The 288,358-nt window shown below is 42.4% G+C and overlaps 3 protein-coding genes and 1 long non-coding RNA gene across 19 annotated transcripts; 2 read left to right on the top strand and 2 right to left on the bottom strand.

Moving 5' to 3' along the window:
- The first annotated feature begins 12,550 nt into the window (after window positions 1-12,550).
- Window positions 12,551-31,568, top strand: MAVS (mitochondrial antiviral signaling protein). 12 transcript variants are annotated; one of them, XM_060187025.1, is made up of 9 exons: window positions 13,014-13,678; window positions 18,115-18,286; window positions 22,054-22,228; window positions 23,819-23,985; window positions 25,917-26,070; window positions 28,110-28,393; window positions 28,463-28,504; window positions 28,547-28,828; window positions 29,931-31,568. In XM_060187025.1, exons 1-9 carry the CDS (start codon window positions 13,626-13,628, stop codon window positions 30,396-30,398), a joined length of 1,797 nt encoding a protein of 598 aa, XP_060043008.1. In that variant the 5' UTR covers window positions 13,014-13,625; the 3' UTR covers window positions 30,399-31,568. The 12 variants fall into 12 exon arrangements, with proteins under 12 accessions (XP_060043014.1, XP_060042972.1, XP_016050893.1 ...); XM_060186993.1 differs by having other exon boundaries at window positions 28,110-28,420; XM_060186975.1 differs by having other exon boundaries at window positions 13,013-13,678; window positions 28,110-28,366; window positions 28,421-28,828.
- Window positions 31,569-60,674: 29,106 nt separating this feature from the next.
- On the top strand, window positions 60,675-81,625 carry PANK2 (pantothenate kinase 2). Its single transcript, XM_060186961.1, has 5 exons — window positions 60,675-60,810; window positions 68,761-68,937; window positions 72,456-72,579; window positions 74,736-74,861; window positions 78,257-81,625. Exons 2-5 carry the CDS (start codon window positions 68,834-68,836, stop codon window positions 78,305-78,307), a joined length of 405 nt encoding a protein of 134 aa, XP_060042944.1. The 5' UTR covers window positions 60,675-60,810; window positions 68,761-68,833; the 3' UTR covers window positions 78,308-81,625.
- Window positions 81,626-85,271: 3,646 nt separating this feature from the next.
- Window positions 85,272-182,635, bottom strand: RNF24 (ring finger protein 24). Of its 5 annotated transcripts, none has more exons than XM_060186937.1 (7): window positions 182,447-182,582; window positions 140,603-140,713; window positions 132,875-133,024; window positions 122,789-122,831; window positions 113,446-113,487; window positions 89,879-89,958; window positions 85,272-87,183 (listed from the first exon to the last, which is right to left on the bottom strand). In XM_060186937.1, exons 3-7 carry the CDS (start codon window positions 133,015-133,017, stop codon window positions 87,045-87,047), a joined length of 447 nt encoding a protein of 148 aa, XP_060042920.1. In that variant the 5' UTR covers window positions 133,018-133,024; window positions 140,603-140,713; window positions 182,447-182,582; the 3' UTR covers window positions 85,272-87,044. The 5 variants fall into 5 exon arrangements, with proteins under 5 accessions (XP_060042920.1, XP_060042933.1, XP_060042926.1 ...); XM_060186950.1 differs by having other exon boundaries at window positions 140,603-140,710; window positions 182,447-182,579; XM_060186943.1 differs by having other exon boundaries at window positions 182,400-182,550.
- Window positions 112,042-112,977, bottom strand: LOC132541878 (uncharacterized). The gene is made up of 2 exons (XR_009552980.1): window positions 112,486-112,977; window positions 112,042-112,408 (listed from the first exon to the last, which is right to left on the bottom strand). It is a non-coding gene; the product is annotated as an uncharacterized LOC132541878 (long non-coding RNA).
- Window positions 182,636-288,358: the final 105,723 nt, after the last annotated feature.

Raw genomic sequence — 288,358 nt, 5'->3', positions numbered from 1 at the left:
CAGAGCAGTTGTTTCACAGGCAGTGAAGCAGGTCTGCAGGTGTCTATCTTTCTCTCCCCCTCTCTGTTTTCCCCTCCTCTCTCCATTTCTCTCTGTCCTATCTAACAACGACGACATCAATAACAACAAAAATAATAACTGCAACAATAATAAAAAACAACAAGTGATTTATGCTACACCTGAGGAAGATGGGTCCTGATATTGGGGCAGCTTGGAACATTCCTACTCATGACCACAGAATGTGAGCTCGGATCTATAGGGATGCAGAGGTCACATAGGCTCCTAAGCTGAATATGAGCCGCAGGTCAGATCCAATCGACGGGGTTTATTGTCAACAATATTTATTCACCTTTCCCATATTTGGGAGCTGCTCTCTTCCCTGATCCAGCTTTCTGGTCCTTTTTCCAGCCATGGCATCATCTCCCCAGACAATAACTAGGATCACCTGCATATCAGACTTCAGGCTCAGGGAAAAAAAAACAAAAAACCTAGTATAGCCACAGCCCTTTGGAATATAACTAAAATATACCTACTAGCTATCTACAAAATGGAGAGCTCCCCCAACTCTTCATCTGCACTACTCCAGCCTTTAGGTTCATGATTAGTCAACAACTTGTTTGGCTTTATATGTTAACTCACTTTTCAGCCACCAGTTTCCAGATGCTACCATGATGCCAACCAGACTTCCCTGGACAGACAACCCCACCAATGTGTCCTAGAACCCCACTTCCCCAGAACCCTGCCCCTCTAGGGAGAGAGAGAGGCAGGCTGGGAGTATGGATCTACCTGTCAATGTCCATGTTCAGTCAGGGAGCAATTACAGAAGCCAGACCTTCCACCTTCTGCAACCCACAATGACCTTGGGTCCATACTCCCAGAGGGATAAAGAATAGGAAAGCTATCAAGGGAAGGAATGGGATACGGAGTTCTGGTGGTGGAAATTGTGTGGAGTTGTACCCCTCTTATCCTATGGTTCTTTTTTTTTCAATGTTTCCTTTTTATAAATAAAAAGAAGAAAAAGTCCCCACCTGCAGGGGGAAAGCTCTGCAAGTGGTGAAGCAGGGCTGCAGGTGTCTCTCTCTGTCATTCCCCTTCACTATTTCCCCCTTCCCTCTCAATTTTTGGCTGTCTCTATCCAATAAATAAATAAAGATAATTAAAAAAAATTTTAATAATACAAAAATACTGGCCACATGTGGTCATAGACAACAATTTATAAAAAGAATTTTCTTTTGAAGACCTAACCATCTCTCACAGGGGGATTTTTTTAAGGAGATGTATATGTATTTTCTGAGATATTATTAGCATGTAATGAACTGCTGTAAGGGTAAAGAAGGATCCTGGTTCAAGCCCCCACCTGCAGGGGGATTGTTTCACAGGCGGTGAAGCAGGTCTGCAGGTGTCTATCTTTCTCTCCCCCTCTGTCTTCCCCTCCTCTCTCGATTTCTTTCTGTCCTATTCAACAACAACAACAGCAATAACAATAATAACCACAACAAAAGGGGGAAAATAGCTTCCAGTAGCAGTGGATTCATAGTGTAGGTACTAAGCCCTAGAAATAACCCTGGAGGCAAAAAATATAAATAAATAAATAAGTAAATAAGAGAGAGAGACCAAAAGCACCACTATGGCATGTGCATAGTCAAAGGATTGAGCTCAGGCTTATAAGGTCATAACTCTAGACACTGCAACATTTCCCAGGTCACTTTATTGCCTCATTCTTTTTTTTCCCCCAGTAGAATGTTTTGTTTTAACGACAAGCAAAGAAAAACACTGTTATAATCTTTGTTATTATTATTATTATTTTAATTTCCTTATTAGAGAATTAATGTTTTACATTCAACAGTAAATACAATAGTTTGTATATGCATAACATTTCCCAGTTTTCCATATAATAATACAACCCCCACCAGGTCCTCTGTCATCCTTCTTGGACCTGTATTCTTCCCACCCCCCCACCCCAGAGTCTTTTACTTTGGTGCAATATGCCCATTCCGGTTCAGGTTCTACTTGTGTTTTCTTTTCTGATCTTGTTTTTCAACTTCTGCCTGAGAGTGAGATCATCCCATATTCATCCTTCTGTTTCTGACTTATTTCACTTAACGTGCTTTTTTCAAGGTCCATCCAAGATCAGCTGAAAATGGTGAAGTCACCATTTTTTACAGCTGAGTAGTATTCCCTTATGTAGATAGACCACAATTTGCTCAGCCACTCATCTGTTGTTGGACACCTGGGTTGCTTCCAGGTTTTAGTTATTACAAATTGTGCTGCTAAGAACATATGTGTACACAGATCTTTTTGGATGGATGTGTTGGGTTCCTTAGGATCTATCCCCAGGAGAGGAATTGCAGGATCATAGGGTAGGTCCATTTCTAGCCTTCTGAGAGTTCTCCAGACTGTTCTCCACAGAGGTTGGACCAATTTACATTCCTACCAGCAGTGCAGGAGGGTTCCTTTGACCCCACAACCTCTCTAGCATTTGCTGCTGTTACCTTTTCTGATGTATAACATTCTCACAGAAGTGAAGTGGTATCTCATTGTTGTCTTTATTTGCATTTCTCTGACAGTCAAAGACTTGGAGCATTTTTTCATGTGTTTCTCAGCCTTTTGGATCTCTTCTGTGGTGAATATTCTGTCCATGTCCTCCCCCCACTTTTGGATGGTGTTATTTGTTTTCTTGTTGAGATTTGCAAGTTCTTTACATATTCTGGTTATTAGCCTCTTGTCTGATGTATGGCATGTAAAGATCTTCTCCCATTCTGTGAGGGGTCTCTTGGTTTGGGTAGTAGTTTCTTTAGCTGTGCAGAAGCTTTTTTAAAAAAGATTTTTAAAATATTTATTTATTTCCTTTTTGTTGCCCTTGTTGTTTTTATTGTTGTTGTAGTTATTATTACTGTTGATGTCATCGTTGTTAGGTAGGACAGAGAGAAATGGAGAGGGGAGAGAAAGAGAGGCACCTGCAGACCTGCTTCACCGCCTGTGAATCGACTCCCCTGCAGGTGGGGAGCAGGGGCTTGAACAGGGATCCCTACAAAGCCCGTCCTGCACTTTGCGCCATGTGCGCTTAACCCGCTGCACTACCGTGCAGAAGATTTTTCATTTGATTTAGTCCCATAGGTTTATGCTTGCCTTAGTCTTCTTTGTAACTGGATTCATTTTATTGAAGATGTCTTTAAAATTTATGCAGAAAAGAGTTCTGCCAATATTTTCCTCTAAGTATCTGATAGTTTGTGGTCTAACATCCAAGTCCTTGATCTACTTGGAATTTACTTTTGTATTTGGTGAGATGTAGTGGTTCAGTTTCATTCTTCTGCATGTTTCAACCCATTTTTTCCAACACCATTTGTTGAAGAGACTCTGCTTTCCCCATTTAATAGTCTGGGCACCTTTGTCAAAGATTAGATGTACATAAGTGTGGGGGAAAACACTGTTATACTCTTAACTCATCTATATTCTCAGCAAGGCAGAAATTTTCTTCAGGTCACAAACAGATGTATTTATCAATATTTTTACAATTCAGATTACCAAAAATGTTCACTGAATGAATAAATTAAAGAGGAAGATTCCTGCACAGTCCTCATTAATTAATGAATGTTGAGTAAATAATTTTGCCAGCATCAGGATTGATATTGCCTCATTCTTAACATGAACAAAGTTCACCAGACATTTGAGGAAAGTCTACAACACAAAACAGAAGCTAGGTAAGTAAACAACAACAACAAAAAAGTTCAGAGGAAAATCATACATGGAACATAAAAAAATTAAAATTAAAAAGATAGAAAGGAAGGAAGGAAGGAAGAAAGGAAGAAAGGAAGAAAGAAAGGAAGAAAGGAAGAAAGAAAGAAAGAAAGAAAGAAAGAAAGAAAGAAAGAAAGAAAGAAAGAAAGAAAGAAAGAAAGAGGCTGGGGGCAGAAGATAACTCACCTGGTAGGGGCCTTGCCATGTACACACTTAAGTTTGAGCCCTAGCACCACATGGGAGTACCACAACACTGGGGGAAGCTCTAGTGTCATAGTGCCTCTTCCCCTCTTGCTATCTGAAATATAAAGAGAGAAAAAGTCAACACAGTGGTATATTGCACCAAAATAAAGGACTCTGGGGGCAGGATGCTTTCAGATCCTGGGGTATGATGGTGGAAGGGGACCTTGGCAGAGGGTTAGAGTGTTTTGCATAAAATTGAGAAATTTTACTCATGTACCAGAAACTATTTACTTTTGACTAAAAATCATTAATCCATCTTGAAAAAAAAAAGTCAATCTAGGAATAGTAAAAATGCACATGTGCAAGCCCCAGCTCTATAAAAACAAAACATTTTCAGCCACCAAGTTGCAGGTGCTACCATGATGCCAACCGGACTTCCCCAGACAGAGGGCTTCATCAATGTACCCTGGACCCCCACCTCTCCAGAGCCCTGCCCCACTAGGGAAAGATAGGGGCAGGCTAGGAGTATTGATTGACCTGCCAACATCCATGTTCAGTGGAGAAGCAACTACAGAAGCCAGACCTTCCACCTTCTGCACCCCATAATGACCCTAGGCCCATGCTCCCAGAGGGATAAAGAATAGGAAAGCTTTCAAGGGAGGAGATTAGATACGGAACTCTGGTGGTAGAAATTGTGTGGAATTGTATCCCTTTTATCCTATGGTCTTATTAATATTTATTATATTTATTTATTAGTTGGATAGAGAGAGCCAGAAGTCAAGAGGGATAGGGGAGATAGAGAGGGAGAGAGACAGAGACACCTGCAGCACTGCTCCACCACTTGTGAAGTTTTCCCTATGCAGGCTTTTACAAATTGTGCTGCTAGGGGGTCAGGCAGTGGCGCACCAGGATAAGTGCACATAGTACAAAGTGCAAGGACACAGAGAACCCAGTTTGAGCCCTGGGCTCCCCTCCTGCAGGGGGTTTGCTTCACAAGTGGCGAAGCAGGTCTGCAGGTGTCTGTATTTCTCTCCCCCACTCTGTCTTTCCCTCCCCTATCAGTTTTTCTCTGTCCTATACAATAAATAATAATTTTTAAAAATGGAGAAAATGGACATCAGGAGCAGTGGATTCGTAGTGCAGGCACCAAGCCCCACCCAGCATTAACTCTAGAGGCAAAAACAAACAAACAAGACTTTGTTGTTATAAACATAGGTATATACAGATCTTTTTGAATGGGTGTGTTTGGTTCCTTAGGATATATCCCCAGGAGAGGAATTAAATGTCATAGGGAAGGTCCACTCCTAGCCTTCTGAGACTTCTCTAGACTGCTCTCCAGAGGCGTTAGACCAATTGACATTCCCACCAGCAGTGCAAGAGGGTTTCTCTGTCCCCACAACCTCTCCAGCATCTGTTGTTGCTACTTTTTCTGGTGTATGACATTCTCACAGGAGTGAAGTGGTATCTCATTGTTGTCTTTATTTGCCTTTCTCTGACAATGCCTTGGAGCATTTATTCATATGTCTGTTCGTCTTTCAGATCTCTTCTTTGGTGAATGTTCTGTTTATATTCTCTCTCCATTTTTGGATGGGGTCATTTGGCTTTTTTGTTGCTAAAGTTGGTGAGTACTTTATATATTTTGGTTACTAGCTTCTTGTCTGATACAGATATATATATATATATATATATATATATATATATATATATATATATATATATGTCTTCTCCCATTCTGTGAGGTGTCTTTTTGTTTTGGTGGTGGTTTCTTTTGCTGTGCAAAAACTTTTTAATTTGATGTAGTCCTACTGGTTTATTTTTGTTCTAATTTTCATTGCAACAGGATTTGTATCATTGAAGATGTCTATAAAATTTACATGGAAAAGAGTTCTGCTAATATTTTCCTCTAAGTATTTGATAGTTCCTGATCTAATATCCAAATCCTTGATCCACTTGGAGTTTACTTTTGTGTGTTGGGAAATGTAGTGGTTCAGTTTCTTTCTTCTGCATGTTTCAATCCAATTTTCCCAACACCATTTGTTGAAGAGAATCCCCTTGTTAAAAATTAGATGACCATAGTTGTGGGGTACCAGCTGTTTTTTCTGGATTTGGTTTTTATGAATACTGTTTTTCTTTTTTTAATTTAATTTATTTTCTCCCTTTATTGGGGTATTGATGCTTTTTTATTTCTTTATTGGGGGTTAATGTTTTACATTTGACAGTAAATGCAATAGTTTGTACATGGATAACATTTCTCAATTTTCCACATAACAATACAACCCCCACTAGGTCCTCTGTCATCCTTTTCCAGGACCTGGAGTACTGTTTTTGTTTTACTTTTTGTCTTTTTTCTTCTTTCTTTCCTTTTTTTTTAAAACTTTTTTTAAAGCTTTTTTTAAATATTTATTTTATTTATTCCCTTTTGTTGCCCTTGTTGTTTTATTGTTGTAGTTATTATTGTTGTTGTTGTTGTTGGATAGGACAGAGAGAAATGGAGAGAGGAGGGGAAGACAGAGAGGAGGAGAGAAAGATAGACACCTGCAGACCTGCTTCACCGCCTGTGAAGGGACTCCCCTGCAGGTGGGGAGCCGGGGTTCGAACCGGGATCCTTGTGCCAGTCCTTGTGCTTTGTGCCACCTGCGCTTAACCCGCTGTGCTACAGCCCGACTCCCCTTTTTTTTAAACTTTTAAAAAAATATTTATTTATTATTTATTCCCTTTTGTTGCCCTTGTTTTACTGTTGTAGTTATGATTGATGTCATTGTTATTGGATAGCACAGAGAGAAATGGAGAGAAGAGGGGAAGACAGTGAGGGGGAGAGAAAGATAGACACCTGCAGACCTGCTCCACCACCTGTGAAGCGACTCCCCTGCAGGTGGGGAGCCGGGGTCTCGAACCAGTATCCTTATGCCGGTCCTTGTGGCTTTGTGCCACCTGTGCTTAACCTGCTGCGCTACTGCCCAACTCCTGCTCTTTTTTTCTTTTTACAAGTACCATTTTTTTCACTAAACATCTCTGTTTTTCAACTTTTTTTTTTTTTTTTTTTTAACCAGAGCGCTGTTCAGCTCTGGTTTATGGTGGTGCAGGGGATTGAACCTGGGCTTTGGAGCCTCAGGCATGAGAGTCTCTTTGCATAACCATTATGCTATCTACCTCTGCCCTAAACATCTCTGTTTTTCCACCTATTAATTTCCCTAAGACTTACTGAACATATAGGAACATTTTACAATAAAATAGACACTGAAAAAATAAAATAGCTTAAAGAATATGAGCTTTAAAACTTTCCGGTATGCAGTGGTGAAGTCTGAGATTACATTTTGTTTTTCAGTCTTAGCATCTGTGAAGGGACTCAGTTATGAGGACATTTTCTTTCTTAGGTCCCTCTGGCACTATCTTTGGGCCTGACTGCTCTCTAGAGGGAAATGTGAGCTGGCAGGTGCTGAATCATTACATGTGACCACAGACCATCTTAGAGCCTAAGCTTGGGGGCAGGGGCCTCTTGCCTGGCTATGACCTTTTCTGAGGAGGAATGACTTTCATGAGGAAGTGGCCTGGGCATAAATCATTCACTGGACTCACCTCTCACTAGTAAACAGACCAGTGAATTCTACTCATTAAATAGGGTAGGATACAATCAGCAGTAAAGGAAAATAATATGAATAGCTAGATAGGATCAAAAAAATTTTTTTTTTCCCAGAGCACTGCTCAGCTCTGGTTTATGGTGTTTAGGGATTGAGCCTGGGAGCTTTGGTGCCTCAGGTATGAAAGTCTTTTTGTATAATCATTGCGCTGTCTCCCCAGTCTCAAAGATATTTTAATTTATGTTTTATTAGCTATTTAATATTGGTTTACAAAAATTATAAGATAATAGGGATGTAATTCCATATAAGTCCCATCACCAGAGTTCTGTGTCCCCTCCTCTCCATTGGAAACTACAGTAGTTCTCCCAAGGGAACAGATAGGGGCTGACTCTATAACTATCTATCTATACCCATGTCTATATATTTTTCCCCCCTTTTGCCCGTTTTTTCTTTTTTTTTTTTTAATATTTATTTTATTTATTTATTCCCTTTTGTTGCCCTTGTTGTTTTATTGTCGTAGTTATTATTGTTGTTGTCGTTGTTGGATAGGACAGAGAGAAATGGAGAGAGGAGGGGAAGACAGAGAGGAGGAGAGAAAGATAGACACCTGCAGACCTGCTTCACCGCCTGTGAAGTGACTCCCCTGCAGGTGGGGAGCCGGGGTTCGAACCGGGATCCTTATGCCGGTCCTTGTGCCACCTTTGCGCCACCTGCCCGTTTTTTCAATAGTCCTGCCTTCACTTCCTAACTCACCTCAACATTTAGTACTACTTACGGATGTTCTCTTCTTTTTTCCCCTTCTCTCTCAGATAGCAGAAATAGTGCCTAGCTTTCTCTGGTGTTTTCCAGATTCACTTCTCTTTCATTGCTGGTATAAAAACAAGATTCCTGGTGACAGATGCTTCAGGTGCTGGTGGAATGGAGGTACAGAGCCGTCTGGTTTTCTTCTCTTAACATTTGCTCCTCTGGGAGTATGGAACAAAATTCCAAAATAATATATTATTTTTTATTTTACCAGACCACTGTTCAGCTCTGGCTTATTATGATGGTGTGGGGGATTGAATTTGGGGCTTTGAGGCCTCAGGCATGAAAGTCTCTTTGCATAACCATTATGCTATCTACCCCAGCCCCCAAAAGATATTTATTAATTTTTTAAAAAAATATCAATTGAATTTTTTTATTTTCTTTTACTTATTTGTTAGATAGAGAAGGTTATAAATTGAGAGGGAAGGGGAGATAGAGAGGAAGAGAGGAAGAGAGACACTTGCAGCTCTGCAGGTGGGGGACTGGGGTCTCGAACCTGGATCCTTATGAATTGCAACATGTGCGCTCAACCAGGTACGCTACCACCTGGCCCCCTAAATATGTTTTTTAATTTTTTATTATCTTTATTTATTGTATAGAGACAGCCAAATCAAGAGGGAAGGGGAGATAAGGAGGGAGAGACATACACCTGCAACACTGCTTCACCACTCGCAAAGCTTTCCCCTTGCAGGTGGGGACCAGGGGCTTGAACCCAGGTCCTTGCACTTTGTAACATGTGTGCTCAACCAGGTGCACCACCCTCTGACCCCCAAAAGATAATACTGAAAGAAATATTTATTATGAAAGATCCAAGTGATCTGGGAGGTGGCACAGTGGATAAAGCATTGGACCCTCTAGCAAGAGGTCCCAAGTTCATATAAGTACTGCCCGCTAACCGATAGCACCACTGGATCTCCTAGGTCCCAAGTTCAATCCCTGGAAGCACATGTGCATTGATGCTCTGGTTCTCTTCCTCTCACTCTTCTTATCTCTCACATAAATAAATAAAATATGTTTTTTTTTTTTTTTAAAGTAAGAACCAGAACATCACTCTGGCAATACCAGGGATTAAACTTGCAGTCTCACGCTTGAGAGTCTATTGTATCACCTCTTGAGCTGACAAAAGATTTTTTTAAAAAAAGATTTCATTTATTTATTAATGAGAAAGATAGGAGAAGAGAGAAATAACTAGACATCACTTCAGTATATGTGTTCCCAGGGACTGAACTCAGCACCTCATGCTTGAGAGTCCAGTGCTTTATCCACTGTGCCACTTCCCAGCCCACAAAAGATGATTTTTTAAAAATCTTTTATTATTGGGGTCTGGGTGGTGGAACACCGGGTTAAGCACATATGGCAAGAAGTACAAGGACCTGTGTAAGCATATCCAGGCCCAAGCCCCTAGCTCCCCACCTGCAGGGGAGTAGCTTTACAAGCGGTGAAGCAGTTCTGCAGGTGTCTATCTTTCTCTCCCCTTCTCTGTCTTCCCCTCCTCTCTCAATTTCTCTCTGTCCTATCCAACAACAACAGCAATAATAACAACAAAATGAAAAAAATGGCCTCTAGGAGCAGTGGATTCGTAGTGCAGACCCTAAACCTCAGTGATAACCCTGGAGGCAAAAAAACCCTTTTATTATTTATTTATTATTATTTATTTCTTTACTATGGTATTCTTCTTCTTATTATTATTTTATTTATTCATGAGAAAGATAGGAGGAGAGAGTGAAAGAACCAGACATTACTCTGGTACATGTGCTGCCGGGGATTGAACTTGGGACCTCATGCTTGAGAGTCCAATGCCTTATCCACTGCACCACCTCCCGTACCACTTATTATTATTTTACCAGAGCACTGCTCAGCTCTAATTTATGGTGGTGTGTGTGTGTGTGTAGGGGTGTGAACCTGGGACTTTTTTTTTTTTTTTACAAAGAATAGTTTATCTTTTAAAATATATATATTTAATTTATTTATTATTTGATAGAGACAGAGAGAAATTGAGAGGGGAGTGGGAGATGGGTAGAGAGAAGGGAGGCACCTACAGTCCTGTTTCATCACTAATGAAACTTTTGCCCTGCAGTTGAGGATCAGAAGCTTGAACCTGGGTCCTTGCGCACTGTAATATGAGCACTTAACCTGGTGTACCAATGCCTGACTCCTGAACCTAGGACTTTGGAGCCTCAGGCACAAGTCTCTTTGCATAACCATTATGCTATCTACGTCCACCCCCAAAAATGATTTTCCTACCAGGATGGGTTAGGGTGATAGGATTGGCATATGTTTAACTTAACTTATTAAGATTTTTTTTTTTTTTTTTTTGCCAGAGCCCTGTTCAGCTGTAGCTTATGGTAGTGCAGGTGATTGAAACTGGGACCTCGGAGATTCAGGCAGAAGAGTTTATTTGCATAAGCATTATGCTATCTTCCTCCACCCCACTCCTCTCTGCCCGCCCCCTTTTTTTAACATTCACTTCAAATTTTATTTTTGAAAGAAAATGAGAGAGGACAAGGTAGATAGAATAATTGTTATGCAAAGAGACTCTTATGCCTGAGGCTCTGAAGTCACAGGTTCGGTCCCCTACAGCACCAAAAGCCAGAGCTGATCAGTGCTCTGGTTAAAAAAAGAGAAAAGAGAGCCCAGCAATAACCCTGGAGGCAAAAAGAAGGAGAAGGAGAAGGAGAAGAGGAAGAAGGAGGAGGCTGGTGTCCACCGCTCTTCCCTGGTCACCCCTTGCATGGAGTTGGCCTGTGGGTGCAAAGCATGAACCAGATGCCACTGGACATTTTACCATCCTAACAAAAAATAAGAGACCCTGGCCTGGGGCATCAGTCTGGACTGTGAACCAAGGAGTGCCTAAGGTGTACTCCTTGTAGGGTAGGGTAGGGTAGGATAGGGTAGTAGGACCACATTACCAGTGACCTCAGTGTCTTCTTTGAAACAAGAGGAGCTTTTTTTTTTAAAGTGCCATCACCGCAACCTGGCATTGGTACAGTGCAATAAAGTCACCCTTTCCACCCTAAAAAAAAAAAAAAGAGAGAGAGAGAGAGAAAAGAAAAAGAATAAAAACAATTAGAATAAAAGAAGAAAAGGATAGAGAGAGAGAGAAAGGGAGAGAGGAGAGATACCTGTCGCACTGCTCCACTGTTAGTGAAACTTTCCCCTTACAGGTGTGGGTCCTGGACTTAAACTGGGCCTTTGTGATTGGTCAGTTATGTGCTTTACCTGGTAAGCCACTACCTGGCCCCTAAATCTTTTCATTTCTTTTATTTATTTTTAAGATTTTATTTACTTATTAATGAGAAAGACAGGAGAGAAGGAAAGAATCAGACATTACACTGGTACATGTGCTGCCAGGGATTTAACTCTGGACCTCATACTTGAGAGTCCAATGCTTTATCCACTGTGCCATCTCCCAGATCACTCATTTCTCTTTAAAACAGGAAAAATAAACCTTCATCTGATTATTGTGAGAGTATTTAATGGACCCCACAATATAAGAGATATAGAGTTTAAACCTGTATAGTGAACCCAGTGGGCATTCAGTAAGTGCCATCTGCCCCAACTGAGCAAGGGCAAGGCAGCTGGCAAACTCTGTGGGTTAGTACCCACCCCTAGGCGGAAAGGCCTTTCCCAGGCAGTGCTCAAGGCCCACACCCAGCTTATCACACAAGCAGCCTGTCCTGTGCCCACTTACATGGCCTCCCCACTTTTCCTCCTTCACCCCACTCTGCTTTCTAGGGCCCAGCATATATGTTATCTGGTTGGGCACTGGGGCCCTTGTTAACTGCATTTTATTTGACACTTACAAGGAGGGCAGTCCAGGAGTGAACAACATAAAGATTCTCCTGCCTCAAGTTACTTGGCTGGAGGAGGGATTGCTTCCCATAGGAAACCTTGGGTTCTGGGACTGGTGAAAATAACTCACTTGCATAGTGTACTGCTTTGCCAGGTACATGACTTGAGGTTGAAGCCTGGCCCCCACTGCATTGAAGGAAGAAGCCTCGGTACTATGGTCTGTCTCTTACTCTCTGCCTCTTTATGAAAGAAAGAAAGAAAGAAAGAAAGAAAGAAAGAAAGAAAGAAAGAAAGAAAGAAAGAAAGAAAGAAAGAGAGGAAGGAAGAGAGAGAGAGAGGAAGGAAGAGAGAGAGAGAAAGAAAGAAAGGAAGGAAGGAAGAAAGAAAGAGAGGAAGGAAGAGAGAGAGAGAGAAAGGAAGGAAGGAAGAAAGAAAGAAAGAGAGAGAGAGAAAGAGAGAAAGAAAAAAAGGAAAGTGGGTTCTAAGTGAAATCTGCCGCTCACAACCCGGGACCTGGACTTCCCCTAGAAGTTGCTCGATTTGAACAAGGGAAGAAGATAGTTGGAAGTGGTTAGTAGAAACTATAGTGCAACCACTTTAAAAAAAAAAAAAAAGTAAGGGATCTGGGATACAGGCTAGAAATGGTTCCTGCAACAGAAGCCTAAATTAAGAGCAGAGCGTTGGTCCAACAAGTCCAGGACCCCAAACCAAGGTCAAGCGCCACCACCACCCCCGCTGCGGTCTGGCCAATGCTGGTGCCCGCCCGCCCTTCCCGCCCCTTCCGGCTGGGAGGGTTCCCCGCACCGGCGCTCCGCTTCTGCCTGCAGGTCGCTGGGTCGTGGCTGCAAGGAGGTAAGCGGTGGAGTTTGCCCCGGGCACACGGACGCTTTTTGGAAAGTCAGGTAGGCTTTGGACGTCTCGGGGCGCACGGGACCCGGGACATGCGGGGCGCGGGGATGGAGCTGGCAAAGGCAGTGAACTCGGGGGCTCTGGACGAGCGAGCCCTGCAGCACAGAGGATTGGGGATCCTGAGGATTCCTCTGCCTCCTTTTGCACCGGGAGGTGGTGTGTGTATTTAGGGACTGGGAGAGGTGGGGCCGGAAGGAGAAGGACTGCAGCTGCAGGCCCAGGGTGACCCCGGCGAGGCCTCGCCCAGCTGCGCCAACCTGTTGCCGCCGCGGTGGCGCCTGGGGACTGGGGCTGCCTCCTCTCAGCCTGACGCTCACCCGCTGGGAAGAAGAGCCCCCCCAGCTCGCTGCAGACCTGGGTCCTGCCCAGGAATCCAGGAATCCGAGCTGTGAGGCCTCGCCCCTCTCGGTTCAGGTGGATATTTCTTTCTGGAATGTGTTCAGAACATTCCATGCAGTCGGATCGACACTCTCCACTTATTGTCTGAACGGACACTTCACCACCCACCTTCTCTGAGGAGTCTCTACACCCTGACCAGAACTTTCCATCGCCCACTTTATCTGTGATGGGAATGAAGTACCGGCAAAACATTGGGAGAAAAGAAAAAAAAAAGTTCTCCTTATGCATGTGTTGATGTCGCACCAGAAACATCTGGGAGGGCAATCAGTGACCAGGTAACCTCGGATTTTGTGGAGGGCAAGATTAGAATGTCCTCAGCCTTGTCCAGAAGACTTCCATGACTCAAAAGAGAAAGGACTAAATGTTGCCACCTTCCAGGCGTGCCCTCACTTGGCAACCTCCTTTAACCAGGTAGTGGCCTTGGCTCCTCCCAGGGCTGTGCTACATGCTGGGAGGTGGAGGGTAGGGGGAATCTCTGTGCCCTGCAAGGTGCCTGGTGCAATGAAACAGCAAGTTCAAACCCCTCAGGGCTACTAGTCAGCTGTGCATCCATTTGGCATCCATTCTCTTTGGATTGTGGCTAGAATTAAGTGAAAGGAGTATAACACATGCTGTCCATAGTAGCCCATTAATAAATGTGAACAAACATGGGCTACCTGTTCTTTGTTTGGTCTCTATCAGACCCTTAGACCCTCCGTATTTCCCCCTGAGGACTGAGGCTAGAATGCAGAAGAATGCTCTCTCTCCTGGAGAGAGAGCAAAGTGGTACATTTGTATCTCTGGAGGCTATGTGAAGGAAGGCAAAAGGTCTATTAGATACCACAGAAATGCTCTTTATTCGTTTCCTGAAGACTCAGCCCCTCTACCCCAGCTCCCTCATTCTCTTGACCTCTGTCATTAGCACTTGACCCACCAGGAATGTAGAGCCTAGTGGCTGGCAGAGCAAGGCCTGCCAAGTGAGGCTGTAGGATTTGTAGGATCATCACCCCGTTTCCCCAGTGGTGAGGGCCTGGCAGCCTGAAAAGCTTTGGGGCACTTTGCTCTGTAGTGTTGTGTCCAGCAGGTCTCCCCTAAACCTGACCCCTGCTATTCTACTCCAACCTGCTCCTCTGTCCTCCGTCCCCTTTCCTCCCTGAAAACCTATGTGGATATCCACTAACATCTCAACTGTCTCAACAGTGGAGCATTGCAGTCCCCTTAGTTCTGCTGCTGTTCCCCCAGTTTCTCTAGCCATTCATCTCTGGCTCCATCTTCCCAGCACCTGAGAAGTCATCCTTGATTCTTCTCCCTCCCTCCTCAAAACACCAGAAATCCAGCCACTTCTTGCTACTTCCATGGTTACCACCCTGATCATTCTTGTCCATCTTGGTTCTGCCGCAGTCCCGAGTCCTCACAACTTCCAGAGATATCTCTAATATTTAACTAAATTAGATCTTCTGTGCTCTCTGCTCATGATCCTCCAGTGACTGTCCACTTCACCTCAAATAAAAAAAAGTCTTTCCAAATAATGCCATACTTAAAAGGCCTCCAATCTTTTGACTTTAATCTCTGCCCCACCCCATCATTCTTTTTCTCTTCTTTCTTTTTTTGCTCCCTTGTCAATTTTTTGTGATACACACACACACACACACACACACACACACACACACACACATATGTAGAGGGGGGAGATAGACACACCCGGGGTGGGGGAGGAAGCAGGGAGAGAGAGAGACCATAGCACTGCTTCATCTATGGAGCTTCTGGTGTTGTGCTCCCAGGCAGTGCTAGGGCTTCAAGCATAGTAAAGCGCCCTTTTAGGTAAACTATCTCCTACCCCACCACCCCTTTTCTAACTTTGGACTCCCTGCCCTCTAACCCATTTTTACTTTTTTTTTTTTTTAACCAGAGTACTTCTCAGCTCTGGCTTATGGTGCTGCAGGGGATTGAACCTGGGACTTAGGAGCCTTAGGCATGAGAGTCTCTTTGCATAACCATTATGCTATGTCTCCCACCCTCTAACCCATTTTTATTCTTCAAGCATACAAAGCTTGTTTTCACCTTAGGACAGCTTACTTGCTATGCCCTCTGTCCCAAGCAACACCTTTTTATTTACTTATTTATTTTTTATTTACCATATTTGTTGTAATAGAACAAAGAGAAGTTGAGAGGGGAGGGGGTTAGAGACAGAGAGAGACAGACACCTGCAATACTGCTTCGCTGCTCATGAAGCTTACCCCTTGCAGGTGAACCCAGGTCTTTGTACATGGTAACTTGTACCCTCAACCAGGTGTGCTACTGCCTGGCCCCTAGCAACAATCTTCTCATAGGAGAAAATGACTCAGCTCAAATGTCCCCAGTTTATAAAGGCTTCCTGCTTACTCCAGTTCAAACAGCATACTTTTTCCCCAGGGGCTGTGTCTAGTCATGTCATGCTCTCTTTATAACATTTATTATTATTATTGGAAATAATAATAATTACTATTATTATTTTATTTATTTATAGGATAGAGACAGCCAGAAATCGAGAGGGAAGGAAGGGATAGAGAGGGAGAAAGACAGAGAGACACCTGCAGTACTGCTTCACCACTTGCAAAGCTTTCCCCCTGCAGGTGGGAACTGGGGGCTCGAACCTGGGTCCCTGAGCACTGTAACATGTGCACTCAACCAGGTGCGCCACCACCCAGCCCCTTGGATATTATTATTTATGCTTATGCTATTGATTTTTTATCTTTCCCACTTCAGTATAATATAAATTGAATGATGGCAGCGATGTATTTCTTTTTTTTTGGTCTCTGACATTGTCATTTTTTTTTAATTATTTTAATTTTTATTATCTTTTTATTTATTTATTGAATAGAGACAACCAGAAATTGAGAGGGAAGGGTTGACAGAGAGGGAGAGAGACAAAGAGACAACTAAAGCACTGCTTCACCACTTAGGAAGCTTTCCCCCTGCAGGTGGGGACTGGGGGCTTGAATCTGGGTCCTTGTGTATTGTAACGTGCACTCAACCAGGTGGCACTGCCCAGCCCCCTCATCTTTTTTTTAAATTTCATTAGTGATTTAATATTGATTTACAAAATTATAAGAAAACAGGGTTATAATTCTGCACCGTACCCACCACCAGAGTTCTGTATCCCCACTCCCTCAATTAGAAGCTACAGCAGTTCTTCTAAGGTTACAGATACGGGTTAACTATTATTTCTATAACTATCTGTCTATATTTGTATGTATTTGCCCATTTTTCCCCCTAAGTTCCCATCTTCTCTCCCTTTCCAAGTCACACCTATACCTGTTACTACTTCTGAATGACATTGTCATCTTTATTTAACCAGACTCCCATTCTTTCTTTTTTAATTTTTTAATATTTATTCCCTTTTTGTTGCCCTTGTTGTTTTATTGTTGTAGTTTTTTTTCTTGTTATTGATGTCATTGTTGTTGGATAGGACAGAGAGAAATGGAGAGAGGAGGGGAAGACAGAGAGGAGAGAAAGATAGACACCTGCAGACCTGCTTCACCACCTGTGAAGCGACCCCCTTGCAGGTGAGGAGCTGGGGGCTCGAACCGGGATTCTTACGCCTGGTCCTTGTGGTTTGCGCCACCTGCGCTTAACCCGCTGCACTACCACCTGGCTCCCCAGACTCCCATTCTTTTTCTTTTATGGAAGTTCTGATTTACATGAATATTAAGATATGCTGCAGGCTCCAGTTGATGTAATATGTAAGTTTGAGACTTCTGTTGGCATTACTCCAGTGGAAAATCAAACAGCATGAGTTTGCCTCCCAAAATGTTAACCTTGGTGTGTCAGGGTTGCCTCCTGCAGCCACTCCTCCATACTCAGATTCCGGAAGCAGATGCCGCCAGGCCCAGTGTAAGCACAAGTATGCACTCTGCTAGGCCACCCTGTTTAGGATCCACAGGGGCAATTGCACCAGTAGCAGGGACCAAAAAGCATGTGCCCAGCTTCCGTCTGCTCCCAGGTGCCAGTCTCTGTCTCTTATTTCTTGCTACTCTCTAGATGAGAGAGGTAAATCAGACAGGCAAGAAAACATCCTTAAGTGCAAGTTGGGGGCTGAGTAGTGATGCACCCAGTTGAATATACATGCTACCATGCACAAGGACCCAGGTTCAAGCCCCTTGTCCCCACCTCCACAGGGAAGGCTTCACAGGTATTGAAGCAGGGCTGCAGGTGCCTCTCACCCCCCCCCCCCCCCCAGGAGCCTCAAGATCTCAGCTGTGTGCTCTCCCATAAACTAGCAGCAATCTTCAACAATCTTCTTTATTTCTTGGTACTTCATGCTTTCCATCTTTGAAGTAGTGGCCCTTCTCTTACCATGTTGGCTTCTTCTCTACCCCCCTTCCTCCAGTATACCCTAAAAAACAGCATTTCTAAGGGGAGTCCTCTTCTGATCAACAGGGACACATACATACCTGGACAGTGGGTGGAACAGAAGATCTCCCCAACATTGACCAACTGGCAGGGCAGAAATGTATCCTAGATATTTTGGATCTGATTATATATGTTTGTCAGCTCATTTTCAAGCAAATTCATTGAAGGCCTTGGGACTTAGACAATAATAAAATAGGATATTCAAAGGAAAGAACAATTCTAGAAAACTGCAAAAATGCTGGCAAACTGATAAAAGAATTTTTTTCTTTTAGTCCAACCTGATTCCCAATCCCGTTGCCCTATATGATCTGTTTTCTTCGAATCTTTTCTCCTCTGTTAGTCCTTCTACCCCTTCATGGGCCAAAGCCCTCTCTCACTTCAGAATCTGGACAGCAATGCTGTTTGCCGAAGAGAAGACTTTTCAGCATATCCGCCAACATCACAGCAATTTTTGCACGATCCATGTTCTGGAGATTCTGCCTGACCTGTATTGCCTCACAACAAGTGACCAGGTGAGCCAGGGCCTGCCAGCCAGCCTCTGATGGGGACAGGGCTGTGGAACTCAGTGCTTCACCCAAGCCTTAGCTCCTTCCTACCTTCTCTCTCCTGCTTCCTGCTCTGGATAGAAACTTGCAGACTTTTGGCATGAGGAGTGGCTCTGACCTTTCTAAGCTCCCTCTTGTGTCATTTCTAAGTAGTGCCCTAAAACATGGCACTGGCTGGCTGAGATTTCTGGGTTCCAGTGCCCTTGCCTATCTACTTTTATCAAAACTCGCTTTTCTTCATCTCTCTTGCCCTTGTTCCTACTTATTTTCAATTCTATTCTCTTTGTTGTGGGGCCTTATCATAGCAAAGAGCTGGGGCCCCCTTTTTGAAAGTTTATGGGTACCAGGCTATGCTAGTCCTGAGAATTTTCTGGGACCCTGGGGAAGTGGACCAGACTCTTCTTGGGTTTTGTTTGTTTTCACCGGAGCATTGCTCTGCTCTGACTTACGGAGATGCTGGGGATTGAACTTGGGACTTGCAAGCCGAAGGCATGAAAATTTTGTGCAGCCATTATGCTCTCCCCCCAGCCTACCTCTCCCAATTTTAACTGTTTTTGTGTTGAATCTCATGACTCTGCTTTCTTTTTTCAAATATTGATTTATTTATTCCCTTTTGTTGCCCTTGCTGTTTTATTGTTGTAGTTATTCTTGTTGTTGCTATTGATGTTGTCGTTGTTGGATAGGACAGAGAGAAATGGAGAGAGGAGGGGAGGACAGAGGGGGAGAGAAAGATAGACACCTGCAGATCTGCTTTACCACTTGTGAAGCGACTCCCATGCAGGTGGGGAGCCCGGGGCTCGAACCAGGATCCTTCTACTGGTCCTTGCGCTTTGTGCCACCTGCTGTGCTACCATGACTCCCATGACTCTACTTTCTATACAATATGAAGGTCTGTGGTTGATGGGGTTAGATCCCCTTTCACTATGTCTTGGGGTTTGTAGGAAAACCTTGTCACCTGGTTCTGTAGTATATAGATATGTGTGCATGTTTTATTTATTTATTTATTTATTTATTTATTTATTTTACTGGAGTACTGCTCAGCTGTGGCTTATGGTGGTGCTGGGGATTGAACCTGGGACTTTGGAGCCTCAGGCATGAGAGTCTCTTTCCATAACCATTATGCTATTTACCCCTTACCCTTACTTATTATTTTTTTATTGGGAAGGATTCATTGTTTTCATAAATACAATTGTAGGTAATGCAGTTTATATTTTCTTTTTAAAAATTATTTATTTATTGTTGGATAGAGACAAATTGAGAGGGGAGGGGGAGATAGAGAGAGACAGAGACAGAGAGACACCTGCAGCCCTGCTTCACCACTTGTGAAGCTTTCCCCCTGTAGGTGGGGACCAGGGGCTTGAACCTGGGTCCTTGTGCACTGTAATGTGAGCACTTAACCAGGTGCACCACTGCCTGGCTTGTTTGTATTTGGGAATTCAGGTGGAGTTTGTGGGGTTTTTTTCTTTTGGCACCAGAGTTATCATTGGGGCTCAGTGACTGTACAACAGACCCACAACTCTTGGTGGTCTTTTTTTTTTTTTTCCTTTATTTTATAGGACAGAGAAAAGGTGAGAAGGGAAGATAGAGATGGAGAGAGATAGAAAGACACAGACTGTACTTGCTTCACCATTTGTGAAGCTTCTCCCCTGCAGATGAGGAGCAGGATCTTGAACCTGGGTCCTTGCATATGGTAACGTACACTTAACCAGATGCATCACCTCCTGTGCCCCACAGTCCCCCAAGTATTGTTTTGTATGGGTGTGCTAGGACTTGGAGTCTGTGTGATTCCACAGCTCTCAGGGGGCTCTTTTTCTTTTTAAATTGAAAATAGAAATTGATGGAGAGGGAAAAAGAAAGAGAAGAGATACCACAGCACCTATCATGCATGGTGCTCCTATGTGGTACCCAGGGACTCAAACCAGGGCCCTGGATCATGCTCTATGGGGTGAGCTAGCTCCTGACCCTCAGGTGGATTTTAAAACTCTGTAGTTTTTTTTTTAATACTTTATTTATTTATTCATGAAGATAGAAGGAGAGAGAGAAAGAAGCAGACATCACTCTGGTACATGTGCTACCAGGGATTGAACCCAGGACCTCATGCTTGAGAATCCAATGCTTTATCCACTGCACCACCTCCCGGACCTCTGTCGTTTGTTTATTCAGAATCTCCTCAGGATTTTTATTCATATATATGATTGTGTGTGTGTGTGTGTGTGTGTGTGTGTATGGTGCCAGGGCCTTGTACATGTGTGATATTACTGCTCAACAGCCATTGTAGGTCAGTTTTCTTATTCTTCTACTTCTTTAGAGTAAAAGAACCTCTTCCTGAAATTCCTGCTTTTATTTCTTTAAAGAGGGAAGAGGGGTTGGGGAAATAGAAGGGAAAGACACCACAGCACAGCTTCGCCATCCATGGAGTTCCTCTGGTGCTGTCTGTGGGATTCCCACGTGGTGCCGGGGAATGTATCCTACTGGGCAAGCCATCTCCTGCCCTCTTCATGTCTGTTGTATCCCTCCTCTCTTCTTATACCCTTCATCTTGTTTTTCTTAAAAACCTTTTCTTCATCTTAAGTCAAGTCTTTTATTTTCTATTTTGTTGAATAGGGCAGAGAGAAGTTGAGAGGGGAGGGGGGGGGAAGAGATACATACATTTAACCCTTTTTTTTAATGCATTAGGAGCTATCCAAACCTATGACTTTGTCATCATATTAACTGGGTTTGTGTTCCTGCTTCAAGACTGTTGGATCTTTGCTAGGTCTCAGTTTCTTCATCATTTATTTATTTATTTTCTATGCCAGGATCTGATGACTTCACTGTTCCTGTACCAACTGTTCCACTCTTTGTACAGGCAGTCCCCACGTAGTGACCAGGTACCAATCCTGAGACCTGATCAATAAATTAGTTTGTTACTAAATGAAGAGCTGCCCCTTATGATGTTTCAGGCATAGTGCACTGTACTGGTAGCGGGTTTCTTGACCATCTCTAGATAATTTAATGTCACCTTTGCCTTATTATTTTTTTTAATGCTTCTTGAAATATGCATTCAGCAATGTACTGCATGTTGCAGTATAATAAAAGTAGAGGATATAAAGTGTACTCTTGGGTGCATAATAAAGTAAAAACACTAGTATAGAATTCACCGACCAACAGCAGGAACAAGACTGAAACCGAGAGGAGTGATGCGAGATGAGATGCTTGGAGCTGAGCCACCGCACCGCTGTTTTCCATGACCCATGTCCTCCACAGTACCAGCTTGTCAGAGAACTAGTTGCAGCTCCCAGCAGTTGATAAACAACTAGGTCACCAAGCAAGGGTTAGTTGTATTTCAGACATACCTAGAGAGAGAGACAGAGAAAAAGAGAGATATCATAGCGGTGGAACTTCACCAGTCCGGTGGCACCTCCCATGTAGTATCGGGGTTCAAACCAGGTCATAGACGTGATGAGACACCCGCTATGTGGCGAGCTCTTTCCAGTCACAGTCTTAAATAAAAATAATCCATGCAAAACCCTGAGCAGAGAGTCTGGGGGCACACATAAGGAGAGCCCATTGCCTGGTACCAGCTGTCTTTAAACTTAGAGTCAAACCTTGTCTTTGTTCTGGGTCTCGACCCAAGTTTCAAGTGACAACCTGTGTTTTGGTTTTTTTTATATATATACCTCTTCTATAACTGTCCCCTCCTCTGGGGACATCCAGATTCAGAGATTGAGCAGAGTGGTGGCCTTGTCTTCCAGGACCGGATCCGGGCCCATTTCAATCAGTGGGGGAACAAGGACACACTCTGGGAAGTCTTCGATCGCCTTCGGCGGCGACCGGGCTGGGTGGAATGCTTCATCAAGGCACTGAGGGCGTGTGAGCACACTGGCCTCGCTGACGAAATCACCCGTGTCTACCAGCGCTACCTGCCCCGTGAGCCTCCTGCCCCGCCCTCCTCCTAAAACTGCTATCTGTTCCCCTGGCCTTCACTTGCCCTCTCCCATCATCCCACTCCCTTACATCTCTTTGTCACCCTTGCTCCCAGACCGTGACAAACCTGGCCGAAGATTTCAGTTTAGCTGCTTAGTAACTGTGTCGCTCCCTAGCCGAGCCCCTTAGTTTCCCTGGACCTCAGTCTTCTCCTGTGTAAACTGGCCTAATGGTGACATCTCCCTTGGAGTCTGTTGTAGATCCGAATGGGGGTGGAGGGCTGCACTGAGGGTTTATCAAAGCAGGGCACCTCCCACATGCTCGGCAAATGGAGCCTCCTCTCAATTTTATAGCTGTAATGTTTGCTTCTTACTCCTTTTTTTCCTTTTCTTCTGCTGTATCTTCTCAGTTCCACCTTTATTCTCTCTATTTATCTCTTCCATTCCCCTCTTCACAGTCTCCTCTTTCTCCCTCATTGGCTCCTTCCTTCCCTCCCCTTCCTCTTTTCCTCTTATCTAGTTTCCTCTAGAGCCTTCCAACATCCACTCACATCCCTGACCCACCCCTCCCCCCTAAAAAGAAAGAAAGAAAGAAAAAAGACAGCTGTGTAGTTGTTCCTCATTTCTTCTCAGAGCTTCCTGCTGATCTCAGTGCTCAGAAGGAATCAGATCAGTGGCTGAGACAAAAGGAGAAGTTAGGGCAGGGGTAGATCACAGAATGGTTATGCAAAGAGATTCTTATGCTTGAGGCTGCAAAGCCCCAGGTTCAATCTCTTGTACCACCATAAGCCGGAGATGATCAGTGCTCTGGTAAAAAAAAAAAAAAAAAAAAGAAAAAAAAAGGAACATATCTTACTTACTTTCAGACTAGAAATAACTCCTGAAACCCTACTCAGATTTACAACCTAATTGCTGTCCTCATAATTGCCTTCCTTCTTATGAAATAGTTGGGGTGTTTGTTTGTTTGTTTTTGAGGGGGTCATCTCTGGGGTTTCACCACTCCAGGCTGATATTAAAAAATGAGACAGGTAGAAACCACAACACCGACTCTTCAGTGCGGCAGGGCGAGGCTCACACCTGGCAGAGAACATCTAGAAATGTACCACACTATCCATATGAGTTCTTTGGCTGGCTCCTTTCTTCCTTCCTTCTACATCTCTTCATTTTTGGACACTAACAGAGCCCCTGGATCCAAACAGCTGAGGTGGGAGGCCATGGTGTGAGGTGGGGGCTGAGGAGACAGTGAGCAATAGCAGCTATCCAGAATGAGGAAGAGAAAGCACACTGGGTCTCAGAGTGTCTGAGAACAGAGACACAGAAACTGCTGATCCAGTCTAGCTGGAGGGAGGCATTTGAGACAATGCCCCCATACTCTCCCCTCGCTCCTCCCCCTCTCCTTTCTCTCTCCAACCCCTTTCTCCTTCCTCTATTCAGTCCAGAATGAAGCCTCTGAGGCAGGCCTCCATATCAGAGCTGCCTTTAGAGCAGTGGTAGGACTGATAACTGTGGACCTGGGGGTTCCAAGCACCCAGGACTCTCCTGTCACTGAGTCCCCCTGATGTCTCCTTGGCATCATTGTATCTTTGTTCTCCAGGAACCTCTACTCAGCCTGTAGCCGCAGTGGAACCACCGTCAAATCCTGCTGAGGCTCCAGGGCCCTCCACACTTGCTGTGGGCAGCAGCCCCTGCAACAGCATCAGAGACGAGTCAGGTCACCCCATACCTGTCCAGGACACCCAGCCACTACAGTCCCAGGAAGAGGTGTGTCCTCGTACTCTATGGTGGTCTCTTGCCTAGTCTGGGCTCCCCTGCTACTCTGGGCTCCCCTGCTGGAATCTATCCTGGACATACACACCAATGCACATACCACCCAAACTGTCAACCAGGACTCACTCTGTTCAGCTCCCAACCCTCTGTTATCAGCCAAATCTGGGGTCAGTTTTGGGACTTGGTTGTAGTTCATGTGAGATTTTGAGCTGGATCAAGGGACCAGGAAATGACTAAACAAGTGAGGGAACATGAAAGATCGAGTAGGGTATGGATGGTGGAGGAGAGATAACTGACATTATTAGTGTGGTATTCAGGAGATACCAAACTGTGGACTTAATATCCAAGACAGGGGTCTATGCAATGGCCAGAGGCAGGGGAACTAACTTATTTACTTATTTAATTTATTTATTTAATATAGACAGAGAAAAATCCAGAGGGAAGGGAGAGATAGAAGAGAGACAACTGGGAGTCGGGCAGTAGCACAGCAGGTTAAGCGCACATGGTGCAAAATGCAAGGACCGGCTTAAGTATCTCAGTTCAAGCCCCTGGCTCCCCACCTGCAGGGGAGTCGCCTCACAGGCGGTGAAGCAGGTCTGCAGGTGTCTATCTTTCTCTCCCCCTCTCTGTCTTCCCCTCCTCTCTCCATTCTCTGTCCTATCCAACAACGATGACATCAATAACAACAATAATAATAACTACAACAATAAAGCAACAAGGACAACAAAAGGGAATAAATAAATAAATATCTTTAAAAATTTTTTTAAAGAGAGAGAGACAACTATAGTACTACTTCACTGCTCATGAAGCTTCCCCCTTGCAAGTTGGGGATCAGGGGCTTAACCCTGAGTTCTCGGATTTGCATTCTACCAGGGGCACCACTGTCCTGCCCTAAGAAGAAAATTTTAGTTGCCGCCAGAGTTATTGCTGGGGCTCAGTGCCTGCACTATGAATCCACTGCTCCTAGCAATCATTTTTTCTTCCATTCCTTTCTTATTTTATTTTATTTTATTTTATTGCCTCCAGGGTTGTTGCTGGGGCTCGATGCTAGTACTACAAATCCACTGCTTCTGGTGGAATTTTTTTCCCCATTTTATTGGGTAGGACAGAGAGAAATTGAGAGGCGAGGAGGAGAGGGGGAGGGAGAGGGAAAGATTAGACACCTGCAGACCTGCTTCACGGATTGTGAAGCTTCCCTCCTGCAGGTGGGGAGCCTGGGGCTCGAACCCAGATCCTTGTGCTTTGTACTATGTGTATTTAACTGGGTGCACCACTGCCTGGTCTTCATTTTGCTTGCTTTCTTCTTTTGTTTTTCTTTTTTTAATTTTTAAATTTTAATAAGTGGGAAATGTTATGCATGTACAAACTATTGTATTTTGTAAAACATTAATTCCCCAATAAAAAACTTAAAAAAATTTTAATATGTATTTATTTTCCCTTTTGTTGCCTTTGTTGCTTATCATTGTTGTTATTGCTGTCACGGTTCGTTGTTAGATAGGACAGAGAAAAATGGAGAGTGGAGGGGGAGAGAAAGATAGACACCTGCAGACCAGCTTCACCGCCTGTGAAGCGACTCCCCTGCAGGTGGGGAGCTGGGGGCTTGAACCGGGATCCTTACGCCGGTCCCTGCACTTTGTGCCACGTGTACTTAACCTGCTGCACTTAACCCACTGCGCTACCTTTTTTTTTTTTTTTTCTCCTCTCTCTTTCTCTTTTTTTGTATTTGACAAGACAGATAGAACCAGACAGATAGATAGGGCCTCCACACGGGGACTGTGTGTTTCCATGAGGTGAGTTCAGTGTTGCCTGTGGACAGAGGGTCTGGCAAAACCTTCCTGGTTCCTGTGCTCCATAGTATGGGCTAAAGCCTATACTTGCCCATTACCAGCTCCTAGAAGAAATGACTTGTTTGTATTTTCTAACAGGATTCAAAGAAAACTGCACTGACACACAGTTCTGGAGCTGACCTGAGGGAGTCAGGTGACCTTCTAGAGTCCTCTGACATGGCAGCCCGCAGCTATCTGCCGTCCAGTGGGCAGCAGGATCAGGACACAGAATCGGACAGTCCTGAAACAGGAGGTAGGTGTGGAAGCTGGAGGGTTTTTAAAGACTTTCTGACTACCAGTGAGAGCAAGATTAAAGTGGCCTCTCTGGGGGCCTGGCAGCGCAGTGGATTAAGTGCACATGGCCGAAGGATCCCTGTTCGAGCCCCCGGCTCCCCCACCTGCAGGGGGGTCACTTCACAAGCGATGAAGCAGGTCTGCAGGTGTCTTTCTCTCCTACTCTCTGTCTTCCCCTCCTCTCCTGATTTCTCTCTGTCCTATCCAACAACAATGACAGCAATAATAACAACAATGATAAAACAAGAAGTGCAACAAAAGGGGGGAAAAAAAAGCCTCCAGAAGCATTGGATTCATAGTGCAGCACTGAGCCTCGGTGATAACCCTGGATGCAAAAAAAAAAAAAAAAAAAAGTAGCCTCTCTGGCTCCCTTGGCTAAGAAGCAAGGGTAAAAATATAAGTAGTTCACTCCAGGGAGGAATCCAGTTTCCTCAGAGGATGTATCAGCTATTAGCATTTGTGGTGTAACAAACAGTCATAACATTTAGTAGATTAAACTACGACCATTTATTTAGCTCATGATTCTGTGGGCCAGCAATCAGGGCTGACTCAGATGAGCAGTTCTCATCTTGGTTGAATCCCCTCTTCCTCCCTCCCTTCCTTTTCTCTTTAACAAAGCACTGTTCAGCTCTGGCTTATGATGATGCTGAGGACTGAACCTGGGGCCTTTGGTGCCTCAAACATAAAAGTCTTTTTGCATAACCATTATGCTATCTTCCCAGCCCTTTTTTTTTTTTTTTTCTTTTCACCAGGGTTATCAGTGGGAGTTGGTAGCTACATGACTCTACTGCTCCTGATGGCCTTTTTTTTTTTCTTTCCCTTTCTTCCTATTTATTTATTTTGATGAAACGGAGTGGGAGAGTGAGACAGAGAGGAGAGACCCCTACAACATTGTTCTGCTACTCATGAAGTTTCCCCTCTACAGGTGGGGATTGGTGCATGCCAATACATGTACTCTACCAGGTGAGCCACCACCTGGCCCCTATAAATGTTTATGGATAGTTAACATCTTCTTCCTCCAGTTGAAATCCTCATCTCAGGCTGGCTTTGTCCACTCCTCACTCTCTAGCCCTTAGTCCTCCTAGGACACTTGCACACACTGGGGCCTGGCTTAGCCTCTGGTGCCAGGAGCTGCTGTGAGCCCTTCTGCTTGATCATTCTGCTTCCCCTTGCCTTGGACCAGGGTTGCTCTTTCTAGAGAGTGAGGGTTGGGTAAACAAACAGCAGTGGGTAGAAGCATTCGGGTTTCCACCAATCTAAAGAAAAGATAAAGGGACCAGGCAGTGGAGCATCTGGTTAAGCACTTATATCACAGTGTGCAAGAACCTGGGTTCTAGCCCCTGGTTTCCACCTGCAGGGAGGAAAGCTTCACAAGTGATGCAGGTGTCTCTCTGTCTCCCTCCCCCCCCCCCAGTTTCTCTCTGTCTTTATCCAATAATAAATATTTTTTATTATAAAGATAAATAAAGTTCATAAACATTGCTAGAGGGAGAGACCATTCCACTCCTGTAAGAAAACAGGTTCTGGGGCTGGGTGGTGGTGCATCTGGTTGGGCACACAAGTTGCAGCGCACAAGGACCCGGATTTGAGCCTCTGGTCCCCACCTGCAGGGGGGAAGCTTCATGAATGGTGAAATAGGGCTGCAGGTGTCTCTGTCTCTCTCCCTCTCTATCACCCCTGTCCCTCTTGATTTCTGGCTATCTCTATCCAACAAATAAATAAAGATTAAAAAAAACAGGTTCAGGGCTATAGGTCAAGGGCTGAGGACAGACAGGACCAGGACTGTGCCTGCAGCCTTTGGACCTGCAGCATCTGGAAGTGGTGGGTAAAGGGACTGTGGAGTCTCCCCCAAAGAGAAGAAGGTCGGGCAGCTTGGACAAAGTGAATTGGAGGGTGGAGTGCAGAGGAATCTTTCTTCAGCCCTTGATTCTAGGACCATTGTGACTTTTGGATGTCAGTCTGATGGATTTGTTTCCCTTTTTGTTTTGCCACCTACAGGCATGGTCTCTAGCCCCACATCAACCCGAGGACCTGTATCTCCTTCAGTTTCCTTCCAACCCCTGGCCCGTTCCACCCCCAGGGCAAGCAATGTGCTTGGACCCCCAATGTCATCTCAGTATACTGGTTCTAACACTTCCTCTTCTAGTGGTTTTTCCCCTGCAGAGGGTCCTGAGGGCCAGGCTGAGGCTACCATCTACTCCACTGGTCCAGGAGTGCCCACCAGCTCTGTGACCACTAGCACAATGCCTTCTGAGGTGCCCACCAGCCCAGTGCCTTCTAAGGTGCCCACCAGCCCAGTGCCTTCTAAGGTGCCTACCAGCCCTGTGTCCACAATCCCAGTGCCTTCTAAGGTGCCTACCAGCCCTGTGCCCACAAGCCCAGTGCCTTCTAAGGTGCCTACCAGCCCTGTGTCCACAATCCCAGTGCCTTCTAAGGTGCCTACCAGCTCTGTGCCCACCAGCGCAGTACCTTCTAAGGTGCCTACTAGCCCTGTGCCTTCTAAGCTGCCCACCAGCTCTGTGGCCACCAGCACAGTGCCTTCCAGGGTGCCTGTTAGCTCGAAACCCCCTGCTACAGTGCCCACCAGTTTAGCACCATCACGATTGCCCATCAACTTAACACGCGCTGGCACAGCACCACCGAGAACTCCTGCTGGCTTGGTGCCTGAGCACAAGATGCCAACAAGTCCAATCAGGAACAGCAGCAGGTCAGCAGAGGTGAGTCCTTGTCCCACCTGGTTATGATCATGGCCCCTTCCCAGTCTCCATTGTCTCCAGTTTGGGCCTCTTGTTTTTCCTTCTTATCTCAGAACTACAGAGAGAGGGAGAGACACCACAGCACCATTCCACCCCTTGTGAAGCTCCCCTGTACATAGTGTTGCCATGTGGTGTCAGGGTCAAACCCCAGTTCTTGTGCACGCATGGTAAAGTGTACACTCCACTGGGTGAGCCATCTCCCTGTTCAAGGCCTCTTTCTGAGGGTGTAGAGCCCTCAGAGCTGCCTGTTAAGCTTAGCAAAGCAATTTGCAGACAGGAAGCAATGAGAGAGAGAACAGAGTAGCCTGTCAGCTCTCACCACCAGTGTATCCACCTGCCTCTACAGGACCAGGGTTTTCCAGATAGTGGTCCCAGTCCCCGACCCGAGCCTCGAGCAGCCACAGATGTCCTTCACTGCCCCCTCTGAGCCTGCACATCTTTCCCTCCTACTACTGTCTCCCTGGAGGAACCTAGCCTGCAGGGCTGCTTAGGTATATGGCCAAGCCAGGCTTTTTTTTTTTTTTTTTTAAGATTTTATTTATTTATTAATGAGAAACATAGGAGGAGAGAGAAAGCCAGACATTACTCTGGTACCTGTGCTGCCGGGGACTGAACTCAGGACCTCACGCCTGAGAGTCCAATGCTTTATCCACTGCACCACCTCCCGGACCACAATGACCAGGCAGGCTTCTAAGCCCATGATGACTCCATGGCCCTCAGGCCCAGGCAGAATGTAGATGCAGGAAGGGGTCACACACCAAGGGTTCCCTGAGGTGGGGGAGTGCTCACATTTCACAGGTAGTCCACTAAGTAGAGAATTGCCCTGGAGGTCACCACTGCTGCTACCCACTTCTGCAGGGCCTCTGCCCCTCCTCCTACTCCATCCTGCACCAGCAGTGGGTTGAGCCCCAAGAGAAGTTAACTTTAAGACACCATAGGCTAGAAAATGTGGGTAGGAAGCACCAGTTATGCTCGTTTATGCCTTCATCCAGGACTGGAGCTGCCCAGCCTGGCTTGGTCCCTGCTATCCCCAGTCCCTTCCAGTTTCTCTTTTCTTTGCCAGGAGACTCCAACATCTCCAGTGCCCCCAGTTGCTGCTGCTGGAGGCAGCTCTGCCTGGCCAAAAAGCAGCCCTGACAAGTGGAGCTCAGAGCGGGAGCTGAGCAAGCCCGGCAGGCTGGTATCCCAACCAGACAGCCAGTACTCTGGCACCTCTGAGGACCTTGCCATTAGCTACAGCCGTTCCGTGGGTACAGGCCGGGATAATGCTCCAGAGGAAAATGAGTACCAGTCAGTAGAGACCATCAGGATCAACATAACTGAGAGCCCCAGCCTAGATCTCCTCGAGAACAACCCAGACTTGTACACTGCTCCGAAGCTCGAGGAGAAACTCCCTGAAGAGAAGTTAACTGTCACCTCTAGGAGCTCCATAAATTCCTGGGGCTTCTGGTTCAGTGCCACTGCAGTCGCTACAGCAGGGGTACTCCTGGCTGTGCTACTGATAAAGTACAGGCGGCGCCTGCTCCAGTGAAATCTCCACAGTCCTTCCTAGCATGCTTAGCTCTTTGCACTGCGGGACACCCAGCCCAAGCTCGCGACTGGGTTGTGCCACTCGTCAGGTTCCTTTGGAGGGACTGGTCAGAGGGGACCCTGGAGCCACTGCCTGATGGAGGGAGTTCCAGGACCCAGTTAAGTCCTGGAGCAAAGCATTTCTGTTTGGCTCTACCCTCCATGGTGTTCTCATCACCCTCAGCTATTTGGACTCTGGGCTGCCCTTGCTTTCCCAGCCTTGCCACTCTGGCAATCTGGGCTGCCATCTGTCCTTGTCCTCAGGAGAAGGTGCTCCCGTCCTAGTTCTTCTCCCTCTTTGCTCACACCCATGAATCAGGAAGTGCTGCTGCAGAGCCTGGAGGTCAGCATTGTCCCCTCATCGCCCCCTGGTCTCCAGTAACCTACAGCTGTCATGCTGAGTGAGGGACTCCACAGGACCTCCTTCCAGCCCTCAATAACCTGGCCTGAGGCCTTGCCTGGAAGCCTGGTTGCTGTCCTGACTACTTAAGCTATGATGACCTTAACGCCCTCCCTTGCCAGCCAGTGTGTGTATGTGGTGGGATATCCTGCGGTTCCCCCTGCCTCTCAGCCTGAGGCCACTGCTAGTTCTGAAGCCACCTCCTTCACCTGCTTCTCCTCTTCCTCCCTTCTGGGCTCCATGCTCTTCAGCTTCCTGTGGGGTCCAGGAGGAGGCACCTGCAGGGGAGAGCCCAGGCTAAGATTGCAGCTCTGCCCCCTCTTGGGCCTTGTGACCTTGGCAGATGACCAGGCTTCTCTGGTCTCACTTCCCCATATGGACTGACTGTGAGTGTCATGACTCATCCTTCACTGGACTCTTCTGAGGTGGCAGCATTCAGCTGTTTATCAAGTGTCTGACCTGGAGTGAACGACCACAAATACTTCTACTGCCTCTCCCCTGCCCAGTGTGGGAGAGGTGAGGGCATGAGAGGCAGAGTGCCCAGTGGGAAAGGGGGCACCTCTGCAGTGGAGGATGGCTATGGTCTCACTCTGCTTTGTCTCTCACCAGCTCTGTGCTCTTGGTCAAGATATTAACCACTTGTGCCTCCGTTTTCTCACCTGTGACATGATAACTAGTAAACATGTGTATCTGCTAGGGTTGATGTGAACATTAAATGTATTTCTTTCTGAAGTTTGGACTGATTTCTGGCTTTTTTTTTTTTTTTTTTTTTTTGGCCACCCAGGTTATTGCTGGAACTTGGTACCTGCATACAATTTCACCACAACTAGCAGTCATTTCTCCTTTTTTTTTAATACTTCTTTTTTTAATATTTATTTATTATTATTTATTCCCTTTTGTTGCCCTTCTTTTATTGTTGTAGTTATGATTGATGTCGTTGTTGGATAGGACAGAGAGAAATGGAGAGAGAAGGGGAAGACAGGGAGAGAAAGATAGACACCTGTAGACCTGCTTTACCGCTTGTGAAGCGACTCCTTTGCAGGTGGGGAGCCGGGGGCTTGAACTGGGATCCTTAGGCCAGTCCTTGCACTTTGCGCCACGTGTGCTTAACCCGCTGTGCTACCGCCCAAATCCTTCTTCTTTTATAACTGAAACAGAGGGAAATAGGAGAGGGAGAGAGAGACCTGCAGCACTGCTCCACCACTTGGGAAGCTTCCTTTACAGGTATTAGCCAAATTCTTGAACTCAGGTCTTCACATGTGGCAACATGCTCTTTGCCAAGTGTATTCTCTCCCAGCCCCACAGCTTATTTTCACTATTCACATATGGAGGGACTGGAGTACTGGGGCACAATTTTAGAGGAAGGTCCAGGCCCTATCTTCTCTATTTCCCACTTTATGCTTACCCTTACTTTATCCTGTGCATCAGAGAATTGTGGGCATGACTTCCTCCACACTCCCCACAATTCTCCCGGGGCTGGAAGCGGGATCCTTATACCGGTCCTTGAGCTTTGTGCCATGTGAGCTTAACCCGCTGTACTACCATCCAGCCCCCATGAAAGTCTTTTTGCAGAGGGAATATTTTTAAAAATCTTAAAAACAGGGAGTCGGGCGGTAGCGCAGCGGGTTAAGCGCATGTGGCGCAAAGCGCAAGGACTGTCGTAGGGATCCCGGTTCGAGTCCCGGCTCCCCACCTGTAGAGGAGTTGCTTCACAGGCGGTGAAGCAGATCTGCAGGTGTCTGTCTTTCCCCCTCTCTGTCTTCCCCTCCCCTCTCCATTTCTCTCTGTCCTATCCAACAACAACGACATCAATAACAACAACAATAAAAAAAACAACAAGGGCAACAAAGGGGAATAAATAAATATTTAAAAAAGAAAGTCTTTTTGCAAAATCGTACTATCTCCCCAAACCTGTTTTTTTAGCAGAGCCTGACTCCCATATATATATATATAATGTGGGGGCCAGGCAGTGGCACCCCTGGTTAAGCACATAGTATGCAAGGGCCCAGGTTCAAGCCCTGGTCTCCACCTGCAGGTGTCTCTGTCTCTCTCCCTCTCTATCTTCCTCTTTCTTTTCAATATCTCTCTGTCTCTAGCCAATAATTAATAAATAAAGTGTGCATAGAATTTTCCAACAAGGCAATCTCTGGTCTTCAGCCCTCTCTCCATACCCAACAACCTGAACCAACTATCTAAACTATTTACACCAATCCGAAGAAGTACTGGGTTACTTTTTTTTTTTTTTTTTGCCTCCAGGGTTACCACTGGGGCTCAGTGACTGCACTATGAATCTACTGCTCCTGGTGGCCTTCTTTTTCCCCCATTGTTATTGTTGCTGTTGTTTTTGGATAGGACAGAGAAATCGTGGAGATAGATATTATGCAGAGACTGTCATGCCTGAGGCTTCAAAGTCCCAGGTTCAATCCCCCACACCACCATAAGCCAGAGCTGATCAGTGCTCTGGTAAAACAAACAAACAAACAAAAAAAAAAAAAACCAGGTCTAGGGAGATAGTATGATTTTGCAAAAAAACTCATGGGAGCTAGGCGGTAGTACAGCAGGTTAAGCTCACATGGCACAAAGCTCAAGGACCGGTGTAAGGATCTCGCTTCCAGCCCGGGGCTTTCCACCTGCAAGGGGGAGGGTGGTCACTGCACGAGCGGTGAAGCAGGTCTGCAGATATCTTTCTCTCCCCCCTTTGTCTAACCCCTCCTCTCTCGATTTGTCTCTGTCCTACCCAACAACATCAACAATAATAACAACGATAAATGCGGCGCCCCGTGCCTTGACCCCCCCGTGGAGCTTGACAAAGTTGACTGCCAGGGCCATGAGGATGACAGACTTCAAGGAAGCTGCATCCCCAGGAATGGGCTAGGACACCGCAAAGGAAATCTATGTTGGAATGTTTTGATGATTCTGATGATTGAGCTAGCTGTAGTAGCTTGGGAACCTGGTAACTTTCCAGAAGCAGCCCCTATGCATGATAAATCTCCTAAGACTAGAAGATGGCACCTCCCACACAAACATACTAGGCGTGCACTCATAAGACTCATGCTCCAAAAATCCGAGCCAAAAGAATTTGCAGGACAAACAATAAAGTCACTGATAGCCAGCTGCTTAATGTCAAGGAAAAAACAAATGAACTAAAAACAAATAGTGCTGCATGAAGAGTACAGAGCAGTAACTATGATTCTAGGCAAAACTACAAACCCCCATACTTATCTTTTGCTTTCGTTTCGTACCAATGTTTATGTAACTGTGAACTGTATAAAAGCGGTTCTAATCAAGTAAAATTGAGTTAAGTTTTTAAGAGAGATAATCATACTTGAGAGTGTGTAGATAAAACTAAAAGAATGTTACAGTAGGGAGTCGGGCTGTAGTGCAGCGGGCTAAGCGCAGGTGACGCAAAGCACAAGGACCGGCATAAGGATCCCGGTTCGAACCCCGGCTCCTCACCTGCAGGGGAGTCGCTTCACAGGCGGTAAAGCAGGTCTGCAGGTGTCTGTCTTTCTCTCCTCCTCTCTGTCTTCCCCTCCCTCTCTCCATTTCTCTCTGTCCTATCCAACAACGACAACAACAATAATAACTACAATAAAACAACAAGGGCAACAAAAGGGAATACATAAATTAAATAAATAAATAAATAAATAAAAAGAAGGTTACAGTAAAGTGAAAGTAAAAAGAAACCTGCCACGCCCCACTCCACTCCAGAACGATGGGTCTGACAGAGTCAGCACCTGGGAAAACTCTCTTCAAGGAAGAAGAGTTCTGGGAGTTGCCATCCTGAGCAGATCTAAATTGGAAACTCTGATTATTGTTTTCATTATGTACATGGTAAAGATGCCGTGTAATTGGGGATGAACAGCCCCTGTTCCCAGATTAGACACAGATGAACAGGAAATGAGGTGGACAAAGTTATGGGTCACCAAATACATAAAGTTTTAGGAAAAATTCTTAATAATACTTACTCACCTCCTCTTATGAAATATGTTAAAACTCTACGTAAAATACTACCTGCTAAGCCTATTACTCAGAAGTGCATCACCCCATGAAGTACGACATTTCTATAAAACCGCAAGGCCATATAATCAAGAAATGAGCTTTACTTTCTGTTTCAGATATTGTTTATGTAAGGCTGAAAGATATGTAAACTCTGACTGGCTGAATAAAAATGGAGTTCAGATTCCCCCTCCACCAGAGTGTGGTGTATTTTGTTCTCCCCTGCGCCGACTCCTGACCCACCTAGTGGTCGCCTTCAGAGTTCCCTGATCCTTCCTGCTGCTCCTCCACCTGAGCGGTCCAGTCCCGTCGCAGATAAACAACAAGGGCAACAAAAGGAAAAAACAGCCTCCAGGATCTGTAGTACAGGCACCAGTGATAACCCTAGAGGCAAAAAAAAAAAAAAAGACTTTCATGCCTGAGGCTCTGAAGTCCCATGTTCAATCCCCAGCACCACCATAAGCCAGAGCTGGGCAGTACTCTGGTATCTCTCTCTCTATCCCTAATTAAAAAATAAATAAAATAGGGGGCTGGGCAGTAGCACAGCGGGTTAAGCATACATGATACAAAGTGCAAGGACCGGCTTAAGGATCCCGGTACGAGCCCCTGTTTCCCCACCTGCAGGGGGTTGCTTCACAAGCAGTGAAGTAGGTCTGCAGGTGTCTATCTTTCTCTCCCCCTCTTTCTTCCCCTCCTCTCTCAATTTCTCTCTGTCCTATCCAACAACAACAGCAATAACAATAATAACAACAGCAATGATAAACAACAAGGGCAATAAAAGGGAAAAAATAGCCTCCAAAAGTAGTGGATTCATAGTGCAGGCACTGAGCCCCAGCAATAACCCTGGAAGCAAAAAAAGAAAAGAAAAAAAAGTAAATAAAATATTTAAAAAAATAATAATAATAAATTACCTATTTACCATCTAGTTTCTTCCTTGTACCCTAGGCTAGTTTACTTTAAAGAGAGAGAGAAAGAGAAATTGAGAGTGGATGGGAAGACAGAGGGGGAGGGAAAGATAGACACCTGCAGACCTGCTTCACCGCTTGTGAAGCGACTCCCCTGCAGGTGGTAAGCCAGGGGCTCGAACTGGGATCCTTGCGCTGGTCCTTGTGCTTAGCACAAAGTGCACGTAACCTGGTGCGCTACCACCCGACCCCTGGGTTACTCTTCTCTTAACCTGGTCTCTGAACCCTGTCCCTCCCATACTCAGTCAGTGAACAATTCGGGCACAGCTACAGTTATTTACATGTGGTGCCTGGGAAAGAACTTAGGGTCTGTGCTCGGCAGTCTCCTGGCCCCAACTTTTCCTTTTTTTAAGAGGCGAGAAGAGAGAAGGAGATAAAGACACACACAGAGAAGAGACACTTCAGCCCTGCTTTATCACCCCTCAACCTCCCCCTGTGCTATGTATGTATGGTGCTCTCATGGAGTACTTGGACTTGAACCAGAGGCCTCTGCAAACCTCTACTGGTGAGCTCTCTCCTGGCTCCCAGGTACTAGTTTTAATGTGACACCTTCCTAGAGTAGTTTTGGAAACGTGTCAAAAAGCAGTATGAGTGATGGAGGAAATAGTTCAGCTGGTGCAGGACATGCATACTTGAGGCTCCCAGTTCCATCCCCAGCACTACATATACCAGAGTGGTTTTCTGGCTTCTCTCTCATAATAAATAAAAGGGTTTTGCTTTTTTAAAAAAACAATTTTTTTAAAGATTTTATTTACTTATGAGAAAGATAGGAGGAGAGAGGGAAAGAACCAGACATTACTCTGGTACATGTGCAGCCGGGGATTGAACTCAGGACCTCATGCTTAAGAGTCCGATGCTTTATCCACTATGCCACATCCCGGACCACTCTGCTTTGTTTTTAAAGCAATGTGAGGGTTGGAGAGAAAGCATAGTGGTCATGCAAAAAGCTGTCATGTGTGAGGCTCTGAGGTCCCAAATTCAGTTGTCTATACCACCATAAGCCAAAACTGAGCAGTTCTCTGGTTAAATAAAAATTATTTAAAAAGTAATGTGTACTCCTCCCCCTAAAACAATGTTGCAGTAGATGTCTGGAGGCTTTCTTGGCAATTTTCAAATTATGCTATCTAGCAGCCCTGACTTGGCCTGCATTGTACATTTCCTCCTTCTCCCTCTACCCTTCCTCCCCCCTTCCTTCTCCTGCTTCCACTCTCCCTCCTTCTCCTTCTTTCCCACCTTCCCCTCCTCTCTTTCTCCCCTTCCCCCCCACCCCCCGCCGCCTTCCCCAACAGAATTATCACTGGGGCTCAGTTCTTGCAAAATTCCACTATACCTGGTGACCATGGTGTTTTTTTTTTTTTTTTTTTGGGGGGGGGAGCTTTTTTTTTCCTCTTTTAGATGGAAGGAGAGAGAGAAGGAATGGAGGGGCCAGGTGGTGGTGCACCTGGTTAAGTGCACACATTACAGTGCATAAGGACCTGGGTTCAAGCTTCTGGTCCCCACCTGTAAAGGGAAAGTTTCATGAGTGGTGAAGAAGGGCTGCAGGCATCTCTCTCTCTCTCTTTGCCTCCAGAGTTATTGCTGGGGATTGGTGCCTGTATTACGAATCCACTGCTCCTGGAGGCCATTTTTCCCTTTTGTTGCCCTTGTTGTTTATCATTATTGTTATTTCCATCATTGTTGTTGGATAGAATAGAGAGAAATGGAGAGAGTAAGGGAAGACAGAGAGGGGGAGAGAAAGATAGACACCAGCAGACCTGCTTCACCACTTGTGAAGCAACCTCCCTGCAGGTGGGGGGCTGGGGGCTCGAACCGGGATCCTTATGCGAGTCCTTGCGCTTCGTTTGAGCCATGTGCACTTAACCTGCTATGCTACCGCCCGACCCCCTGTGTATGTCTCTCTCCCTCTCTATCTCCCCCTCCCTTCCCAATTTCTCTGTCTCTATCCATTAATAAATAATAATAATAATTTAAAAACCATCCCATAGCTCCCCATGCCAAATTAAAAAATAAAACTCAAGACAAATAATGGAAGAGACACCACAGCATTGCCCCACTGCCCACTGCCCCACTGTTTGTGAAGTTTCCTTTAGGACCTCCCATATGGAGGCCGGGGCTCCAGCCTGGATCCTCATGCTTGGTAATGTGTACTCTGCTACTGGGCGACTGGCTTCCTTCTTGGCCCAGAACAATATTTCTTTTCCTTTCCCTTTTCTTTTTTCCTTTTCTTTTCCCTTAAAAAATATTATTAGTGATTTAGTGGTGGGCCTAGGATTACAGGATTATAGGGCATAGTTCCACATTGTACCACCATCAAAGTTCTGCCTGTGACTCCAATGATAACCACCATAGTTTCACAGTCTTAGAGACAGGTTGGCTTTTTTTTTTTTTTAACTGAACGACATGTCACTTTCAGATGTGGTTAGCCCAATGTTCCCCTGAAATGATAACTTCAAGCAGGCCAATCACTTATACTCGGAAACTTGGAAAAACATACTTCTCTTTGGGATAAAGGCTAGGGTGGGGTCAGAAGGTCTGGTACCATCCATCCTAAGTACTCAGGACAGATTCACCAGCAGCCAAGGTACCTGCACAAAACCCCCCTCCACTTCCTGTCTTCTGCTGCAACATTGCCCTCAGAGCCCAGGTGCTACAATGCTTTTCTCCTCTAAGATGTAAACACCTGTAGCTCCTGCTTGAGGACCTGCTAAAGTCAGACTAGAGTCACAGCTTCATTTGATTTCTCTTGCTGGAGGCATTTAGATTTAATTAGATTTGGGGTAGGAAGGTTAGAAAAAGATCAGGAAGACACATGCCCATTCCTTGCCAGGCTTTGAATTATTGACAACCTTTTTTTTTTTTAAGAAAATATGCTTTAGGTTTTCTTGTTTTTTATTTTTGGATGGAGAGAGAGAGAGAAACTGAGAGGAGAGAGGAAAAAGAGCACCTGGTGGTCCAGGTGCAGTGGATAAAGTTTAGACTCTCAAGCATGAGGTCCTTAGTTCAATCCCTGGCAGCACATGTACCAGAGTGATGTCTGACTCTTTCTCTCTCCCCTCCTACTTTCTCATTAATAAAATAAACAAAATCTTAAAAGAAGAAGAAGAAGAAGAAGAAGAAGAAGAAGAAGAAGAAGAGCACCTGCAACACTGCTTTACTGCTTGTGAAACTTTCCCCCTGCAGATGGGAACCAGAGGCTTGGCCCTGGTCTTTTTTTTTTTTTTTTTTTTGCCTCCAGGGTTATTGCTGGGGCTTGGTGCCTGCACTACGAATCCACTGCTCCTGGAGGCCATTTTTCCCATTTTGTTGCCCTTGTTGTTATTGTTGTTGGATAGGACAGAGAGGAATCAAGAGGAGAGGGGAAGACAGAGGGGGAGAGAAAGACACCTGCAGACCTGCTTCACCGCTTGTGAAGTGACTCCCCTGCAGGTGGGGAGCTGGGTCTCAAACAGGGATTGAATGGGTCCCTGCACTTCGTGCCATGTGCACTTAATTCACTGTGCTATCACCTGTCCCCCCTTGTCTGTTTTTTTTTTTTTAATTTCTTCCATCTACTTACGCAATGCCATTTCTATAAAAAGCAATGACAACAAAACCACCCTCCACCCTCACCCTACAACTTTGTACTCAAGGGGTATATTAAAATATACATACTGAAAGGGCTACTGAGACAGAAGGAGTAGGGTTGCAATGAGAAGTGTGAGAGTGGGGAGAGAAAAGGGGGAAGAATAGGAAGCAGAAGAAGGAGAGAAAATTCTGGGTCTATAGCAATTCCTGGTGTCCCTTACCTAAATGGACCCTTAAATCTTGAGGGTGGACGGTGTCAAACCCTCCTGAGCTTAGTCCAGTCAGTCCTTGAGTGTCTTTGACACTGACAGGCGGCACTGCTTCTCCCCTCCCCCCTCTGCTGTCTCCTCTGCGCTGCTTATATCACCAGGTGCCACTGTCACAATGCTGAGTCGCTGATTTCCTAGCAATCAGACACTATCTTCTGTTCAATCAGTTCACTTGTATTTAACACAAGGAAAATCCTTTCATTATCGTATGCAGCTGGAAATGTGCTTCTTGCAGGAATCCTAGCCAAAGGAATTTGGAAGAAACTAGTAATTGCTGAAAGACATCTTTTCTTACTTGCTGACTGGATGAAGTCTTTAGTATTATGAACCCCTGGATCCTCATCTGTAGAAATTCTGCTACTAGTACTTCTAGGATTTAAGATCTTAAACAACATCATTCCACACCCAGTTATGAGGATCGACTATATATAGCTAGATTATGCTCGTTGAGAGACTGCTGCCCTGCACAACTGCTAGCCTAGGAGCATTGTTAGGGCCTCTCCCAATCATCCCCCCTTTATCTGGGAGTTTTCTCAGAAACAAACTCCTCTGCTCTCAGAGTGTGTGGCTGGCTGTCACCTTCTGAGCTGGCCCCATGGAGTCTTTCCTTTCCTCCCATTTCTGAGGATGAAGGTCACTCTCTGATTTTTTTTTTTAAGTACTATTTTTTTATTGGGGAATTAATGTTTTACATTCAACAATAAGTACAATAGTCTGTACATGCATAACATTCCCCAGTTCCCCATATAACAATACAACCCCCAGTAGGTCCTCTGAATCCTTCTTGGACCTGTATTCTCCCCACCCACCCCAGAGTCTTTTACTTCGGTGAGATACGCCAATTCCATTTCAGGTTCTACTTCTGTTTTCTTTTCTGATCTTGTTTTTCAACTTCTGCCTGAGAGTGAGATCATCCCATATTCACCCTTCTGTTTCTGACTTATTTCACTCAACATCATTTTTTCAAGGTCCATCCAAGATCAGCTGAAAACAGTGAAGTCACCATTTTTAACAGCTGAGGAGTATTCCGTTGTGTATATATAACACAACTTGCTCAGCCACTCATCTGTTGTTGGACACCTGGGTTGCTTCCAGGTTTTGGCTATTACAAATTGTGCTGCCAAGAACATATGTGCACAAAGATCTTTTTGGATGGATATGTTGGGTTCCTTAGGATATATCCCCAGGAGAGGAATTGCAGGGTCATAGGGTAGGTCCATTTCTAGCCTTCTGAGAGTTCTCCAGACTGTTCTCCACAGAGGTTGGACCAATTGACATTCCCACCAGCAGTGTAGGAGGGTTCCTTTGACCCCACACCCTCTCCAGCAGTTGCTGCTGTTACCTTTTCTGATGTATGACATTCTCACAGGAGTGAAGTTGTATCTCATTGTTGTCTTTATTTGCATTTCTCTGACAATCAGAGACTTGGAGCATTTTTCATGTGTTTCTCAACCTTTTGGATCTCTTCTGTGGTGAATATTCTGTCCATGTCATCCACCCACTTTTGGATGGGGTTATTTGTTGTCTTGTTGTTGAGTTTGGCAAGCTCTTTATATATGTTGGTTATTAAACTCTTATCTGATGTATGGCATGTAAAGATCTTCTCCCATTCTGTGAGGGGTCTCTTGGTTTGGGTAGTGGTTTCTTTTGCTGTGAAGAAGCTTTTTAATTTGATGTAGTCCCATAGGTTTTTGCTTGCCTTAGTCTTCTTTGTAATTAGATTCGTTTCATTGAAGATGTCTTTAAAATGTATGTGGAAAAGAGTTCTGCCAATATTTTCTTCTAAGTATCTGATAGTTTGTGGTCTAACATCCAAGTCCTTGACCCACTTGGAATTTACTTTTCTATTTGGTGAAATACAGTGGTTCAGTTTCATTCTTCTGCATGTTTCAACCCATTGTTTCCAACACCATTTGTTGAAGAGACTCTGCTTTCCCCATTTAATAAATAGTCTGCGCCCCTTTGTCAAAGATTAGATGTCCATAGGTTTGGGGACTCACTTCTGGGCTCTCAATTCTATTCCACTGGTCAGTGTGTCTATTCATGTTCCAGTACCAAGCAGTTTTGATGACAATGGCCCTATAATACAATTTGAGATCTGGGAGTGTGGTGCCTCCAGTTCTGTTCTTTTTTCTCAAGGTTGTTTTGGCAATTCTAGGTCTTTTCTGGTTCCATGATTTGTAAACTTCCTTTTAGCCTAGTCTGCCTCTTTCAGATATCTCTTTTTTAAAATCTTTTATTTATTTATTAATGAGAGGGATAGTAGGAGAGAAAGAGAAAGAACTAGATTTCACCCTGGGACGTGTGCTGTCAGGGGTCAAACCCAGAACCTGATGCTTGAGAGTTCAATGGTTTATCTACTGTGGTGCCTCCCAGACAACCCTTCAGACATTTCCTTATGCCCAGGGAGGCAGGTCATCAGTAGAGCACAGGACTGGCCTGAGTGAAGTCTAATCACCAGTACTGCGTATTAGTATGGTAGTGCTATGGTTTCCCTTTCTTGCTCATGAAATACAAGTTTGACCAAATAAAATAGTCTCTAGACAAGATGTCTTTTAATTGCATGGGCATGAATATGAGCTTTCTGTAAAAGTTTTACTATTTGATTAATTTTATTCTTATTATTTATTGTCACCAGGGTTATTAATGGGCTGGTTCAGTGCCTGCACAGTAAACACATTGCTCCCAACGTCAATTTTTTTCCTTTCTTTTTGTTGATAGAGACATAAATTGAAAGGGGAAGGGGGAGGTACAACAGGAGAGAGAATGTAGCACTACTTCATCACTTGTGAAGCTTTCCTCCCTGTAGGTGAGGACCAAGGGCTTGAACCCAGGTCCTTATGCATGGTAATGTGTGCCCTCTACTAGGTGTGCCACTGCCCAGCTCCAGACCTTGTAAAATGGTAAAAATATAGATAGAGTTTTATTTTTAAAAATTTTTTATATTTATTTTCCCTTTTGTTGCCCTTGTTGTTTTTCATTGTTGTTGTAGTTATTATTGTTGTTGTTGATGTCATCATTGTTAGACAGGACAGAGAAATCAAGAGAGGAGGGGAGACATAGAGGGAGAGAGAAAGATAGACACCTGTAGACCTGCTTCACCGCCTGTGAATCGACTGCCCTGCAGGCGGGGAGCCGGGGTCTTGAACTGGGATACTTAAGGCAGTCCTTGCGCTTTGCGCCACGTGCGCTTAACCCGCTGCACCACCGCCCAACTCCCAATAGATAAAGTTTTATAGGCTAGAGTTCTTCAAACTGATACAAATCCTCTGTGGACCTGGTTAAAAACAGGTGTTGACTCACTGAATCACTGCATAACTTTTTCATTTCGTGTGTGTGTGTGTGTGTGTGTGTGTGTGTGTGTGTGTGTGTGTGTGTGTGTGTGTGTGATGCTAGGGCCTCATGCATGCATAATTTCACTATTCTCAGGCCAACTTTTCATTCTTTTTATTTTGGGGAGAGGAAGAGAGAAACAGAGGTAGAGAGAGAGGGAGAAACACAGTACTGGAACTTCTCCCAGTGCCATGGCATTCCCATGTGGTACAGAGTTCAAATCTGGGCTGCACACCTGGTAAGACACGTCTCCAACTCAATGAGTGAGCTGTCTTCTGACCCCCTCTATAAACTTCTGTGACATTTTGCAGCTCTGACACAATGCCATCCTTGACTCTGAGGTCCTATTCATACATAATGTGGTACAGAATCTTCTGACTTCTGTCCTCTCCTACAACTCTCAGCTTTATGCCATTTTATCTTTTTTTAAATTTTTTATTGGTGGGGGGGCTAATGTTTTACAACATAGTTTTTTTTTTTTCTTTTGCCTCCAGTGTTACTGCTGGGACTTTGGTGCCTGCACTCAAATCCACTGCTCCTGGAGGCCATTTTTCCCATTTTCCCTTTCCCTTGTTGTTTTGTTGTTGTTGTTATTATTGTTATTGCTGTCGTTGTTGGATAGGACAGAGAGAAATGGAGAGAGGGAGGACAGAGAGGGGGAGAGAAAGATAGACACCTGTAGACCTGCTTCACCGCTTGTGAAGCGACTCCCCTGCAGGTGGGGAGCCAGAGCTTGAACTGGGATTCTTGTGCGGGTCCTTCTGCTTTGCACCATGTATGCTTAACCTATTGCACTACTGCCCGTCCCCCTCATCCCCCCCTTTTTTTTCTTTTTACCAGAGCACTGCTCAGCTCTGGTTTGTAGTGGTGGTGGTGGGGCAAGACTTGAACCTGGGAACTTGGAGCCTCAGGCATGAGAATCTTTTTGTATACCATTATGCTATCTCTTCCATCCTCTCCTCTACAACTCTCTATGGCACTTCACAAAGTATTGTTGCCCAAGTAAATTGTCTTTTTTTTTTTTTAAGATTTTATTTATTTATTCATGAGAAAGATAGGAGGAAAGAGAAAGAACCAGACATCACTCTGGCACATGTGCTACCGGGAATCGAATCTAGGACCTCATGCTTGAGAGTCCAAAGCCTTATCACTGCGCCACCTCCCAGACCACGTAAATTGTCTTCTGCTGAAATGTATTTAGTTCTTACAGCAATCCAAACAATCAGGTCATTGTTGTAGTTAGTTGGAAGCCCTCTGGTGCTGAATTTGCGCCCTCCATTTGCAAGATGAACTGCTCAAATCTGCAATGAGAGTAGGGCAAAGCCACAACTTTAGGTGCTCAGGATGTTAGGGTTCATGATACTTGACTTTTGTAGAATCCTACATCTTTCTTCTGCGTCATGAGAATGTGAAATTTTCTTAATTGCCTTGTTGAAACCACAGAGCCATGTATTTGTATCTTTCTCTGAGCTACCAACTAGTACTATGACAACAGACAAACAAACAAAAAACAGTAATAGCTGGTATTTGGGAAAAAAAAGTTGGTATTTATTAAGCACTTGCTATGTTATGGAAACAATGCTAACTGCTCTAAATATATTACAATTCCACTAAATCCCCCCTTTTAGTTCTCATATTTCTTTTTTTATAAATTGATTTAAAAAAATTTTTTAATATATATTTTACTTATTTATTCCCTTTTATTGCCCTTGTTGTTTTATTGTTGTAGTTATTGTTGTTATCGTTGTTGTTGGATAGGACAGAGAGAAATGGAAAGAGGAGGGGAAGACAGAGAGGGGGAGAGAAAGATGGACACCTGCAGACCTGCTTCACTGCTTGTGAAGCGACTCCCCTGCAGGTGGGGAGTCGGGGGCTTGAACCAGGATCCTTATGCTGGTCCTTGTGCTTTGCGCCATAAGCGCTTAACCCGCTGCGCTACCGCCCAACCCCCAAATTGATTTATTAATATGAGCAAAAGAGAACCAAAGCATCACTGTGGTGCATACATTGCTAGGGACTGAATCCAGGGCTCAGTGCATGCAAGTCATGCCCTCTACATGCTGTCAACTGTCTGGGTTTAGTTCTTTTTTTTTTTTTTAAGATTTTATTTATTTATTAATGAGAAAGATAGGAGAGAGAAAGAACCAGACGTCACTCTGGCACATGTGCTGCTGGGGATCGAACTCAGGACCTCATGCTTGAGAGTCCAAAGCCTTATCACGGCGCCACCTCCCGGACCACAAAGAGGCCCCCCTCCCCCCAGTGAATCACAAGCTTCTGGGATGGACAGGTTTTGAACCTGAGAACTCTGTCTCCGAGTCCACAGGCAGAGCCACTACTCCAGCCAGACCCTGTTAGTTCTTATGTTTGTACAAAAACAGATGAGTAGTCCAGGAGATGGCACAGTGGATAAAGCATTGGACTCTCAAGCATGAGGTCCTGCGTCAGGAAGTGGCACACCTGGTTAAGTGTTCATATTACAGTGCATAAGGACCCAGGTCAAGCCCTTGGTCCCCACCTGTGGAGAAAAGCCTCATGAGTGGAGAAGTAGGGGTGCAGGTGTCTCTCTGTCTCTCTCCCTCCTTATCTTCCTCTCCCCTCTCAATTTCCCTCTGTTTCTATCCAATAATAAATAAATAAAATTAAAAAACTAAAAAAAACATGAGATACTTAATTTAATCCCTGGCAGCACATGTACCGATCTGGTTCTTTTGCTCTCTTCTTCATAAATAAATAAAATCTTTTTATTTAATTTTTTTTTTTTACCAGAGCACTGTTCATCTTTGGCTTATGGTGGTATGGGGGATTGAACCTGGGACTTTGGATCCTAAGGCATGAGAGTCTGTTTGCATAACCATGATGCTATCTACCCTCCACCCAATAAATAAAATCTTTATTAAAGAAAACAGATGATGTATAAGTTTACATTTTGCTATTTATTCAAGTAAAATATTGTGGGAATCACTCCACAGTATATACAGATATAACAAATTGTTTTTAATGGCTGTGTAACATTTCATAGTGTGAATCTCATTATTTATTCAACAAAGATTTAGCTAGTGTAAGCAGCTAGCCCTAAATCACTCAGTTAGTGTAGCCAGAGCTGAGGTTTGGCTGAACTTAAGTCTGTGTCTTAAAAGAATGCTTCCCAGATTTTGATGCATATATAAATCACTTGTGACTAAAAATGAAGATAATGTGGATCTGGGATGGAACCCAAGATCCTGCATTTCTTTTTTTTTTAATTTATTTTATTTATTCCCTTTTGTTGCCCTTGCTGTTTTATTGTTATAGTTATTATTATTGTTGTTGTTGTCGTCATTGTTGGATAGGACAGAGAGAAATGGAGAGAGGAGGGGAAGACAGAGAGGAGGAGAGAAAGACACCTGCAGACCTGCTTCACCGCCTGTGAAGTGACTCCCCTGCAGGTGGGGAGCTGGGGCTCGAACCGGGATCCTTATGCCGGTCCTTGTGCTTTGCGCCACCTGCGCTTAACCCACTGCGCTACAGCCCGACTCCCGATCCTGCATTTCTTATAAGCAACTAATTATGCTGAAGAGAGGTCAGTCTGGAGCACTCTGCTCTTCTCTGACTGTATATTGAAAATGCTTGGGGTCTATTAGAACGGATGCTTGGGTCCCTCCTCCAGAGCTGACAACTTCAGTTGTCTAGGATGGGGATTGATGCCCTCTCTCCCCCTGATAGCTCTCCAGGTCACAGCCCAGTATACCCAGGCTTGAGAGCTCCTGTTCTAGCACCTGCTTGTTCTAAGACTTTCTTCCACTATCTTTTACTTGCACTTATCAAGCTGACTCCAGGGCAGGAGCTGATTGGCATAAGATAACTGCAGCTTGGTGCCATGCTATAGCCCTGCTCCTGTTACCTTATCTAGAATTAGTTCTACCTTTACATCTCATGGCCCATTGTGTGCTAACTACCTATCTGTTGGACAATGGAATATAGAGATGATAATCCTGTCTCTTTCCTCAAGATCTTTATAGTTGACTGTTTTTATCTTATGGTAAGGGATGCATTGGATCGACCTTCCCGTGGTGCATCTCGTGAGTACCCATTCATTGGGGAAACTGACGATCCTTCCTAGCCGACTAAATCCACATGGATCCCAGTCACTTTCAAAGCCAGCAACAAGCAGCTCCTGCCAGCTTTCAAGCTGTTGGTCCTGCTCTTGGAGTCCTCCAACTTAATGTTGAGGGGCTGTCCTTTGCCAAACGACCCACATAGTCAACGACTGCCACCTCTCCAGATTCAAAGGAGGTCTCGAAACTTTACATCAGGCTCAACCTGATGCTGTTGACTGGCTACGGAAGAAGGGCAAACGCTAGAAGAAGAAGAATCTTATGGTAAGCCTCAGAAACAGTAAGAACAGTGTTGGGGTTTATATTCCCAAAGTGCTACACCCATTTCTACTGCTTCCCCCCCTTCCTCCAGAGCACAGTTCAATTATGACTTATCATGGTGCTGGGGATTGAGCTTGAGACCTTGGAGCCTTAGGCATGAAAGTCTCTTGCATAAGCATTATGCCATCTCTGCTACTATGCCCATTTCTTTATTTTTATTTCTTTATTGGGGGATTGTTTTACAATTGACAGTAAATACAACAGTTTGTTCATATCTAACATTCCCATTTTCCCACATAACAATACAACCCCCACTGGGTCCTCTGCCATCATGTTGTAGGACCTGAGGCCTCCACCCCACCCACCCTACAGTCTTGCTATGCCCATTTCTATCTCTCTAACAGAAACTGGAGTCAAACAGTGACCAAAATATTATCTATTAAAATCACTTTTTAGGGTGGTAGATAGCATAATGGTTATACAAACAGACTGTCATGGCTGAGGCTCTGAAGTCACAAGTTCAATCCCCTGCACCATCATAAGCCAGAGCTGATCAGTGCTCTGGTAAAAAAAATAAAATAAATTATTTTTTTGGTTGATTTCAGATAAGAGTTTCACATAAGACAAAGAAAGGAGAGAAAAAAACCAGAGCACACTCTATTACATGTAGTACTGAGGATCGAACTGTAAACCTCCGGTATAGAAATCCAGTGCTCAAACATTTGGGTCATTTTTCCAGCTGCAAAATTGTTGTTTTTTTTTTTAATTGGGGAATTAATGTTTTACATTCAACAGTAAGTACAATGGTTTGTACATGCATAACATTCCCCAGTTTCCCATATAACAATACAACCCCCACTAGGTCCTCTGAATCCTTCTTGGCCAGCTGCAAAATTCTATCTTAAAACAGAAGATTTATTTATGTCTTTACTGTTGTCATTGGAACTTACTGTTGTCACCTCTTCAAACTGACTTTTCCCAGAAAGAGAGAGGAAAGAAAAAAAAAAAAGACGACAGAGAAAAAGAACAAAAAAAGGAAAGATATCCTAGCACCAAAGCTTCCTCCAGTGTGGTGGGGCTGGACTTGAACCTGGTTATGTGCATGACAAAGCAGGTGTACTAACCAGGTGAGCTATCTTGCCAGCCTGATTTATGTATTTATGTATTTATTTAAAAAATTTTTAAATCATATTTATTTTCCCGTTTGTTGCCCTTATTTTTATTGTTGTTGTTGATGTCGTTGTTGGATAGGACAGAGAGAAATGGAAAGAGGAGGGGAAGACAGAGATGGGGAGAGAAAGATAGACACCTGCAGACCTGCTTCACAGTCTGTGAAGGGACTCCCTTGCAGGTGGGGATCCGAGGGCTCGAACCGGGATCCTTACTCCCATCCTTGCACTTTGCGCCATGTGTGCTTAACCGCTGCACTATTGCCCGACTCCCAATTTATGTATTTATTAATGAGAGAGAACCAGAGCATTACTCTGGCATGTGAGATGCTGAGGATCAAACTTGGGACCTCATGTTTACAAGTCAGGTGCTCTGCCTGCTGTGTCCTTTATCACTAAAAATACCAACTTTTTTTTTTCCTCTTTACCAAGGTTATTACTTGGGCTCCATGCCTGCACAAATCGACCATTCCTGGTGGCCACTTTTTTCTTTTTTTGTTTGATAGAGGAAGAAAGACAGTGCCAGAGAGTGAGAGTGAGAGAGAGAGAGAGAGAGAGAGAGAGATGAGTGATACTTGCAGCATTGTACCACTGCTTGTGAAGCTTCGCCTCTGCAGATAGGGATGGAGGTCCTTGAACCTGGGTCCTCGTGAATGCATGTACCCTATAAAGTGGGCCACCACCTGACCTCAAAATACCATATTTTAAAAATTCTGAAGTTAGATGGGCTTAGGTCTATGAGTGTTCAAGTTTCATATTTAACTGTCTTGTCTACTGTGGTTCAGGATATTTTAGGCTTCCTCCTGATCATCAGAGGAAGGCTTTATGCCAGGCAGTAGCTAGCATGCCACAAAGTGCATACCCAGGCTACAGATATGCACGTGAGAGATTAGGACCCAGTCAGAGTACCCGGTTCCTGTTTTTTTGCCATCAAGATTATCATTGGGGTTCACTGCCTGTATGATGGATCCATTTCTCTTGGTGGCTAGTTTTTTTTTTTTCTTTTTCTTGTTTCTGATAGAAATGGAAATAAACTGAGGTGGAGGAGATAGACACCTGAAGCATTGTTTCACTGCTTGTGAAGTTTAACCACTGCAGGTGGGGACTGGGGGCATGAATCCAGGCCCTTGTGCATTGTAACATGTGCTTTACTGGGTGTGCCATCACCCTGCCCCAGAGGAACACTTTTTTTTTTTTTAATATTAATTAATTTTCCCTTTTATTGCCCTTGCTGTTTTTTATTGTTGTTGTTATTATTGTTATTGATGTTATTGTTGTTGGATAGGACAGAGAGAAATGGATAGAGGAGGGGAAGACAGAGGGGGAGAGATAGACACCTGCAGACCTGCTTCACCGCCTGTGAAGCAACTCCCCTGCAGGTGGGGAGCTAGGGGCGGAACTGGGATCCTTATGCCCGCCCATCCTTCCTCTTGACACCACATGCACTTAACCCACTGTGCTACTGCCCAGACTCCCAGAACACTTTCTTAGGTTAAATACTGTATCACCCATTCCTAGCAACAAAAACATATGTTCACAGAAAGACTTGCACAGATATTTTCCTGTCTCTTTTTTGCCTCTAGGGTTATTGCCAGGGTTCGGTGCCTGCATCACGAATCCACTGCTTCTGGGGGCTACTATTTTCCCCTTTTGTTGCTCTTGCTTTATCAGTGTTGTAGTTGTTGTTGTTATTGATGTCATTGTTGTTGGATAGGACAGAGAAATGGAGAGAGGAGGGGAGACAGAGAGGGGGAGAGATAGATACCTGCAGACCTGCTTCACTACTTGTGAAGTGACCCCCCCCAAAGGTGGGGAGCGAGAGGGGGGGCTCAAACCGGGATCCTTATGCCATCCTTGCGCTTCGTGTCATGTGCACTTAACCCGCTGTGCTACCACCTGACCCCCCCCCCCCACTCTGAATTTTCTATTCTCCTAAGCTGAGTCTTGTTTGTGAAGGTGGGCCTCAGATTCTTGATTCTTCAGGACGACCTAGCAAAGTTCAGACTTCCACAGAAGCTCCCTCAGGTCAAGGATCATATTTAGGGAACAGCAAAGATGACAGATAGTAGACAATGGTGGGCACTGAGATTTAGAATGGTGGCGACAGGTTTTCTTATAGGATATCCATGTGGGAACTTCTTGTAGTAATTCAACTTTTAAGAATTAGGAAATATGGTTCTCAGACTTATTCCTACAATAAAAGCAGTCAGCTGGGAGTGAGCATAGAAATTCTATTTAATAAGTTTAAGAGAAGCTCATCTTTCTTGTTCAGCTGGCAACTAGCAGTCATATGGAATAAATTAAAAAGAAAAAAAAATATATATGGCTACCACCCAAGGAACATTACTATTTGTTGGTGGATGTACTTATGGAATAATTAGTAAGATAAACTCACAGGTCTTAAACCTGAGTGAGAGCCTTGAAGTGACAGGTACAGAGCTGGAAGTGCTCATTCCAGGGTTGAACAACCTCTGAGAGAAGGGATGCTCCCTTAAAGGGCCTTTGGTAGGTGTGAGAGGTCGGAATGTCAGGTGCACAAATCAAGTGAAGGCTGGAGGTGGGGGGGGGGTTCTTTTCCTCAAAGAAAAGGGAATAAGGTCATTAGAAAAATCTCATTGTATTCTTGAGCATGAGTTCAATCTCCAGCAGCACATGTACGAGAGTGATGTCTGGTTCTTTCTGTCTCTCCTATCTTTCTCATAAATAAATAAAAAAATGTCTTTTTTTAAAAAAGAATTTTTAAAATTCTCCCTGCAGGTGGGGAGCTGGAGGCTTGAACTGGGATCCTTATGTCGGTCCTTGCGCTTCACGCCATGTGTGTTTAACCCGCTGCACTACCGCCAGACTCCCAATAAATCAACTCTTAAAAAAAAAGTGTAGTCATATAAATAACTAATTAGTATGAGAGGAGGAAAATTAATTGTATGTCTCGAAGTTTTTAAAACACAGACTGAGTCTTTTTAATATATAGGCTGTGTATTTGATATGCGGACTCTCTCAAAAGCCTAGACCAAGTCAACCAGTGGCACAGCTATATACAAGATACTGGGTACTATACAGCAAACCCTAACAAAAGGACTTTTCAAAGTTAACCCAAATACCAAATAATGTGATGATAACATTAACTATCCATTGTCTTTTTGAACCCCAAGACACCAGGAACCTCACATCTCCACTATAGAGCCTATATTTCCCCCAGTCCTGGAACCTTAGGATAGATAGGGCCCACTTTCCCGCATGCCTCTCCCAATCCATATCAAATAATATTGCATCTGCCGATGGCAACCTAATCAACCCAACCATTGCCACCTCAACATGCTTCAGCTCAGACTGTGTCCAGAGACTTCAGGTGTGGAATGACAACCCTTCAGCTTCATTACTCGGGTGAGACCTTTCCTTTCATAGTATACTCTAATTACATCCCAGGTGGATCACTTTCTAACAAAGTCCCAAAACCTAGATATACACCAGTTTCTGTGAGAGAGAGCATATGTTCACACGTATCCATAAACTACTGCAAAATATATACCTGAAAGCAGAAGTACACTAGAGTTTGCAGTGAGTACCCCCCTAACACTTCCTCTCCACTATTCCAAGCTTTGGGTCCATGATTGCTCAACAATTTGTTTGGCTTTGTATGTTAACTCTCTTTTCAGTCACCAGGTTCCAGATGCCACCAGGATGCCAGCCAGGCTTCCCTGGATTGAAGACCCCACCAATGTGTCCTGGAGCTCAGCTTCCCCAGAGACACACCCTACTAGGGAAAGAGAGAGGCACACTGGGAGTATGGACCAACCAGTCAACGTCCATGTTCAGCGGGGAAGCAATTACAGAAGCCAGACCTTCTACCTTCTGTAACCCACAATGACCCTGGGTCCATGCTCCCAGAGGGATAGAGAATGGGAAAGCTATCAGGGGAGGGGGTGGGATATGGAGATTGGGTGGTGGGAATTGTGTGGAGTTGTACCCCTCCTACCCTATGGTTTTGTTAATTTATCCTTTCTTAAATAAAAAATAAATTAAAAAAAAAGAAAAATCTCTAACCATAAAATTCATCCCTCAAGACTTCATGGTGGCTACCAGATCCCTGTGTGTCCTCCAGTGCACCACATGGAAAGAGGGTCCAATCTTCAAAAAGCCAACCCTACTCCCGGGCTCACAGGCCCCCTCCTTCCTTCACCACATAAGGGTGGCAAAAGATGTATAACCCACTTCTTTCTTTCAGTTACCATGGAGACCAACCCCAGTCCTTTTCATTCCTTCTGGTACATTGCTCCAACGCAAATGGAATGGAGGAGACTTAGCCCAAACGTGCCAGTGGCAGTGCCGGGGGAGGGTGAGGGGAGGATGACCGTATAAGCCGCGTCCAAGCGCGGGCAGCCTAGCCCGTGGCAGCGGAACCAGGCGGGGGACAAAGGCTTAAGGCGGCCAGGCGCTGCGGGGACACAGCTGGGAGGACGGGACAGAGCAGCTGAGCGGAACTCGGGTGCGCGAGACGCTGTCCCGGGAGAGTTCTGGGGTTCCCAGGCGCCAACGTGCCCACCAGAAAGGCGGGGGCGGAGGGAGAAGGGCCCGCGAGCCCCTTCAGCCACGAGTCCATTGGGCCGCGCCGCCATCACTCTTCCCGCAGCAACACCACCTTCTCTCCGCCGCCGAGCCCAGACCCCCTCCCCCGTCACCCTCCGCCCTGCCCGGCCCAGGGGCCTGTCATTGGGCAGAGGCGCGGTCGATCAACTTCGAGTCAGGAAGACGATTGGACGCGGGGAATTGGGCCCGCCCACGGTCTGCGGGGATTGGCTTGCTGCGCGTTGGCGCAACGGAAGAGGCGGCCGGTCGAGGGTGCTCCTCTGCTGGGGCTGGACTCCGGCGGACGAGGCGGCGAGGGGCCCGGCGCTGGGGGGCTGGCTCGGGAGGCAGCGCTGGCTGCTGCGGATGGGATCCGGCCGGTTTGGCGCGTCCATGGAGCGCCACGGCAGGGCCGCTGCCTCCTCCGCTTCGTCGGCTCAGGAAGCGGTGCCCGGGGGACCCGAAGGGCGGCGTCGGGAGCCGCTGCGGCGCCGGGCGAGCAGCTCGTCGGCGCCCGCGGCCTCGGCGGAGGGCGTTAGGCGGCAGCGGCCGGGCTCCTACAGCGGCCCTACCTCGGCCGCCCGCCAGCGCGTCGAAAGCCTCAGGAAGAAAAGGCCGCGTAAGTGCCCTGCGGGGCGTCCGCCCTGCCTCCTTCGGCTCGGCCGCCGTTTCCCCCGCGCGGGCACGATGGCCCTGAGGAGGCGCGGGGGCTGACCCCGGGCTGCAGGCCTCGGGTCCCCCAACTTCCCGGGCGTCGGGCTCCGGCCCCGCCCGCCCTGGCGTCCAGGGGCCTGTCGCAACGGAGCGCGTCTCCGCGCTGTCTCTCAGCTCCGGCAGCCGCGCCTGAAGTCACGGGTCTTCCCGCCCGGGGGCCGCTTTGACTCCTTTCTAAAGAGCCTCTCTCCAAGACGTTACAATTCTTATTTTTTGAAGATTTAGGGGTTACCGGGAAATGGTTAACGGCCCCCCCCAAGTGGCTGCAGGCCTCCCCCCGGGAGCCCAGGTTCTGCTGGAAGCGCCGGCTGCTTTTCTTCTCGTGAGAATTGGGTCAGTTCTCGCCCCGTGTCCGCACGCGCACGCGCGCGCGCTCCTGCTCTCTGCTGACACGAGGCAGAATATGCAGGGCATTGAGGCTTTCTCTTTAGAGGGAAAACACCTTCCTGAATCTGACCTTGGGAATTGCACACACATTTCTCATTTTCACTAGTTTCTCCATTTTCTTTTTTCTGCGCTGTGATCTGTTAATAGTTCATATATATATATATATATATATATATATATTTTTTTTTTTTCTTCTCTTCCCTTGCAGGTCTTCTAGCAGCCATTGCTACATTTTTAAGTGTCCATTGTCATGGTGCTCTTATAAGAGCTTTGCGATGCAGTGATCTTTTGCACGTTGTTTGACTTTTTGTTTTGTTGCTGTTGTCAGAGTTGTCTCCCAGGAAATCGCTTTGTTTTAAATGCAGGATGAGTATGAGGGTTTACTCTTTAGTCTTGTATTTCAGCCCAACCACGCAGTTATTTTTCTGTAGTTTGGAGGATTACATACGTAGCAACAGGGCCAGGGAGATAGCACAGCGGTCTGTGTAACAGACTGTCAAGTGCCTTAATATGGGAGATCTCAGGTCCAGTCCCCTGGCATTATAGGACGCCAGAACTGAGCATGCTCTGGCGGTTAAAACAAATTGTTTTCTGGGCCCTTGTTATAGTTTTGTTCACCACATACGTTCTCTAGAGCAGCAAGATTCCAAAATCATATATCTCTATCCCAGACTACATGTATTAGTTATTAGAGATGAGACTAGGCATGTGTCTGAGAAGTTCTTTGAAAGTTTTAGATTAGGTAGAATGTTAAATACACTGAGAGAAATAGCAAAGACTAATTTAACTGGGAGACAAAGACGCTATGCAAATAAGGGAAGCAGTGCTTATATGCTGGGTATTTTATGAACATCTGTCTCATTTAAATCTCATAATCTGTGAGGTAGGCTTTAAAAAAATACTGTTTTTTAATTTAACATGTGAAACAGGAACTAAGGCCAGGAAATAACTTAGTTTTGTGGTCCTGGGAATTAAAGCCAGGGCCTCATGCATGGAAAGCATGCGTTATGGCGAGGATGATGTAATCCAGAACAGTGGTTTTCTCATGGCATCATTCAGAAGCTTAAAATGAAAACCTTCAGGGCCAAGGAACTGCATAATTATTAAGCAAAAGATTCATACTTGAGTCCCCAGAAACCCTAAATTCAATTCCTAGAACCTTAAGGCAGTTGAATGGTGCTCTTATTTTTTAAAAAAAAAAAAGTAAAGCAAAATCTGCGAAAGGGTAAAAGAGTCCGGCAGTAGTGCAGCGGGTTAAACGCAGGTGGTGCGAAGCGCAAGGACCCTTGGCTCCCCACCTGAAGGGTAGTCGCTTCACAGGCGGTGAAGCGGGTCTGCAGGTGTCTATCTTTCTCCCTCCATCTCTGTCTTCCCCTCCTCTCTCCATTTCTCTCTGTCCTATCCAACAACGACAACATCAGCAACAATAATAATAACTACAAGGTCAACAAAAAGGGAATACATATTTTAAAAACGGTGAAAACAGGAGCTTCCTTTAAAGATATCTACTCCTTACAATAAGGTGTAGCGTTTTGACAAATAGAAGTAATTATGCCACAATAACAAGACAACATGCATTTTATTTTATTCATTTTTACCAGAGCATTGCATAGCTCAGTTTTGGTGGTGCTGAGGATTGAACTTGGGGCCTTGGGGCATTAGGCAAGAAAAGTTTTTTTGTAGGGTCTGGGACGTGGCACTGTGGTTTAAGCGCACTTGGTACAAATTGCAGGACCTGTGCAGGGATCCCTGTTCGAGCCCCTAGCTCCCCACCTGCAGGGGGGGGGTCGCTTCACAAGTAGTGAGGCAGGTCTGCAGGTGTCTTTTTTTTTTTAATTAAAAATTTAAAAATTATTAGAGACAGCCAGAAATGGAGAGGGAAGGGGATGACAAAGTGGGAGAGAGACAGACACCTGCAGCTCTGCTTCACCACTTGTGAAGCTTTCCCCCTGTAGGTGGGGGCCAGGGGCTTGAACCTGGGTCCTTGCGTGTTGTAACATGTGTGCTCAACCAGGTGCGCCACCACCTGGCCCCCCTGCAGGTGTCTTATATTTTCCCCTCAGTCTTCCCCTCCTCTCAATTTCTGTCCTCTATCAAAAAAAAAAGTTGTGTAACCACTGTCTGTCTAAGCACTTTTATTTTTATTTGATAGGAGAGAAATTGAGAAGAGAGGGGAGATAATGGAGAGAGAGAGACAGACCTGCAGTCCTGTTTAATCACTCCTGAAGCTTTCCCCCCTGCAGGTGGGGAGACAACCTGCATTTCAATCAAGGGTCCCAGATGTCTAGCAGATGTGTAGGAGGTGTGGGAACCCTGGGAACAGAGTGATTCATGACTTCCTGGCGGGGGAATGACTGGCTCTTTGAAGGTGACTCCCAAGCATGTTGTAGCACAGCAGGGAGACTGGGGACTTGATGGTTTTGTGTTCTTGTCAGAAATGGAATATCTGTAACCTTCTTTAGTTTAAAAAGTCAAGCTTTAGTTGGTACCTTGACAAAAGTAATGGGTACACTTTGAATCCACTGTTCCTGGAGGCTGTTTTTCCCATTGTGTTGCCCTTGTTGTGCTCCAAACCATCTCATACGGTATTGGGACTCTTGGGCATCATGCGCAGCAAGGCACATTAATAGTTGTTTGAAGACCATATGTTCACTTTCTCTACTTCTGGAGTTATTTGTAAATTGTTATTCATTTAAGCTAGAGTGTCTCTTTGTTTGGGATTAGAGTCGATCTCTTCCTTTTTTCAGTAAAACAGAACAACCACTTTCATTTCCTTCTCTCTCTTCCCTTTTCAACTTCCTATGTTGAAATCATGTTAAGTATTTTAATTTTAGATTGCTTATTTTTCTAAAAGTCTGCATATATTGCCTTCTTTGCTTATTGTTCTTACAACTCATATTGTCTTGGATAATTTTAAAATTACATTGTAAAGTGCATATACTAATTAGTAAATAATTAGCTCTCCCATATCTGAAAGCTTCTTTTGCACTTCGTCTTGAAACATGACTTGACTGGATATGAGTTTCAAAATCTTTTAATTTTGTAGTCAGTGAGTGCTCCATTGTCTTCCAACATCTCTGTGTTTCTGGTTAAAAACTTTTTTTTTTTTTTTGCCTCCAGGTTTATTGCTGCGGTTCAGTGTGGGCGGACCCACTGCTCCTGGTGGCCTTTTTTTTTTTTTTTTTTTTTAAGTTTCATTTTATTGGATAGGACAGAGAGAAATTGAGAGGGGTGGGGGTAAGAAAGACACCTACAGTACCTGCTTCACCACTTGTGAAATGATCCCCATGTAGGTGGGGAGCCAGGGGCTCAAACTGGGATCCTTGTACTTCATATTATGTGTGCTCAACCCAGCCCCCCAGGTCAACAATCTTTCATGTGGTTTATTTCTTTATAGTAATTCACTTTGTCTTTGGAAGCTTTTATAATTACTGAAATTTCAGTAGAATGTAGTTTAAATTTCTCCTTTTTCTGTTAGTTATTCTACTTACTGGCTTTTTTGACTTTATGACTTTTGTTCTTCATCTCCAGAGTTTTCTAGAACTCATGTGAGATAGATTTTGGACTTTTAGTCACTATATTCTGTACATCTATTTCCCTTTATACTTTCTTTGTTTTCCTTTGCTTTTTTTTTTTTTTGGTTCCTGTGCCTATTTTGTTAGATTTCTCTGTTAAGGTTTATTTTGGTGATTTATTTATTTTTGCCTTATTTATTATTATTATTTTTTTAACCAGAGCACTGGTCAGCTCTGGCTTATGGTGGTACAGGGGATTGAACCTGGCACTTTGGAGCCTCAGGCACAAGAGTCTCTCTGCATAACCATTATGCTATCTACCCTCCGACCTATTTATTTTTGTAAAACTGATTTGATTGACATATAATTTATATTCTTTTGTGTGTGTGCGTGTTAACCAGAGCACTGTTCAACTCTGGCTTATGGTGGTGCAAGGGATTGAACCTGGGACTTTGGAGCCTCAGGGATGAGAGTCTCTTTGCATAACCATTATGCTATCTACCCCCGCCCATAATTTATATTCTATAAACTATATCCACTTAAAAAGTGTTCAATTTCGGGAGTCAGGCGGTAGCTCAGGGGGTTAAGCGCAGGTGGCACGAAGCACAAGGGCTGGTGTGAGGATCTCGGTTTGAGCCCCCGGCTCCCCACCTGAAGGGGAGTTGCTTCACAGGTGGTGAAGCAAGTCTGCAGGTGTCTTATCTTTTTCTCCCCCTCTCTGTCTTCCCCTTCTCTCTCCATTTATCTCTGTCCTATCCAACAATGACATCAGTAACAATAATAATAACTACAACAATAAAACAACAAGGGCAACAAAAGGGAAAATAAACAAATATAAAAAAATTTAAAAAGTGTTCAATTTCATGTATTATGTATATATATCCATAATACATGAAATTGAACACTTTTTAAATTTTTTATATTTGTTTATATATATATATATATATATCCTCCTTGCCACAGAGCATGGTTTCCTGGCCATGTATGCTCCTTCCTCCATTCTCACCCTATGATCTGCTATCAGATGCAGAAATGATTAATTTGCATTTTCTAGAGTTCATATAAATGGAATCATAAACTATGTAGTCTTTTTGAGATTCATCTGTGTTCAATGTGTAGTAATTTGCCCCTTTTGAAGGTTCTGTTTTTCCTTCCACAACTAGGAAGTTAAAGTTGATACAACTTAACAGACCCTTATTTAGATTTTACTGGTTTAATATGAATTATTTTGTGTATGTATATTCAGTTACATATTTATCACATGTAAGTTCTTGTAGCCACAACCACAGTTGGCTTTTAAAAAATATTTTTTGTTTTATTTTAATGAGAGAGAGACAGACAAAAGGATAGAGAGACCAGAGCACTGCTCAGCTTTGACTTAATGAGGTGCTTGAGATTGAATTTAGGACTTTGGAACCTCAGGCATGAAAGTTTTTTGTACTGTCTCCCTTGTCCTGCAGTGTGTTTATCTTTGGGGACCTCACATGATTTCACTGTTCCCATGAACATTTTTCATTTAGATTACATAGAGCTTCCTCTCGTACCATATAGTACCTTCCATGTGGTACCAGGACTTGAACATGGACTATGGACAAGACATGGTGGGTGTCTTAACAAGGCATATGAATGATCTTTCTGGCCTGATGGTCTTTTTAACTAATGTTACTTATTGCTTAGCTCTAATAATGGTGCCTCAGGTATAAAAGTCTGTTTTGTAAACTGATGTGCTATTTCCCTGCCCCTTGGCAATCTTTTTTTTTTTTTTTTGCCTCTAGGGTTATGGCTGGGTCTTGGTGCTAGCACTATGAATCCAGTGCTCCTGGCAGTCCCTTTCCCCCCCATTGTTTTGGATAGGACAGAGAAATTGAGAGGAGAGAGGAGGAGAAGATAGGGAGGGAGAAGATAGGGAGACCTGCAGACCTGCTTCACAACTTGTGAAGCTTCTTCCCTCCCTGCAGGTGGGGAATGGGGGCTGGAACCAGGATCCTTGCATGGATCCTTGCACTTTGTACTATGTGCACTTAACCCCATATGCCATCGCTCAACCCCCCAATCAGTCTTTAATATATGATTTTTCTTTATAGTAGCTTGCTTTAATTTATTTTTTTATATATAGATACTGGCAATCATTTTTTTCTTCCCTCCTGTTGGTGCAGAGTGGGAACTTGAACCTGGGCCCTTACCTGTTGTAGCGTGTGTGTGCAGAACTGGTTCACCACTGCCCAGTCCTCTTATTTTTCTTAGATGAAGAGGGGATAGGGAGGAAGAAGGAGAGACATATTAGCAATGCTCTACCATCTGTAGAACTTTTCAGATGCCTTCTGTGGTCTTCCATTGCAGTGGTGCCAAAACTTCAGCTCAGGGCCTTGTCATGTGATAAAGGAACAGACTGCCAGGCGAGCTCCCTGGTCCAGTTCTTGAACTTAAAAAAAATTTTTTTTAGTCATCTTTATTAATTAATTTATTTATTGAGTAGAGACCGCCAGAAATTGAAGGGAGAGGGGAAGATAGAGATGAGAGACAGAGAAACACCTGCAGCCCTACTTTACCACTCGCAAAGCTTTCTCCTGCAGGCAGGAACTGGGGGCTCAAACACGGCTCCTTAAGCGCTGTAACCTGTGTGCTCAGTCTGGTACACCACTCTCTAGCCCCTAGTTCTTTAAATTTTCACAGCACAGTTTGGGTTTGTCGGTGTAGGAGGACTTAATAGTCTGCTATTTTTCTTTTTAATGAGACGAGCTTCCAGATCGGACATAGTTTTTATGTCTTTAACCAAAAGCTTTTTAGTTTATGATTAGAGTCTTTGGAAACCACAGGGGTATGAAATACATTACTTACTGAGCTACTATAAACTTAGAAACAAGTTTTCAGAAACAAGCTGTACTGACTTTTTTACTTACTCATTTTTCAATCTTTTCCATTTAGTTTTTCCATGGTTTGGCTTGGATATTGGTGGAACTTTGGTCAAGCTGGTGTATTTTGAACCTAAAGACATCACTGCTGAAGAAGAAGAGGAAGAAGTGGAAAGTCTTAAAAGTATTCGGAAGTACCTGACGTCCAATGTGGCTTATGGGTCCACAGGTATTCGGGACGTGCACCTGGAGCTGAAGGACCTGACTCTGTGTGGACGCAAAGGCAATCTGCACTTTATACGCTTTCCTACTCATGACATGCCTGCTTTTATTCAAATGGGCAGAGATAAAAACTTCTCAAGTCTCCACACTGTCTTTTGTGCCACTGGAGGTGGAGCATACAAATTTGAGCAGGATTTTCTCACAGTATGCATTTTTTTAGCTTATATACAATTTATGTTAAAAATAATAACCAATAGCAGCTGGTGGAATTATTTTCACTTGTAATGAACTTGAGTTTTCTTGAGTCAAATTAGATTAAATATAAATTAGTGCTAGGGGTTGACCATGCAGATATTGTTGTGTGTGGCACTTTTTGCCTATTCAGATGAGTTGGTGAGAATTGGAACCACTAAAAGCATTGCCTTTAAAAAATTTTTTTTAATAAAAACATAGTGGGTTTGTGATAAGCAGAGTAAGGAACACTAGTATCATTGGGCCTTTAGCAATAATTAAGAATAATTGAAAAGGGGTATGGGTAGATTGCATGATGGTTATGCAGAGACTCATGCCTGAGGCTGAAAAATCCCAGATTCAATTCCCTGCACCACCATAAGCCAGAGCTGAGCAGTGCTCTGGTAAAAAAAAAAAAAAATTGAAAAGTAACTTAAAAGATGAATTTTAAAAAATCATTCTTAGTCTCATATATCTCATCTTCCCCCTTGTTTCTTGGCATATTTATGCATTAAGAACAAGGATCTCTGGTCAAAGAAGTGTCCTACAGACCTCAGGGCTAGTTGAGGTGACTGGCAGTGGAGCCTCTTAATGTGTCCTGTATGGCACACTTACTAACAGAAATCTCTTAACATGTCTGGGTGTGTGGGGGCAGCAAGTACATGATTTTTTGTCTAGTGAATATTGTAAATTGTAAGGCTTTGAGTTAGTGTCTTTTGGGTAGATGTGGGTATAGGTGGGGAGAATTGACCAAGACTGATTTTTCAGGGTGTAGTAAGGTTTAAAATATCTTCAGTGATTTCCCCCCCTTATTTATTTATTTATTCCCTTTTGTTGCCCTTTTTAAAAAGTTTTTTTTAATTTATTTTTCCTTTTGTTGCCCTTGTTTTTTATTGTTGTTGTAGTTATTGTTGTTGTTAGATAGGACAGAGAGAAATGGAGAGAGGAGGGGAAGACAGAGAGGGGGAGAGAGAGACACCTGCAGACCTGCTTCACCACCTGTGAAGCAACTCCCCTGCAGGTGGGGAGCCAGGGCCTCGAACCGAGATCCTTACACCGGTCCTTGTGCTTTGCTAGTCGGACTCGGACTCAGAGCTTTGCATGTGGCAAAGCAGCACACTATCCAAATGAGCTATTTTAGCAGCCCCTGTGGCCATTTCTTAGTGCTAATAAATGAGAATATTATTCCAAAGGTTCTGCCTTTGCCTGTTCTAAATTCTTTTTTCTTTTTTCTTTTTCCTCCTCCAGGGTTATTGCTGGGCTCGGTGCCTGCACCATGAATCCACCGCTCCTGGAGGCCATTTTTTTCCCCCTTTTGTTGCCCTTGTTGTAGCTTCGTTGTGGTTATTATTATTGCCTTGTTGATGCAATTCGTTGTTGGATAGGACAGAGAGAAATAGAGGAGGGGAAGACAGAAGGGGAGAGAAAGACACCTGCAGACCTAATTCACTGCCTGTGAAGCAACTCCCCTGCAGGTGGGGAGCTAGGGGCTCGAATCGGGGTCCTTATGTCGGTCCTTGTGCTTTGCGTCACGTGTGCTTAACCCACTGCACTACCGCCCAACTCCCTGTATGTCATTTTATGGTTGGAGATCTTGTTTTCTCTCCTTTTTCCCATAGCTAACTATAATCATTATATAAAATTGATGTAGTTACTAAACAAGTTTTAAAAATTTTAAAATAAGTCATTATATGCATGAACTCATAAATCTCATTTAAAATATTTTGTTTATTTTACTTTAATATGAGATACAGAGAAATACACACACACACACACACACACACACACACACACACACCTACAGAGTACTGCTCATCTCTGGCTTATGGCAGTGCTGGGGATTGATTCTGGGACCTTGAAGCTTTAGGCATGACAGGCTTTTGCATAACCATTATGCTCTCTCTTCAGCCCAAGGTTTAAAACAAAAAAGTATTTATGAAAGTGACAGAGGAAGGGGGGGTGAGCAAGAGCCATAGTAGTATTTTGGCATATGCACAGCCAGGGATTGAACTCAGGCTGACCTTATGCTTGAGAATCCAACACTGTCCTCTATGTTATCTCCTGGACAGCATGTTTAACAGGTTTTATGTGTAGTCTTTGTTTAAATTTCTTCTGGTTGGTGATTTTCAGTGATTTCCATTTGTGAGTGAAGGAGGAGAGAGTCGGGAAAGTTTCTACTACTTTGTGGGAAGTTTTTTATTTTTATTTTATTATTATTATTATTATTATTTTTACCAGAGCACTGCTCAGCTCTGGCTTATGGTGGTGCGGGGGAACTGAACCTGGGACTTTGGATCTTCGGGCTTGAGAGTCTCTTTGCATAACCATTATGCTGTCTACCCCTGTCCTGTGGGAAGTTTTATAGTGGACTCGATTATAACAGGTAAATAAAGGAAGAAAGCTTTGATTTGTTCTCAGGCTGTCAGAGTTTCCTTTTTATACCAATGCTATCCTTCTAAGTTGTATCACAATGAAGTATTTTTAAAATCTTGTTTGTGTTAGGAATGAGTAACATTTAATCAACCCCCATAAAATAGTTTTTAAAAAACCATTGAGTTTACTGTTTGCTACTTAATATGATTTATTAGTTATCCAAAGTTTAGACCAGGTTTCATTAGGAAAAGTAATGCAGCATGACACTTAAGGATAACGTACTATGAGAATGATTAAAGGAGATACTGGTTTGATATGCAGTGGCAGACAACTACTTGGATTCTGATAGTCAGCCAGTATAAATGATTTGGCTTAGACATGAAAATATTGGCACTTGCATTTCAAGTGTAAAATTAGTATTCATTGGTAGATTGAACAGATGAAATAAGGACATTGGTGAATGAAATAAGGTCTTGACTTTGATCTGTGGAGTGACTTAATATTCTTATTAGGGATTAATTAAGGATTAAGATGACATCGCCTGTTAACTTCATCTTCACTGTAGTTCAGAATAAATTGAGTAAATGTAACCAAGTGGGAGTTGAGTTAGAGGTGGAAGACTTTGGAGGGCTAAACTTGCTTGTAAAGTGAAACAGGCAGGTGCTTTAGGAGACTGAGGCGTGTTTATGTTAATGTTGCCACATGTGAGAATATATGCTTGTAAACATTCAAATGAATGTTTTCAGATGAAATCCATAGAGTAAAACATAGAAGTTCCTTTATACTAATCTCTCCAAAGTCAATTGAATGTCAAGTTATCTATCTTCTTAGTTTTTTTTAATATATGATGTATGACTCATGCTTGTGAAGATAAATCTGGTTTTTAAAATACTGAGTATTTCATACATTTCTCAGTATACCTCAGCATTCTTTCAACTTCATTTTTTTTTCTCTTACTCTCTTTACCAGAGCACTGCTAAGTTCTGGTTTATGGTAGTGCAGGGGATTGAACCTGGGACTTCAGAGCCTCAAGCATGAAAGTCTCTTTGCATAACCATTATGCTATCTACCCCATGCCCCCTTTTCATTTTTTTTTAAAATTATTTATTTATTTATTAATGAGAAAGGAGAGAGAAAGAACCAGACATCACTCTGGTACATATGCTACCGGGGATTGAATTTAGGACATCATGCTTGAGAGTCTAGTGCCTTTGCCTTAGCCACTGCGCCACCTCCCGGACCACACCCACTTCAGTTTTTAATTGAGTTAAGATTCTTTTCCAAACTTAATTGCTATACAGTGTTCTATAATGTGAATGCTCATCCAGTTATCACTTACTGTAGGTACCAGGGCTTCAGCTAAATACCTTTGCATGTGCAAATTATGTGCTCTATTGATCTATCTCTGACCTCAATTAGTAAAGTGTTGATATTGCTCTGTAAACTTGAAGACTTTAGAAAGCAGATGTCAACAAGTGCTTGTGTCACTTGGTCTTATGTGCCCACACTATCTTATGAACTAGTTCCCATGTAACATTTTTTTTTTCCTCCAGGGTTATTGCTGGGCTCGGTGCCTGCACCATGAATCCACCGCTCCTGGAGGCCATCTTTTTCCCCTTTTGTTGCCTTTGTTGTTGTAGCCTCGTTGTGGTTATTATTATTGCCATTGTTGACACTGTTGTTGGATAGGACAGGGAGAAATGGAGAGAGGAGGGGAAGACAGAGGGGGAGAGAAAGACACCTGCAGACCTGCTTCACCGCTTGTGAAGTGACTCCTTACAGGTGGGGAGCCGGGGGCTCGAACTAGGATCCTTACGCCGGTCCTTGCGCTTTGTGCCACATGTGCTTAACCCACTGTGCCACCGCCCAACCCCCAACATTTTTTTTAAAGCAACTTTGTATATGTGTGGATGACACTATGCCCTAGATAGCGTGACTCCACTGTTCTGAGGCTGATATTCTTTTCTTTTTTTTTTTTTATTTCATTTTTCCACACTTTATTACAGAGATGAGGCAAGATACCACAGCGCTGCTCTACCACTGTGGAGCTTTACCTGGTGCCATGGTGCTCTCATGTGCTGTCAGGATGCTTGTGTCACTTGGATGTCTGAAGTCTTTGTAACAGTGACTGACTGTATCTGTGTTCCAGACACATTTAGTTTTTGGCACATTGAGCTGGTGCAGTAATTTGTAGGTGTCATGTATTTGAATCTGGGAGCAGGATCAGTCCATAGTCCATCCCTATGTTTGTTGTGTCCAAATCTGTGCTGTAAAACATGCAAAAATACTGTATATAATTGTGAACACTGTATGACTTGTTTAAGGTACGGGGGATACCTTTTTCTTTTTTTAACTTTGTGTGTGTGTGTGTGTGTGTGTGAGAGAGAGAGAGAGAGAGAGAGAGAGAGAGAAGGGGGGAGAGAGAAGGGGGGAGAGAGAAGGGGGGAGAGAGAAGGGGGGAGAGAGAGAGAGAAGGGGGATAGAGAGGGAACATGACCCACCTCCTGGGAGTGCTTATTTAATGCAGTTTTAATTTCTGTTTGCTTTGTTAAAAAAAATCTGAATATGTTTCTGTCTTATTACAGATAGGTGATCTTCAACTTTGTAAACTTGATGAACTAGATTGTTTAATAAAAGGAATTTTATACATTGACTCAGTTGGATTCAATGGACGGTCTCAATGCTATTACTTCGAAAATCCTGCTGACTCTGAAAAATGTCAAAAGTTGCCTTTTGATTTGAAAAATCCATACCCTCTGCTTCTGGTGAACATTGGCTCTGGGGTTAGCATCTTAGCAGTGTATTCCAAAGATAATTATAAGCGGGTCACAGGTACCAGGTAGGTCTTTTTTATATGTCATTGTTGGGGGGGGGTTAAAATTGATTTTTCTGGTTTTGCATAGAAGTGTATCCAGTAACTTGTTAAAATCATGCAAGAGAGAATAGGGGAGATAGCATAATGTTTATGCAAGAAAAATTCTCTGCTTGGGAGTCCGAAGTCCCAGGTTCAGTCCTGAGCACCACCAGAGCCAAAGCCAAGGAATACTTTGGTAGAGGGAAGAAAAAAAAAAAGTATATACGATTTTTCTGGGATTATGCATACAAATAACACTTTTTTTTTTTTTTTTTTTTTTTTAGAAAACTGATTTCATGACCTATTTTAAAAAAATGTATTACCACAGTTCTATAAAATACCTAATTTATAAAGAGCTCACCTTTGAGTTGATAATTACTGACCTTAGTGTATGGTTTGCATATACCAGAAAATAACAAAACTTTACTAGAAAGAGACAAAATACTAGTTTTGAAATGGTATAGATTTTATGCATGCATATTCATACACACACACACACTCACTTCAGGAAATGATATGAGATTTATATGTAGCTTTAAAAAAGATTAATGAAGTACTGAGTAATAGGAAAATGGTTTGGGGAGGACTCTCAGAAAAAGGAAGCTTAGCTGGTCTATGAGAGTGTGTTTTAATTGAGGAACATGAAGATAACATGATTCTGGGGGGCTGGTAACACACTTTTTTTTTTTTAAATTAAGCATTTTATTACCATCTGGGTTATCACTGGCTCAGTGCCAGCAGTATGAATCCACGACTGGCCATTTTTCCCTTTCCTTTTTATTGGATAGGACCAAGTAACTGGAAGGGGAGGAGCTAGAGAGGGAGAGAGAAAGATGACACCCATAGACCTGTTTCACCATGTGAAGTGTCCCCTTTGCAAGTGGGGACTGGGGGCTTGAACCTGGGTCCTTGCACATTGTTTTTTTTTTTTTTTTTTGCACATTGTTTTTTAAAAGATTTTATTTATGAGAAAGGTAGGAGGAGTGAGAGAGAACCAGACATCACTCTGGCACATGTGCTGCCGGGGATCGAACTCAGGACCTCATGCTTGAGAGTCCAAAGCTTTACCACTCCACCACCTCCTGGACCACGTCCTTGCACATTCTAATTTGTGTGCTCAACCAGGTGTGCCACTGCCCGGTTCCTGGAGCAAGTTGTTTTATATAACAACTTTTTTCCAGCAGAGCCCTCTTAGCTCTGACTTATGTTAGTACTGGGGATTGAACCTGGTACCTCAAAATGTCAGGCATGGATGATTTATTTATTTATTTTTCATAACCATTCTATCTCCCCAGCTCCATATAATTTTTATTCTTTTTTAAAATTTTATTTATTTTCCCTTTTGTTGCCCTTGTTGTCTTTTTATTGTTGTAGTTATTGTTGTTATTGATGTCGTCGTTGTTAGGACAGAGAGAAATGGAGAGAGGAGGGCAAGACGGGGAGAGAAAGATAGACATCTGCAGACCTGCTTCACCGCCCTGAAGGTGGAAAGCCGGGGACTCGAACTGGGATCCTTAGGCCGGTCCTTGCTCTTTGCACCATGTAAGCTTAACCTGCTGCGCTACTGCCTGACTCCCAATAATTTTTATTCTTAATCACTTAACAAGACTTAAGTTTTCAGGATTATAGTTTTAGACCCCCCCATATATATGTTAAACAACTTTTTTCCCCTACCTAGACTTTGTTGGGTCGTGATTCCAATGCTCTCAAGTGAACTTCTCTCTCTCTTTTTTTTTTTTTTCTTCTTTTGAGATCTATGGTGAGAGGAGGAGAGAAAGAAAGGAGAGAGAGGAGGAGGAGGAGGAGGAGGAGAGATACCATAGCACTATTCTTGCACCTGTCAAACTTCTCTATTATGTGGTACTTACATGTGATGGTTAAATGTGTTTTTTTTTTTTTTTTTTATATTTATTCCCTTTTGTTGTCCTTGTTTTATTGTTGTAGTTATGATTGTAGTTATTGATGTCGTCGTTGCTGGATATGACAGAAATGGAGAGAGGAGGGTAAGATAGAGAGGGGAAGAGAAAGACAGACACCTGCAGACCTGCTTCACCACTTGTGAAGTGACTCCCCTGCAGGTGGGGAGTCGGGGCTCGAATGTTGATCTTGCGCTTTGCGCCACGTGCGCTTAACCTGCTGTGCTACCGCCCGACTCCCAGTGTGCTTTTTTTTAAGTGGGTGAACTGTCTCTTGGCCCCCTTAAACAAGTTTTTAAAGAAGTATGAGTTAAAGAATGAAAGGAATACTTTTTGAAGAAGAAACACATGGAATTTTGGTGGAATTAGGAGCTAATGAGTCAGGATGATAGATGCTTGGATGAGGGTGACTTAGGACGCCTAAGGGAAGTAGGTTGGCATTCATGAATATTTTCATAAAATATGCATGCTAGGCATCTTGTTTTAATCTTTTCCGTGTATTTGTTTTCTACTGTTGGCAATCTGCATGATTGCATTGGAGTAAGCGTGGACTGATGAATAAATAAAGTTTTGTATTCATAAATAGGCTTACTCTTAGACATATTAAAATACTAACTATGTTTGTTTTAAATTGCAGTCTTGGAGGAGGAACCTTTTTTGGTCTCTGTTGCCTTCTTACTGGCTGTACCACTTTTGAAGAAGCTCTTGAAATGGCATCTCGTGGAGATAGCACTAAAGTGGATAAACTAGTTCGAGACATCTATGGAGGGGACTATGAGAGATTTGGATTACCAGGCTGGGCGGTGGCTTCAAGGTAAAGAGATGTGTGTTGTTCTTAGGAATACACAGGACTTTAGGAATAGGGGATGCTTGGTGGCCACCTGGTGTAGATTACACGTTATAATTCACGAGGACCTAGGTTCAGTCCCCTGCCTCACCATAAGCCAGAGCTGAGCAGTGCTCGAGTATAAAAGAAAAAAGAAAGAGAAAAGTGGTTATATAAAAAGACTCACATACCTAAGGTTCTGGGGTCCCAGGCTATGATAAGCCAGAGCTGAGCAGTGTGCACATATTTCCCCCACCCCTTTTTCTCATCTGTTTCATAAAAATAATAAATAAATAAACACATGGAAAGAGGAGAGAGAGCCAGGGCATCACTGGCATATATGATATCAGGGACCACATATTTGAGAGTCCAATGCTATATCACCCTGTGCCACCTCTCAGGCTATAACCCTTTTTTTTTTAACCTTGGCACTTTTTTTTCCTCCAGGGTTATTGCTGGGCTCGGTGCCTGCACCATGAATCCACCGCTCCTGGAGGCCATTTTTTCCCCTTTTTGTTGCCCTAGTTGTTGCAGCCTCGTTGCTGTTATTATTGCCATTGTTGACATTGCTTTGTTGTTGGATAGGACAGAGAGAAATGGAGAGAGGAGGGGAAGACAGAGAGGGGGAGAGAAAGATAGACACCTGCAGACCTGCTTCACCGCCCATGAAGCGACTCCCCTGCAGGTGGGGAGCCGGGGGCTCGAACCGGGATCCTTATGCCGGTCCCTGCGCTTTGCGCCACGTGCGCTTAACCCACTGCGCCACTGCCCGACTCCCGGCTATAAACCTTTTTTTAATTTAAATCTCTGCTCTTTTAAACAATATTTTGTAGTTTCCAGTGTGAGAGAGCTATATGTCTTTTGGTAATTATATATATATTTTTAAAAAATATTTATTCCCTTTTGTTGCCCTTGTTTTTTTATTGTTGTAGTTATTGTTGTTACTGGTGTTGTTGTTGGATAGGACAGAGAGAAATGGAGCGAGGAGGGGAAGACAGAGGGGGAAGAGAAAGACAGACAGCTGCAGACCTGCTTCACTGCCTGTGAAGCGATCTCCCTGCAGGTGGGGAGCCGGGGGCTCGAACTGGAATCCTTATGCCGGTCCTTACGCTTTGCGCCACATGTGCTTAACCCACTGTGCTACCGCCCGACTCCTGGTAATTATATTTCTAAGCATATCTAGTGTTATAAATTAAATTGTTCTCTTAATTTCATTTTTGCATTGTTTGGGACTAGTGTGAATTGCGGCACACGATTTTTAATAGGCTAGATGCTCAAGTAGACACAATGGTTTGTCAATTTCAGGTAAGCACTGTAGATTTCATTTTTATGTGTTTGCAACATTTGCTCGTTGCTTATTACTTCTCTTTTGATTGATTCTGTTTGTATTGGTGACAGTTATTAATGTAACAATTCTGCTGGTCAAGTACTTAATCTTTCTTGTCTGTTTTTAAAAATATTTTTCCACTTTATTATCTGTTTTGGATAGAGACAGATTTGAGGGGAAATAGAGAGGAAAAGAGAGGAATGATACCTGCAGCACTGCTTCGCCACTTATGAAGCTTCTCCCCTGCAGGTGGGGACTGGAAGCTTGAACTGGGATCCTGGGATCCTTGTGCATAATCTCCACTAGATTATGCTACCACCTGGCACCCTTTCCTTTTTTCTTTTCTCTATACCATGCTTACTGCTGGATTTTGGTGCCAGCATAATTCTGTCCCTTCTAGTAGCCATACCCCCCTCCCCCCTTTCTGATAGAGTCAGAGAGGAGCTAAAGGGAAGAAAAAAGACACTTGAAGCACCACTGTACCACTTGTGAAACTTTCCCTCCTGCAGAAGAAGACCAGGGACTTGAACCCAGGTTCTTGTGCATGGTAGCATGTATGTTCTATTGGGTATGCCACCACTTGGTTCCTTAGGTATTTTACCTTTTAAGGAAATCTGAAACTTTTTTTTTAAATTTTAGTTTTATTTTTAAATTATTTTTTAAATTATTTATTATTGGCTAGAGACAGAAATTGAGAGGGGCAAGGGAGATAGAGAAGGGGAGAAACAGAGAGACACCCATAGTATTGTTTCACCATTCGTGAAGTTTTCCCCCTGCAAGTGGGGACCAGGGGCTTGAACCTGGGTCCTTGCACACTGTAATGTGTGCACTTACCTGGGTTTGCTACTGCCTGACCCCCTGAAATTCTTTTAAGTAGTTTATTTTGAAACCCAGCTGTCTGTACTTTATTTTGCTCTAATAAGGCAGTTTACCAGATTTTGAATGTGGCCATTCAACTGAGTTGAACAGCTGTGCTGTTGACAATATGCTAATTGAAGTGTCTTTCTGGGAACTATCCTGGGCTGTAGAAGCAGGAGTGGTACATTTAAGCAGAGCTTATGAAATGCTGGCTAAATATGTGAAAAACTGGGTGGGGGGGTCGGGGTCGGGCCGTGGTGCTCTTGGTAGTGCACATATCATGTTCAATGACTTGGGTTCGAGACCTCGATCCTTATGTGTAGGAGGGATGCTTCCCGAGTGGTGAAGTATTACTGCAGGTGTCTGTTACTCTCACTCCCACTGTCTTCCCTCACCTCTCAGTTTCTCTCTGTCCTGTCAAAGAACAATAAAAAATACACAGAAGGAAAAAGAAAAAAAGGTTGCCAGAAGTGGTGGATTTGTAGTGCTAGTACAGAGCCCCAGCTATGACCCTGTTGGGGGAAAAAAAAAGTTAACTGGTAGCAAAGCTAGTTTTCATTTGACAACTTGATAAAAGACATTTGATCCTCATTGGGAACACTTGAGGGCTCTACCTGAAGCTGCATTTCTCTGAGCAAAAGCTTTGGTATTTAGTAGCAAGAGAACTCACCAGAATAGTGTACTTGCTTTGTTATGTTTAGGACACAGGTTCAAGCCTGGTTCCCTCCTCACTGTAAAAACTTTGGTGTTCACAAGTGGTGAAGCAGGTCTGTAGGTGTCTGCCTTTCCCCCTTTCTGCCTTCCCCTCCTCTCTCCATTTCTCTTTGTCCTGTCCAACAACAATGACATCAATTGCAACAATAATAACTACAACAATAAAACAACAAGGGCAACAAAAGGGAGTAAATAAATAAATATTAAAAAAAACTTTGGTGTCTAAACAATAAGGCAACAAAAGGGACAAAAAAATAGCCTCCAGGAGCAGTGGATTCGTCCAGAGCCCCAGCAATAACCCTGGAGGCAAAAAAAAAAAAAAAAAAAAAAAAAGAACTTTGGTGCCTCCTTCTCTTCATTTGTTTGTCTGTCTTCTGCTGGTCTTTGCATTTTGTACTATGTGAACTTAACCCTGCTGTGCCATCGACCCAACCCCCTTTGTCTGTCTCTTTGAGAAAGCTCTGAGCAGTGAAGTCCTTGCAACAACAAAAATGGGAAATTTGAACAATGTTGCTTTTAAAGTTGTTTTTATCATTTAAAGTAGCATTTAAGTTCTGGTGGTTTGTATTGCCTTTGGTCAAGTAATGGGTATTTTTTTCCATTATAGCTTTGGAAACATGATGAGCAAGGAGAAGCGAGAGGCTGTCAGTAAAGAGGACCTTGCTAGAGCTACTTTGATCACCATCACCAACAACATTGGCTCAATAGCAAGAATGTGTGCCCTTAATGAAGTAAGGGTCATGATTTCTGTAATTGCTTTGAGGAAAAGACAAAACTAAAGGACTCTATCTTTTATATATTTGTCATCTTGTCTTCTCCGAAGTGTGCCTAAATGTAGTTGTATGGGGTAGAATTTGTTTTATCAGTCAAGTTAAAACACCTTCTGGTATAGATGAATCTTTTTTTTTTTTTTTTTTCCTACTTAAGAGAAAACACTATCAAGAAGTAGAGGTGAAAAATAGGGGAAGGTAGGAAGGTAGCCAGCATTGTTCTGGATAATTATTGGGAGTGTTGGGTGTTGATAATCGATAATGATGCTGAATTCTGACTCCATGCTCATGCTTGAGCTCAAGAGTCTCTGGGAAGGAATCCAGAGTGAGTCACTGACACTGGGAGAAGACCCAGTGTGCTGAGGAGTGTCCACCTTGCTCCCCTCCCACTGCAGCAGAGCTGTCTTTGTGCTTTCAGCTTCTTTACAGTGCTGCCTTGTAGCATTCAGGTCAAGCAGCATTGTACAGGGCTATGAAAGAACCAAGAAAGGCCTTCCCTTGGGCATCCATTTGGTACACCTTTATAACTTGTCCCTACCTATACAGTTTTTTTTCGTTTGTTTAAAACTATTCTTTTGCTTAGGTAATATAGGTATGTGGCTTTAAAAGGAAACTTCAAAAAGGTACAAAAAGACTTGTTTCACATTTTTAATGAAAAAGATACTATATCCACATGAAGCAATTAAAAAATTCATTTGAATGTATCTGAACACATTTTCTTTTGCATGTTACTTTCTCTGTTACGTAATTTGAATTTTAGTTGGCACATATATCATTTTTAACTTAAATATTAAAATTTTTTCTGGTTGTATATTTGATCAAGTTCCTTTTATGTCACTTGTATAAAACTGGGCATTTGTATGTTTGCTCAGTGAGCATTTTAAATCATGAAACTATTTTGTGGTTGTATTTTATTCTTGCTAAGGGACTTACTAAGGAGTGAATCTGCTCATTTAAAGGATATGACCATAAATACTGATGTGTGTGTATTGTCAGGACGTAGCAGAAGGCTATACCGATTTTAGGTAATCCTTATCAGTGAACAAATAAGTGTTTTACCACAATTTCACTAATGCTGGGTATGAAAATTCAATTGGTTGTTCAGCTTTTTTTTTTTTTTTTTTTTTAAGAATCTTTATTTACTTACTGGATAGAGACAGCCAGAAGTTGAAAGGGAAGCGGGTGATAGAGAGGGATAGAGACAGAGAGACACCTGTGGCTCTGCTTCACCACTTGTGAAGCTTTCCTCCTGTAGATGGAGACCAGCGGCTCGAACCCGGGTCCTTGTGCATTAAAACATGTGCACTCAACCAGGTGCAACCACCCGGCCTCCTGTTTAGCTTTTTTAAATCTAGACTTTTTCTTTTTTTTTTTCCAATGTTTTATTTATTTATTATTTATTTATTTATTTATTTATTTATTATTGTATAGAGACAGAAATTGGGAGGAGAAGATAGAGAGGGAGAGAGACAGAGAGACACCTGCAGCCCTGCTTCACTGCTCATGAAGCTTTCCCCCTGCAGGTGGGGACCAGGGGCTTGAACCTGGATCCTTGTGCACTGTAATGTACGCGCTTAACCAAGTGTGCCACTGCCTGGCCCCTTATAACTTTTCCTTTGAGGTTACATTTTCTTGTTATTTCATATATAATTTGCCTATCGTGTCACCTTTTGAATTGGGGTTTCCTATTTTTCCTTATTTGTATAAAATCATATTTAATTGTCATTATTTCTTTTTTTGACCAGATCACTGCTCAGCTCTGGCTGTTTGTGGTGCTGGGGATTAAACCAGAACCTCATATGTATAAGTCATGTGTGCTACCACCACACTATCTCTCAAACCCTGTCCTATTTAATAGAAATGCGCTATATATATATCTGCTTTTATTAACCTGTTTTCTCCTCTGACAGTTTTTGGCATGCTTTGAAGTGGGTATAGAGTTATCGGGGATCAGATTTAAGTGGTCTTTGATTAACTATAAACACTTTTTAATCATAATTCAAGTTTCTGCTAAAAACTATGTCAAACGTACTAATTTAAGGTAGCTTTTATGAAAGAGCAGACCTTAAGATGAAAATTAATTGTCTTTTTTTTTTTTTTCTTTTTGATGTGCTCAGAACATTAACCAGGTGGTATTTGTTGGAAATTTCTTGAGAATTAATACTATTGCCATGCGGCTTTTGGCATATGCTTTGGATTATTGGTCCAAGGGGCAGTTAAAAGCACTTTTTTCAGAACATGAGGTAAGTAGATTTAATGTCTCTGTGTGTTGTGTTGTATACACAAAGGGCATTTCATTCACACTGCTCTAGGACTTGAGGTGGAGTTGGAATGGGCTGTAGTACTGATTTCTGTAACTATATGATAGGGGCTTGATTGTAATGTTTAAAATTATTCCTTCCCTACTTAATATAAGGTAGGCTTTTGGTTAACACACGGAGAGAGAAAGAGGGATACCATAGCATTGCTCTACCACTCGTGGAGCTTCCCCCATGTATTATGTTCCCACTTAGTGCCAGGCTGCTTGCACCTTGGTCCTTGTGCTTGTAAAGTATGTACTCTCCCCATTGAGCTATCTTCTAGCTCCCAAGTTTACTCAATAATAAAGCATAAAGTAATTGATGAACATTCACATATATTTTTGAATCAAATCCTTGATATTTTTCTCATCACATTTTAAAAGATATTTTAATGAGAGATACAGAAGAGAGAAAGAGAAACACCAGTGCACTGCTCAGTTCTTTTTATTTTATTTTATTGTTGTGGTTATTACTGTCATTGATACTGTTGTTGGATAGGACAGAGAGAAATTGAGAGAGGAGGGGAAGACAGAGAGGGAGAGAAAGATAGACACCTGTAGACCTGCTTCACCACTTGTGAGGCAACATCCTTGCAGGTGGGGAGCCGGGGCCTTGAACCAGGATCCTTATGTGGTCCTTGCGCTTTGGGCCATGTGTGCTTAACCTGCTGTGCTCTCCCGCCCGACCCCCATCACATGTTTTAATACGTGCCCTGTGGGTTCTTTTTTGTTTTACATGCAAATGTAATTCATATGCCATCTATTTGAGATGTGTGTTCCAGAAACAGGTTAATAAAGAACAGTCCAGGGCTGGAACCACACAGTTTAAGAACTTGTATTATCTAACCTATCTTCATGTCAAAGTAGAAAAGATTTATTGAGTTGCTTAACCTGATAGGCTATTTTGGAAAGTGTCTTTTAATTTTTCTAATTGGGAAAAACAAAGACCGAGAACTGTGAAAGCATCTTTCTCTTTCCTCCTCTAGGTTGTCAAGACAGTTAAACAATTTCAGGTGTTATTCTATTTAGTGATGCTGTGAAAATTTAAAAAAAAAAATTATTTATTGATGAGAAAGTAGGAGGAGAAAGGACCAGACATCACTCTGGTACATGTGCGGCTGGGGCTTGAACTCAGAACCTCACTCTTGAGAGTCAAGCACTTTATCCACTGTGCCACCTCCCAGGCTACTTTTTTCTTCTTTTTATAGACTTTATTTATGAGAAAGATAGGAGGAGAGAGAAAGAATCAGATACCACTCTGGTACATGTGCTGCTGGGGGATTGAACTCAGTACCTCATGCTTGAGAGTCCAAGGCCCTATTTATCCCACCACCTTCCAGACCACACCATGAACATTTTTTAGAGTTGTACTTTTTCTGAGGCGGAACATAAGACATTAGTTTTCTTTGTTGGGGGCCAGGTGGTGGTGCACCTGGCTAAGTGCACACATTACAGCATGCAGGGACTGGGTTCAAGCCCCTGGTCCCCACCTGCAGGGGGAAGCTTCACAAGTGATCAAGTAGAGCTGTAGGTGTCTGTCTCTTTCCCTCATTATCGCCCTCCCTTCTCAATTTCTTTCTGTCTTAATGAATAAAATTTTTTTAAAAAACCTTTGTATCACAACAGTTATGTTAGGTACCTTTTAAAAAAATTCCATCCATATAAAATACATGTTAGTAAAACTAATTTGTTAATCATTTCATAAAGGTACTTATCAGACCACCAAGCTATGTTCCTTTAGCATATATTTTTTAAGTTTTTCTTTTTTTTTTTAAGGACCAGATTTGTAACTGACTCAGTCTTTATGATGACCACACGTTTCTCTCCTATAGATAGAAAGTGAGAGACAGACAGGGAGAGAAAGAGCTGGAGAGAGGAGAGACACTTTAGCACTGCTCTGCTGTGAAGCTTCTTTGTGCTGTTGTTACTGTGTGGTGACCTGGGGCTTGAACCTGGGTCCTTGGGCATGGTAACTAGTTTACAGAATGGGGCACGGCACATGCCTTACCTCCATTTCTTTTTAAAGATTTACTTATTTATTATGAGAATGAGAGAGATGAGAAAAGGGAGGTACCAGAGCATTGCTCAACTCTGGCATAACATGGTGTAAGGGACTGAACCTGTGACTTCTGGAGTCCCCGTCCCCGGCATTCAGGTTGGTGCTCCAACAGGCTGATCTACCGCCCCCGCCTTGCCAGTTATTACTTATTAAAACTGGGGAAAATGTAAAAATTTCACAAAAGGGTTCTAAATCCACCGGCATATTTGTAAGGATTTTACTAACAGCTTGTTTTCAGTCATCTGCTCTCACTGTGCTTACCTTACCTGATTTCATCCTTGGGTAGTTGTTCTTTAAAAAAAATATTTAATCCATGGTCCAGGAGGTGGCGTAGTGGAGAAAGCACTGGACTCTCAAGTATGAGGTCCTGAGTTCAATCTCTAGCAACACATGTACCAGAGTGATGTCTGCTTCTTTCTGTTTTCTCCTATCTTCCTCATGAATAAACAAATTCTTAAAAAAAATTTTTGATCCTTGAGAGGGGTGTTGTTAATGGGAGATGCTATCTTAGTTCTTGGTTCTGGAATGGGTCTGTGCTCAACCCTCATCTAGCTTCCCGTCCTCTGTCTCATGTCAGATGCTTCTGTCAGTGAACACTTCTTCCTGTCGATTCAGGCCCTGTTGTGCTCCTGTTGCCCCCCCCCTCCCCACACACACACACACACACCGCAGTGTGTCCTGACTGCTACCCTGCTCCTGACCCAGATGCACAGCACTGTACTTCCAGGTGCGGTTGTGTGACTCTGGGGCACTTCAGCCTTGCATATCCTGCATGGAAGTACCCTCCTTGCTCTGCAGCTCTTGTTCTATGTATCACCCGCACTTAGGAGGGACCCAAACCTCCCTTGCCTTCCCACTCATTGCTAACTCTACCATTAGCTCAGCCTGCTCATCACCCTCTTTCCCCTGCTTTATTGTACTTCATGCTTTGTCTTCACTTCATCCATTAATTATCTGGAGATGGATGCTTCAGGCCTCCTAGGTCTCACCTCATCACAGTTGGTGCAGACCTCCCAGCTCTCATACTCCCATTACTCCTCCCTGCCCACATACACATAGGTTCTGCCCCCCAACCCCCAGCACCTTCTCAGCACCTCCCTCCCCACTGCTTTGGGATGATGTATGAAGTGTCTTGTACAGTCTGCTCCCAGGATGACTTTGAGCTCAGCAAAATAGATATTAGAAATTAAGGGAAATGACTTTAATACTAGTATATAATATTTATGTTAATTTAAGCAAGTCCAAGGAAAACTGCTTACTGTTATTATTTTTTTCCCCAGGGTTATTTTGGCGCTGTTGGAGCACTCCTTGAGTTGTTGAAGATTCCTTGACGTTTACCTGGGGAGGGGTTCCTGGAACCTTCCACAACAGGATCTGGGGACTTTATTTTTATTTTTTTATTTTTTTTTAAAGACTTACTCAGTTTTATGACTGTGTACTACTTGAATCAAAGCAAGAAAGGACAAGTGTATTTGTTGGGTCATCAAGATAAATCCTTTAAAATTCAGTCTAAAGTAGTAGCCAGTAAGGAAAGGATATAGATATATCCCTAAAAGTGGACGTGTCCATGGGAGTGAGGATTTTCTGTGTTCAAAGTTGCTCTTCATTATAGCATTGTTAAGTCTGCCATGTATTTTTGAAATTCAGCATCACTCCTCACTGGAAGCACTTAAGAGGAGAGCTGTTCTGTTTTCACCTGACTGTAGGTTTTGTGTCCTGTTTGAACTTGCTTAGTGTAATAGCAAGTTATACTATGTTATCATCTAATCAGAATGTTGTCATTGTGGCCTTGGAAAACATCTGTGCATTAACTTTGGTGTACAGGTAGCCTTTGTGTGAATGTATTGAAAAACATGTTTTATTTCATGGTCCTACGAACTTAGGCAGGTTACTTCTGTATCTGTAGCTTTGACAAGAAACATTTGGAAGGACACTTGAGGTTACACTGTAAACCCTGGCATAATCTATTTGGGAAGACATGAATCCTCCCCTGGATGGCATCCTCCACTTGTGGGAGTGTGTGTGTGTGTGTGTGTATGGGGGGGGGGTATTTACCTGATGGAAGTGAACTAGCTAGTAGAAAAGGAATAGTTTGTAAGACTAAACCCAGACACAAAAGGAATTGTTCTTTCAGGGCAAGTAGGAATGGAGGAATCCAAGTGCCCATTGATGAACTCACAGGGTACCGAGTGAGGTTCTCAATTTCTTCCTTTACTCCTGTTTTCTGACTTGGGGAAGCTGCCTGATTGGCTGCCTCCATAGGACTGAAGCAGGTTTACAAGGGTGCTTGAGAACAGCAGGTTTTGAGATTGGGTCTTGGTAGAGATTGACTGTGAGCATTTTCTTTCTGCTGTGCAGAATAGTTTAGAAAAGCGATCCCCTGGAGATTGAGTAATGTTTACCATGTTTTATATGCCCACCTTTGAAGGCAGTGAAGGGTTTGTGTAATACAGCCTTTGAACAGGAAATAAAGTCTGGGCCTCTGTTGCCTCCTTGACCCTGGAAGGGTTGAGTGGACTTGGTGACAGGACCAAGAAGGAGAGTTCCAAGAACAGTAGCATGGTGCTGAATTTGGGGAGGGAAGGGCTTTAGCCTGAAGAGCCCTGGGCTTATGCCTTCCTTGGTGATGTTGTTGATCCCTTGGCTCTTCCTCTGTTGGCCATTTGGGGGCAGCAAAGACCTGTGCCTGCTGCCAGGCGAGGTGAGGGAATGGACTCAAGGCAGCTCTCTGGGGTGGCACAGCCAGGGAGGATAGAGCTTTGGCCATTTCCTAAGTACAGCTGGCTTTGATTTCAGATTCCTGAAATGGGTGGGTTGTGGGAACAGCCAGCCTGCCAGACTTGGAGGGATGTGTGTTTGATGGACCCCCTTTTCCTGCCACAGTCCCAAAGACATTGCCACCACCCAACCACTGGTGCCATAGTCATGGTCCTCATGTCCCAGCTCTTTCTACTTTTCTCTCTGGGCAGAGGACTGGTGGCTCTGGAGAAAGCAGAGAACAGGGAGTTGGAGCCAGCCGTGCCCCATGGAGACCCAGGCCTGTTCTCTGACTCCCCCGGTTACTGTGCCAGTGCTTCCTGTGTATGTCATACAGCCACCTTATCTCCACAGCTTCACAGGAGTTCCTACAGCAGGAAGCAAGCAGAGCCATTACTACCTGGCTTCTGCCTTGTGCCTCCAGCACTGATTCTTGAGAAGCCGCCTCACCACTTTGCACCTAGCTCACCCTGTCACTCTTTAGGTGTGTTGTTGATAGGCCACCACTAAGTCACCTTAGTTAATGGACATTCAAGTTTTCATCTTCCTTCTTACACTACTGTCCCCTCTTGCTGCTCTATCTCCCGGACCTCTGGTTTTTGCAAGATGATTCTCATGACAGGTCTTGTCTGACCCAGCACTTGCCTCTGAGCTTCAGTCCCAGGGCAATGTCTGCCTCCTCGTTTTGTGTTTAAGTCCATCTCCATCCAGACATGGCAACGCACTGTCCTTTAGACCCGTCACATCCTCCTCCATTTCCCACCGCTTCTTCGTCTCCACCTTGGATGGTGCATCAGCCACCATTACCACACCCTGGTCTCAGCCGCTATTCTGTCTTATTCCAGAAGCTGTCCATCCCACTTTGCCTCCCATGTGGTAGGTAGTCTGAGGGTTCCTACTCCCCTGAGTAAAGGTAGTGGGGTGGTGTGGGGCAGTGGTCATGGCCTGGGCTCAACTAGATGGGTGTGGAATGCTCGAGGACTGGGTGTGATTGTTGGATGTGCAAGAGCTGCTGGATTCTTGGCTTGCAGGGGAGGCTCGGGTTAGGGACACCTGGGTTTGTACCTGATAAGTAGCTGGGTATTTGAGATAACAGGTCTGGAATCAATGTGCCTGTAGAATTTAGTGAATGTCAAGGTAGGGCATGGCAGAGGAAGAACCTACTGCAAAGAGGAAGAAGAAGAAAAGACAGTGGTCTGAAGGAGTCTGGTGGAGCTTGTTGCTTAGGAGATTGAGGGGAGAGGGACTCTCCAGGCTTGGGACCCGGTGGCCCAGATTTGGGCACAGGGACATGGACAGCCTTCAGACGAGTGGCTTCTCTGAGCTGGTTTGCAGAAGCCCTAGTGAGATGTGGTTGAGGAGAGAAGAAAAGGGGCACTTGCCATAGGACAACCTTGGACCTTTTGTGCTTTCTCAGATTGAATGACTTGGTGGCCCTGAAGCTTGAGATTTAGCTAGAGGGGTGATAGGTGGGCTGTTGGTGCCACTCCATCCCCCCTGATTACTGGTGTCCACATACATCTTTGTAGCTGCACAATCGAGGCCAGGGTGGCAGGTAGGACCTTGTCCTCTTTGGTGCTTGCCTCACTGCCATTTGCACCCATGCTGCAGGCTGGCTGCGAGCTCACCTGTTGACAGCGACCAGTGCTCTGATTCCAGCCACTCACCTTGACTTCACAGTGCTTAAGTTGGGCTTAAGTGTGGGGTGTAGGTGACTGACCACAAGCCCGAGTTGAAGGGTACACTTTCAACATGAAGTATTGTCATAATTTGCTTTTTATTTACATGTTTAAGTCAATTACATGTGTGTTTTATTTCTTAATTAGCAAAATGCATTAAAATGGCCATTAAATATACAAAAATATACCTTATAAAATGTGCATATTTAAAAATATTGTGCAGAATTCTTAGTGTACAAATGTCTATGGAACCGGCATTTTATAAACTTTGGGGAGGAAATTATACATTATCTAATGATTGTGATTAAACTCCAGTGAACTGAAACTATACAACCAAGCCCTCTCCCCTGCCAACCTCACTTCCTGGCAGTGATCTGTCAAGATAACCCAGATGCCAGCAGTCATCAGAAACATTCTTGAAAGGACTGTTACAGGAGAACTGCCCCTGAGGTCTGCTTGGGGAAGGCAGACAGGCAGCCAGTCACAGGTAGCTGAGGAATGCCAATCAAGTTTAGAGTGTCTGGGCAGCAGTGGGCACTGCATTCTAGGTACATGTCCTTGGGGTGGGAAGGTGTTCTTGTCACAGTGGTCAGCACTGAACTGGTAAGTAAGGAGCCCTGATCTAATAAAACTATGCACCACCCAACAGTTTGGTCTTTAAAGCTGAACTGGACTTTGTACTAGATGAGTCCATATATTTTTCTCTTGATACTTTCACTTAAATGAAAACACACTACATAACACATGGGCTGCTTTGCTAATTTTATCTACTATAAAATCTTGACCCAGCATCTGTTCACCAACTGCAAGTTTCATCAGGGTTTAGATTGTGAATTTAGACCCATTCATAACTACTAATACCACATTCTGGACCAGACTTATCAAGTGACAGGGTAGAGTTCACGGTTCTTTTTTCAAGTTACAGTTGTAATTCAGGGGTCTTAGGCAGTTCCTATGTGGGCAGGAGAGCTGGTTGGTGGGTGAGGACTGAGGCTCAAGTTTGTTCCTCTTCTCCAAATTGCTTGGATAAAGCAGCTTTAATTCAGTCTGTGAGGGTAAAAACTTAAAACGGGGGCTGGGCAGTAGTGCAGCAAGTTTAGCACACGTGGCATGGAGTGCAAGGACGAGTAAGGATCCTGGTACGAGCCCCTGGCTCCCCACCTGCAGGGGGTCACTTCACAAGTGGTGAAGTAGGTCTGCAGGTGTCTTTCCCCCTCTGTCCTCCCCATCTCCATTTCTCTCTGTCCTATCCAACAAGGGCAATGAAATGGGAAAATGGCCTCCAGGAGATGTGGATTCGTAGTGCATTGAGTCCCAGTGATAATCCTGGAGGCAAAAAAAAAGATTACTGGTAAGGTGATTGTTGGGTAGAAAAAAATGGGCAAAGAGAATTTTATGGGAACCATTTTATTTTTAGTATGTGCATGGAGTCGGGGGGAGGTAGGGACCAGACCATGAACTTGAACCACCAGGTGTTTGTGGGTTTTTGTATGGAGACTGAAACGTACCTGGCAACATCTGAGATACTTGTCCCAGAAAAACAAGGTTGCCTCAGCCTTCAGTTACTGCTGCTGCTTGAACTCTTAACACAAACATTGACACTTGCCTAAGAAATCATGGCAACTGTAGTCAAACATCTCTGTTCAACAAGTGGGCTTCACTTGGAATCCTTCAAGATGGGAAAATGTGTTGTTGCTATAGAGCCTGTTCCGTGTTCTGTCAGGTTAGGAAGAGTCTGGAAATTAAGACCCGGCTCTCATCAGGATATCTGTGGTTAAGGTCAGGGAGGGATTGCAGTTTGGTTTGCACAAAAAACTAGAATTCCAGTATGCTGCAATCAAAGTATGTCTTAAGACAATGTGTCTGCAAAAATGCTTTCTAGTTCTGGGCTCACCTTTACAATTAACTCCAGGAATGCTGCTTCCACTCTGAATATACTCATCCAGAATCACAAAGGAAAAAAGATGTACACAGTGGGCATGCATGCATGTATTTCTACATGCCAGTATTTGCTTGCATGTGCATAATGACTTCTGGGAGGAACAAGCTTGACTGGATCGTCAAACTACAAGGAAGGCCGGTGTGTGATCCATGTGAAGGGATGAGACTGAACTAAGTCAAGGGGCACTGTGGGCAGAGCAGCTAGCGATAAGGAAAACTGGAAGAGAAGGAAGCAGGGAACTCGGACCCTGGGAGAGAGCCCTAGACCCTAAGACTACCAGGGTAGTGAGCGCCACATGGCTTGTATGATCCTACCTAGCAGCAGCAGCAGCTCCCATGTCCGCTGCCTGCCAGGTACTGAACAGGGTGGTTAACTTCACAAGAGCAGTTACTAAGACTATCTTTGAAATGACTTGGTTGTGTGGTATAAGTGGGTGAGTGGATTACTCAACACACTGCTCAGAGCTCTGGAGATGCCTTTCAAAAACATTTACTACAGCCGTTTAGGGTAGCGTGAGTGGGTTCAGGTCCCAGAGTTAACAGTTTTGGGGTAGGGCTGTGGGAAGTGCTAAGACCTGAGGTCATGTCTCTGATTCTCAGGTTGTGGCTTTGGGGAAGAACTGTCAAGAATAGGGTGTTTGCAGTGGTGAGAGAGGTCTCCTATTTTCAAGCTTGGCCCAAATTTCTCCATTTGGCCATTTCTAACTAGGATAGCACAGGCTCAAGGATCATACTCTAGGGAAACACCTAGCCAAATCACACTAGGAAAAGTAGGCGACAACCTCTAGTATCTTCATGCCTATTCAGCCAGGAACTGGTGTTTCTACAGTCAGTTAAATTCATTTATATTTCTGGCAACCAAGTAATGATTTGGTCTCCCAGAATGAAGTGGGGTCTGAGTTCTGCTACACACACAGTGTATGACTCATTTTCAGAGGTGCTTAAGATCAAGACTTGATGGCTTACCTTATTACCAGCCCAGGAGCAGACGAGTTCCCATACATCTACAGATAATTAAAAGCTCACCAACAGTTTGGAGAGCTATGGACAAGCAGCTTCACTGTGCAGTATGAGACTGAGTTAAGAATATTAAGGAGTTCTTGATACTCAAGAGATTAAACCTCCCTTAACACAAAACTGATTTTAGTTAGATTTGAGGAGAAATCAGGCCCCAGCCCATTGCTGTTATAGTAGTGCAGCATAGGGAGGTCCTAGCAGTCAAGACACGGAGCAGACATGCTGCAGGGAGCTCTAGGAACTACTGTGACTGGCAGTGTTGCAATAGGAAACCAAGCTGAGGAGGGGGATGGAGGTGAATGACCTTACCAAGCCAGCGTCCAGCCCCATTCTAGTAGAAGAGATGTTTTAAAACGTTCTTCATGTTCACAAATGTTGGGGGGGGGTACATTAGTTGCACTGAGGAGGCAAAGTGTGCTCATCATGTTGCCCAGTGGGGAATGCCAGCATTTTTATTTCTAGCAGCTGGAGCCAGTTGGGCTTTGCTTCTAGTTCAGCACCATGCACCAAACCACCTCAACTTGCCATTAGCTGCAACGCAGTGAGGTGAATCAATTTGTTTCACTCCAAATTCAGGGACTTGGTGAAGTGGTTTCCTTGGTAATGATACAGGCAAAAGCATGGAACTGAAAAGCTTATCCTACAAAGACTGAGTTAAAATAATTTGCAGTGGACAGCACAAAATTCCTCTTCTGAGAGGTAGTTTTCTTACTGAAACCCTATAGTGAGATGAAATACTGTCCCAAGATCAGTTCATGGATGCTGGTGGGTTTTGGCCACTATTGAGCCTTGTTCAGGAGTAAGCCTACTTCTGACACAGGTCACTGAAAACATTTCACTGTAAACTGGGCACATTGCAGCATTCAACTCTATTGTACTAAAATAGAGAACACAAACAAGGTGAAAGTAGGAATGTACAAATGGTTCTTTTCACGGTACACTCAGGCTAAGGCTTTCACATAAAAAAATTCCACACTTCCCATTCCCTGTTTAAGCAGCAGTTCGGTCTGCATAGCACAAATAGGTCACACATAGGAAACGGCCAATTCTGACCAACTGGATCTGTAACTTTCCAAACCCAATTCTGCCTAGCGCTTTTCCAGGCTGATGGGAATTTTCCTCCTACCTAAGCCAAGGCCAGATTTTTCTCCCACTCTAAGATGGTAGAGACTACTTCAGGAAAAGAAGACCCTAGGGACATGCCATAAACAGTAACGAAGCTTCCTCCACCTTTTCTCCATCCCACACAAACCATGAGAAACTGCTCACACCTGTGGGACAGAGCAGAGGCAAAAAGCTGCAGGAGTTGCCCCGGAAAGACGTGGAGCTCAGGGCTGTGGAGGGCTTCTTATCTGGCCCAACGCTGCTTAATGTAGTAAATTTGTACAACATTCACGAATCCCAAGGGACTCTGAGTCATTTCTAGAAAAATTTGAAAGAAACAGACTAAGAGCTTCATGCATTTTTCTCCAATAAAGACACTTTAAATTAGTTAAACACTGAGGCACACACCAATGTGTGAACAGCCCTGCAGAAGCTTCCTGAACTATTTACAATTTCAAGTGGACCCCAACTTCAAAATTACATAGGGATCTTATTTAGGATGCTTTAAATTGCTAGGTCAATGGACAGGTGCTTTCTCTTAAGTAGAAAAAGGGCAAGAGAAGGCAGAGAATTGAGGGAAGGAAGAAGGTGAGGTGACGGGTCAGCACCCTCATCTCAGGGTCCAGAAGGACTCACCATTCTAAGATACATTGCTCTGGAGCAACGTGAGGGGTCTAGTGCTCCATAGTGAAGCAGCAAGTGAGACCAGCAGCTGTGCTGACACCATGCTGCATTGGGGGGCGTGGACAGGACTCTGGGTCATACAGGGACAGCATGGGCTCAGGCCCACTAGACCACTCCATGCCCATGCCCGGGTTCCTTACGTGCAGCATGGCCTCACTGGTTAAGTAGGAGGGGGAAATGAAAGGAAATGATGTCTGACCAGGCCTTTCCAAGCACATCCAATGTTTTTAGTGCAGATGACCTGATAAGTAAGTGTTGTGCACTTGACGGAGGAGAGGTGGCAAAGGGCACTGCTGCTGTTATAACCCAAACCCTAGGGTTTCAAGATGGCCTTATTCAAAAGGACATAAAAGTGAAAGGTTTTGTTGGCACTGCCTCACCTATCTGGTTAGTCAGGCTTCGGCTCAGGTAACCACTGGCTTTACTTGGCTCGGGCTGCCAGGAAGGTTTGCTACAGTGAAGACATGCACTGTCTGCAGAGAAGCTGTCTGTCCACAAGGTGGGGATGGCTTTAAAGACCTGCCTTTAGTTCCCTTCTCTAACACTTGTCTTAATCTTCCCTTCTGCTTGATAAAGAGTCACCTTGACGTGGAGACAAGTAGGAGACAGTGTAATGGAGTTAGCAAGAGACCCTCATGAAGTTTCTTGAACCAAACCCGAAGGCTCATCCACTCCTCTTCTCTCGGCATAGGGTAGTGTCAGAATGCTTTGGTTGTCATATGACCCAGAAGTCTGGGTTCCCAGCTCAGCTGGCCCAAGAGTTCTTCATGAGGCAAAGGAAGTGACAGCTGGTGCCCCGGTTAGAGCAGCCACTGCAGAGTCTGCTTGTGTTCCTCCTGGCTCCATGTGGGCATCAGATCCCGAAACAGTGTGATCCTCTGATGAGCTATACAATGTTCTCTGCCCCGGGGAGGGGCCCCTGGGGGGGTCCACGGTCCTGCTTACTGTGCAGCTGGGCAAGCTGCAGAACTGGCATATTGCAAAGTGGGCACACTTTCCGGACTTCCAGCCACTTAATAAGGCACCTGCAGGAGAGACCACGGGGGGGGGGCATCAATCCCACACTCAGGACGCCCCCTGCCCACCTCCCTACATCTCACAGTTGAACACATCCGCTGCCCAGGAAGCAGTGAGGGCTGGCGGAACTCTCCCACTACCCAGAGAAGGGACTCTGCCCCCTGGAGGAAGCAGAGCTTCTCACCTTCCAAAAGGTGATACCAAAATACCAAAAAGCCACAGTCAGCACTCTACCCTGATTCAGCCACAACTTCTCAATGAAGTACACTGAAGAAGTATAAAATCGGAGAAATAAATTTGGGGCCGGGTGGTGGGCCCTGGTTATGTGCACATATTACAGAGTGCAAAAGGCCCAGATTCAAGCCTCTGGTCCCCACCTGCAGGGCGGGGGAAGCTTCACAGGTGGTGAAGCAGAGCTGCAGGTATCTGCTTCCCTATCTTCTTCCCTCACAATTTCTGTCTTTATCCAGAATAAATAAAAATACAAAAATAAAGTGGACAAAACAAAGATGATTAATATGGAAAGATAAAAGGGGAATGTCTATATCTTTTAAAAAAATATTTATTTCCTTTTTGTTGCCCTTGTTTTACTGTTGTAGTTATTATTGATGTTGTCATTGTTGGATAGGACAGAGAGAAGTGGAGAGAGGAGGGGAAAACAGAGGAGGAGAGAAATAGACCTGCAGACCTGCTTCACCGCCTGGAAGAGACTCCCCTGCAGGTGGGGTTGAATCAGGATCCTTACGCTGGTCCTTGTACTTTGCACCACCTGTGCTTAATCACTGCGCTACTGTGATATCTTTTTTTAAAGAGTTTTTAAAAATATTTATTTATTCCTTTTTGTTACTCTTGTTTTACTGTTGTAGTTATTGTTTTATTGATATCGTCGTTGTTGGATAGGACAGAGAGAAATGGAGAGAGGAGGAGAAGACAGAGAGGGGGAGAGAAAGACACCTGCAGACCTGCTTCACCGCCTGTGAAGAGACTCCCTTGCAGGTGGGGAGCCGGGGGCTTGAACTGGGATCCTTATGCTGGTCCTTGTACTTTGTACCACATTCGCTTAACCCACTGTGCTACCGCCTGACTCCCCAAAGGGGAATATTTGAATAAAATCAAAATTTTCTTTTTTTTTCCTTTCTTTTTTCTCTCCAGGGTTATTGCTGGGGCTTGGTGCCTGCACTACAAATCCACTGCTCCTGGAGGCGATCCCCCCACCCAACTTTTTGTTGCCATGTTGCTCTTGTTCTTGTTGTTATTGCTCGTTGTTGTGGGATAGGACAGAGAAATGGAGAGAGGAGGGGAAGACAGAGGGGGGAGAAAAAGACAGACACCTGCAGACCTGTCTCACCACTTGTGAAGCGACTCCCTTGCAGGTGGGGAGCCAGGGGCTCGAACCGGGATCCTTGCGCCGGTCCTTGCGCTTCGTGCCATGTGCACTTAACCCACTGTGCTACCGCCCTACTCCCAGAAACAAATTTTTCTATTTATTTATTTCCTTTTGTTGCCCTTGTTTTATTGTTGTAGTTATTGGTGTTGTCGTTGTTGGATAGGAAAGAGATAAATGGAGAGAGGAGGGGAAGACAGAGAGGGGGAGAGAAAGATAGACACCTGCAGACCTGCTTCATTTCTTGTGAAGCAACTCCCCTGCAGGTGGGGAGCGGGGGATCTAACTGGGATCCTTATACCAGGTCCTTGTACTTTGCGCCACCTGCGCTTAACCCACTGCACTACCGCCTGACTCCCGAAACAAAATTTTCTAATAGAAATATAAATCTCATAAAGTTTCAAGTAAAGGCAGGACATTATATTTGTAGTAAGGAGAACAAATGCCCCAACACTACCATTTATACTTTCAGAATTCATTTAAAAAAAATTATTTATTTATTACTGGATAGACACAGAGAGAAATTGAGAGAGGAGAGAGAGAGAGAGAGAGAGAGACACCTACAGCTCTACTTCACCACTCATGAAGCTTTCCCCCTACAGGTGGGGACCAAGGGCTTGAACCTGGGTCCTTACGAATTGTAATATGTGCGCTTAACCAGGTGCGCCACCACTTGGCCCCTCAGAATTCTTTTCTTTTTTTTTTAGGGGGTAGAACTGGACTTTTAATAGTAAATTTAATGTAGTATGTACAGATGTTGATTATAATGATACACAACTAAAACTTAAATTATGTCATAATACGATGTTACTTCACAAAGACATTTCCCCATTTTATGGGAGGGGTAATGGACTATAGTACTTCTCTTATTCTCCAATTCATCCTCAATCTTGCTAATTCTGTTTTCTGCCTCACTTATTCTGTTCTCTCACCCATCTGTTGTTTTCTGTAGCTCAACTATTTTGTTACCCTGTTTACCCTGTTCTGATACTGTATTAACTTATGACGATGGTTTTGATTAAGCTTTTAGAATATGAGCACTTTCATTGGAAAATTCCAGTTAAAGAGTTGTTTATAGCCTCGGCTCCAAAGAAGTGAGGGTTTGTCTGGCTCTCAGCCTTAAGTCCTGCTGTGGTGGTTCCACTACACTGATCCCTTTAATCGTCACATACACACTGTCCCATGGGTGTTTTCTGCATTACAGACCAGTCATCAAGTCACCCAACTTGTCTGGCACTGCCCCCAAAGCCCACAAGTAAGCTGGTTAGTGTGCCTCAGCATGAGTCCCCTTAAATGATCCCACACCCATCAATACTCACTTTCTGTGGAAGGCATGTTTACATGGGCAAATCCCCAACTCATCTCGGGGCTTGAAGTCTTCTAGACACACTGCACAGAGCTGAAAGACAAAGGTACAGATGAGGCCAAGTGTCTGCAAAGTACTCTTCTATGCCACAAAGTAAAATGCATGCCCCGAGCAAGGAACTTACAAGGTTCCATAACTCCTTAAATCACACAAACTGAAGAACCTTCAGTTCTCCTGTTACATGTCTTCAAGATGGCGAGCACACAGGAGAAGAGAAGGCACAGGTCCCTCCCAGTGCACCAGCAGAATCTGTTTCAGGCTTGCTTTCATTCAAGGCTGAGCATAGTGTTGAGGGGCTGACTGCTCAGCAGCACATTCCCTGACGGTGACCACTTGTATCCCGGGGAAGAAAGCCTCTCCCACTCCGAAATGAGAATATGTATGTGGAAACTATAAACTAGGGCACAGTATACAGTAACATGCTTTTCTAGTTTTTGGGGTCCCTCATGATGTTCTGTCAGTGTCCTTTCTATGTAAAAAGTTATTGACAAGTTACTGAATTTGGGAGTCCGGCGGTAACGCAGCGGGTTAAGCGCAAAGTGCAAGGACCAGCATAAGAATCCCGGTTCGAGCCCCCAGCTCCCCACCTGCAGGGGAGTCGCTTCACAGGCGGTGAAGCAGGTCTGCAGGTGTCTATCTTTCTCTCCCCCCTCTCTGTATTCCCCTCCTCTCTCCATTTCGCTGTCTTATCCAACAACAATGACATTAATAACTACAACAATAAAACAAGTACAATAAAAGGGAATAATTATAAAATAAATTTTAAAAAGTTACTGAATTTAAAGTTACAAAAATGGAGCTGACAAAATAGCTCACTGGGGGGGGGGCAGGTGGTGGTGCACTGGGTTAAGTGCACATAGCACGAAATGCAAGGACCTGTGTAAGGATCCTGGTTCAAGCCTCAGGCTCCCTACCTGTGGGGGGGTCACTTCACAAGTGGTGAAGCAGGTCTCTGAAGGCATCTTTCTGTCCCTCCTCTCTTCCCCTCCCCTCTCAATTTCTCTCCTATCCAATGGGGGAAAAAAAGGCCACCAGGAGCAGTAGATTCCTAGCACAGGAACCCAGGCCCAGCAAAATAGCCCACTTGGATAGTGCGCTGCTTAGCTACAAGCATGACCCAGGTTTGAGCCTGTCCTCCCACTACATGGAAGGATTCTTCAGTACTGTGGTTCCATCCCCTGCCCCTGCCTCTCTGTCACATTTGTGTGGCTTTATTTTTTTTGCGGGGGTGGGGGGGCCCAGAGAAGAGAAGCTTTAGAGGTTCCCCGTGCCCCCCCAACCCCCACAAAAAATAAAGCCACACAAATGTGCATCAGATAAGGCTGATTGTGCTCTGACAGATGGCTAGGCACCACTTCTTAGAAAGATGTTTTCTTCACACCTAGAACGTTGAGTTCTTTTTAATTTATTTAAAAAAATATTTGTTAATACAAGATAGAGGAGAGAGAGAGAGAGAGAGAGAGAGAGAGCGCACAAACGGACCAGAACATCACTCTGACACATGGGATGCTGGGATTGAACTTGGGACCTCATATTTCTATGTCTGGAACCTTAGTGCTCTCATTCACTGGGCTACTTCCTGGGTCCTCTTTATTTATTTTTAAAGATTTTATTTATTTATTTATTAATGAGAAAGATAGGAGGAGGGAGAAAGAACCAGACATCACTCTGGCACATGTGCTGCTGGGATCAAACTCAGGACCTCATGCTTGAGAGTCCAATGCTTTATCACTGTGCCACCTCCCAGACGACTTTATTTTTTTAAAGTTAAGTTTTTAAAAAAATATTTATTTCCTTTTTGTTGCCCTTGTTGGTCCCCTTTATCTTTTAATTACTTTTTGTGTGTGAGAGAGAAGAAAATGTGAGAAACCAGAACAATGCTCAACTCCTGTACACGTGGTATGCAAACCCTGCATTCTACTCAGTGAGCCATCTCCCTGGCTCAGAATTCTAGTGCTTTCTTTTTTTTTTTTTTCCCCTCCAGGATTATTGCTGGGCTTGGTGCCTGCACCATGAATCCACCGCTCCTAGAGGCCATCTTTTCCCCCTTTTGTTGCCCTTGTTGTTGTAGCCTCGTTGTGGTTATTATTATTGCCATTGTTGATGTTGTTCGTTGTCGGATAGGACAGAGAGAAATGGAGAGAGGAGGGGAAGACAGAGAGGGGGAGAGAAAGACAGACACCTGCAGACCTGCTTCACTGCCTGTGAAGCGACTCCCCTGCAGGTGGGAAGCCAGAGGCTCGAACTGGGGTCCTTACGCAGGTCCCTGCGCTTTGCGCCACGTGCGCTTAACCCACTGCGCCACCGCCCGACCCCCACTCTAGTGCTTTCTAATCCTTACTTCTTGGGCACTGATCAGTGCTCATGAACACCAAGTGTGGATGCAGTCACACACTTTACAGATGAGCAAAGCAAGCTCAGAGCAATGCCTATGGGCCACTCAGTTAACTGGTGAGTGTTCAGGCCTGGCTCCTGCTGCCTGATTGTTGCTGTCCCACTTGAGCCTCCTCAAGGCTGAGTCCCCTGTTTGCTTCCCTGCCCATCCATTAGTTCCTGATCAAGATGCTGTCACAGCTCTGTTTTCATCAGCTTCTTTCTTTTATGATTTATTTATCCTAGTGAGAGAGATCAGAGCATTGCTTAGCCTTGGCTTTTGGTTCCAGAGACTGAACCTGGAACCTCTGAGGATTCCAGCAATAAGTTCTGTACTCTAAGACTGAGCTATCTCTGTGGCCCTATTAAGCCTTTCCCTCCCTTGCCCTTCCTTTCCCTCTCCTCTCCTGTCCTACCCCCCCCCCAGGGTTATTGTTGGCACTTGGTGCCAGCACTATGAATTCATGGTTTCCCATAAGCCATTTTCTTTCCTTCCTTTTCTCTCTCTCTCTCTCTTTCCTTCTTTTTTTCTTTCTTTCTTTCTTTCCTTCCTTTTTTTTTTTTTTTTTAAACCAAAGCACTACTAAGCTCTGGTTTATGGTGTGGGAGATTGAACCTGGGACTTTGAAGCCTCAAGCATGAGAGTCTCTTTGCATAACCATTATACTATTTAATATTAAATATTACTACGCTATTTAATATTTACATCAATGACCTCCCAGAAACTTCTTCAAGGAAGTTCATCTACGCCGATGACATCTGCTGTGCAACTCAGGCATCCAAGTTCGACATCCTCGAGGAAACACGAAAGACATGTCTCTGATATCTGATTACTGTAAAAAATGGCGACTAATCCCTAGCACTGCAAAAACGGTATCATCTGTTTTCCATCTACACCATGCCTCGGCCTTGCGTGAGCTTAATGTGCAGCTTGGCGATACGAGAATCCGGCATGAAGCCCAGCCAGTCTATCTTGGCGTTACTCTCGATCGCACTCTGTCATTTCACGAACATCTCATAAAAACTGCAGCAAAGGTGGGCGCGAGGAATAACATCATTGCAAGACTGGCCAGCTCCTCATGGGGCGCGAGCGTTTCCACACTACGATCATCATCTCTGGCATTATGCTATTCCACTGCAGAATACTGTGCCCCAGTATGGTTCCGTAGCCCCCATGTCCACTTGGTCGATTCCAAATTATATTCCTCCATGCGGATAATTTCTGGAACCATCCGTTCCACCCCGGTTCCATGGCTGCCAGTTCTTAGCAACATCGCCCCGCCAGATATTTGTTGGGATGCGGCATCACCTAAGTTCATTTCCCACGTCTACGCTCGACCGGACCTGCCAATATACGCGGATATCTTCGCCCACCCTGTCCAACGCTTGATGTCTCATCACCCAATCTGGTCCCCTACGCCTACACTGAACTTCTCTGTTCCAGACTCTTGGAAACAGAGTTGGCAGTCAGCTGAGGTAAAGAACAAACAGCTCATCACAGACCCCTGCAAGTGTCAACCCGGCTTTGACCTAGCACGTTATGATTGGGCCCTCCTCAATCGCTATCGAACAGGCCATGGCCGGTGCGCCGCTATGTTCCATCGCTGGGGAGCCAGAGACAACCCGAACTGCCCCTGCGGCTACAGACAGACTATGACCCACATAGTCAACGACTGCCACCTCTCCAGATTCAAAGGAGGTCTCGAAACTTTACATCAGGCTCAACCTGACGCTGTTGACTGGCTACGGAAGAATGGCAAACGCTAGAAGAAGAAACCATTACACTATATACACCTGCCCCCCTTTTTACCCTCTCCTTTCCTATTTTGGTAGGATAGAGAGAAATCAGGAGGAGAGGGAGAGAGAGAAAAGAAGAAAGAGAGGCACCTGCAGACCTGCTTCACTGTTCATGAAGTGTCTCCCCTGCAGGTGGACGGTGGGGCTTGAACCTGGGTCTGTGTGCATGGTAATGTGTGCACACAACCAGGTGAACCTCCACTCTCAGCCCCATTATGCTCTTCTTTTTAAGTTTGATTTTATGTGAAGAAAAGGGACATAGGGAGGGAGAAAGAGACACCTGCAGCACTGCTTCACTATTCGTGAAGCTTTCCCCTTGCAGGTGGGGACCAGGGGCTTGAACCTGGGTCCTTGCCCATTGTAACCTGTGCACTCAACTGGTTGTGCCACCACCCAACCCCTATTATACTTTTCTTAAACAAATCCTAAAGCCATAGTGGGCAGGGATAGATAGCATAAAGGTTATGTAAAGAGACCCTCACGTGTGAGTCTCCAAAGTCCCAGGTTCAATCCCTGCACAACCATAAACCAGAGCTGAGCAGTGCTCTGGGAAAAAGAAAAAAGCCACAGCCATATGGAACATAAAACAAGGTAAATTCTGACATATTAAGTGATCAAATATAAAAGTGATCAAAAGTCCAGGGTAATCGCAGAGAGAAAAGTCTTACTTAGATCATGCAGCGGGTTAAGCACATAAGGCACGAAGTGCAAGCACCAGTGTTAAGGATCCCGGTTAGAGCCCCCGGATCCCCATCTGCAGGGGGTTGCTTCCAAAGCGGTGAAGCAGGTCTGCAGGTGTCTATCTTTCTCTCCCCCTCTTTGTCTTCCCCTCCTCTCTCCATTTCTCTCTGTCCTATCCAACAACAACAGCACTGGCAACAAAATGGGGAAAAAAGGCCTCCAGGGGCAGCGGATTCATGTAGTGCAGGCACTGAGCCCCAACAATAACCCTGGAGACAAATAATAATAATAAATATATAAGAAAAGTCTTAGATCTGACTTCCTACATGTTCCCAGAAGGGTCAAACTAATTTTTACCAATTTACAGATCAGATTTCATAAATGGGCTTTACTTTTTTTTTTCCTTCTTTAAAATTTTTTAAAAAAATTATCTGCATTTATTGGCTAGAGACAGTCAGAAATCAAGAAGGAAAGGGGTGATAGAGAGGGAGGGAGAGGGCGGAGGTAGATAGCATAATGGTTATACAAAGAGACTCTCATGCCTGAGGCTCTGAAGTCCCAGGTTCAGTCCCCTGCACCACCATAAGCCAGAGCTGATCAGTGCTCTGGTAAAATAAAAAAAATTAAAAAAAAAAAAAAGGGAGGAAGAAAGAGAGCCACCTATAGCCCTGAGTTACCCACCACGTGTAAAGCTTTCCCTTGCAGGCGGGAACTGGGGTTTGAACCTGGGACCTTACACATTATAATATGCATGCTCAATCAGATGCGCCACCGCCTGGCCCCGGGATTTACTTCCCAATATTTCAATGATGGTTTCTCCAATGACTTCACATTCCTTTAAAACAATCCTTTCGGGAGTCGGATGTAGCTCAGCGGGTTAAGTGCAGGTGGCACAAAACGCAAGGACTGACATAAGGATCCCGGTTCGAGCCCCCGGATCCCCACCTGCAGGGGAGTCGCTTCACAGGCATTGAAGCAGGTCTGCAGGTGTCTGTCTTTCTCTTTCCCTCTCTGTCTTCCCCTCCTCTCTCCATTTCTCTCTGTCCTATCCAACAACAATGACAGCAGTGACAACAACAACAATAAACAACAAGGGCAACAAAAAGGAAAATAAATAAATAAATGTAAAAAAAAAAAACAAAGCCCCCCCCAAAAAATCCTTTCACAGGGGTTGGGCGGTGGCACAGGGGGTTAAGTACGTGGTGCAAAGTGCAGGGATCGGCATAAGGATCCCGGTTGGATCCCTCGGCTCCCCACCTGCAGGGGAGTCGCTTCACAGGCGGTGAAGCAGGTCTGCAGGTGTCTTTCTCTCCCCCTCTCTGTCTTCCCCTCCTCTCTCCATTTCTCTCTGTCCTGTCCAACAACGAACAACATCAACAATGGCAATAATGATAATAACCACAATGAGGTTACAACAACAAGGGCAACAAAAGGGGGGAAAAGATGGCCTCTAGGAGCGGTGGATTCATGGTGCAGGCACTGAGCCCGGCAATAACCTTGGAAGGAAAAAAAAAATTCCTTTCACACACCATAATATTTATTCCTTTCAAGAATAGAATTCAATTTTTTCCCTTTTTCTTTCAACAGGTATTTATTAAACATCTCACCAAGCAGTGGGCTAGGTTCTGGGGAAGCAGCAGTGGACAAATGTTAACATTGAGTAATGAAATCCAGCAATTCTTCGTTTATATGCAGAATGAGACAACCATCTCCACTAATTCCAGAACATATTCATCACCTACCACACATCCCACACTGGAAGCCCACAGCCATATGCACTCCCTCCCCACTCTACCTTCTCCCCAATCCTTGGTAACCACCCTGGACTTGTCTATTCTGGCCATTTTCGGAATGGAATAACATCAGAAAGTATTGACTTGTTAGAAAAAGTCACGACGTGTTTTTCTATGCCAAAATGCATCTTGACTTTTCTGACAACCCAACAATAACATACAATATGTGGTTGTCAGTGTCTTTTTTTTCTCTGAGTGTGATGTCTTCAGGGTTTGTCCATGCCATAGTATGAACAAGTACTTCATGTGTTTTATGGTTGGTAGTATTCTGTTCTGCAGACATACCACATATTATTGTTATTATGTATCTTAAAACTTTTTGCCCCGACTGGGGTCATTGCTGGGGCTTGATACCTGCACAACAATTTCACTGTTCCTGGTAGCAGGTTTTTTTTTTTTTTAATTTTTCTTTTAGAGACAGAAGGAAATAGGGAGAGAGAAAGCACAAAAAAGGGAGAGAAAGATACCTGCAGCACTATGTCATTGCTCTTAAGGCATGCCATTCTTTTGCCCCTGTTCCTGCAAGGGCTTGAACCCAGGTTCTCACACATAGTAATGTGTTTGCTCTATCAGGTGTGCCACCATTTGGCCCCTAGACATATCACACTTTATTTGGCTGTGGTGTTTTGTTTTGTTTTCAGGGTTATCACTAATGTTCAGTGCTGGCACTACACTTTCCCCTTTGATGTCCCCGCAGAGAACTCAGTGCAGTCAAAGTTCCAGAAGTGAGCACTGTGGTTGGGAGAAAGATCCAGGTATGGCATGAAATATTTATAAAATTCGGAGACAGAGACAGTGGGGCAAATCCTTATTTCTCGTATTCCCTCCATTCTCTTGTACCCATGCCTCTAGAGAATCCTGTGATGGAAACAGCAGTAGTGGCAGCAGCTGGCAATGGGAGTGTGCATGAGCCAAAACTCTGAAAGAGAACTCAGTCCTTGCGCATGGCAACATGTGTGCTTAACTGGGTGTGCCACTGCTCTGCTCCCTATTTGTCCTTTTATTTGTTGATGGCCACTTGGGTTGCTTTTATCTTTTGGCAATTAAGAATAGAGTTGTAGGGGAGTCAGGTGGTAGCACAGCGGGTTAAGCGCAGGTGGCACAAAGTGTAAGGACTGGCATAAGGATCCCGGTTTGAGCCCCTTGTTCCCCACCTGTGGGGATGGGGTTGCTTCACAGACAGTGAAGCAGGTCTGCAGGTGTCTTTCTCTGCCCCTCTCTGTCTTCCCCTTCTCTCTCCATTTCTCTCTGTCCTATCCAACAACGACGACATCAATAACAACAACAATAAAACAAGGGCAAAAAAAAAGGGAATAAATTAAATAAATATTAAAAAAAATATAGAGTTGTGGGAGCCAGACAGTGTGCAGTGGGTTAAGGGCACATAGCAGAAAGTGCAAGGACTGTTATCAGAATCACGGTTCGAGCCCCCGGCTCCCTACCTGCAGGGGGTTTGCTTCACAGGCAGTGAGGCAGGTTTGCAGGTGTCTGTCTTTCTCTCTCCCTCTCAGTCTTCCCCTTCTCTCTCCATTTCTCTCTGTCCTATCCAACAACGACATCAAAAACAACAACAACAACAACAACAATGATAAACAAGGGCAACAAAAGGGAAAAAAATGAAAAAGTTGCTCTGACCACTTCTGTACAAGTATCTGGATCCCTGTTTTTGCTTCTTGGGGTTTGTAACTAGGAACAGAATTGCCAGAACATATGGTAACATTATATTTAACTTTTTGAGGAGCTACTGTTTTCCAAAGTGACTGCACCATTTCACATTCCCACCAGCAGTGTATGAATCACTATTCATGAAGCACAATGACATGAATCCGACATCGCCAGAAGTTAGTCCATCCTTTGAGTTCTCAGTTGAGTGAGTCAGTAAGTTCCTTTTATACCTCAGGTCCTTCTGATTTGAATCTGTCACTTATCACTGGAAGAGCCCTAGTTGAAAAGGTAACAATTATCTTAAAGCTATTTACTTATTGGGTAGTTCTAATCACTCAGTATATGTCTAAGAAAAAAGACGTAGAAGTAGTTTTAATGAGTGCTTTTCTGGATACTGAAATTTTGAAAATTTCATTTGAAATTCTGAAATTTTGCATGGCAAATGTTATTTATTTATTTATTGGTGAGAGAGAAGAAGAGGAGGAGGAGGAGAGAGAACCAGAGTATGATTCTGGCACATGCGATGCTGGGGACTGAACCAGGACCTCATGCCTGAGAATTCAATACTTTATCTACTGTGCCACTCCCCTGGGGTTGGTAAATAAATAAATATTCAAAAATAAAAAAGTAAAAAGCAACCGGTAGATACACCAGAATTTACAATATCTCCAAATTGGTAGTCAATTTTCCATCTGTACCTTCTGATGTCCCTGGAGAGAACTCCGTGCAGTTAAAGTTCCAGAAGTGAGCACTGTGATTTGGAGAAAGATCCGGGTGTGACATGGAATATTTATAAAATTCGGAGACAGAGAGACAGTGGGGCAAATCCTTCAGTTATTTCTCATATTCCCGCCATTCTCTTGTACCCAGGCCTCTAGAGTATCCTGTGATGGAAACAGCAGTAGTGGCAGCAGCTGGCAACGGGAGTGTGTATGAGCCAAAACTCCGAAAGAGAACTTTCTTTCTACTGCTGTAGCTGTGACCAAACTCCATTGCTTATGTCCCTCTCTGTATTCCCTTTCTCCTTGGCCTTAGATGTGGTGCAAATGCAGATGTGGGTGGGTTTTGGATGGAAAGCTGCAAAGTAATACTTCAGGGAGCCAGAAGTACAAGGGAGACAGTAAAGAGGGAAGGACGTGGGAGAGCAAGCTTGACCTTCTGGGATCACCCCTGATGTGCACAAGTATGGATCAAATTAAATATATAAAAGTTTTGCACTGGGAGTTGGGCGGTAGCGCAGCAGGTTAAGTGCACATGGTGCAAAGCGCAAGGACCGGCGGAAGGATCCCGGTTTGCGCCCCCGGCTCCCCACCTGCAGGGGAGTTGCTTCACAAGCACTGAAGCAGTTCTGCAGTTGTCTGTCTTTCTCTCCCCCTCTCTGTCTTCCCCTCCTCTCTCCATTCCTCTGTGTCCTATCTAACAACGATGACATCAATAACAACAATAATAACTATAACAATAAACAAGGGCAACAAAAGGGAGTAAATAAATATAAAAAATAAATAAGATTATATATATTTTAAAAAGTTTTGCACTGAGCTAAACAGGTCTTAATCTGACTGCCAGGTGATACATGAGAGACAGCTGGTTAGTACTGCAGAGGTTTTGAAAGCTGAGCTGTTTATAGGGACCAAAGAATTTAGAAAGTAGGTTGGAATTTGTGACTTAACTCTAAGCAGATCAATCATCTGCTGAAACAAAACATTATCAACACCTCCTTAGGATTTTTTTTAATTGTATAGAGATGAAGAGAAACTGAGAGGGAAGGGAGGTTGAGAGGGAGAGAGATAGAGAGACACACCTATAACACTGCTTCACCACTCAGGAAGCTTTCCCCTTACAGGTGGGAACTGGGGACTTGAACCCTGGTCCTTGTGCATGGTAACATGTGTTCAACCAGTTGCACCACCACCTGGCCCCCTTCCATAGGATTTAACAAGAAAAAGAATCTCGTAATACAGCATAATGGATAGCAGAAGATTTTCCTGTCAGTGGGTCTGAAGTCCAGGTTTAATCCCATCACACCACTATAAGCAGTACTCAGGGGGAAAAAAGACAAACAAAAGGAATCTCACAATATAATATTAAAACATAATTCAGGATTCAATCCAAAATTACTCATCATATCAAGAGCCATGAAAATCACAACTTACTTGGTAAGAGACATTAATGACAAAAACATTGGATTATACAACAAAGACCTTAAAGGAGTTATAAAAATGCTCAAATAAGCAATCATGAGTGCTCTTGAAACAAATACTAAAACAGAAGTTGCTAGCAAAGAAACACAGTATACAAGGAAGAACTCAGTGAAAATTTTAGATATGGAAAATACAATAAAATTTAACAGATGGGCTCAATAGTAGATTAGAGGAGAGAGAGAGAGAGAAAAGAGTGACTGGAAGATATTTTGGATTAAGAATAGTCTAATCTCAGGCTGGGAGTATGGACCGACCTGTCAACACCCATGTTCAGCGGGAAGCAATTACAGAAGCCAGACCTTCCACCTTCTGCATCCCACAATGACCTTGGGTCCATACTCCCAGATGGATAAAGAATAGGAAAGCTATCAGGGGAGGGAATGGGATATGGAGTTCTGGTGGTGGGAATTATATGGAGTTGTACCCCTCTTATCCTACAGTTTTGTTAATGTCTTCTTTTTAAAATAAATAAAAAAACTATAAAAAAAGAATTGCCTAATCTGAAAAACAAAGGGGGGGGGGACATATGCTCAAAAATCTGTGGAAATAATAACAGAAGGTCTAGGCATAATCAAATTACTGAGAATGAAAGACAAAAATGTTTTGAAAGTAGTCAGGGAAATATAATGCATTCTGCAAAGAACTAATTATTAGAATGTGAATTTCTCGGAAGTTGGGCAGTAGCGCAGCGGGTTAAGTGCACGTGGCGCAAAGCGCAAGGACTGGTGTAGGGATCCCGGTTCAAGCCCCCTACTCCCCACCTGCAGGGGAGTCACTTCACAGGCAGTGAAGCAGGTCTGCAGGTGTCTGTCTTTCTCTTTCCCTCCTCTCTCCATTTCTCTCTGTTCTATCCAACAACGAAGACAGACAACAATAATAACTACAACAATAAAACAACAAGGGCAACAAAAAGGGAATAAATAAATAAATAAATTTAAAAAAAGAATGAATTTCTCAACAGAAACCATGAAATGATCAGGTATAGTCTCTCTGGAAGACTGTATGGACATTCATTAAACACATAAAAATGGAACTGCTTTATGTTTCAGCAATACCACTCTCAGGCATTTATCCAGTGAACACTCAAACACTAATTTGAAGGGACATCTATGTTCATAGCTGCATTATTCGCAATAGCCAAAGACTGGAAGCTTCTCCCCTGTGGGTGAGGAGCAGGGGTTTGAACGCAAGTCCTTGTATGTGGTAAAGTGTGTGCTTAACCAGGTGCACTGACATATAGTCCCAAGTTTCTTCTTTTTTAAAAATATTTTTATTTATTTTATTGGATAGAGTCAGAGAGAAATTGAGAGGCTTGAACCTAGGACCTTGCGCACTGTAATGTGTGCTCCTAACCAGGTGTGCCACTGCCTGCCTCCCCCTCCCCCAGTTTCTATATTCTAACTAAACTGCTAGAAAATTAAACTGATTCTAAGTCAGGGAGACAGTACACTGGAATTGCATGTGAAAGGTCCCAGGTTTGCTCTCCAGGACCACCAACAGCTAAAGTTGATCTGTACTCTGGTCAAACAAAATTGATTCTAAGTATTTGTTTTATAAGTTATAATCAACTATTAAAATTTTAAACAGAGATAAAGTCACCTTTACAATAGATATAATACTAAGTAATTTTTATTTTTTAAAATTTTACTTATTATTGGATAGAGACAGAGAGAAACTGAAAGGGAGGAGGAAACAGAGAGGGAAAGAGACAGACAGACACCTGCAGCCCTACTTCACCACTAGTGAAGCTCCCCCCTATGCAGATGGGGTCCAGGGGCTTGAACCTGGGTCCCTAAGAACTATAATGTGTACTCTTAACCAGGTGTGCCACCACCTGGTCCCCTAAATAATTTTTAGATAACCTAAAAAGAGGACAAGAAGCAAAAGAGGAATGAAAAATAAAGAGGAAAGCTGACAAAAAATATTAAAATAGTTGATCTAAGTTCAAACATATCAATAATTGCACTGAATGTGTATTGTCTAAACACATCAATTAAAAAACTGACAGAGCAGGGCCGGGTGGTAGCACACCTGGTTGAGTGCACATGTTACAATGTGCAAGGATCCAGGTTCTATCCCTTGGTTCCCACCTGCAAGGGGAAAGCTTCATGAATGGTGAAGTGGTGTTGCAGGTGTCTCTCTGTCTCTCTCCCTCTCTATTACCCCTTTCCCTCTCGATTTCTGGCTGTCTCTATCCAAATAAATAAATAAAGATAATTAAAAAAATAATTTAAAAAACCCTGACCAAAGCACCCCATCATCTGGGGCTCTAGTCAGGGAATCCTTGGACTACCACACAGATACGATGGGCCTAGACCTCTAACAGGTCTCTGTCTCCACCATCACTGGTCACTTCCATCAGGAACATCATCATAAGCCCTCTTGTGGGCCTCTCCAAGACCTTGCCCTCAATGTTGACCAGTGATGGCAAGGACTGCTCCACTTTCTGAAGGGAGGCTGGGTCAGCCTTCTCTGCCACTGGAGGAAAATGGTCCCCAAAATGAATGCAGCCTAGAATGTTTCCAGCTGTGACCATGGACTGAGAGCTCAGGCTGACAGGGACTCAGACATTACACAGGCTCCTGTGCTAAATATGAGTATATATGGGCCCTAGGTCAGATTGATGTAGTTTACAGTTAATGGTACTTATAAACTTTCTTCGTATTTAGGAGCGACTCTCTGCCCTAATCCAGCTTTATAGCCCTATTCTCAACTCAGACACCATCTTTCCATTTTCCAGAAAACACTTTAAGTCCACCTCAATGTTAGCTATAAGACTCAGGCAAAATTTACTAAAGTCAAGGGCCCCTTGGAACATACTTAAAATATATTTCCTAGTTTCTTCCCACATGAAGACCCCTAGTATCTGCTCTATTCTAGCCTCTGGGTTCCTGCTTATTAAACAACTTGTCCTGCTTTATATCTTACTGCTTTTTAGCCACCAAGTTGCAGACAATAACCATGATGCCATCCTGACTTCCCTGGGCAGACAACTTTACCAATGTGTCTGAGAACCTCACCTCTCCAGAGCCCTACCTCACCAGGGAAAGCTAGAAACAGGTTGGGAGTATGGATCAACCTGCCAACATCCATGTCCAGCAGAGAAGCAATTACAGAAGCCAGACCTTCCACCTTCCCCCCAACTCTTCATCTACACTATTCCAGCCTTTAGGTTCATGATTAATCAAAAATTTGTTTGGCCTTGTATGTTAACTCTCTTTTCAGCCACCAGGTTCCAGATGCTAGCAGGATGCTGACCAGACTTCCTTGGACAGACAACCCCACCAATGGGTCCTGGAGCTCTGCTTCCCCAGAGCCCTTCCCCACTAGGGAAAGAGAGAGGCAGACTGGGAGTATGGATCAACCTGTCAATGCCCATGTTCAGTGGGGAAGCAATTACAGAAGCCAGACCTCCCACCTTCTGCACCCCATAATGACCCTGGGTCCATACTCCCTGTGGGTTAAAGAATAGGAAAGCTATCAGGGGAGGAGATGGGATACGGAGTTCTGGTGGTGGGAACTTATATATATATATATATAATTTGTTGCCTTAGTTATTGTTGTCATTGCTGTTGTTGTTGGCTAGGACAAAGAGAAATGGAGAGAGGAGGGGAAGACAGAGAGGGGGAGAGAAAGGCAGACACACCTGCAGACCTGCTTCACCGCCTGTGAAGTAACCCCCGCAGATAGTCCTTGCGCTTTGCATCATGTGCGCTTAACTCACTGCGCTACCACCGGCCCCTTAACATATTTTCTGTTCAGGGGAGTGGCCGGATATCTCATTACATATCATCAATATTGTTTTGAGTGAATCCATTATATTTAATAGTCATTTTTTTCTCCTCCAGGGTTATTGCTGGGCTCGGTGCCTGCACCATGAATCCACCGCTCCTGGAGGCCATTTTTTCCCCCTTTTTGTTGCCCTTGTTGTTGTAGCCTCGTTGTGGTTATTATTATTGCCATTGTTGATGTTGTTCGTTGTTGGATAGGACAGAGAGAAATGGAGAGAGGAGGGGAAGACAGAGAGGGAGAGAGAAAGATAGACACCTGCAGACCTGCTTCACCGCCTGTGAAGCGACTCCCCTGCAGGTGGGGAGCCGGGGGCTTGAACCGGGATCCTTACTCCTGTCCCTGCGCTTTGCGCCACATGCGCTTAACCCACTGCGCCACCGCTCGACCCCCTAGTCACTTCTTTTTTAGAAACTGGTTTTATGTAAAAAGGTATGTTATAAGATAAACAAGTTTGTAATAAAATAGTTGTTAAAATATTTTCAAATTTAACTCTAATTCATGGCCATTACATACCAAAATTTAAATAACAATTCTAACTTATATGATGTGTTAAGGGTTTTACTTTTATTTCTTTACATTTTTATTGCCACCAGGGTTACTGATGGGGTTTGGTGCATACATGATGAATCCACTGTTCCTGGTGGCCTTTTTTTTTTTTTGCTTTATTTTTTTTATTTGATAGGACAGAAAAGGGGGGGGGGTCGAGAGGTAGCGAAATGGGGTAAGTGCACAAGGCACAAAGCGCAAGAACTGGCTTCGAGCCCCCCCCAGATCCCTACCTGCAGGGGGTCGCTTCACAAGTATTGAAGCAGGTCTGCAGGTGTCTTTCTCTCTCCCTGTCTTCTCCTCTCTCAGTTTCTCTCCGCCATATCCAACAACGACATCAATAACAACAACAATAATAACCATAACAACGATAAAACAACAAGGGCAACAAAAGGGGAAAAAAAAACAGCCTCCAGGAGCAGTGGATTCCTGGCACCAAACCCCAGCAATAACCCTGGAGGCAAAAAAAAAAAAAAAAAAGAGGGTAGGGGGAAAGAGGGAAAGGGACAGAGAGATATTTGCAGTATTTGCTTCACCACTTCTGAAGCTTTCCCCTACAGGTGGGGAGCAGGGGCTCCAACTCGTGTGTTTGTGCATGGTAACACGTGTGTTTGTGCATGGTAACACGTGCACTTAGCCAGGTGTGCCACTATCAAGCCTCTAGACTGAGTTTTTAAGAGGATTTTTGAAATTGAAATACAATGTATTCTCATGTTTTGAATAGCTATGTATCAGCTTCTTACCATCACTATTTATTATAAGTGTTGCTTTTTTCCTAAGCTGGTAGAAAAGATTAAAAAAAGATTATAAATAGTTACAGCGGGGGGCCAGGTGGTAGCACACCCAGGTAAGCAGACATAGTACTACACGCAAAGACCAGTGCAAGGACTGAGGTTTGAGCTCCCACTTCTCATTTGCAACTGGGACTTGTCACACAAAACAGGTCTGCAGGTGTCTATTTTTCTCTCCCTCTTTACCCTCCTCCTTTCTCAATTTCTTTCTGTCCTATCAAATAAAAATAGGGGGGGGGAAAGAAAGAAAAAAAATGGCCGCCAGGACCAGCAGATTCATAGTGCCGACACCAAGCCCCAGCAATAATAGCCCAGGAGGTAATAAAAAATTAAAAATTAATAGCTACAGCTGTGGAGCTGAATGTCTAAAAAGGGGGAATTGGTGGGAGTGTCTGCACAGTTAGTGTACCGTGCAAGGTCTCAGAAAGACTTCCTCAGGACAAAAGTCAAGAAGCAGAGTGACTGTTCAATACTGATCCTTCAAGGAACTCTCAGTGACCAGCTCACTTAAAACCTTTTTTAAAAAAATAATATTTATTTATTTATTCCCTTTTTTTGTTGCCCTTGCTGTTTTCTATTGTTGTAGACATTATTGTTGGTATTGATGTTGTCGTTGTTGGATAGGACAGAGAAATGGAGAGAGGAGGGGAAGACAGAGAGGGGAAGAGAAAGACACCCGCAGACCTGCTTCATTGCTTGTGAAGCGACACCCCTGCAGGTGGGGGGTTGGGGGCTTGAACCGGGACCCCTCCGTCGGTCCTTGCACTTTGTGCCAGCTGTGCTTAGCCTGATGCGCTACTGCCCGACTCCCATAATGAAGACCTTTTTGGTCACTACCAGTTCACCCCATCATCTGAGGCTCTAGTTAGAGAATCTTTGGACTCCCACACAGATATGATGGGCTTAGACCTCTAATAGACCCTTCTCTCCACCACCACAGGTCACTCCCATCAGGAATATCATCATAAACCTTCTTGGAGGTCACTCCAGAAACTTGTCCTCCCCATAAAGTAGCAATGGTAGGAACTGCCCCACTCTCAGAAGGGAGGCTGGATCACCCTACCCTGTCACTTGAGAAACACTGGTCCTGAAATGAATGCAGCCTGCAATGTTCCCAGATGTGACCATGGACTACGAGCTCAGACTTATAGGGACTCAGAGGTTACACATATTCGTGTGCTAAACATAAATATATATGGGCCCTGATTCAGGTTGATGGGGTAAACAGTTAATTGCACTCAGATTTTCTTCAAGTTGAGGAGCTACTCTCTGCCCTAATCCAACTTTCTAGGCCTATTCTCAACTCAGACACCATCTTCCCAGACAATATTTTTAGCCCACCTACACATCAGCTATCAAACTCAAGCAAAAACTAAAAAAGTCATGGCCCCCTAGGAACATAGAACATACCTAAAATAGACTTGCTAGCTTCTTTCTATTCTAAGATCCCTATTCTCATCTTCTCTATTCCTATGTTTTGGTTCCTGTTTGTTAACCATTTTGTCCTGCTTTATATTTAACTTCCTTTTAGCCACCAAGTTGCTACTTTGATTTTATTCTGAATCTCTCTGGGCAGATGATCTCACCAATATGTCCTGGAACCGCACCTCTCCAGAGCCATACCCCATTAGGAAAAGACAGTAACAATCTGGGGGTATGAATCAACCTACCAATGTCCATGTCCAGTAGAGAAATAACTACAGAAGCCAGACCTCCCACCTTCTGCACCCCAAAAAGGATTTTGGTTCATACTCTCAGAGGGGGAGAAATGACAGGAGGAAGGTGACCAGAGGGCTCTGAACTCCTATTTCATCAGGACCCGAGAGAAAAAAGGAAAAAAGGAAGGACACTCGGAAGTGGTAATAGGTGTAGGTGTGACTTAGAAAGAAAGAGGAGGCAGGACTATATAAAAAAAAGAGGGGTAAATATATAAAAATATAGACAGATAGTTATAGAAATAATAGTCAACCCATACCTGCAGCCTTGGGAAGACTACTGCAACCTTGGGAGAACTAGTGGAGGGAATGGGGATACAGAACCCTGGTGGTAAAAACAGTGTGGAATTATATCCGTTACCTTATAATTTTATAAATCAATATTAAGTCACTAATAAAATTTTAAAAAATCAAACAAAGAACCTCTCAGTGTACACTCCAAATAATACACAACAGCCTTCTGCCCACTCTAGTGTGAATTTCTGGTTTATCATCTTCTCTACCAGTATATTAACTTAAGATGAGTAATAAGTAGTTTCTTCACAGTCTAGGGCAGTGTTTGACATGTTCTATGTATTCAAAGCATTAAAATCAGCTAAAATTTAAGTATTACCTTATTCTTTCTCTTTCAAAAATAATCTACATTTTTTTTTTTTTTAAAGATACGTACGTTTGTTGGGGCCAGGTGGTAGCACACCAGGTTGAAGGCACATGTTACAGTGCTCAGGATTTGGGTTCAAGTCCCTGGTTCCCACCTGTAGTGGGGAGCTTCACAAGCAGTGAAGCAGTACTGCAGGCATCTCTTTTCTCTCTCTCCCCTCTTCCTCTACATTTCTATCTGTAATGAATGTTTTTTTTTTGCCTCCAGGGTTGTTGCTGGGGCTTAGTGCCTGCACCATGAACCCACTGCTCCTGGAGGCTCCCCCCCCCTTTTGTTGCCCTGGTTATTTTATCGTTGTTGTGGTTATTATTATTGTTGTTGTTATTGATGTCGTTGTAGGATAGGACAGAGAGAAATGGAGAGAGGAGGGGAAGACAGAGAGAGGGAGAGAAAGACAAGACACCTACAGACCTGCTTCAGCGCCTGTGAAGCGACTCCCCTGCAGGTGGGGAGCCGGGGGCTTGATCCTGGATCCTGACGCCGGTCCTTGCACTTTGTGCCATGTGCGCTTAACCCACTGTGCCACTGCCCGACCCCCGAATAAAAATTTTTTGAATATTTATTTATTTATTCTCTTTTGTTGTCCTTTTTCTTGTTTCATTGTTGTAGTTATTATTGTTGTCGCTAGACAGGACAGAGAGAAATGGAGAGAGGAGGGGAAGACAGAGAGGGAGAGAAAGATAGACACCTGCAGACCTGTTTCACTGCTTGTGAAGTGACTCCCCTGCAGGTAGGGAGCCGGGGGCTTGAACCCGGATCCTTACTGGTCCTTGTACTTTGCACCACTTGCACCCGCTGCGCTACTACCCAACTCCCCAAATAATTTTTTTAAAAATTTTATTATATTTATTTATTTTCCCTTTTGTTGCCCTTGTTGTTTTTATTGTTGTTGATATTGTTTTTGGACAGGACAGAGAGAAATGGAGAGAGGAGGGGAAGACAGAGAGGGGGAGAGAAAGACATCTGCAGATCTGCTTCACTGCCTGTGAAGTGACTCCCCTGCAGGTGGGGATCTGGGGGCTCGAACCAGGATCCTTACTCCGGTCCTTGCACTTTGCGCCATGTGTGCTTAACCGCACACATGTTTGTTTTATGAGAGAGAAAGAGAGACCAGAGCAACACTCTATCACATTCAGTATGTGACACTGACTCAGAGTCTTACACAAGCATGCAGAGCATGCACTGTACCTACAGAGTTACCTCCTTGACCACAGTAGTTTCTTTCTTTAAAACTAAAAGCAGAGGCCGGGTGGTAGTGCAGCGGGTTAAGCACATATGGCGTGCCTGAAGCATGAGGTCCTGAGTAAGGATCTGGTTCCAGCCCCCAGCTCCCCACCTGCAGGGGGTGCACAGGTGGTAAAGCAGGTCTGCAGGTGTCTATCTTTTTCTCCTCTCTGTCTTCCCCTCCTCTATTTCTCTCTGTCCTATCCAACAACAACAGCAATAGCAACAATAAAAATAACAACAAGGGCAACAAAAATGGGGGAAAAATGGCTTCCAGGAGCAGTGAATTCGTGGTGCAGGCACTGAGCCCCAGCAATAACCCTGGAAGCAAAAACAAAACAAAACAAAACAAAAAAACTAAAAGCATTAGGCGTCAGGAAGGTGGCTCCATGGGCACAGCATATGTCTTCTATGTATGAGTCCCTGAACTCCATTCCTGGGGCCATATGAGAGCACCAAGGACTAAAATGGTATAATTCCAGGTCACCAGGAGCAGTATTTTGGTGTCTTTCCCTTCTTTCTTCCTTCCTTTCTTCTTCTCTCAAAATATAGAATACAAATTAGACTGGCAGGCATAACAGTGGTATCACATATGCATAAGGCCCTGGGTTTGTTACCTGGTAGTGCATTAAAAAAACAAGAAAACACAAGTAGAACCTGTAATGGAATTGGCATATCGCACCAAAGTAAAAGACTCTGGAGTGGGTGGGTGGGGAGAATACAGGTCCTAGAAGGATGATAAATGACCTAGTGGGGGTTGTATTGTTATATGGGAAACTGGGGAATGTTATGCATGTACAAACTATTGTACTTACTGTTGAATGTAAAACATTAATTCCCCAATTAAAAAAAATCAGAAAAAAAATAAGGGCAACAAAAGGGAAAATAAATAAATATTAAAAAACAAAAAACAAAAAACGGGGTAGGGCGGTAGCCAGCAGGTTAAGCGCACTTGGCGCAAAGTGCAAGGACCCGCATAAGGATCCTGTTTGAGCCCCAGGCTCTCCACCTGCAGGGAAGTCGCTTGACAGGCGGTGAAGGAGGTCTGCAGGTGTCTGTCCTTCTCTCCTCTCTCTGTCCTATCCAACAACGAATGACATAAACAACAATAATAACCACAACAAGGCTACAACAACAGGGCAACAAAAGGGGGAAAAATGGCCTCCAGGAGCAGTGGATTCATAGTGCAGGCACTGAGCCCAGCAATAACCTTGGAGGCAACAAACAAACAAACAAACAAAAACCCCCGAGAAAATCACATATAAAACTACTATCTCTTTGACCAATTTACCCTAATCCTTTACTCTTCTCTCCTTCTCAGTGTGATCACTATAGGTCCTTGTCAAACCATTTGTAGTATGCATGTAAATCCACAAACAACATAGTATTTATCTTAGTTTACATATGTGATATATGTTTAAACCATTCTGGAACTTGCTTCTTTAAAGATCTCATTAGAGATCTGTTGAGTTAACATATTTATATATAGGGATCATTTCTTAATTATAATTTGCTAAAAGTACTTCATTGTATAAACCACTGTATCAGGTTTCCTTTCCTTCTTCCAGTGGTGGATAATTTTTCACTGTATCATGTTTTATCTGTGTCTTACACTACAAATGAACATCTAGCTTGTTTCTCATTTTCATTTTAAATTATTCACTAATAATTGTATGTACTGAAATTTAATGTGCTTACATAGAACAAGCTACATACTACTATATAACTAAGCCACAGGAAGATACACGCACAAAAACAGTTTGACAAAATAGTTTACTCATACACACAAAAAGACATTGGAAAGAAAAAAAAAGTACATACTAGTTTCTAAGAGTAAGCTATAGATTAAGGTTAGGTTTTCCTACTTTTTAGCTTCAAATGATAGGAATTAGTAGCTTGGTTAGATGTAATGAAACTAGATTAAAGGGTACAGCTGGGATACTTAATTCTGTTGGATAATAATGTGAATACAACATTATATTTGGGATACAGGTTCCATATTAATAAGTCAAACCTATAAGGAAAACTTCTGGTTTCTGATGAACCTGGTTATTCAACATTACTATTATTAAAAAATTTTAAATTATCTTATTTGATAGAGATAGCTAGAAATCGAGAGGGAAGGGGGTGACAGAGTGAAAGAGACGTGGCTGGGCAATGGTGCACAGGGTTAAGCACACATACTACTAAGCACAAGTACACGTGTGCAAGGAGCCCAGTTCAAGCCTCCAGCTTTCCACCTGCGGGGGGTGGGGAGGGTTGCTTCATGAATGGTGAAGTAAGTCTGTAGGTGTCTTTCTCTCTCCCTCCTCTCTCAATTTCTGTCTTACCCAATAAAATGGAAAAATACGGCTGTCAAGAGCAGTGGATTTGTAGTGCCAGTACCAAGCCCCAGTGATAACCCTGGAGGCAAAGAGAGAGAGAGAGAGAGAGAGAGAGAGAGAGAGAGGAAGACAGACAGAGAGACAGACACCTGCAACACTGCTTTACCACTCAAAAGCTTTTTTTTTCCCCTGTAAAGCACGTGGGGACTGGGGGCTCAAACCCAGGCCCTTGTGCATTGTAACATGTGTGCTCAACCAGGTGCACCAGCAGCCAGCCCTTCAACATTATTAATGTAAGTTGATACTAAGCTTTTCATTTAATGGTTACCAGAAGAAATTCCCACTAGAAAAAGGATCACCCTCTACTTATTACATGTTAATTAGCCTTCTGGGAAAATTCAAATATCAAACTGTTGATGGCTATTTGAGTTTAATTCAAGACTATATCTGAAATGCTAGAACATATCCATTAATTCCTCACCCCCCCCCAAACACACATACATATGCAAAGAAAGAGCAAAGGAACAGTAGGCACTTTCTAAGTGCTCAACAATAATATAAACCATTATTTTTATTATCATTCAAATAATTTTCTAATAGACTTTGAAGAGATTGACAATGTAGCTTTACCACAGCTATTACAATGTACAGCTTTCCTAGCTCTTGCTTTAGACAGACTTTTAAAAACTCAAGGAGGATGAGAAAGGAGCATAAAATAAAAACAAGCATTTTGAACAATTGCAGTCAGAGGCAACACAGGGAATATAATGTATACGAATTCCTACAAATTGTGTGTCTTAAGGTGTAGACAGAATAAATGTACATTGTGTTTACATTACCAAGCAACTTCATTACTATGTCAAGTTCAACTATTCACATCTTTCCCTAAAAATTCTCTCCCCTATCACATCTCTCTGTCTCTCTGCCTTACCTTCCCAAACCCCCACTCCTATCAAGTAAACATTGTCTTTTGTGTGTGTGTGCTCTTGGAAGGGACTATATTTCAAAGGTGGAATTAGTGTAAATTTATCTTGAGTAGGAAAACTAAGGTATCTCCTATCCACACGGCATGAACAGCAAGCAGTACTCCTAGTACTAGCTGGCATCACTCCTATTGAAAATGAATCACGAGTTGGGATTAGCTCTGTGGCAGAATGAATGTAAGCATGGTATGGCCCTGGGCTTAATCTCTGGCACAGCTAAAAAGAGTTATATTATTCTTTAAAAAACATCATACGGGGAGTCAGGCAGTAGTGCAGCAGGTTAAGTGCATGTGACACAAAGCGCAAGAACCGGTGTAAGGATCCCGGGTTCAAGCCCCTGGCTCCCGACCTGCAGGGGAGTCGCTTCACAAGCGTTGAAGCAGGTCTGCAGGTGTCTATCTTTCTCTTCCCCTCTCTGTCTTCCCATCTCTCTCCAATTCTCTGTCCTATCCAACAATGATGACATTGATAACAACAATAACTACAGCAATAAAAAAGGGCAACAAAAGGGAATATTAAAAAATTCATACAATTGAGTTTTATGTTGCCTCACTCTCACATTTTCTATTAACCCAACCAAAATAAGCTTATTTTTCAAACTTCTGAAATTAAATATATGTAAGCATACTACAGCCTATCACTCCTATTAGAAAACTTAAGACAAGATTGAAAGGAAAGGAAGATGAGAAATTGTTCCCATGTGTCAACAACTGTACTATAAGCCATTACCCCAAGAAAATGATTTGGAAACAGTAAAAATAAACAAAAATTTTTTTCCATTTATACATTTAAAAAGACAAGATTAAAGGGCCAGGAAGATAGCTTATCACACTAGAGTTCAGGATTTGTATTCCTGAGGGCCCAGGTTTGATCCCTGGCACTGCCAGATGCTAGAGCTAAGCAGTATTCTTTCTCTCTCATGTAAATAAACTTAAAAAAAAAAAGGCAAGGCTAAAATACTTAATGAAACTTACCTCGTGTAAATTCAGTTCTTTTACTTTGTCTTTCAATATAACCTGAAAAACAAAGGTATGTTGTTATGGTGATTTAAGTATATAGTTAAATTTTATTCTAACTGAAAACACAAAGCGAAATTTGGACTGGATGAAGCATACTGCACTAATGCCAAAGACTGGATGGAGAGGTTGGAAAGGAATGAAGAGGGTCCATCTTGATGTATGATGATGGAAAAGATCCTAAGTTAGGGGTGACAGTGTTCTGTAGACATCTACCACAGGGAGATGAGAAGCTGAACTATAGTGTCAGTAACTATACTGCAAACCATTTGCCCCCCAGTAAAACAGGGAAAAAAGTCTCTTTATGCTCACATATATATTTTTTTTTGTATATCATATATTTCAAAATTTCCTTTAAAAATTTTGGGAAAAGACATTGATACGTGCTCATTTGGGCTAAGTGTTAATATGGGGAAAAATATATGAGGCTGATGATTTTATAATTTAGTAGAATTCAACATTGGTGGGGTTGAGTAGTGGCACATCCAGTTAAGCACGCATATTTTTTCATTAATTAATTAATTTATAAAATGGAAACACTGACAAAAACGATAGGATAAGAGGGTTACAATTCCCACCACTAAAGCTTCATATCCCATCCCCTCCCCTGATAGGTTTCCTATACTTTATCCCTCTGGAAATATGGACCCAAGGTCATTGTGGGATGCAGAAGGTGGAAGGTCTGGCTTCTGTAATTGCTTCCCCGCTGAACATGGGCGTTGATAGGTCAACCCATACTCCCAGCCTGTCTCTCTCTTTTCCTAGTGGGGCAGGGCTCTGGGGAAGTGGGGCTCCAGGACACATTGGTAGGGTCATCTGCCCAAGGAATAAGCACACATATTATCAAATGCAAGGACCTGAGTTCAAACTCCCACTCCCCACAAAGGGTTCACTTCACGAGCAGTGAAACAGGTCTGCAGTTGTGTTTTTCTCTCCCTTTCTCTCTTTCCCTGTCCTCTCTCAAGAATTTCTCTCTGTTCTAGCTAATTAAAAAAGGGGGGGGGGGAGGAAAAAATGGCCACCAAGAGTGGGGGATTTGTAGGGCTGGCACTGAGCCCCAGCAATAACCCAGTAGTGGCAAAAAAAAAAAAAAAAAAAGTAACCAGGAAAAAAAAGAAGAAAAATAAAACATCGGCTGATGGGACTGAACAATTAATAATTCATGAAAGATGGTCTATTATATGAGGGCCTTCAACTACCTTCTGAAGCTGACACCAATGCAGCTCTTTGCTCCTCCTACCTGGCACGGCATTCACATTTGTGGCCTGCCTTCTGCTACATGCTGGTGATGCTGCTCGTCAGCTATCTTCTTTACTGTTCAGTTATGATGTATTCGATGAACTGAAGATTGGCTACAAGAACCCTACAGACCATTATACCATGGCAGTACACTGGGGCCTCCTGTACTTCAGCCGTGCTTTCTTCTGTGTCGCAGTTCTCTAAGAGCAGAGCGGCTTTACACTGGGTCTCAATGTTTGGAGGTGTATGAGTAGACCCATGATGAGTGGACCAGGACGCTACAACTCTACAGCCACCATTAAGCACAGATAGAATAGCAAAATTTAAGAAATAAACATGATACAAATTAGCTTTTTACTTTTTAAATTCTATTTACTTAGGGTATATATAGAGAGAAATTGAGAGGGAAGAGGAAGAGAGAAAGAGAGACACTTGCAGCATTGCTTCACTGCTTGTGAAACTTCATCCTGTAGGGGGTTGTTGAGAGCTTGAACCCAGGTCCTTGCACATTGTAACTTGTGTGGTCAACTGGGTGTGTCTCTGCCCAGCCCCTGCTGAATAATTACAACACAATTTGCAGGTCATACATGATTATCAGCTTAAAAATTGGGACTTAATGTTGCTATGAAAAAAGGTGTGGTTGCCTTGGCAGGGCCAGACCAAATGATCTCGCAGGCTTGTATGGCCCCTGGGCCAGCTGTTCCCCATCCCTAGTTTATAGCAACTGTAGGGCTTACTTTGGTTTTATTGAAATGTCATGTAATTATAAATTATCTGCAGGAATTCGGTGCTTCTGATAAACTGGAAACAAATATATCTGACCTGTTGGAAAATTCATGGGTTTCCTCTCATCCATAATGTAGATATTATATATGGATACATTTACAAAAATGAGAAGTCTAGATTTTCCCCCCTTTCAACCTGAATATTATCTCTGTATATTTCATGAATGACAGCCTCAGTAGCTCTATCAAAGCAGTATAGCTGCTTTCTTTTTCTTACTAAAGACAGTGAGGCAGAGGGGCAGAAATAGAGAAAGAGTCCCCAGCACCAAGGCTTCTATCAATGTAGTGTGGACTGGGCTCAAACTTGAGTTTCTTGTGAAGAATGTGTTTTTTAATACTTTTGTTTATTTGTTTTGGTTAGAGACAGAGAAATTGAGAGGGAAGGGGGAGATAGAGACACCTGCAGCCCTACTTCACCATTTGTAGGGCTTCCCCTCCACAGTTGGGGACCAGGAGGTTGGATCTAGGTCCTTGCACACTATAATATGTGCATTCTATTGGATGTGCCATTGCCTAGCCTCTGAAGAATATATTTAAAGCTATGTGTTTTGGGGCCAGGAGGTGGCACACCTAGTTAAGTGCACACACAACAGTGCCCAAAGACCCAGGTTCAAGCCCCTGGTCTCCAATTGCAGGGGAAAACATCATGAGTGGTAAAGTAGAGCTGAAGGTGTCTTTCTGTTTCTCTCCCTCTCTATCTCCCCACCCCTCACAATTTATCTCTGTCTCTATACAATATTAAATAAATACAATGTGTTTTAATTTTAAGACATCGTTAAATGATTTATTATACTTAACTTATAATCTGGTGGTAAAGTTATTCTTTTAAAATTTTTATTATATATATTTGCCTCCAGGGTTACAGCTGTGGCTCGGTGCCTGCACCACAAATCCACGGCTCCTGGAGACTATTTTTCCCTTTTGTTGCCCCCCTTTTATCATTGTTGTAGTTATTATTCTTGTTGTTATGGATGTCATTGTTGTTGGATAGGACAGAGAGAAATGAAGAAAGGGAAGACAGAGAGGGGGAGAAAGTTAGACACCTGCAGACCGTGGGGAGCCAGGGGCTCGAACCGCGATCCTTACGCTGGTCCTTGCACTTCGCGCCATGTGGCTTAACTAGCTGCGCTACTGCCCCATCCCCGGTAAAGTTATTCTTAAGAATGTGCAAGCACTGGGGCCAGGCAGTGGCATACCCGATTGAGTGCATACATTACATGACCAAGGACCAAAGACCAAGGAGCAAGGTTCAAGCCCTCAGTCTCCACCTGCAGGGGGACAGCTTAATAAGAAGTAAAGCAGTGGGAGTCGGGCGGTAGCGCAGCGGTTAAGCGCACGTGGCGCCAAGCGCAAGTACTGGCGTAAGGATCCCGGATCAAGCCCCCCGGCTCCCCACCTGCAGGGGAGTAACTTCACAAGTGGTGAAACAGGTCTGCAGGTGTCTTATCATTCTCTCCCCCTCTCAATCTCCCCTTCTTCTCTCCATTTCTCTCTGTACTATCCAACAACGAAGACATCAATAACAACAATAATAGTTACAACAATAAAACGAGGGCAAAAACAAAGGGAAAATTAATAAATATTTAAAAAAATAATAAAAGAAGTAAAGCAGTGTTGCAGGTCTTTCTCTCCCCCCCTTTCCTTCTTGATTTCTCTATAGCCAATAAATAAATAAAATACTGAAAAAAAATTTTTTTGAGACTCCCATGCTTTAGGGTCCAAAGTCCCTGGTTCAATCCCCATGTACTACCATAAGTCAGAGCTGATCAGTGCTCTGGTAAAACAAAAACAAAATAAAACAAAACAAAATTTGTAAGACTTCAGATTTTGAAAATATTTATTTATTCCCTTTTGTTGCCCTTGTTGTTTTATTGTTGTAGTTATTGATGTCATTGTTGCTGGATAGGACAGAGAGAAATGGAGAGATGAGGGGAAGACAGACAGGAGGAGAGAAAGATAAGACACCTACAGACCTGCTTCACCACCTGTGAAGCGACTCCCCTTGCAGGTGGGGAGCTGAGGGCTTAAACTGGGATCCTTACACCGGTCCTTGCACTTTGCACCACTTGCACCTAACTTGCTGCACTACTGCCCGACTCCCAGTACTTCAGATTTTTAAAACTGAACGAGAGAGAACACTATATAATATCCCATTATTTGTTTCAAGAGTATGATTTAATTTTTTTAAATTGTCTTTATTGGATAGAGACAGAAATTTAGAGGGAAGGGAGAGGTAGAGAAGAAGAGAGACAGAGAGACACCTGCAGCACTGCTTCACCACTCGAAAAGCTTTTCCCCTGCAGGTGGAGACAGGGACTCAAGCCTGGGTCCTTGCACACTAATGTGTGCTCAACCAGACACACCACCACCCAGTTCCTATTTGTTTCATATAATACAACTCTGAAATTAAGACTTATTTTCAATGCTTTGTTTTAAAGATTATGTTTAAAGATTACAACCACTTCTTAAATTTGCTTAACCCATAATAAACATATTATAATGTGGGGGCCAGCAGTGTGCACCTGGTTAAACACACATATCACCATGCATGAGGACCCAGGTCTGAACCCCTGTTCCCCATCTGCAGGGAAGAGCCGTGAAGCAGGTCTGCAGGTGTCTATCTTTCTTTCTCCCTATTTCCACTTCCCTCTCAATTTCTCTCTGTCCCGTCAAATAAAAATGAAGTAGAGGGAGTCAGGAGGTAGCGCAGTGGGTTAAGCGCATTTGGCGCAAAGCACTAGGATCCACATAAGGATCCCAGTTCAAGCCCCCGGCTCCCCACCTGCAGGGGGGTCGCTTCACAGGCGGTGAAGCTTGTCTGCAGGTGTCTATCTTTCTCTCCCCCTCTGTCTTCCCCTCCTCTCTCCATTTCTCTCTGTTCTATCTAACAACAATGACATCAAAAACAACAACTACAACAATAAAACAAGGGCAACAAAAGGGAATGAATAAACATTAAAATGAAGCAGAAAGACATTATAATATCAGTTTTTTTCAATAAAAAGAGCAATTTTAATTTGTAAAAAAAATCTTAATTTGGAAACTTTTGATTATTATAGGTCTTCTTCAAGACAATGTTAGTTATAATGTGTATGCTTAACCAGGTGTGCCACCTCCTGGCCCTTTGACAGTGTCAGTTTTACATAGATTCATGTGAATGTGCTTAAAATTTATCCAGATGACAATCCTAAGTTGATCAGTGGTGACCAGCCATCAGTTAGAGAATGCCAAGTGATAAGCGGGTAGATTACTATTTTTTTTTTTTTTAATCTTTTTTTTTTTTTTTTATATTTTATTTTATTTATTTATTCCCTTTTGTTGCCCTTGTTGTTTTATTGTTGTAGTTATTATTGATGTCGTTGTTGTTGGATAGGACAGAGAGAAATGGAGAGAGGAGGGGAAGACAGAGAGGAGGAGAGAAAGACAGACACCTGCAGACCTGCTTCACCACCTGTGAAGGGACCTGCCTGCAGGTGGGGAGCCGGGGGCTCAAACTGGGATCCTGACGCCGGTCCTTGAGCTTAGCGCCACCTGGGCTTAACCCGTTGTGCTACAGCCCGACTCCCGGTAGATTACTATTTTAAAAGAAAAAATTCCAGGAAGACCTTTAAAAATATATTTCAACTTAAAAAAAAAAACTAGTATAGCCACAGGCCCTTTGGAATATAAATAAAATATGCCTACTAGCTATCTACAAAACAGAGACCCCCCCCCCAAGTTTTCATCTGCACTATTCCAGCCTTTAGGTTCATGATTAATCAACAATTTGTTTGGCTTTGTATGTTAACTCTCATCTCAGCCACCAGGTTCCAGATGCTAGCATGATGTCAACCAGACTTCCCTGGACAGACAACCCCACCAATGTGTCCTGGAGCTCCAATTCCCTAGAACCCTGCCCCACTAGGGAAAGAGAGAGGCAGGCTGGGAGGATGGATTGAACTGTCAACACCCATGTTCAGCGGGGAAGCAATTACTAAAGCTAGACTTTCCACCTTCTGCATCCCACAATGACCTTGGGTCCATACTCCCAGTGGGTTAAAGAATAGGAAAGCTATCAGGGGATAGGATGGGATACAGAGTTCTGGTGGTGGGAATTGTGTGGAGTTGTGCCCCTCTTATCCTATGGTTTTGTCAGTGTTTCCTTTTTATAAAAAAAATGTTAAAGACAGGCAAGTGAAATTTGGGGCACATCTTTAAATATTGAGCATATTACATTCCTAAATGTAAATGTAAAATCTAAGAGTGCTTTTTAGGGCAAATCACACTTTTAGATATCAGACCTCGAAGCTACCAACCAGTTATACAAGAGTATATTCAACTTCCAATGGAGTATATCTAAGAACCAAATTTACCAACTTTCATATGTCTTTGTAATTCCTATCAGTCAATTTACCCCCCCCCCCCCAGGGCTATCAATGGGGCTCGGTGCCTGCAATATGATTCCACTGCTCCTAGAGGCCATTTCCCCCCCGCCCCATTTTTGCTGCCCTTGTTGTTGTTATTGGACAGGACACAGAGAATTCGAGAGGAGGGGAGAGAAAGATAGATACCTGCAGACCTGCTTCACCCTTTGTGAAGTGACGCCCCCCCCGCCCCCGCTGGTAGGGAGCTGTGGGCTCAAACCAGGATCCCTATGCCAGTCCTTGCGCTTTGTGCCATGTGCACTGACCTGCTACACTATGGTCCGGCCCCTCAATTTCACTTTCTAAACGACCATGGAAACTTTCTTTTTAAAAAATTATTCTTATTGCTTTATTATTAGATAGAGACAGAGAGAAACTGAGAGGGGAGGGAGAGAGGTGGAGAGACAGAGTGAGAGAGAGAAAGAGAGATACCTGCAGCCCTGCTTCATTCATGAATTTTTCCCCTTGCAGGTGGGGACTAGCGGCCTGAACCTGGGTCCTTGTGCATACCAATGTGTGGGCTCAACCAGGTGTGCCACTGCCTGGGCCCCTGGAACTTTCTAGTTGGCTTATGCATAAAAATCTTGTAGGCTGAAAAGACCATGACAGAACTGAGACAAAAGGGTTTATTCATTTAGAAAACTAAATTGGGGGTCAGGTGGTGGTGCACTTGGTTGAATGCAGGTTACCATGCGTGAGGACCCAGGCTTGGGCTCCTTTCCCTACCTGTATAAGAGGTAAAGCAGGTCTACAGGTGTCTGTCTTTCTTTCTCCCTTTCTACCTCCCCCTACCCTCTCAATTTCTCTGTACTATGAAAAACATGAAGAAAAAAAAAGCCACCAGGAGCTGCAGATTTGTAGTGCTGGCGCCGAGCCCCACAGCCTCTGGTGGCAATAAAATAAAAACAAGTAAAAAAAGAGAGAGAGAAAGGGAGGGAGGGAGGAAGAAAAAAAAAAGAGAAATCATGGCATTCAATTCTAAATGAATCCCACTGAGAACTCTGGTGGAGACAGTGGGGTAACCTATGGACAGCTGTGTTAATTAGTCTAGGAAACTTACCCATGGATTACAGATCAGCCCAGATTTCAATGAAACATGGACAAGAGATATGTAACCTTAAGACAGTGACAAGAGATATGTAACAAGAGATATGTAACCTTAAGACAGTGACATGGTTATATAGCATCTGTAAGGTTAAAGACCCAAATAAATACTAATGACAACACAAATAATTTTATTCTTAGAACCAAAAGAAAACTAAGGAAAACTGAGGCTTATTGGTGTCAGTGGGGCAGTGTTAATGGATGACACATGGAAGAAGCAACACATTTTACTTGGTCTTCAAGAAAAGCTTATGTCCTTAAAGAACAAATGAGTAAAGAAATGTACAAAGCACTAAGTGTTAACAGTGATAATTCAGGTGTTGGAATTTATAGTGGCGTGACACAAGCTAGTTTTTAAAGTACAAAAGGGAAGGAGACGAGATCACTAACAGCTGATTACCTTTGAGGAGCTGGTATATCTTCCAATGGAAAAGGAAGTATACAATTTATTTAGTGGGGGACTAGTTGGTGGCACAGCCAACTGAGAGCACAAGGACCTAGGTTCAAGCCCCTGGTTCCCACCTGAAGGGATGAAGCTTTATGAGTGGTAAACAGGGCTGCAGGTGTCTCTTTTCCCCTTTCTATTAACCATTCCCCTCTAATTTCTCTCTGTCCTATCAAGTAAAAAGAGAGGAGGGGAAAGGGGGCTGGGCGGTGGTGCACCGGGTTAAGCACACATAGTATGAAGTGCAAGGACATGTTCAAGAACCTGTTCAGGGGTTCCAGCTCGAGCTCCCGGCTCCCCACCTGCAGGGGGGGGGGGTTTGCTTCCCAAGTGGTGAAGCAGGTCTGTCTATATATCTCCACCTCCCCTCTCAATTTAGAGAAATTTATAAAAATAGGAAAAAATGGTCACCAGGAGCAGCAGATTCGTAGTGTCAGCACTGAACCCGAATGATAAGCTTGGTGGAAAAAAAAGTGGGGGCGCTAAGAAAAGAAAAAGGAAAAAAAAAAAAGGCTGCTGGAGCAGTGGATTCGTTATGCAGGCACTGAGTCCCAGCAATAACCCTGGAGGCAACTTAAAAAAGTATTTAATGGAATCTCAAATTCCATTAGAATAAAAGTAACTTTAGGGAGAGTTGGGGACATAATGTACTACAGTGGAAGAAGATCACAACTGGATAGAAGGTGAGCTGTGCTGACACCCACCTTGGGGAGATGTGAAACTATACTCCTGTTTACCCCAAAATTATCTTTAAGAAAGTAACTTCAAGAGTTATAAGATACTGAATTTTCTTTAGCAAAGTGCTGGATAAATTTCCTGTTAAATTATGTAATTCTGTTACCTGAAATTTCTATAATGCTAAATAATACATAATAAAAAATGAATCCTTCAGATGACATTAACTTATTCTGTAAGCTGGCATATAAAAATACTAAAACGGGGGACTGGGCAGTGGCATATGGGGTTAAGTGCACATAGTATGAAGCACAAGGACCCGTGCAAGGATCCCAGTTCGAGGCCCCCAGCTCCCCATCTTTGGGGGTTAGTGTCACAAGCAGTGAAGCTGGTCTTCAGGTGTCTCTCTTTCTCTCCCTATCTTCCCCTCCCCTCTCAATTTCTCTCTGTCCTATCCAAAAAACTGAAAAAATGGCCATGGGAGGAGTGAATTCGTAGTGCAGGCACTGAGACCCATTATAAGTCTGGATGCAAAACAAACTAAAACAAACAAGTAAATCAACCCCCATTTAAAATATAAGTGAAAATCTGACTTCTCTTCTTTTTTTTTAAAGAACATGATCAAAATCAACCTGATGGATATTACCTACCTGTTTATAGGCATAAAATTCTTTGTGTGCTTGATGTCTTAGCCTGAAAGACAGAAGTGGACAATGTGATATTTGAGATTTCTAACATAGTTTTAAATAATGTGCTGAATTTGTTGATATGAATTTGCACATTAAAATTCAGTCTTTATTCTGTCATACACTCACATATGTTACCATGTTATAAGTCCACCGAACACTGAAAATATCATCCAAATGTAAATGCTAGTACAAGTTCTTAAAATCTCAATACATCAAAACTCTTTATATTAAACATAGTTCCCTTGCTGCTTAATATTCTAACATCAAACTTTCAATTAAAATAACTTAGTAATAAATTTAAGTACAACCCATAAAGCACAAAATCCTTATGTACACATATATGTATATATAACACACACTAACACACACAGCAGTGTAACTATCACCCTTTTAATATACAGAACCTTTCCAGTCCTTAACTCCTTCTCACTAATATCCACCACTAAGTTGTTTTAAAATATTTATTTATTCTCTTTTGCTGCCCTTGTTTTATTGTTGTTGTCGTTGGACAGGACAGAGAGAAATGAAGAGAGGAGGGGAAGACAGAGAGGAAGAGAGATAGACACCTGCAGACCTGCTTCACTGCCTGTGAAGCGACTCCCTGGCAGGTGGGGAGCCGGGGACTTGAACTGGGATTCTTAACACCAGTCCTTGCACTTTGCACCATGTGTGCTTACTGTGCTACTGCCTGACTCCTGATATCCCGATTTCTATCATTTGTGAATAAACTGTTTCTGAATTTTATTTAATGTATTACTTGTACTAGACTTTTGGTCATTGACTTAAGAAACTCACCCATGCTGTTGCAGCCTTTTTGTGATTATTAATATAAAATACATTTATTATGCATTTTTACTATTGATATTCAAGTATTTCTACATTTGCATTATTATGAATAAATTGGCCACACAAATCCCACAATTCTTTAAGTGGAAATATAGGCCTATTTTTATTGATCCAATTCAATGTACTTGTACCAGTATCTACCCCTATGTGTATGCGAAAGAGGTTTTTAACTGTTCCATATCTCAGGGATGATTAAAATTTTGTAGCCAATTCAGTGGATATTAATTGGAATCTCACTGTGGTTTTGACTTATATTTTTCCAAATGATACTTAAAACCTTATGCTTATTTCCTAGTTGAATACCTTTCTTTAGGAAATATGTTCTAGACTTTTGCTCATTTAAAAAATGAATTATTGGGTCAGATGGTGGTGCATCCGGCTAATGCACAAAGTAGTACTAAACACAAGGGCCGGCACAAAGATCCCGGTTTGTGCCCTGGCTCCTCACCTGCAGGGGAGACACTTCACAAGCTATGAAGCAGGTCTGCAGGTGTCTTTCTCTTTCCTTCTCGCCCTCTCAAGTTCTCTCTGTCCTATTCAATAAAATGGAGAAAATGTCCACCAGGAGCAGTGGATTCATAGTGGATTCATAGCACCAAGTCCCAGCGATAACCCCAGAGGCAAGAACAAAAAAAAGTTATAGGGTTTAGTGGTGGTGCACTAGGTTGAGTGCACGTTTAACAGGCACAGTGATGTTCGTTCAAGTCCTTGGTCCCTACCTGCAGTGGGAAAGCTTCATGAGCACTGAAGAAGTGCTACAGGTAGATCTATCTATCTATCTATCTATCTATCTATTTCCCTTCCTCACTTTTGTTTTGGGAGGCAAAAAAAAAGATGAGTTATCAGAGTTGGTAAATGGCTCATGGGTTCAATCCCCAGAACTACATGGAAGCAACAATGATAGATAGCATCCAAAGAAATCCACGAATAGCGGGAGCCATGATTTGGTATCTCTTTCTAGGTATATATATATATAATTAAAAAATTTGGTCTGGGCAGGTCATTCTACGTATGTGTATGACCCCTGGTCATTCCCTAGAACCATATGAAAAATTTGAGTTTTTTTACAGTTTTACATATACATACATGCGTTTGCTTATTTTCTGGCACTGGAAGATGCCTCAGGTACATCTTGTATATTTCATGCCAGAGCTGTGGAATTAACTACTGATTAAAAAAAAAAACTCTCTGGTTTCTTTTATTAGAAAATAATATTTAGAAACCACAGATGGTAGGTGAATAGCACTGTTTAATTATTGAAGCTCTTGCTTTCTTCTTAACTACTATTTTTGCTATTCTTGGTCTGCTGTATTTCCACATAAATTTCACGAGCTTGCAAATTTCCTTTTTAAATTAAAAAAAAAATTTATTCCCTTTTGTTGCCCTTGTTTTATTGTTGTAGTTATTGCTGTTGTTGTTGTTGGATAGGACAGCAAGAAATGGAGAGAGGAAGGGAAGACAGAGAGGGGGAGAGAAAGACAGACACCTGCAGACCTGCTTCACCGCTTGTGAAGTGACTCCCTTGCAGATGGGGAGCTGGGGGCTCGAACTGGGATCCTTATATTGGTCCTTGTGCTTTGCACCATGTGCGCTTAACCTGCTGCGCTACTGCCTGATTCCCTGCAAATTTCTACATAAAAATGTGTTGGGATTTAAACTGAGATTGTATGAAATTTACAGGCGAACCATGAAAGAACAGAAATCTTTGCAAGAGTAAGTTTCTAAACATTCCTTTATTTACTTAGATTTATTTTTGGGTTTCCTTATCTTTTTTAAGATAATTTTTTAATAGTGATTAACAAGATTGTAAGATAATAGGGATACAATTCCCTACAGTTCCCACCACCAAAGTTCTGTGTCCCATCCCATCCATTGGAAGCTTCCCTACTCTTTTTTTATTATTTTCTTATAAAGTTTTTTATTATCTTTATTTATTTATTGGATAAACACAGTCAGAAATTGAGAAGGAAAGGGGAGATAGAGAGGAAGAAATACAGAGAGACACCTGTAGCACTGTTTCACCACTCACAAAGCTTTCCCCCTGCACAAGGGGACTGGGGGCTCGAACCCGGGTTCTTGTGCATTGTAACATATGCACTCAACCAGGCGCACCACCACCCAGCCACGGAAGCTTTCCTATTTATCCCTCTCTGGTAGTATGTACCAAAATTCTTTATGGGGTGCAGAAGGTGGATATTTACTTAGACTTTTTAACTTTTTAATGTGACACTAGGAAATGAACCCAGGGTCACATGAACCCAGCAGGCTACCACTGGCCTAATTTCTTACTTAGTTATTTATTTATGAGAGAGAAGGGACACAGAGAAAGGAGAGACACCATAGCATTGCTCCACCACCATACATGGAGCTGCTCTAGTGCCGTCTGTGTAACGTTAGGGCTCAAACCCAAGACCTCAATGCACAGTAAAGTGTGTGCTTTACCAAGTGGGCTGTCTCCTGGCCTCTAAATCACACTTAACTTCTCTCCATACATTCCTAAGTAGAACACTCATACATCTCTCATTAGATTTATTCCAAAGAGATGGTTCTTAAATTTTATATTTGTTGCTACCATATAGAAAAACACAGCTTGGGGAGTCGGGCTGTAGTGCAGTGGGTTAAGCGCAGGTGGCACCAAGCACAAGAACTGGCATAAGGATCCCGGTTCGAACCCCGGCTCCCCACCTGCAGGGGAGTTGCTTTACAGGCAGTGAAGCAGGTCTGCAGGTGTCTATCTTTCTCTCCTCCTCTCTGTCTTCCCCTCCTCTCTCCATTTCTCTCTGTCCTATCCAACAATGACGACAACAACAATAATAACTACAACAATAAAACAACAAGGGCAACAAAAGGGAATAAATAAATAAATATTAAAAAAAATTTAAAAAAAAAGAAAAACACAGCTTTCACATATTGATATTTTATCTACTGATTTTGTAGGTTTAGTAAATTCTAATTTATCTGTCGAATCTTGGTTTTTTTAAAATGTACATATTTATGTTGTCTACAAATAAAGGTTGTTTAAACTATGCCTTTATAACCTTTACATAGTTAATGTCGCTGTTGTTTTTGTTTTTTAAGCTAATTATGCTACTAGAGAGTGTGTGTGTGTGTGTGTGTGTGTGTGTGTGTCCAAAGTTATCACTAGGTCTTGGTGCCTGCACGACAAATCCATTGTTCCTGGCTGCCATTTTTTCCTTTTTTTCTTTCTTTTTTCTTTAATAGGATAGAGAGAAATTGGAGGGAAATAGAGAAGGAGAGAGACAGAGTCACCTGCAGTATTTGCATCCAGGTAGGGGGCAGGGGCTTTAAACCAAGTGCTAAGCTTAACTGGGTGCACCACTGCCCTGCCCCATCTCTCTATTCTTTACTTTTTCTTTTATTTCTATCACATTCTCTCCCTTAAACCTCCTTCTTAAGTTAATTTTTCCTTTTAATAGTGATTTAATTATTTGCAATCACACAATATGATTATCCAACTTAAAGTATACAAATCAGTGTTAATGTAGTCAAAATGTTATGCAACTACCAGCTCTTAAGTTTCAAAATGTGTCGTAATTTCCTTTCAAACAGTTGGCTCTAATTAAGTCACTACTTCTCATTGCCCCTTCTTCTGGCAACCTCTAGCCTGATTTTTGTCTGTATGGATTTACCTATTACTGATATATTATGAAAAGTAGACCAGACACTATGTGACTGCTTGTGCTTAGTTCTTCACTTAAAGAGTGGGGGAATATCTGTACAAGGAGCAAGAAATCATTTGGTCTGGACAGCCAAGGCAATCGCAGTTTACGTCAAAGCAACATTAAATGCTAATTTTAAGTCAATACTTCTGCACAGCCTACAAATGATGTTATAAATACCCAGATGGGGAGTCAGGCAGTAGCGCACGTGGCACAAAGCTCAAGGACTGGCGTAAGGACCCGGTTCGAGCCCTGGCTCCTCACCTGCAGGAGAGTCGCTTCACAGGCGGTGAAGCAGGTCTGCAGGTGTCTATCTTTCTTTCCCATTCTCTGTCTTCCCCTCTCTCCATTTCTCTCTGTCCTATCCAACAACAACGACATCAATAACAACAATAATAACTACAACAATAAAACAAGGGCAACAAAAGGGAAAATAAAGTTTTAATAAAAAAAAATAAATATCCAGATGGCCTTTGGCAGAAAAAGGGTTCCCCAACCCTGAACATCTTAGTGTAATGCTTTTAAGATTCATGTAGTTGTATTATGTATGAGTATTTCACCCCTTCTTATAGATGAATAATATTCCCTGGTATGTATATGCCAGTTTACTTACCCACTCAGGTTGATGGATATTTGAGCTCTTTACACCTTTTTATATTACAAATAATGTTGATATAAACATTTTAATCTGTGTAGGTGTATCTTTTGACTTACTAGGATTTAAATTGCTAGGCCATATAGTGACCCTATTTTTAATTTCTTGAGAAACTGCTGCTGAACTCTTTTCATCCTTACCAACACTTGTAACAGCATTTTTTCCCCTACCAGGGTTATTGCTGGGGCTCAGTGCCAGCACTATGGATGCTCTGGTACAATAAATCCACCACTCATGGTGGCCATTTTCCTCCCTTTTTTCTTCTACTTAGCTTTTTTTTTTTTTTTTAATTATTATTAACTAGGACAGAAATTGAGAGGAAGGGGAAAGAAAATAGACACCTGCAGACCTGCTTCACCACTTGTGAGCATTTTTCCCTACAGCAGGGGAGTCGGGGCTTGAACCTGGGTTCTTGTGCTTGGTAATATGTGAATTTAACTTGAGGCATCACAGTCCGTCCCCCATTTTGTTTTTCTGCTGGGGCTTTGTTCCTATATTCTTCCACTGCTCCCAGCAAACTGTTTTCTTTTCCCACATAGAGCATGAAAGACAGAGAGGAGAAACTCTATAACACCTCTCCACAGCTTTTGAAGTTTCCCCTTTGCATGTGCTCCCATGTGCTGACTGGAACTTGAACCAAAACATCGAACCAGAAGTAAACAAACTGTCTCTAAGACTTTGTGGAACTATGGTGGTTATCACTGGGAGGATAGTGGCACATAATTCTGGTGCTGGGTACGGTGGGAATTATATCCTGTAATCTCACAATCTTGTAAACCAGTACTAATCACGAATTAAAAGATGGCTTTGATAAAGTAATTAAAGAATTTTTTGTTGTCTTATAGTAACTGACATGTGTATGGAAGAGATAAAATCAGTTTAATATAATGACTTAAAAATAAAATTTGTGAAATAAATACAAATAAATATTTGTAAAAACTGGCTATTTGAAAAATTTAATTGTAAATATATTTGTGTATATGCATGTATATATTTACATATGTCTGAATGTCTGTACACATATACTCTAGATGTTAAACATTATTGAATGATTTGCAAGTAATCTTGTCATTTTGTATGTTTTTTTCACTTTCTTCTTTCCATATATATATATATTCATTTATTGGACAGAGACAGAAATTGAGATGGAAGGGGGAGGTAGTGTGTGAGAGACACTTGTAGCACTGCTTCACTGCTTGTGAAGCTTCCTTCCACAGGTGGGGACCAGGGGTTTGGATCCAAGTCCTTGTCCATGGTAATGTGTGCACTAAGCCAATGCCCAAGTACCCGACCCCTCTTTTTTTTTTTTCTTCTTCAGCTCTGGCTTCTGGTAGCACAGAGAATCACACTTGTGACTCTGGAATCTCAGGCATGAAAGTCTTTTTGTATAACTATTATGCTATTTCCTTCTCCCTTGCCCTTCACTTTCTTGATAATATTCCTAGATGGACAAATGTTTTAAAAATTTAAATCCAATTTACTAACTTTTTCTTTTGTTCTTCTATGTATCTGGTGTAAAATCTAAGACTATGTTGACAATCTAAGGTTATGAAGACTTACTCTCATTTTTTTCTGAGTTTTCTAGATTCAGCTCTCATATTAAGTTGTTGATGCATTTTTAAGGAAATTCTTGTATACAATGTGAGGTAGGTGTTTATCTTCATTTGTGTAATATTATTGTTTCACTTGTCCCAGAACTTAACTTTGGCTAATGATGGTGCCAGGGAACCTGGGATTTCTCTTTGTGCAAGTCCTCTGAGAAAACACTGCGATTATCTCCCTTGGCGCCAGAAGCATTTGTTGAAATGATTTCATAATTCCTCCAGTGAATGGTCTTGGGACCTTGCTGAAAACCAGTTGGCTCCCCACCAACTCTTCACCTGCACTATTCCAGTCTTTAGGTCCATAATTGGTCAACAATATGTTTGGCTTTGCATGTTAACTCTCTTTTCAGCCACCAGGTTCCAGATGCTAGCAGGATGCTGACCAGACTTCCTTGGAAAGACAACCCCACCAATGTGTCCTGGAGCTCTGCTACCCCAGAGCCTTTCCCCAATAGGGAAAAAGAGAGACAGGCTGGGAGTATGGATCGACCAGTCAACGCCCATGTTCAGCGGGGAAGCCATTACAGAAGCCAGACCTTCCACCTTCTGCATCCCACAATGACCCTGGGTCCATACTCCCAGAGGGATAAAGAATAGGAAAGCTATCAGGGGAGGGGATGGGATACGGAGTTCTGGTGGTGGGAACTGTGTGGAGTTGTGCCCCTCTTATCCTATGGTTTAGTCAATGTTTCCTTTTTATAAATAAAAAATTAAAAAATATATTGAAAAAAAGAAAACCAGTTGGCTGTAGATGTTTTGGTTTATTACTAGACTCTCAATTCTTTATCTTTGGCTTATGATTCTTATACCCATTGTTAAAATATTTTGATTCCTGCAGCTTTTTTTTTTTGCCATCATGGTTATTGCTGGGGCTCAGTGCCTGCTCTATGAATCCACTGGCTCCTGGAGGCCATTTTCCCCATTTTGCTGCCCTTATTGTTACCCTTGTTGTTGTGGTAGTTATTATTGTTGTCACTGCTGTTGTTGTTGTTGGACAGGACAGGGAGAAATCAAGCGAGAGGGGAGACAGAGGAGGAGAGAAAGACAACTGCCTGTGAAGCGACCCCCCTGCAGGTGGGGAGCCAGGGGCTCGAACTGGGGTACTAACACTGGTCCTTGCACTTTGCACCATGTGCACATAACCCACTGAACTACCACTGACCCCCAACATTAAATTTTCTTTTTCTTAATTAAAAAAAATATTTATTTATTCCCTTTTGTTGTCCTTTTTTTTTATTGTTGTTGTTATTGATGTCGTTGTTGTTGGATAGGACAGAGAGAAATGGAGAGAGGAGGTGAAGACAGAGAGGGGGAGAGAAAGATAGACACCTGAAGACCTGCTTCACCACCTGTGAAGTGACTCCCCTGCAGATGGGGAGCCGGGGACTTGAACCGGGATCCTTACACTGCTCCTTGCGCTTTCCAACACATGCACTTAACCCGCTGTGCTACCGCCTGACTCCCAACATTAAATTTTCTAATCCATGAACATGAGATGTCTTCCCATTTATTTAGGTATTTTAAAAGTTTTCTTTTAAAAAAAATATTTATTTATTGGATAGAGACAGAGAAATTGAGAGGGATGGGGAAGATAGCAAGGAGGACACAGAGACACATCTTCATCACTGCTTCACCACTTGCGAAGCTGTCTCCCTACATGTGGGGACCAGTGACTTGAACCTTAGTCCTTGCATATTATCATATGTGTGCTGCCCACCTAAAAAGTTTTCTTTTAGGGACCTGGCGGAGGCACACCAGGTTAAGCACATGTGTTACCACACACCAAGGACCCAAGTTCAAGATCCCAGTCTGCTCTACCAAGTGCACCACCACCTGTTCCTCCAATACTTACATTTAAGACTATACATTTCTCTCTCTCTTTTTGGTGGAACCAGGACATCACGTATGTACAATTTTACTGCTCTGGGTCATTTTTTTCCATCCAGATAGGAAGAGAGAGAGAATATGCGCGATAGATGGAAAAATTCTACAGTGCTGAAACTTTATCAAAGTTTTGCCACAGTTTCTCCCATGTAGTGCTTGAGCTTGAACCTAGGTTGCAAACATGGCAATACAGGCACCCTACAGGCACCCTACCTGGTGAGCTATCTCTCCAGTCCTAAATTCCTCTTAATTAGGTCAAATTTATTAATCATGTAGTCAAATAATCTATATCCTTACCACCTTTTTTGTGGGTCTGCTTGTTTTACTGAGAAGTGTACAGTAGATTTTTATGTAAAGGAATAAAATAAACTTCATTAAAATGAGGCTTGTTTGCAAATTTATTTTGCTTATCTGACTTTTTTAATTGGCTCTGTATATCTTCCCAAAGTAATGTTACTTATAGTCATAGTATAGGTCAATTTGTACTCAGTTTAGTCCACTGCTCAAAAAAATTTTTTAAAAAAGATTTTATTTATTAATGAGACAGACAGGGCAAGAGAGGGAGAGAAAGAAAATCAGACATCATCTGGTACATATGCTGCTAGGGATTAAACTCAGAACCTCAGTCTTGAGAGTCCAACATTTTATTCACTGTATCACCTCCTGGACTGCACCATTGCTCAAAATTTCTAAGTTAAATTAACTTCATCTTCCTGATTAATTCTTTATCTTAAGCCCTACTAATCAATGCAGATGGTAGTATTTTATTTTACATATTAATCTATATGCTTTTGCAGTTCTTTGCAGGAAACATACTAGCAATATATATAGACTGTGACCTTTTAGTGAAAGGAGGCAATAATAGAGAATAATACATAATATCTAATAGTCAACTCTTATCTGTGACCTTGGGAAAACTACTGCAGTTTCCAATGGAGGGGATGGGGACACAGAACTCTGGTGGTAGGAATAGTGTGGAATTATACCCCTGTTATCTCATAATTTTGTAAATCAGTATTAAATCACTAATAAAAAAATATAATATGCTTCTGAAAAGCAATCCAGAAATCTCCATGAAAGTAGATCCTGGAGATAATCACATAAATTTATCTAATGGATATATGTTAAAAAATAAATAAAACTAACTTTTCCTTGTAAAGTGAAATACTTTGTTAGCATTGAAGGATTAAAGACTGTATAAAGGTGTCTTACTGATGAATAACTCACAGATTAAAATGTTAAGCCACTTTAATTTTAGAAAATTTGCAACTATTCTACTTAAAATATTTTCACTATAGAGCAGAAAGTTTACTTATTAACATAATATTTATTAACTATTTAACATATTCTGAAGTAACACAGCATGAATATTGATTACCTAATCAAGTAGCAACAGAAGAGTAAACTAAGGATGAAGACAAATATAGCAGTGCCAAATACCACAATGTATATGTTAAGAGGCAGATTCTGGAATCCAATATTGGGCATCCTGAAGTTGTAATGTGGGAAATCCGAGCTCATGGGTAAGCTGTGGGAGAAGAATAGAAAAAAAATTAGATACAAAGATTAAGTATTACTTTCATATATATATTCAAAAATTATGTAAATATAATTATATACTATAAAATACAACAGGGTTTAACTCCATTTGAAACAAATATAATAGACAAAAGTTAATATATTTGCCATCTGTTTTATTACACACACACACACATACACACACACACACACACACACATTTTGCCTTGAGGGTTATTGCTGGGGCTCGGTGCTGGCACTACGAATTCACTGCTCCTGGTGGCCATTTCTTTTATTTTATTGCATAGGACAGAGAGAAATTGAGAGAGGAGAAGGAGAGAGAAAGATACCTACAGAGAGACCTGCTTCACAGCATCCCCCCACTGCAGGTGGGGAGCCAGGGGCTTGAACCTGTATCCTTCTACAGGTCCTTGCACTTTATACTATGTGCGCTTAACCAGGTGTGCCAGCGTCTGGCCCCCATAAATAATTTCTATCCTATTTATCTGGTACTACTTTAGAAACTAGAGATCCCACCTGAAAAGCTTAATAAGACTAACTCATGGGGCTGAGTGGTGGTGCACCTGTTTGAGCAAAGAGCCTGGGTTCAATCCCCTGGTCCCCACTTGCAGGAGGAAAACCTCATGAGCCGTGAAGCAGTGCTATAGGTATGTCTCTTTCTCCCTCTCTATCTCCTCCATCTCTCTCAGTTCCTTAATGTTTTTCCAAATCCTTCAATATTTAAAGTACCAATATGTATAAATGGTAAACCACTGGGAATAAAAATACCTCACATAAAGATAATGGTTAGATATTATGTAATCAAATGTTACAAATGTTGAAAAATGGGTGTATATGGATGTGTGTGTGCGCACCTATGTGTGTATCAGAAAAAGATCTAGGGGCCAGGTAGTGGAGCACAGGGTAGACTGTACACATTATTGTGCTCGAGGACTTGGGTTCAAACCCCAGATCCTCAGCTGCAGAGAGGGAACCTTCAGGAGCAGTACCATAGTTGTTCCTCTTTCTCTTTCCCTCTCTCTCTCTCACCCTTTATATATATCAAAAAAAAAAAAAAAGGAAAAAAATGGCCACCATGAATGGTGAATTAATTTATTAGGCACCAAGTCTCAGTAATAACCTCAGTGGCAAAAAATAAATAAATAAACAAATAAATAAATAGATAAAACCTTAAAAACCAACATATCAAAAGGTTAACACTGGCATGTGGCTTGCTAGTCATTTTGCATATCTTTTTTTTTTTTAATGCCCCTTTACTACTTTAAGCGTTTCTCTGGCCTTATTTTGTCTTCACATAAAACTTACATAGGCCCAGGTTCGAGTCCCTGGTCCCCACCTGCAGGGGGAAAGTTTCACAAGTGGTGAAGCAGGGCTGCAAGTGTCTCTCTGTCTCTCTCCCTCTCTATCACCCCCTTCCCTCTCAATTTCTGACTGTCTCTATCCAACAAATAAAGATTTAAAAAAAAACTTACATAGGTAAATAGAATAATTTCTCCTCATCTTATAGATAAGGAAATCAAAGTCTAGAGTTCTGCTCTATAACCACAATTGACCAAATCTGTTTAGAATATAAGGTATTTCTAACTCTAAAATGAATGTTCTTAGCCTGTATGTTCTTCAGTCTTTCTTGTGTCATTTTTATTTTATTTTACTTTTGTGGAGTTGAAGCCTTGCTCATATGTAATTCCAACACTCCCACGTTGCTTTTTCATTTAGACAGAGGGAAAGGGAGACCATAGCAGTGGGGGGCTTCCCAGAGCACCAGGGCTTGAATTTGAGCTGTGCACATGGCAATGCACATTCCCTACTTGGTGGGCTATCTCTCATGTGTTAGTTATATAATTAGAAACCAGAAAATGGGGGGTGGTGGTGGCAGTGGTGTACTCGGTTAAGTGCACATATTATCATGTGCAAGGATCTGGGTTGGAGCCCCTGCTCCCCACCTGCAGGGAGTGAAGCAGGTCTGCAGATGTCTTTCTCCCTCTCTATCTCCTCTCCTCTCTCAATTTCTCTTGTCCTATCAAATAAAAATAGAAAGAAATAATAGTAAAAAATGGATTCATAGTGGCAGCACCAAGCCTCAGTGATAATGCTGTTGCAATTAAAACAAGCAAACGGGAGTCAGGTGGTAGCACAGCAGGTTAAGCGCAGATGGCACAAAGCACAAGGACCGGCTTAAGGATCCCGGTTTGAGCCCCCGGCTCCCCACCTGCAGGGGAATCACTTCACAATCAGTAAAGCAGGTCTGCATGTGTCTATCTTTCTCTCCCCCTCTCTGTCTTCCCCATCTCTCTCTGTCCTATCTAACAACAATGACATCAATAACAACAACAACTACAACAACAATAAAAAAACAACAAGGGCAACAAAAGGGAAAATAAATATAAAACATTTAAAAATTAATTAAAAAAACAAGCAAACAAAAACAGAAAATAAAAAAGGATGACTTCTGCTGATCTGTCTGGTAATATGATATCACTGTACAGTTAAAAATTACATGAACAGAGCTGTCCTTTCCTTTAGGTAATGAATTACAGTGTTAAAGTGACTTAAGAATATATTTATGGGGGTTGGGTGGTAGCACACCAGGTTAAGCTCACACAGTACAAAGATCAAGGATCCTGGGTTCAAAGCCTCCAGCTCCGCACGTGTTGGGGGGGGGTTGCTTCACAAATGGTGAAGCAGGTCTGCAGGTGTCTTTCTTTCCTCTTCTCTGTCTTCTCCTTCTCTCTCAATTTCTCTCTGTTCTATACACCACCACCACCACCAACAACAATAATGGGGAAAAAAGGTCGCCAGGAGCAGTGGATTTGTAGTGCAGGCACTGAGCTCCAACAATAACCCTGGAGGCAAAAAAAAAAAAAGAATATATTTATATTGTGGACTCCAGAGTTGTTGACTGGTTGTAACTGAAATCTTTAGATGTATTACTTTAGTTTCTATTTAATTAATTAATTAATTATTGCCTCCAGGGTTATTGCTGGGGCTCAGTGTCTGCACCATGAATCCACTGTTCCTGGAGGCCATCCCCCCCCTTTTGTTGCCCTTGTTGTTGTAGCTTCGTTATGGTTATTATTGTTGTTGTTGGATAGGACAGAGAGAAATGGAGAGAGGAGGGGAAGACAGAGATGGGAAGAGAAAGATAGACACATGCAGACCTGCTTCACACCCTGTGAAGCGACTCCCCTGCAGGTGGGGAGCCGGGGGCTCGAACCTGGATCCTGATGCCGGTCCTTGAGCTTTGCGCCACATGCACTTAACCCGCTGCGCTACCACCTGGCCTCCTAGTTTCTAATTTCTAATAACTTATTCAAGGACTCAGTATCTGCAAAAAAAAAAAAAAAAAGACTTTGTGAGGGCTTGGAAATAACATCGTACATTATGCCACAGATTTTCACACCTGAGACACCAGAGGTTCCAGGACCAATTCCCAACACTACCATAAGCCACAATTAATCAGCGCTCTGGTTTGAAGAAAAAAAAAGAAAAAGAAAAAAGACTTTAGTGTGGCCTGGGAAGTGGCACACCGTAGAGTATAGGAATTATAAACTCATAGGAAGTCCTGAATTCAACCCCAGAAAACTGTATGCCAGAGTGATCTTCTGATTTCCTCTTTCTCATTCATAAACTTAAAATGATCGACTTTATTCCAGAGAGGCATCTCTGTGAGAACTTCCAAACATAAATAATGGGAATAATATTTAGTTTTGAATAGTTCAGTGGTTTTCACTCCAATAATATAATAATTTTCTTTTTCCTATATCAGATCGTGAATGGGCAGGAAGGAGTAAAGGAGTACTTTGCCAAATATATCTAGCACATGAATTGTGAAATAAGAGAAAATTACAGCTGTACACTTAACTATCACATTGCTGACAAGGTCTTAATAGCCCTTGCTGAAGTCAACACTCTGAAGGGTAGACAGCTGATTATTCAGAGAAATATCCCTCACCAGATAGACTGGTGCAAAAATGTGTCATGACTTTTCTGACAACCCAGTATTTCTCACTTAGGAAACGAGATTAAACACCAATGCTTGAAGAGCTAAGGGAGAGGAATATAGGCAAAGACAGAGACTGATGTGATGGAAAAAAGGGCAGGTTTGCAGTCAGCAACTTGGCATGTTTTTCCGAGGATTTTATCAGCTAGATGTCATTACTTGACCCATTTATATCTATTTTTTCCCCTCCCTCTCTTTCTTTCTTTCTCTCTCTCTCTTTCTTTCTTTTCTTTCATTATTGGATAGGGACAGAGATAAACTGAGAAGGGGGGGAGATACAGTGGGAAAGAAACAGAGAGACTCCTGCAGCCCTGCTTCACCACTTGTGAAGCTTTCCCCCTGCAGGTGGGGACCAGGGACTTGAACCCATGTCCTTGTGCACTGTAATGTCTGTGCTTAACCAGACATGCCACCACATGGCCCCCTCTACCTTTCTTTCTTCCACCAGAGCACTGCTCAGTTCTGGCTTACAGTGATGTGGGGATTGAACCTGGGACTTTGGAACTACAGGCATGAGAGTCTCTTTGCATTTTTTTTCATCTTTATAATGTGACAGTGTCTTCCCTATTGACTTCTAGAGATTCTTGGAAGAATAAAATGAGAGCATAAGTACTGAAGCACAGAAATTCTAATAAGACCTAGGACAAAATTACGAAGATTTTAATATGTGTTCATTTGGGTGGGGGATAGTATTAAGTAAAAGTAGTAAATAACATAAAAGACGACTTTGAGAAAGAGTGAGAGAGACCTCTGGAGAGGACTGCACCAACCAAACTGAATGTCCCTTTCTTAGGAGGAAGCTCATCTGCACACACTGCCAAGCTTTGTGTTAAGTGGCCTGCCAACTCGGCCTCCAGAGGCTGGGACTGGAAAGTTCTCCTGGCCAAAGGCTGCCTTTAATATAGGCCAGCTGGGAGAGGTCAGGACAACATTGCTCTTCAGGGATCCTTTAAAATCATGTATAGGAAGACGGTTCAGGGTATTGGAGATAGCATAATAGTTATGCAGAAAGACTCTAATTTCTGAGGCCCAAGGTCTCAGGTTCAACCTCCTATATCATAAGCCAGAACAGAGTAATGCTCTGGTAAAAGTAAACAAACAAAAAAACGAGTCAATAAAAAGGAAGATAGTTCATCTGGTAGAGAGCATAGGGTTTAAGTCCTGGCACCACATGGGAGCACCCTGGACAATACTGAAAGAGTTTCACTGATTCCTGTTCTACATCCCTCTCAAAAACAAACAAACAAACAAACAAACAGAAAAATTGGTTGGGGAGGCTGCTCAACATTACTGAGCATGCATGAGGTTTGTGCATTAAGAAATTATTAATTAGAGAGAGAACCAAAGCATTAGTCTGTTATATGTGGTGTCAGGGATTGAACTTGGGACCTTACATATGCAAATCCTGTGTTTTACCAGTCAGCTATATCCCCAGTCACCCCAAAAGGGATCCTTGCCCTAGGTGGAACCATTAATGAATTCTGGGGGAATTCTGAACAGAGACACAGACATTCAGAATTCTTCTACTGTCATCAGATGGAGAAGACATTTGTTGACTTTTCTTACACTTAATCTCCATTAATACTGGAGTAGGAGGTGTCAGAGAATAAATAATACACTGATACAGAAAACAATTTAGGAACTCCCTCATTTTCTTTTGGTAAATGAAATGGCTTAGTTACAGTTTAGTTGGCCCAACAGTTTAAGTAGATGGTATGTTATTCCAAGATGTTAACCCTGGCCTAGGGGTACATCATGCTGTAATATTTCTTCAGCATGATTATTAATAATCTATTTTAAATTTAATTTTATTCACTTTTTTATAGAGATAGAAAGTTAGGGGGTGCCAGGTGGTGGCATACCTGTTTAAGTGCTCACATTACATTACATTACATTACACTACACTACATTACATTACATTACATTACATTACATTACATTACATTACATTACAATGAGCAAGGACCCAGGTTCAAGCTCCTTATTCCCACAAGCAGAGGGAAAGCTTCATGAGTAGTGAAGCAGGGCTGTGGATGTCTTTCTATCTCTCTCACCCTCTACCTCACCCTCCCCTCTCAATTTCTCTGTCTCTATCCAATAATAAATAAAAATATTTTTAAAAGATTTAAAAAAAAGAAAGTGAGAGGGAAAGGAGAGATAGAGAAGAAGAGAGACACCTATAGCACTGTTTTATAGCTCGTGAAACTTCTCCCTCTGCAGGTGCGGGGCAGAGGCTTGAACTCTCTACCAGGTGCACCAACACCCAGCCCCCTTAAGATTTTTTTCCCCCCAAACTAGCGTACTGCTTAGTTCTTACTTATAGTGATGCAGGGGCTTGAATCTGGGACTTTGGAGCTTCAGGCATAAGAGGCTCTTTGTATAATCACTATGCTACCTACCATGTCTCACTTTGATAATTTTAAAATAAAATAATCTTTGGGCTACAAGATAACTTACATGGATAGTCCGCTTGTTTTGTCATGCGCATGACCCAGGTTCAAGCCTGGTCTCCACTGTACTGAGGGAACCTTTGGTGCTATAGTGTCTTTCTCTCTACCTCTCTCAATCTATCTAGAAGAAAAATAATTACATTTTATTTTATTTTATTTTATGCCAGCAGGTTACTGCTGGGCTTGATGCCTGCACAATGACTCCACTGCTCCCACTGGCCATTTCTTTTTATTTTTCAAATGGCAGAGACAGAAGCAAAGATGGAGAGAAGGGGAGAGAGGAGAGAATTAGAGAGACAACTGTGGCCTGGTCCACTGACTGTGAAGCTTTCTTCCTGATGGTGGGGGCCAGAGGCTTGAACTTGGACTCTCGTGCATAGAAACATGTTCACTTTATCAGGTATGACAAAAAAGATCATCTTAGCTATTATCTCTTACTTGGCATTTCTAATTTCACTAATAATTTTTTTCTCTCTCAAGGCACCTGAAATCTTCAGCCTAATTCCAAATTTCCAGCCATTTCATCAGCCAACTAAAAGTGAAAAAAGAAAGAAAAAAGAAAACAAAAAACAAAAAAACCAAACCAAAACAAAGATGATCTGAGTATTCCTTTGCAGAACTATCATGCTGCCTCCCCAGCTCTCGAGTATTCTTTTCAGTGATGGAATTTCTTCCCACTATGTGAAAGGTACAAAGTACATGAGATTTGGTTTTACAGAGAGCCCAGATTTAACACAGTAAGTCACAGCTATGTAGCAGCATCATTTCTTGAAGTGTATTTGAGTGGTCCCATTCTTAGATCAGTTCCTGTTCTTCAGATAATACCATATTATCATCTCCCCCCAAGTTTCTATTATAATTCTTATTACATTCTTTCTATTACTTAGTTCAGGTTCAGTTCCTTGTGTTCAAGTTTCTTATCATGTAAGCTTAAATTAATGATTTGAACTCCTTTCCTAGTATAGGCATTTGTAGTTAAATTTTTCTTTTTTTTTGCCTCCAGGGTTGGGGCTTGGGGCTGGCACTATGAATCCACCACTTCTGGTGGCCATTTTTTTTTTCTCTGTACAGGGGAAAATTGAGGGGAGGAGAAGGTAAAGATAAAATACCTACAGACCTGCTTCACCACTTGAGAAGCGTCCCCGCTGCAGGTGGGGATGGGGGCTCAAAACCAGGTCCTTGCATATAGTGCAATGTGCACTTAACTGGATATGCCAATGCCTACCTGCTGTAAATAAAGAAATAAACAAACAAACAAACAAATTTATTGGATAGAGACAGAGAAATCAAGAGGCAAGGGGTAAGACAGAGAGGGACAGAGACAGAGATACCTGCAGTACCACCTCACCGCTCGTGAAGCTTTCCCCCTACAGGTGGGGACTGGGGTTTGAACCCAGATCCTTGTGCACCATAACGTGTACACTTAACCAGGTCGCCACTACCCAGGTCCCTGCCATTCATTTTTTATGAACACAGATGATTTAATTTTTGAGCAATGACTTAACACAAATCATGTACTGAATACAGTGAGGAAATTGTTGTTAGAAAAATGATACCTTTGAACATAACTTTCAAAATTTTGGTTTCATACAGTGTTCCAGGGTTCATCTAAGCAAAATTTACATAATATAAAATTAGTTATTCTAAAGTCAATAATTCAATGGCATAGTGGTAATGTGCCATTATCACTTCTATCTAAATCCAAAACATTTCATCACTCTAAATTTAATGAACTCTGTACCCATGAAGCAGTTACTCCTTATACCTCCCCTCCCCTAAGCCCTGGTCCTGGGAATATCCAAACTGCTTTTTGTTTTGATGAATTTACCTACTCTGGGATTTCATAACAAAGAATATATTACTTTTTATATTATTATATTATATTATTTACATAATAGAGAATATATTACTTTTTATATTATTATATTATATCATTATATTATTTACATAAGAGAATATATTACTTTTTATATTATTATATTATATCATTATATTATTTACATAACAGAGAATATATTACTTTTTGTTATGTGGCTTTTCACTTAGTATGTTTTTGAAGTTCATTGATGTTGTAGCATGAATACTTTATTCCCTTTACAGCTGAATAATATTCCATAGTTTATAAGAAGTTTTGTCTATCCATCTGTTAATGGACACTTGAATTCTTTCCACCTTATGTCTACTGAGAGTAGTACTAGGGCGGACATCTGTGTACAAGGATTTCCTTGAGTACTTGCTTTTTTAAAAAAATATTTCATTTGCTTATTCATTAAAGATAGAAATTGAGAGGGAAAGGGAAGATAGAGAGAGGGATAACTGCAACACTGCTCATGAAGCATTTTTCCCTACAGGTGGGTAACAGGGGCTTGAATCTGGGTCGTCAGATATTGTAACATGTGCACTCAACCAGGTGACTACCACCTGGCCCCAAGTGCTTGTTTTCAATTCTTTGAAGTATCTGTCTAGGGATAGAATTGCAGAGTTATGTGGTAATTCTATGTCTAACTTGAGGAACCACCTCCTAAGTTTCCATAATGGCTATCAGTTTTTATTCTTAGCAGCAAAGTAGGCAGGCTCAAACCTCTTCAAAGTTACATGTGTGTGGTGTGTATGTGTGTGTGTGTGTACGTGTGTACGTGTGTGTGTGTGTTTATAAAGAAAACAACTCATCCCTGTGGGTGTGAAGTGTATTTCACTGTGGTTTTGATCCTGCATTTTCCATTTCCCTAGTGACTCATGATGAGTGACCTTTTGTGTCCTTGTTTATCCTTTTAGGAGAAGCAGCTATTTAATTCCTTTCACCATTGTAAGTCGGGTTCTTTGATGTTAAGTTGTAAGAGTTCCTTATGTATTCTAGGCACTAAACTTTTATTAGTATATGAATTACAAGTATTTACTATCATTTTAAATTTCTTTTTTTTTAATTTGTCTTTTCTTTTTTAAAATATTTATTTTCCCTTTTGTTGCCCTTGTTTTTTATTGTTGTTGTAGTTATTATTGCTGTTCTTACTGATGTCATCGTTGTTAGATAGGACAGAGAGAGGAGGGGAAGGCAGAGGTGGGGAGAGAAAGACAGACACCTGCAGACCTACTTCACCTCCTGTGAAGCGACAACCCTGCAGGTGGGGAGGCGGGGGGCTCAAACCCGGATCCTTACACCGGTCCTTGCGCTTTGCGCCACATGCACTTAGCCCGCTGAGCTACCGCTGGACTCCCAATTTGTCTTTTCTGAACAATATCCTTTGATGCACAAAATAGTTTTGATATCTAATTTGTGTCCTCCCCATTTTGTTTTACTTCTTCTCTTCTTCTTCTTCTTCTTCTTTTTTTTTTTTTTTGCCTCCAGGGTTATCACTGGGGCTTGGTGCCTGCATTACCAATCCACTGCTTCTGGAGACCATTTTCCCCTTTTGCCCTTGTTGTTGTTATTGTTGCGATTGCTGCTGTTGGATAGGACAGAGAGAAGTTGAGAAAGGAAGGGAAGACAGAGAGGGAGAAGTGAAAGATAGACACCTGCAGACCTGCTTCACCGCATGTGAAGCGACCCTCCTGCAGGTGGGGAGCTGGGAGCTCAAACCAGGATCCTTAAACTGGTCCCACCCACTGTACTACCTAATGCCGGGTCCCCACTATGTTTCTTTTTAAGAGTTTCTACTTTTATTTCTTACATCCATCAGTCTACTTTGAGTTATTTTTTTTCAAAGCTTTTTCTTCTGAAGATTTAGTTATTCACTGAGAGAGCGAGTGAGACCCCAGAGCACTACTGGACTCTGGCATTTGAGATGTTGGGAATTGAGCCTGGTGCCTCACTTTTGTAAGTCCTGTACTGAACTCCTTGAGCCACCTACCCCACTGCTTAATTTTTTTGTTTGTTTTTTTTGTTGGTGAATCTGGGGCTTTAGGCAAATGGAATTTTACCATTCCTTGGCAAACTTTATTATTCAAAGTGTGTGTGGGGGGATACCATAGCATTCTCATGTGGTGTCAGGGCTTGAACCTGGATGGTGTAGTTGGTGAGGCAGGAGTCTTACATGGCAGCTCTTTGACCCCTGAGTTAATTTTTGTATAGCATATGAGGGGAGGGCCCAACTTTATTCTTTTGTATGTGAAAATACAGCTACCTTAGCATCTTTATTATTATTTTTCCCCACTGTTTAAACTCAACTGCCCAGTGATATATGGATTTTATTTCTAGACTCTCAATTCTATTCCATCAGTCTACATGTATTCACATATACACATATTGTTTGGATTGTTGCAATTTTGTGGTAAGCTTTGAGAGTGGGAGGTGTAAGACACCATCATCATTTTCTTCTTCTCCTTTTTTAAAAAAATATTTTATTCCCTTTTGTTGCCCTTGTTGTTTATCGTTGTTGTTGTTATTGTTGTTCTCATAGCTGTCATTATTGTTGGATAGGACAGAGAGAAATGGAGATAGGAGAGGAAGACAGAGAGGGGGAGAGAAAGATAGACACCTGGAGACCTGCTTCACCGCTTGTGAAGTGACTCCCTGCAGGTGGGGTGTCGGGGAGGCTTGAACCAGGATCCTTATGCTGGTCCTTGTGCTTTGTGCCACGTGCGCTTAACCCGGTGTGCTACCGCCCAGCTCCCTTCTCCTTTTAAAGATTTTATTAATTTATTAATGAGAAAGGTAAGAGAGAAAGAAACAGACTGATGTCTGGTACATGTACTGCCAAGAATTGAACCGAGGACCTCATACTTGAAAGTCCAGTGCTTTATCCACTGCACCACCTCTCAAACCACAGAAGTGTTAATCTTCCAATTCTGTTCTTTTTAAAAATTCCCTTGGACATTTGGGGGTCCTTGCAATTTCATATAAATATGAGGGTTTGCTTCTCCCTTTCTGTAAAAAGACAGCTGGGTTTAAAATAAGAATTGTGTTGAATATAAAGATTTTGCTGAGAAGGTTGGGGAAACAGAGAGACAGAGACATTTGCAATACTGCTTCAGCACTTGCAAAGCTTTTCCCCTGCAAGTGGGAACCGGGGGCTTGAACGATATGTGCACTCAACCAGGTGCGCCACACCAGCCCCTCTAGCTCACCTTCCTAATGACAAAAACAACAAACTGGCAATTTGTCTCTCAAGACCTTGTTCAAACAGAGCAGAGTCCACACACTGTGCTTATAAGACACAATCTTTTTGCTTTCTAGCATAGCCAAAGCTGACCTCAGGAATAAATTATAATATGAGAAAACCAAGATACATCCCTGTTTTATTCAGCTGGATTTCAGGAAGAAACCAACTGTAGAAAAGATCACACAGACTATGACACAGGTTCAGTTGGGGAGCGTCACTAGAATGTAGCTTCACTAGAATGCCCTGAACCTGGGCCTGCTCCAACACCCTAAGGCTGGATTAGGTGACAGGTTTTATATCTACACTACAGTCAGATAGTCATGGAATCTTTGTAGTTCATCCCACAGCTGACTGTTTTTCACCTTATCTGAGACCAGTCAAATTGCACACACATCCATTACTAGTTTAACTGGTAGACTTCACTACTTAATATAAGGATTTACTTGAATATGCATAAACTATCACCAAAAGACTACACAAGAAATCGATAATCTGAGATGTTTCTGGTGAGAAAGCTAGAAAAGGTAGCCTTTTATATGTGCTTTAGTATCTTTTGAATTTAAAGTACAATACCAGTTATGTATTTAATCAATGTTTGTCAATATCTGCACATAGAACCTAGTGTAGAATGGGCATGGGTAGACAGCATAATACTTATGATAGCAAAGAGACTCTCGTGCCTGAGGCTCCAAAGTCCCAGGTTCAATCCTCCGTCTCACCATAACCCAGAGCTGAGCAGTGATCTGATTTTAAAAAAAAAAGCAAATAAAAAAACTAGTGTAGATACAATAGTATTAAAGGATGTATAGGCAGAAAGTGTTAGAAGTTGGAGGCCAGGCAGTAGTGCAGCGGGTTAAGCGCACGTGGCATGAAGCTCAAGGCAAGGATCGGGTTCCTGCCCCTGGCTCCCCACCTGCAGGGGAGTCACTTCACAAGCGGTGAAGCAGGTCTGCAGGTGTCTTTCTCCTTCTCCGTCTTCCCCATCTCTCTCCATTTCTCTCTGTCCTATCCAGCAACAACAGTGTCAGCATTAAGCCAGCCTCCCTGCTCCATCCTGCATTGCTGACACTATGGCCTATTTACATAATCATTGTTTTGCCTGAAAGATCCCCACCCATCCCATTGATCTATCTTCTTTCTACCTCGAGACCCACCCTGCCTGCAGGGTAACATTAATTCCACCAGTTAAAAACCCTCCCAACAGTTGCTAAGGAAGCTTCTACCTTCCCAGCGTGCTTTTGCCTTTCTCCACCCCCTTTCCTAGCTATTTCTGACTTGCCACTTCTGGTTTTATCCTATAAAAAAATTGGCTCTCTAATCAATAGATCTTTTTTGCATTACCACACTGCCAGGAGTTCCTGAGTCATCTGTCTCCTGTGTCGCTGAGCCCAGGCTGAGTCCCATTGAGTTCTCTCTAATCCAGAGAGCACGCACCTAGGGAAGAGGTACCCCCATGCTAGCCCGGCAAGACAGCAATAACAACAATGATAAACAACAAGGGCAACAAAAGAGAAAAAAACAGCCCCCAGGAGCAGTGGATTCATAGTGCAGACACTGAGCCCCAGCAATAACCCAGAGGCAAAAAAAAGAATATATATATATATATATGAAGCATAGCTTTTATGTACAGAATAAGCATATCCAGAGAAAACCACTAAATGTCAAACATTTAGATTCCCCAGAAAGTATCCTTACATCAGGAAAGAATAACTTGTGCTATGAAGAGAACCACATTTATTTTTTAAATAGGTTACTTTACTGGGGAAATAATGGTCTACAAGACAGCTGATCACATGAGCACAAGTTCTTATCTCTCTATGAAAGAATCACTCAGTAAAAATTACTTACATTCCTTTATTCTAATGCTAAATTCACCAAAGTTATATGCTGGTTTTAGTGGTTTTCCCCATAGACTTCCCTAAGGAAAGGGTACAAAAATTTTACTGATGCTAATTATTGCTTAAATTCACCTGAAAATTCCATTTTTTTCATGACTTATCTGCAAACTGGCAGTCTGATGACCTTTATTTAGCAAGATTTCCCTAGGTTCTGTTTATTTTTGAATAAAAGTAATCTTTTGTTTCAGGTCCAAACCCTGGAAGGCAGCACTGTGCGTATAGATTCTGCCCTGAGAAGTTTAGTACCTGAGTATCTAAGCTGCCAATCCTGAATGATACTACTGCCTCATTCCCAACATAGTACTAGTCTCTTATGATTCAGAAGTTTCCTCTGCTTTCCCAGTCTTTTACAAATATTTCTGGTAATTGGCTACTAGAAATTTTTTTAAGATGTCAAGATTCAAAAGGCCTTTATTTTCAAAAGGCAGATAGGTAGGCAAGATAATTAGCTTGTATTCTAAATGCATCTCCCCTCTGTTGTTTGAGTTGCAAAGTCATTCTTTTATTCTCTAGAGAGCAGTTGTTTCTTTCCAGTTTTAGAAAATGGCTAAATGAGTATACGGATAAAAATGTCTTTTAGGTAGCAAATCTGAAAATAGGTACTGTACCTACAGTCTGTAGGCCAAGGTTGATATTTCTTTATAAAAATTATATTTTTTTCCCTTTACTGAAGCGTCCTCCTAGTTTTACCTTCTTACCCCCATTGTTTAAAGAGAATTAAAGGGGCAACAAAATAGGTCTAATGAATTTTTTATAATTTATTTAGTAAGGCTACAATTTAATCTGTGTCTTTTTACTTAGCCTCAACACTACTGAGCATACCATTATTTTGATTCTGTTTTCTCCCTTAAGGGATTATAGTTAAAAAACATTAAACAACTTTTTTTCCTAATTAAGCTGAGGCCTAATATGCAGTCCTATGTTTAACCAACTAAGAACAGAACTATTAATAATATGAGTTGTGTGGCCAGTGGTGGTACCCTGGTTGAATGCACACATTACACTGTACAAGGACCCAGGTTCAAGTCCCTGGCCCCCACCTGCAGGGTAAATGCTTCATGAGTGGTGAAGCAGCGCTGTTCTCTCTCTCTCTCTCTCTCTCTCTCTCTATATATATATATATATATATATACCCCCTTCCCTCTCAATTTCTGTCTTTATCTAAAATAAATAAGTATTAAAAAAAAAGAGTATGGGTTATAGAAAAAAGAGAGCAGAATAGTGCTGAGTTAGAAGGAGAGTGAAATGAAAGACACATTGCAAATGAGGAAAACTTTTTAGGTTGAACTTCACAACATAATAAAGTCAGTGCAAAGAAATAAGAAGCAATGAGGAATTCACATCCTCAATATAAAGTAAGCACCATGTGTAATACAATGCCTGCTTAATATGAGGGAGAAAAAGCTGATTTCTTAACAAAGGAACATTTTTTTTTCTCACAACAAAGAAAAATGCGATAGGAAAGCAATGCCTGTGTCACTTAAAACCATACTCTTAATTACCTGCAGATATTTAATTTTCTACAGCTTTTAAATCTCATGAATAGGCCAGTGAACCTCTTTCTTTAAAGAGAGCCAGATCTTAATCTATATTAATGGCTCATTGGCTCCTGCTTCTCATACAGGTGGACATAATATACACTTGTGGAACACAAACCACATTTTTTTCCCCCTCCAGGATTATCACTGGGGCTCAGAGCCGCCTGCACTTCAAATCCACTGCTCCTGGAGGCCATTTCCCCCATTTTGTTGCTCTTGTTGTTACTGCTATTGCTGCTATTGTTGTTGGACAGGACAGAGAGAAATTGAGGGAGGAGGGGAAGATGGGGGGGGGGGGAGAAAGACAGATACTGGCAGACCTGCTTCACTGCTTGTGAAGCGATCCCCCTGCAGGTGGAGAGCTGGGGCTTCAACTCAGATCCTTAACGCTGGTCCTTGTGCTTTGCACCATGTGCACTTAACCTGCTGCGCTATGGCCTGGCCCCCACAAACCACATTTAACTTAAAAAAATTGGTTAAGTGCTTCCAGTTGGTGGAGTAAACAGCACTTATAACTGGTGTGATATTAATGCAGTGATATTAATGCATTTACTGGGATTACTATGAAGATGAATCACGAAAAGAAAAAGAATAAGACGGGAAAATGAGATACTATTACATAAACAGATCAAGACGGACAGAATAGAGATATGGTAGTCAGTCACAGATGGTGTTCACCAAATATTTTGTTTTCTAGCTTTTCTGCACAGAGACTATACTTCTTAACCTACTGGAATGGGTAGAGTCAAGTGACAAATACACATCAGTGAGTTTTAAAGGTAACTAAAGTATATCTCTTCAAGGATGAATATTTTATTGATGTTATGAGTCTCGTGTCCAGAACAGCATGTAATGTTCAAGATGCCAACAGTTCTGTTCACATAAATTTTTGAGTGAAAAGCAGAGCTCCCAAGGCCATCCTCAATAGGCACATTCCAAAAGGAAATAAGCTTCTTGCAGTGACAACCTTGTATGAGACTGTTACTAGAACATAACTTACCCTATCCTGGTGGATAAAAGATGTAGTACACACAAAAAAGATGTAGTACAGTCAGAATTCATACAGGAATCTAACATGCCACAAAGCTGTAATTACCCATTAGTAGGAGAAAGCACTCTTGATACATAATTAGTGAAACTGTCAAATGATTAACTGTTAGCCTCCATAAGTGTGACTTAGTAAAATGTATGAACCTACCCATCAAAGCAGCAGTTCCATATTAAAGATTATTATTCAAACATGCTTGTATATATATTAACAGGCAAATATGTCTTTGCAATCTTGCATTTAACAGAAGATTGGAAGCAAATCAATCTATACAACCTAAATATGTAACTAATTAAATTTAGTGTTATAATAATCTAACAGTTTCTACAGTGGCACAGTTTTCATGGTAATACTGCCAAATAAACAAAACAAGGTACAGAATGGTATATGAGGTACATTATTATTAATGTAAAAAGAAATAAGAGAAAAAAAACTTTTGTATATGACTAAAAAGTGTCTGGAAGAATAAATTAAAAATCCATACCAGTGGTTACACTAACAGAGTTGGGAAGAGAATGGCTTTTCATTGATTACCTGTTTGTAGTGCATTTTTTATTTCATGGCATATGTACATACTACTTATTAAAGAGAATAAAATCAATATTTAGTTGTAAATGTAAATAAAGTTCCCTGCATCATTTGTAAAGATCAGTAAGAACTTTTTAAATTTCATTTCTGTTTGTAAAAGACTTGGTTGAAAACCATGGTCTTTTCTACACAGGTTTAGTGAGGAAAGTATTATATAGAATTATTAGAGATTTCAGAAATAGTCTGTGGCTATCTTCTTGCATTAATATTTGCTTAAAGTAATAAATGCTTAAGTAAAGTAATAAAATAATAATTTTACTTCCTTCTTCACATTTATCTATTCAGTATTTCTTTTGAATTGTCTAGTATCTCCAGAACATGAATGATGGAATTCTTGTTTTACTCATTTTAGTAGGACTGTTGTTTAATCACTAAGTAGAATGTGTGTAGCTTTTTTTTTTTTTGGGGGGGTTATGTTTTACATTCGACAGTAAATACAATAGTTTGTACATGCATAACATTTCTCAATTTTCCACATAACAATACAACTCCCACTAGGTCCTCTGTCATCCTTTTTGGATCTGTACTCTTCTGTGTGTAGCTTCATATATATATATATTTAACCGTATTAAGGAAGCATCCATCTATTCCTAACATACTACTTTTAACTGACTTGGAAAATGGATTCCTTAAGGGGAAGAATATTTACTCTAATTCATTTTACTAACTCAGTAGCACTTAGTAGTTTTTAATATTTTTCTTTATATACAAGGTAAGCAATTTGAAGATTACTGATAGAAAACTGACTTCATCAGAAGATCTTTAGTCTTTTTTTTAAGTTGAGAATTTAATTTTTGTGGCACTGTGGGACCTTGTGTATGTGATTCACCATTCTTTTTTTTTTTTTTTTATGAAACACACACACACACATACACACACACACACACACACACACACACACACACACACACACACACACACACACACAGACCATAGTATCACTCTACCATTCATGGTGCTTCCTTCCTCTGCTGCTATGGCACTTCCATGTGGTACTGGGGTTCAAACCCTGGGTTGTGTGTGTGGTAAGGTGCACAGCTGACTATGTGAGCTCTTCCTGGACCCTAGACTGGGATTTTTTAAAATAGCATCAACTGATCTCTATGACCCTACTTAGTGAAGCAGCTAAATCAACACACAGCAGACATAGCAGGAAGAGCATGATCTAGTTGAAGCCATACTACTGCCCTTCACCAGGCAATGAGTCAGAACACTTAGACATCTGAAATATCACTTAAGAATCAACTTTACACCTCTTAGATGTAAAGTTAAAAAGTAAAATATTGGGCTTGAAAGGCAGCACAATGGTTCTATTAAAAGACTTTAATACCTTAGGCTTTGAGGTCTCAGGTTCAATTCCCCAGCATCACCATAAACCAGAGCTGAGCAATACTGTGGTCTTTCTCTCTGTATCTTTTTCATTAAGAAAATCAATAAAAATTTATTTTAAAGAAAGAGAAAAGTCTTTCTCTGGGGTTCCATTAAAAAATTTCATTAAGACAACTGAAGCACTACTTACAATATTCTGACTGAACTTGCTGCTTTCAACTGGTTATATAATCATTTGCTTTTGGAAATAAACTACAAGATTATATATCTCATATAATTATCTAGACACCATCTCTTTCTAGGGTCTTTCTTGAAAACAGACTGATGGACTGGGAGACAGCTCCCTAGAAACATGCACATCTTACCATGTACAAAGTCCCACGCTTGAATCCCTGTAGTATCTTTCTCTCTCCCTTTGTCTATCTGAAAAATTTAAAACAGAATTTAAAAAATAGTATAGTGAGTTTCCACTGGTGGTTTTGGCTTTAAATTTCAGGAAATTAACAGATTCGGGGCTTTCATATTTAAAATTCTCTTCCTTGTGTCATGTCTTTCAAAGCAAAAGGTCTTTCAATGCAAATGTAAGTTGCATTAAACAGACTATAGTGCTTAGCTACTGCCTTTTTGTCACATTGGTTTAAGTTAAAAATGAGTACTAATGATAAACATTTCAAAATATTATAAGCACAATTATAAATATATCATTCGGGGCTTTCATATTTAAAATTCTCTTCCTTGTGTCATGTCTTTCAAAGCAAAAGGTCTTTCAATGCAAATGTAAGTTGCATTAAACAGACTATAGTGCTTAGCTACTGCCTTTTTGTCACATTGGTTTAAGTTAAAAATGAGTACTAATGATAAACATTTCAAAATATTATAAGCACAATTATAAATATATCACATACGGATTTTTCATCACAATCAATAGCCATACAATAACTCTAGGGGAAAAAAGCCTCGAGAATCAGTCTAATGTATAATCCTTGAAATTGGGTTATTTTTCCCTCCTTTAAATACTTATTTAGGGCATTAATTAAAACAAACATTTTGTCTAGTATTTTAAGAGTTTAATGACTAATATTCATACAGGAAAGTCTCACTGAGCACTTATAATAACCATGCAGTGGGCATTATACGGTTCATACTCAGAAGGAATTGTGAGACAGAAAGGTCAAGTCAGCTGCCCAAACTGAAATTACTAGTGATGGTAGAAAAAAAGACTGAAATCCTCATCTGAATGAAAAATCCCTTACTTTTCTTTTAAGGTCTTTTGGCCTTCCATAGACCTTACCAAGCTTGGACAAGATCAGCAGAGTTTGAGTGGAGACCGATGCACCCTGGATGATCTTCACTGCCTCAGAGAGAACCTCAAGAAAAGTTAGCACAAAATCCCCAAAGGATTTGCATCTTTTTCTCTCTCTTTCTACACATAAAACTAAACTTTAAAGTTTGAAATTTTTGATTCATAGAAAAGTCGCACAACTTCCCATATACCCTTCACCTATCTTCTTATCCTAATATAAAAACCTTACACAACCTTAGTCCAAATGGCAGGAAACTAAACTATAAACTTCATTTAAATTTCACCATTTATTTATTTACCAGAGAACTGCTCAGCTCTGGCTTATGGTGGTACAGGAGACTGAACCTGTGACTTTGGGACATCCAGCATTAAAGTCTTTTTGCTAACCATTATGCTAGCTTTTAGACAGGAAGACAGGAGAAGAGAGAAAGAGATACCACAGAGACTTCAAGCCTGGGGCTTGATCAGTTCTGGCTTACAGTGGTGGTGGTGGTGGTGGTGGTGGGACATTGAACCTGGGACTTTGGAGCCTCAGGCATGAGAATCTCTTTGCATAACCATTATGCTATCTACCCTCCACTCTCCTTGTCCAGTTTTTTAAATTAACATTCTTTTTCTTTTTTTATTATTTTAAAATATTTATTTACTTTCCCATTTGTTGCCCTTGTTTTTTTTTAATTGTAGTTATTATTGTTGTTGTTACTGATGTTGTTGTTGGATAGGACAGAGAGAAATGGAGAGGAGGGGAAGACAGAGAGGGGGAGAGAAAAACAGATACCTGCAGACCTGCTTCACTGCCTGTGAAGTGACTCCCCTGCAGGTAGGGAGCCGGGGGCTTGATTGGGATCCTTACGTTGGTCCTTGCACTTTGCGCCACCTGCGCTTAACCTGCTGTGCTACCGCCCGACCCTCTATTTTTGTTTCTTTTAAAATTTTGTTTATTTGATAGGAAAGAGAAAAACTGAGAGGGGAGTGTGATATAGTGAGGAAAAGAGACACCTGCAGCACTGTTTCACCACTTGTGAAAGTTCCCCGTGTGTGGGGGCTTGAACCTGGATCCTTGTACACTGTAATTTTCTTGCTCTGTTGTGTGTGCCACTTTTCAGCTCTCTATTTTGGGAGGGGAAAAAAAAGAGTCCACTGGGAGCAGTGGAACTGGCTGGCACACAGCCCCAGTGATAATTCTGGTTAAAAAAAAAATCAGAGTTGCTGTAACAACCTAATAGGTCAGTTGTAGTTAAAATATCCAAGTACTGAAATAAAACAGAAAGATATGAGATGGCTTTGTAAGATGATTTTAGGCAGACAACAGAATAGTTGAGACAATGGCACAGATGAAATATGTTATTCAATATTATGGAGGGTGAGCCTAGTGTTGTTGATTTTGTACTTTCAAAAATTTTGAAAAGTTCAGAATCATTGATTAAAAATATATTTTTTGCTAAAACACAATGAATTTATTATGATAAAATGTAGGTGTACTATTTCTTAACATTTTGAAGGAAAGGTCTACTCTCCTATTATACAGCACCTTTATTTGTTCATCAGATAGGTTGAAAAGTTAGCTAGAATTTTGGGTACCTCATATTCTTCATAAACACTCTTTGTATTGCTGCTAAAAGATACTTCTTTTCATAAAAGCTGCCAGAAAAATGTATTATGTTTTAATCAAAGATGCTCTAGAAACAGATATTGTATAAAGTAGGTCCCCTAAAGGAAACATGAAGCCTGAAACATACCATGTAACAACTGATATCATTGTAGCTGTTACGTAAATATTTGTTAAGCTTCTAAATACAAACGTACATAAATAAAAAATACAGGTAATATACATGTATATGTGTGTGTGTGCGTGTGGGTGTGTCTCTGTGTGTGTGTTTCCACTGAGTACCTGTAAATGCACTTTTTTTTTCTTTCTTACCTAGCTAAGAGAATTTCTTTTCATTGCTAAAGAATTGTCACATTCAGGGTATGTGTGTAAATGTATTTAGAAGCTTCACGCCAATAACCAATAAGAATCTTAATGTCAAACTATGCAAACACATTATCTACTAGTAAATAGGTTTCTCTCTGTCCCCACAGTTTTTTTTTTAAATTTACTTCTTTATTGGGGAATTAATGTTTTACATTCAACAGTAAATACAATAGTTTGTACATGCATAACATTCCCCAGTTTCCCATTTAACAATACAACCCCCACTATGTCATTTATCATCCTTCATGGACCTGTATTCTCCCCACCCACCCACCCCAGAGTCTTTTACTTTGGTGCGATATGTCAAGTACATTTCAGGTTCTACTTGTGTTTTCGTTTCTGATCTTGTTTTTCAACTTCTGCCTGAGAGTGAGATCATCCCATATTCATCCTTCTGTTTCTGACTTATTTCACATAACATGAATTTTTCAAGGTCCATCCAAGATTGGCTGAAAACGGTGAAGTCACCATTTTTTACAGCTGAGTAGTATTCCATTGTGTATATATACCACAACTTGCTCAGCCACCTCATCAGTTGTTGGACACCTGGGTTGCTGCCAGGTTTTGGCTATTACAAATTGTGCTAACAAGAACATATGTATACACAGATCTTTTTGGATGGATGTGTTGGGTTCCTTAGGATATATCCCCAGGAGAGGAACTACAGGGTCATAGGGTAGGTCCATTTCTAGCCTTCTGAGAGTTCTCCAGACTGTTCTCCACAGAGGTTGGACCAATTGACATTCCCACCAGCAATGTAGGAGGGTTCCTTTGACCCCACACCCTCTCCAGCATTTGCTGCTCTTACCTTTTTTGATGTATGACATTCTCACAGGTGTGAAGTGATATCTCATTGTTGTCTTGATTTGCATTTCTCTGACAATCAGAGACTTGGAACATTTTTTCATGTGTTTCTTAGCTTTTTGGATCTCTTCTGTGGTGAATATTCTGTCCAATTCCTCCCCCCATTTTTGGATGGGGTTATTTGTTGTCTTGTTGTTGAGTCTGGCAAGCTCTTTATATATGTTGGTTATTAAACTCTTATCTGATGTATGGCATGTAAAGATCTTCTCCCATTCTGTGAGGGGTCTCTTGGTTTGGGTAGTAGTTTCTTTTGCTGTGAAAAAGCTTTTTAATTTGATTTAGTCCCATAGGCTCATACTAGCCTTAGTCTTCTTTGTAATTAGATTTGTTTCTTTGAAAATGTCTTTAAAATTTATGCGGAAAAGAGTTCTGCCAATATTTTCCTCTAAGTATCTGATAGTTTCTGGTCTAACATCCAAGTCCTTGATCCACTTGGAATTTACTTTGTATTTGGTGAAATACAGTGATTCAGTTTCATTCTTCTGCATATTTCAACCTATTGTTTCCAACACCATTTGTTGAAGAGATTCTGCTTTCCCCATTTAATAGTCTGGGCACCTTCCTCAAAGATTAGATGTCCATAGGTGTGGGGGTTCACTTCTGGGCTCTCAATTCTATTCCACTGGTCAGTGTGTCTATTCATGTTCCAGTACCAAGCAGTTTTGATGACAATGGCCCTATAATAGTTTGAAATCTGGGAGTGTGATGCCTCCAGTTCTGTTCTTTTTTCTCAAGATTGTTTTGGCAATTCTAGGTCTTTTCTGGTTCCAGATAAACATTTGGAGCATTTTTTCTATTCTCCTAAAAAATGTGGTTGGGATCTTGATGGGGATAGCATTAAATTTGTAGATGGCTCTGGGTAATATATTCATTTTGATGATGTTAATTCTTCCAACCCATGAACATGGAATACAGATGGAGTTTTAAGAGTAAAAACTTGCAATACATGCAGCCTGGGAGGTGGCAGAATGAATAAAGAGCCAGACTCTAAGACTGGGGAACTGGCATAATGGTTACTTTTTAAAAAATTTCTTTATTGGGGAATTAATGTTTTACATTCAACAGTAAATACAATAGTTTGTACATGTATAAAATTTCCCAGTTTTCCATATAACAATACAACCCCCACTAGGTCCTGTGTCATCCTTCTTGGATATGGTGAAGTCACCATTTTTTAAAGCTGAGTAGTATCCATTTTATATAGATATATATATATACCACAACTTGCTCAGCCACTCATCTGTTGTTGGACACCTGGGTTGCTTCCAGGTTTTAGCTATTACAAATTGTGCTGCCAAGAACATATGTGTACACAGATCTTTTTGGATGGATGTGTTGGGTTCCTTAGGATATATTCCCAGGAGAGGAATTGCAGGATCATAGGGTAGGTCCATTTCTAGCCTTCTGAGAGTTCTCCAGACTGTTCTCCACAGATGTTGGACCAATTGACATTCCCACCAGCAGTGTAGGAGGGTTCCTTTGACCCCACATCCTCTCCAGCATTTGCTGCTGTTACCTTTTCTGATGTATGACATTCTCACAGGATTGAAGTGGTATCTCATTGTTATCTTGATTTGCATTTCTCTGACAATCAGAGACTTGGAGCATTTTTTCATGTGTTTCTCGGCCTTTTGGATCTCCGCTGTGGTGAATATTCTGTCCATGGCCTCCCCCATTTTTGGATGGGGTTATTTGTTGTCTTGTTGAGATTTGCAAGTTCTTTATATATTCTGGTTATTAGCCTCTTGTCTGATGTATGGCATGTAAAAATCTTCTCCCATTCTGTGAGGGGTCTCTTGGTTTGGGTAGTAGTTTCTTTAGCTGTGCAGGAGCTTTTTAATTTGATGTAGTCCCATAGGTTTATGCTTGCCTTAGTCTTCTTTGTAATTGGATTTGTTTCATTGAAGATGTCTTTAAAATTTATGCGGAAAAGAGTTTTGCCAATATTTTCCTCTAAGTATCTGATAGTTTGTGGTCTAACATCCAAGACCTTGATCCACTTGGAACATAATGGTTACTTTTATGCCTGAAGTTCTGCAGTCCCAGGCTCAGTCCCCAGCACCACCATAAACTAGAACTGAGCAGTGCTCTGCTCTCTCTCTGTATCTCTCTCTTAAAAAAAACAAAAAATTGGACTCTCAAGCATGAGGCCCCAACGTAAATCTTCAGCATTGAATATACCAGAGCGAGACTGGTTTTTCCTCTCTCCTCCTATCTCAATTGCTAAAGAAATCTTAAAAAATAAAACTAAACAAAAGATTTGCAATACTATTAACCCTGGATACTCTTCCCCATGTAAAAAAATTATAAGACCACTGCTAAACATCATACAAAAAACTATTGCTTTATCTTACAAATGATTTATTAAAGACTTTTCAGGTTTATGATTTTTTTCCCCTTTACGATCAGGAATGAGAGATGGATGACTTGAATTTGCTAAAATAACAAGGCATATATTCTTAGCAAGGTCACAAAACATGTAGAGTTGGGTCTATTCTCTTCTTGATCAGCTTCCCCTGGACCTATTGGGCTCTGTGGGGAAAAAAAGAAGGCTAGTTCATTCTATTTTTGTTTTTTTCCCTTCAGGGACATAGAAATGGGATACAGACTGTGTGTGTGTGTGGGGGGGGGCTCAAAGGGGAGGTGCCACAGCATGGAAGCTTCCTTTGAATGTGGTGGGGGCCAGGTTTGAACCTGGTTGTGCACATGGCGAAATTATTAAACTATCCAAGTGAACTCTTGCTGATCTGGGCTTGTAAATGTTAATAACAACCCATTAATTCAAACCAGGAAGTACATGTAGTAGTTCTCTCTTGAAGATCCTGTGCACTAACCCAAACACAGAAAAAGAATGGCATGTTCCCTCCCACCCTTCTCTAAATTAGGGCAATGCTCAGCTGACATATAGTGGCGATAGAGACCTCAAAGTTTCAACCAATAGAAGCAAAGAACCTCTTTTTTTTAATATTTATTTATTTACTTTCCCTATGTTGCCCTTACTTTTTTTTATTGTTGTTGTAGTTATTGTTGTTGTTATTGATGCTGTCATCGTTAGGACAGAAATGGAGAGAGGAGGGGAAGACAGAGAGGGGGAGAGAAAGATAGACACCTGCAGACATGCTTTACCGCCTGTGAAGCGACTCCCCTGCAGGTGGGGAGCTGGTGGCTCAAACCAGGATCCTTCTGCTGGTCCTGTGCTTAACCCGCTGTGCTACTGATAAACTGGTAAATGTTCCTTCCTCACCCCACCCCCCTTTTTAACCATTAACCAGATTACAGTAGAGGCTCCCAATATTTCCTCCATTCCTTTTTAAAACAATCTTTATTTCTTTATTGGATAGAGACAGCCAGAGGGTCTCTATCGAGAGGGCTGGGGGTGACAGAGAGGGAGAGAAACAGAGAGACCCACTGGTCTCAAATGCTTCACCATTTGCAAAGCTTTCCCCCTGCAGGTGGAGATAGTGGCTTGAACCTGTGTCCTTGTGCACTGTAACGTACACTCAACCAGGTGCGCCACTGTCTGGCCCCTCCTTGCATCCTTCTGCTGTAATTAGGTGGGCACATGGCTAAAATTCACAGTTCTTTGCAGCTGTGCATGGCCATGTGTCCCAGTTCTAGTCACTGTGATAGATATACTTTGAAGTGTCTGGAATCAAGTACAACAGAACAGTGAAGGTGATTACTTGTATCTTTGTCATTTCTTTCTCTATCTTGTAATGTGGATTTCACTATCTTTCTCATTAAGAATATGGTCTACATCCAAGAAGAAGACAGATGCTAAGAGGGGAAGGGGAAAGTGCCTAATACCATGAAATAGCAGACATGCTTTAGATAAAATACTGGCTTAGGTTATTTTGTATTAACAGACCATTTGGAACATCTGATCATGACTTTAGTTCATAAAAAATATGATGTTTTGCTAAGAGAACACATGCTATTATCGGGACTCAGGATCTGAGGCTAGGCATTAGGGCTTCTTTCTGGCATAAGGGATAATGAAAATGTTCTAAAAGTGATTATAGTAATGGATGTACAACTTCACAAATATACCAAAAGCTATCACATTGTATTTATTTTTTAATTTGAGATGTGAAAATCATTGTTTATTGACATGTCAGGCTACATGTAAAATGACTGTTCTTATTTATTTTTATTTTTTAAAAATTTTATTTATAAAAAGGAAACACTGACAAAAACCATAGGATAAGAGGGGTACAACTCCACACAATTCCCACCACCAGAACTCCGTATCCCATCCCCTCCCCTGATAGCTTTCCTATTTTTTATCCCTCTGGGACTATAGACTCAGGATCACTGAGGGATGCAGAAGGTGGAAGGTCTGGCTTCTTTTTTTTTTTTTTTTTTTTTGTCAATTTCTGCTTTGCGTTTCTACTTCTTTTTTTTTTTTTACATGCATAACATTCCCCAGATTCCCATTTAGCAATACAACCTCCACTATTTCATTCATCATTTTTCATGGACCTGTATTCTCCCCACCCACCCACCCACCCCAGAGTCTTTTACTTTGGTGTAATACTCCAATTCCATTTCAGGTTCGACTTGTGTTTTCTTTTCTAATCTTGTTTTTCAACTTCGGCCTGAGAGTGAGATCATCCCATATTCATCCTTCTGTTTCTGACTTATTTCACTCAACATGATTTTTTCAAGGTCCATCCAAGATCGGCTGAAAACGGTGAAGTCACCATTTTTTACAGCTGAGTAGTATTCCATTGTGTATATATACCACAACTTGCTCAGCCACTCATCTGTTGTTGGACACCTGGGTTGCTTCCAGGTTTTGGCTATTACAAATTGTGCTGCCAAGAACATATGTGTACACAGATCTTTTCAGATGGATGTGTTGGGTTCCTTAGGATATATCCCCAGGAGGGGAATTGCAGGGTCATAGGGTAGGTCCATTTCTAGCCTTCTGAGAGTTCTCCAGACTGTTCTCCACAGAGGTTGGACCAATTGACATTCCCACCAGCAGTGCAGGAGGGTTCCTTTGACCCCACATCCTCTCCAGCATTTGCTGCTGTTACCTTTTCTGATGTGTGACATTCTCTCAGGAGTGAAGTGATATCTCATTGTTGTCTTGATTTGCATTTCTCTGACAATCAGAGACTTGGAACATTTTTTCATGTGTTTCTCGGCCTTTTGGATCTCTTCTGTGGTGAATATTCTGTCCAATTCCTCCCCCCATTTTTGGATGGGGTTATTTGTTGTCTTGTTGTTGAGTCTGGCAAGCTCTTTATATATGTTGGTTATTAAACTCTTATCTGATGTATGGCATGTAAAGATCTTCTCCCATTCTGTGAGGGGTCTCTTGATTTGGGTAGTGGTTTCTTTTGCTGTGAAGAAGCTTTTTAATTTGATGTAGTCCCATAGGTTTATACTTGCCTTAGTCTTCCTTGTAATTGGATTCGTTTCATTGAAAATGTCTTTAAAATTTATGCGGAAAAGAGTTCTGCCAATATTTTCCTCTAAGTATCTGATAGTTTCTGGTCTAACATCCAAGTCCTTGATCCACTTGGAATTTACTTTTGTATTTGGTGAAATACAGTGATTCAGCTTCATTCTTCTGCATGTTTCAACCCATTGTTTCCAACACCATTTGTTGAAGAGACTCTGCTTTCCCCATGTAACAGTCTGGGCCCCTTTGTCAAAGATTAGATGTCCATAGGTGTGGGGCCTCATTTCTGGGCTCTCAATTCTATTCCACTGGTCAGTGTGTCTGTTCATGTTCCAGTACCAAGCAGTTTTGATGACAATGGCCCTATAATATAGTTTGAGATCTGGCAGTGTGATGCCTCCGGTTCTGTTCTTTATTCTCAAGATTGTTTTGGCAATTCTAGGTCTTTTCTGGTTCCAGATAAACATTTGTAGCATTTGTTCTATTCTCCTAAAAAATGTGATTGGGATCTTGATGGGGATAGCATTAAATTTGTAGATGGCTCTGGGTAATATATTCATTTTGATGATGTTAATTCTTCCAACCCATGAGCATGGAATATCTTTCCACTTCTTTGTGTCTTTTTCAATTTCTTTGAGTAGTGACTCATAATTTTCAGTATACAAGTCTTTCACTTCTTTGGTTAGGTTTATTCCTAGATATTTTATTGTTTTTGTTGCTATAGAAAAAGGAACTGATTTCTGGATTTCAATTTCTTCTAACTTAGTGTTTGCATAGAGGAATGCCACTGACTTTTGAATGTTAATTTTATAGCCTGACACATTACTGTATTGCCTGATGATTTCCAAAAGCTTCTTGCTAGATTCCTTAGGTTTTTCCATGTATACTATCATGTCATCTGCAAATAAGGAGAGTTTGACTTCTTCTCTTCCAATCTGTATTCCTTTAATTCCTTGCTCCTGCCTGATTGCTATGGTAAGAACTTCCAACACTATGTTGAATCGTAATGGTGATAGTGGGCAGCCCTGTCTAGTACCTGATCTGAGTGGAAATGCTTCCAGTTTTTCACCATTGAGTATGATGTTGGCTGTAGGTTTGCTATATATAGACTCCACTATCTTCAGGAATTTTCCATCTATTCCTATTTTTTGTAGTGTTTTGATCATAAAGGGATGTTGTATTTTGTCAAAGGCTTTCTCTGCATCTATTGATATGACCATGTGGTTTTCAGTCTTGCTTTTGTTGATGTGGTGGATCACATTGATTGATTTACGTATATTAAACCAACCTTGTATGCCTGGGATAAACCCCACTTGGTCATGATGAACACTCTTTTTGATATACTGCTGTATCCGGTTGGCTAGAATTTTGTTCAATATTTTCGCATCTATGTTCATTAGAGATATTGGTCTGTAGTTTTCTTTTTTGGTTGTGTCCCTGTCTGCTTTTGGTATCAGGGTGATGTTGGCTTCATAGAAGCTGGCAGGGAGTATTCCAGTGTCTTCAATCTTCTGGAAGACTTTTAAAAGTAGAGGTATTAGTTCTTCTTTGAAAGTTTTGTAGAATTCATTTGTAAAACCATCTGGTCCAGGACTTTTATTTTTGGGAAGATTTTTGATAACTGTTTCAATTTCATTAGCTGTGATGGGCCTGTTCATGTTATCCACTTCCTCTTTACTTAGTTTTGGAAGTTGGTAGGTATCTAGGAAATCATTCATTTCTTGCAGGTTCTCTAGCTTGGTGGCATATAGTTGTTCATAGAAGCCTCGCATGATATGTTGAATTTCTGCAGTGTCTGTTGTGATTTCTCCTCTTTCATTTACTATCCGATTTATTTGGGTCTTCTCCTTTTTTTGTTTTGTGAGTCTGGCTAAAGGTTTGTCGATTTTGTTTACTCTTTCGAAGAACCAACATTTACTTTCATTGATCTTTTGTATGGTTTTCCTATTCTCAATGTTATTTATTTCTGCCTTAACTTTAGTAATTTCTGTCCTTCTGGTTGCTTTAGGATTCTTTTGTTGTTCTTCTTCTAGGTCTTTAAGATGTGCAATCAGGCTGTTTATTTGTGCCTTTTCTTGTTTCCTAATGTGTGCTTGTATAGCTATGAACTTCCCTCTTAGGACTGCTTTAGCTGTGTCCCAAATATTTTGATAGCTTGTGTCTTCATTTTCATTGAACTCTCGAAACATTTTGATTTCTTCCTTGATTTCCTCTTTGACCCAGAAGTTGTTAAGAAGTGTACTGTTGAGCTTCCACATTTTGGCACTGTTTCTAATCTTTTGTTGATTGTTAAGTGTTAGTTTAATTCCACTGTGGTCTGAGAAGATGCTTGGGATGATTTCAGTGTTCTTGAATAGGCTGATGCTGTCTTTGTGGCCTAACATATGGTCTATCCTTGAGAATGATCCATGTGGATTTGAGTAAAATGTGTATTCCAGTTTCTTGGGATGAATGACTCTGAAAATGTCCAATAGTTCCAGTTTATCTATCTAGGATTCGACTCCCGGAGGCGGAGCTACGAGCAGCAGATCTCTTTCTCTCCTCTCCTCTCCCGGATCAACTAGGAATACCAGAGGAGACCACCCGGACCAAAACAGGACAGGACTAGAATGACCACAGGAACCCAGTAAATCACCCGTGAGTACAAACACGCGTGGCTGGTGACAGAGAGGAGAGAGGGGCCTAAGGAGAGATTAAGTGGCTGCTTAGTTCGACAGTTTGTCAGTGGAGACACCACCTCCAGTCTGCTCCACAACAAGGGGACAGCTGAAGGGAGGAGGAGGCTCCCCAGAGACTCACCAAGTGCAACTCTGAGTCTCCATTGCTACTGCCCTCAGAGTCTGGAGCAGCAACAGGGAGGGACACCAGGGTACAGAGATCTGACCGGGAAACTCAGGAGAAGACCTATGCCTCTCGGTGGCATAGCTGAGGGGCTGTGAAAGTCTCTTTGCATAACCACTGGAGTATCTCTGCCACACCCTGCTTTATCTCTTGGTCAGGAGTCAGTGATTAAGCCAAGAAGCCTATTGATAGTTTAAAAGCCCTCAGGCTCCCATAGCCTACAGGGAAGGAAAAAAAAAGGCTTTTACACCACTGAACTCCAACTCAGGGATTGAAAAAACTGTTAACTTATATAAAATGGTTAAAACAACAAGAAAAAATATTGGAGACTCGAACCAGGACAAGAGTCCAGCTAAAAGTCCTCCAGAGGGTGAAGCACAAAACAACGAGTTCAACATCCAAACATTAGCTAAGGAAATAATAACAGGAGTGAGTAAAGAATTTGAAAAAATTGTAATCAGAACTGCAGCAACAACAAATGAGAATATGGAAGAAAATTCTAATTATCTCATGGTTATTAGAGAGCTGAAAGCTGAAATCGCTGAGCTAAGAAGGCAACTAACTGAACAAGCTAAAACAGTATCAGAGCAGGGCAACAAAATAGATGAACTCCAGAAAGCAGTAGAGGGCAGAGAGAATAGAATCAATGAGGCTGAAGACAGAATTAGCAAGATTGAGGATGAATTAGAGACAACTAAAAAAGAAGTAAGAGATCTCAAAAAGAGATTAAGAGATGCTGAAAACAACAACAGAGTCCTATGGGATGACTTCAAAAGAAACAATATACGCATTATTGGCTTACCAGAGGAAGAAAGAGAAGGGGAGGAAGAAAGCATTCTCCAGGCCATAATAGCTGAAAACTTCTCTAGTCTAGACAACACCAAAGACATAAAGATTCAAGAAGCCCAGAGGGTCCCAAACAGAATTAACCCAGACCTAAAGACACCAAGACATGTCATACTTAGATTGGAAAGGAATAAGGATAAAGAAAGGATCCTCAAGGCTGCAAGAGAAAAACAAAGAGTCACCTACAAAGGAAAACCCATAAGATTAGCAGCAGACTTCTCCATACAAACACTACAGGCCAGAAGAGAATGGCAAGATATCTATCGAGTGCTCAATGAGAAAGGCTTTCAGCCAAGAATACTATATCCTGCTAGATTGTCATTCAGACTAGATGGAAGCATCAAAACCTTCTCAGACAAGCAACAGTTGAAGGAAGCAACCATCACCAAGCCTGCCTTGAAAGAAGTTCTGAAAGGTCTCCTATAAACAACCAGACCACCACAAATAGAACATATATCAAAACACTCTAAAACTCTACAAGAATGGCGTTAAAATATCTTCAATCTTTGATATCAATAAATGTCAATGGACTGAATTCACCTATTAAAAGACACAGAGTAGGAAGATGGATCAGAAAACACAACCCAACAATATGTTGTCTACAGGAAACTCACCTAACGCAACAAGACAAACACAGACTTAAAGTGAAAGGATGGAAAACTATCATTCAAGCCAATGGCCCACAAAAAAGGGCAGGAACAGCTATTCTCATATCTGACATGATAGACTTTAAAATAGATAAGATTAAAAAAGATAGGAATGGACACTACTTACTGCTCAGAGGATCAGTCAATCAAGAGGACTTAACAATTATTAATATCTATGCACCCAATGAGAAGCCATCTAAATACATCAAACTTCTACTGAAAGAGCTACAGCAATATATTAACAGTAACACAATCATAGTAGGGGACTTCAACACCCCACTATCTCAACTTGACAGATCATCCAGGCAGAAAATCAATAAAGACATAAGGGAGCTAAATGAAGGTCTGGGTTCTGTAATTGTTTCCCTGCTGAACATGAGCATTGGCAGGCTGGTCCATACTCCCAGGCTGCCTCTCTCTTTCCTTAGTGGGGCAGGACTCTGGGGAAGCAGGGCTCCACAATACATTGGGGGGGGGGGGGGGTCCTCTGCCCATGGAAGACCAGTTTATATTTTAAGTGAGTTAACTCTACATGGGATATGGAGTACAAATCATGTCTCAATAAAGCTACTTTTAAAAGGGGGGGGGGAGAGAACTAGTTTAAGACAAATATCAGAAACTCCTAAATATATCCAGAATCTCTTAAAAAATTAAGGAAGCACAGAGTACAGTTAATTAGTAACTTTTTTTTTTTTGTATCATCTAACCACCACTGGGATGCAAATTATCACCTGTTGCAGCTGGACAGTCAGTTAAGCTAGCAGCATAACCAGTCTCATATTTATGAAAAAGAGAGAATTGAAATATAGCAAAGATTGGTGGCTATGCTCATCCTTTCTGTCGTCCCATTTCTTACCTAGCAACAATCATTAGAACAACACTTTATTAAAGGAGATTAAACTACACTTACAACAGCTCTGGTGTTATTCAGTTATATAAATTCAGTAACTGAAGCATTCCATTATAATTACCCCCATTTAGGACTGAGAGGTAGTATTCACCAATCCCACACAATTATCAAATACCAGAACTTAATGCAATCTTTCATGCTTTCTGTTGCTTTACCCTACTTTCTGTTTTTTTTTCCTTGCCTTTATGAAAATAAACACAACTTACTGTGCAAAAATACTGGCTTTACTTTGTATTAATTCTTTTTTGTTTACCACTGTTTTGCAAAATTTTAAGAATTCAGAGGTACAGTTTCACATTTATACATTTTTAAAAGGTGTCTGAATAAAAGAAACTGAATAAAATCTAAATGCATGCTTTATGGATTCCACAGCACTTGTGGTTAGTTATTTTAACCTGAGAAATATTAAAATGTTTTTGAGAAGACAGCTTTATTCATTTTTATAGAAATTTTAAGTCATATCACATGCAAAAATGACAGTAAAAGAATATTAAAATTACAAACTTGGATCTAATAAGTTCAGAACCAAACTATACCTTAGCTCCATTTATTTATTCAGTAGAATTCCTTGTAACAAAATGGAGGGTTCCTCTAAATTTGGACTGAGCAATATCTAGCACTTAAATTATACTTATGAAATATTAGTTTACATGAATAAAGGTAATACGGTAAATTCAATCTGTATACTTGAAAAAAAAAAAACCCTTATTTCTGACAAAAGATAGTAAGGAGAATGCACTACTTTGTGACCTCCAAAGAGCAGAGCTTCAGTTCCACTAACTTCAGTGCTCCACCACTTCTATCTAGTTCACACAGCACTTAAAAAGGAAATAGGACAAACATCTAAGACCCCTGGAGCAGATGTCTGGCTGGCTACAAGAAAGAGGACAAAGAGGCCACAGAGCAGTAACACAATTCTTGGAGGACTCACTGAAAACAAGCAAGCAAGCAAGCTGGCTAGCAAGCAAACAAACAAAAGGCAAAGTACTTTCTATTTTCATAGTAAAATCAGTTCTGTACTCAGCACCTATCAATACTATAATGTACAGATTAGTTACTCTACAAACATTTGCTTATTCAATTATTAAGAAAATATAAATTTAAAGATTAGGACCATTTGGAGTTCTAGTGAGGAATAATCTGTTTTTATGTTTAGCATAACTTACTAGAAATAAGACCACCAAATTTATCTATGGTTTTCTTTTTAGACATCTTTTTATTTTTTATGATATCAGAGATCAAACTCAGGGTCTCTCATATGAGCTCTACCACCAAATTACCTCCCCCAGCCCAGTTGTTTTATTGTTAGTTTTTGAGAAAGAGAGCAAGCAAGTGCAAAGCATTGTCCATCAACCATGGAGTTCTACTCATATCTTGTCTTTCATATTTTCATGTGGTGCTATAGATCAAACCCAGGGTGTCAAACATGCAAAGCAGGCCCCCTGGCTCCTGAGACAGTTCTTTACAATGACATTCTTTATTTTTCAGAAAAGACCCCAAAATTATTATTTTTAAATAAATAGCATGATTATAGCAAACAGCTGCCTATTGGAGAAATCACATTAGTTTGTATTACAGTGGCCTTCTCAGATAATATGATTAGAGGGTGTCTAGAGATGGCCAGTAAGCTAAGAACCCTGACTTGTTTAATTTTGTTTGATATCAAGATTACTTTCTCCAGAATACATAAGTTCAGAAGATGAATAAAAATAGGTTGGTCTATTGTAAAATGGAGCAGAACATGTAAGTTAGTCTTTATTTAACATAACTTTATTCATTAGTTTTAGTAAGTAAAATATGAAGACATGAAATTAAATAAGAAACTGAAAAACAGTGATCAAAGGACTCCCTTTCATAAGATATAGTTAGAGAATGATATTCAATAAAGAAATCTCTCTGACTTGGGAAGTAGTGTAATGAATAAGCAGAGGTCTCAAGCATGAGGTTGAGTTCAATCCCCAACATCGATGTCCCAGAATATGTTCAGGCTCTCTCCCTCTCCCCCCTTTCTCAAAATAAATAAATAAATAAATAGAAATCTACCTTCAATTAAGGATGTTTAAAAATTAGTTTTAAATATAACCTTAATTTAATTATATAAATTGTTGTGAAAACTATTTATGACACTATTTTAGGGACACAGATGTTTTAGGTAAAGAAAAATGTCCAGTCTATGAAGAATAGCTGAATTAAATATTCATGGATTAGATCAAATTGACTCTGGGATTCCCAATTTTTAAAAAAAAATATTTATTTATTTATTTCTTTTTGTTGCCCTTGTTGTTTTATTGTTGTAGTTATTATTGATGTCGTTGTTGTTGGATAGGACAGTGAGAAATGGAGAGAGGAGGGGAAGACAGAGAGGAGAAGAGAAAGACACCTGTAGACCTGCTTCACAGTTTGTGAAGCGACTTCCCTGCAGGTGGGGAGCCGGGGCTGGAGCCGGGATCCTTATGCAGGTCCTTTGCACCACCAGCGCTTAACCCGCTTCGCTACTGCCCGACTCCCTCTTCCTAAATTTTTATCCTGTACTCTTTTTTCACCACTGGCTGATTCTAGTCTACAGATAGTTTTCATATAGCCCCACTTTTAAACTTTAGAGCAATTAGCATATAAAGCAACCATTTACACTTTTCTGCAGTACTTAGAATTCAGATGAGCGGCTAAGAAAGTTGTGGTTATCACCAAACACAGAAGTAAATTCCAAATGGATCAAGAACTTGGATGTTAGACCAGAAAATGTCAAATACTTAGAAAATATTGGCGTAATTCTTTTCCATCTAAATTTTAAAGGCATCTTCAATGATACAAATCCAATTACAAAGACTAAAACAAAAATAAATCAATGGGATTACATCAAGCAAAAAAACTTCTGCACAGGGGCCAGGTGGTGGCACACCTGGTTGAGCCCATATATTGAGCTCATATATGAGCCCATACAATGTACAAGGACCTGGGTTCAAGCCCCTAGGCCCCCACCTGCAGGGGGAAAGCGTTGCAAGTGGTGAAGCAGGGCTGCAGGTGTCTCTCTCTCTTTCTATCCCTGCCTTTCTCTCAATTTCTGGCTGTCTCTATCCAATAAATAAATAAAGATAATAAAAAAATTAAAAAAAGAAAGCTTCTGCACAGCAAAAGAAACCATCATCCGAACTAAGAGACCTCTCACAGAATGGGAGAATATTTTTTACATATCTTTATATACATCAGACAAAAGGCTTATAACCAAAATATATAAGAGCTCACCAAACTCAGCAACAAGAAAACAAATGACTCCATCAAGAAATAAGGAGAGGATATGAAGAGTATTCTCCACAGAAGAGATTCAAAAGACCAACTAACATGTGAAACAATGCTCCAAGTCATTGATGGCCAAAGAAATGCAAATAAAGACAACAATGAGATACCCACTTCACACCTGTGAGAATGTCACACATCAGAAAAGGTATCAGCAAAAAATGCTGGGGAGGTTGTGGGGACAAAGGACCTTCCTGCACTGCAGGCGGGAATGCCAATTGGTCCAACCCCTGTGGAGAGCGGTCTGGAAAACTCTCAGAAGGCTAGTAGTGCACCTACCCTATGACCCTGCAACTCCTCTCCTGAGGGTATATTCTAAGGAACCCAACACACCCATCCAAAAAATTTGTGTATACATACGTTCTTAGCAGCACAATTTGTAATAGCCAAATCCTACAAGCAACCAGGTAAGTGGGTGAGAAAGTTGTGGTCTATATACACAATGGAGTACTACTCAGCTATTAAAAACAGTGATTTCACTTTCTTTACCCCATCCTGGGTGGAGCTTGAATAAATCATGTTAAGGGAGATAAGTTAGAAACAGAAGGATGAATATGGGTTGATCTCACTCATAGACAGAAGTTGAGAAACAAGACCAGAAAAGAAAACACCAAGCAGAACTTGGAATAGAGTTGGTGTACTGCACCAAAGTAAAAGACTTAGGGGTGGTGAAGGGTTCAATTTACAGGTGGTGAAGGAGGTCTTCAGGTGTCTTTCTCTCCCCCTCTCTTTCTTCCCCTCTTCTCTCTATTTCTCTCCATCCTATCTAACAACGATGACATCAACAACAACAACAATAATAACTACAACAATAATAAAAAGACAACAAGGGCAAAAAAGGGAAAATAAATAAAAATTTAAAAAAGAATACAATATAGGGAGGCCAGGTGTTAGTGCACCTGGTTGTGTGCAAACATTTTCATGAACAAAGACCAAGTTTGAGCCCTCCCTGTAGGAAGTTTCACAAACAGTGAAGGAGGTCTCTAAGTGTCTCTATCTATTTCCCCTTCTCCTTTTAATCTCTAACAAAAAAGGGGAAGGAGAGAATACAACAGTATAAAATTACTTGGCATTGGGTGGGGGTAGATAGCATAATGTTTATGCAAAGAAACTCTTATGCCTGAGGCTCTGGAGTCCCAGGTTCAATCCCCCGTACCACCAAAAGCCAGAGTTGTGCAGTGCTCTGGTATTTGTCTCAGTGTCTTTCTCTCTAAAAAATAAAACAAATAAAATACTTAAAATTACTTGGCAATCTCTCATATGTACTGTATTTCAGGGTAACCTCAAGTTTCTAGTTGATGAGGTAAAGACAGTAATTCCCTAATTTCTTAGGGAATTACTGCTAATAAATATGGAAGTGATGACAGGATAAGAAAATCTCCATTTTTACCACAATGATGAAGGCAGCAGTCTTGGGCTCATCAACTAGAACTATTTTTCTGTGTAGATACTTTTTTTCTGCTGGTCTTATTTCTCATTTAAATATTTCCTGATGGTCTACTTCTGTCTCCTCCAGGAAACAGTGTGTGTAGAACATGTATAGGAGACAAGCAATGGTGTGTTCTTTGAAAAGCCCATATGTTACTGACAGAGCTCTTCCTCTTCAGTAATTACACTAAATTGGTCTTTTAGCATCACTGGATTAGGGTAGACAGACTCTGTGATGCATTAAGTATCTCCTGACTATTTTTTTAAATTTCTTTATTAGGAAATTAATGTTTTACATTCAAAAGTAAATACAATAGTTTGTACATGCATTTCCCAGTTTTCCATATAACATGCATTTCCCAGTTTTCCATATAATAATATAACCCCCACTAGGTCCTCTGTCATCTTTTTTAAACCTGTATCCCCCACCACCACCCCCAGAGTCTTTTACTTTGGTGCAATATGCCAATTCCAGTTCAGGTTCTACTTATGTTCTGTCTTCTGATCTTGTTTTTCAACTCCTATTTTTGCTGCAAAACTTAAATCTGATTTTAATCAAGCCTTCAGAGTATATGTATATACCTCACAACTTCATAATTCTGTTTAAGCTATCAATTTTGTGGTAATTTTTATAACAATCTAAAAACAAACAAAACAAAGTTAAACAAAATTACGGGGGGGGGGGGGAAGAAGGGGGCTAGGAGACAGCTCATCCAGTAGAGCATACACTTAATGAGGACCTAGGCCTGTAACCCCAGCCACCACATGAAAGCACTTGCATAGGGGAAGCTTTGTAAGTGGTGAAGTAGTGCTGTAGTGTCTCTTTTCTCTCTCTCATAGAAAAGTAGTGTCTCTTTTCCCTCTCTATGAAAGAGAGAGAAAGAGAAAAGAAAATAATAAAGTCTACTGGCAGCAGAGGAATCATACAGGAGTGGAGCCCCCAGTGATAACTACTGCTGGCAAAATAGAAACAAAAAACCTTCACAAAATTACATAGCCCCTTTGCCCTAATCCAATTCTTACAAGCTATTTTTACTTACTGTACTAGTTCCACAATGGTTAATTATTTCAAGGCTATCAAAATAAATAGTGTAGATTTCTGGGATGCATTGGATCGACCTTCCCGTGGTGCATGCCGTGAGTACCCATTCATTGGGGAAACTGACGATCCTTCCTAGCCGACTGAATCCACATGGATCCCAGTCACTTTCAAAGCCAGCAACAAGCAGCTCCTGACAGCTTTCAACCTGACGCTGTTGACTGGCTACGGAAGAAGGGCAAACGCTAGAAGAAGAAGAATGTAGATTTCTCCCAATTTCTCCTTAATATATATATTTGTAAATGTCTCTGAATTTTCTTTAGCAAGAGTTTTCCAGAGGCCAGAAGAGAGCTCACTGGACTGAGCACATGCATTACCATTAGTGAGGCCCTGGGTTTGAGCTGATACCACATAAGAGCACCATTGGATGAGCACCATTGGATACCACTGGGGGGAGCTCCAGATAGTGAAGCCATGCTGAGGAGTCTCTCCTCTCTCTTATAATGAAAAAAAGAAAGAAAGAAAGAAAGGGAGGAAGGAAGAAAGAAAGAAAGGAAGAGCTCAGGTTGGCCACTCAGCAGTGGCACTGCACATGTATGAGACTAAAGCACAGCTTAAACCGCCCCCCCCAATTTCTAGTGCAGAGTAGCACCTGAATAGTAAACAGTTGTATTCTTCTGAAAGTTGACATCAGGTGTGACATGTGGTACTTGAAAGATGAAGACCTGGGTTATAAACATAGAAACTGACCTAGTGAACTTGAATAGGTTAAATTTTTGATCTTCTGTCATCTATAAGCAACCCCCTGAGGGTTCATGTAAGGAGTTCAGTGGGCAATCCATTAAATCTACTAGCACAAAAGGTTTCTAACTAGGCTACTTAAATGTGAAAGATGATTTTTGGGGTATAAAACCATCACTGGCTACTAACATAATCTTCTATGATGAAAAAAGTAAACCTTTTATACTGTCACAAAAAATTTATCTGGTCTGTTTTCAGGCACAAAATTTAAAGGAAAACATTTGTTTACTTAAAAGAATGAAATTTCCAAAATGGTTTCGCAACTTTTTTTACACCAAAAAAGAATGAGAGCTTACACCTTTGATTTCCCTTTCCACTTATTTCCCACAAACTACATTAGCTCACACACTGGTGTTTTACTATTTGCCAAACTCTTTTTTTAAATATAATTTTTATTAGTGACTTAACAGTTTACAAGATTTTAAGATTACAGGGTGTAGTTCCACACCACACCTACCACCAAAGTTCTGTGCCTTTAAACTCCATTAACACCATAGTTTTCATAAAGTCTGAGAGGCAGTTTTTGCCAAACTTTGTTTCAGATCAAGATGAAATATTTATATGATACTGAGATTTCAAGCTTTAAAAAATATTTTATTAATGATTTAACAGTGTGTTATAAAATTATAAAATTTCAGGGGTATATCAAGTGTCATTACTGAGCATAATTTTTCATGTTCAAAGTTAGGAATGAACAATAGACATATGTAGTCCATAAATCTAGGGTTTGCTTATGTCAATTTAACAAACATAAGTAATGTAGTGCTGCTAAAACTTCAAATTTGAAGAGAAATCTTTAAGGTAACATAAAGCAAACTGAGAGATTATGGTAAAGTCATTTAATTCTGAAAATTCAGTAAGCACTATCATCAAATGAGCAATGCTCATTACACCTCAATGGTATTTATAATGCTTCTGTTCTCAAATTATTATGACTAAGTTTGCTCAAGAAAGAAATATCTGATACAAGCATCTGTCTAGTTAGGAAAACATAAATAACATACAAAATTAGACAGATTCTAAGGCAACACACATAATTGGCCTTTCATACAAGCCTATAAACCATAGGTATAAGTTTGAGGGCAAGATAAAAACTCTCACTTTTCCAAATGAGCAAAATTCTAGAAGACAACAAAAAGACCATGAAAATCTCACTTTAAAAGTTAATATTCAATATCTCTGATGAACATAGATGTTTAAATACTGAACAAAATTCTAGCCAACTGGATACAGCAGTCATAATTGTTCATCATGATCAAGTGGGGTTTATCCCAGGCATGAAAGGTTGGTTTAATATACGTAAATCAATCAATGTGATCCACCACATCAACAAAAGCAAGACCAAAAACCACATGGTCATATCAATTGATGCAGAGAAAGCCTTTGACAAAATACAACATACAAAAAATGGGAATAGATGGAAAATTCCTGAAGATAGTGGAGTCTATATATAGCAAACCTACAGCCAACATCATACTCAATGGTGAAAAACTGGAAGCATTTCCCCTCAGATCAGGTACTAGACAGGGCTGCCCACTATCACCATTACTATTCAACATAGTGTTGGAAGTTCTTGCCATAGCAATCAGGCAGGAGCAAGGAATTAAAGGAATACAGATTGGAAGAGAAGAAGTCAAACTCTCCCTATTTGCAGATGACATGATAGTATGCACAGAAAAACCTAAGGAATCCAGCAAGAAGCTTTTGGAAATCATCAGGAATGTACAGTAAGGTGTCAGGCTACAAAATTAACATTCAAAAGTCAGTGGCATTCCTCTATGCAAACATTAAGCTAGAAGAAACTGAAATCCAGAAATCAATTCCTTTTACTATAGCAACAAAAACAATAAAATATCTAGGAGTAAACCTAACCAAAGTGAAAGACTTGTATACTGAAAATTATGAGTCACTACTCAAGGAAACTGAAAAAGATACAAAGAAGTGGAAAGATATTCCATGTTCATAGGTCGGTAGAATTAACATCATCAAAATGAATATACTACCCAGAGCCATCTACAAATTTAATGCTATCCCCATCAAGATCCCAACCACATTTTTTAGGAGAATAGAACAAATGCTACAAATGTTTATCTGGAAAAGACCTAGAATTGCCAAAGCAATCTTGAGAATAAAGAACAGAACTGGAGGCATCACACTCCCAGATTTCAAACTATTATAGGGCCATTGTCATCAAAACTGCTTGGTACTGGAACATGAATAGACACACTGACCAGTGGAATAGAATTGAGAGCCCAGAAGTGAACCCCCACACCTATGGACATCTAATCTTTGACAAAGGGGCTCAGACTATTAAATGGGGAAATCAGAGTCTCTTCAACAAATGGTGTTGGAAACAATGGGTTGAAACATGCAGAAGAATGAAACTGAACCACTGTATTTCACCAAATACAAAAGTAAATTCCAAGTGGATCAAGGATTTGAATGTTAGACTAGAAACTATCAGATGCTTAGAGGAAAATATTGGCAGAACTCTTTTCCGCATAAATTTTAAAGACATCTTCAAAGAAACGAATCCAATTACAAAGAAGACTAAGGCTAGTATGAGCCTATGGGACTAAATCAAATTAAAAAGCTTCTGCACAGCAAAAGAAACCACTACCCAAACCAAGAGACCCCTCACAGAATGGGAGAAGATCTTTACATGCCATACATCAGATAAGAGTTTAATAACCAACATATATAAAGAGCTTGCCAAATTCAACAACAAGACAACAAATAACCCCATCCAAAAGTGGGGGGAGGACATGGACAGAATACTCACCGCAGAAGAGATCCAAAAGGCCGAGAAACACATGAAAAAATGCTCCAAGTCTCTGATTGTCAGAGAAATGCAAATCAAGACAACAATGAGATACCACTTCACTCCTGTGAGAATGTCATACATCAGAAAAGGTAAGAGCAGCAAATGCTGGAGAGGGTGTGGGGTCAAAGGAACCCTCCTACACTGCTGGTGGGAATGTCAATTGGTCCAACCTCTGTGGAGAACAGTCTGGAGAACTCTCAGAAGGCTAGAAATGGACCTACCCTATGATCCTGCAATTCCTCTCCTGGGGATATATCCTAAGGAACCCAACATATCCATCCAAAAAGATCTATGTACACATATGTTCTTGGCAGCACAATTTGTAATAGCTAAAACCTGGAAGCAACCCAGGTGTCCAACAACAGATGAGTGGCTGAGCAAGTTGTGGTATATATACACAATGGAATACTACTCAGCTGTAAAAAATGGTGACTTCACCGTTTTCAGCCAATCTTGGATGGACCTTGAAAAAATCATGTTGAGTGAAATAAGTCAGAAACAGAAGGATGAATATGGAATGATCTCACTCTCAGGCAGAAGTTGAAAAACAAGATCAGAAAAGAAAACAGAAGTAGAACCTGAAATGGAATTGGCGTATCACACCAAAGTAAAAGACTCTGGGGTGGGTGGGTGGAGAGATTATAGGTCCAAGAAGGATTCAGAAGACCTAGTGGGGGTTGTATTGTTAAATGGGAAACTGGGGAATGTTATGCATGTACAAACTATTGTACTTACTGTTGAATGTACAACATTAATTCCCCAATAAAATGAAAAAACAAGTGGTGAAGCAGTGCTGCAGGTGTCTGTCTCTCTCCCTCTCTATCATCCCTTTCCCTGTCTCTATCTGACTGTCTCTATCCAACAAATAAAGATAAAAATAATAATAATAATAAAAAGTTAATATTAAACTAGAAGTGAAATAAAAACATTCACTTTAGGGACTAGGGCAGTAGCGCAGAGGGTTAAGCACACATGGCGTTAAGTGCAAGGACCAGCGTAAGAATCCCGGTCAGAGCCCCCGGCTCCCCACCTGCAGGGGAGTCCCTTTCACAGGAGATGAAGCAGGTCTGCAGGTGTTTATCTTTCTCTTCCCCTCTCTGTCTTCCCCTCCTCTCTCCATTTCTCTATTTCTCTCTGTCCTATCCAACAACGACATCAATAAGAACAATAACTACAACAAAGGCAACAAAAGGGGAAAAAAAAGACACTGTCTCCGAACAGTCACATCTAAAAAAAAAAAAAAACATTCACTTTAGTAACAAGTAACTCTAATATGGCTAATGGCATCAGATCCCTAAACATTCAAGTTGTACTACATTTTTGCCAAAGCAAATTCATAATCTGATGTGAGGTTTACTTGTAATTCTATCTGAAAAGCAACACCCTTTCCTTGTCACTCCCTTTCCTTGCGGCTCTTGGAGCACCATGAAGATTCAGAGCAACTCTGGTGTCAGACTGTCCTTAGAGCAGATGGAGGGTCCAGGCTGGCTGTCCCAGGAACGGTCCACCAAAATAAGGCCAGTGGCCAGCTTACTCCTGGGCCAGCTGGCATGAAACAAAATGTCTGGTTCCTACCTCCAGAGCAGAGGAGGCTCAGCCAGCTGGCTTTCAAAGCACTGCACTAGTTGGAGTGCTCACAATTCCTTTCAAACCATCTGGCATTCTTTTTGAACCCTAATTTTACCCAACACTACACTTGGATATCTGAAATGCTCAGATAAGAGGGGGACTCCCCACTCTCAATCTTAGTTTGTGTATTATCTATCTTAAAAATCTAAATTAGTCCCGATTGTTAAGCAAACCTGCAAAATAAAATTAGGACAAATAGTAAAGGATTAGACTTAAACAGACAATTTAACATGCAGAAAAGTAAGAATCCCTTAGTGCTGGCAGGACATGGCTTTTCTTATTCAGAATTTCTACAAAGTCTGTCTTTCTTTCTCCTTTATGTAGCTTTCAGAGTGGGCTTTGTATTGCTACATATATCTACCCAGCTAGCTAGTAAATGAAAAGAACACTATTTTATAACTACTTCAAAGAAATATGTTGGTAATGTATTGGGTGTTTTAAAAGTTTAATTCCCCCAAATAAGAAAACCTAATGTGTAATGACAAGAAGGCATCTAAACTCTGGGCAAACCAAATAAACAGAGCAGGATTTGGCTTTAAGTAAAAATATCTGATTAAGCAATCAAAATCATTTATCAAATGACCCAAGTGCTAGGAAGTGCTGTAGATGGTACTCACCTGTTAACTGTAGAGCATTTTACCAATCTATCATTTGGCAATAATTTGAGGACAGAGAGGCAAGAAATAACAAATGAAAATTAGTTGAGTCACGTTAATAGCAGAGTGCCATGTATTACAAAGAAGGCAGGTAGGGAGAAAAATCAGACTTCTGAGACATTTTACTATGAAAATAAACAGAGGTTGGGCAAAGTGGTTAATATTTTTCATTCTAGTTTTAAAGATGGGCAATATCAGCATATGTGTTTATGCTGACATGAGTGGTGGGTGCCCTGACGAATTGCTGATGACGTGAAACAAGAGGGCATGAATGGGCAGAAGGGCCAATATGGTAAGGAGAGTTTAAGTTCACACATAATATTCAAATGATAGAAAATCAAGAACAGCAGAAATATTAAAAATGGAATAAACACACAGGTAAATATCCAGAGGAACAAAAGAGCTAAAAATGGTTGAACCATATGAAATTGTTGGTTTTTGACTATTGCCCAATCTGAAAAATGACATTACATCTGTTTAAGCTAATACATTATTACTGATTTTAGAATAAACTGCAGCAGGTCAAGCAACAACACACTGTGTGTATTATTGGATACAGCCAGAGAGAAATTGAAAGGGGAGTGAGAGATAGACAGGGAAAGAGACAGACAGACACCTGCAGCCCTGCTTTACCACTTACAAAACTTTTCCACTATAGGTGGGGACTGGAGGCTTGAATCTGGGTCCTTGCACATTGTAATGTGTGCACTTAATCAGGTGCACCACCACCTTGCACTGCAACAAACACTTTACTATGGGCAAGACTGGAGTTTCAATGCCTGCTCCCCACCCAAAAGAGAGAAGCTTCATGAAAGGTGAAGCAAGTCTGTAGATGTCTCTTTCTCTCTCCACCCCACCTCAATTCTCTCTGTCCTATCTAATAGAAAAAGTGTGTGTGTGTGAGGGGGAGGGGGGAAGGCAGCCAGGAGTGGTGGACTCATAGTGAAGGCACTGAGCCCCTGAGATAACCCTGTTAGCAAAATAGATAAATATTTAGAAAATAAGAATCCCCTGCTGGGCAGGGGAGACTGCACAATGGTTATGCAAAAAGACTCTTGCCTAAGACTCCAAGGTTCCAGGTTTTATCCTCCACACCACCATAAGCCAGAGCTGAGCAGTGCTCCATTAAAAAAAAAAAGAAGAAATGAAAATGCCTGCCAATCCAAACAGAAAACAGTTTTTTGTTGTTGTCATCATGGCTTCACCACTTTGGGCCAACTTTTTTAAGGTAGAAAGGGAAAGACAGAGACAGACAGCAAGAGGGAAAACATCACAGCACCAAAGTTTCCCCTAGTTCTGTGAGGGACAGATGTTTGAACCTGGGTTGTATACATGGCAAACCAGGTGAGCTATCTTGCTGGCCCCCAAAACAATTATTTCCAGTAAATGTTCAAGGGGGAACATCTACTTTTGTTATCTGACATTGTTGAGAAAACAAAATACCCTAGCACTGGGCAACAAAATGTATTTTTCTTTTTTCTTTTTTAAAATATTTATTTATTTTCCCTTTTGTTGCCCTTTTTATATTGTTGTAGTTATTACTGTTGTTCTTGATGTCATCATTGTTGGATAGGACAGAGAGAAATGGAGAGAGGAGGGGAAGACAGAGAGGGGGAGAGAAAGACACCTGCAGACCTGCTTCACTACCTGTGAAGTAAATTCCCTGCAAGTGGGGAGCCGGGGGCTAGAACCGGGATCCTTATGCGGTCCTTGCACTTTGCGCCACATACGCTTAACCCGCTGCGCCACCGCCCGACTCCCAAAATGTATTTTTCATGGTATTAACACTACTAACATAGCATTAGAAATTCAAATGAATATACAGAATACATTTACTGCTAAAAGATAATTTAACATAGTTTACTATTTTGATAAGAAATTGCTTTAGAATTTTTCTTTAATCATCATACAGACATGCTTAACTATGCATCAATAATTTTGATTTAGTATGTTAAATAAAATAAGGATATCTTCAGGCTCCTTTGTTGATACAAACAATAGCTAAGTCATTCTTGCAAAATCAAAATTCCACAATACTATGATACTATGCAAGCATATTTCAGTGATAGTTCCCGTCATACTACTTTGTTTACTTAAGACTTCCCCTTATAGTTTGTTCCAAGAGGATTTATAAAACACGTATAGAGCTTATAAATTATCAGAATTGCTTTAATACTAATGACATTAGTTAATTATGCCCTTGGTTAGTTTTTAATATTTAATTATTTAATGAGAGCAGTGACAGTTCTGCCTCTGCTTCGGCATATGTGGTGCTGTAGATCTAACCTGAGTCTCATATATGGAAGCCTTGTACTCCACCTACTAAGCTACCTCCCCAGTGATGAAGTCGTTGCTTTATTAATTTATTTTTTAATGATTTAATAAAGAGAGACAGGCAGGGGTAGATAGCATAATGGTTATGCAAACAGACTGTCAAGCCTGAGGCACCAAAGTCCCAGGTTCAGTCCCCTGCACCACCCAGAGCTGATCAGTGCTCTGGTTAAAAAAAAAAAAAAAAAAATTGTGGTCGGGGAGGTGGCACAGTGGTAAAGCTTTGAACTCTCAAGCATGAGGTCCTGAGTTCCATCCCTGGCAGCACATGTGCCAGAGTAATGTCTGGTTCTTTCTTTCTCCTCCTGTCTTTCTCATAAAATAAAATCTTAAAAAAAAAAAATAGAGACAAGCACAAAGAGAAACAAAGCATCACTCTAGCATGTGATGATGGGGATCAAACTCCATACCTTGTGCATGCAAGCTCTGCCTGCTCTGCATCTTATGAGCCACAAATCTCGTTTTTACATTAATTTATTTTGAATTAAATTCATATGTATTAAAATTAAATTCTATATCACAAAACCAAACAATTTCTAAATTTGAAAAATCAGCCTTTACTATTTTAACTATTATGAAGCAAGAATTTGATCCTGGGAAGATAAGGTCCGATTTTATCAAGAAAAATAGATGCTGATCCATCCAATGGAAACTTTCCCTTTCAAGTTAAAAGGCAAATGTTTCAAATACACAGACACTTGTTTTATATTTCATTTCACACTGAAAATTATCAGGAATTGAAATACATGTAATTACAAACTAATTTTTAAAAATTTATTTCCTTTTTGTTGCCCTTGTTGTTTTATTATTGTTGATATTGATGTCATCGTTGTTGGATAGGACAGAGTGAAATGGAGAGAGGAAGGGAAGACCGAGAAGGGGAGAGAAAGATAAGACACCTGCAGACCTGCTTCACCGCCTGTGAAGCGACTCCCCTGCAGGTGGGGAGCCGGGGGGCTTGAACCGGGATCCTCACGCCGGGCCTTGCACTTTGCGCCACATGTGCTTAACCCGCTGCGCTACCTCCCGACTCCCTACAAACTAATTTTAAAGAGAACATTAAAGAAAACTGAACCAGTTATTTGTTATACAATAAGCTCCTCTTACTTTTTATCATATGTTTTGAATCAAAAGATCATAACAAAAATGTATTTTGGAGGTATGCTTTTTTTTAAACTCATCTAATAACTGCAAAATTGTAAGGGTAGGAAATAAACTGGAGGTGCAACTAAAACAACTATTTCATAAAATTTATAAAATCTTATTTATAAAGACCCAAAAAAAAAATCGAAAGAGCATAGCCGGTGCTGCTACAACTGCCTCTTTTCAATCAATCAATCAATCAATCAATCAATCAATATTAACTGTAGCTCCTCATGACTTCAGCAACACAACAGTCAGATAGAAGCTGCAGTTTTCTCTGGGGATGCAGACAACGATAAAAAGGTGTTCTGTTTTCCAGCAGTCCGGTAAGAGGAGCCATTGAGCTAACTAGGCAGCACAAACCGACAAGAGAACACAGGAAAATTCAGATCAAAGCAAGGGCACATGCCAGGGTATGCAATAAAACCCTCTGCCAAGGCACTGGGGAAAATATAAAAAGAAAGAAAAAAGACGTGGAGAGAACTTGCTAGACCATCTTCTCATGAACATATGGAAGCTGGACCACCTTATTAATACAGGGAGGCATGAAAAAAAATCAACTTGTGCTGAGAAGTGTCCTAAGATATGAGTAGTTCTACAGAGGCGCAAAAAAGAAGATGAGGAAAAGAAAGAATATAAGCATATGTGATCAATGAACCAAACCCAGAAAGCAATGTCTTATATGTACTGGAACATTCCCATGAAGACAGAAAAGCATTTATTACCATTCACCAAAGCAAAATGTTCTAGACACACAGATATATGAGACTCATTTATTCTTCCAGCAACAAACTCACTAGCTTTACAGTTAAGAAATAAACAAAAATACAGTTTGAAGAGCGGCAGAGACAGAACTGGATGACGGTCTAATGAAATCTGCCTTTTCATCTCATAACCTTTTTTTTTTTTTTTTGATACAAGTTGGTTTGTTTTCCTAACACGCACGCACAAACGATCTCCGGAAACAAAGGGAGCCCCTCATTCTCCAGCTGTGAAACACGCACAAGACCCCCCCCCCCTCCATACCGCCCCCAAGTCAGCAACCACAAGACTTGGAGGAACCAGCGAGCTCAGGACTCACTGCAGACAGACCACAGCCATGCACAGTGACAAACGGGCAGGACACCAACGCCACAAAGAAAGGGGAGGAGCACACGGGGACCAGGAAAACACTGCCACGCCGCCCCCCCAGGCGCGTCCCCAACGCCCGCGCGCCGTCCTCGCCCCCCTCCCGCCCCGCTCCCAGGCCGCTGCCCGGGGCGCCGCGAGCCTCCCTTCTGTGACCTCCCGGTGACAGCCCCGCGCCGCCCTTTGTGCGGGACTCCCGCGCCGGTCCGCTGTCCCCGGCCGGGGCTCCCGCCCCCCCACCCCGCGTCCCCAGCCGCAGCCCAGATGGGAGTGTGTGGGGCAGGCACGCGCGGGCCCGCGGTCTCCTCAGCATCCCGATCCCCCCGGTCCCCAAATTCCAACCTGGGGCCGATAGTCTTCGGCGCCCCCATCCTTGCTGTCTCACTTACACGGGCGCGCCGGCTGCGGCTGCTGCGGGCATGCGGAACCGACGGCGCAGGGCAGCGCTGGGCAGCGCGAGGCGGCGGGCTGCGGGCGAAGAGCGTCGTCGCGATCTAGCGCGGCTGAGGTGGCGGCGGCGGCAAGGAGCGCGCGGCGGCCCCCGGCGAGGGGCGGGCCCGGCGGGGGAGGGGCGGGCGCCGCGCCTCTCATTCATGCAGCGGGGGCGGGGTGAGGGACCCGGATGCCCCGGCAGCCCCCGCCCACCTCGCTGCCGGAGCTCGAGCTTCTGAGTCTGCAGTGCGCAGGCGCGGCACGTCGCTCCTTGGCCCCGGCCTGGTCTCGTCCAGCCTGACGGGGATGTGCCGCTGAGAGAAAGTGGCAGATAGACTCTGCATTTCCCTCATCTATTCAGATGAGGTTTGTTGGGATCTGTTAGACCCTCATTTTTGCATGCCCTTACAAACATTAGAAAGTGGAAGCTTGGCGTGCCACCTCCTTCCTAGGATCCGGTCTTATCAAACCCCCAATGCGTGGGGATAGGCGTGTTGAGGATGAGGAATTTGTGCACACCCCACCCTTCCTCCATCTGTTTGCTTCTTGCTGCAGTTCCTCTCAGCTGAGTGCTGGGAACGCTGTGACAGAGAAGACCTAGAATCTTCTCGGATATTGGAGAGGGGTGTGTGCAAGAAACGATGCTTTCCTTTACTTACACTGACCTGGTCCTCAATCCCCCGTTTCCCATTTTTTCTTCTCCCCACCTCAGTTGTTCCGGGGCGGGGGTGGGGGGACTCAACCCTTCGTGTCATACCAAGGCCTAGAGTCTATCGGAAGCACCTTCAAGTGTCTGGGGAAGGCAGTACTTCTGCAGAGAAACCTTCCTGTTTTCAACCCCATGATTCTGCTACTCCTGAGTCACAGAGACCTTGAGCGAGACTGGGGTCCCTCAACAGGCCTGGCAGCCATGGTCTCTGAGGTTTCTCAGCTGAGTGTGTGGACACTATAGCTCAGGGCTTTCAGAAATGATTGCCACCCCTGGAAAGCAAAAGCCACCATGCATAGTGCCTACAGGCAAATTCCTTCTGCAGTGACAACCATAACCCTCCAAAACAAGAAGGAAGCAAAGAAAGAGCGAGCCATAGATGAGTGTTTCTGGAGTTACACAGCGGTCTCAGCTCCCCCAAGGTGAGAACTGTAGAGAGAGGTGCTATCTAGTGTTGCAAAGAGATGTGTACAGACCTTTTCTCCCTCTAGAGCCATCAGTCCCACACCTATCCTCCCTGTCACTGAGCCAGTTACCCAAGGGTTATTTGTTTGTTTGTTTGTTTGTTTTCACCAGAGCACTATTTAACTCTGGATTATGGTGGTGCAAGGGATTGAACTTGCAACTTTGAAGCCTCAGGTTAAGGGTTTTTCCCCACTTTCTTTCTCTTCCCATATTAACCTCAGTTCTGGTTGCTAATACCTCTCAGTCTTTCACCTCTTTGGGACTGGTAGTGGGATCTCAGTCCACTCTTATGGGAATCAGACCATACAGCATACAGTTCTTCCAGCGTAACTGTCTTTTCCTCTTTAACTCCCCTACCCATCATTTATATTTATCCATTTTCAGAGTTGCATTCATGGAGTTTCACTCTCTGGGTCTGTGTTCCTGTTGTTCCCTCTACTAGGAAAGCAATAGCTAACCTAGGAACACTCAAAAGTCGTTTTTCTGGGAGCCTGGGAGGTGGCTCAGTGGCACCTTTCGTGCAACAAAATGGAACACCACAAATAGCTGAGTGGTTCTTGGTTCTCTCTCTCTCTCTCATACACACACACACCAACAATAAAAAATATTTTTTAAATCAAGTTTTTCAGCACCTCTCCCTTGTTGGCAGGCTTTCTTTTGGAACTCTCTCTTACACCCAGTACCCACTCACCTCTCAGTACCAGGCACACTTTCGCATATTTCTCTCCCCAGTGAGAGTGTGAAACCTTCAATAACAGAAACAGTGTTTCCTAGAGACCAAGCATGTGCCTGGAGCACAGTGGTCCTGCAGTGGTTCTTGGAGGAGCTGATCTTCTCTGGTGAACCAAAGAGGGAGAGAAAGGCTCTTTTTCTTTCCTCTCCCTTTTTGTGGTTTTCTTCCCATGCTCTGTTTAGAGACCTGTTTTGTTTGTTTATTTAGAAAGCTTGGCTAGAAATTCACTAGTCCAAATGGGCAGTATGGTTGGGGGTGGAATAGCTCCAGCTTGGTGTCCTCTGTCCTTGTGAGAACTGGGGAGTGGGGGTGTGGGAGGTTGGGAGTGGTGCTAAGGGAGAGGTGGGGAAGGAGAAAGAATGTAAGGAACGGGAGTCATGTTCAGTTGCTATTTTCAGGGATACCCCTCTTAATTATCATTGCTATTTTAAAAGTATTTACTTATTATTTTGGATTTTTAAAAATTTTCTTTATTGGGGGATTAATGTTTTACATTCAATACTAAATACAATAGTTTGTACATGCATAACATTTCTCAGTTTTCCACAAACAATACAACCCCCACTAGGTCCTCTGTCATCCTTTTTGGACCTGTTCTTCCCCACTCCCACCCCAGAGTCTTTTACTTTGGTACAGTACACCAACTCCAGTTCAGGTTCTACTTGTGTTTTCTCTTTTGATCTTGTTTTTTAACTTCTGCCTGAGAGTGAGATCATCCCATATTCGTCCTTCTGTTTCTGATTTATTTCATTTAACATGATTTCTTCAAGCTCCATCCAAGATGGGCTGAAAATGGTGAAGTCACTTTTTTTTAATAGCTGAGTAGTATTCCATTGTGTATATAGACTACAACTTTCTCACCCACTCATCTGTTGTGGGACACCTGGGTTGCTTCCAGGTTTTGGCCATTACAGATTGTGCTGCTAAGAACATAAATTTACACAAATCTTTTTGGATGGGTGTGTTGGGTTCCTTAGGATATATCCCCAGGAAGGGAATTGCAGGATCATAGGGTAGGTCCATTTCTAGCCTTCGGAGAGTTCTCTAGATTGTTCTCCACAGAGGTTGGACCAATTGACATTCCCACCGGTGGAGCAGGAGGGTTCCTTTGACCCCACACCCTCTCCAGCATTTGTTGCTCTTACCTTTTCTGATGTATGACATTCTTATAGGAGTGAAGTGGTATCTCACTGTTGTCTTTATTTGCATTTCTCTGACAATCAAAGACTTGGAACATTTTTTCATATGCTTCTCAGCCTTTTGGATCTCCTCTGTGGTGAATATTCTGTCTATGTTCTCTCCCCATTTTGGGATGGGGTTATTTGTTGTCTTGTTGTTGAGTTTGGCAAGCTCTTTATATATGTTGGTTATTAAACTCTTATCTGATGTATGGCATGTAAAGATCTTCTCCCATTCTGTGAGGGGTCTCTTGGTTTGGGTAGTGGTTTGCTTTGCTGTGCAGAAGCTTTTTAATTTGATGTAGTCCCATAGGTTTATACTTGCTTTAGTCTTCTTTGTTATTGGATTAGTTTCTTTGAAGATGTCTTTAAAATTTATGCGGAAAAGAGTTCTGCCAACATTTTCCTCTAAGTGTCTGATAGTTTCTGGTCTAACATCCAAGTCCTTGATCCACTTGGAACTTACTTTTGTGTTTGGTGAAATATAGTGATTCAGTTTCATTCTGCATGTTTCAACCCATTGTTTCCAACACCATTTGATGAAGAGACTCGCTTTCCCCATTTAATAGTCTGGGCACCTTTGTCAAAGATTAGATGTCCATAGGTGTGGGGACTTACTTCTGGGCTCTCAATTCTATTCCACTGGTCAGTGTGTCTATTCATGTTCCAGTACCATGCAGTTTTGATGACAATGGCCCTATAATACAATTTGAGATCTGGGAGTGTGATGCCTCCAGTTCTGTTCTTTCTTCTCAAGATTGTTTTAGCAACAAGTCCCTTTTATAGTCTGTAGGTTCTGAGGCAATTATTCACCATGTTCTCATCAGGAGAACAATGTGGAAAGGCTCCTATTATACAGCCTCACTGCTAGGCCACTGAGGTGTAGCTCTTCTCCTGGGTTTCCTAGTCAGTTCTTTGGTACCAGATGTCAGCACAGGGCCTCCCCCCTGCTGCTCCAGCCTCTGAGGGCAGTAGCGAAGGAGACTCACAGTTGCATTTGCTGAGTCTTAGGGAAGTCCTCTCCTCCCTTCAGCAGTCTTTTTGTTGGTGAAACTGACTGGAGGTGGTGCCTCAACTGGTAAACTGCTGGACTGTTACCAGTGGCTCAATCTCTCCTTAGGCTCCTCCCTGTCCACAAGCCACACGTGTTTGCACTCACTGTTGGTTTGGTGGGTTCCTGAAGTCATTCTGGTCCTGCCTTGTTGTGGTCCCAGGTGATTTTCTTTGGTATTCCTAGTTGATCCAGGATAGGAAAGGAGAGAACACAATTATTTTTATGTGCCAGGGCTTCATGCCTGTGTGACTCCACCAGTCCTGGTGGGATTCATCTTTTCCCTTTTTAAAAAATATTTATTTATTTATTCCCTTTTGTTGCTCTTGTTGTTTTATTGTTGTAATTATTACTGATGTTGGATAGGACAGAGAGAAATGGAGAGAGGGAGGGGAAGACAGGGAGGGGGAGAGAAAGACAGACACTTGCAGACCAGCTTCACTGCCTGTGAAGAGATGCCCCTGCAGGTGGGGAGCCAGGGGTTTGAACCGGGATCCTTAAGCAGGTCCTTGCACTTTGCACCACCTGCGCACTTAACCCACTGCGCTACTGCTCAACTCCCATCTTTTCCCTTTTTAACTTAAGATAGAGACAGAGTAGAAGAGAAGGAGAAAAAGAGTAGAGATACCACAGCACTTGTTGTCCATGGTCTTCTTATAGGGTACTGTGGGGCTAGAGCCTGGGTCTTCACTCATGGTAAACTATGCACTCTATCAAGCAAACTCTCTCAGCTGCTAAAATGTTGTTCAGTCATCAACTCACCTAATCAACTGCTTTTTTGGATCATTGAGGAAGTCTCCCCTTGGTATGGAACAGGCAGAACCTGGCCTTACATTTTAATAGCATGTTTGGCAGAATCTTGCCTTTCTGTGCCCAGTAGTGAATTGTTCTTAGTTTTCCTAGGAGGAATAGTTAGAGTTTTCTGCTTCTTCGTGCCTCTATCTGATGATTCACCAGCTTGTCTGTGATTCTATCTTCCTAGTAATAAAGAATACTTTATTTCCCCCTCACAATTCCCAACAACCTCTCTGAACAAAATACATATGGTGGTGGAGGTGAGGATGCAGTAAGGGAGGTCTGGACAGTTTAGGTGAGTACCCCAAAATAACATGTACCTTGGGCTTGATATGGTGGCTCTTTTTTCAAAGCTAATATATTCTTTTGTTGCTATGATAGAAGGGTTGAGAAAAGCCTCACTGGTTAGGGCTTTAAAGGTTTTCTTTTTTTTTTCTCTGATTCCTTCCCTGTACTTTCCCATCTTCTTCCTATATTGCTTTTAAATGTATTTCTCACCCCCAACTTATTTCTCAAAAAACTTTGTCCCTTAATCATATGGTCAGAAATACTGCAACATTTCTCTACATTCAGGGAAAGAAAGAACATATGATTTTATTTATTTATTATCTTCATAATTAATTTTTTCCATGTATTGTATATGACAGAGAAATTGAGAGAGGAGGGGGAGATAGAGAGGGAGAGAGAAAGATAGACACCTGCAGACCTACTTCACTTACTTGTGAAGCTTCCCCCCTGCAGGTGTGGAGTGGGGGCTCCAACCCAGATCCTTGTGTGGATTCTTGCACTTACACTTGTGCATTTAACCAGATGTGCCACTGGCTGACCCCCTGATTTTCAATCAAGTATCTGTGACTAATTTCAGAATGGAGCCTTTTTGTATGGTACCTATAGTGAAAATAGAGACTGGTTTTAGTCATCTAAAGAGGTAGAGGGAACTGTGACTTGGCCTGGTGTTTAATACCAATTTGTTGAATGACTGCCTAGCCAATGAAGGCAAAATCTTAATTATTGAGAGCTTGAATGGTCACTTCAAGGGTTGACATTGAGTGCTTTGACCCCTTGGACAAGTCAGCAGAGGAGTTTCCTCATTTCTGTGAGACCCTAAGGTGTGCTTCTGTGTTACCCGAGCTCCTTCCTTCAAGGACTCAAAAGAGTCCCCATTCTGGTCTCCTACTACTAGAACTTTCCCAGTGGTCCTTCCCTCCAACAGCCTGTGCAGCTTCTAATTGGAGTGTGACCCTGCTCATGGAGGACAGAATTGCTTCTAGTGCAGGATGTGTTTGTACAACTATGCAACGGTGTGAATGAGGCAGCAAGTGTAGCTTCCTATGTGCAGGTCCTTTACTTTGGGCTGAGCTGTGTGTCTACTCTTAGAGTGGTGCAGTCAAGGATTCTGTCTTCTCAGCCACCAATCATTTGTGTTGTATTCCTAGAACACATAGGCCCAATCACCTAGACAGAACTCAGAGCCTCTGCAAATATAAATGTACTCAGGATTTTGTGTGGAAGCTTCCTAATTGATACCAACACAGATAGAAATAGAGGCATAGTTTCCCAGGGGTGGGGCAGCCTGCTCAGACTTGCTTTTGGATTGGACACCTATATTCAGGTAGACTCTCCCAGGAGAAGATCTTGAGATAAGGATTAGGATGTAAATGATTTACTTGGGAATCAGTTCCAGGAAATTATGACCAAATGGGGAAAGAAGAAATGGAAGGGAGAATAGTCAATACTAAGGTATGCTGGTGGAACAGTTACTGCTGCGGGCAACTTCCAAGGGTCCATCCTGCTGAGGGTTCATTGAAGAACCATGTGGCGCACCCCCCATCCTGTCTGCCCAGTGATAAGGAGACTGGAGTGTTTAGTTTATTCCAGTGACTTCCGTCCTTTCCACTGCTTATGGATGGCCACTTGGGGACTTTTAAGTAGGATCTGTGCTATAAAGTGAGCAGCTTAGCTCAGTTCCTTCTGCAACTTCAGACACAGTCTCTTCCACTGCCATTGCCCTTAGAACATCACTACCACTACCATTCCTGTTCTTGCAGAGTTCTCCCACTCAGTTGTGCCACTGCCTTTTTTCTCTTTACAGAGTTCTTAGGTCTGAGTTTGAAAAGGGGAGTGAAGTGAGCCTTCTTTTCCTATAACTCACTCAGGGAACTATAGCAGTCTGCTTCTTTTCTGTTTTCAGCCTATCTAGACTTTTTTTTTTGCCTCCAGGGTTATTGCTGGGCTCGGTGCCTGCACCACTAATCCACTACTCCCGGAGACCATCTTTTCCCCTTTTGTTGCCCTTATTGTTTTTTATCATTGTTGTGGTTATTATCATTGTTGTGGTTATTATTGTTGTTGTTGTTATTGATGTTGTTGTTGGATAGGACAGAGAGAAATGGAGAGAAGAGGGGAAGACAGAAAGGGGGAAAGAAAGATTGACACTTGCAGAACTGCTTCACTGCTTGTGAAGCGACCCCCATGCAAGTGGGGAGCCGGGGGGCCTCAAACCAGGATCCCTGCACCGGTCCTTGCGCTTTGCGTCATGTGCGCTTAACCCGCTGGCTATGTGCGCTTAACCTCCTTGCTACAACCCGACCCCAGCCTATCTAGTCTTAAGCCAATTAGCTCTCAGTCATCACCACCACTTCATCTCAACACAAAGGACAGGACAAGAAAATGGACTGACTTTCTGACATCATAGAATGATAGAAGCAGAGCAAGAAGGAAAGAACTTTCATTCAGAAAGATGAAAGTCATTGTTGGGCAAGGTAGCTCGCCTACTTTGATATACGTGCTTTGATACGCATGCAACCTAGGTTTGAGCCCCATGCACTATGTGAGAGTACTGTGGCACTGAGGGAAACCTTGGCTTGGGGGTGTATCTCTCTGTCTTTTTCTTTCTCTGCCCGTCTTTCTCTTTCACTCTCTCATTAGCTGGAAAGAAGTTGACCCAGAGTGGTGAAATCTTATGAGGCAAGACCCAGGAGATAAAACAAAATAAATAAATAAATAAAAACAGAAAAAGAAGAGAAAAAGAAAGATGAAACTCCGTATCTTTATTTCTCCTGCTACTATAGCACATTCTTTAGCCAGGCTACCCTGGCTTATTTTGGCTATTTGCCCTTCCAGCTTCCACTGTCATAATCAGGACTCAGTCCTATATGCCTGAGAGGTGGGTGAAGCCTCGCCTGAGAAAAGACACTTAAATTCTGTAGGAGAGAATGTCTCTCCCCTGGGAAACACAGCTTTCAGCTTTCATTGCAGTTCTCTGGCTCCCTTACAGTTCTCAGTCATTTGTTTAGCAACCACTGGGGTACATGGGAAGGAGATGCTGGGAGAAAACACCTGTCTAATAGTAATAGTTTTGTTTTCAGATTAAGATAGTGAATTGAATCCACACATCTACTTTTTTTAAAATTTATTTTATTTATTTATTCCCTTTTGTTGCCCTTGTTGTTTTATTGTTGTAGTTATTATTGTTGTTGTCGTTGTTGGATAGGACAGAGAGAAATGGAGAGAGGAGGGGAAGACAGAGAGGAGGAGAGAAAGATAGACACCTGCAGACCTGCTTCACCGCCTGTGAAGCGACTCCTCTGCAGGTGGGGAGCCGGGGTTTGAACCGGGATCCTTATGCCGGTCCTCGTGCTTTGCGCCACCTGCACTTAACCCGCTGCGCTACAGCCCGACTCCCCCACACATCTACTTTTGCTTCCTTTTGAAATCCACTAAAACAACTAAAGATACTTGTTTATTTATTGATTATATTATTATTTATATATATTTATTTATGAAATGGAAATATTGACAAGACTGTATGATAAGAGGGGTACATTTCCACACTATTCCCACCTCCAGATTCCCCTCCCTTGATAACTTCCCTATTCTTTATTCCTCTGTGAGTATGGACCCAGGATCATTGTGGGGTGCAGAAGGTGGAAGGTCTGGTTTCTGTAATTGCTTCTCCGCTGAACATGGGCATTGGTAGGTTGATCCATACTCCCAGCCTGTCTCTTTCTCTCTTTTTTCGTGGGTCTGGGGAGGCAGGGTTCCCAGACACATGGTGGGGTCTTCTGCCCAAGGAAGTCGAGATGGCATCATGGTATCATCTGGAACCTGATGGCCGAGATTCACGGGTTGAAAGCAGCTTCTTTGCAGAGTTCACACCAGGCGTTGTCTCCAAGCCACCATCTTGGCTCCATCTATTATTATTATTTCTTATTGCCACCAGAGTTGCTTGCTGGGGAGTGGTGCCACCAATACAAATCCACTGCTCCTGGTAGCCATTTTTTCTTCCTTTTTCCCCCCTTTTCTTTTTTATTTATTTTGATAAGACAGAGAGAAATTGAGATTGGAGGGGAAATAGAGAAAAGGAGAGAAAGAGACACTTGCAGATCTGCTTCACCTCAACTTTCCTGGAGCATCCCCCCCTGCAGGTGGATCCTTGTGCATGGTGATGTATGTGCTTAACCAGGTGCACCATTGCCCAGCCCCAATTTATCTTTATCAGAGCACTGCTTAGCTCTGGCTTATTGTGGTGTAGGTGATTGAACTTGGTGTCTTAGGCATGAAATCCTTTTGCATAATCTCCCTTGCAAAGGGATTATTTTTTAAAATGAGACAAACTCTGGATCCCAGCCCCCACTGCACTGGAGGAAGTTTCAATGCTGTGGTGTTTTTCCCTTTGTCCCTCTGCCTTTCTATTCCTGTCGGAAAAACTTAACTTGGAACATTGAAGCCTCTATGACGGAAAATAAGTAAGTAAGTAAGTTAGTAAGTAAATAAATAAATAAAATAAATGAAGCAAACTCATGAGAGCAGAGATCACAGAAAAGAAAACAGTATCAGAAAGAATTTTGAAAGTTGATAACAGATTGATGACTGGCAATTGACTCAGCACTTGCAAGAAAGCTGAAGCCAAGGAGGAAATAAGAACAGCCTTACTTTCACTGGGAGAAACAAAGGCAGTCTTAGATACCATTGGAATGAACAAACCCAAATCAGGAGAACTGGGTGAAAGGTAATTGAACTAATTGTCCCCCAATCTTTAATCTCTGAAGAAGCTAAAATGGGAGTGTGGAGGCGGTGCCTTCAGGACCAGGGAAACCAGACACAGTTGAAGAAAGTTGTTATGTACAGAACAGGGGTACTAAATGGATATTTACTCACTGCAGGCTAAAATCCTCAGGGTTTTTTTTTTTTTTTAATTTTAAAAATTCATTCCTAAGATCACTGTTGGTCACATTCTACCTCTTTTCTCTGGGAACTCTGACCAACCAAAACGGAAAGAACTCAGGGTGCTGCTAGCACTGGAGTTTCCAAAAACTGACTCCTACAGTGATTCTCTGAGTTAAGTCTAACTCCCACACTCAAGAGTTTTCAGTAAACTTTACAGCCTTTATTTTTATTTATTTTTTAAATGAGGTTCTGGTATCAAACCTAGGTCCTTTCAGCATATGCTGTGCCACTCTCAGGTCTCTACTATTAATCAAGAACAGTCAACAACAGATAAAGTCTTAGGATCCCTAGAAGCAGAGACCAAGGGCCTGGGAGATTACTCAGTGAAAGAGCACTAGACCTGATTGCCAGAGGCCTCACAGGTCCCAGGGTTCAGTCCAGGCACCATCATGTGCCAAAGCTGACCAGTGCCTTGATCTATCTTTTGTGTGAAAATAAATCTTAGGGAAAAAAAAAAAGGAAAAGAAACAGAGAACAAGATGGGGATTCAGATGCATGTGATGAATTAAAAAGCAGGCTCTGAAGAGAAGCCTTACCCACTATCATCCTCCTGAAACAGCAGAGTAAGGAGCAGAACGAGGATGTGGTTTTAGCTGGAATCTAGCTTCATTCTGGTCCTTCAGGGCCCCTGAGCAGGAGTTAAACCTGAGTTGATCTAACCATGAAGTAAGGACTGCTTTGTAATCAGTCATAGGTTGTAGGCTGCCAGGGAGGAGCCTTAATATTCAGACAAGGTGACTCCTGGTTCAGACTCAGTCTTTAGAGAAAGGGACAATTCTGACAAATTGACAACCAACACTCACAGCAGCTGGGGGGGGGGGAGTAATGTGTGTGGGAGGGGTGCAAAAAAGACATCAATGATAACTACAAACTAATAAATGAAGAAAACTACTACCTGGAAGATAGAGAACAAATAATAATAGCAAATATGAACAAGCAAATTAATGGTAAAAATAGAGAAAAAACATGGAAGATTTATCTTCAAGGATAAAAGGAGTTTGCTTCCATGAAATTAAGAATGAGGCACTCTTTTATAACATAGGAAACAATAATAAACTTTTTTTTTTCAGTGACGGGAAAGGTGGTGGTTCAATGGTAGACCAAAGAACTTGCATGCACCAAGAGTTCAATCTTGGGCATCACATATGCCAGAATGAAGCCCTTTCCCTCTCTCTTGCACTCTCACTCTCTCTCTTAGAGCCTTTGAAAAATAAAAAATCAATACATGATTTGGGAAATTAAGTCTGGGTTAGCTCCCAGGTAATAGACTTATGAGAGTTATAAGAAGGACGCAGAGGTTTAACAGGTGTTACTAAAAGGAAGAATGGGAATCATTAATGAGATAATCAGATTCATCTTTTTTAAAAAATATATTTATTTTCCTTTTTGTTCCCCTTGTTTTTATTGTTGTTGTAGTTATTATTGTTGTTGATGTCATTGTTGTTGGATAGGACAGAGAGAAATGGAGAGGGGAGGGGAAGGCAGGGAGTGAGTGAGAAAGATAGACACCTGCAGACCTGCTTCACTACCTGTGAAGGGATGCCCCTGCAGGTGGGGAGCCAGGGGCTCGAACAGGGATTCTCACGCAGGCCCTTGTGCTTTGCGCCACATGTGCTTAACCTGCTGCGCTACCGCCAGACTCCCATCTTTTTTTTTTTGCCTCCAGGGTTATTGCTAGGGCACCATGATGACACTACGAATCCACTGCTTCTGTGGTCATTTTTTTTCCTATTTTTAAATTTTAATTTCTTTATTGGGAGATTGTTTTACAGTTGACAGTAAGTACAATAGTTTTTTTTTTTTTTTTACAGGACAGAGAAATTGAGTGGAAGATAGAGAGGGAGAGAGAAAGATAGACACCTGCAGACCTACTCCACCACTTGTGAGACAATACCACACAAGGAGGAACTGAGGGCTCCAACCGGGATCCTTGTGCATTCCTATGCGCAGTTAGTTCAGTGCACCACCGCCTGTCCCCCAATAATTCAAATTCTTAAACTGAAGAAAACATAAATTTCCAGGCAGAAAGGACTATCCATGTATCTACTTCAAAAGATAAAAATAGGTCCAAGCAACATACTATTTGTGAGATGAACCCTACAGACCTCTACATTTCCAGAGTTTCTACAAGCTTAAATAAAGATTAAAGAAAAGTCATACAGCAAGTCTCAAGAACCAGAATAGCTTCAAACTTCTTTTCTCTGGAACTGTAGCAGCTGTATGGGAAGCAGAATGCTAGAATTCTGTCCCAGACTTCAAAGAAAAATTAATTCTAGTTCTAAAAAAAGATTCACTATTTCTTGAGAGAGAGAGAGAGAGAGAGAGAGAGAGAGAGGCAGGCACCATGTGCCCTCACTATGAACTGGCAATGGTAGCCACTCCTCCTCCACTCTCTGAAGGGAGGGTGGGTTATAATACTCTGCCACTCGAGGAAGACTTGTTCTGACATTAGTGCAGCCTAGAGTGTTCCCAGCTGTGACTATGGACTGTGAACTCAGTCTGATAGGGATTGATTGGGGGGTGGGGGTTGTACAAGCTTCAGTGCTAAATAGATATGGGCTCTGGGTTAGATCACTGTGGTAAATAGTTAGTTATATATGTATATATTTTCTTCAAGTTTGTGAGCAACTCTGGGCTCTAATTCTGCTTTCTAGTTGTACTCTTAACTCTTTTGAGTCCAACCTGAGGCCCTGAGCTCCCAGGTTCAGTTCCCAGCACCACCATAAGCCAGTGCTAAGCTCCACTGGGAAAAAAATTTTTTCCCACCAGGTTTAATGCTGGGGCCCAGTACCTGAACTACTCTATGATTCCTGATCACCATTTTGTTTCCCCCCCCCCACCCCTCTTTTTTGATAGAGGGTGAGAGACAGAAAGGGAAATGAAAGAGAGATGGAGAGGAGAGGCGATACACCTGCTACACTGGCCCACTGCTCCTCAATGATCTTCTTTTCTTTTCTTTTCTTTTTTTTTCTTTCCTTTTCTTTTCTTTTCTTTCTTCCCCAGAGCATACTGCTCAGCTCTTGCTTATGGTGGTGTGGAGGACTGACCTTCAACCTTGAAGTCTTTTTGTACAACCATTTGTATGTAATCTCTTCCACCCACTTGCTCCTGAAGCCTCCTTTTGCAGGTGGAGACAGGGACCTTAAACATGGGCTGTTACACATGCTAACATGTGCACTATACTGGGTGAGCCAGCACTAGGCCCTAAAGAAAGACATAATTAATTTATTAGGTAAATAAGTAAGTATCTAGTGAGATCAGAGCACCATTCCTGCACATGGAATGCCAAAAATTGAACTCAGTATTGTCTACTCACAAGTCCCCCTATCCACTCATCATGCCATTGCTGGGGCTGATGTCCTTTCATGTTATTTACTTATTTATCAACATGTATTGATTTGCCACAAGGGTTGTCATAGGGATTTGGTGCCTGTATGATAAATCCATAGCTTCTTGCAGCCTTTTCTTTTTCTCTCTTTCTCTTTTTTCTCTTCTCTTTTTTTTTTCTTAATAGAAACAGAGAGAAATTGAGAAGAAAGGGAGAAATAGGAAATAAGAAAGAGAGATACCTGCAGCATTGTTTCACCCTTGTGAAGCTGACCTCCGTGAATAGGGAGGGACTGGGGCTTGAACCTAGGTCCTTATGCATGGTAATATGTGTGCTCTACCATGTGCTCCACTGCCCAGTTCCTGTCTCCTTTATTAATGTTGCTATTTTGTGGTGGGACCTCTTTTTTTTAATTATTATTTTTTTGTTTATAAAATGGTAACACTGACAAGACCATAGGATAAGAGGGGTACATTTCCACACAGTGCCCACCCCTAGAGCTCCATATTCAATCTCTTCCCTTGATAGATTCCCTGTTCTTTATCCCTCTGGGAGTATAGACCCAGGATCATTGTGGGGTACAGAAGGTGGAAGGTCTGGCTTCTGTAATTGCTTCTTCACTGAACATGGGCATTGGCAGGTCAGTCCATACTCATGCTGGGACCTTTTATCTGCATGATTCTGACACTCCAGGTATACTCTTTTTAAAAATTTTTACTTATTTTTAAATTTCTTTATTAGGGAATTAATGTTTGACATTTGACAGTAAATAAAATAGTTTGTACATGCATAAAATTTCTCAGTTTTCCATATAACAATACAACCCCCACTAGGTCCTCTGTCATCCTTCTTGGACCTGTATTCTCCCTACCCCACCCCCCCACCCCAGAGTCTTTTACTTTGGTGCAATACGCCAATTCCATTTCAGGTTCCTTGTGTTTTCTCTTCTGATCTTGTTTTTCAACATCTCAGGCACACTCTTAATTTCAGAGAAAAAGAGATACTGAGGGAGAGAGTCAGAGAGGGAGAGGAAGAGCAGAGGCACCACAGCACTGCTCCACTATTCATGAAGTTTCCTCTGTGGCTTGGGGGGCTCAAACCTGGGTCCTCGTGTGTTCTTTACTGGGTGCACTATCCCCTGGCCTCCATTTTTTACTTTTAATTTGATTCCATTATGGTCAAAGAAGTTACTCTACATGTGTGATTTCAATTATTCATTCATTTATTATTTTTTCTTGTGGAGCCAGGGCCATGTGATTTCCCGCTCCTGGACTGACTTTTTCATTCAAAAAGACAGAGAAAGAGGGACATGATAACAATAAATCTTCCCTTAGTGCCATAAGACTCCCATGTGGTATTGTGGTTTGAATCTGGATCTCATACAAGGGTCTCATGGAAAGACTTATACTTCAGGTGAGCTGTCTCTTGGCCCTGATATTAGTTAAATTTAGATGATATTTGTTTATGATCCGGGAAGTACATCTTGGTGAATATTCTGTGGGTTATTAAGAAGATTGTGCATTCTGCAGTGTTCTTTATATGCCAATTACTGGCTGATGGTGGTCTTGACTTCTTGTAGAATATATCTTTGTTGACCCCCCCCCTTTTTTTTATTGACACCAGCGTTATTGCTGAGGCTTGATCCCTACAGGATAAACCCACCTCTTCAGGAGGCTATTCCTCCTTGTTCTCTTTCTTTAATTTGATAGAACAAAGAGAAATTGAGAGGGCTGAGGGAGATAGAGAGAGAGAGAGAAAGAGACATACCCGCAACCTTGCTTCATTGCTAGTGAAGCTTTCCCTGCTGCAGGTGGGAACTGGGGACTTGAATCTGGGACCTTGTGTATGGTAAGGTGTGTGTTACCCAGATGTGCCACTGACCAACCACCTCCAACCCAACCCCTGCCTTCTACTGATCCATTTAAGTTTTTTCCCCCTTTTAAGAGTTTTGGCTGTTGCTGAGAATGGGCTGAAGTCTCTGTATAGTTGTGGATTTGTCTATTTTCCCTTTGAACTCTGCTTTTGCATGATGTGTGTTGAAGGTCTTTTTGGTGTGTACACATTTAAAATCTCTATGCTTTCCTGATGGGTGGATCATTTCATCCTGAAGAATGCTGTTCTTTGTCACCAGTAATTTTCTTGGCTTTGAAGTCTATTTTATCTCACAACAATACAACCTCTTTTGCTTTCTTTTGCCTAATGTTTGCATGGTGTACCATTTCCCACCCCTACCTGGCCTTTTCTTATGGAATGGGGATGGGTCTGTGGTGTTTTGTGTGGGAGCTGGTTGTAGCAGGGCCGTTACTGTCTAAAAATTTTGTCTCCCTGAGCTGCCTGCTCCTTTTGTAATTCTTTGGCTTTTCTTGGCTTAGGCTTCTTGGCATTACTAGGTTGCTGATTTTTCCAGTAGCCCGTGTGTGTATACATGAAGTAGAAAAGAAAACCCAAGGAACTTACCACCACAGAATTCTTCAGTTCTTAATGTCTCCAGCTGGTCTTCTTTCTTCTTTTCACTTTTCAGAATCTACTTATGCTTGTTTTATATATCCTGTCCGAGATTATTAGCTGTATTTATCAGAGGGAGAAGGGAAAAGTACATCTACTCTATATTTCTGGAAGTTAGTTCCCTAGATGGATTTTCAGAATTTTAAAAGGAGTCAAATGTGGGGGTTGTATTGTCATGTGGAAAACTGAGAAATGTTATGCATGTACAAACTATTGTTATTTACTGTCGACTGTAAAACATTAATCCCCCAGTAAAGAAATAAAAAAAAAAGGAGTCAAATGAAAAAGTGAAATGAGTGACTCCATGCTGGAGAAGTTCTAGAGTCGGCAAACTAATTTATGAGGACAGAAATAATAATAGTAGGGAGCTGGGCAGTAGTGCAGCAGGTTAAGCGCATGTGGTGAGAAGCACAAGGACCGGCTTAAGGATCCCGGTTTGAGCCCCTAGCTCCCCACCTGCAAGGGGGTCACTTCATAGCTCATCAATAACAACAACAACAATAAAAATAACAGTAGTGATTATCTTTGAAAGTATGATATGGGATGAAACAGGGGGAAGCTTTCTGGGTCTCTAGAGGTGGGCCATGCCTAAAGTATGGTGGCACTTATGTTGTTGAATATATGTGTTTATTTATTTATATTATATATTTTAATTTTTTATTATTTATTTTCCCTTTTGTTGCCCTTGTTGTTTTATTGTTGTTGTCATTGTTGGATAGGACAGAGAGAAAAAAAAGGGGGAATAGTGGTGCTCCCTCTCTGTCTTCCCTTCCTCTCTTGATTTCGCTCTGTTCTATCCAACAACAACAACAGCAATAATAATAACAACAACAATGATAAACAACAAGGGCAACAAAAGGGAAAAAATTAAAAATAAATAAATAAAAATGGGAGACACAAAAGTGACAACTAGGCAAACCCTACCATAATTTAAAAAAAAAATAAAATAAAGGGTGGGACCTATTAATGCTTGCTAAAATTAATGAGCAATTTAAAAAAAAAATTTTATTGGGGGATTAATATTTTATATTCAACAGTAAATACAGTAGTTTGTACATGCATAACATTTCTCAGTTTTCCACATAACAATACAACCCCCACTAGGTCCTCTGTCATCCTTTTTGGACCTGTACTCTCCTGTGTGTAGTTTCATATATATACTTAACCATATTAAGGAAGCATCCATCTATTCCTAACAAACTCCTTTTACTGACTTGGAAAATGGATTCCTCGAGGGAACGAATATTTACTCTAATTCATTCAATTTCTGCTTGAGAGTGAGATCATCCCATATTTATCCTTCTGTTTCTGACTTATTTCACTTAACATGATTTCTTCTTAAATTTTTTAAAATTATCTTTATTTATTTGATAGAGACAGCCAGAAATCAAGAGGGGAGGGGATGACAGAGAGGAAGAGAGAGAGAGAGAGAGACACCTGCAACACTACTTCACCACTTGCAAAGCTTTTCCCTGCAGGTGGGGACTGGGGGCTTGAACCTGGGTCCTTGTGCATTGTAACATGTGTGTTCAACCAGGTGTGCCACCACCCGGCCCTTAACATGATTTCTTAAAGCTCCATCCAAGATGGGTTGAAAATGGTGAAGTCATTGTTTTTAATAGCTTAGTAGCTAATATATATATATATATATATATATATATATATATATATATATATATATATATGCCACAACTTGCTCAGCCACTCATCTGTTGTTGGACACCTTGGTTGCTTCCAGGTTTTGGCTATTACAAATTGTGCTGCTAAGAACATCAGTGTACACAAATCTTTTTGGATGGGTGTGTTGGGTTCCTTAGGATATATATATATCCCCAGGAGAGGAATTGCAGGATCATAGGGTAGGTCCATTTCTATCCTTCTGAGAGTTCTCCAGACTTCAATGAGCAAAAATCTGATGAGAAAGCTCAAAGCATTTTCCCCAGCATATTTGTGAAGGATTAAAGGAAAATATGGTAGTGGAGAAACCTAGTCAGCACTGCTTTAGCCAAGGGATATAGGTTAAGATCACTAAAGCCACATTCACATTCACTCCCCCACCTCCAATAATATACTAAGAACACAATATTGCTTCTTCTTTTTTCCCCTTCCTTCCTTCCTTCCTTCCTTCCTTCCTTCCTTCTTTCCTTCCTTCCTCCCTTCCTTCCTTCCTCCCTTCCTTCTTTCCTTCCTTCCTTCCTTCCTTCCTTTCTTCCTCCCTTCTTCCCTTCCTTCTTTTTCTTTCTCATTCTCTCTTTCTCTCTTACTACCAGGATTATCACTGGGGCTTGATGCCTGTATGATGAATCCACCACTCCTAGTGGCTATTCTCCCCCACACACACTTTTAAAAATTTGATAAGACAGTAAAATTGAGAGGGAAGGGAGATATATGGAGAGAGGAAGAGGGACATCTGCAGACCTGCTTTACCACTCATGAAGCTTCTCCACGGCAGGTGGGGAGTGGGGGTTTGAACCTGGTTCTTTGCACATGGTTAGGTGTGTGCTCAACCCTGTGTGTCACCGCCCGCCCCTCTAGTATTACTTGTTGCCTCAATTCAATCATGATGAAACACTAGACATACCCAAATGGAGAGACGGTGTATAGATTCCTAACGAGGTGTTTGGATCAGAAAACAGAGACTGTATATAGTCTTTTTGCTCTAGTCAGGAGAGGTGTGGAGGTCAAGAATATGGAGGTGCCTTCTTTCTATGAGGGAGCACTGCTGGCTGGGCAGACATCCTCGCTTACAACTTGGGATTCATTGCTTCAGTATGCTCTGTTCCATGCTCTGTTCTATGCTCTGTTCCCAGTTCCATGGCTGCCAGTTCTTAGCAACATCGCCCCGCCAGATATTCGTCGGGATGCGGCATCATCTAAGTTCATTTCCCACCTCTACGCTCGACCAGACCTGCCAATATACGCCGATATCTTCGCCCACCCTGTCCAACGCTTGACATCTCTTCACCCAATCTGGTCCCCTATGCCTACACTGAACTTCTCTGTTCCAGTCTCTTGGAAACAGAGTTAGCAGTCAGCTGAGGTCAAGAACAAACACCTCATCACAGACCCCTGCAAGCGTCAACCCGGCTTTGACCTAGCACGTTATGATTGGGCCCTCCTCAATCGCTATCGAACAGGCCATGGCCGATGCGCCACTATGTTCCATCGCTGGGGAGCCAGAGACGACCCGAACTGCCCCTGCGGCTACAGACAGACTATGACCCACATAGTCAACGACTGCCACCTCTCCAGATTCAAAGGAGGTCTCGAAACTTTACATCAGGCTCAACCTGACGCTGTTGACTGGCTACGGAAGAAGGGCAAACGCTAGAAGAAGTATGCTCTGTGGTTGGGATCTGCATCTCTTTGCCCACAGGCTTCTTTCAAAGTGTGAAGATAATGCTGGCAGAAGACTACTCCAACCCCCCCCCCCCACACACACACACACCTTGCACTGCACTGACACAGCCTTCAAATGACAGGAGTCAGCACATAAAACACCCCAGCTCCTCCCTTCTAGGGGGCCCCAGAGGGTAACACTGAGGCAGTATTCTATATTGACCACTAGAGTTCCTCCTGCAGGCTGAGCTGTGGTTGGTACACTGGTAACTAGTTGATAATACTTTCTTTTCTGGCTGCCCTCTCTTCTCTGTTTCCCCTCTTGTTCCCTTACCAATGTTTTCTGACTTCACAGCTCAGTTAAACCACTTGCATCTGGTTCCTTGTTTCAGACTCTGTTACTGGGGGAGCATCCACTCAGGTAATTGTAGTAGGGCACCACTACCCCCCTTTTTTTACTATTTATTTATTCCTACCACTACCCTTTAGCAGCAGCTGTAACCAGCAGAAACATTAGGTCTGAGAAGTGGGGTGCCACAATGTACACTACACATCAAAGTTTTACTAAATGATGCCTATACTATCTGCCTATGGCTGTTAGAATGGCTTAGCTTAACACAACACAACATTATGATCTTAAATTACTGAATGTTAGAACTATTGAATGAGTTTCACCAAATTGTTGGCACCTTTGTTTTTCCTGGATGTTCTCTGTCTAGGAGAGAATATTTGTTTTTCTTTTTGAACTTACCAAGGTGTCTTACATGCTTTGGCTTGTGCCCCTTCATCTTTAAATAAAGATTCATTTAGCAGTGAAACACATTACATTTTATCTCTCTCCTTTCTATCATCTTATCTTCTCTGATTCTTCTCTTGCCTTCTTTGCTTTATAAGGTCCTTGTGATTACATTGGCTCAACATGCAGAATTCAAGGTAACCTCTCTGTCTCATGATCCTTGATTTAATCACAACACTATGTAAGGTAGCTTATTAACAGGATCTTGAATTAGGATGTGGGCATTTGGAGAGGAAAGGCATGATTGTGCCTACCATAGTGCCCACATCAAGGACTCAAAGAGTATGAGAATTGACAGCTTCTATTCAGAGAAAGCCAGAGGTATGACAGATGGTGAGAGAGAGAGAGAGAGAGAGAGAGAGGGAGAGAACTATGATATAAAGTGGGGAAATACACAGAGGAAGACATTTTGTGTCTACATGTGTTGTGTATGTGTGTATTTGTTCTCTCTCTCTCTCTCTCTCTCTCTCTCTCTGTGTGTGTGTGTGTGTGTGTGTGTGTGTGAAGGAAGTGGAAGGAGTGAGATGATGGTAGTAGTGACAGGAGCCTGGAGGGAACAAGAGGAATAAAAAGAAGACATGCTGGGTCTACTTCTCAGGACTCAGCTGCAGAGGACCTACTTTCGAGGCGGGGCCCACCAATTTTATAGAGTTCTAAAGACTGCCAGGAATGTGCATGTGAGGTTAACATAGAAGAGAGTCTGCTCTGCAGCTCTGGGTGGCTTGGACATTGAACAGAACCTTTCTGTGTTGTCCAGGATTGCAAAGAGAGAATGAGGCAAGGCTCTGAGACCAGGGAGGAGAAAAAGAAAGAGAAACTAGGTTGATTATAGGAAATGTGGCCATGGTCTCAGATGTGGAAACACTTGTATGTGCTGAGTGTAAACTTTGGGCTTGATAACAGTATGCAGAAGAATGCTAAATTTACAACTTCTCTAAACATTTTGCCTCTTAATGAAAATCCTTTATGTGGTAAAGCCAGCTCGTAAAGGCAGTTTGAAGTATAAGAGGGCTGCTTTACCTGGTTTACTGACCATTCTTAGACAGGTGCAGTGAGTTAGGAACAGTCATCAAAGATAATGTTGAGTCCAATCCATGATAGTACTAATGGTTTCTGACATGGGTGATGACAAAGGGGGTGGAAAAGATAAAGATGAGAGGCCAGGTGGTGGTGCACCCGATTGAGTGCACTTGTTGTGATGCTCAAGGGCCCTGGTTCAAGCCCCCAGTCCCCATCTGCAGGGGGAAAGTTTCACAAGTGGTGAAGCAGGGATGCAGGTCCCTCTCTCTCTCTCTCTCTCTCTCTCTATCTATCTTTCTCTCTCTCCCTCCCTCTTCCTCTCAATTTCTGGCTGTCTCTATCCAATAAATAAAATTTAAAAAGCTATGTCTTAAAAATGACAGAAAATAAAGAAGATGGAGAAGGATAGTTGGAAGGTATTAATAAGGATAAAGGTAAAGGGGGAAGAAGGAGAAGGGGATGAAGGAGATGATTAATGGAACACTGATGGCCTCTAACCCTTCGTTGTGAGAGCGAGTTGAAGTCTTCTCTTTTCTTCTTGTGTTCTGTCATTCTGTTTTGGAGGTCTCTTTTCTCTCCTTTACACCATAGTTCTCAACTTATTTGGGGTAGGGGAGGATATAATCTTTTTAAAAAATATTTTATTTACTTAATTATTAATGAGAAAGATAGGAGGAGAAAGAGAAAGAACCAGACATCACTCTGGTACATGTGCTGCTGGGATTGAACTCAGGACTTCATGCTCAAGAGTCCAATGCTTTATCCACTGTGCCACCTCCCGGACCACAGGATATAATCTTTACCCCCTCTTACTTCAAATTCATTTTTGAATGGAGGAGATAGCATAATGGAGTGCAAAGAAACTCCCATGCTAGAGGTTCCAAGGTCACTTATTCAGTCTCCTACATTACCATAAACCAGAGCTGGACAGTGTTCTGGTAGGAAAAAAAAAACAAAAACCTTTTTTTTATCCCTTCCTGTCACAACGAAAAAACTTCATGGAGTCAATATCACCATGCTCTGTGTCAAAAAGAAGATTCTGCTCCTTAGCTCTGCTGGTAGCTGAAGTGTACTAGGCATAGAAAGAGCTCTAAATCTTATGCATGTGTGAGCCTGCATATGTATATGCATATGCATGTATATGGAAATGAGGAAACACAAAGGAGAGAAATACATATGAAGTAAAAGTGCAAGGGCATGAAGCTTGAGAATACTAATAATCAATATGACAGTCAATATGGAGTCACTGGACTTGAAGTCAGATGACTCTCTCTCTTACTAGTTGTGTAATCTTGGAAGAGTTACTTAACTTCTCTATAGGTCTCTGTTTTCTTATGTGCAAAATGTAAACATATGAAAAGTGTTCCAAATTATTGATGGTCAGAGAAATGCAAATAAAGACAACAATGAGATACCACTTCACTCCTGTGAGAATGTCATACATCAGAAAAGATAGCAGCAGCAAATGCTGGAGAGGTGGTGGAGACAAAGGAACCCTCCTGCATTGCTGGTGGGAATGTCAGTTGCTCTAACCACTGTGGATAGCAGTTTGGAGAACTCTCAGAAGACTAGAAATGGACCTATCCTATGACCCTGCAATTCCTCTCCTGGGGATATATCCTAAGGAACCCAATACACCCATCCAAAAAGATTTGTGTGTACCTATGCTCTTAGCAGCACAATTTGTAATAGCCAAAACCTGGAAGCAATTCAGGTGTCCAACAACAGATGAGTGGCTGAGCAATTTGTGGTCTGTATACACAATGGAATACTACCCAGCTATTAAAAATACTGATTTCACCTTCTTCACCCCATCTTGGGTGGAGCTTGAAGAAATGTTAAGTGAGATAAGTCAGAAACAGAAGGATGAATATGGGGTGACCTCACTTGTAGGAAGAAGTTGAGAAACAAGATCAGAAGAGAAAACACTAAGCAGAAGTTGGAATAGAGTTGGTGTACTGCACCAAAGTAAAAGAATTGGGGGTGGGGTTAGCGTTCATGATGACAGAGAACCTAGTGGGGGTTATATTATTATGTGGAAAACTGGGAAATTTTATGCATGCACAAACTATTGTATTTACTGTCAACTGTAAAACATTAACTCCCCAATAAAGAAATGAAAAAGAAAAGAAAAGGAAAACAACTGGTCACTAATAACAGTGGACCTGTGCAGGCACCAAACCTTAGCAGTAACCCTGGTGGCAAATATATATCTGTGTAAGTGTGAGTAGTAGTAGTAGTAGTAGTAGTAGTAGTAGTAGTAGTAATAGTAAGTAGTAGTAGTAGTAAGTAGTAGTAGTAGTAGTAGTAAGTAGTAGTAAGTAGTAAGTAGTAGTAGTAGTAAGTAGTAGTAGTAAGTAGTAGTAGTAGTAGTAAGTAGTAGTAGTAAGTAGTAGTAGTAGTAAGTAGTAGTAGTAAGTAGTAGTAGTAGTAAGTAGTGGTAGTGGTAGTGGTAGTGGTAGTGGTAGTGGTAGTGGTAGTGGTAGTAGTAGTAGTAGTAAGTCTAAGTACATCATATTCAGAGTCAGGTGATAGCACACGCAGTAGATTGCACACATTACCATGCATGAGAACCTTGGTTCAACCTGTAGGAGTGAAGTTTCATCAGCTATGGAGCTGTGCTGCAGCTTTCTTTTTATACCTTTCTATTTCTCTCTATTTCTAGCAGGAGGGAAAACAAACAAACAAAATGGCCACAGGTGGGGGCTGAGTAATCATGTGGACATTGAGATCCAGTGATAACCCTTGTGGAAATAAATTAATAAATACATAAAGGCAGCAAAAAAGCATGGTACAGAATGATATGGACAATAATGCCATCATATAAAGCTTATAATCACATAAACTAACATGCTATAACCTAAGAATGCATGTCTATATGTACATGTGTATCTTATGCATGTGTGAGCCTGCATATGTATATGCATATGCATGTATATGTGTACTAAGTATATATGGTATAAAATGAGGAAACACAAAGGAGAGAAATACATATGAAGTAAAAGTGCAAGGGCATGAAGCTTGAGAATACTAATAATCAATATGACAGTCAATATGGAGTCACTGGACTTGAAGTCCAGTTGTGTAATCTTGGAAGAGTTACTTAACTTCTCTATAGGTCTGTTTTCTTATGTGTAAAATGGAAAATGACAGTTGTATTAGTCAGCCATGGCTGTGCTGCTGTTGCTAACCAACAAGCCCTAAGCTCAGCAGTTTATAACCATGGCCTTGATTCTGCAGTGGCAGGTATCAGGATTGGCTATGGCTTTGTTGGGCTTGGCTCCAGGTTGCAGGTTGGCTTCCAGTCTGCTCTGTCTCTCAGCAACTACCCAGGGTGTGTTCTTTTCATGGCAAAGGTCATAGCAGAAGAGTGGAAAGCAGAAACACTCGAGGCCATCTTAAGTCATTGGCTCACAGCAGACATATTGTTTCCTTCCACATTCCGTTGACCAAAGCATCCAAAGACTGAAATCAGTGGTGTGGGGGCAGGCATACTCTAAGCACAGAGAACTAGAGCAAGTGGGAGAAAGAACTGTGAGCAAGTAAAAGTATCTCATTCGTGGGGTTAGTTGGAGGTACTAAGCAAGTTAATATACATAAAGAGTTGGGAGGTAGCACGGTGGGTTAAGTGCAGGTGGCGTAAAGCCCAAGGATGGTAAGGTTCAAGTCCCCGGCTCCCCACCTGCAGGGGAGTCACTTCACAAGCAATGAAGCAGGTCTGCAGGTGTCTGTCTTCCCTCCCCCTCTCTATCTTCCCCTCCCCTCTCCATTTCTCTCTGTCCTATCCAACAACGACGACATCAATAGTAATAACTATGACAAAAAATAAGGGCAACAAAAGGGAATAAATAAATAAATATATATATAAAAGAGTTTAGGAAAGGGCTTGGCACACAGTAGATGCAATGTTACTTTTTGTGCTATATTCTTAGTAAGCAAAAGAGCAATGAAATGTGGGACAAATCAGGAATTTAATTTTTTTAAATTTCCACCTCTGTTATTTCTGGGGTCCTATGCTAGCTAGTACCACAAATCCTCCACTTCCAGCTGCCAATTATCTCTTTTTAAAAATTTTTTTTATTAACTTATTTGGTAAATAGAGAAAAGTTGAGAGGGGAGGAGGAGATACATAGAGAGAAAGAGACCTGCAGTCGCTTCACTGCTTGTGAAGCATCTCCCCTGTAGGAGGAAAGTTGAGGGCTCAAACCAGCGTCCTTATGCATGGCAATGTGTGCACTCAACTGGGTGCACCACTGCCTGGCCTCCAGAAATTCAAGATTAAATTTCACTTTTTAAAGATCATAATAAAGAAAAAGAGGAAAATATTATTTCTCAGGAGATAATTTTGCAATAATGATTGGGAATTGACTAGTCTGGGAGCAATGGTGGGAGAGACTGCCATTTGGTGACGGCAGTACTTGTGCATCAGGAGCAAGAGAAGGAAGATAGATCACTTAGACTTCAGGAGACTTGATTCATCTTGGTGTCCCCTGCTCCCTGCCTGGCGTGTGATGCATGCACGTAACAGGCATGTCTGTACCACCTCAGGTTCTCAGGTGAGGGAGAGAGAAGCTGGAGGCAGGGCTAGAGGCAGTGTGGGAAGTGTCTGAGGAGCTGGGTGCCCTCTTAAAGGAGGGTCTGGGGCCTGACTCTGGGTGCCAGAAAGCCTGGATAAGTGGGCTCTGTCTTGATTCCCGAGAACTCAGCCTTAGCTTAGCACAGACAGGGATTTGGAGTGCCCAAACTTCCTGCAGTTATCCTTGGGGGAATCATAGGACCATACTCTGGGAACAGTGCTATTGAGTCCTGGGCTTCCCACCTTCTGTTTTCTTACAGTGTGGAAACTGTTAAGTTCAGAGACTAGAGAGGGAACCCCCCTATTTTTTAAAAAGAATATATATCAGAAACTGACAGAAACAGAGACAGAGAAGCCAGAGCTTTACTCAGTTCTGGTGTAGGGTGGTGCTAGGGACTGAACTTGTGCCCTCTGGGGCTTCAGGCAAGCAAGTTCTGTGTTCTAACAAACTGAGCCATCTCTCTGACCCACAGAGTCCCCTGATTTGAATGTTAACCTTATCCCAGCTGCCCTCACAGAAATATCTTGAATGTAGTCAAACATTTAAGTTGACACATAAAATTAATCTCCTCCTTAACCTGACTTCCCCAGACAATAGAAATTGTAGCTTGGGGATGCGTGGTGGCGCACCCAGTTGAGCACATGTGTTACAGAGCGCAAGGACCGGGGTTTGAGCCCCCAGTTCCCACCTACAGGGGGAAAGCTTTCTGAGTGATGAAGCAGGGCTGCAGGTGTATCTCTCTCTCCCTTCCTATTACCCCCTTCCTTCTTGATTTCTGGCTGTCCCTATCCAATAAATAAATAATGGTTAAAAAAAAAAAAGAAATTGTAGCTTCCAGTCACTGAGGATTTACCTTGTGTTGAGAACCTTAGGGTTCCTCCTCATCACATCTGTGTGGTAAATGTTCTTCCTGATGCCCAGAGCAGGCAGCTCATGCCAAGCTTGGGGCTGCTGTTGCTGTTCTACCTGGGTCTCTGTTTCCATGTAGTGATCCTCCTCTAGTTGCTGGCAGTGGAGTGGCTGAAAACTTACACCTGGGAGAACACACTTTATAGTATTAATTTTTTAACTATTAATTCACCCCTCTCATAAGTGTTAAAGCAGGGCTGCAGGTGTCTCTCTTCCTCTCTATCTCTCCCACCCTCTTGATTTCTGGCTGCCTCTATCCAACAACAGCAACAACAACAAACACTCAAGTACTTAATATTGATATACAAAATTACATGTCAGTAGGGGTAGAACCCCACACTGTTCCCACCACCAGAGTTTTGAATCCCCAGTCTCCCCACTGCAAGCCTCCACAGTTCTCCTAAGATCGCAGATATGGACCAACCATCATCTCTACAATTATCTGTCTACATTGGTACGTAGTTGCCCCCTTTTTCCTCCAGATCTAGGCCTCTCTTCCCCTCCAAGACATTCATGACACCATTACTGCATCCAAATGCCCCTGCCCTTTTCCTCCTCTCTCTTCGGGTGCTGATGGAGCGCGAGTTCCGAGTCCTCTTATCCTCTTCCTCCTATCACTTTTTCCCCATTGGGAGTATGGATCAAAATTGTTTTTCTGGTGCGGAAGGTAGGAGTTTTGGTTTTTGTGTAATTTCTTTTCTGTTGGACATGGGCACTGGCAGGTTAAGCCATGCCCTCAGCCTGTTTCCATCTTTCCCTAAAGGGGCAGAGCTCAAGGGAAGCAAGGTTCCACATTGGTGAGGTCATTTGCCCAGAGAAGTCAGAATGGAGTCACGATAGCATCTGCAACTTGGAGTCTGGAAGGTGGCAGGACATAAAGTAATACAAAATTGTTAATGTTGGGGGTCCGGCGGTAGTGCAATGGGTTAAGTGCACGCAGCTCAAAGCACAAGGACCCATACAAGGACCTGCATAAGGATCCCAGTTCGAGCCCTGGCTCCCCAACTGCAGGGGAGTCACTTCACAGGTGGTAAAGCAGATCTGCAGGTGTCTCTCTTTCTCTTCCCCTCTTTGTTTTCCCCTCCTCTCTCCATTTCTCTCTGTCCTATCCAACAACGTCATCATCATCAACAACAACAATAATAACTACAACAACAATGGGCAACAAAAGGAAAAAATCAAAATGGTTAATGAACAGGAACCAAAAAGTAGGAACAGAGCAGATGAGATTAGGGGTTTTAGGGTGAGAGAAAGCTAGTAGGTCCATTTTACTCATGTTTCTAGGGGCCTACAACTATGATAGTTTTTGCTTGAATTTGATAGCATGAAGTTGGATAAAAATGTTGTCTGAGAAAATGCAGTCAGAGTAGAGACAAGGGCTGGAAAGTTGGATTAGGGCAGAGAGTAGCTCCCATTGTTGAAAACTTTTCTTTTAAAAAATATTTATTTATTTATTTATTTATTCCCTTTTGTTGCCCTTGTTTTTCATTGTTGTTATAGTTGTTATTGGTGTCGTCCTTGTTGGATAGGACAGAGAGAAATGGAGAGGGGAGGGGAAGACAGAAAGGGGGAGAGAAAGATAGACACCTGCAGACCATACCTGCTTTACCGCCTGTGAAGTGACTCCCCTGCAGGTGGGGAGCCGGGGGCTCGAACCGGGATCCTTACGCTGGTTCGTGCCATGTGCACTTAACCCACTGCGCTACCGCCCAACTTCCATTGAAAAAAATTCTATGGATAAAACTATTTAGCTCCAACCACCAGGTCCTATATATATTTAGCACCAGAGACTGTATAACCTCTGAGTCTCTACTGGTCTGAGCTCACAGCTGGGAACATTGCAGGCTGCACTCATTTCAGGACCAGTCTTCCTTGAGTGTCAGGGAGAGCACATACTTTGCTATGTAAAATGCCTTGGGTTTGAACCTCCAACACCACATGGGGACACCATACATGGCACCAAGTAGAAGCTCCGCAAATGGTAGAGTTACTGGTACTATGGTGTTCCTCCTCCCCTCCTCCTCCTTCTTCCTCTCTCTCTCTCTCTCTCTCTCTCTCTGTGAAGTTGAAAGGAAAATTTTTCAAGCAGCAATAGAATTGTATAGGCAAAGGCACTGGTGACAAGCCCAAATAGAAAAAAAATTTACAGGACTTCCGGAGGCGGAGCTACGAGCAGCAGATCGCTTTCTCTCCTCTCCTCTCCTCTCCCGGATCAACTAGGAATACCAAAGGAGACCACCCGGACCGAAACAAGACAGGACTAGAATGACCACAGAAACCCAGTAAATCACCCGTGAGTACAAACACGCGTGGCTGGTGACAGAGAGGAGAGAGGGGCCTAAGGAGAGATTAAGTGACTGCTAACAGTTCGACAGTTTGTCAGTGGAGACACCACCTCCAGTCTGCTCCACCAACAAGGGGACAGCTGAAGGGAGGAAAGGACTCCCCAGAGACTCACCAAGTACAACTCTGAGTCTCCATTGCTACTACCCTCAGAATCTGGAGCAGCAACAGGGAGGGACACCAGGGCACAGAGATCTAACAGGGAAATTCAGGAGAAGACCTATACCTCGGTGGCATAGCTGAAGGGCTGTGAAAGTCTCTTTGCATAACCACTGGATTATCTCTGCCACACCCTGCTTTATCTCTTGGTCAGGAGTCATTGATTAAGCCAAGAAGCCTATTGATAGTTTAAAAGCCCTCAGGCTACCATAGCCTACAGGGGAAAAAAAAAGGCTTTTACACCACTGAACTCCAACTCAGGGATTGAAAAACCTCTTAACTTATATAAAATGGTTAAAACAACAAGAAAAAATAATGGAGACTCGAACCAGGACAAGAGTCCAGCTAAAAGTCCTCCAGAGGGCAAAGCACAAAACAACGAGTTCAACATCCAAACATTAGCTAAGGAAATAATAACAGGAGTGAGTAAAGAATTTGAAAAAATTGTAATCAGAACTGCAGGAACAACAAATGAGAATATGGAAGAAAATTCTAATTATCTCATGGTTATTAGAGAGCTGAAAGCTGAAATTGCTGAGCTAAGAAGGCAACTAGCTGAACAAGCTAAAACAGTATCAGAGCAGGGCAACAAAATAGATGAACTCCAGAAAGCAGTAGAGGGCAGAGAGAACAGAATCAATGAGGCTGAAGACAGAATTAGCAAGACTGAGGATGAATTAGAGACAACTAAAGAAGAAGTAAGAGATCTCAAAAAGAGATTAAGAGATGCTGAAAACAACAACAGAGTCCTATGGGATGACTTCAAAAGAAACAATATACGCATTATTGGCTTACCAGAGGAAGAAAGAGAAGGGGAGGAAGAAAGCGTTCTCCAGGCCATAATAGCTGAAAATTTCTCTAGTCTAGACAACACCAAAGACATAAAGATTCAAGAAGCCCAGAGGGTCCCAAACAGAATTAACCCAGACCTAAAGACACCAAGACATGTCATACTTAGATTGGAAAGGAATAAGGATAAAGAAAGGATCCTCAAGGCTGCAAGAGAAAAACAAAGAGTCACCTACAAAGGAAAACCCATAAGATTAGCAGCAGACTTCTCCATACAAACACTACAGGCCAGAAGAGAATGGCAAGATATCTATCGAGTGCTCAATGAGAAAGGCTTTCAGCCAAGAATACTATATCCTGCTAGACTGTCATTCAGACTAGATGGAAGCATCAAAACCTTCTCAGACAAGCAACAGTTGAAGGAAACAACCATCACCAAGCCTGCCTTGAAAGAAGTTCTGAAAGGTTTCCTATGAACAACCAGACCACCACAAATAGAACATATATCAAAACACTCTAAAACTCTACAAGAATGGCGTTAAAATATATTCAATCTTTGATATCAATAAATGTGAATGACCTGAATTCACCTATTAAAAGACACAGAGTAGGAAGATGGATCAGAAAACACAACCCAACAATATGTTGTCTACAGGAAACTCACCTAACGCAACAAGACAAACACAGACTTAAAGTGAAAGGATGGAAAACTATCATTCAAGCCAATGGCCCACAAAAAAGGGCAGGAACAGCTATTCTCATATCTGACATGATAGACTTTAAAATACATAAGATTAAAAAAGATAGGAATGGACACTACTTAATGCTCAGAGGATCAGTCAATCAAGAGGACTTAACAATTATTAATATCTATGCACCCAATGAGAAGCCATCTAAATACATCAAACTTCTACTGAAAGAGCTACAGCAATATATTAACAGTAACACAATCATAGTAGGGGACTTCAACACCCCACTATCTCAACTTGACAGATCATCCAGGAAGAAAATCAGTAAAGACATAAGGGAGCTAAATGAAGAGATAGATAACCTAGAACTATTGGACATTTTCAGAGTCATTCAGAGCAAGTTGTGGTATATATACACAATGGAATACTACTCAGCTGTAAAAAATGGTGACTTCACCGTTTTCAGCCAATCTTGGATGGACCTTGAAAAAATCATGTTGAGTGAAATAAGTCAGAAACAGAAGGATGAATATGGGATGATCTCACTCTCAGGCCGAAGTTGAAAAACAAGATTAGAAAAGAAAACACAAGTCGAACCTGAAATGGAATTGGAGTATTACACCAAAGTAAAAGACTCTGGGGTGGGTGGGTGGGTGGGGAGAATACAGGTCCATGAAAAAAAAAAAAAAAAAAAGATAATAATGGTTAAATTAAAAAAAAAAAAAAGAAAAAAAATTTACATCTGTAGACCTTTTCTGACAGGTTGACTATGGCTGATGATGTTCTTTTTTAATTACCAGAGCACTGCTCAGTTCTGCTCTGTGGTAGTGCTGGGGATTGATTTCTGCTGGGACCTCAGAGCCTCAGGCATGAAAAGTCCTTTATACAATTATGGTTTACCAACCTGTGGCTGATGATTTTGTGGGAATTTACTCCCTCTCTCACCCTGTGCTCTTTGCCCTCCAGAAGTAGATAGTGACTTGTTGGCACATGTATACAAAAGCTTTCCTGTTTATATTAAGTGGGAGGCAACTCTGGAACATTCTTCACCCTCTCCAGCTCCCCAGTTCCCCACCTCCCCAACACCCTATTAGATTAGATTGAGGTTAGTATCTGACTGAGCCTCCATCTCCACTGAGCCTCTTCCCCTGTGCTGTTCTCCTTTCCTTCTTTCCTCTCCTCCTGAGATCATTCCCTTAGCAGACCATGAGTTCTCATTTCTGGCCTGATTCTAGAGACTCAAGATCTAAGACAGTCACTAAGTTAGTGACAGACTTCAAGTCAGGTCTAGCTGACATCACTCCTTCCTTGCTTGAAGCTGTAGTTGAGTTGGCAGACCTGAAGGTGTCCTTGGGGTGAGGACATCTTGGTTGAAGAGAGGAAAGAATTTTGGCCTTCAGACTTTGACATTCCTTCTCTTGCTTACTCTTCAATCCTTGTTGTCTCACTCCATAAAACACAGCACCAGCCACAGGCTGCTCAGCTGCTTTCTCAGGCTCAGGGAGTAGAGTGGGGGGCACACTGAAGGCTCCCATTGTGGGTGGAGAGTCTGTGGTTCCTCCCTACCCCAGGGAAAGATAGAAATAGGCTGGGGGTATGGAATGACTTGCTAATGCCCAGGTCCAGTGGAGAAGCAATTATAGAATCTAGAACTCTGACCTTTTGCACTCCATAAAGAATTTTGGCTTATATTCCCAGAGGGATAAATGATATGGAAAAATGACCAGAGGGCTCTGTATCCTCATTCCATCAGGACCTGAGGCATCTGTCACTGGGAATCTTATCCTTACACCATCACTGAAAAGAAGGGAAATCTAGAAAATACCAGAGAAAGTCAGGCATTGTTTCTCTTATCTGAGAGAGAAGAGATAAAAAGGACACTTGGAAGTAGTATTAGGTGTATATGTGACTTAGAAAGGAAGTAAAGGGGGGTTCGGGCGGTAGCACAGTGGTTTAAGCTCACATGGTGTGAAGTACAAGGACCGGAAGGATCCCTGCTGGAGCCCGGGGGCTCCCTACCTGCAAGGCGGTTGCTTCAAGGCAGTGAAGCAGGTCTGCAGGAGTCGTTCTCTCCCCCTCTCTGTCTTCCCCTCCCCTCTCAACTTCTCTCTGTCCTATCAAACAACAATAACAACAATGATAATAACAACAGCAATGATAAACAAGGGCAACAAAAGGGAAAAAAATAGCCTCTAGGAGCAGTGGATTCATAGTATAGGCACTGAGCCACAGCAATAACCCTGGAGGCAAAAATAAATAAATAAATAAATAAATAAATAAATAAATATAAACTCAACTTAAAAAAGAAAGGAAGTGAAGGCATGACTGTAGAAAAAGAATGGCAATATATATGAATAAATAGATAGTTACCGATAGAAAGTCAATTCATGTCTGTGACCATGGGAGAATTTATGAAATTTCCATTGAAGGGGATGAGGACACAGAACTCTGGTGGTGGAAATGTTATGAAATTATACTCCCATTACCTATTATCTTATAATTTTGCAAATCAATATTAAATCACTAGTAGGAGAGAGAGAGAGAGAGAGAGAGAGAGACTGTGGCTCTGTGAGTTCCCTCCCCACAGCTTCAGAGCAAGAAACATGGCTTTTGGGAGTGGGAGGCCAGATGTGCAGCAATAGAATGGATAAGAAGTCTTGCGTTGCTCCTTTGGGAACAGTGTGAGCCAAACCCAGACAGGCAGGCAAGCAAGCTGCCTGGTCAGCAGACTCCAGGCCTACATCATGGTCTGAGGCCCCCACTGTGAGCCCCTGCTTGTGTGACTTCTGACTCACTACCCTGGAAAGGCCTCTTTGGGACTCTTCCATAGTGAGAAAGTTTGGGAATGCCCCAGTTACGCCTGCTGTACTTAGAATTTCTCCTCCGGCTTTCCCAGGCAGATTGTAGCCCTCTCAGAGATGCACCTGCATGAGTACAGCTCTTGCAGATGGAGTGGGAGTCTAGACAGGAGATGTGATGCCAAAGGAAGTGTAGTGAGCTGGGGAAGTAGCTCACCAAGTAGGGGCTGCATTGTCATGCACTTGACCCCGGTTTGAGTCCTGATAGTATGTGCAAGTTCTATGGTAATGGGCGAAACTCTGATGCTTTGGTCTCTCTAATTTATTCTCTCTCTTTCTACTGGAATGAAAGTGGCCCAGAGTAGGGTAATCACTCATATACTAAGCTCCATTTTCACAAAAAACCAGGCAAGCAAGCAAACAAACAAGCAAGCAAGCAAACAAACAGAGCCAGGTAGATGGTTTGTGGGAGTGGGGTGACTGTAGGATGGGGTAGGACTCCTCTCTGGACCCTTAAAGAGCCATGAGCTCTTTAGTTGCTTGGTGAAGACAACAAAGAATGAGGACACCTGTGTGCAAAAGACTTCTCTCAACAAAGAGAAGAGTTTCAGTCTATTCTTTAGCTGAAGACATTTACCCTCTCTATAAGAGGAGACAGTGTGTGGGTAAATCTGATTAAAAACCTCTGTTCTTCGTAAGTTTAGTGATGGAAAAAAAAAGACCAAAAAAATTAATTAAAAAACAAAAATTCTGGTGTTGGGCAGTTGAGCTCCATATTATCATGCACAAGGACCTGGGTTCAAGACCCAAGTCCCCATCTTCAGTGGGCAAGCTACATTAGTACTGAAGTAGTGCTGCAAGTATCTCTCTGTCTCTCTACCTCCCCCTCCTTTTAACGTCTTTCAGCCCTATAAAACAAACAAACAGATAAATAAATAAACAAAACAAAAAGAAAAAAGAATATAGAATAAAACAAAATGAATTCTATTATGCTGGGGGAAAAAAATCAGTATTTTAGAGTCCCCCTTTCCTCCTTTAGCAGTTAGGTGGCCATGCTCAGCTCACAGACTTGCACCAGGAGAGGAAGTAGCTTTGTCTTGGCAGTATAGGGATGCCAAAGAAAAATTCCGACAGTACCATTATGAAGAAGCCAATTTACTTCTAGAATCCGAGTGGTGGACATAATGCCATACTACTTACATATTCCAATGTGCACAGCAGGTATCACTAATGATAGCTGCATAGTAGAGGCCTGGATAGAGCCTTCTGGGAGTTTCTATCACTTGATCAGAGGTGGCACTTGAGAGGAGACCTATGTGTCATCCTTGCCCTCAGGTCAAAAGTTGTCAAAACTGTCTCGGAGTAGATATCCCTGCATAGATAAGGAATGGCTTTAAGGAATGAACCTTTGATTTCAGGTGACTTTCAGCTGGAAGGTTTAGGGACAGAAGTGGTTTTGGATTGAGCTGCTCAGAGATCTTGCTGTTGAACTGCTGAGCAGAGGTTAGACATGGTGTAAATCTTCTGGCTAATCACAAATTTGGCAGGACTTGATGAACTCTCAGGCTGTCTTCTCCCAGGAGGAGACCCTGAGATGAGGATTCAAGTATAAATAGTTTATTTGTGAAGTAATCCTAAGGCCTCCAGTAGATAATTCAGCAAGTGAGAGGGAAGCTAATGCAAAGGACATTTCAAAATAGGTTATCAGTGTGAGGCAGTGGTGCTTAGCCCTGTGGAGGAAGTCTAGAAGAGACAGTGTAGAACACATTTGAGTTCCAGTATCTGAGAGATGAGAGAACAAGGGCATTCACACACCAATTTACAGCAGTCTGCAGGCTATTCAGAGAGGATGATATTCCAGTGATAGATGGAAAGATCAGGGTTGAATGACTAGAGAAAACTCTCAGACAAAGAAATTACAGGAAGCAGAAGCTGGAAGTACTAAGAGCCAACAACAGTATCTGCTATCCCTGTGGTTCCCAAATCCCGAGGTGCTCAATGATTCTGTTCATTGAAAATCAGGACCACCTAAACTCCCCCTGTGTGGAGCTCCCTTTCAATGCCAGTAGCTTCATCCAGCCCCACTCTGCTCCACCCCCGGAAGATAGAATGCAGTCTTTGTTCTGGACTAAATCACCAGAACCCTAATGATTAAAATAGTCAGCATTTAATTCACACTATGGAACATGTGTTTTGCAATCATGATCTCATTTAGTTTTTACAACTACCTTATAAAACAGGTGCTATTACTCTCTCTGTGAAATTCAGAGGAGTTAAGTAGCTTTCCCAAAGCCACAGGGTGTGATGGACTAAATTTCTATCTGTGTTCTTAAAAAATTCATACATTGAAATCCTAACCCCTTCATGTGGTGGTGTCAGGAGGTGGGATTTTAAAGAAAGACAAATGCTGTATGATTTCTCTCATTTGTGGGAGATTCAAACAAAACTAAACAAATGAACAAATACCACAAAAATAATCTCTGAAATCTTAAGAACACACCTCTAGTTACCAGAAGGGAAGAGGGGAGAATGGTGAGTGAACTGGGCCAAGGGGATCTTTATGGTCCTATATGGTAGAATTATTGAAAAAACAAAACAAACAATACCAACAAAACAATTCTCCATCCCTCCTTGAATCTACATCCATTACAATGTGAATTCATAGCTCTTTCCATTGAGAGAAGTTTATTTCCCAATCTTTGAATCTGGGCTGGACTTGGGATTTGCTCTGGCTGATGGAAGGAGAGGAAGTAATGTAGAACCCTTTCTAAGCTAAGTCCTCAAAGATCCTTCCTTGCTTCTGAAGACCATGTGAACAAACAAGTTCAGTTCAGCCTCTTGGAGAATGGGAATATATGGAGCAAAGACAAGCTTCCCAGCTGAGACCATCATACACAAGCCACTAGTTGCCTCCCAAACATGTCACAGCCCAGAGAAAATCAACAAAGACAACTACTTGATGCATAACTAACCACAGACACAAGAGGAATCCCAGAAAATATGAGTTTTCCAGTTGATCCATGGTGTCATAAACAAGAATAAACGCTTGTTATTTTAAACTACTAAGATTGCAGAGGTTTACTATATTGCACTAGCTAATGACACACCCAAGCTGCAGCCACTAAGCCTCCTTTCCTTGCCTCAGCAGGATACTGAGTCCATCCCAGAGGCTTCCACTGAAGCTTCCTCATAACCAGTCTCCTCTTGCTGAAGATTCCCTAAGGCTCAGACTGTGCTTCATTTTCCCTGGGCAAGGTGTCATTTATTCTTTTTTTTTTTTTTCTTTTTTCCATCAAGGTTATCAGTGGGGCTTGGTGTTTGCATGACAACTTCATAGCTCTTGGATCAGGACCCTGAACCCAGGCCCTCACACATGGTAAGATGTGCCTTACTGGGTGCACCACCCCAGCTCTGTCCCTCATTACTTGTAAACTGCTCCTGTCTAGTACTTAACCTGGGTTGTGAGGCTCCAGCTTTGTGGGTTTAGGTCAAGCCCATGAATGTCTACCCTACCTGTGAGCTCAGTAAGACTGGCAACCCCCACACCAGTAGAGCTGAAGCTGGCATCTCCAACTAGACTGACTTGCCCTGCAGCTGTCCTCAGCATCTCTTCCTCACCCTTCTCCCTGCCCTCTGGTTTTACCTCTTAAACTGTGCTGGTCATGGGTCAATCTCTCTGGCTTCCCATCCCTGTGAAATAGGCTGGTCATGGGATTAGCTCCCTCCGGCTGTTCATGCCCAGCTTAGCTGGACTTGATGAACCAGAGTGACTTAGGACACCACCCAAATTTCTCCAAAATTTTGTCCTGAACTCTTTCCACACAGTGTTTGCTTTCCAACCAGGGTATTTGGCCTCAAACTACAGAAACAATTCTGGTAGCTTAAGCAGAAGAGGGATTTAGTAGATTTCAGGGTTATTTATGGGTTTGATCTGGACTGGCCATGGGAAGAAAGTGACTGGATGTATTGCCTCTAGTCTCACTGTCTCTCACTTTGGCTGTGTTCTCAACTGTCTCTGTTTTCCATGGCCTTCTTCCAGACTCAGCTCTGGGAAATGTTTCCAAGAGGTGGTGTTTGGTTTTGGGCCTGCTGTTATGTTACAAGGTAAAACAAGTTCACAGTGCTTTGACTTTCTCTGAATGTAAGGAGGTGTTTAAGATGGGAGGTTGGGCGGTAGTGCAGCAGATTAAGTGCACAAGGCACAAAGCACAAGGACTGGTGTAAAGGATCCTGGTACGCGCCCCCGGCTCCCCACTTTCAGAGGGGTCGCTTCACAAGTGGTGAAGCAGGTCTGCAGAAGTCTATCTTTTTCTCTCCCTCTCTGTTTTCCCATCCTCTCTCCATTTTTCTCTGTCCTATCCAACAACAGCGAGAGCAATAACAACAACAATAATAACAACAATGATAAACAACAAAGACAACAAAAATGGAAAAAATAGCCTATTTTTTGTATTGCAGGCTATTATTATTTGTAGTGCAGGCACTGAGCCCCAGCAATAACCCTGGAAGGAAAAAAAAAGTAGCTGAATTAGAGCTCTTCCTCAAGAGTTGTGTTCTTTACATTGTGCTTTATTTTTTCTAAGTGAAATTTAATTTATACACAGTAAAATACATATATCATAAGAATTCAACTGAATATGAATTTTTCATCACTTTATTTTATTTTATTTTACCAGAGCACTGCTTAGCTCTGGCTTGAGGTGGTATTGGGGATTGAATCTGGGACCTTTAGTACCTCAGGCATGAAAAGCATTTTGCATAGACATTATGCTATCTTCCCAGCCCACTCAATAAGAATTTTTTTAAATAAATAGGCAAGTAAATAAATATATATATATATATGTTTATTAATTTTATTTTTGAGAGAGATGCAGAGGGAGACACACAGAGAGAAACACCAGAGCACTGCTCAGCTTTGGCTTCTGGTGGTGTGGGGGATTGAACCTGGGATGTAGGAGCCTCAGGCATGAGAGTCTATTTGCATAACCACTATGCTATCTTCCCCACCATCAATAAGAATTTTTTAACCTGTTTGTATACATGTGTAGATATTTCCATCATGCTAGGAATGCTCCTGGTTAACCTTACCTCCCTCCCAGTGGAAATGATTGCTCTGATTTTAGCTTAATTTTGAAACTTCATTTAGAAAGAAAAACTATTTGTATTCATTTTGTGTAAGGTTTCTATTGCTTAGTACATATATTTCAAGTTCAACCAGTATGTTGCTACTATTCCATTGTATTGATGGGCTATAGGATATTTAACTGTTTTTTTTTTTCTTGGAAAAAAAAAGATTGATTTATGAGAAAGAGAGAAGGGGTGGTGGGGAGAGGGAGAGAATGACCTAGAATATTACTCTGGCATATACAATGCTGGGGACTGAACTCGGGACCTCATGATGAAGAGTCTGGTACTCTACTCATTGTACCACCTTCAATAATGCAATTGTATTCTTCTTGGTAAGACATTTGGGTTGTCTCTAGTTGGTTCTTGTGAATGAAATTATAAACATACATGTGCAAGTCTTTCTGTGGTCAACTGTCATTTTCACTTTTTTTTTTTTTTATTGCAACCACAATATCTCTAGGCCTTTGTGCCAGCACTACAAATCCACTGTTCCTGGTGGCCAGTTTTCACTTTTCTTTCTATTATTATTCTATTGATAGGACAGAGAGAAATTAAGAGGAGAAGGGAGACAGAGAGGGAAAGACAAAGATAGACACCTGCAGACCTGTTCTACCACTTGTGAGGCTTCTCTCCTGCAGGTGGGGGTCGGGGCTCAAACCCAGGTCCTTGCTCTTAAAGGGGGTACACCACCACCTGATCCCCTTTTTGTTTTGATGTGCTGGCCTGTCACCACGAGAAAGCTTCCTGCCAAGTTAGCCACAGACCTCAGCTAGAAGAGATTAGGTGAATTCCCCTGTGAAATCACAGTTCATTACTAGGATGGAACATCTCATCTCTGTCCTGAAACCTGTTCCTTCTTCAGTATTCTCCTGTGCATAAAAAGACTTCTGGATACAAGCCTAGTACAATTATGTTTGTTGTTATTACTGCTGTTGTTGTTGGATAGGACAGAGAGAAACTGAGAGAGGAGGGGAAGATAGAGAGGGGGAGAGAAAGATGGACACCTACAGACCTGCTTCATCACCTGTGAAATGACACCCCCTGCAGGTGGGGAGCTGGGGGCTCATACCGGTATCCTTACACGGGTCCTTGTGCTTTGCCTGCTGCGCTACCCAAGCCACCCCCCCCCCAACTCCCTTTCTATCTTTAAATAACCCTTAAGTCCCAGCTTGAGAGCAAGATAGTTTTTGGAGAAAGAAGTCTGCAGAGATTCTTTTGTTGTTGTTCCTGGGGCTTCACTGTTCCAGATCAACTTTTTTTTTTTCTTAGAAAGAGACAGGGGGCCAGGTGCTGGCATACCCAGTTAATTGCACATACCACTATATGGAAACACCTGGGTTCAAGCCCTAGCTCCCTACCTGCAGGGGGAGACACTTCACAAGTGATGAAGCAGGTTTGCAGGTGTCTATCTTTATCTTCTCCCCCTCCCCTCTCAATTTCTGTCTGTCTTACCAAATAAGATAGAAAGTAAACTTATTTGTGGGGAGAGGGAGAAGTGTGATCCTAGAGAACAAGTGGGATGGAACAGAGGAATGAAACAGGAAGGTGAAAAAACTAACACAATACATGCCATACATCTGGTCAGTGCTCCATAACCCAGTGTCACCATGACCTTCCAAAGAGCCTTTTGAACCATGTCTCTGAACTCTATGCTGGGGGACAAACAGCAGAAGCATCTTCCATTGGCTTTTGTCCCCACTGGCCACGGATATTGGAGACAAAGACAAGGTCCCCTTGGGGGGGGTCCCACCTGCCTATTTTAGGAAAACCCAGGTCCATTTGAAGACTTTCCAGGAGAGGTCAGTTCAGCTGTAGCTGGAGGGAGACTGGTTGAAAGGGTTTTGAAGCACTATGTGAAGAGAGTGTAATACATTTTCACAAGGAAGGGGATTTGCACTTCACAGGGACACTACAAAGAACTGGGTTGAATTCCATACCTATCTGGGGTTCTGACGCTCTAGGGTAGGCAAGGGATATGGTGGACTTAGCCCCTCTTACTCCAGTGTTAGGCTAAGATGAAAGCCAAGGCCTGGGATAAATGTCAAAGTTGCTGAGAAAATGGTGCTTCTGCCTTAGAGATGTACCTAGACTGGGCAGAAAGGCCTAAGAAAACCAGTGGGGAAGGCAGAGAATTCTAGGAGAAAGAGAGAAAAGGACCTGGAGGTATCCCCTGGCCTTGGAGTGAAGAAAAGAGCCTCTAAGAGATGTTTGCTTTGCTCCTGTGATGGGAAAGGGAACCAAGATGGAACAGACAAGGTGTAGTGAAAATTCTGGCCCAACTCTGCTCAGCATGGTATCAGCCTCCTGTAGATTCTGCCTGTTAACTTAGACCCTGTGCTTTTGTGCCATTATTCATCACCCACTGTATGTCTCACCGTGGTCCCTCCAGGGATGTGAGTCAATTGAATAGGCACCCTGCTTTTACAGTGTGTACTACTGACTAGAACAGGGTTTTGCTTTGTTATGTTTTTCCTATGGGGGTGTTGGGAGAATGAGCTCAGGGACCCTTCCCCAGCCCAGTATTTACCTCTTTTTTTTTTTTTTTTTTTTTTTTTTAGAAAAAGAGAAGGTGAGACTTCAAAGCAAGGCAGGCCCAGTGATGGAAATTGAAGGGAGAGAGGACATAATATTGAGAGATTAAGAAGATAAAATGGTCTTCAGGGTGAGAGGAAAGGGGGTAAGGATGGGGGAAGAATGTTAGCATATATATAGACAGCTTTGAATATAGAACAGGAAAGAAATTGTGTCAGGGGACACCAGGTTTTGAAGCTGAGGGGGCAGCTTCATTTGGAAGATTCTGAATCCCTAGTATGAGGAGTTTGGCCTGGAAAAGTCCCTGAGTCAGTGCACAGAGGACAAAGGGTATCTTAGCTCACTTTTCCTATGTAACAAACTACCCCAGAATTCAGTAATCTCCAACCACAATTATTTATTGTTTCTCACTAATCTCTGGGTTGGTTGGGTCTGGCTCAGCAGATCATGATGGTTCCCTGAATACATTCATATTCTTTCTCTCTGTCTTTCTCCCCCCCACCCCTTTTCCCCCCTGCCAGAGCTTCTCTGAGGTTTTGTGCCTTTGTAAATTACACCACTTCTAGCAGACTCTGTTTATGTTTATATTTTTTGTATAAGTAGCGTGAGAAACAGAGGAAGAAAGGGAGACATCAATCACAGCTTGCATTCACTGCTTTTGAAACTTTCCCCTTATAGGCGCTCCTCCGAGGTGGGTGGAGCTCACACTCAGGTCCTTGAACAAGATATAGCGTATACTCTACCCACTGTGCTATCTCCCAGCTCCCACATTGATCACCTTAACTAGATATTCTGAATAGCTTACTGTAACTTCTGCATAAGCATTTGCTGTTTTGTCTTGAATTTTCATGTTTGAGATGACTTTTCCCCTTAAACTTTAGGAAACTTCTGGTAAGCTCAGTTTTGTTTTTTTTCCTGCAATTTCCTCACCTCTCTCTGACTTCAAATAACTGAAGAGAGGAAGGGTTTTGCTCTGGATTAGACTTTAACTTATGCAGATTTGTTGTGGTTCAATAAGTATAGTTTACTTGGCTAGTGTGCGGCTTTGTCATGCGCTTTGGTGCTGTGGTCTCTTTCACTCTTTCTCTGCCACTTCTGTCTTAACTTTAAAAAAAAGAAATAGGGAATTTGTTGTGACCATTTTTTTCTTTTATCCAGAACACCAAAACTTTCTCCATATCAGCAATAGGGTCATTCTCCTGCCAGGGTTATTGCTGGGGCTTGATGTCTACACAGTGAATCCACAGCTACAGGTGGCCATTTCCCCTCCCCCCCCCCTTTTAAAGAAAACACTATTGGTAGGACAGAGAGAAATTGGCAAGGGTAGGGGAGATAGAAAGAAAGAGAGAGTCCTGCAGACCTGCTTCACCATTTGTGAAGCTTCACTCCTGCCGGTCAGGACTGTGGACTTGAACCCGGTGACTTGTGCATGGTAACTTGCACTTAAGTGGGTGCACCACTGCTTGGCCTCCTTCTTTTTTATTTCTTATCATTTGTCCTTTTTGTTCACAATATGGTTATTGATAAGCATAATTTGGGTCTTTATCTTAGCCTGGCTTCCCCCTGCCCCTTCCCAGTCCCCATTGCTAGAGCTCCACTTTTCTGGGCTGCTTCTTTCAGAGAGAGAAAGACCACAAAACTTCCTCCAGTGCGATGGGAACCAGGCCCCAGCTTAGGCCAGTTGCATGGTAAAGCAGCACACTATCCAAGTGATTTGCCAGTCTTCATGTAACTTTCTAGCTTTTGATTTAAGGCAAGAGACAAGTAACTATCATTTCACTGGAATATTGGAGATCATTGTAGGGCTACTAGTTGGCTTAATTTCAATATTGTTGTATCTCAGGAGACTGAGAGGCTTGAGGAGAAGTAGAGTGACCATATACACCATTTATAAATGGTTAGACCATGTACACCATTTATTAAACTCTACTGTTTAATATGAGCTTGGTTCATGGTGCTCCAAAAACAATTACAATAGTAACATCAAAGATCATGGATCAGGAGTCGGGCAGTAGTGCAGTGAGTTAAGCACAGGTGGCACAAAGTGCAAGGACCAGCATAAGGATCCCGGTTTGAGCCCCTGGCTCCCCACCTGCTTCATACAGGTTTTTGTGAGGCACAATAAGGGAGGTGCAATGCAATGAGATATGCCTGGAGTAAGAGAAGAACCCCAAGGAACTGGGAGGCAATGTACACTGGTGTCTAATTGTGTTGGAGCCCCAGTGAGGGGTGGGGGAGAGGGAAGAAGGCAGCTGTTTTATGAGTAACAGATCATGGAAACCAGGTGGAGCTGTGTTCTCTGTTGAACAGGCCATGGCCGGTGCGCTGCTATGTTCCATCGCTGGGGAGCCAGAGACGACCCGAACTGCCCCTGTGGCTCCAGACAGACTATGACCCACATAGTCAATGACTGCCACCTCTCCAGATTCAAAGGAGGTCTCGAAACTTTACATCAGGCTCAACCTGACGCTGTTGACTGGCTACGGAAGAAGGGCAAACGCTAGAAGAAGAAGAAGTGTGTGTCAGACAAAGTTCAGGGTGCCAGTATGCTGGGCTAGCTTCACAGGCGAGAGACAGAAGATCAGGGACACATGGCTGAGCAGAGAAGCAGTATTTCTTTATTCACGAGCAAACAGTTCAAAAAACTAATCTAATCTAATCTAATCACAACCCAATTCTGTCCTGTCTTTCTCTCCTTCTGTGGAAGAGTCAGGAACCAAGGAACTACATGGGACAGGGAGCGGGGAGAAGGAAGAAGCGCTGAACTAGCAAGGACTAAACCAAAATCTCCCAGAGGCAGGGAGAGTGAGACCAAACCAATGTAACAGAATGACCATGTAAATAGACCACAACGTCAAGCAGTGTAACAGAAGGGATCCCAGAAGCAGAACTAGAAGCATACCAACAATTATGTCCTTTAGCTTGATAAGCCTTGCCCACAGAGGCAAGAAACGCCCCTCTCAGGCCTTCCCTTGGCATCACACTGGTTCTTGTTGCTCGCTTACTTGTTCCTCCATGTTTGTGCCAGTTTTTTCTTTTTTTTAAAAATGCCTGTACGATATAGATGTCTGTTCACCCCACACTCCTGATACTATGGTCAATTAGTTAAAAAGAAAAGGGGAATTGTTGGTATGCTTCTAGTTCTGCTTCTGGGATCCCTTCTGTTACACTGCTTGACATTGTGGTCTATTTACATGGTCATTCTGTTACATTGGTTTGGTCTCACTCCCCCTGCTTCCGGGAGATTTTGGTTTAGTCCTTGCTAGTTCGTGCTTCTTCCTTCTCCCCGCCCCCTATCCTATGTACTTCCTTGGTTCCTGACTCTTCCGCAGGAGGAGAGAGAAGCAGGACAGAATTGGGTTGTGATTAGATTACATTAGTTTTTTGAACTGTTTGCTCGTGAATAAAGAAATACTGCTTCTCCGCTCAGCCATGTGTCCCTGGTCGTCTGTCTCCCACCGCGAAGCTATCCCGGCATACTGGCGCCCTGAACTTTGACTGACAAGTGTGTTTCAAACTGAACAGTGTACTGGAATTCTCCAGGGCACCTGTTAAAATATAGATTATGACCCAGCCCATCTTAGACTAGTGGGCTGAGGTTCTGCATTTAACATACATATATTATTTATTTATTTATTTATTTATTTATTTTCCCTTTTGTTGCCCTTCTTGTTTTTTTATTGTTGTTGTAGTTATTATTGTTGTTGTTATTGATGTCGTCATTGTTGGATAGGACAGAGAGAAATGGAGAGAAGAGGGGAAGACAGAGAGGAGGAGAGAAAGACACCTGAAGACCTGCTTCAACACCTGTAAAGCAACTCCCCTGCAGGTGGGCAGCTGGGGGCTCAAACCAGGATCCTTATGCTGGTCCTTGCTCTTTGTGCCACCTGCGCTTAACCCACTGCACTACCACCTGACTCCCTTTATTTATTTATTTATTTACATATATTTTTTGACTAAGGAAGTGAGGGTAGGGCTTGTGCAGGTAATCCTTCAGTTCTAGCCCCAAGTCCACAGCACTACAAGGGATCACTATGGCACTGGGGGAAGCTCCATGGATGGTGGGTTAGTGCTATGGTGTTTCTCCATCTCTCTTAGTCTTTCTATTTTTTCTTTTCTGTCTCCCTTTGCCTGTCTCTCTACATATGAAATAGAAAGAATAACAGAAAGAATGACAGAGATGGCCTTGGAGCTAGGTGGCATCATGCATGGGCAGAGACCTAGAACTGAAAAATAAATAAATAAAAAGAGAGAGTGAAGAACCCCAAGGATGGAAACTGAGTTGAGAATAGTCAGTAGTGATTGGGATGGGAGGGCTAAGATGCTTGCCCAGACACTGAATGGGGTTGATCCAGGTGAGAGGTAGTGGAAGGAGAGGAGGGGAACAAGTCTTTGGACTTGGGGTCTGCCTGGGCCAGTAAGAGACATGACCATGAACAGAGGTGTCAATAGGCAGCTGTTGGGAGAAAGCCCAGACCAGCCTGAGGCCTTGCACTTGCCAGCCCTGAGGACCCTACTGTGCCCAGCAGGGAGATCTTGTCAGGTCCTTTGACACTTCCTGGTATTTCCTCTGTGGATCAGGGAATTGGCTATCAGATAACAAGCTGAGGCTTGAGGTGGAGGCATTTTGTAAACCCTTGTAAGCTACACACCTTTGTGGGATCTTAGAGATTAAAAAAATAATAAAAAATATTTGTTTATTTATTCCCTTTTGTTGCCCTTGTTTTAGTTTTGTAGTTATTCTTGTTGTCATTGTTGTTGGATAGGACAGAGAAAAATGGAGAGAGGAGGGGAAGAGAAAGACATCTGCAGATGGGCTTCACCACCTGTGAAGCCACTCCCCTGCAGGTGGGGAGCCGGGGGCTCGAACCGGGATCTTTAAGCCAGCCCTTATACTTTGTGCCACGTGCGCTTAACCCACTGTGCTACCGCCTGACTCCCAGGATTATTATTATTATTATTTTTTTTTAATTGAAGAGACATAGGCTACTCTGGGGTAATGGCTTGGAGTGATCTGATAAGGAGCATGAAAGGGAAGAGGAAGATTTGGATTCTTTTTGGGATGGAAGGGCTGCTGTTAGGAGGTGGGAGGAGTAGAAGAATCTGGAAAGAGAGACAGTTTGGTCCATCAGGAGTTCTTTCAGCTTGGGCCAATGGGAGAATGCTGGGGACAGTGCAGGTGTGGATTGTCCAGTGCTGCTCTGTTCTCATAGGTTGGGCTCAGTGAGCTGGGCTTCTGGGGATGGAAAGTGTGGGAGAAGCTAGTCTCCTTGCCTAGTCCTCTAACTGCAAACTCCTGGGTGGTCTGGACTGACGTCAGCATGGCTGTCCCATTCTCCCAGTCTCCTCCTCCCTGCTGCTCTGAAAAGTCCAGTGGCGTCACTGCTTCCAGATGCGGCCTCAAGATGTGGCCTGGAGCTGTTCCAGGTGGATCAAAGATGCAGAGGCACCAGCTAGGCTCTTGCTTTTTCTTTCTGTCCTTTCTCCAGTGGGGCCTGCCTGCTACCCCTCCCCAGTCTTCCTTCCACCACTGAGCCAGGGGTACTAGTAGATGGAGAAATAAATACCAGTTATAGATAAGCATGGGCCAAATGTCTCTCTGTTCATGTTGAAAAGAGCTTGTGACTTAGGGGAGTGGAGTCCTCTCAACTGTTTCCGTTCTGAGCAGTCCCAGTGACTCTATGAGGAGGAAATGAGTTGTCTCCTTCATGGGACCTGCCAGGGCACTGGGCTCAGGGCCAAGCCAGAGCCTGGGAGAAGCTGCCAAAAACCTCCCTGTAATGGGAACAGCCTGGGCCCTCATGTCTCACTGGGTTGGAGCCCCAGTTAGGGGGGAAAGGCAGCTGTTTTATGAGTAAAAGATCATGGAAACCAGGTGGAGCTGCTAGGAGTATGTTCTCTGGTTGCCTGGATCAGTGTGTTTCAAGCTAAACAGTGTACTGGAATTCTCCAGGGCTCTTGTTAAAATACAGATTTTGACCCAGCCCATCTGAGACTAGTGGGCTGGGGTTATGCATTAAATATTTATTTATTTCTATTCTTTTGGTTAGAGTACTGCTCACTGCTGCTTAGTGGTACCAGGGATTGAACCTGGCACTTCTGTTGCCTCAGGTATGAAAACCTGTTGTATAAGCCACAAAGCTATCTCTTTGATCTGTTTGTTGTTTATTTATTTCTTTATTTTTGTTACTGTCACCAGGGTTATCACTGGGTCTCAGTGCCTGTACAGCAAACCCATCACTCTCAATGGCCATCCCCCCCCCCCCCTTACCCTTTGTTTGGTTATGACAGAGGGAAATTGAGAGGGCAAGGGGAGATAGAGAGGAGGGAAGAGATACCTGCATCACTGTCTCAGCACTCATGAAGTTTCCCTCTGCAAGTGGAGACTGAGGGCTTCAACCTGGGTGTCCTTGGACATGGTAAGGTGTGCACTCAATAAGGAGTACTACCTACCAGCTCCATTATTTATTTGCCACTGGGTTTAGTATTAGCTCCTAGTGGCCATTTTCTCCCTTTAGGTAGAGGGTGAGAGGCAGAGAGAGAGTAGGAAAGAGAGACACCATAATACCACTCAATTGCTCATGAAACTTTCTCTCTGTAGACACTCCTGTGTGGAGATTCAGGACTCCAACCTAGACCCTCATACACGGTAATGTGTATATTCAACTAGTTGAGCCATCTGCTGTTTCCATTTGCTTATTTTTGTGAAGAGAAAGAGAGAAAGAGACTAGAGCACCTCTCAGCTCTGATGTATCATGGTGCTGGGGATTGAACCTGGAGCCTCTGATCTTCAAGCATGAAAGTCTGGTATACTATGACTGTGCTGTCTCTTCATTTCTGGGGTTTTTCGTTTCTAACCGACTCTTCCATGATTTTAATAATACTGCCTGTTTGTGGATGACAATTTTAGTAGAAAGGCTATAGACTATACACCTAAATCATGTCTATCCTTTTGGACACTCTCATTTTCTGCAGAGCTTTGTCTTTAGTTTGTTTTGTTTTCAGTTCCAAAACAACTCACAATGGAGAAATATTCTCTACCTTTGTCCTTGGCATTTCAAAGATCCATTTCTGTGACCCACCAGTGATGCTGGCCTTTGTGTATATCCTTCCAGAGTTATTTTATGAATATCCAAGTAAATGTATATATTCTCTTCTTGTTCCCTGTGTTGCTTTGGGTATTAGTTGATACATACAGTTTTGCATTTCACTCTAGTTCCTTCTTTCTTTTTTAAGTTTGGCACAGGCTAAGTGTATACCATAACTTACAAGCATTAACATTTGTTTACAGGCACTTGTTTGTGTGCAGTCTTTTGCTATGTGGACAGTAGTGTCAGAGACTCATTGCCTCTATCTCTGGGCCAATGACCTAATTCAGGCCTGGGAACCCAATGGAAAATACAAGAATATGCTTATGTTTTTTCAAGTAGGGAAGGTAAACAATGGCTTAATAATTCTTAATAAGAGGGCTGGGTGGTGGCACACCTGGCTGAACACACATGTTACAATGCACAAGGACTCAGGTTCAAGCCCCCAGCCCCCACATGCAGGGAGAAAGCTTTGCAAGTGGTGAAGCAGTGCTGCAGGTGTCTCTGTCTTCCTCTCTATCTCCCCATTACCTCTCGATTTCTGGCTGTCTCTATCCACTAAATAAAGATAATAAAAATTAAAAATTTCTTAATAAGCATGAAGAGAACTATGAAAGGGTTTGCTTTTTGAATACTTCTCAAACTTCTATGTTTTTATGTGTACCTTTTTAATTCTTTCCCAGAGCACTGTTCAGCCCTGGTTTATGTTGGTGCCAGGGATAGATTTGGGGAACTTGGAGTTGCAGACACAAGAGTCGTTATTGCATAACCATCAAGCTATCTCTGAAGCTCAATGCTCTTATGTGAAACTCTGGGTATACTGTTAAATGTAGATAATTTATTTGCCTCCAGGGTTATCTTTGGGGCTCGATGCCTGCACTATGAATCCACTGCTCCTGGCAGCCATATTTTTTCCATTGTTGTTGTTGTTGCTGCTGCTGCTGCTGCTGTTGGATAGGACAGAGAGAAGTTGAGAAAGGAGGGGAAGACAGAGAGGGGAAGAGAAAGATAGACACCTGCAGACCTGTTTCACTGCTTGTGAAGCGACCCTCCTGCAGGTGGGGAGATTCATGATTTTTAACAAACTCTCCAGTGAGTGTTGGTGCCAGGAATATATTCTGAATAGTGAGGGCTTACATATCTTCTTTTTTAATTTTAAGTCTTTTTTTTTTAAATTATCTTTACTTATTTATTGGACAGAGATAGGCAGAAATTGAGAGGGAATGGCATGATAGAGAAGGGAGAGAGATGGAGAAACATCTACCACACTGCTTCACCACTCACAAAGCCTTCCCCATGCAGGTGGGGACTGGGGGCTCGACCCCAGTTCCTTGAGCATTGCAACATGTGTGTCCAACCAGGTGAACCACCACCCAGTCCCATTACATATCTTCTTCTGTAAAAGGACCAGACTGTATTTTTTGCTTTGTAAAATATAGTCTGTTGCAGATATTTGACTCTGCCTTTGACAGCAGCCATAGGTGATATGTAAATGAACAGGCATGGCTATATTACACTAGACATTTATTTACAAAGTAGTCTGTGGGCTGGCTTGGCCTGTAGGCCAAGGCTTGCTGACCTTTGACTTAGAACACCATAGGAAACTAATTATTGCTTGTTGAAGCCATGAAGGAAAGGTGCTATTTGAGCAATAGCAGGGGCTTGAGCCTGCTGAGGGGGTTAGTAGTGCCTGGAGGAATGGGGTATTAGTCAGAGTCCTACTAGAGAAACAGAAACCAGGGTTTAACAGAGGTAATTAAATGCAGGAAATAGGTTACACAAGTAATGGAAGGGCTGAGAAGTCAGCCATGGGTAATCTAGAGATTAGCAACAGTGGGAAGTTGTTACTAGCCAGGGGCACAAGAGAAGGGGGTTCATGGTGTTAACTGGAGTTCAGACCACCCAATGGGAGCTGGAACCATGGTGGATGTATCTACTGGGAGCCATAACTGGTGGGCAAGACCCAGCATCATGGGGCCAGATACCCTGGAAAGAAATATCCTGCAATCTTACTCTTTCTTGCCTTCATCTCCCACCACCCATTGATCAAATAGAAATGTCCAACCTGTACAAGAGTCTGAAGGAGCCAACCTATCATGTGAAACAGAGAGGGGAAAATGGAATCACTATCTGAGGCTGACAAGCCCAGGCCCAGCTGAAGGACCACTTAGAATGGATCCTGATGCGCAGGCAACTGAAAGGAATACATGGCCCTCTGGAAGAACAGGTCCAGCGTGTGCGGAGTGAGGCTGACAGGGAACCCACCCTCTTATTCAGGAGAAGACTTATACTTAAAATGGGACTTGGTAGAAGCCTCTGTCACATAGTTTTATTTAAAAACCAACTATAAAAAAATGCAAAACTCATTTATTTAACTCACAAGCCACATACAAAAGTACCACAGGCAGTCCTTGGTAGTTTACCACACTAATTTGCTGGCTTCTTTTTGAAAGATCTGCTTTAGAAGGAGACGGAGAGAAGAGACAGAGAAGAGAATGTTGACGATGCCAGGTAGGAGAGGACAGAGCCCGAGTGGAGATTGTCACAGTGGAGGAAAGGGATGAATTAGAGTCACAGCAGGAACAGGATGGGAAATGAAGGTTTAGGTCTGCTCTGGAGGGATTTGCAAACTGACATGTTTGACTAGTCTCTTGATTTGCTTGGACTTCCTGGTCCTCTTGCTATAGGAAGTGAGAGGGAAAACTCACCTGCCATTGCACCTCCCTCTGCCAACTCCCCCCAAGTCCACTTTGGTAGAATGGGGGGTGGGGAGGTGAGCAGGTTGTGCTGCCTCTTAGTATACCAGGAACCGAGGCCACCCAGCTATTGGTGACTCACTACTCTTTCTAGAATATGGGTGCTTAGTTTCAGCCTGTGATTCTCATGCTGGGATGACAGGGGTAGTTTCACCAACATCTGTGATACCTCCCTGTGGTATTTCACCGTCCAGAACAGGGACAAGTTCTGGGAAGTACCTCTTCTTGACATGGGTTCAGACACCTGCAGGTAGTCTCTGCCATCATCTTGTTCACAGGTAAACTGTGTCACAGACAAGGCTGAGATGCTGTCATGGGTTGGGTTCCCCCAGCACTCTCTATCACCCTCAGAGAAGAAACAATGTGGGTGCCTGGTGGTAGCACAGGAGGTTAAGCACACATGGCATGAAGCTCAAGGACTGGCGTAAGGATCCCTGCTTGAGCTCCTGGCTCCCCATCTGCAGGGGGGTCGTCTCACAAGTGGTGAAACAGGTCTGCAGGTGTCTTTCTCTCCACCTCTCTGTCTTCCCCTCCTTTCTCAATTTCTCTTTGTCCTATCCAACAACAACAACAGCAATAACAATAACAACAAAATGGGAAAAATGGCCTCTAGGAGCAGTGGATTCATAGTGCAGGCAATGAGCCCCAGCGATAACCCTGGAGGCAAAACAAAAAACAGTGATTGGGGTCCAAGTAGTTTCTTGCACCAAGGGATGGGGAAGTGAGATGAGACAGAAGCAGCCTACCTATATAGGCTACATTATGGAGACAACTAGCATTGTGGGCAACTGGAGTTCAATCCTGCTGGGGTACTCTGGACTCAGAGTAGAAATATACTACACGGGAGTCAGGTGGTAGCGCAGCGGGTTAAGTGCAGGTGGCTCAAAGCGCAAGGACCAAGGACTGGTGTAAGGATCCCAGTTCGAGCCCCCAGCTCCCCACCTGCAGGGGAGTTGCTTCACAAGCGGTGAAGCAGGTCTCAGGTGTTTATCTTTCTCTCCCCCTCTCTGTCTTCCCCTCCTCTCTCCATTTCTCTCTGTCCTATCCAACAATAATGACATCAATAACAACAAAAATAATAACTACAACAATAAAACAAGGGCAACAAAAAGAGAATAAATAAATATTAAAAAAAGAAATGTACTAGACGAGGGCTGGGTGGTGGTACACCTGGTTAAATGCACATACTATAGTGCACAAGGATCCAGGTTCAAGCCCCTAGTCCCCACCTATAAGGGGGGAGCTTCATGAGTAATGAAGCATGCTGCAGATATCCCTCTCTCTCTTCCTCCTCCTCCTTTCCCAACTTCTCTATCAAATAAATTAATAAATATTAAAAAAGAAAGAAATGTGCTCCAGGACTCTCCTGTCCAAGAATAGAGGGATATATAATATTCACATGTATATTGCAAAGAAACACAATATAGTTTATGTTTACAGAGAGAATAACTATCTCTTGGGTTATGTGTTGCTTAGCAGTGTTTTGATCAATGTTAGAAATTCCAATGAGCTTCTTCTTCTAGCGTTTGCCCTTCTTCCGTAGCCAGTCAACAGCGTCAGGTTGAGCCTGATGTAATTGTATCGACCTTCCCGTGGTGCATCCCGTGAGTACCCATCCATTGGGGAAACTGACGATCCTTCCTAGCCGACTGAATCCACATGGATCCCAGTCACTTTCAAAGCCAGCAACAAGCAGCTCCTGTCAGCTTTCAAGCTGTTGGTCCTGCTCTTCGAGTCCTCCAACTTAATGGTGAGGGGCTGTCCTTTGCCAAACGCGTTCCAGTTAGCTATAACACATAGTCTAGGTATCTCGTAAGCTATAATATCTAAGTATATGTAGTTATCCTCTGTGTCATCTACATGACAAAATCACCTAATGATGTATTCCTCAGAAAATAGCCCCATCATTAGACTCATGACTGTAAAGAGAGATTAGGAGAGCTTCTAAGGAATTGGCTTCACACTGCATAGCAAGTCAGAAAATGTGATGGGATAGGCCAGCATGTGGGATAATCAGGGAAGAGTTATAGTTTTCTTCCTCCAGGTTCTTGATTCATTAGGATGAAGCTTACTCACTTGAGGGAAGCCAATCTGCTATACTCAAGGTTAATTTATGCAAATGTTAATCTCATCCAAAAAATAAAAATAAGTAGAACACCATAGAAACATCCTGAACAATGTTTGATTAAATATTTGCATACCCAGCCAAGTTGACACAAAAATTAAGTGTCAAAGCTGGCCTGTCACTGGATTTGGGTCATAGAATGTAGTGAAAATCATAGTGTGTGAATGCTGAGCTTCGGCCCCAAGGGGCTTGCTCAATTTCTCTTGCTTTCTCTGGGGACAGTTAGGTTTTGTGAGTCCTGAAGCTGATCTAAGTTGGGAACCCTCTGAACAGAAGAATACAAGGTTGTTATTACAAAATTGCAGGGCTTTGGAAGTGGCCCAAGTAAGTGAGCTTAAGTTTCCTTAGCTTTGCAGGAAATTACTTCTGGCTTCCTTGCTAGTGGAATCGGAGAGTTAATAATAGGGATTAAACAGGATTGTTTTGATGGTCAAATAAATACACCACATAGAGAGGGTACCCTAGTGGGTGGGATCTAGTAGAAGGCAGCTCTGCATGCAGTGATTTATTTGGGGGTGGTGTATGGTAGTTGGGTGGGTGGGGAGGAGATGGAATGAGGAAAGTGCTGTGGAGAGGAATGGTGTGGTAACTGCCCTTCTACCTGCTCTATGGATTCGCAGAGGCTTGAAGAAAGGAGTTTAGTCAGACATAGATTTCCTGAGGGTTTTTTGTGAATTTTTTGGACATAAGTCAGGCTGTGACAGGGTTCTGGACAGCAAGTTGGAGAATAGGGTGTGTTTTCCTCTGTAGAATAAGAAGCTGATATGGGAATACAAGTGATTTACTGAAGGTTGCACTCAGAGAAGCAGAAGGGAGGTAATGAAGCAGTACAGGGGAAGATGCTCAGCAAGAATGGGGCTTCAGCTGCATCTAGCCTGCCCCACAGGGAGTTCTGGCGTTGGAACGAAGAAGTCAGAGGGTTGGTCCTACCTCCCCCCAACTCTCCCTCCTAAATATTTAAAGTAAGCAGGGTAGGCTTTTGTCTTCAGTGTCCATCAGTTATTGGAGGTGAGTGAGTGGGGAAGTAAGCTGCCAGGGTTACCTATCAGCCAGGGGCAATATTCACAGCTGGCAGATGAGTGCATTGCTTGGGAAAGGGTATCTAAACTAGACACCAACAGAATCTTCTACGAGGGCCTTTCCTTTTCTGCACGATACACAGACCTACTATGTTGTAGGGTTCATTCACTACTTTGAGAGTGTAAAGGGATGAATGGGATGGAATTTCACTGGACCACAGGACAGAGCTTGGGCTGAGGTAGTGATGAGGTGCTGCCCCCAAGTGGCTTCTAAGAATTAGGCTAAGCTCCTGGGAGATACCCTGATGACTTTGAGAAATAACTAGGCAACACTGACCGAATTCAAGGGTCTGCAGATGGCAGCAACATACCTGAAAAATGTGTATTTTTCCTATGAATGAAGCCTTGTTTGTGTCTGTAGGTTGTCAGGCATGGAGAAACATGGGTCATATATAAGAAAGGACTCTGTCAGCTCTGAAGTGCAGATTATTTCCATGGACATGAAGAGGGAGTTGGCTCCTTGCTCTGTGGAGGGACTAGAGAGAAATTCACCCAGTCTGGCAGTTCATAAAGAGTGGGAGCCAAGGGATTCGGGTGGTAGCACATTGGGTTAAGTGCACGTAGTGCAAAGCACAAGGACTGGCGTAAGGAACCCGGTTCCAGCCCCCAGCTCCTCACCTGCAGGGGAGTTGCTTCACAGGCAGTGAAGCAGGTCTGCAGGTGTCTTTCTCTCACCCTCTCTATCTTCCTCTCCTCTCTCCATTTCTCTCTGTCCTATCCAACAATGAAGACATCAATAAAAACTACAACAATAAAACGACAGGGGCAACAAAAGGAATAAATTTAAAAAAAAAGAATGGGAGCCGTGGTAGGGTACATATAGCATTTTTGTGCAACCAGGGTCCTGAATCTTACTGTGTCCTATAATGAAATTTGGTGAGGCAGGTTTTAGAAAAAAAGCAACAGCAAGTGGCATAAGATTTAGGTGTAAATGTAAAATCGAGCAACCACTTTTGAAATTCTTTGGCAGCTTCTTAAGAAGCTGCCTAGCAGCTTTTCTCCTAGGTATCTATTCAAGAGATATACAAACATACTGTATTCATTTTCTCCTATGGTGTAACACACTATGCCAAAACTAGTATAGAAGAACAATAAACACTTATTGTCTTCTCAGTTTCTGTGGATTAGGAACCCAGGAGCAACTCAACTGGGTGGTTCTGGCTGCAGTTCTTTTATAAACTTACAATCACTAAGGTGATGGCTGGCTAACAAGGTGACTTGGCGATGCTGGTGCATTTGTTCCCAAGATGGCTCACTCACATACCTGGTAAGTTAGTGCCAACTGTTGGTGAGAGACTTTATTTTTTTTAATTTTTATTTTTTTTATTATTTTTTTCTTTTTATTTAAGAAAGGATTAATGAACAAAACCATAGGGTAGGAGGGGTACAACCCCACACAATTCCCACCGCCCAATCTCCATATCCCACCCCCTCCCCCGATAGCTTTCCCATTCTCTATCCCTCTGGGAGCATGGACCCAGGGTCATTGTGGGTTGCAGAAGGTAGAAGGTCTGGCTTCTGTAATTGCTTCCTCGCTGAACATGGGCGTTGACTGGTCGGTCCATACTCCCAGTCTGCCTCTGGTGAGAGACTTTAATGCTAACCCACATGGACCTCACAAAGGGGCTGCCTGAAGTCGTTCTGACATGGCAGCTAACTTCCCCTAGAACTTTCAGGTCTTTGAAGCCTGCCTGCCACTTCCTGCCACTAAGGGGAAGAAGTGTTGTAAGCCACAGCTGAAACTCATGTCTGTTCTGGTTTCTGTCCCCCTCTGTCCATGTGCTAAAAATAGGTGCTCATTCCTTTCACATTCTAGAACTTCAAACTCAATCCATTCTAAACCAGTCTCTCACCACTGTGAGTTTTCATATATTGATTTAAAAGCACTGTTTTCTTACCACCCGGTTATCACTGGAATTTAGAACTCCATCACTCCCAGCTGCTGTTTTTGTCTTTGTCTTGTCTTTTAAAAAATAATTTTATTGATGGGATAATGATTTATAGTACAGTTGCTGCCATGTTGGTACAATTTGTCATCTCCCTGTGTTAGGTGTCTCTTAACCTCCCAACATAGGTCCTTCTCTACCATCATACACCAGGACCCCAATGCTCACTCCATCCCCTCCCTTCCCTTCTTCTAAGTCACACCTACACCTGTTACTACTTCCAAATGTCTTTCTTTTTTTCTCTTCTCTTTCTGGGTCCTGATGGGATTGGGTTCCAGAGCCCTCTAGTAATCTTCCCCTAACACTTCTCTGCCTCTAGGACTATGGACCAAGATTCTTTTGGGGGCACAGAAGGTGAGAGTTCTGGCTTCTGGAATTGCTTCTCCACTGGACATGGGCATTCACAGTTTGATTCATACCTTCAGCCTGTTTCTGTCTTTCCCTAGTGGTGTAGGGCTCTGGAGAGGTGGGGTTCTGGGACATACTAGTGATGTCATCTGCCCAGGGAAGTCAGGATGGAATCATAGTAGCATCTAAACTTGGTATCTGAAAGGCAGTTAAGATATGAAGCAGGACACAATGTTAAATAGGCAAGAACCAAAAAGTAGGAATAGAGCAGGTGAGAATAGGGATTTTAGGGTGGTAAGAAGTTAAGGAGTCTATTTCAGGTATGTCCCTAGGGGTCCATGACTTCAGTAATTTATGCTTGAGTTAAAAATATTTTTGTGTATTTGTTTTGGATAGAGACAAATATAATGAGAGGAAGGGGTTATATAGAGAAGTAGACAGGTGAGAGAAACACCTGCAGCACTGCATCACCACATGTGAGGCTTTACCCCAGAAGGTGGGGATGGGAGCTTGAACCCTAGTCCTTGATTTCTGTAACATGTACACTCAACTAGGTGTGATACCACCTAACCAGGTCTGACTCCACCTGGTCCCTTTCTTTGTTTTTGATTGCTAGCTAATAGTTTATTTTCTATAAATACTACATTTTCCTTATCCTTTCATTCACCTATGGATACTTAGGTTATTTCCATATTTTTGCTATTGTAAATAAATGCTGCAGCAAACGTGGTATGCAGCTATGTCTTTGAAATACTGATTTCATTTTATTTGAACACATAATCAGAAATGAGACTGCTGGATCTTATGTAGTTCTATTTTAATCCTTTTTATTGCAAGAGACAGATTCTCTACCCCCCCCCCCACTACCTCAAAGCAGCACTGTACCTTAAAAAAAAAAAAAACCCAGGTTGCTGCTGTTGCTCTGTGCTTCCCAATGAATCTACCACTCCCAGTGGACATTCCACCACCCCCTTTATATTTGATAGGATAGAGAGAAATTAAGAGAAGGGACGGGAGAGTGAAAGAGACACCTACAACGTTGCCTCGCGGCTCATGAAACTTCCCATCTGCAGGTGGGGACCAGGGACTTGAGCCCTGATCCTGGTACATGGTAACTGGATATCCACATGCAAAAAAGTGAAATTAGATGCTTATCTCATAGCATAAACAAAAATTAACTTGAAATGAATCAAAAACTTAAATACAATCCCTGAAATCATAAAATTCCTAAAAGGAAAAGTGGGTGGAGAGGTGAATCTTTATACCAGTCTTGGCAATTAGTTTTTTATGTTTACTGCTTTGTTCTTGTTTTGTTTTGTTGCTGTCACACCAAAATCACAGGCAACAAAAGCAAATATAAAGCCATGGAATTGTATCAAGCTTTTGGCTGGATGTGCCACTTCCTGGACTTACACTGTACCATTTTACTGGGAATCAAATCCAGGTCCTCATATATGTGAGGCATACACTCTGTTGCTGAGCTGCCTCTGTAGCCCCTATTTTATTTTATTGCCATTTTTTAAAATTTGTGATTACTAGTGGATTATAGGCTGAGGAGACAGCATAGTGGTTCTGCAAAAGACTTTCATGCCTGAGGCTCCAAGGATCCAGATTCAATCCCCAGCACCACTATCAGCCAGGACTAAGCAGTACTCTAAAAAAAAAAAAAAAGTGGGGAGTTGGGCGGTATTGCAGCAGGTTAAGTGCACGTGGCACAAAGCATAGGGACCTGCTTAAGGATCCCGGTTCGAACCTCTGGATCCCCACCTGCAGGGGAGTCCCTTCACAGGTGGTGGAGTAGGTCTGCAGGTGTCTATCTTTCTCTCTCCCTCTCTGTCTTCCCCTCCTCTCTCCATTTCTCTCTGTCCTTTCTAACAACAACGACATCAATAACAGCAACAATAATAACTACAACAATAAAAAAACAAGGGCAACAAAAAGGAAAAAAATAAATATTAAAAATATTTATTTAAAAAGTGGGTGATGAGATTGTAAAATTACGGGGGTATAGTTTCACCCTAGTCACTATTTTTAAATTTCTTGGGGAAATTCCATTCTGCTTTCCATTTTGGTTTTTACCAATTTGTTTTTACAACAGTGCACAAAGGTTCCCTTTCTCAATACTTTTGCTGAACTCTGTCATGTCTTGTTTTATTGATAACAGCCATTCTAGCCAGTGTGAGGTGATATCCCATCATGGTTTTGCTTTGCATTTCCATGATGATGCATGATAGTGAGTTTGTTTTGTTATATATAATGACAAGAAGTCATTTGAATGACTTCTTTGGAAATGTCTGTTTAGGACCTTTGCCCATTTTTAATAGGCCTACTTTTGTTTCTGTGTTTGGGTTATATGAATTCCTGGTATATAGTGGACATTATTCTATTCTATTATCAGATACATGATTTGCAAATATTTTCTCTTATTTTGTGGTTTACCTTTTCATTATTGCCTCCTCTGTGGAGAAAATTTTTAGCTTGACATAGTTCTGTAACTTTATATTTGCTTTTGTTACCTGTGATTTTGGTGTGACAGCAACAAAGCAAAATAAAAACAAAGCAACAAACAAAAAGGCTAATTACTAAGACCAGTATCAAGGACATTCACACCTCCCCCTACTTTTCCTTTTAGGAGTTTTATGTTTTCAGGGCTTGTGTTTAAGTTTTTGATCCATTTCAAATTAATTTTTGTTTATGCTGTAAGATAAGCATCTAATTTCACTCTTTTGCATGTGGATATCCAAACCTTTTTTTTTTTCCGCATTGTGAATTCTTGGCACTCTTCATTGGCTGTGTATGCTATGAGTTTATTTTGGGTCCCTCTATTCTGTTCTGCTGACCTATGTGTCTGATTATATGCCAGCACCGTATTGTCTTAATAATTATAGCTTTGTTTGAAATTAGGAAGTGTGATACCTTCAGCTTTGCTCTTTTTTTAAAATCACACTTCCTTTGATTATTCAGGGTGGTTTATGGTTCCATACAAATTTTAGGATTTTTTTTATTTCTGTGGAAAATGTTCTTGGAATTTTGGTAGGGATTATGTTGAATCTGTAGACTGTTTTGGGTAGTATAGGACTTTTAACAACATAATTCTTATGGTAGGTGACCATGGATATCTTATCATCTATTTGCATCTTCTTCATTTTTTAACAGTTATTTTTATAGTTTTCAGTGCACAAAGATATCCTTCTTGGTTAAAATTATTTCTAAGTATTTTATTTTTTGATGCTAGTGTAAGTGGGAATGTTTTCTTAGTTGCCTTTTTTTTTTTTTTAGCAGTTTCTAGGGGGCCTGTAGTGGTGCACCTGATTGAGCATACATAATTCAGTGCACAAGGGCTTGGGTTCGAGTCCCTGGTCCCTACCTGCAGGAGGAAATCTTTGCAAGTGGTGAAACAGTGTTGCAGGTCCCTCTCTCTCTCTCTGTGTGTATGTGTTTCTCCCCACACCCTCTCAATTTCTGGTTGTCTCTATCCAATAAAGATAATAAAAGAAAGTTGTTTTTTTTTTTAAATAACAGTTGCTAGGGTATATAAATGCAATTGATTTTTTAATCCTGCAACTTTACTGAGTTCATATTACATTTAAAATTGCATTTCCATATGTCGATTGTTAACATACAGAAATACGAAATAGACTTTTGTATGTTGTTGACCTTATATCTTATGACCTTGCTGGACTCATTTATTAGCTCTAGAAGCTTTAAATTTCAAAAAAATAATTAGATCATTTGGAATTCTTTACATAGAAAGTCATCTAATCTCCAGAAGAGGGACAGCTATCCTTATTTCTTTCCAATCTGCATTAACTGTATTTCCTTTCCTTTTCTTTTTAAAAAAATTTTTATTTATAAAGAGGAAACACTGTGATTGTTCAACAATTTGTTTGGCTTTGTATGTTAACTCTCTTTTCAGCCACCAGGTTCCAGATGCCAGCATGATGCCGACCAGAATTCCCTGGACTGACGACCCCACCAATGTGTCCTGGAGCTCCAATTCCCCAGAGACCCACCCTACTAGGGAAAGAGAGAGGCAGACTGGAAGTATGGACCAACCAGTCAACGCCCATGTTCAGTTGGGAAGCAATTACAGAAGCCAGACCTTCCACCTTCTGCATTCCACAATGACCTTGGGTCCATACTCCCAGAGGGCTAAAGAATAGGAAAGCTATCAGAGGAGGGTATGGGATATAGAGTTCTGGTGGTGGGAATTGTGTGGAGTTGTACCCCTCTTATCCTATGGTCTGTTAATATCTCCCTTTTTAATTAATAAGTAATTTTCTTTAAAAAAAGGAAATACTGACAGAAACAATAGGATAAGCAGGATGCAACTCCACACAATCCCCACCACCAGAACTCTGAATTCCATCCCCTCCCCTGATAGCTTTCCTATTCTTTAGCCCTCTGGGAGTATGGAACCAGGGTCATTATGGGGTGTAGAAGGTGGAAGGTCTGGCTTCTGTAATTGCTTCCCTGCTGAACATGGGCATTGGTAAGTCGATCCATACTCCCAGTCTGTCTCTCTCTTTCCCTAGTGGGGCAGGGCTCTGGGGAGGTGGGGCTCCAGGACACATTGGTGGGATTGTCTGCCCAGGGAAGTCCGGTTGGCATCATTCTAGCATCTGGAACCTGGTGGCTGAAAGAAGAGTTAACATATAAAACCAAACAAGTTGTTGACTAATCATGAACCTAAAGGCTGGAATATTGTCTTCCTTGTCTTTTTGTGCTCACTAGATCTTCTAATACTGTATATCGCATTGAACTGGTCAGAGCAGTGAGCTTCCCATTCTTTCTCATTATAGGGAAGCATTCCATTTTTCAGCATTAAATATACTTCCTGTGGTTTCCTTTTTTTTTTCCTTTGCAAATGTGGTTTTAAAAAATTGAGGAAATACCTTCTATTCCTAGTTTTCTGAGCACTTTTATCATGAATGGATGTTGGCTTTTGTCAAATGCCTTTCTGCATTAACTGACAATGATTTTTCTTCTTTCTTTTTTATTTTTAGCCTATTGATATAGTGGATTATATTAATTCCTCAAGTCCTGATTTTCAATACCTGGAATAAAAATCGTTTAGTTAGAACATATATAGATGTGTGTCACATATATGCTATAAATGCCTTTTTTTACATATTGATGAAGTCTGTTTGTCAACAAACAAGATTTAGTTAACAAATCTATATATTTATAGCTATATTTATTAAAGATGTTAGTCTATAGTTTTTTTTTGGGGGGTAACAATTTGTTTTTTCTTTGTTTGCTTTGGTATTAGACTAATTCTGGCTTAATAAAATAAGGAGGAATCCAGGGATTGTTCCTTTCTTTATGTTTTGTTGTTGTTGTTGTTTGTTTTACAGAGAGATAGAGAGGCAGAGAGAGACAGAGGGAGAGAGAGAGAGAGAGAGAGACAATAGCACTGAAGCATCCCTCAATGAGGTGGGGCCAGGATCAGACTGGGGTGGAGCACAGGGCAAAGCAGTGCACTATCCAAATGAGCTATTTCACTGACCCTGTGAGTATTTTTTAGTGTATTTCTTTGCAGTTTCTGTAATTGTTGTTCTAGAAAAACTTTGTCTACTTTATATTATATTACATTATATTATATTTATTTTATTTTTATTGCCTCTGGGATTATTGCTGGGGATCAGTGCCTGCACAATGAATCCACCACTTCTGGTGGCTATTTTTCTTCTCTTCCTTTCTTTCTTTCTTTCTTTCTTTCTTTCTTTCTTTCTTTCTTTTTATTAGCTAGAACAAAGAAATTGAGAGGGGAGGGGAGATAGAAATAGAGATAGAGATAGATGGGTGGGGGTAGATAGCATAATGGTTATGCATAGAGACTCTCATGCCTGAGGCTCCAAAGTCCCAGATTTGAACCCCTATCTCACCATCAGCTTGAGCTGAGCAGTACTCTGGTAAAAATAGAAAAAAAAAAAAAAAAAAAGAAAGAAAGGCAGAGGTAGAGAGAGAGAGGGACCCTGCGCACCTGCTTCAACACTCATGAAGCTTCCTCACCCCCCCACCCCCTGCAGGAGACTAGGGGCTTGAACCTGCATGTAGTATGTACACTCAACCAGGTGTGCCCCTGCTCAGTCCCTACATTTTATTTGTTAATATTCACATACTTATTTATTTATATGAATAGCTACATAATTCCTTTGTAGTCTGTGAACATATCTTTTGTAATTTCAAGTATTTTAGGTAGTTTAATACAGTGTATTGGTATTTACATCTCACCAAAATGATGATAGTTGTTTTAAATGTTTGCTCCACACACACTGATTACCACACAGATGATGTTATAATTTTTCCTTTGACTGCAAACATGATTTAAAAACTTAAGTGGAGAAGGAAAGTCTAGTGCATTTATCCATAATTTCATGCTTCCCTTCTTCTTTGTTGCAGTTTTAAGATCCTACCTTCATCATTTCATTTCTGTCTAGAGGAGATCATTTAGCCATTTTTTTTTAAATGAAAGGTAGTGACAATTTTCTTTGACAAATTTGACATTTGGATTTCCCTGTCATTTTTGAAGAATTTGTTTGCTTAACAGGAATGCTGAGTTGACAGTTCTTTTCTTTCACCACTGGAAACAAATGATGTGTCACTCTAATCTGATCTCCTCAACTTCTGATGAGAAATCTGATGTCATTCCAATAGATATTTTCCTGTAAGTAATGCACTATTTCTCACCATTTACTTCTATGAATTTTCCTTGACTTTAGTATTCAGAAGGTTGACTGATGTGCTTTGATTTGGATTTCCTTAGATCTATCTTGCTTGAGTTTTGTTTAGTTTCTTGAAACTGAAGTTTTGTGTTTTGCTAAATTTCAACCATTGTTTCAGGTGAAGCCTCTTTTTCCTCTCTGTCTAGAACTCCAGTGACACAAATGTGACATCTCTTGGTATAGTCCCACAGTCACATCACTCAGGATACTCATCTTTTTTGGTCTATTTTCTCTCTGTTGTTCAGGTTGGATAACTTTATCTCTTTAAGTTCACAAAACTTCCATTTGGCTCTTCTTCATATCTCTTTTGCAGAAACTGGAGACATTCTATTTCTTTGTTCAGACTTTATTCCTTTTTCAGGTACCAGACCTATTTGCACTTGCTCAATGAAGCATTTTTACAATGACTGCTTTGATTGTGGCACTTTTCTGTTATCTTTTCTCATTCAAGTTGAGAATTCCCTAGTTTTTGGCTGGATGACTCATTTTCAAATGAGGGACTTTGGGAGGTTATGTTATGAGATTCTGGAGTTTATTTCAGTCTTTTGTCTTAGCTGGCCTTCTCTGCTATTGCTCTAGGGAAAGGAATTAGATCATTACTGTCAGGTGGGATGAGAATCTAGATTCCACACTTTTACTTGTGTATTCTTGGAGTCTGGTGTTGGTCATTGTTGTTGGTTTGGGGTAAAGGGGCTGAGGCAGTGAGTTGTCAGCCAGGTCTCTTTTGACATTGTCCTTCCTGATTGTAGGAGGCAGGAATGTTTACTTCACTACTACTAGGTGGGGATGAAAGTTCAGATCCATTTCTTCCTGGTAGCATGTAGGTCCTGGTTTCCCAGAGCTGGATGGTGATGCACCCAGTAGAGTGCATACACTGCCATATACAAGAATCTGGGTTTGAGCCACCACTTTCCACCCGCAGGGGGAAAGTTTCATAATTGTTGAAGCAGTACGACAGGTGTCTCTCTTCCTCTCTCCTTCTCTATCACCCCCTTCCCTCTCAATGCTGTCAGTCTATCAAAAACAAACAAGAAAATAAGAATGGGGGACAAAGGCCACTGGGAGCAGTGGATTAGTTGTGCAGGCACTAAGCCCCAACCATAACCCCAGTGGCAACAATAACAATGACATTATCATCATCATTGAAAAAGTACGTCTTGACTCCCCTCTTGACTTTTTCTGACACGAACATGACCAAAGGGACAGAGATTGGGGTGCCTCATTGTACTCTGAGAAAAACTGTCTAAACTGTCTATTCAACCTTTGATATGAGTGGGCTGGGGACACTGTTGTTTCATTTCCTTTTGTGAAACTTGGCTGGAGTAAAACAACTACAGTCTAAAAGTTCTCTGTCTTGCTAGGCTGTCTAGCCTTGGTACTTTGACAAGACAGAGCAGACATCTCTTGAGACTTTCTCTGGGACTGTGCCCACTGGTGTTCTAGTTGCTGAGTTCTCTCCAGCACCCAGTATGGAAAATACGAGGCAAAAAAGAAAAATCCAGAGGCCTAGGGTGAAGCAAGCAAGTCTGGAGGATACACATGGACCCTAAGTTTCTACTCAAAGGGTTTGAATTCTGGATTCTGGTGTGGGTATCAAAGTAAGGATCAACAGTGAATGGTCTATGTGTCCTTTCTTGGGTCTCAGAATCTAGCTCTCCACTCTCAGAGTTTTCTCGTGTTTGTTTCATTGTTCTGTCTAGGGTTTTTAGCCATACTGAGTGGAGGGAATTAAAAAATGTATTTACTATATGCAGAGGAATCAAAGTCTCATAGATTGCTTTCACCTGATGTTGCTAATGCCTTTAGCTCTCCTGCCACACAGCAGGTGTCTGCTAAATCCTTCATGGAAACCATGACAAAGAGGAGGTAGGGATAAATCCCTGGAGACTGGAAGTTTCTGCTCAGGTAAACTCACAGAGTGAAAGAGATAGGAAGCCATAAAAAGCTTGGAAGAGCTTGCTTAGGGAGAGTTTCCTGGAGCAGTGAGAGTGGACCTAATTTAATCAGGTAGGATTCAGAGAGGAGGAGCAGGAAATACACCTGTGAGAAGCAGAGACCCCAAGGAGCAGATAAGGACAGTAGTGGAATATAGCTGACCTAGTTGGAGCCGAGGGTGGAGCAAACAAGTCTGATGAGTTTCCATTCATAGCATTTGGATTCTGCATTCTGGGGAGGGCATCAAAGTAAGGATCAACAATGGTGTGTGTGATGATGATGATGATGATGATGATGGATCAGGAGGTATTTAGGGGGTAGAATTGGTGGTGGATATAGGCAAGAAAGGGAGGGGGAACACTAGATATGACACTGGAATTTCCAGCTAAAGTCCTAGGAAGGATGGAATCTCTAACAACGACAAAAGTCAAGGAGGGGAACTTGTATATGGAAGATAATGAGATCTGGAGTACTGGTACCTTCTTTAAATTTTTCTTCATGATGCAATAAGACAAGGCCCAGCTGCAAGTTCACTGGAAAATCTAATATAAACCAGGTGTACACAAGTAGAACCTGAACTGGAATTGGCATATTGCACCAAAGTAAAAGACTCTGGGGTGGGTGGGTGGGGAGAATACAGATCCAAGAAGGATGACAGAGGACCTAGTGGGGGTTGTATTGTTATATGGAAAACTGGGAAATGTTATGCATGTACAAACTATTGTATGTACTGTCAAATGTAAAACATGAATTCCCCAATAAAGAAATTTTAAAAAATAAATAAACCAGGTGTACAGCAGATGCTCAGTAAAAATTGGCTGAATAGACAAAAGACTGTAGTTGTTTGAGGAGACAGACTAAGACAGGGTAGACGGTCACACTGAGGCCAAGTGGTGACAGCACAGCCTCCCATTTTGGGTGTTTCAATCTGGCTGGGTTGGATAAGGGTCTGCCTGTTGGGATAAACATTTTGTTTTTAAAGCATCTCACTCCTGTCTGTCGGGTCAGTGAAGCAGTCCTATGAATGGGATTTTTTGTTTATTTATTTATTGGGGGATTAATGGTTTATGGTCAACAGTAAAATACAATAGTTTGTACATGTGTAATATTTTCCCGTTTTCCACATAACAATTCAACCCCCACTAGATCCTCCTCTGCCATGATCATGTTCCAGGACCTAACCCCCCCAAGAATCTTTTTTTAAAAAAATTTCTTTATTGGGGGATTAATGTTTTACATTCGACAGTAAATACAATAGTTTGTACATGCATAACACTTCTCAGTTTTCCACATAACAATACAACCCCCACTAGGTCCTTTGTCATCATTTTTGGACCTGTACTCTCCCCCCATTCACCTCAGAGTCTTTTACTTTGGTACAAGACCCCAAGTCCAGTCCAAGTCTGCTTAGTGTTTTCCTTTCTGATCTTGTTTTTCAACTTCTGTTTATGATGGATGGGATTATTAAAGCAAGATCTGAGCCAGCCAGAGCCTGGCTTGCCTGCCCTGTTGAATAGCTGTGCAACTTAGCCCAGCTCTGAGGCTCACCGCTGTCCCCTGGTGGTCAGACACATTGCCTCCCGCAGACTGACGTTTCTTCCTAGTCTGAGGCATGAGTCAGTGAGTGCATTCCAAGGACCATCCCTCTTGAGTTCCCCGGCTCCAGACCCAGAAAGAACAGGAACGAGAACTCACCAGCTCTTCTACGTACCCTTCCTTCTGCCGCATCATCAGCAAGGAAGGCCTCCCTTCAGCATCTGGTAAGGCAGTGCCAGGTCCCCAGCTCTCCACTATTCTCCAAGTTGCTTCTGATATGTTCAAAGGAAGAGTCTGAAAGCCAAGTTGAGGTCCCTTTACCTAACCCTCATTCTTGCATCCTTCTCTCCTCACCAGTCTTTGCAAGACCTCCCTACCTGACTTGTTCAAAGCATGTGTCCGTCCACCTTACTCATGCAAACACCTGTGTCTGCAGTTCCAGGCAGGTATTTGCAGAAGGAAAAACTTCTGGGGCTTTCCCTTGCTTCCCGCCTCGCTCCTCTCTCTTCTGCAGCTCCTATGCTCCTCAGCAAGGCTTCCTCAGAACACCCCTTTGGAGTTCATTCCTTAGCACAACTATGCTTGTACTCTCTCGTGCTGGAGTGAATACTCTGGACCTCATATTCTGAACTAGTGACATCCAATGCCATGGTTTGACAGAAGCCCCAAAAGAACTTTGTCTATGGTGTTGGGCACCTGGGGTAGGTGTAGGGTGTGTGAGTTTGTGCCAGGAATGGCTTTTTCCCCCACGGGTGCCTAGGCCATTGGGCAGGGTCTTCATGCAGTCAAACTCATCTGTTTTGCTTGAAGCTCCTTAATTTCCAGGAAGATGATGAAGGGCAGACTCTCCCCAGTTCTTGAAAAAAGTCACTTTCTTTTTTCCTCTCTCCCTTCCTTTCCTCTCTTCCTTCTTTCCTTCCTTCCTTTCCTCTCTTGTTTCCCTAACCTGACCCAGGCACAAATTTAAGGTTATCTCACTCCAGTTTTGACCCTGGGAATAGAACTAACATAAAAAAGGAAGTCAGGTGGTAGCACAGCAAGTTAAGCACAGGTGGCACAAAGCGCAAGGACCTGAGTAAGGGTCCCCCCCCCCCCGCTCCCCACCTGCAGGGGAGTTTCTTCCCAAGTGGTGAAGCAGGTCTGCAGGTGTCTCTCTTTCTCTCCCCCTCTCTGTCTTCCTGTCCTCTCTTGATTTCTCTCTGTCCTATTCAACAACAATGACATCAATAATAACAACAATATCTACAACAATGATAACTACAAAAATAAAATAACAAGGGCAACAAAAGGGAATAAATAAATAAATAAATAAATAAATAACAGAAAAATGATGACTTATCTGTTTCCACCAGATCTAGGTGTCTTTCATGTACCAAGGAAAGTTGTACAGAGGAAATGGGAAAGTAACTTGTCAGCTGATTTTTTAAAAATCCAATTACTTGTTCTTCTTACTGTGTTCTTGGGTACCTCTATTTATAAGATATAAAACAGAAGTCTTGGGACAATCCCTAACCTCCCCCTTTCACTTTGACTGTCTGGGAGCCTTTGACTTGGTAGGGAGAAATGCTATCTGCCCTTGGTAAGACACACACACAGAGATGTTGTTATACTCCTGATTTGTTATAGGATTGTAAATCAATGACAAAGCAAGAAAATCTGCATTAAATCTGAAAAAAAGTGAAATGAAAAAAAGAGCAGAGTTCTGTCAGAGATAAAGTGAGAGGAACAGTGAGTCATAGAAGTAATAGAAAAGGGGGCAGGCAGTGACACACCTTGTAGAGCATACCTACTACAGTGTGCAAGGGCCCAAGTTTGAGCCCCTGGTCCTCACCTGCAGGAAGGAAGTTTCATGAGCATTGAAGCAGAGCTGCAGGTGTCTCTATCTCTCTCCCCCTCCTCCCCATCTCCCCCTTCCCACTCCATTTCTCTGTGTTGTCTCTCTATCCAAAATAAATAAATAATATATATTTTATTATTGTTGTCATTGTTGGATAGGACAGAGAGAAATGGAGAGAGGAGAGGAAGACAGAGAGGGGGAGAGACAGATAGACACCCGCAGACCTGTTTTACCACCTGTGAAGGCAACTCGCCTGCAGTTGGGGAGCTAGGGACTTGAACCGGGATCCTTACGCTGGTCCTTGCACTTTGTGCCATGTGTGCTTAACCCGCTGCGCTTCTGAAAATATTTGTTTTTAAAGCACTAGAAGGATAGGCACAAGAGAGCATAGAACACTCCCCCCCTTTGTGCTGGGGTTCCTCTGTCTCCTAGGTGGGGCTCTTTATTAGGGTCTCTTCAAGACTGAGAGACTATGCTTCGGGGACAATGTGGGAAACACAAAGCAAATTTCAGAGACCAAAATTAGGTATAGAAGCTGGATCCAGGGAATCTGAGATATAAGCAGACTCCGAAGGCACAGAACATCCAGAGATTGGCCTGAGAGACTTCTAGGTTGTTCAATAAAAACAACCTTAAAAGGGAAGGGCAAGTTCAAATGCACAACAGCCAGCCAGGTGAGGGGGAAGACCAAACTTAGGGTGCAGAAGAGCAGAACACCAAGTAGCCAGGGGCACATGAAAGGTCAGAGAATGGTGGTCTTGCTTGGGAAGGACACACGCACACACACACACACACACACACACACACACACACACACACACCCCTGTATTAGCTTCACAGCTGATTTATCTGGGGCATACTTTTGTGATCAGATGCTGGGTTGGTTAGAAGCAGACTGGTATAGAATGGCCAGTGTAGAAAGTCAGTTCAGGCTTGTTCACACAGTGGTCTCAGGGGTCAAGAAAAGCAAGTGAAAACGTGCAGGAAACATGATACCTTGGCTTGAGATTGAAGACTGTCACTTCCATGACATTTTTCGGATTAAATGTCTTTTTTTTGGATTACACGTCTTAAAGCTAAGTAAGACTTGCTTGAAAGAATTTGGAAATAAGCTCTGTTTCTTGATAGAGGAAGTCATGTTGCAAAGGGAGGAGTATAGAAATGGGCATTTATTTATTTATTTACCAGAGCACTGTTTAGCTCTGGCTGATGTTGGTATGGGGGGTTGAACCTGGGACTTTGGAGCCTTGGACATGAGAGTCTCTTTGAATAACCATTATGCTATCTACCCTTCCCATTATTTTTGAAATGAGCGACTTAATAATGTAAGATTACAGAGGGATAGTTCCATATCACACCCACTACCAGAGTTCTATGTCTCCTCCCTCCTTCCTATTCCCCTTCTCTATTCTCCTCCCTCCAGATTACCTCAACAGTTCTCATAGAGTACTAGAGACAGTTTGGTTACACTTTTTTTTTTTTTGCATGTTCCTGGGCCATTTATTTTTTTCACCCTTTTTAAAAAAAATTTTTTATATTTATTTATTTATTTATTCCCTTTTGTTGTCCTTGTTGTTTTATTGGTGTAATTATTATTGATGTCATCATCGTTGGATAGGACAGAAAGAAACGGAGAGAGGAGGGGAAGACAGAGGGGGGAAAGAAAGACAGACACCTGCAGACCTGCTTCACCGCCTGTGAAGCGACTCCCCTGCAGGTGGGGAGCTGGGGGCTTGAACCGGGATCCTAAGGCCAGTCCTGGCACTTTGCGCCACCTGTGCTTAACCCGCTGCGCTACCGCCCGACTCCCTTTCACCCCCTTTTTCTTTCCTTTACTCTGATAGAGACAGAGAAGGAGAGAGAGGGGAGGGAGGGAGAGAGAGAGAGAGAAGAGGAGGGAGGGAAAGAAGAGAAATACCTGCAGCACAGTTTTACAAGTTTTGATCCCTCTTCCCCCTGGAGGGACTTGAACCCAGGTTCTTCTTCTAGCGTTTGCCCTTCTTCCGTAGCCAGTCAACAGCGTCAGGTTGAGCCTGATGTAAAGTTTCGAGACCTCCTTTGAATCTGGAGAGGTGGCAGTCGTTGACTATGTGGGTCATAGTCTGTCTGTAGCCGCAGGGGCAGTTCGGGTCGTCTCTGGCTCCCCAGCGATGGAACATAGCGGCGCACCGGCCATGGCCTGTTCGATAGCGATTGAGGAGGACCCAATCATAATGTGCTAGGTCAAAGCCGGGTTGACGCTTGCAGGGGTCTGTGATGAGGTGTTTGTTCTTTACCTCAGCTGACTGCCAGCTCTGTTTCCAAGAGTCTGGAACAGAGAAGTTCAGTGTAGGCGTAGGGGACCAGATTGGGTGACGAGACGTCAAGCGTTGAACAGGGTGAGCGAAGATATCCGTGTATATTGGCAGGTCCGGTCGAGCGTAGACGTGGGAAATGAACTTAGATGATGCCGCATCCCGACGAATATCTGGCGGAGCGATGTTGCTAAGAACTGGCAGCCATGGAACCAGGGGTGGAACGGATGGTTCCAGAAATGATCCTCATGGAGGAATATAATTTGGAATCGACCAAATGGACATGGGGGCTACGGAACCATACTGGGGCACAGTATTCTGCAGTGGAATAGCATAATGCCAGAGATGATGATCGTAGTGTGGAAGCGCTCGCGCCCCATGAGGAGCTGGCCAGTCTTGCAATGATGTTATTCCTCGCGCCCACCTTTGCTGCAGTTTTTTATGAGATGTTCGTGAAATGATAGAGTGCGATCGAGAGTAATGCCAAGATAGACTGGCTGGGCTTCATGCCGGATTCTCGTATCGCCAAGCTGCACATTAAGCTCACGTGAGGCCGAGGCATGGTGTAGATGGAAAACAGATGATACCGTTTTAGCAGTGCTAGGAATTAGTCGCCATTTTTTTACAGTAATCAGATATCATGAACCCAGGTCATTGTGCATGGCAATGTGTGTGCTCTACTGGGTGTGGCACCCACCACCTGCCACCCAGCCTCTTGCTTTTTGTTTTTTTCATGGGCTCATTCAACATAGTATATAACTAGGAGAAGAGCTCCATAAGCATATAGTTCTGTACTTTATTTGATTTTGATATGTTTAAGAACTTAGAAATTTGTGTTACAAACAGGTGCTACTCAGTATTTGTTGAACGGAAAATTTGTCTTATTACAGAGGAATAATTCCATTGAATATACATCAAAGAAGTTTTTTTTTTTTGCCTTCAGGATTATTGCTGAGGCTTCGTGCCTGCACTGAGAATCCACTGCTCTTGGAGGCCATTTCCCCCATTTTGTTGCCCTTGTTATTGTTGTTGTTGTCATAGCTGCTGTTGTTGGATAGGACAGAGAGAAATGGAGAGAGGAGGGGAAATCAGAGAGGGGGAGAGAAAGACAGACACCTGCAGACCTGCTTCACTGCCTGTGAAGTGACTCCCCTGCAAGTAGGGAGCCAGGGGCTCGAACCGGAATCCTTAAACTCATCCTTGTGTTTCACACCATGTGCACTTAACCCACAGCGCTACTGCCAGCCCCCCCATACTTCTTTTAAAAACTTTTTTCTTTTCCTTTTTTATTATTGATTTAAAGTTTAGATTTAAAATTAGATTAAAATTTTAATTATATTTATTCATTTATTGGATAAATAATCAGAAATTGAGACAGTCAGAAATTGAGAGGGTGGGGAATATAGAGAGGGAGAGAGACACCTGTAGCACTGCTTCACCACTTGCAAAGCTTTCCTCCTGCAGGTGGGGACCAGGGGCTCAAACACTGGTCCTTGCACATTGTAACGTGTGTTCTACCAGTTGTGCCACCGCACCAGTCCCCCTGTATGTCTTCTTTGTATCTATATATATTTGGTATCAGTTCCTGTCAATTGTGTGGTGTGTAAATAAATACCTCTTCTTAATTACTAGGTTGCCTTTTTTTTTTTTTTTATCCTTGTGGAATTTTCTTTCATAGGGTAGAAGTTTTTCAGTTTGGTGTAGTCCCATTTATATAACCTTACTTTATTTAATTTTTCTATTATTATTGTTGTTGTTGCTAATTATTGTTGTTAATTACCAGAGCACTGCTTAGCTCTGGTTTATGGTAGTGCTAGAAGCTAGAAGCTTCTATGGCACCTAGAAGCTCACTCTCAGGCATGAAAGTCAGTTGTATAAGCATTATGCTGTCTCCTCTCCCCACCCCCACCCCTAATGTTGTTTCAGTTTCTCTTGCCCACAGGGTTGGGTCTCCAAATACATCTTTGATGTTAAGTCAGAGAAATGGACTATTTTCCAATTGATCTGCCATCCCACCCACTTATAAAAAGCTGAGTGCCATCATGACTCTTCCCTCCTACTTCTCCAACATCTGTGAGATCATGTTAGCTTGATTTCACTTCCAGAACCCCCATCCTCTGCCACCAGCCTCGTCCAGGGAATCCTGCAGTGCCAGTCTAACTGGTCTTACCCCTTGCTGTGTGCTCCAACCTCTTGGTCACTCAAGAGTGTGGAGAATCTCTTCAAAGTGTAGAAAGATCTTATCTCCTCTCCGATACCCCAACCCTTCAAAAACTTTTATCAGTCTACTTTGTAGTTGCAAGCAGTAGAAATGGGCTGTTACCAGAGCAGGAAAAAGAATGTCTAGTGATGAGGCACTGGTGAACAAACTGGGCAGCTCAACTCAGAAATCACACAGGAATCCAGGATGGGAGCTTGCCAGTCAACACCACCACCTAACTATGCACTGGCACCTGGGGGCTTTGTGGCTGCCATTCCCACCTAGGTATCTGGCTACCGGACATTGCTGTCTCCACCATATCACCACTGGAATTAGTGTTCTACAGTCTTTGCTTCCTTGCATTTGCTACAGATCATTTGCTACAGATTCAAAGATGTGGATGGTGGAAGCATTGTAATGCTGTAAGGATAGAACCTTTATTATTCAAGTATTATTATTATCATGTTTATTACCTTTTAAAATTATTATTAATTATTATTAATTAATTAATTTTACCAGAACACTGCTCAGTCCTGGCTTACAGTGGTGCAGGGGGCAGGGTGTGGGCAGGATTGAACCTGGGACTTGGGAGCCTCAGGTGTGAGAGTCTCTTGCATAACCATTATGCTATCTAACCCTGCCCTATTTCCTTTTATAAGTTAAATATTTTTTTTTCCTTATTGGAGCACTGCTCAGCTCTGGTTTATGGTGATGCTGGGGACTGAATCAGGGGCTTCAGAGTCTCAGGCATGCAAGTCTTTTGCATAATCATTATGCTGCTGTCCTCCACCCTTCACATATTGTTGTTGTTGCTGATGCTGCTAAATCATAAAACAGGTAAATTTAGGTTGAGCCTGAGGGGAAAATGTTGAAAGCTAAGAAGAGCATGACCTAATTCCTCTTAAAAATAGGAGAGGAGGTCAAAACTGTGTAAAAGAGATTCCCCTGGGCCTGGCAAGGAGCGGTCAGGTCCAGCCACAGGTGGCTGGCCTCAGGATCCACTAGATTTTGTCCCAGATCTTGCATAAGAAAACCATCTCTTCGGTTTGACCCCCTGGCTCCCCACCTGCAGGCAGGTCCCTTCACAGGCGGTGAAGCAGGTCTGCAGGTGTCTATCTTTCTCTCCCCCTCTCTGTCTTCCCCTCCTCTCTCCATTTCTCTCTGTTCTATCCAACAACAAAGACAGACAACAACAATAATAACTACAACAATAAAACAACAAGGGCAGCAAAAAGGGAATAAATAAATAAATATTTTTTAAAAAGAAAAGAAAACCATCTCTTGGTGCCTGTGTCTGCTTGAGGACAGGCTTGGAAGGTGCAGGAGAAAGGCTGGGAGGAAAGGGGACAGGAGTAAATGCACTGGAATCTGAAGCACACAGTGTGGTGTCTGGCCCAGGTTCCTTTGCAGACAGGTGGCCTGCTAGGCCAACAGCTGCTTCCTCTCCTTCCTTGAGCTTGGTGAAATAGGTGGTCTGCCCAGCAGCCTACAGCCAATAGCTGATGATACACAATAAGAGCCCTTCCCCTGGACGCCAGGTCAGAGAAGGAGGACTTCACCAGGAGCAGTTGACAGGCTCTTGGAGCCTTCCTTTTCCTCAGCCCCACTCATCACTCCCAAGCTCAGGGCATCTCCATTCTATTTTCCATTTCTTCCCGTGAGGTTGGAGCAAGTTCACTGTTTCTCTCTTTAGCTCTGTCACTGATCTGTTATTCCCCCACCCCCCCAACACACACATACACACACACACACACACACACACACACACACACACACACACACCCCAAAGGGAAACATTTAGACTCAAGAAAGCTCAAAGTGGGAATCAGGGTGAGAATTTTATCTGGTAAAATTAAGAGTAGTTTTCCAAGAGTGTCAGGTGGATTGAGCAAAAATTGGAATGTTTGGTCATTTGTGGACTGTAGAGAACTGAAACACATGAACCTGCAATAAACAAACAAAACAAAAACAAACAAAGACCAACCAGAAGTAAACAGATAGTCTCTGTGGTGGTTATCACCAAGAGTGGGGCACAGAACTCTGGTGGTGGGTGCAGTGTGGAACTATATCCTGTAATCTCACAGTCTTGTAAACACTAACCATAGTAAAACATACAATACTTATAGACCCGATTTTGTTTTTCTGGAGAAACCCCATGTATATAGGATAGTATTTCATGTTTATCTCAAATTAGTATTATCATTAGAAATATAAATCACACATATAAAATCCTCAAATAGTAAACATAATACTGAGGGGAAGAAAAAAAGGATAAAAAATGGAAGTATTCTATTCCTGGACTGCAAACTGCACTACAAAGGTATAGTAATCAAAAATAGTTTAGTATTGGAATAAAAATAGGCATAGAGCTAAGTGGAATAGAATTGAAAGTACAGAAATAAAAGCACACATTTATGGATGACTCATTTATGACAAAAGAGTCAATAACATACATTGGAGAATGGAGTCTCTTCAGCAACCAGTGTGGGCAAAAATGATCAGTCACATGCAAAAGAATGAAACTTGGCCACTGTCTCAATTCAGATATAATCAATTCAATAATCAATTCAAAATGAGTTAATACCAACACTAATTAATCATGGGTTAATTAAAAATGGATAAGGAGGGGGCCAGGTGGTGGTGCACCTGCTTAAGCACTCACATTACAGTGCGTAAGGACCCAGGTTCAAGCCCCTGGCCCCCACCTGCAGGGAGAAAGCTTCACGAATGGTGAAGCAGGGCTGCAGATGTCTCTGTCTCTCTCCTCTCAATTTCCTCTATCCAATAATAAATAAAAATAATTTAAAAAATGAATAAGGAATTACTATAGCTGCCATAAATGTAGATGGGTCTGTTGCTTGCCAGAGCATTCAGTACTCATCCAGGGTGACCCTTGAGTCCTGTTCCTCCTCAGGGATAGATCTGACAATGTGTGATTTTCATCATGGGTGAAGATGGAGTGGTGTCTGTAAGGTGCTGAACTACCTTTGCTGCTGATGTAGGGGCTCCCCACATAGCTAAATGGTGACCTTATCTAGCATGATGGCATATGTCAAGGGATTGAGTATGAGGGACAGAGCACTTCTTCCTGCAGGTGGGATTCACCAGAAGGCCCAGATTTGACAGAAATTGGTTTCCTTACACTTATGGAGGCTGGAAGTCTGTGATGGAGGTGCCAGCAGGCTTGGTTTCTTCTGAGGCCTTTCTACTTGTAGATGATCATCTTTTCTCTGTTCAAAGTTCCTCTTACAAAAACACCAGCCATATTAAGATAAGGCCCCTAGCAAAAACAAACAAACACCTTGTGTTACCTTTGCTGCTTCTTTTTTTTTTAAAAAAATTGAAATGTTTATTTTGTTTTGTTGCCCTTGTTATTGTTGTAGTTATTATTGTTGTTGTTCTTGATGTCATCATTGGATAGGATAGAGAGAAATGGAGAGAGGAGGGGAGACAGAGAGAGGGAGAGAAAGATAGACACCTGCAGACATGCTTCACTGCTTGTGAAGCGACTCCCCTGCAGGTGGGGAGCCGGGGGCTCGAACTGGGATTCTTACTCAGGTCCTTGTGCTTTGCACCACCTGCACTTAACCCGCTGCGCTACCTCCCAACTCCCCCTTAGGTGCTTCTTTAAAGACCCTGTGCCCAGAAGCAATCCCATCCTGAAGTATTAGCAGTTAGACTTCAAATATGATCTTAAAATATTGTTTTTATTTTTTTGGATAAAGACAGATACTGAGAGGTAAGGGGACGATAGAGAAAGTGAGAGACACCTGCAGCATTGCTTTTATCACTTGTGAAGATTCTTCTGCAGGTGGGGACCTGGGACTTTTTAAAAAATATATTTATTTATTTATTCCCTTTTGTTGCCTTGTTGTTTTTCATTGTTGCTGTAGTTATTATTGATGTTGTTATTAATGTTGTTGTTGGATAGGACAGAGAGAAATGGAGAGAGGAGGAGAAGATAGAGGGGGAGAGAAAGACAGACACCTGCAGACCTGCTTCACCGCCTGTGAAGCGACTCCCCTGCAGGTGGGGAGCCAGGGGCTCGAACCGGGATTCTTATGCTGTCCTTGCTCTTTGCGTCACGTGCGCTTAACCCACTGTGCTACTGCCCGACTCCCGGGACCTGGAACTTTAACCTAAGTCCTTGCACTTTTTTTTTAGATTTTAATCTTTTTGTTTATTTATTATTGGATATAGAGATAAATTGAGAGGGGAGGAAGAGATAGAGAGAGCGGAAGAGACAGAGAGACACTTGCAGCCCTACATCACCACTTGTGAAACTTTCCTCCTGTAGGTGGGGACCAGGGGCTGGAACCTGGGTCATTGCACACTATAATGTGTGTACTTAACCAAGAATCTTCTCAGACCGCAGTGGAATTAACATTTAACAACAAACAAAAAAATTAATAAATATGGAAACTCAGCAGTACACTACTTAACAACTTTTGGTCAAACAGGAAATTAGGGAAGAAATAAAAATGTTTAGAGAATTCAATGAAAATGAAGACACAAGCCATCAAAATACTTGGGACACAGCAAGGATGCAGGTTTAAACCCCTCATCTCATTCTACAGGGGGAAGCGTCACAAGTATTGAAGCAGTGTGCAGGTGCCTCTCTTTCTCTTTCCCTCTTTCTCTCTCCTTTCCCTCTCAGGTTTCCTCTGTCACTATTTAATAATAATAATAAATTTAAAAAGGAAATAACTATGCCTGTGGTTTTCAAGTGTGACCACAGCATCACATGATAAGTACTAAAAAGGCAGATTCTTGGACCCACCTCGGAACTACTGAGTCAGAATATCTTTCTCTCTTTTTCTTCCTTTATTTCTTCTCCTTCCTTCCCTTCTTCCCTTCCTCCTTCCTCTATTTCTCTCTTTCTTTCTTTCTTTCTTTCTTTCTTTCTTTCTTTCTTTCTTTCTTCCTTTCCTGCCTCCTCTCTTTCTTTCTTCCTTTCTCTCTTTTAAAAAAATTTTTTTAATTGCCATCAGGGTTATTGCTGGATCTCAGTGTCAGCACTACAAATCCACTACTCCTGGTGGCCATTTTTTCTATTATACTTGATAGGACAGAGAGATATTGAGAAGGAAGGGGAGGTAGAGAAGCAGACTTGATTCACCACTTGTGAAGCTTCCCTCCTGCAGGTGGGGAGCGGGAGCTTGATCCCTGTGCATGATAATATGTGAACCTAACCAGGTGCACTACCACTGGGCCTCCCTTAGTCAAAATTTCTCTTTGTTAACGAACTGTCCAGGTGATTCTGACCAGCTAAAGTTTGAGAAGCTCAGAACAAGAATGTCCCTCCAAGGGCCAATTCTGGAATTACCACTGGGGGGCAGCACATGACTACAAAGTATCCATAGACTCACTGAACACATCCACAAGTACAAAAGCTTCCACAGTGGTAAAACCACAAAGAAGAGCAAAGAAATAGTTATTGTAAAAGTCAGGATAGTGCTCACATCTAGAAAAAGACAGGAGATTATTGTGAACATCTAGGGTGTTGGAAAAGTTCTGTTTCTTTCTCTAGGTGACAATAATAGGATGTTTATAACATTTTGTATTGGTTCAAATTATGCATGTTATATTTCATACTTTTAAGCAAAAATTAGAGTGCAATATAGGTATATTGTTATGTGCTAAGGAAAGCATAACATTACATGCAGAAATTCCCAGAGAACACGTGTGTGTGTGTATGTGTGTGTGTGTCTGTGGTGGGTAGATAGTTCACCTGGTCGAGCACATATTTTACTTGTGAGGACCTAAATTCCAGCCCCCTACCACCACATGGGGGCAGCACACAAGTAGAACCTTCAGGATTAGTGGAGCAGTGTTGTAGTATCTCTCCTCTCTTTGTCTCTCTCCTTCTCTCTCTATCTGGAAAAAAGGAGAAAGTCTGCTAGGAATAATGAAATCACACAAACATGAATCCCTGGTGGCAAGAAAAAAAAAGAGCGAGAGAGAAAGCGGATATTCTTACCTTGGGCCAGGGATATAGCTCAGTATGTTAACACAAAGGATTTGCATGCCTGAGGTCACAAAATTTCCAAATTTAGTCATCAACACCTCCATAAGCCTGAACTGAATGGTGCTTTGTGTGCTCTCTCTCTCTGTGTCTCTCTTTTAAAAATAAACTTAAAAAAATTCTTACCTTGACCTGCAAAGTAAACTCTTCAATTCCTATAGTTTGGGATTTTTTCTATGTAAGAGATTAGTTCTATCATCTCCTCTCTTGTCTTAGGGGCTTTCAGTGCACACTCTTTAATTGCTTCAAATTCACTGCAAATGCTGACATAATAATCTCCTTCATTATAGTTATGGTAATTAATGTTATATAATATCCAATGAATATTTTGTGATAGTTATAAAATAGGAACTTAGATATCCTGAAAATAATTGGTTAGTTCACCAGAATACCTTAAAACATTTAAGCATAACTCATTTGATATAAACCAGTCTGTGTATCTCACATCTGTAAAATCTTTAAAAATCAACATTTTCAGGATATATGCAACTCAGATGTTCATTTGTAACAGTCAAAACTGAGAACAGCCATCCACAGATGACTAGATACAGAAGTTGTGGGATAGCTGCTTACTGGAAACCCACTTTGCCATTAAAAACAAAAGATAAAATTGCCTGACGTCGTTTAAGATAGAGTGGATGGAGGTGATTATGATTTTTTGAGGTGATTATGTTAAGTGAAGTAAGTGAAGGGTGAATGACAACTACCAGATGGTTTTGTTCATATGCAGAGCATAGATAACTAAAGCAAGCAAACAAATTTGAAAAAAAAAAGTCACCAAGCTATCTCTTAGACTTTCTGAGAACTATGATGGTGATGAGAGAGTGCAGGGGGGTGGGCAGATCAGTTGAAGGGCAGTGGACTCTGGTGGGGAATGCAGTCAATTGAACACATACACACATTTGTGAACCTAAACCTTTGAAACCTTGTTGTTTTGTAAACCAACATAAAATCAATAATAAGTAAAATAAAATGAATGAACATTTTTACTTGGACAAAAAAAAAATAAAAGCTTCTCACTACCCTTCCCATGTCTAGTTCAGCCCTTGGCCCAGCCGTTTCTCCCCCACACTGTTTGAGACACTGTTTTCTGGAAACTCCAAGCCTCCTTGTGGCACTGATCCAGAAATTTTCAGAAGCTGTCCACCTGTCTGGCCGTGTCTCCTCTATTACTCCCCACCATACACCTTATTTGTACCTTCCCAGAGTCAGGCTGATCCAAGTGTGAATATTAGCTATGCCATTTCCCACCTGACTGTGACTTAGCTGCACTGAGCCTGTCTGAGCCTTAGATTCCTCAGCTCTGAAACGGGGACAATTAAGGAAACTTTTCTCATGGATCTGTAAGTAGAGAGTGAGAGCATGTTTATGAAGGCATTTTAGTCTGGGGTTCTCAAGAATAGTAAGTTTTACCCCTTGTGCACTACCAAGCACAGCAGGCAGTTGGGGTCCTCAGAGCCCTTCCATGCTGGGTGTGAACCATCTGAACCCCACTCCTCTCCTCAGTGTGGTAACTTTCAGCTCTTGTCACCTGCACCTCTTTGTCTGGGCTTGCACTGGCTGCTGATGCCTGTTGCGGTCACAAAAACTGTACAGTGAGAAGAATAATAACATCTCTCTTTTTATTTATTTTCCCATTTGTTGCCCTTGTTTTATTGTTGTAATTGTTGTTATTGATGTCGCTGTTGTTAGGACAGAGAGAAATGGAGAGGGGAAGACAGAGTGGGGGAGAGAAAGGTAGACACCTGCAGGTCCGCTCCACTGCTTGTGAAGTGACTCCCCTGCAGGTGGGAAGCCAGGGGCTCAAACCGGGATCCTTATACCCACCCTTGCGCTTCGCGCCACATGGCGCTTAACCTGCTACGCTACCGCCCGACTCCCATAACATCTCTCTTATGGTACTGTCAGGGGGAGCCTTGTACATGCTTGGCACAGGCTAGGTCCTTCAACTTCTGTGGTTGGGGTGAGCTGAAACTTGGCCTTCTCTTGCCCAGCTCTGACTTTCCTCACCAACAAGAGTGTCTATGTCAGAAGACCAGGTAGAAGAGGGGAAATGGGGGAGATCAGGAGACACTTGGCTCTCTGGTGATTCCTGCCTTCCTGCTCTTGAGCCACTCAGCATGGCGGCTGCTCACCCTTTCTCAGATACCTAGGATACCTGAGTTTGTGCACAGTATGAAAAAGACTCCAGGGTCCAGGCTGCCAGATAACCCTGGCACTTTGACAGGAATGCTGGTGTCATGTGAACACACAGAATCTGTGCCATCTGAGGCTGGGGATCTGGAGATGACAGTCATCCCAGACGCTGAGGCTCAGATTCCTGCTATCACTGCCATTAGGATTCCACCCTTTTTTTTTTTTTTTTTTTTTTTCAGTTGTTGACTCCTGGGGGTTGTTTTGTGCTTAGTCTTCCTCTTCTGTGGCTAATTATGTCCCTGGATGCAATAGACATTCATCAGCATGATTTGAAATGAGGGCTCCAAAAATTCCCCTCCCACCAATTCTCTCCCTTCCAGCCCTTCATGCTGCCTGCTGGGCACAAAACCTTTAGAGTTCCAGGCACTCTGAAAAAGTTAGCAAACTGGGAGGTGCTAGAGCAGTGCTGTGTGGTGTCTCTCTTCGTGGATTGAAAAATTATATATATATATACAGTCCTTCAGGCTGCTCAGTGGTCCATCACATGTGTCAGGCTCTTGCATCATAAAAATAATGAGGAGGAAGAGGAGAACAACAACAATGGGAACAAGAGGGAAAGAAAAAGAAAATATATTTTGTGTTAAGAAATTATGAAGTGGGGGACCGGGCGGCGCAGCGGGTTAAGCACACACGGCACGAAGCTCAAGGACCAGTTTAAGGATTCCAGTTGAAGCCCCTGGCTCCCCACCTGCAAGGGGGTTGCTTCACAAGTGGTGAAGCAGGTCTTCAGGTGTCTATCTTTCCCTCCCCCTCTCTGTCTTCCCCTCCACTCTCCATTTCTCTCTGTCTTATCCAACAACAATGACAGTAATAACAACAATAGTAACAACAACAATAAACAACAAGGGTAGCCCTTTTGGCCTCCAGGAGCAGTGGATTCATAATGCAGGCACTGAACCCCAGTGAAAACCCTAGAGGCAAAAAGAAGAAAAAAATGTATTTAAAAATTATGAAGTGAACAGGGATATTATATTGTACAATAGTAGAACTCCGGACTTGCAAGCATGAGGTCCTGAGTTCTATTCCTGGCACTACATGTGCCAGAATTATGCTCAGGCCTCTCTTTTTCTCATCACATGAAATAAGATCATTACAAAAATCATAGGCAGGAGCAGCAGTACATTGAACCCAATGTGGGGCACCCCCGCACAAGAATGTGTAGAGGAAGCCAGCTCTCACTGCAGCCTTCTCCTCTCAAGGACTGAGCTGTCACTCCTTCCCTAACAAAGACACTTTGTGCAAGTGTCAGAGCAGATGCCAGGACACAAAGTCAGATGTCCCTGATCTAGATGTCAGTGGTCTCAAGGATAGCCTTTTTTTTTTTAATTTATTACCAGAGTAATGATCAGCTATGGCTTATGGTGGTGCTGGTGACTGAACCTAGGACCTTTGGTGCCTCAAGCATGAGAATTTTTTTTTTTTTGCATAACCATTATGCTGTCTCCCCAGTCCTCAAGGACACTTTAAATCAGATTTTCTGTGTAGTTTGCCTTTTTCACAGGCTGCCTCCAGGCTTCTGGAGTCATGCCATACCCCCACCCACCCCCGCCCCCGGTCTATTTCTGATGCTGACCTGGCTGGGGTGTCTGCTCTGGAAGGTGGGCCCTGTCCTCTTCCTGGATGACCGCCAGACCTTTGGATTCAGTCCTTTGGATTCAGTCCTTGGACACACTGTCCATACACTGGGTCCATGTTTCTTGCTGTTTCCCCCAGCTCTGTGCCTCAGGAAGCTGGATTGCAGTGCTGCCTGCTCTTTGGCTTCTGATTGGGTATGAACAGTGGGAGCAGTTGCAAGAAATAGGAAAGAGGGAGGGAAGAGTGAGAGAAGTGGAGCCTCTATTCCCCCATCTCCTCTGAGAGCTGCAGTCAGCCATGCTAAGCCACTCTCTGAGGTCCCCGTCTGCCTCCAGTTCTGGCTGATAGCTCCTCCCCTTGGCTCTACAGGCCCCAGGTTGTTACAGAATCCAGCTGCCCTTACTGTCCCCCCTCTGAACTGGCCTGATACCCTACCCAAATAAATTCTTTCAGGATTGTCCCAATTTGCCTTCTGGGATGCTGAGTGCTGGAAGAAGACCCGTTGCTCTCTCTCGCATCCCAGGTCTACCTGTATATAACTCTCAGGTCAGTGACTGAGTATCTGGGACTTGGGCCACAGTCTATTCCCTTGGTCTTTGGGGAGCACCCACAGGAGAACTGGGAGAAGCTGTCTCATATTACTCCAAACAGACCCCAGACCTTTCATCCTCAGCTAATTGGGAATTGGGGGCCTCAACACTGTATCTCCTCCTTCTTTAGCTCCAGGGACTGAGAGAGGAATGTGGAGGGCTCCACCTCCAGACAGGTCCCCTGTGACTAGAGGCCCAGACAAGCAGACACAGCCAGGCCACCAGGTGACTTAAACACCAGGCAGCAGCCCAGCAGGTGGCATTGTGTGTGGCACGCACCTCTGCTGTTGCTGTTCTACTTTCATGCTCCCTTTCCTGGGTAGTGGGCTCCCTTGTGTGTGTGTCTCTCACCACCAGGTCCCCCCACCCCCACACCATCTAGGCCTCAGCCAGTCAGCCAGTCACAGCTGATCCAGGACCTGAGTAACCAGGAGGTGGTTCTTTCTCATTCCTGCTGAGAGGCAGCCAGTGAGTAAGTGAGATCTGGAGCTACTGACACTTTTCTAAATCCAGGACAGGAGCCATTCTGGATGAGGGTGGGGCTGAGCCAGAGTCATCATCTTATAGCAGGTGAGCAAGAGGGAACAGGGTAAATGTAGAGGCCCCTCTAAGTTCTAAGTTCTGCTGGTAGTGTTCTGGACTGACATCTACATGGAAGATATCAAGAGGGACATTGAGACAAAGTAGAGACAGGAAAGAGAAGAAAATACACTCTTTAAAGGTGTGCAGACCCAAGGGGGGGGAGGTGAAGGGGGGTAGAGAGACAAAGCTAGTGGGCAGTGAGTGCCTGAGTTTCCTCATTTTCTAACTATTTAGTGGGCTGTGGGAATGTGTAGGACCCTGAGGGAATTTACTTTGTCTCCAGATGATTATATCTGCATTCGCCTGTATTTTATGGCCTTAGCAGTAAGGTAAAAAAGGGAGATGCTGGTGAAGGATGCAGACACCTTGGCATTTCTGGCCCCTCTTCCTGGCTACCTGCAGGGTGCAGGGGGAGGGGTTGCTAATGTTCTTCCTCCAGAGGAGTCTTCCCTAAGCAGACCCAGATAGTCTGAATTCAGATCCAGCCATTCCTGGACCCTTCATTATATGAGCCTATGAATTTCCTTTTTGTTAAAAGCTAGTTTATGCAAAGTGGTCATCCCTTTGTGTGCAACACACACACACACACACACACACACACACACACACACACACACACACACACACATCTCATTCCTGGAAAAGAGCTCTTAAAGTCTAGAAATTTCCTTAGTGATAGGAGTTTCTTTTGTTATCCACAAGTTCCTCCTATTACACTGAGTCTATACTAATAAGATGGCTTAAGGTGGGGTCCTGTGTTGCCTCTGTCTGGGGTGCCATCCAAGACCTTGTCCTAGGTACTTCTTTTTTTTTTTTAGAGTTTTTTTCATTTGTAGTTTTTATTTTATTTATTATTGGATAGAGTCAGAGAGAAATTGAGAGGGGAGGAGGAGATAGAGTGGGAGTGAGATAGAGAGACACCTGCAGAACTGCTTCACCACTTGTAAAGCTTTCCCCCTGCAGGTGGGGACCAGGGGCTTGAACCTGGGTCCTTGTGCACTGTAATGTGTGCACTTAACCAGCTGCACCACTGCCTGGTTTCTCGTAAGTACTTCCTTATCTGGTAAATGCTTTCCCGAGTTTGTGAATTATTCTAGCAATTTATCAGAACCAAGGAGGGAGCTATGGAAGCCCTGGCTTTTAGTCAGTGGGTCAGAAGTGCGGGTGGCCTAGTTTGTGACGAGTGTCTGATATGGGGAACAGACTTTGTTTTCCTCTCGGTTTTGTTGAAATGTAATTGACATATGGCACAGACCATTGGCATGTAAGGTGTAGAATGTGTTTCTTTGAAATGCCTACATATCATGTATGAAAACTGATTACCACCACAGTATCAATTAACATTCAGCCACATAACTACCATCTTTGTTGTGGTGAGAACATTAAGATATCTTCTCTGGAAACTTTTATGTATATATTATGGAGTCTGTTAGCTGTAATCACTATGCTATACAGTAAATCCACAGAACTTTTCATCCTATAATTGGAAGGTTGAATTCTTTTTTTATTATTATTATTATTATTTTTGGAAGGTTGAATTCTTTGATCAGTCTCCACATTCCTCAACCTGTTTCTCTGGATTCAAATTTTTAGGTTCTACATGTAAGTGATATCATGTAGTATTTACCTTTCTTTGACTTATTTCACTTAGCTTGTTTCCTGCTGGTTGATGTAAATGGCAGGATTTCCTTCCTTCTCAGAGCTGATTAGCATTCCAGCCCTGCATCTCATTTCTCTGCAGAGACATCTTAGGCTCTTTCAATACCTTGGCTGTTGTGAACACAACAGCAATAAATGTGGGTATTCAGACATCTCCTCAAAGTATGATTTGATTCAGGTAAATACCCAGAAGTGGGACTATTGGATCATGTAGTAGTTCTCATTTTGATGAGCCTCTATGCTGGTTTTCATCATGGTTATAGTAGCTCACATTCTGAAGTGGGGGTGATGGAGGCATCTCAGTCCATGGATTCTAATGCACTCTGCACAGAGACAGTGTCTGAATGCAGTGAAATCATAGGACACACTGAAGAAACACCAGGTAAGTGTAATGTGGTGCTTAAGCTGCCCATCCTACCCCTCCCCAGTGCTCAAAGTGTTGTGCACAAGTATAGAGAAGGAGTCAGGAGATAGGCCATAGCATGCCGGGTTAGGTGCACATAGTATGAAGCCCAAGGACCCATGCAAAGATCCCAGTTCCAACCCTGGCTCCCCACTTTCAGGGTGGTCGCTTCACAAGCGGTGAAGCAGGTCTACAGGTGTCTATCTTTCTCTCTTCCTCTCTATCTCCTCCTCTGCTCTCAATTTTTCTCTGTCCTATCCAATAAACATTAGGGAAAAAAATGGCTTCCAGGAGCAGTGGATTTGTAGTGCAAGCCCCAGAGATAACCCTGGAGGTTAAAAAAAAAAAAAAAAGGAAGAAGAAGAGTAAAGGTTTCTCCAGATTCTGTGAAGGGGAGAGCACCACCTGGAATGGAAAGTCTTGTAGCCTTTTCCCACTACTCTGCCTTTGAGTGTGAGGAAGGTTCTCAAGAAGTTGCATGTGGGGAAGAGGCTTCTCCCTATTGGTGAGAGTCTGGTGGGAAGCTCAGGCTCAAGGTTTTGCTCTCAGGGTCTTGGGATTCTCAGAGGTAGCCCAGATGAGTGTGTGTGGGGTGTGGGTGTAGGTGTGGGTGGAGAGCTTAGTGCAGTATAGAAGCATGCAGACTCAAATCTGGCTCTCAGACTTCCTTGTCTCTGGGAGGTGAGCCAGGGGTGGCCGGACTGCAGTCCTCATTCAGAAATCTCTGGCTCCAGGCCAGGAGGTGTGTCCAGGGCTACAGCAGCTCAGCCTCCTTCTCTGGCTCCTTCCCTAACTCCTTCTCCAAATCAGTGTGCAGGAGGCAGCAAGCCGATTGAGCCAGCGAGGTTAACTGAGTGTATCACCAGCCTGATCTCACAGTGCAGCCTTTCATTTCTGGCAGTTGCTTGTCCCAAATGCTTCAGAGCTGTGATTCTCTTAAGTTTGGACTCTAGACCAGCAGCAGCCAGAGCAGCAATTGGACACTTCTTAGGAATGCAAATTCTCAGGCCCCAGCCCAGATCAGTGGCTAGGGCTCAGTGGTGTGCATTTGGAGAATCCATTCAGGCAATGTTCACTCCAATGTGGTCACCACTCAGAATTGCTGTGGAAACAGACTTGGGGGTGGCGTGGGGGTGGGGAGAAAATAAAAAGAAACTACTTGAGAGTCAGGCGGTGGTGCAGCAGGTTAAGTGCATGTGGTGCGAAGTGCAAGGACCGGTGTAAGGATCCTGGTTCGAGCCACCAGCTCCCCACCTGCAGGGGAGTCGCTTCACAAGCGGTGAAGCAGGTCTGCAGGTGTCTATCTTTCTCTCCCCCTCTCTGTCTCCCCTTCCTCTCCCCATTTCTCTGTCCTATCCAACAATGACACCATCAATAACAACAACAATAATAACTACAACAACAATAAAAAACAACGGCAGCAAAAGGGAAAATTAAAAAAATAAAAAGAAGATACAGCTTAAGATAAATGGTACAGAATCATCTAGACCCTGTTAGTCACAGATGCCCCATCCCCAGCCCCTGTAATTGGGTGCTGCTGGCTCTTGGCTCTTTGCTCTGAATCACTAAGCCTAGAAAGGCCCATGACATGATGTGCACACCTGCCTGTGGGTCACAGCTGATGACTGGTGGGCTGGGTATAACAGACTGACCCTTGTCTTAAGGCAGGAGGCTTCCTTGTGTTTACTTTCTAGAGCACCCCCCCCCACACACACACACACACAAACACAAACACAGGCTGGATTAGGCTGTGGCTAGAATTTAATTGCTCCAGGTGACTGCTTTATTCCAAATGCCCAAAGCTGTTGTCAGTACTGTAGGTATGAATTACGACATAGCACCCTGGTGTAAAAAGAAATGTCACTTGGCCTGCTTTGGAAAAATAAAAATAAACCTGGTGCTGAGGCCCCAGATGACTGGAATTGGTAACTCTCTTAGTGAGTTGAGGGGGGGTTAGGTGGTGGGTTTCCTGACCTCCTGGAGGTTGGGAGGCCCTGACTCACCAACCCTGGTGGCTGCCACTTTAAGACCTCTTGGTCTTAAAGAATCAGTTTCTAAGGCTGGGGGAGACCACATAATAGTTATGCAGAAAGACTCTCTTGCCTGAGACTCTGAGGTCCCAGATTCAATCCCTAGCACCACCATAAACCAGAGCTGAGAAGTGCTCTGACCTCTCTCTCACTTTTTCTGTATCTTTCTCACTACCTTCTCTCTCAGTGACCTCTTATTAAAATAAATATTAAAACAAACAAACAAAAAAAGAATCAGCTTGTCCACTCTCAATCCAGACATGACAGGGTGTCTAGAAAATGCGAAGAAATGGCCACATCTCCTTCACTTCAGGGAGTGCCAGTGCTCTTCCTGACAAGGAGGGAGGGAGAGATGTTTATGTCTTGTCCTCAGCAGAAAGTCAGGAGTCTTTGTGTGTATAGGGGTGTGTTTGTGTGTAGGGGTATGTTTGCACATAACTATGTAGAGTTCTATTTGTGTATGTAAGCTTGAGGCCTGGATCTATTGACAGAGAGTAACTGAGGTCACAATTTTTCACACCCAGAGAAGGAATCAGTCTTCCCCATGGTTCCTGCTTTTCCTTCAGATCTCACAGATGCCACAGCTCCTACCTCTATCCTCCCAGAGCCCAGTGGAGTCCTGGAAGGTGGTGCTAGACAGGAGAGTGGGGAGGAATCTGTCAGAGCTCCATCCACCCCCTCACCACCACCCTTTTGAGCTTCAGGGAACTGGGCTTCTGAGTTGTGAGCAAAACTTGAGCAAATATGGCTAGAAACACACAGGCCTGGCAAGGGCATGGGGAAAGGGAGAGGGGAAACCTACTTAAGTAAAACAATATTTACAAGAGGTCGGGTGATAGCACAGCGGGTTAAGAGCATGTGGCACGAAGCCAAGGACTGGTGTAAGAATGCCAGTTCGAGCCCCGGCTCCCCACCTGTAGAGGAGTCCCTTCACAGGTGGTGAAGCAGGTCTGCAAGTGTCTCTTTTTCTCTCCCCCTCTCTGTCTTCCCCTCCTCTCTCCATTTCTCTCTTTCCTATCTAACACCGACAACATCATCATCAACAACAACAATAACTACAACAATAACAACAACAAACAACAAGGGCAACAAAAGGGAAAATAAATAATAATAATAATAATAATAAAAAATACAACAACATTTACAAAAAAGAAACCACCCAAAAAAACAACACCCAGATGGTGGGCTATAGAGACAGCACAATGGTTATGCAAAATACTTCTATGCCAGAGGCTTCAATTTCCCAGGTTCAGTCCAAAGCACCAAAGTCTCTCCCCCCCCCTCTCTGTATCTCTTTTACATGAAAAATAAATAATAAAATAAAATATGAAGAGGCAAAGGAAAGCCTCTTTTAAAAATAATTAAAAAATCAAATGGAACAAACCAGGAAATGACAGGTGTTGTTGGAGAGGCTGTGGAGAAAACAGAACTCTGCTACATTGCTGGTGGGAATCCTCACTGGTATAGTCCCTTTGGGAGACTGTATGGAGAGTCCTTAAATAAAAATGGAATGCGGGTGGAGGAGATAGCATGAAGGTTATGCAAACAGTTCTCATGCTTGAGGCTCTGAGGTCGCAGGTTCAGTCCCCTACCCCCCACAATAAGCCAGAGTTGAGCAATGCTCTGGAAGAAAGAAAGAAATAAGAAAAGAAAGGAAGGAAGGAAGGAAGGAAGGAAGGAAGGAAAGAAGAAAGAGAAACAAATAAAAATGGAATTACCTTATGACCTAACAATGTCACTTTAGGCATTTACTCAATGGACACACACAAAAATAATTAGAAGAGACATATGCACCCCTATGTTCATAGCTGCACTATTCACAATAGCCAAAGAGTGGAAACAGCCTAAAATGCCCATCAACAGATGACTGACTTAAGAAGTTATGTGATATACATTCCATGGAATATTACTCTGCAATAAAAAACATGATATTGTGTCCTTTGGGTCAAGATGGATAGACTTGGAGATGATTATGCTTAGTGAAATTAGTAAAGAGATGAAAGACAACTACCAGATGTGGAGTCTAGAAATCTGATTTACATGAACTTTCCAAAAAAAAAAAAAATCCAAACAAAACAGAAGCAATGTAAGACTTATGAGAACTCTGGTGGTTATCTTTGGGCTGTTGGAGGGTGAGGATACAGAATTTTGGTGGTGGGTGTGGTGTGGAGCTACACATTGAAGTCTTATAATCTTGTAATAAAGTATTAATAACAAAATATTTTTAAAAAATCAGATGAAGTACATGAAACTTTATTATACCATTAAACTATGTAGTTGTAAAAAATGGTGTGTTTTATTTACTTATTTAGAAAGAGAAAGAGAGAGAGAGAGAGAGAGAGATCAGGCAGGGAGAGAGAGGACCAGAGCACTACTCAGTTCTGGCATATATTGGTGCTGGGGACCTCAGAACCTCAAGCATGCAAGCCCTGTGCTCTAATTGACTAAGCAATTTCCATGCTCTTTACAGCATTTTTTTTTTATTACTTGGGAGTTATGAGTGGTTTCTCTTTATGCATTTGTGCTTATTTGCCATTTTGAAACCTTCTATAATCAATATGACTTGTGTGTGCACTAATTAAAAAGGAAACTACAAGAGTAATTATAAACTTCTCTGTTCCTTGATTTCCAGCTTCCTCTCCCACTCCTATCACCATAGGAAAGCTTCTATTTCCTCAGTTTTGTATTATGACAACTCCTTGGTATACAGAAGAAAAAGAAAGAACAGCACAATAAGCGATTGCATTTACTTACATACAATATGCTTTACCATATAGGTTCAAACTTGTTTATGTTTTCTGTACTTGCTCTATTTATTAGGATGAAAATATACACTTTTCCCCTGATATCACTGAGACTAAATTGCATGATATTTCACTCCTGGATACATTTCCCTTTTTTTTATTTTAAATAATTTAATATTGGACAGAGACAGGGAGAATTTGAGAAGGGAGGGGGGACAGAGAGAGGGAATGAGACACAGAGGAAACCTGCATCCCTGCTTTATCAACCGTGAAGCTTCCCCCCGTACGTGGGCACTAGAGGCTTGAACCTAGGTCCTTGTGCACTTCAGTGTGTGTGCTTAACCAAGTGCACCACTGCCTGGCCCCCCTGAATACATTTCTGAAGGGTAAAGATTCCTTAGAATCTAGGCCAGTCCTTCGTGAAGTAACTCTGCCCATGGTCTGACTTAGTCACAGGCATGCTCCTTCCTCAGACCATCCCCTTCCACTGTTGCTACTTTATGCTGTGCCTCTCTAGGCCAGGTGGGGATTCAGACTCTACTGCAGTCCACCATCTCTACGAGCCCCTCTTCCCCATATTATTTATTGACATTCCTTTTTGTCACCTAACTCTTTAGTCAGCATTTCTTTTAAAAAAATATTTTATTTTATTTATTTATTCCCTTTTTCTTGCCCTTGTTTTACTGTTGTAGTTGTTGTTGTTGTTATTGATGTCGTCGTTGTTGGATAGGACAGAGAGAAATGGAGAGAGGAGGGGAAGATAGGGGGAGAGAAAGACAGACACCAGCAGACCTGCTTCACTGCCTGTGAAGCAACTCCTCTGCAGGTGGGGAGCTGGGGACTTGAACCGGGATCCTTAGACCAGTCCTTGCACTTTGCGCCATGGGTGCTTAATCCACTGCACTACCTCCTGACTCCCTAGTCAGCATTTCTTGAGTAGAACTTGTCAAGACAAAGACGAGTCCTGATTCCCAGGAGTCAGAAGTCCGGGTGTTGTGCTGGAGAAAAGCTGTTCTGCAGAGCAGTGGGTGCTATAGACACCCCGAAAGTGAAGGGGGTGGAGTCAGAAAAGGTGAGGTAGATGGTTTCTGAGCTGAGACTTGAGGGATACAATGAGGCTGCAGAGGTTGGGGCAGGTCGGGGTTGGTGCAAAGCAGATGGCCCAGGGTTAGATTGGAAAAAATTATCTGCCCACATACTAAAAAAAAAAAAAAATCGTTTGAATGAATAAACTACCAAATGAAGCATAGATTGGAGCAGGACAGAGAAGGAGAGAGAAAGAGAGATACCTGTAGCCTTACTTCACTTCTCATGAAGTTTTCTTCTGCAGATGGGGACTGGGGACTTGAACTGGAGTCCTTGTGCATAGTAATGTGTGCACTCAACCAGGTGCACTACAGCTCAGCCTCAGCTGAGTTTCCTTTTGCATATGCTTTGTTTGAAGTGCCTGAGGTTCATCAAGTGAAGACATCTAAATAGTTAGTTTATGTGAAAGATCAGGGAGTCCTCTGGACTGAAGCATAGGCATATGCATGGCAGATGAAGCCACAGCTAGCAAGAGAGTATGGCTTGACAGATGTGGGCCGAGCTCCTACCCTGAAGGAACAGCCATACTTAATAGTAGTCATGGTCATCTGAAGGGAAGGATGGGAAGGGGAGTGGGTAAAATTAATAAAAGGAGTTAATTGTATAGTGGAGTGAGGAAACTTGACTTTTGATGGTGATCATAATGTATGGAATTATAATGCTATGTATCTAAAGCCCCCCCCCCCCAAATACTATGAGCCAGTATTATTTCAATGAAAAATTATCAAGATAATTCAGGGTAAATAGAAAAGAGTCAGTTAGAAGAAGGAGACAGAGGAGTGGCCACAGAGGTGAGAGGAAAGCCAGGACCTGGTGCCAAAGAAACCCAGCACCCTGCCAAGGAAGGAGGAAATGGTTATGAGTCAAATGGTCCCATGGGGGTAAGTCAGGGGAGGATGCACAAAGGTCCACTGAGGACATTTTCACTGAAGGACGGTTTTGATGGAGTGATAAAGGGCAGAAAAGAAATTCTAGGGACCTGAGGGATAAACAGAACACAAGGCAGGGAGATGCCAATTAGAAGCTCCTCTGTGACCAATGGGAAAGAGGTAGAAATGGGGACTAGAGAGGAAGGAGGAAGGGAGAGATCTTTGGTCTCTCTCATCTCTATTATTTCTCAGTATCCAGGTAGGCAGGCACAACATTGTGATGGGACTTGGGGGTGGAGGAGGAATGTGGCAACTGCCAAATAAACACACTATCTAGGGATGCCAGCCAAGGCTTAACCCAGAATATCTGGACCGGAACCCATCTTCCTTCTGTATCAGGAAGTGGTGTTGGGAGCTGTGGGGACTGGAATTTCCGAGCTGTGAGGAGGTTCCTGGTGAATGCTTTTTATTTATTTATTTTTTCATTCATGAAAAAGAACTGGAATTAAGTGACAACAACCCCCCTCCCCCCAAAAAAAAAATCCCTCCCACAGAGGAAATGCTTGAGTTAGCCTCATGTTCTTAGTGGAAAAATATCTCCCAGGCTGGGAGGCTGCTGTTAGAGTTTGTCACCCTGGAATAAAGCAGGATGTTAACACAAAGGGCAGGATCCAGGCAGGACCTTTTGTATCTTGATTTCAGCTGAGGTTCTAAAACCATCACAAGCTTAGAACCCAGGGGAAGGCCTGTTATAGACCACCTTGCAGGATGTGGGAAGAGGTGTCAAAAAGACCAACCTCAGGCAACTTTGATGATCTTCCCCCTTCTGGTCTATATAAAAAGGTTGATGAGAGGAAAACAAAGATTTCTGAGAAGGGAAAGAGACAGAGAGAGAGAGAAGAGAAGAGAAGAGAAGGGAAGAGAAGAGAAGAGAAGAGAAGAGGGGAGGGGAGGGGAGGGGAAGGGAGGGGAGGGGAGAGGAGAGGAGAGGAGAGGAGAGGAGAGGAGAGGAGAGGAGAGGAGAGGAGAGGAGAGGAGAGGAGAGGAGAGGAGAGGAGAGGAGAGGAGAGGAGAGGAGAGGAGAGGAGAATGAATTAGAATTTCTCTAGAGGCACTGGGAGTGAGGCAGGATATACTCCCTCTTACCTAGAGTCAGACGAAAGGGGTTTCAATGGCACCACACAGGAGGCTTGATATAAGTTTTGTGAAAAACTATGCTTGGAACCTTCTGTCAGGGTCTGTCTGAATGGAAATATGATAGGCTGTGTTTGGGAAGTAACTGTAACCCCCAAGGTGATGGATCAAAGGGTCTAGTTTCGTGTGCCAGGAATGACTGCACTCAAGAGGCAGAGAGGGTTGTATAGGTCCCCTGTACCCCCACCCCACCCCCATCTCCTATCTTTATAAGAAATGGTCCCAATTCAGGGAGGTGAACTATCCCAGGTACTTGCATATCTGTAAGGGGTTGTTGAGAAAAGATATCTGAAGCAAGAGATCAGACTGGAACCCAGGGCTTTCTCAAGCAAGGACTCCAGGTTGTACAAGGGGCATATTTCTAGCAGCAAAAATCAGCTGCTATTTTCACAGCTGTGATGTTGTCGTTTCCTATAGGATATATTTGGTCTTTGCTCCTGGTTTTTGACAGAAAGCACCTAAAACATTTGGGGTTTTCTAAGTGATAGGAGCAACAAGATGTCTTGGCATTTTTAGCAAACCTTTTTCAAATGCACCAGAATTTATGTTACAGAGATGACATAAATTAGAATTTAGAATTTAGAAGGGGAACTGTTGCCCCCTTAGGAGATGGCTCAGCAGGAAGAATACAAAAGCTGCATGCATGCCCCAGGCTATATATGCCAATACTGTGAACTGTCTCTTTTCCATAAAGTTAATATGTATTTACCAGAGCACCACTCAGCTTTGCCTTATGATGGTGCATGTGTGTGTGGGTGTGTGTGTGTGTGTGGGGTGAACCAGATCCTCAGGCATGAATGTCTCTTTGCATAACCATTATGCTATCTATCCATGCCCCAATAAATACATCTTTAAACAAAAGATTTACAGGGAGTCGGGTGGTAGCACAGCAGGTTAAGCGCACGTGGTGCAAAGCGCAAGGACCGGCCTAAGGATCCTGGTTTGAGCCCCCAGCTCCCCACCTGCAAGGGAGTTGCTTCACAGGTGGTGAAGCAAGTCTGTAGGTGTCTGCCTTTCTCTCCCCCTCTCTATTTTCCTCTCCTCTCTCCATTTCTCTCTGTCCTATCCAACAACAATGACATCAATAACCACAACGTTAAACAAAAAGGGCAACAAAATGGAAAATAAATAAATACAAAAAAAGATTTACAAAAATAATTTCAAAAGGGGGCAGGGAGGTAGGGAAACTGTAGCATGCCAGTCATATCAGAGACCTCAGAGGTCCCACATTCAATCCCTGGCACCACCATAAGCCAGAGCACTCAGGTTCTCATCTCTCTCTCTCTTTAAAAAATAAATATTTTTAAATGATTAGAAAAAGAACAGAATGGAGATTGGTTGCCATAGGAACTTTCAGTTTCCCCTCCTCCCCACATCCTGATGATTAAGCTCAGTTACCAATTATTAATATTTTAATCAATTATGTTTGTGCAATGAAGCCTCCACAAAAACCCAAAAGGGTTAGTCAGGGAATCTCTGGATTTCCCTATAGATAGGATAGAGACCTGGACCTCTAATAGATTTCTCTCTCCACAATCACTGGTCGATTCCATCAGGAACTTCATCATAAGCCCTTTTTTGAGCCTCTCCAAGGACCTTGTCCTCACTATAAAGTAGCAATAGTAAGGACTGCCCCACTTTCTGAATGGAGGCTGGGTCATCCTACTCTGGACTTTGTGGAAGAGTACAGCCTAGAATGTTCCCAGCTGTGACCATGAACTGTGACCTCAGACTGACAGTAACTCAGAGGTTATACAGGCACCAGTACTAATCATGAATATATATGTGCCCTTGGTCAGACTGGTAGGGTAAGCAGTTAATTGTATTTTATATTCTCTCCAAGTTTGGGAGCTACTCTCTGCCCTAATCCATCTTTCTAGACCTATTTTCAACTCTGACACCATCTCCCCAGATGATTGATATATATATATATGTGTGTGTGTATGTATATGTATGATATATATGTTATATATATATATATATATATATATATATATATATATATATATATATATAGCCTCCAGGGCTATTGCTGGGGCTCAGTGTCTGCACCATGAATCTACTGCTCCTGGAGGCCATTTTTTTCCCCTTTTGCTGCCCTTGTTGTGGTTATTATAGTTATTGTTGATGTCATTCGTTGTTGGATAGGACAGAGAGAAATGGAGAGAGGAGGGGAAGACAGAGAGGGGGAGAGAAGGATAGACATCTGCAGACCTGATTCACTGCCTGTGAAGTGACTCCCCTGCAGGTGGGGAGTCAGGGGGCTTGAACTGGGATCCTTACACCTGTCCTTGCGCTTTGCAGCACCTGCACTTAACCCGATGCACTACCGCCCTACTCCCTGAGTTATTTTTTCCATTTGAGATAATCTTGTATGTTTTAGAACATTAATATGAGGTGATTATTTAATATATTTTAGTGTTGTTTTATGACTTCTGTAGGTGAATTCAACTAGGGTTATGATGTAGTATGTTTTAAATACATGGCTGGGTGCAGCTTGTAGAGTTCTGTTTTAAATTTTGACATTGATGTTTGTAAGTGATATTACTCTGCAATAGTTCTTTCTCATTTGTTCTTATTTGGTTTAGGTACCAAAGTTTTTCTACTCTCATAAAATGAATTGGAGCACGTTTTCATCTTATTTTCAGAAACAGTTTGAGTGAACTTGGAATAATCTGTGCTTGAATGTTAGGAAGAAACTACTTATTTTTTTATCTTTATTAAAATTTTTTTTTATTTATAAAAAGGAAACATTGACAAAGCCGTAGGATAAGAGGGGTACAAATTCACACAATTTCCACCACCAGACCTCCGTATCCCATCCCCTCCCCTGATAGCTTTCCTATTCTTTAACCATCTGGGAGTATGGGACCAAGATCATTGTGGGATGCAGAAGGTTGAAGGCCTGGCTTCTGTAATTGCTTCCGTGCTGAACATGGGCATTGACCAGGTCAATCCATACTCCCAGCCTGCCTCTCTCTTTCCCTAGTGGGGAAGGGTTCTGGGGAAGCGGAGCTCCAAGGCACATTGGTGGGGTTCTCTGTCCAGGGAAGTCTGGTCGCATCCTGCTAGTGTCTGGAACCTGGTGGCTGAAAAGAGAGTTAACATACAAAGCTAAACAAATTGTTGACCTGTCATGGACCTAAAGGCTGGAATAGTACAGATGAAGTGTTGGGGGGGTCCTCCATTTTGTAGATAGCTAGTAGGCATATTTTACTTATAGGAAGAAACTACTTATTTAGGTATCCAAGTCTGTTTCTAATGTGTATACATTCAAATGTTTGCCTTTCTGAAATTGTTATATAATTACTTAGCTTTTCTATTTCTTCTTGAGTCAATTTCACACAGGTATATTTACCAGAAAGTTATCCATTTCACCTAAGTTTTTTTTTTTTTTTGTCTCCAGGGTTATTGCTGGGGCTCGGTGCCTGCACTATGAATCCACTACTTCCAGAGGCCATTTATTCCCCCATTTTTTGCCTTTGTTATTGTTATTGTTCTTAGATCGGACAGTGAGAAATTGAGAGAGGAAGGGAAGACAGAGGGGGAAAGAAAGATAGACACCTGCAGACCTGCTTCACTGCTTGTGAAGCAACCCCCTGCAAATGGAGAGCCGGGGACTGAAACCAGGATCCTTACACAGGTTCCTGTGCTTCTCACCATGTGCGCTTAACCCACTGTGCTACCGCATGACCCCCTTTAACCTAAGTTTTTAAGTTGATTAGTCATTTATAATAGAAATTTTTGGTCTTTGAATCATTATACATCTTCTTTATTTTAATATTAGTGTCTTCTTTCTTATGCAGCATATATGTACTTAACTTCTAAACTTTATAATTTCATTTTTTCTATTTTCTTTAAGTTTATCCCATTAATTTTCCCCTCATGTCTAAAGGTTAAATAACTCAAGTTTTCAAACTTTCTTTCTTCCTACTATCACTTGTGATTGTACATGATTCCGAAGTCTTGTTTCCTAGGAGTAGTATCTAAAATGGAAATTTTTGTGTACATCATTTGTTGAGAATAACCTCAGAACAAGGTTGATGGGAAAACTGGATAAAGAAGTGGTCTCAGCAGAGTCCATCTGCACCTGACCCTTGGGAAGCTCTGGAATAGGACTGGCCACCCGATTGGCCCCACTTTGAAGCCAGACTTGCATCTCCCTGTCAGTGATTGGCTGCAGATGTGCCAGCAGGAGTGGTAGGTGTGGCTATAATCTCTCAGGTGCAGAGAGGTAGTAATTAGCTGTTCTAGGCAGCAATCCTAGAAGCTGGAGAGGGCCCCAGTGGTCTATTAAATGGAATATGATTGGGGAACCAACAGAAGCTACATATAATACATAGCTCCAATAATACATAGTATTTTCTTATTTCATATTTGCAACATTTCATGACTTTATATAATTTAAAATTTATAATGTATAGATGGTTTGACTATTATTGATATAACTATCTACATATATATTTGCCCATTTTTTCCTATAACCCTGCCTTCTCTACCTTTCTAAGTCATAACTACACCTATTACTAATTCTTTATTTTATTATTTATAAAATGGAAGTATGGATAAGACCATAGGATAAGAGAGGTACAATTCCACACAGTTCCCACCACCAGAACTCTGCATCCATCACACACACCCCACCCCCCATAGCTTTCCTATTCTTTTTTTTTTTTTTCATTTTTTTTTTATTTAAGAAAGGATTAATTAACAAAACCATAGGGTAGGAGGGGTACAACTCCACACAATTCCCACCACCCAATCTCCATATCCCACCCCCTCCCCCGATAGCTTTCCCATTCTCTATCCCTCTGGGAGCATGGACCCAGGGTCATTGAGGGTTGCAGAAGGTAGAAGGTCTGGCTTCTGTAATTGCTTCCTCGCTGAACATGGGCGTTGACTGGTCGGTCCATACTCCCAGTCTGCCTCTCTCTTTCCCTAGTAGGATGGATCTCTGGGGAAGCTGAGCTCCAGGACACATTGGTGGTGTCTTCAATCCAGGGAAGTCTGGCCGGCATCCTGATGATACCTGGAACCTGGTGACTGAAAAGAGAGTTAACATACAAAGCCAAACAAACTGTTGAGCAATCATGGACCCAAAGCTTGGAAAAGTGGAGAGGAAGTATTAGGGAGGTACTCACTGCAAACTCTAGTATACTTCTGCTTTCTTACTTTGGTGCCATACTCCAAACTCAGTCAATTTCTGCTTTGCGTTTCTACTTCTTTTTTTTTTTTTTTTTTTACATGCATAACATTCCCCAGATTCCCATTTAGCAATAAAACCCCCACTATTTCATTCATCATTTTTCATGGACCTGTATTCTCCCCACCCCAGAGTCTTTTACTTTGGTGTAATACTCCAATTCCACTTCAGGTTCGACTTGTGTTTTCTTTTCTAATCTTGTTTTTCAACTTCGGCCTGAGAGTGAGATCATCCCATATTCATCCTTCTGTTTCTGACTTATTTCACTCAACATGATTTTTTCAAGGTCCATCCAAGATCGGCTGAAAATGGTGAAGTCACCATTTTTTACAGCTGAGTAGTATTCCATTGTGTATATATACCACAACTTGCTCTGAATGACTCTGAAAATGTCCAATAGTTCTAGGTTATCTATCTCTTCATTTAGCTCCCTTATGTCTTTACTGATTTTCTTCCTGGATGATCTGTCAAGTTGAGATAGTGGGGTTTTGAAGTCCCCTACTATGATTGTGTTACTGTTAATATATTGCTGTAGCTCTTTCAGTAGAAGTTTGATGTATTTAGATGGCTTCTCATTGGGTGCATAGATATTAATAATTGTTAAGTCCTCTTGATTGACTGATCCTCTGAGCATTAAGTAGTGTCCATTCCTATCTTTTTTAATTTTATGTATTTTAAAGTCTATCATGTCAGATATGAGAATAGCTGTTCCTGCCCTTTTTTGTGGGCCATTGGCTTGAATGATAGTTTTCCATCCTTTCACTTTAAGTCTGTGTTTGTCTTGTTGCGTTAGGTGAGTTTCCTGTAGACAACATATTGTTGGGTTGTGTTTTCTGATCCATCTTCCTACCCTGTGTCTTTTAATAGGTGAATTCAGGCCATTCACATTTATTGATATCAAAGATTGAAGATATTTTAACGCCATTCTTGTAGAGTTTTAGAGTGTTTTGATATATGTTCTATTTGTGGTGGTCTGGTTGTTTATAGGAAACCTTTCAGAACTTCTTTCAAGGCAGGCTTGGTGATGGTTGCTTCCTTCAACTGTTGCTTGTCTGAGAAGGTTTTGATGCTTCCATCTAGTCTGAATGACAGTCTAGCAGGATATAGTATTCTTGGCTGAAAGCCTTTCTCATTGAGCACTCAATAGATATCTTGCCATTCTCTTCTGGCCTGTAGTGTTTGTATGGAGAAGTCTGCTGCTAATCTTATGGGTTTTCCTTTGTAGGTGACTCTTTGTTTTTCTCTTGCAGCCTTGAGGATCCTTTCTTTATCCTTATTCCTTTCCAATCTAAGTATGACATGTCTTGGTGTCTTTAGGTCTGGGTTAATTCTGTTTGGGACCCTCTGGGCTTCTTGAATCTTTATGTCTTTGGTGTTTTCTAGACTAGAGAAATTTTCAGCTATTATGGCCTGGAGAATGCTTTCTTCCTCTCCTTCTCTTTCTTCCTCTGGTAAGCCAATAATGCGTATATTGTTTCTTTTGAAGTCATCCCATAGGACTCTGTTGTTGTTTTCAGCATCTCTTAATCTCTTTTTGAGATCTCTTACTTCTTTTTTAGTTGTCTCTAATTCATCCTCAATCTTGCTAATTCTGTCTTCAGCCTCATTGATTCTATTCTCTCTGCCCTCTACTGCTTTCTGGAGTTCATCTATTTTGTTGCCCTGCTCTGATACTGTTTTAGCTTGTTCAGCTAGTTGCATTCTTAGATCAGCAATTTCAGCTTTCAGCTCTCTAATAACCATGAGATAATTAGAATTTTCTTCCATATTCTCATTTGTTGTTCCTGCAGTTCTGATTACAATTTTTTCAAATTCTTTACTCACTCCTGTTATTATTTCCTTAGCTAATGTTTGGATGTTGAACTCGTTGTTTTATGCTTCGCCCTCTGGAGGACTTTTAGGTGGACTCTTGTCCTGGTTCGAGTCTCCATTATTTTTTCTTGTTGTTTTAACCATTTTATATAAGTTAACAGTTTTTTCAATCCCTGAGTTGGAGTTCAGTGGTGTAAAAGCCTTTTTTTTTTTTCCCCTGTAGGCTATGGTAGCCTGAGGGCTTTTAAACTATCAATAGGCTTCTTGGCTTAATCAATGACTCCTGACCAAGAGATAAAGCAGGGTGTGGCAGAGATAATCCAGTGGTTATGCAAAGAGACTTTCACAGCCCTTCAGCTATGCCACCGAGGTATAGGTCTTCTCCTGAGTTTCCCTGTTAGATCTCTGTGCCCTGGTGTCCCTCCCTGTTGCTGCTCCAGATTCTGAGGGTAGTAGCAATGGAGACTCAGAGTTGTACTTGGTGAGTCTCTGGGGAGTCCTTTCCTCCCTTCAGCTGTCCCCTTGTTGGTGGAGCAGACTGGAGGTGGTGTCTCCACTGACAAACTGTCGAACTGTTAGCAGTCACTTAATCTCTCCTTAGGCCCCTCTCTCCTCTCTGTCACCAGCCACGCGTGTTTGTACTCACGGGTGATTTACTGGGTTTCTGTGGTCATTCTAGTCCTGTCTTGTTTCAGTCCGGGTGGTCTCCTTTGGTATTCCTAGTTGATCCGGGAGAGGAGAGAGCTTTCCTATTCTTTATCCCTCTGGGAGTGTGTACCCAGGATCATTATGGGACACAGAAGATGGTAGGTCTGGCTTCTGTAATTGCTTCCCTGCTGAAGATGGGTGTTGATAGGTCGGTCTATACTCCCAGCTTGTCTCTCTCTTTCACTAGTCAGGTAGGGACCTGGGGAGGTGGGGCTCCAGGACACATTGGTAGCGTCACGTGCCCAGTGAAGTCAGGTTGGCATCATGATAGTGTCTGGAACCTGGTGGCTGAAAAAGAGTTAAGATATGAAGCAAAACAAATTGTTGACTAATCATGAACCTAAAGGCAAGAATATTACAGACGAAGATTTGGGGTTTCTGTTTTGGAAAAATCTCATAGGTCTATTTTAGGTATATTCCAAGGGGCTCATGACCCTACTAGTTTTTGCCTGAGCTTGACATCTAACATGCAGGTGACCTAAGTTATTGTCTGGGGCGATGGTGTCATAGTTGGAAAAAGGACTAGAAAGCTGGATCAGGGGAGAGAGTAGCTCCCAAATATGGGAAAAGTATATAAACATTATTAATTATAAATTCTATCGATTTGATTTGAGGCCCATAGTCAGTACAGGAGCCTATGTAACCTCTGCATCTCTGTAGGTCTGAGCTGTCATTCTGTGGTCATGGCTAGGAACATTCCAGGCTGCACTAATTTCAGGACCCATCATCCTTGGGTGGTAGGTAGAGTATGTTATCCAATCTCCCTTTGGAGAGTGAAACATTTCCTACCCTTGTTGATCCACACTGAGGGCAAGGTCCTATAGGTGCCCACAAAGGGATCCATTATGCTGTTCCTGATGGAGATGACCAGTAACAGTGGAGAAGGATCTGCTAGAGGTTTCTTAGTTATTGAGTGAAATTTTCTAAAAGTTTATACTAAGGGCATGAATGTGTCATTTTTCCTTCTTGTAATGCTTTCAAATTTTGTTGTTGCTATATTGCATCAATTCCAAAGTGTATAATTTGACATTCTGCTATTAGGATACATTTCACAATTGAAGGTAATTCATATTTGACTTCTATTGGTCAGGTGAAGGTCATGATAAAGGTGTAATATTCTAAGCATGGATGAACTTAGTCATAGGTATTATCATCATTTCATTTGGGTCATATGCATATTGGTCTATCATGTAATGAAATAAATGATCATCTCCTCACAACATTATACTGATTCAGCATTGAAATAAATGTGGTGTGTTTTCTGTGTGAAGATAATGCAGGAGAGCAAAAGCACCTATATGGTTGGTGTTAAAGGAATTCCTTTAATTCTATTTTTTTTTGCAAAGCAACAGCCAAGGATTTTATGAACGAAAACAGACATACCTTTAAACAGACAGAACTGTGTTATGGTTTTTAAAAATAGCTTGCCTGTCACTCATCAAGCAGGAAAAATTGCCAACCGTCTCCAACTGGATGAGAGACATTTCACAACGATGAGAGTCTGGTGTGACTGTTGTGTCATGTGAGACCTATTACCAAAGCTCTGAAAATCAGTGTCCTGATGCTTTTTTGCTGACTTTGAACAGAAGCTGTTTAATTTCTAGGGATATGATTCATCTGGAGAAAATGAAAGTATGAGTATAAGGAAATGGAAAATGATGATAAAATCACATGTTCTCGAAACAGCTCAAAATTTTATTGTTAAGTAAAATTATAAAATATTTGTTTTGTTCATTACATATGAGAGACAGAGAGTCTCATGTAAGACAGAGGAAAAGAGGGAGAGAGCTATGAGACCTTATGGATCAATCTGGAAACTGCAGACGTGCAAGTTGGATGTTCTGCTAGTTGAGTTACTCCTCCAGCTGCTGCTGTCAATTTAAAAAGTGCTAAAGGAATAATACTGTCAGCAAAGGCTTCCAAAAGAAGCAAATCATTGTGATGTTCTACATAAGTACTGTTAACCAAAAGGTGCCATGGCATTTATTTATTTATTTATTGCCTCCAGGTTTATCGCTGGGACTCTGTGCCTGCACTATGAACCCACTGCTCCTGGATGCTATTTTTTTCCATTTTGTATTGGATAGGACAGAGAGAAATTGAGAGGGGAGGGAAAGTAGAGAGGGAGAAAAAGGGCTAGACACCTGCAGCCCTGTTTTACCACTTGTGAAGTGACCCCCCTGTAGGTGGGGATGTGGGGGGGCTCGAACCGGGATCCTTGTGCTTCTTACTATGTGCACTTAACCCGATGTGCTACTGCCTGCCCCATCCCCCATAGTATATATTTTTTTTTAACGGAGTACTGCTCAGCTCTAGTTTATGGTGGTGCAGGGGTTTGAACCTCAGATTTTGGAGCCTCAGGTATAAGGCTTTCCTTGCAAAATAATTATGCTATCTCCCTCTAAATGCTGGTTTCTGGTGGTACTAGAGTTTGAACCTAGAACCTTTGGTGTCTCAGGCATGAAGATCTTTCTGTATAGCCACTATGCTATCTCCCCTGTCTGTGATATGTCTTGATACTTAATATAAACAGAGCGGGGGGAAATAACTCATTAAGTTAGAGCATCGAACTTGCATGCCTCATGGTCCAGGCTCAATCCTTGGCTGTCATCTCTCATAAAAGTAAATAAACAAGATAACCCTCCTGAAATTCTAAATTGTAGATTTATTCTGCATTGAACTTTGCTAAATATTTGTACTGTAGATAAATGGCAAAATGAATTCAGAAGAAAGGGCTGAAATGCAAAAGTAGATGAGGAGGGGAACAAAAAGTAAGTACAAATGTTTCATCGTATTCACTACCTGGAGCACCCAGCATTTTTAAAACATAGGGATAAAGACGTAGAGAAGGCAGAGAGGGGGAGAGACGAGATAGATGAAAAAGATGAGTGGAGAGAGACTGATCACAGCACTGAATCTTCCTTCATAGCTGTGGGGGCCAGACTTAAATCTGGTCAAATCCCTAAACCACATCTTTGGAGGGGAAGCTTTACGAGTGGTGAAGCAGTGCTGCTGGTTGGTGTCTCTCCCTCCCTCTCTGTCTCCCCCTTCCCTCTCCACTTCTCTCTGTCCCTACCCATTAAGTGTATAAATAAAATATTTAAAGAAGAGAAACATATGATAGAATAATGTCAAGGCTCTTTTGTTTTAAAAACAGAATATAAAAAGAGCTTTCAGTTCAATGATAAGAAAACAAACAATCCAATTAAGACTGGGCAAAGGACTTAAAAAGACATTTCACATCTATAGATGATGGGAAAAAGATAAAAAAAAGATACTCAATGCCATTAATTGTTATGGAAATGGCAATTAAAACTATGATGACATGTCACTGCTTCTTACCATATGATTCAGCAATCTAACTTTTTGGCATTATCTGAGTGAAATAAAATGCTAGTACATAAATTTGTTGACAGGGATTATTATGATTTATTTTCTTATTTATTTATTTATTTAGTTATGTATTTTACCAGAACACTGCTCAGTTCTGGCTTATGGTGGTACAGGGGATTGAGCCTAGGACTTTGGAGTCTCAGGCATGAGACTCTCTTTGCATAACCATTATGCTATCTACCCCCACCCACTCATGCATAAATTTGTGTGCTAATAGTTATAGCATTTCATTCATAATCTCCCAAACAGGAAACAACCCAAATATTCTTCAAAGACCAAATGGATAAATATTGTTATATTCATATAGTAAAATTCTACTCAGCAATAAAAAGGAATCAACTACTAACATATACAACTTGAGTGAATCTCAAGTGTCATAAGAAGTAAATAGAATCAAGTTTCAAAGTTACACACTGTATGGTTCCATTTATTCCAGGAGAGGTAAAACTATTGGCACAGAAGACAGATCAGTGGTTTCACAGAGTCTAAGAGACAATTTGGTTATAATTTTTGCAAGTTAATTTGCTCCACTTATCTATCTATATTCCACATGTGAGTAAACAATCCAATAGTTGCCTTTCCCATGTTTACTTATTTCACTTAGCATAATCACCTCCAGTTTCATCCTAAGCAATACTTTGTCATCTTTCTTTAAAGGGCAAGTAGTATATATTCTATAATTTCTTTATCTAGTCATTTGTCAATGATCATTTAATTAACCAACTTTATATTCTCTAAAATTTTTTTCTTACATATAAAAAGATGATAAATCATAATTCATTGATTCTTGGATACATAATTAAAAAAATCTGTGAACCAGGATGCATCCTCTCCAAAAATATAAATAATATTATTTA

This window comes from Erinaceus europaeus, chromosome 1, assembly GCF_950295315.1.
Source record: "Erinaceus europaeus chromosome 1, mEriEur2.1, whole genome shotgun sequence".
Lineage (NCBI taxonomy): Eukaryota > Metazoa > Chordata > Mammalia > Eulipotyphla > Erinaceidae > Erinaceus > Erinaceus europaeus.
Note: the sequence above shows the minus strand (reverse complement) of the source record. Positions and strands in the feature narration are given on the sequence as shown.

What these genes read in the sequence shown, in the direction of transcription:
- MAVS (XM_060186971.1), top strand. Translation starts at nt 13,626, where the DNA reads ATGCATGTGTTGATGTCGCACCAGAAACATCTGGGAGGGCAATCAGTG. An exon ending in CTACCAGCGCTACCTGCCCC is followed by an intron (nt 22,229 to 23,818) that starts GTGAGCCTCCTG and finishes TTTGTTCTCCAG; the next exon opens with GAACCTCTACTCAGCCTGTA. An exon ending in GGACAGTCCTGAAACAGGAG is followed by an intron (nt 26,071 to 28,109) that starts GTAGGTGTGGAA and finishes TGCCACCTACAG; the next exon opens with GCATGGTCTCTAGCCCCACA.
- PANK2 (XM_060186961.1), top strand. Translation starts at nt 68,834, where the DNA reads ATGGCATCTCGTGGAGATAGCACTAAAGTGGATAAACTAGTTCGAGAC. An exon ending in GGCTGGGCGGTGGCTTCAAG is followed by an intron (nt 68,938 to 72,455) that starts GTAAAGAGATGT and finishes TTTCCATTATAG; the next exon opens with CTTTGGAAACATGATGAGCA. An exon ending in CACTTTTTTCAGAACATGAG is followed by an intron (nt 74,862 to 78,256) that starts GTAAGTAGATTT and finishes TTTTTTCCCCAG; the next exon opens with GGTTATTTTGGCGCTGTTGG.
- RNF24 (XM_060186927.1), bottom strand. Translation starts at nt 182,478, where the DNA reads ATGCCCGCAGCAGCCGCAGCCGGCGCGCCCGT. An exon ending in TTCTGTTGCTACTTGATTAG is followed by an intron (nt 122,832 to 132,874) that starts GTAATCAATATT and finishes TCTGTCTTTCAG; the next exon opens with GCTAAGACATCAAGCACACA. An exon ending in AAACATGCCTTCCACAGAAA is followed by an intron (nt 87,184 to 89,878) that starts GTGAGTATTGAT and finishes TCTCTCCTGCAG; the next exon opens with GTGCCTTATTAAGTGGCTGG.